Raw genomic sequence first — 253,369 nt, forward strand, 5'->3', positions numbered from 1 at the left:
TTTAGTTCAAAATAATTTTAAATTTCTCTTCAGGTTTCGTCTTTGAGCCATGTGTTATTTAGAAGTGTGTTGTTTAACATCCGAGTATCTTGGCAGGCATTTTCCAGCTATCTTTCTATCCTTCATTTCTAGTTTAATTCTACTATGGTCAGAGAGTCCTCCATTTCTCCTTGCAGTTCTATCAGTTTTTGCCTAATGTGTTTTTACGCTATGTTGTTAGGCACAAGCATGTTAAGAATTGTCATGTCTTTTTGTAGTAGTGACATTATTATTATCATCTAATATCCCTCTCTATTCCTGATTAACTTTCCTTGATCTGAAGTCTGCTTTATCTGAAATTAATAAAACTAACACCTTTTCTTTTGATTAGTGTTTGCATGGTATATATTTCTGCATCCCTTTGACTTATATGTGTTTTTATATTTAAAATGGATTTCTTATAGACAACATATATTTGGGTTTTTGTTTGATATGCCCTGGCAATCTCTTTTAATTGATACATTTAGACCACTGATGTTTAAGATTATTAATATAGCTGCATATTGATATATCATATTCGTTACTGTTTTGTACTTGTTACCCTTGTTCTTTATTCCTATTTTTGTCTTCTACACTTTTTCCGCCTTTTTTGGTTTTAATCGAGCATTTTATATGATTCTATTTTCTCTCCCTTATTAGTATGTCAATTATGCCTCCTGCGAAATAATAAATGTATATATTGGTCTGTTTACAGTCCCTGGCACAGAGCTCCAAAAATCCTTATAATTTCCTGAGCAATAGAGATGCTAGGATAATTTCTTTTTTCTAACGTTTGGTCTCTGCCAAGTTCCTGAGATGGAGTTTCTAATATGTACGTGGGGTGCTAGGAGAATTTTTTGTTCTAATATTTGGTATTTGACCTTGGTTCCTGACATAAAGCTCCTAAAACCTCTATAATATCCTGAGTAATTGAAGCATAGGACACGGAGCTCCTAAATCCTTTTGAAGTTCTTGGGTGACAGGAGCATCTTTTGTTTTAATGAGGTAATTCTTGATGGGCTCCTGGATGGGTGCTGGTCACTAGGAAGACCAAACCATGATTAGCTTGGAGCTTTCAGCTTCATTCTCCATACCCCAGTGAGGAGAGAGAGGCCAGACATGGAATTAAAAATCAATCGTGCCTATGTGATGAAACTCCTATAAAAATCCGTGAACTATGAGGTTCAGAGAGCTTCTGGGTTGCCAAACACATCTGTGAGCTGGAGGGTGATGCATCCCAACTGCATGGAGACAGGAGCTCCCTCCTGCATTGGGACCCTTCCAGATTTCTCGCTATGCATCCCTTCATCTGGCTGTTCATCTGTATCTTTGATTAAATCCTCTATTAGTAAAACCAGCAAATATAAACAAAGTGAAAGTGTTTCCTCTAGTTCTATGAGCTTCCCTAACAAATTAATTGAACCAGAGGAGAGTTCCTGGGAACTCCCAATTTATAGCCAGTCGGTGAGCAGTATAGGTGACAACCTACTATTAGCATCTGCTGTCTAATGTGGGAGTGGGGGCAGTATGTGGCACAGAAACTTTATGGGCTATGACTCTAACTCCAGGGAGATCGTGTCAGAATTGAATTGAATTATAGGACACCCAGTTGGTGTCTGCTGGAGAGTTCCTTGGTGTATGGGGAATATCCCGCTCACATCTGGTATTAGAAGGATTGTGCTCATTGTGTGAACACAGAAAAAGCACTAGGTTTTTTCCTATCTTTATATCCCCTTTTTACTTTTTTTGGTGATTGCCCTAGAGTTTACAACATATGCTTACAACTAATCCAAATCCACTTTCAAATCACTACACTATTTCACAGGTAGTGTAAGTACCTTATAGTAACAAAATATTCTCCATTCCTCTCTTCCATCCCTTATATCATTGCTGTCATTTGTTTCGTGTATACAGAAGCACACACAAGCATATATAGGCATATAAATTGAATACATGATTGCTATTATTTTAAACACATTGTTATCTGTTAGATCAATTAAGAATAGGAAAATGAAAGGTTTTGTTTTATTTTCACTTATTCATTCACCTATGCTCTTCCTTTCTTCATGTAGATGTGAGTTTCTGATCCATATCATTTTCCTTCTCTCTGAAGAACTTCATTTAACATTCCCTTCAAGGCAGTTCTACTGGCAACAAATCCCTCATTTTTTTGTTTGTCTGAGAAAGTCTATTTTTCCTTCCTTTTTAGAAGGATTATATCACAGGGCACAGGATTTGAAGTTGGTGTGTTTTTTCTTTCAGCGCTTTAAGTAAGAGAGGATTTTTTCCTTAATATTTACTAAGAGGATATGAAAGCAGTCCTTAAAAAACTCACAAAATTGTGTTTGTGGGGGTGTCTTCTCCCTGGAACTTTTAGCTCTTACACTTGCCAATATCAAGCCTCCAGCAATTCAACAGTTATGGTTTAGGTTTTCCTACCCTGACAGTGGTTCCCACACAGGTTTCTGCTCTGGTAAGTTGTGATTCTGTGTATCTGCCCATTTGTCTCTCCAATTTTAGGGGCAGCAATTTGCCCTCTGACCTCACTTCTCTGACATATCTAAGAAAAGTGATTGATGTTTCAGTTTGTTCAGCTATATACTGGTTAGGATGAAGTGGTGCCTCCCAACATACTTTTTAATTAAAATTTTTAATATAATTTTGCATATGTGCATAAACACAACTATATGATACCTCGATTTATGTTTCAGTCTTTTTCTCTCTTTGTTCTTCCTTGCCTGCTAGTCCTCTCTCACTCCTCCACCCCCATGCATTAGTGCCTCTTTTCCACCAACCAAAATAATGTTAATAATTGAGTATGTATCCTTCTGTTTATCTCTTTGTTTTTATAGACCTATATTTCTTTTGTTTTGTTTGTTTGTTTGTTTTTGAGACGGTGTGTCGCTCTGTTGCCCAGGCTGGAGTGCAGTGGCGCGATCTCAACTCACTGCAAGCTCCGCCTCCTGGGTTCACACCATTCTCCTGCCTCAGCCTCCTGAGTAGCTGGGATTACAGGCGCCCGCCACCACGCCCAGCTAATATTTTTGTATTTTCAGTAGAGACAGGGTTTCACCGTGTTAGCCAGGATGGTCTTGATCTCCTGACCTCGTGATCCTCCTGTCTTGGCCTCCCAAAATGCTGGGATAGACCTATATTTCTATGTATACATAAACATATTGAAAGTTTTTTGACAATGCTTTAAAGGCAACAAGGTCATATTATAAATGTCTTTCATATTATTACTTTCTTCACAAGCTAAACCTCATGGAAATTAGTGCAATCCAACTGACAAAGTTATAATTCATTCATTTTAAGGTCTGCATAATAGGCAATAGAGAGAATATGCCTTTAGTTAATTCAGTGGTAACCATGTTGTATTCTCAGTATGGATTCTCCTAATGTTCTCAAGAGCATTCACAAAAGACCTTTGAAGTTTATGACCCAAGGTTTAAAAAACCTCCAACTTAAGGGTGCACCACACACGGGATCAGGAAACCTGGGTTTAGTCTTTACCTGTTATGCTTTTATAATTGTCAGAAAACAAAGTGTGTAACTTTCAAAGATTTGTATATCTCTATAGGGGAAAAGAAAGACAAGAAAAAAATCTGTAAAAATCCATAACTACCTGCTTCACAAAATGGCCAATGAAAAATAATTTTCCTTATGCAAAAAACTCCTCAATAAAGCACAAAGTAAGACTCTGCTGTACTCCTAATGCTACTATCCCCCCATCTAACTAAGTGACTATGGCAGGCAGAATTCTAAGATTTCCGCACTCTAATTTGTATGTCCTGTCTAATCCCTTCTTGAAGGGGGGTGACACTGTGAATATGATGGATTGCACTACTGTGATCATATGTTATATGATGACAGTAAAGGCTCCAAATCAGCTAATTTTGAGTTAATTAAAAGGAAGATCATCCTAGGTAGGCCTCATTTAATTGGGTGTCAGCTCTTAAACAGGGAAGGTCAGAGATTTAAAGAGAAAAAGTGAGAATTTCTTCTGCTGGCTTTAAAGAAGCAAGCAACCACATCATGAGATAGCACATGGTTAGCATCTGAGGATGGTCTCTGAGAGCTGGAAGAAACTTCTGGCCAACAGCCAGCAAGGAAATGAGGACATCAGCCTTAAAGTTGCAAGGAACTAAATGCTGCCAACAACCAATGAAGAGCCTGGAAAAAGAGCCTGAGTCACAAAAGAGATCACACAACCTTGGACTGACATTGTGATTTCCACTTTGTAAGCAAAGAAACCAGTTGTGCCATGTCCAGACAGCTGACCAACAGAACTTTGAGATAATTAAAGGAAATTGTTATAAAACACTAGGTTTGTGGTAGGTGATTAGAGAACAACAGAAGACTAATGTTATGACCTTACACGAGATATATAACATATAATCTCCAGCACTATAAAGAAAAATAGTAGGTCCAAAGCATGAGCTTTCTAGTTTAGGATAGCATATTTTTAGAATTCTACTCTAGATCAAATTCAAAGTTCTGCTTCAATTAACAGAACCAGTACTTATTTAAAAAAAAAAAAATAGCACTGGGGGTGCGGTGCAGTGGCGCACACCTCTAATCCCAGCACTTTGGGAGGCCGAGGTGGGAGGATCACAAGGTCAGGAGTTCGAGACCAACCTGGCCAACACGGTGAAACCCCATCTCTGCTAAAAATGCAAAAATTAGCCTGACTTGATGGTGGGCTCCTGTAATCCCAGCTACTTGGGAGACTGAGGCAAGAGAATCACTTGAACCTGGGAGGTGGGGGTTACAGTGTGCTGAGATCGCACCACTGCATTCCAGCCTGAGCAACAGAGCAAGACTCCATCTTAAAAAAAAAATAAAAAAAATAAAAATTAAAAAAAAATAACACTGGGGAAGGATAGCATTCCTTTGTATCACTAGATTCACCGTTTCTTTTAGGGTGTCACTAGAATGATCTGACATATTATTTGAGGTATGGCATGTTTTGTAGGCATTTTGCATCTTAAATGAGAACCTCCAGGCAGATTTACAAAGAAACATTTGTTTAATGGGGTTGAATGAGCCATAATGAGGGAGAGAGAACACTGAAAGTAAAAGACAGTAATTATCATAGTCTACTTCTCAACATTGACCACAAGCAACATTGTGTTGTGCTTTTTTGTTTTTTGTTTTTTGTTTTTAGATGGAGTCTCACTTTGTCGTCCAGGCTAGGGTGCAGTGGTGGGATCTCAGCTCATTGCAACCTCCTCTTCCCGGGTTCAAGTGATTCTCCTGCCTGAGCCTCCCGAGTAGCTGGTACTACAGGCATGTGCCACCATGCCAGGCTGATTTTGTGTATTTTTTGTAGAAACGGGGTTTCGCCATGTTAGCCAGGAAGGTCTCGATCTCCTGACCTCCTGATCCACCTGACTCGGCCTCCCAAAGTGCTGGGATTATAGGCATGAGCCACTGCACCCTGCCTGTTTGTTTTGAGACAGAGTCTAATTCTGTCGCCCAGGATGGAGTGCAGTGGTGTGATCTCGGCTCACTGCAACCTCTGTCTCTTGGGTTCAAGCTATTCTCCTGCCTCAGCCTCCTGAGTAGCTGGGATTACATGCGCAGGCTGCCACGCCCAGCTAATGTTTTGTATTTTAGTAGAGACAGGGTTTCACTGTGTTGCCCAGGCTGAGTTCAAACTCCTGAACTCAGACAATCAGCCTGCCTCAGCCTCCCAAAGTGCTGGGATTGCAGGCGTGAGCCACCACACTCAGCCAGCAACATTGTTTTTGAGATAACCAACCTTTGGACTTTAATCAAACCAATGTGAAACTGAAATCATATTCATGGGAGTTGCATGCACACCTTGTGTGAGGGTCCAGAACAATAGATCTCATTGAAAAAGATCAGCACTTGTTGCAGTTTTAGCTGCATTTGGGCCTGTTGGAGAGTTTGGTTTTGAAGATGATAAAATCTTTAGCATGTCCTTTGCTCATCCCTTCAAAAGTGGCTAAGAATGTTAAGAGAATGCTATCAAAATACCTACTTGAAATGGTATGAAACCATACATCACTCTTCTAGAAAAAAAAAAAGTAAATACATGAAATTCCATCCACGACAAATTTGCTGTAGGACTGCTATAACAAACTGGTGCAGGACTTTTTCTCCTTAGCTCAGGTAGGTCTGGGCTCTTTTCTCATGACCAGGAAAAATTAGGCATGTGGACACTTGAAGAGTGAGTGGAGTACAATTTATTAAGTGAAAGGAAAGCTCTCAGCAAAAAGAGGGATCTTGAAAACAGGTTCCCAGTTGCCTCCTTCACAGTTGAATGTAAGGGCTTTTATATGCAAGTTGATGGAATTGGATTACTTATTTGTATAAGACACAAATTCCTGTTGGCTCCACCCTATTCCCCCAGTGTGCATGTGGGCATGTTTAGGCAAGCCCCCTATGCAAGTTCCCTTATCTGCACAAAACATGGGTTGGAGGTTCTCTGGGGACCCTTCCCTTACTGTCTGCCTAAAGCAAGCTAGCTAACTCCTTTCATTCCCCCGGTCAGGAGTGGAAACGCAGGTTGCTGTTGGGGTAAGTGGATGATGACTGCTCTTAACTGCTTCCTGCAGACAGGGGGCGTTGCTTTTGAAAAGCGGCAGTTAGGACTCCTCCTGAGGTCTGTTTAAGGGCCTCCGGAAGAATGGCACATCTGTGCGTGGTTCCATTTGCATCACCATTTGAAGTTTAATGGCCTCTAAGAAAGAAGAATCAATTTAGGTTATTAGAAGACATGTATGAAAATGAAACAAAGGTGGGTAAGAGCAGCTCAAAAATCTCTAGGCTGCCAACACAACCCTATAAGTAGTGACTATAGTTATGCCTGCTAAGATTTCGGTATGTGGGGCGTGGCTTTGGTTAGCTCCCTTGATCTTATTTTCCCAACAAAGAAACCTTCTGGTTATGGGCACCGTATTTACTCATACCACCTGGCAGGATTTGCAGGGTAATTGCCGGGAACTAGAATACTGATCCAGATTTTTACATTACCCATCTCTCTTGTTTTTTCTGAGTTGCAGCCAGAGATTACTGGTTGGTTCACAGGAATAAGCAGAGTTAGTCTAAAATGTAGGCAGAAACTTAAAAAAAAAGAGAGATTAGAATTTAATGACAAGTGTATGATAAGTTTTGAAACGTCAGTTTTCTCTCTCCAGTCCTCATTTTTGTCTAAAACAAATCATGATAGGACTGAGTTGTTTGCAAAATAAACTTTAGTCTTATGCTTGACCTGGTTATTTGCATAAAGTGTAGCAAGAATAATTATTTTTCACATAGGCTTTTAAATTGGCTTTGATGAAACTCTGTTTCACAGGAAATTTCAGATAAGATCTTTTAAAGCTGAGCTTAGCAAAGAGTTTGTACGCTCAAATACCTATGAGTTAGGTAAATTCCTCTCTTCTTAAGGTGGCAAAAACATGGGGCTCCTGGGCTTGGTAGAAAGTAACATTCTTGGCTGGGCACAATGGCTCACACCTGTAATTTCAGCACTTTGGAAGGCCACGGCAGGCAGATCATGAGGTCAGGACACCAAGACCATCCTGGCTAACATGGTGAAACTTTGTCTCTACTCAAAATACAAAAAATTAGCTGGGCACAGTGGTGGGCGCCTGTAGTCCCAGCTACTCAGGAGGCTGAGGCAGAAGAATGGCATGAACCCGGCAGGTGGAGTTTGCAGTGAGCCAAGATCACCCCACCGCACTCCAGCCTGGGCAACAGAGCAAGACTCCATCTCAAAAAAAAAAAAAAAAAAAAAAGAAAGAGAAAGTGACATTCTTTACTCACCACAGGTTAGGAACCTTGTACATGGGTTGTGTAAACAAAGTATAAGGCCAGTTTTCCCAAGGGGCTTTTATTGACGCTACAAGTCAAACTTGATTCCTTAAAGGGAAGCATATCCTTCCAGCCAAAGCTTTGATAAAACAACCAGTTTCTCCAATTGTGTCCTGTTGCAAAAGAAAATTGATTCCTATTGCACTAATGCACATAAGTATATTGTCATAAGCTAAGAATACTCACAAATAGTTTTCAAATTCTGGAGAAGCCAGGCAGAGAGAAACAAATATGCTCCAAATTTTATTCACAGGTGCATATTTTACTCAATTATTAAAGACTGTAAATAGCTCAAAATAAGTTTCCTTGATTCTGAGAAACAAAACAAGGATCAGCAAGGATTTAAGCACAAAGGTTAAAAAGATTACTTCAGTTTTCTGATAGTTCAGTCCATTCTGTTAACTCTTGTTCTATTTGATACTCATCAACATTTCAGCTCTTCAGAAGTCCTGTACATTTTTCCTTTGTTCTAATATTATAATATCCAGAGTTATCAGAAACCTACATTTAACAGCACCAGTCAAAATCCTATAGCTGATTATAAACCATCTTTTGAAAAGGATTAAGGCAAGACAACAATTATCTGTGAATGACAAAATATCCAGGGTAGTTAGAGTCAAAAACACAATTGACAAAGAAATGTGGTTATTTCTGTGGTTTACAATAACTTGATATAATAATCTTAATTATGATTGATAGCATATACTCAGACATTATAATTTTTAAAATCCCATACAACTTTGGAACATATATTAATATTATTCACTGAAATATAACCTGAAGAAGATTAAACATTATTTTGGCAATCCCATGTAACTAAACATATGAAAATAATCCTGTTTACCTTTCTTTTGAATACTCCAAGGGCCATCTGTAGCATCCAAAAGCTAGAGGTTAGGAAAGACAATTTTTGAAGCTGAAGTTTGATTTTAGGAAGTCTGTTAAATGTGTTAAAGGTTCAAAACACTTGATATTATGAAATAGAATTCCAGATTACTATAGGTTATTTATTTAGCCAAAATGATGACTCAAAAATTTTTAAACAGGCAAAACCTTTTCATTATCCTTTACTATTATGTGAAAATCTTGTTCAAGGGAGAAAGCTGAATTTTACTCTTGCATTAGTGTACTATTAATATCAACTCCATTTAAAAATGAAACCTTATAGATAATTCTATTCAGTCTTAACCAATTTGACCATGAGATGAAATTCTTGTAAACCTTTTATAACCCTCTACAAATTTTTGTTAAAGAGTAGGTCAGTGCCTCAAGAAAACCTCGTCATGCTTTTATTTCAATGCTTAATTTACAGAAAAACTAAATAATCCCCTTTTGAAGTTAGTCAATATGTTACACATAGAGCTGCTTTTATAAGATTATTTTTACAAACCTTTTCCCACTTATTTAAACCTTCAGTTTTATCTTATTTAATTCAAAACAATCCTTTAACCCTAGGCAAAAATTTACATTCCCATGTCTTCTTACCTTTTACTAAAAACATATTTTACTTTCTTTATACACATTGCATGTAAATCTATTTTCAGTCATCTCAATTACATGTTATAACAGCAATTCTTCGTAATTTTTAATTTTAGTATAAAACCTGGTTATTTAAATTATGTACTAGGCACAGATAAGGTCTGACTCTTTCCAGTATCGTTAAGGGCGTGGTTAATTCCACATGTCCTCAGCCTTACCAAATTGTAAAGCAGGCAGGTCAAAAAGTTCTCAAATAACAAAGAAGTAGTTTATAACCTTAAAACATTTAGCAAACCTAGTATCTAACCCACATAATTTAGACCACTTGTTTACATTCTGAAGACATTTGTATTTTACCAATTATCTTTAAAATTGTTTTTATTTATCAAACATTAAAGTCACATGAACTAAAAGGCATTACAGCTTTTATTTTTCCTTCAAAAATATTTGATCTCAGCACTTGTTTTTCTTTAGGCCAATTAGAGCTCTTTTTAAATAAATATCACACACATAACACATATATAATTACACAGACAGACAGTAGAAGATACAGTAATTGTAAGATTTTTCATTTGCCAATCTCCCAGTTGGATTATTGGCCTCAGGGTGGAACCCTTCAAAAGCACCGCTAGGAGAGCATACAGTTTCTAGGGCCTAATAAACAGGCATAGCCAGAAGACAAAAACAGATTTTTGAGAGGGATCCATCAACTTTCAATTCCTGGGGTTCTGTAAAGAAAACAGAGGTTTCTTGCAAAAATGAGGTCTGCGGCACCTTCTCTGTTTTTACCACCAAGTCCCATGCCCTCAGAAGTTATCTTAGGGCCTCTCCTGCATGCATAAAGAGTGGCAAGACAAAATGGAGAAAAATAATTCAGTTGACAGAAAAAAAAAAACCAAAAAACCACTTTTTCAGAAAAACAAGATCCAGAAAGAGAAAAACATAAAGGCCTTTAAAATATACCTATAGCCTGGATATCCACTTTCAATTAAGCTGAGCACTCTTTAAGAAAATCCTGTTAAATTCCTTAGTACCCAACTTTAGCCATGCCAAGTAGCCAGTATTTCTAACTTTTGAACTTTACCAAAAGTGAAACAGGTGAAAATAGCAAGCCTCAATTAAGGTTATGGCTTAACCATGAGTGTGCAAGGTATTTTCAAAGAGGTGGTAAGCAATTTCTACAAAATCTAGAATCTTTAAAGGTAGCTAGAGAAAGAATGATTCAACAAAGGAAGCCAGAAGTTGTTCATGGACAGGAAAAGAATCAGCAAATGGCAAAAGTCACACAGATATTAACCAGAAAGTATCCATCCCCTAAGCCAGGATTGAACCTGGGCTGCCATTGTAAAATGGCAAAGGCCAAAAGAAAGTACTCCCATGTGGTTACAAGGTCAAGCTCTCAAGGATGTGAAACAAGATGGAGACCTGCAGCAAAGCTCGTTACTGACCAGTTTGCTGGGCTGGCTTGAACAGCAGGCTTTTTGGGGTCCTAGGCCTGCTTTCTATCCTAAGGCATTCCTCCTTATGACAAAACCATACAGAAAGACACACGCAAAGCTCACCAGATTGGGTGCAGCCCAAGACTGGCCTCATAAATCCTTTCTTCAAATAATCAAAATGTTACAGAGGATGTAAATAGTGACATTTACCATTTATCTTACCAGTTTGTACAGGGAGAGAGAGGCCAAAAGTCTGACTGGTAAGAACTTTTACTTTTTTGCCAGCATATCAGCCTTCTGGGTTCCCCTCCTCCAAGATCCATTTTAAGCCAAGCAGTTTAAGGTTTGAGGAAATTTATTTTTCCCAGTTTGGGGGATGCATCTGAGGGGAGCGTCCTGTGTTACAGGGACACAATTACCCATCTGCGAAGAGAGGACAGAGGAGGAAAAAGGAAAAAGAAAGAGTTATCTTTTTTTTTTCAAAGGAGTCCCAGTGATTCAGGAGGTATTCAAGACTCCTGATAGATTGAAAACTATTGGTTACCCATCTAGAAAGAGGGGGAACAAGGCGTCTCTTGTTCTTTTTTCTTTCTAGGAAATATCCAGGGTATGTGAGGGAGAGAGAGAAAAGGCCCCCCTTCCTTCTTCCATCCTCATATCTCCAAGTCCCAGCAACCTCAACAAGGTGCCGCCCATGGGTGCCAGTGTGGCTTTTCCCCCATGTTAACAGGGAGGCCTAGGTGGTGATAATTATCTGCATTTACCCACATGCTGCCTCCTCCCTGTTTTTGGTAAGCTTTGAGTTCCCTGGAACACATTTATGCCATGGATACTAGCATGACCTCCATCCATAAAATGAAAGGGGGCCTAATTGGCAGGAATTCATCATGCTAAGGAAAAGCTGTGGAGCTGGGTCCCCCTCAAACAAGGTAGATAAAAGGCTGTCTTGTGTGTAGAGGTCTGGGCCTAATAAGATGTTATCCAAAAGGAAAAGAAACCTGACATGGTGGATAAAAAGGGGAAAATAAAATAGCTTAAGTGTAGGGTGGGGAAGATGCTTTGAGGCGGGGGGGAAGGAAAAAAAAAGAAACATCTTGCTTTATGCAAATAGGTTCCTCTAACAGGGTGAAAAACTCTTAATCATTGAACCCTCTTCTTGGCTCAACCAGGGGAGGAAAGATTTCATGGACATGTGGCGGGAGGGGACAGTGAATGGGAAATGCTGGCCAACTCTCCGGCCAGCTGTGTGGGGACCCTGACCCCTGAGACTGCCTTGGGACCCAAGTAGCAGCCAGGGCTCATTCTTGCCTTGCCTGGCCATTGGACATAGCATGCACATGTGGCGGACTTGGCCATGTGCCCCAGCAGGGGGAGTGGGGGGGTCAGGGAGTCATTGCTTGCCCATGAGTCCCCCACACACACCTGTAATCATTGAGGTGGGGTGTGGAATGCCTCTAAGAACAAACAGAAATCGCATTGTATTGAATTGCGTATCTGATGACTGGGCCAAAGGCTCACTCTACCTAGTGATATCTGTGCAGTGTGTAATAATACCCTTAACATTACAAAAGAAGAGATAGGCGCCATGACAACCCCCCACCAAAAAGAAGGAAAATGCCATAGAAAAGATTGGATTGGAACGAAGCCGAAGTTCCCAGCCCCAAGAGTGATGGAGGGGTGGTGTTGGGTTCCTCTCCAGCATCCTGTCCTCTGTAGCTGCGCCATTCATTCTTAATCGGCTCACCAGAGGTTCGGTGCTGCATCTGCCTTCAGAAAAAGTCTGAGGACAAGAAGGCACAGAAGAGAAAGAGAAGGGTTTGGGAGGGTCTTCATTTACTCCTCCTCCAGGTATCCCAGGCGAGCCCCCAAACTGATGCAGGATTTTTTTGTCCTTAGCTCAGCTAGATCTGGGTTCTGGTCTCACAATCAGGAAAAATTAGGCGTGCAGACACTCGAAGAGTGAGTGGTGTAGAATTAAGTAAAAGGAAAGCTCTAAGCTAAGAGGGTGTCCTGAAAGTGGGTTCCTGGTTGCCCCCTTCACAGTTGAATACAAGGGTTTTACATACAAGCTGATAAGGCTAGGTTCCCTATTGATATAAGGCACAAACTCCTGGCGGCTCCACCCCATTCTTCCAGTGCGCATGTGGGCCCTTAGTCCTCTGAAGGCATGTTTAGGTAAGTCCTCTGTGCAAGTTCCCTTATCTGCACAAAACATGGGTTGGAGGTTCTCTGGGGACCCTTCCCTTACTGTCTGCCTAAAGCAAGCTGGCTAACTCCTTTCAAAGTTGACATCAATTGGGTGGCTTGAACACCAGAAATGTATTCTCTCATAATTTTGGAAGTTAGCAAACTGAAATTAAGATGAGGCCATGCTCCCTGTAAGGGTTCCAGGGGAGAATTCTTCTTTGCCCCTTCCAGCTGCTGGTGGTTGTTGGCATTTCTTGGCTTCTCTGGCTTCCACATGGGTCCAGTTTCTCTCCGCCTTATATTCACATCACCTTCTCCAGTGTGTATCTCAAATCTCCCTCTGTTTTTATCATATGAGTATATTTGCCGTTGAGTTTAGGGCTCACCTGGATAACCCAGGATGATCTCATCTCAACATATTTAACTTAGTTACATATAGAGTCTTTTTTTCAAATAAAGTCACATTCACAGGTTCTGGGGATTTGCCTTCGGACATATCTTTTGGGGCCACTATTCAACCCACTACATTGCCTCTTTTTGTTATTATCTGTTATGGGTGGAACTGTGTTCTCCTCTGTCCCTGCCAGTTTCTCATATTGAAGTCCTAAGCCCCAGTACTCTAGAATGTGACCTTATTGGGAAATAGAGTGGTTGCAAATTTAATTAGTAAAGTTAAAATGAGGCCATTAAGGTGAGGTCTAAATCATATATGACTGGTATCTTTATAAAAAGGAGAAATTTTGACACAGACATGAACATAGGGAGAATGCCACATGAAGATTATAATAGAGACAGGGGTCATGTTTCTACAAACCAACAAGAAACCACTGGAAATAGGTAAGAATCGTGGAAGATTCTCTCTCAAAGCCCTCATAAGGCACCAACCCTGCAGACATCTTGATCTTCGACTTCTAGCCTCCAGAATTGTGAAATAATATATTTCTATAGTTTAATCCACCCAGTTTATGTGCATCCTTATGATAGACTTAGCAAACTAATACATTCTACATATATGAATAGCATTTTAAATGGTGATGATCAATTGTGGTGCTGTAATCTATAATTAAAGTTATATTTTATCTCTGAACATTCCACTGAAAGTGTTTTTAATTTCCTACTTTATAAACAACTCAGTAATAAATATGCAACTATGTACATGCGACATTTCTCTTTTATGGATTATCTCCTTTGAATACATTCTAAGACATGGGAATCTGGGTCCAGAACAAGAAACAATTTCGGTACTGAACACCTTGGGAATGTGTTGCTGAACTGCTTTCCAACAAAAGCATGGTTACAATTTACCTTCCATCTGGTATCTGATAAGTGATTTCTATATGTTTTCACCAGCTTTTGACATTATCATTTCAAGTGCTGTCACACACATTTTGAAGATACATTCAAATTTATTCTTGAGGAGGGAGGGGTAACGCAAAATACTATAAATTTGGTTGTAACTTTTTTTCTGTCTTTTGCATTCAGGCAGTCACCAGAGGAAATTAGTCAGTGTCTTTAGGTTACACTTTGGTTAACACATTTAATTAAACAGCCCAGTAGTAGAGAATTCAAGATGGGTGTTATTAATTTCATGAAATCGCTCCTTAATTCTAACTTTCATAAGTCAAATTTTATTTCTTTAATTGCATGTCGATTGTTATAACGAGGAGAATCAGAACAGCTTATAGGACAATATTTCTTTTTTATTTTCCTTAACACACCATATTTATTTGGAAATTTACCTCCTACATTGTCCAGGGAATTAGGATGGGCGTTGGCCGTTTTTCAGCACTTCCTGGTTGAGGCCAAGGGCTCCACTCACGTGCCTGTCCATCCCTCTACAAGGCTTGCCTGGCAGCTGCAGTTTTTCCGTTTAAAATTTAACAATGATCAAATCCCTCAAAAAGCTACCAGGCTAAAAAATGAAACATCTTTATTTTTCTTTTAAATCCGGAAAAGTGCTGCTGAGCACAGCTGGCTGGCTGCTGTTCCTGCAGCCCCCATCTCTGATCCTGTCTAGTCTCCTACCCACCCCCACCCCACCATAGGCAGGCAGAGCCGGATTTCTGCCCTTCAAACCCCGAGTGTGAGGAAACCTCGCCTGAAGTCCTCGCATCACCCTGCACCCTCACGCCCTTGAGTTTTAAAAAGCCACTGCGTTCGTGGGTCACTGCAGGGCGCCTCCGCAGTGTCTTTAGCGGATACAAGAGCGTCCCTCCCACGGGATGTGCAGTGTAGTCAAGCTGAGTAAACTGGGATTTTTGGCTGCCTTTTCCGCTAGGGTGGGTGGGGAAAGGTGTGTCCCCCAAGCGTTCAGTTCAGACTAGAACCTTTGAATCTCTCTCTCTCCTCAGTATCTCCCTCCAGCCCCTACCCCGCCACCTTTCACGGTGTGGGAGTTCTCCCTCCCCACACCAGAGAGGGGCGCCTTTCTAGCTTCCTTGTCCCCTTGCCCACTGATTAAAAAATTTAGAAAAAAACCAACCCCAAAACCCAAAACAAAACAAAAGCCCCAAACAAACAAACAAAACCCACTCAAACCAGAACCACCCCCCGCCCTCCCCGCAACCACACAAATGCGGGAATCATAGCCAGTGGATCCGCTGGTGCTGAATGAATGAATGGAAGCGCGGGGCGGGCCTGCGCGCGCGGCCGCCCTGCCCACGATGCTGTCTCCCCGCGGCCTGTAGGGCCCTCGCTGGCCCCTCGCCCACCTCCCGCCCCGGGCTGAGGCTGCCGCGGGTTCCGCGCCCAACGCCGAGGCAGCGGCGGCGACGGGTAAGGTCGGAGGGAGGGTGGTTTCCTCCCGCCCCACACCCAGTCTCCGAGCCGGATATATAGAGTGTCACGTTTGGGAGCAGAAAGACCGGAGCTGTTTCCTTGTGGCGGGAGCGCTTCCCGTAGCCTCGGGGAAGGAGCAGGATTTAGAGGACCACTAGTTGAACCCCATCCTCGTGCTGGAGGAACAGGTATTCCAGGGTCCCCAGCCCTGGCGCTCGCAGAGCCCACGCGCTCCGAAGGCAGACTGGACTGGGGGTGGCCCAGGAGGGAGGGCTTGGCTGGGTTCGCAGGGCGGAGCGGTTCCCAGCAGGACCTCGAGGAGGGTGGGTGTGAGGCGGGTGGGAGGGGAGAAGCATTTGCGGAGGCTCTGCACCCGAAGCTGCCCCCGGCAGCACCCCCGTCGTCACTGGCCGTTTAGGCGCGTTTGGCGTCGGCGGAGCCCGCCAAGGTGGGGCACGCGGGGGTTGCAAAGGGCAGCGAGCCGGGAAGGATCCGGGAAGGTTAATGTGGGGGGCCGCGCCGTGGGGACTGGGGACGGAGGGAGAGAGGAGCGAGGCCGGGTCCCGCCCAGGCCTCCTGGGCCCTTGGGGCTATTCCTGGAGAGAGCGCGCAAATGCCGGGGCCACGTGTGAAACGGCAGCGGTCCTAGGTCCCCTACCGGCGCCCGGGACCGCCAGGGCGCCAAGCCCAGGTCCCCGGAGCAGGTCCTCGCCAGCCCCCAGCCCCACCCCAAGCTGCGCGCGTCCCTACCCTCCCAGTTGACCCTTGCCGGGGTCGCGGCTGACGTGTGTGGGGCGGCTGGTAAGGTCAGGGCGGGATTTGCCCCCGTAGGAAGTTTTAGACATCTTCCTGCGGTCTGGGCATCCTGCGGGTGTACAGGGGAGCAGGTGCCGGAAGACTCCAACTGGAGTAGATGGCTTGCGGGAAGGCTGCTTAACACTCCCAGCAAGTAGAATTACCTGCGGGGCAGTCTCAGTCTATTAAAACAATTCATGCCCAACCTTATCCTAGAAACCAGAGGAAGGCGTCACACCTGCCAGCGGTGGGCACCTTTTCTTCCACGGATGAGTTATGGGGTGTGAGCAACCAAGGTTATCGCTGGATCTGCAAGAGTTTGGCCACTCGTTGAATCATGTAGAGTGCCCCCATTATGTGACGAGCAAGGACAGAGTACGGTCAGAAAAATGACCAGGAAACTCAGGTGGATGGTGCTTTTCTGTTTGCTAGGTGGAGAGAAGTTTGACACTGTGCAAATGGAAATTTGAGAATTACCCCGTGGTTTCAATTACTCATCTCTCTATATTCCCATTTATATGAACTGGAGATTTGACTGACAGGTGTATTTAGTCCAAAATTTATAAAGCGGGGCAAGGGACTAAATAAAAACTTAAGGCAGCCACGTAAACTGCAAGAGCAGGCGTTTCCACAGAAGGGATATTTGTGTGTGAGACTTCTAGGAGATGGGCATGAGGTCTTTACCAGGCTGACTCGTGTGTCAATATTCCATCAGTAGTATTTCTCAGGATCCACATCTTTACAGTACTCTTTTCCTAATTCTGAGGGCAGCTTTTGCACCTGCTGTATTAACAAATTCCTCACTTACTCCTATTTCTAACATTGGGTTATAATTATCTATAAAATAGATGTAAATCACCATGAGTTGGTAAATCGTACTGCTATTAGAGAAATTAAAGTAAATGAAAATATCCTTTCCTTAAAGGAGGCTAAAATGTGACATCCAATTACAGAGGAAGATGGAGAGGTTGAAAATAAATAAAATGGCTTATATTAGGGTATCACTTTGGGGTTTATAAAGCATATGATCATCTTGACCATCTCACCATCTGCTTTCCTATCTCCTGAAGAAGCATTCTTGAGTGCATTTGTTTCTGGCAGCGTTAAGAATTCCTCAGCGTTAAGAATTCCTTGATTTTGCATTAATTTCCATGCACTCATGAAAACTTACTTATTCACAAATACAGCTTTGTGAAGGATCATGCATAGTGACCACCAGCATGCTTGTCCGTACCAATATATTCTGACATTGTGGGTTCTGTTGGAACATGTATTACCTTTGAAGAGGGTAACAGACCAATTTGAGAATCTGATGAAAGCTATGGAATATGAAAGACAAATACATACATATTAACACAAAATTTTCCATCTCCTGACCATTTCAGGAGTTCATGGCCTCCTTGATGCCCAACCTCCTATATTCTAGATGTCTAGAGACTCCAGGCAGGGCCAGCTTCATGGAAATGCAAAACTGCAGCTGCACAGGGCCTTGCGCTTGGAAGGGCCCTGCATTTGGTAAGGTTCTGCTATCACTGTCTGCTGGCTTAATAATTTTCAAACAAGAGGCTGTGAATGTTCATTCTGAAGTGTGTCCTACCAATTATATCCTGACCCCAGGCTGACAAACTTGGTCTAAAACTAACCAAATAACAGTGTTGTCTTAACAGCAATCCCACGTTTACGGTAAGTTCTCCAGTATAAACCTGAAATTTATCTGCTGCTCACTTACGTGCCCTTGGACATGTCATTCAGTCTTCCTATATTTCAGTTTCCTCATTGACAAAATAAAAACAACAGATGACACTTTCTACTTTCTTTATTTTCAAGGTTGTATTATCTCTAAGTAAAAATAGATAATAATTGTAAAAAAAGTCTACTGATTTTGAATAGTTCTTTTCTAAAAATTATGCTGTTGTTGAAGGGTTAAACTTTGCCCTCCATTTTTCAGAAGTAGCTTGAGGAAGGTTGGTTATGTACATTAAAAAGATTGTAGAACTTTTCTGACCCTTATAGTTCGGTGGAAAATAAAACAAAAAGTAGCCAAGTATTCAGTATGTTAAATACTCCTGAAATATTATTTGGACAAAATTGGAATTTTCAACTAAAGGTGCAGAGTAACTTCTTGGATACCAAAGGTAGTTACTGAATTAAATTAATGTTTGAGTCTAATTCATCCAAAAATCGAACCGTGAGAAACTGAGCCAATGACTGAAAATTTTTGAGGGGCTAATCCTTTTTGTTTCATTTAATTTAAAAAATCTGTAAGTTCAAAAGTTTGGTCAAGTCATCCTTTAAAATATCCTAGGAAATGCCAAATCAATTTAAAATACACCTGGTCTCTTGCCAAGCACACCTAGTGACCTTTTGTAACTCTGGTGCCTCTTAAAGAGGAACTGAGAAAACAGGCAAGTCCTCTGTCCCCAGACTCCTCCCTTAACTACTCTGTGACCTCAAAACTTATCTTTACTCCAGCTGTCAGTGTTAGCATGATGGCAATACACTCAGAACCACTGAGGAATAAAATAGTGTGAAAGGGAATTGATCAAACTCCTATATTAAGGTCTTCTAATGGGGGCACTAGAACGGATGAATGGAGATTCGTTCTTCATGCAATTACTCTGTGCAGGTGCATGCAGTGTGCTTTAGGATACAAAGTAACAGGTCCTGTATTCAGTAAACTTATGACAACATTAGCAAGACAAATATGTCAATGTAAGGTATTAATTTGAAATAACAAATAAGTAGTTACAAGGCAACAGAAGATTTGGCACCAAATGAGTGGTACAGAAAATAAGTGCAATGAATTCCCAAGAAGAGAATAAAATAAGCTGAAATGCTGAGGGAAGCATAAAAGGAAAGGCCCTTAGAGATAGCCCTTAAAGTTCTGGTCCTAATAGAGATGAACAAATAAGACTTTTGGGTTCCCAGGGACCTCAGTGGCACTTTGGGGTGGGAGGTGTGCAGAAAAGGAATATCTGGATGCAGCTGAAGTTTTATGTAAGGAAAAGGCAGGAGATAACTCTGTAAGAGAAATTCCCTCTGGCTAGCTTCATTCATATAATAAATAATTATTAAGCCCGTTCTGTGACCAGACACTGTGCCGGCTTTTCCACATTTGGTGTTGAACAAAGCAGATGTGTTCCCTATTTTTTTGGAACCTGCAGTCGTTTACAGAATAAGCATGTAGGAATACATTATGGGAAGTAGCATGGAGAAGAATAGAATGCTTTAAGAAAAACATCAGGGGCGCTGACTCCATTTTGGTGTTCTGAGAAGGCTTGCTCTTTGACAAAGAAAGATTTCAGTTGCTATTGGAAAAAAACATAGGGGTTAACGTTACTAAAAAAAACCCAAAAAATCAACAAAGAGAAAAAGCAATCTGGGCACAGGAAATTGCAAATGGGAAGGTCCTAAGAGAAAAAGCTTGCAGCATTCAAGGGACAGAGAGGAGGCAGGCCCTGTGACTGCTGTTAGGTGAGGGCACTGCTGAGAGGCAGGACACCAGTTGGAGAGGGGAGCAGGTGGCTGATCATGCCCAGCTTCACGGTGTTGATAAAGATCTTGAATTTAATTTGAGTGGGTTGCCATTGAAGGCTTTTAAGCTAGAGACTGTTCTAATTTCTATTTTGAGGAACTCTTTATGTAGACAGTAAAGAGAGTGAACTAGAGGGATAAAGGATTGGAGGTAGTAAGACCAGGGAGGACAAGCAGAGGTGAGAGTACTGTCAGGGAGGAGGGAGAGAAGTGCTCAGACTTGAGGTGTGTTTTGAGAATTGGATTGACACATCTTGGTGATAGATTGGATATGGGAGGTGGGCGAGGCAGAAAGAAGAGTGGGAATGAATTCATTTCATAGATACTGCTAAATGCTTATAATCCAAAACAGTAGGCTCAGATGCATATGATTTAGAGATGCCATAAGAAGAACTGAAAAATAGAACAAAAACTGATTGCCCTGGTTATTACCTCTGGAAAAGTATACTGGCTGCTGGGATAGGGGTGAGAGAAAGGAGGGAGGAGATTTTTGCTTTTCATACTATCCTCTCTACTGTTCGAATGATTTTTACAACCACGCTTGCATTTTATAATTTTTTAAAAAGGTTATCACCATGACAGATATAGCTTCTGTTTTTCTGACTTCAGCACATAGATGGAATATGGTGTAATTTCCTAAAATGAGAAAAATTAGGGAAGAAAGATCTGATCCTCTCCAAAATAATTATTCCAAAACACAATTTACTCCACTGCTTAAAACCCTGTCATTCCTCTGCCTTGCCTACAGCAGTTTTTCCCAAACTGTAGTGCATGAATTATTATTTTATTGAGATATTAACAGTTAAGTAAAGGAAGAAAAGCTTCCCTGATCATATAACTTTGAGAAACACTTGATTTAACCTACTTAACCAGTTTTATTGCAAGAATCCTCAGAGCTTTTAATGTCCTAATGTGTGTTAATAATCATCAAGAAAGCAGAGATCTTTTATGCTATATTTCCTAAACTTATTTAACCTTGAAATGCTTTTCCAGCAGAACATCTAAGAGAGTCAGCATTCAGCATAACACGCTTTGGGAAATGCTGTCCTATATTAATAGATTAAACCTTTTAACATCTACAGGTCTCTATTAGCCATAAGCTTCTCTCATCTCTTTAATCCTACTTAGTTGGTGGAAAGCGGGAGACTGGAATTGACTCTGTTAATAGGCATTAAGTTGATGAAAACAATTCTGCCCTGTGGATGATATTCAGAAACAAGATCTGCAGTCTGATTAAAAGCAAAATTGTTTGTTTTTCATTTCTACTTCTTTGGCTAGGCTCTGCAGGACCTCATCAAGGTACATTTTGTCAAGTCTATATTTAATACATGTGACCTGAGGCATAAACAATGGGGAAGACTCCCCAGGGCCTCTTAGGTCCCAAGGTAGGCCTGGGCCTTATCTGATCCTTGTAAGCCATTCCCTGCAATGCAATACAGTGTGACTACATAGGGCATCTGTAGGAACATTGATTTTTGAGTCATATATACACTTCCTGGATCCCCATGCATTTGTATGGTGGTAGGCTGGAGGCAGAAATGCAACTTATGGCCAAAGAACAGTGCAGCAGAGCATAATGGAAGAAACAGGTTCACACAGCTATAGACTTCTTCCATGGCTTCATCAGCTCTCTGTTCCAGCCCAGGGATCAGCAACTATGGCCCGAGGGTGAAATCTGGCCCCTGACTTTTTGTTTATTCTTTGAACTAAGAATGGTTCTTATATTTTTAAATGGTTGAAAAAAATCAAAAGAATAATATTATGTGACATAGGAAAAATAATAGGAAATTTAACCTATATGAAATTTAACCTTCAGTGTCTATAAAGTTTTATCAGAAATCAGCTTGTGTCATTCATCTAATCATCCCTATTTGCTGTGACTGCTTTAGTGCCCTAACCAGTCAATTATTATGACCTTCAAAGCCTAATATATTTACCTTGTGGTCCTTTACAGAAATGTTTGTTGACCCCTGCTCTAGGCTATGAAACTCATCTGCCATAGGTAATCTTAATTGTTTTGTTTTTCATTTGTTTAATTTATGAGAGGGTAGAAATAAAATAGTTAAATCGACTTCCTAGTAGGTCCTCAAACATTATTGGCATTCAGGCACAGAAAGAGAAATACTGCATGATCTCATTTTTAGATGGAATCAAAAAATGTTGAACTCATAAATAAAAGTAGAGAGAAGAATGGTGGTTACCAGAAGTTGAAGGCAAAAAGTGGTAGGGGTGCAAGGTGGGGGTGAGATGGGAATGGGGGAGTCGAGGTGGCGGAAAGTTGCTGGTCAAAGGGTCCAAAGTTTCAGTTAGACAGGAGGCATAAGTTTTGAGATCTACTGCAGAGCAGGATGACTATAGTCAATGATAATGTGTATTTCAAAATAACTAAGTAAATTTCAAATGTCTCACCACAAAAATGATAAGTGGTGGCTACTGTATCCTCTAAATGTATGAAATTATAATTTGTAAATTTAAAATAATATTAATTTTAAAAATGAAACAAACCATTGTTGGCATTGTTGGCCAACAATGCCAGTTTTTGTTGATGGCTAGTGTTGCTAATGCTGCATGCCCATGTAAAGAGCAGAAGACAGTCGCAAAAGTGATCACTTTTAAATTTTATTCAAACATTTGAACTCCTATATACAGGATAGGCACTCAGATAAATAAAACTATGGCTTCCAGAGGTAAGAGGGAAATTAAATCTACTATAACTTAACGATTTTATTTTGTTACCTCTGAGCAGATTGGATTTCCTATGAGTAGTCACCTCTAATTTTTATTTCAATAATGAAGCCAATCTTTTTAATCTTTTATTATTATTATTAATGCATACTTTTGTATGAAGAGTGGTAGTTTAGGGGTGACAGCCTCAATTCTAGATGACAGAAATACACATTTCTCTGTCCCCACCCTAAACCTACTGAATCAGAATCTTTGGTGTGAGGATCCCCAGGTGTTTCATAAGTAGTTGCCACAGCACAGGGGGAGATTTTGGAATAGCTAGTCCAGGTATTTCCATGGAACATAGAGTCAGAAAATAAGACCCTTGAGGCCTGGTGCTTGGCTCTGTTACTGCTGTCATAAAATATTTTTAGATGAGGATGTGCTGTGGGATCACAGAGTTTGGATTTGGGGTCTCATTGCCAGCCATATTGACTGGGAGATTTCTGTAAGATATCTAACTTTTTAAAGAGGACTGGTTACAGGTGACATCTTCATTCAATAGACATTTTCCCACTTTAATCAACATGTATTAAAGCAAAGGACATTTTATATATATATATATATATATGTATATAAAACAATGTGACCACACAATGCAATTAAACAATGAAAACTGATTAAACAATGTGGTTAAACAATGAAAAAAAAGTCTTACTATAATTGCCAGACACTAAGAATAACATTTGCTTGTTGATTTAGCTGTATTATTTCAAATTCCTAGATCATTTTGCATCCTTAACCGCTGGAGTTTTGCAAAAGCATTTTTCAAGCTGCAGTTGATGATATGTATCCCCTATGGCTTTTGGACATCTTGCTCTTAAGGCATTTTAACTTCCCAGGATTCTCCAGAGACAGCCCCAAAACATTGAAGCCCACACCTGAAGGGAGGAAGAGAAAGCAAACACTCCTCCCTGTGAATTTGTGTAGAAAAGACAAAAATACGGCTTCTCCAACCCACTTACTCATCCTTCCACCTTAGCTGGGAAGTTGTTGGATCAGTAGAATTTGCTGATGAATAACAGGATGACCACAGGAGGTAAGAATATTATTTCCTGTGTCAAGAAATGAGAAAAAGTCATTGTGAAAACACCCCACATTTTAGATCATTTTTAAAAAAATGGTTCACTATTTATTACAGGTCATTGAAAGGGCACATTCCACAGAAGTGAGCAAATGTCCCAGGTATCCTTGAAAGCAAGATCCTTGGAAATTAGGATGACAATTAAGTTATGTGTCTGGTCCCAACATATTTGAAATCACTTAAGCACTTCCAGCAGAATTAGATTCACCAGTGCACAGTATTGTCAAGAAACCAAAAGAATCTGCCAAGCTAAACTGAGTAAAAGACACTGTAACAATCCAATGTTTGTGCATGTATTAAAGATTTTTGCTTATTATTTTCAATAAAGTATATGTAATACTGCAAGTTGTATGGACAGAAGTAACATAAGTTTAGCATCTTAAAGATGGATGGTATTCAGTTAATGAAATCATAGAGAAATTTGCCTAAAACTTAAGAGAAACTGTTTACTTAATATTGTTCCTGATAGATATTAATTAATAAGTAAATATTAATAAAAGCAACTTTCTGTCAGTAAATAGTAATAAGTAAAAATATTAATAAAGCCAACTTTGTGTTTCTCTTTATATTTCACTGTAACTATTGTCTCATTTTGAATTGAATCTTATTTCACCTGTGTTTTGTTTACACAATACCTTCAAGACATATCTCCCCTGAAGCTAAGCACATGATCTAAAAGGTGGACACTTGTTCTTTAACCAAAGAGCTTTCTGGGGATTGAGATCCACTTACCAAACTATTCTCAAAGCTGCAGGAATCTCTGATGGCTTGAAAGAATTGATTTCCCTCATCCAAATGAGCAGTTTGCTTCTTTCTCAGCAACTTGTACTTGCCATAACTCTCTTCTTAGCAGAAGTGTGACATTGCCTCTTCCTTGTTTTCCTTCTACTATTTTGGTGCAGTTTTGCCGGAGGCAATGGTTATGCAAGTGCTGCTGAGTACGTTCCTGATCACAGGATGACACTTAGGTAAATTTAGGTCTCAGTTTCTTTTAGGACAGAACAAACTTTTCCCAAATTAGACTTCCTTGAACTCCTATACATACTATATGTTGGCACATATCACACCATCTTGTCTACAGTACATAGCAGTGAGTGTAAATAGCTTTGTCTTAACTAAGTATATTCACACTGGAAATTGTAGAATATTCAAGTACCATATCTATATTTGGTTCAACTCTCTTACAGAAAAGAAAAGCCAGTCCCGAAGACATTAAGTGGCTTGTCACACATCTATTTAGCGGGTGCATCAAGGCTAGTATCCACATCTTATGAGTGCAATTCCCATAACCATTCCATTCCATTCATTCATTTATTCATTCGTATGATTTACTGAGTACCTACTATGAGTCAGGCAGGATGTTTAGCTTTGCAAATAGAATGCAAAACAAGTTATAGTACCAGTCCTCAAATTTTAGTACCCCCTACTCTTTGAGCAATATTTGGCCAGTTGCAACTTGGAGTTTGTGCAATGTTTCAGTAATGATACCCAGTGTGTAAATATGCAATGCTCATACATCTTTATTTTCCCTTCTTCCGTCTCCTAACCAGTCCCAGTCAGTGACTTGACTTCCCATAGCACCAAGCACTTAACACCAATAAGAGTAAGATGGGAGGCTGGGCGCAGTGGCTCATGCCTGTAATCCCAGCACTTCGGGAGAATGAGGAGATCGAGACCATCCAGGCTAACATGGTGAAACCCCATCTCTACTAAAAATACAAAAAATTAACTGGGCGTGTTGGCAGGCGCCTGTAGTCCCAGCCACTCAGGAGGCTGAGGCAGGAAAATGGTGTGAACCCGGGAGGCAGAGCTTACAGTGAGCCAAGATTGTGCCACTGCACTCCAGCCTGGGCGACAGTGTGAGACTCTGTCTACCCGCACCCCCCCCCAAAAAAAAAGCGTATGATGGGAAATTAAGTTGAAATGAAATATTAAAAATTCCATAGGGAAGATCATGAAAATTCTTCCCAAGAAAACAATGTTCTTGATTCACTACTGCAAGGCTTGGGAGTTAGTTAGCTTGTGTGTCTCTCCTCTTGTTTACTCACTGTGTCACCAGGTCCTCTCTTTCCTCAAACTGGCTGAGCTCTAGCTTGCATCCTCTAGCTTTCCTTTCCTTTCTGTATCTAAAGATAGACACAAACTCTTGGTGTTTTAAGTACTTAAGTGCTAATCCTTGTGGGGAAAGTGAGAGGAGAAGAGCAAAAATAACCGATGTGAAGAAGTTATGAAGTTTCCAGAATGATACCGTTGAGTCTTGGCATAGGATCAGTAGTTAGTTGCCTACTTCCTCTAAGATAAGTGGAAAAACCCCATTATCTTTAGCTATCTGTCTATTTCTGGAGGCAAGATCAAAAATCAACCATCTGCCCTATAAGTCCTTACTTATTCTCCTGAACTAGATGAGTATGGGCATTGTCTGATGAGAGGATTTCTAGCTTTCGTCAGATTCTCACAGAATTCATGACCAGAACAACGTGGGGGAACCACTGCTTTAGGAGCCATTAAGTGGACCATTTTAGTTCCTTGAAGTTCTCTAGACTCTGGCCGCTGTCAGGTCAGGAAAGATGCCTTCTGAAGATTCCTCACAGGGACTGTACAGCTGTTTGAGATACATAGGATTTTATATTCCATCTTCAGTGAGTATTACATTGTTCCAAAACAGAGAAAGGATTACATTATTCCCCTGCATAACACCTTCCGTGGCTGCCCATTCCCTACAGTAGCCTTGCCAAGTGTGTGAGATGCTAATTGAGGTAGACTGTGGGATGTGGGAGGTGGGTGTTTCCAGTGCAGAAGAACCCTTGATATCACCTTCACTTACTGCTATATGGCTGTGTATCCAAAGGCAAGTTACTTAACTTCCTGCTATATGGCTGTATTCAAAGGCAAGTTACTTAACCTTTCAGTCTTCCCAATGTATTCATTTGCTAGGGCTGCTGTAACAAAGTACTGCAAACTGGGCAGCTTAACCAGAAGAAGTGTATTGTGTCACAGTTTTGGAGGCTAGATGTCTGAGATCAAGGTGTCAGCAGGGATGGCTTCTGAGGGCTGTGAGGGAAGGATCTGTTCCAGACCTCTCTTTCTTTGCTAATAGTTGGCTGCCTTCTCCTTGTGTCTCACATCTTCTTTCTATGCATATATCTGTCTTTTTATAAAGACATCTATTATTTTGGATTAGGGACTCCCCCTACTCCAGTATGACCTCATCTTAATTAATTGTATTTGCAGTGATCATGTTTCCAAATAAGGTCACATTCTAAGGCACTGAGGTTTAGGACTTCGACATATAAAACGATTCAATCCATAACACCCAGGAAATTATTACTTGACTCCTTATTATCACAATGGAAAATGAGATGAAACTATCTATAAACCACTTTCTGTGTACAAAGAAAAAGTACATATATTTTTAGTATGGATTAATAGTGAACATAAGTAATGACTACTGACTTCACCAAGAGTTTCTTCTCCACATTATCTTTATTATTTTTTATTAGGTATAACATCCATTTAGAAAAGTGAATATATCATAAATGCATATAACACACACAGACACCTCCCAGATTCTGTATTCCAAGTTAAAAAAGAAAAACAGAAAAACATTTATCAGCATCCTATAAGCTCCCGTCATACTCCTGGGCAGTACCTAGTGTCTCCCAGATTAACCACTGTCTTGACATTTAAGTCACAGATTAGCTAAGTTCAAACATAGATTAGCTTTACCAGTTTTTGGAGTTTGTATAAATGAAATTATACAGTAATACTTTTTTATGTCTGGCTTCTTTACTCAATATTATGGTTATGAGATCCTTCCAAATTATTGTGTGTGTTTGTAGATTATTCATTCACATTGCTGTATAGTACTCCATACTGTGAATATGCCACACTTTATCCATTCTGTTGATGAAGACTTTAGTAGTTTCCATTGTGAGTTTCTTATGACTAGAGCTGCTATGAGCACTCTTGAGAATGTCTTTTGTTAAACACACATACACATTTCTTTGGGATATACTTAGGTGTGAAATTGCTTTATTCAAAGAGCTTTAATAAATCTGCCAAAGCGTTTTCCAAAGTGATTGATCAAGTAATACTCCCAGCAGTGGCAGTCAGGAATTTCCCTTGTTCCACATTCTTGTCAACACTTTTTATTTTCTGTCATTTTCATTTTAACCATTTGAGTGGAAAAGTAGTTGTGAGGCATGGTGGTTTTATTTGTATTTCTCTGGTAAGTGAAAAGATTGAGCACCTTTCCATATATTTATTGGCCACTTGGATATCTTCTCTTGTGATGTCCCCAAGTCTTTGCTCATTTGTCTATGGGGTTATCTTTTTCATAGTAATTTGTGGGTATACATTATATATTCTGGGTACAATTCCTTTGTTGGATATGCACTTTGTCAATGTCTTCTCCCAGTCTATACCTGGCCTTTTTACTCTTTTTTCTCTTTTAATGAACACAAATTCTTAATCTTAATAGAGTTCAATTTATTAGTATTGTTTTTCATAGTATTTTTTGCCTACTCATGAATCAAGATGTTCTTTTCTAAAAAATGTGTTGTTTTGCCTTTTACACTAAAAGATATACTATCCATCTGAAATTAACTTTTTGTATGATGTGAGAAATAAAATACATATTTTTCCATGTGGATATTCCATTGCCTCAAAATTAGTCATTAGAATTCTGCATATCATTTTAAATCACAGGGACATAGTAGCAGTCTGGATACCTCAGAACGAACACATTTAAGGATAAAGTCATTTAAAACATATCTCACTATAATGACTTCTGCAGCCCATTTTGACTATGAATAGCCTAGGATGTTCAGTGTTAAGGTCAAATGCTCATTTAATCTGCTTGCAGGAACCTAATTTCTGGTCTAATAGATTACGTAAAATAAAACAAATAAATGCATCCTCTTGGAAATAGATCACTCTAAAAAATCAAAGTATTCAATTTAAAATTAATTTGGATCCTCGATGTAAGGGTTATTGGTGAAAAATGTAGTAGTGTGAAAAGGTCTTGACCAAACATTTGAGGAGAAATAATCAAAAGGCTTATCTTTTATTATTAAGGAAGGCAAATGAAGGGCCCACTTGTCTTCATTACACTTACACATTTAATGTCTCACTAGTTCCCCCAACTCTCATCAAAATGGAAGACGTGGAATAAGGAGAGGTTGAAGGCAGAAAGATTAGCTAGGTGGCCATTCATTCTTTCATGCATTCATTCAACAAGAATTTATTCAATGATTATTGTACCAAGTATTGTATGAAATTCTGTGAATATTAAGAAGACTAAAACACAGTCATTGCCCCCAAGGCATTTGCAATCCAGTGGAGAAAAGACAACCAAGTAGTCACTTACATAAATGTGACAATGGATAAAGGCTCTGAGAGTTTGGCAGATAAGACATTCAACTCAGCCCAGAGTGAGGGGAGGCCTGGGAACCCCTTCTCAAAGTCTGAGGTTTGCCCACTGAAGGGTAGGACAGGATGAGGGATAAATGGAGGACATAGCCTCTAGAGCTAGTCTACAAGATGTGTGACCTTGGGCAAATCACTTTATTTCTCTGTGCCTTAGTTTTCTATTTGTTAAATGGGGTTTATAATAGTAATCACCATAGAATTGTTCTGCTAATTCATTCTTCCGTTAGAAGAGTGATTGGCACTGAGTATGTGTTTAGTGAGTCAAGGTATTGTCATATGTGAGAGTTACAGCATTACAATTGGTCCCAAAGTTCTGGAGAAGCAAAGAGGTATTATCTACAGCATTTGTCCAATGTGACAACTGTAGTCGACAGAGAAGAGCACGGACCAGAACCCAGGAGTTCAGACTGTTGTCCTGATTGTGCTCTACATCTACATCAGATAAATGGCTAGATTATCTCTAAAGTTCCTTTCCACTCTCATGTCCTATGATTCTGCAGCTCCTGCTGAGATAGACTTAATAAATATGATTTGAATTCTGGTGGTAGAGAAATAAAGAAAGAAATCAAAATCCATTCTGAGATTTCCAGCTGAGTAACTGAGTGAACAGTGACATCATTTCAAAAGAAACAGGCAAGTCAAGAAGAGATAGGTATACGGAGACTGGGAATCATATAGCACAGGTTTGTGGATAGAATTTTTAGGTTGGAAGAAACTATTTCCATCATTTTAATTCAGTGTGGTAGAGAGGCAGATATTTCCATAGTTAGTCACGACCACAGAAACAGGAGCCCTATTGCCTAGATTAGGGTTTGTCACTTACTAGCAAGTTACTTAAATGTTCTGCATCTGGCTTTCTTCATCTGTAAAATGCAGGTGAAATGCAGATTGAAGCATGCACAATTGCCCTTTGTAAGTCAAAATGGTTGAGTGTTGGGAATTTCATATGGTTCGACCTAATAATAGATATGCTCTAAGGGGCTGTACTGAGAAGTAAGTGAGTTCATGTGTGTTACCTGCTTAGGCCAGAGCTCAACACATAATACAGTACTATGGAAGTGTTTCCCTTATTATTAAGGCCATTTAGTTTTTTCAAAATCGATTGCACCAAGCTTCATTTAGGAAGAACAATCAGGAATTGCATAGTATGCCTATTTAGGTCTCTTTTCCATTCTTCACTTAGGCAGGCACGAGGCCTTGATGAGGCAGTTAGTCCCTAGGAATACAGCTTGGTTTACTTTTGCCAACACGGCTGCTGCCATTTTGCTCATTTCTCATGCCTCCATCTAGACAGGCATTGGCTTCTGCTCCAAAAGGAAATTTAGCATCAAAGTTCTTGGATGAGCTAGCTTCCTCTCCCTGTTCTTTTGTCCTCCACCCTCACTCCCTCCTCAGCCCAACTCTTGGTACCAGCAGGCCTAGTTTCCATCTCCCTCAGTGTGATATTGGTGACATACTGGTCATCCAACATCTGAAGGCCCTTGGTATTCTGGACACCCTGTCTGGCCCTGCAAAGGGGGGAAAAGGAGAAGGGCATATCTAAGGCTAAGAAGAGAGAAGAACGGAGGGGAGAGTGAAGGGGGCTCCAGCTCTGAGCCATGAACTGAGGAGTAGGACAGACACAGAGGCTACTGAGGAACCCTGTTCTAGTTTCATGACTTTGATAAGTCTTAGTCTGTTTGTGTGATGAGTCTCCAATTGTGCATGAACCAAGATGCAGAGATACGTTAAAGAAGCAGGAAAAACAAAACAAAACTAAAAATGTGTCTTTCCTGTGTCTTTTAAATCACAGGGACACAGTAGCAATCTGGACACCCTAGCAGTAAAAGCAGTATGAGTAGAGTTCCTTACAGAACTGTTTACTTGCTGTTGCCTGGTGTCATACACAGATTAACGATGACTCATACTGTTGGTTTATAATATATGTTCCAGTTTGTGAATTGTCTGTTCACTTCCTTTTTTTTGTTTGGTTTTTTTTTGTTTTTTTTGTTTTTTTGAAGCACAAAAGTTCTTACTATTAATGTAGGTAAAATTACTGAATATTTTCTCTTTGTTTTCAGATATTTGTATCTTGCTTAAGGAGATTATTCCCTAGCTGCCTTACGTTTTAAGTAATTAGTTTGTAAACCTCTCCTACGTTAGGCTCTGGTTTCAAGTTTGCACCCATTCAAGTTTGCAATGGTTTATTTCCTCTTGTTGGTGTCACCCTAGTGATACATTTTACACAAAGGAAGGAAATACCCTAAGGATGAAATTCAGAATAACAAATTATGGCTGATTAAAATCACCCTTACTAATTACTGAATGTTTCACAAGTGCAAGACACTTGACAAAAACTCTGTTGCATCAATCCCAGGGAACACAGATGAGGAAAATTAGGCCCACAAAGTTTAAAATATAATCATTAAGCAAGCAATCAACATAACAATATAGTTATTATTGAAAGCATAATTTCAGTTAGGGGAGAGTTCCAACTCGAAAATCTCCTTTGAGAGCTAACCTAAAGAATGCTTGGGGTATTGAAATATTCCCATTTTGTTTGAATGTAGTAGACACGTTTATACTAAAAGTAGCAACATATTTGCCTGAAAATCAATGAAAAATGATTCTACCTTCTTTTTCGATGATCAAATTTTTTAAGAACAGAGTGTCTTTATTATCGAGGACAGTTTGGAAAAAGTTGTACCAAATAGGTAAACATTTGAAGCCTTGAAGAGGAACTTAGCTGTTGAGGTTAGAGTTTCCTTGCAAATTCAATACATTTAAGTTCACAGAGTTATAATATTCTAATACATGATAATTAAGAAAAAAATTGTAGAACAGAGTTATCAGGTGTACAAATGTCCTAGATGTTGTTGTATAGGAAAAACAGGAAGCAAATGAACACCTGGTAAAAAGCTTTCTCCTGTCCTATAGCATGTAGAAGACGTAAATTTCTTTCATCAAAATTTCAGTCTTTGCTCTGTCACTAACAATGGCCTTAGCCAAATCACTACTTGTCTCTGATCCTCAGTTTCCTCATCTGTGAATAACAACATCTACACTATTTACCTCCCAAGGTTTTTGTGAGAAGGTACTGAAATGTGTGCATGAAATGCTTTGAGAATTGTTAATATAAAGTCTAAGATGTAAATTATAAGAGTTGCTGATGTATTAATAGTAAATGGTATTGACAGTATCTAAGACTGATAAGATCTTTTGTGTGTGTGTACAGACTTTAATATCTATATACATAATTTTACACATGATAATAGTAATTTTCATTTAAATTACATTTAACACTCCTTGGAGGACTTATTATATCCATTATTTTATGTAAGTTCCTGATTAACCTTGTGAGGTGGACCAAGTGTTGTCTTATCTTTCCATGTTGATAATGCTGATCTCTGCTTTCTAACTAAAAGGAAAGCCTCTCTTCTTTGGCAATTTCCGTAGCTTCTGTCAGTCCTTATTGCTGTTACTTGTCACCTCCAGATTATTCCCTGATATTTATCAAATATGTGGCTCACATATGTCCTCTCCTCTCCTACTTCTGAGAGTATTCTTAACTTCAAAGTCCATGTGGGTGAACATTCAGCACTCTGATGCCTTGACCTCACACTTTCATCAGTTTTCATTTTAAGCACTAAAACACCCAATTTTTAGAAACCTACTTCCAAGGCAAGTCCTTGGGCTTTGACATTGCTCCAGACAGCTATATCTGAAATCTCTAAATCTGACAGTTCACTCTTGGACAGTGACCTTCTTTACCTCCAGCTCTCTTAGTTTCTTTCTCCCCCTATAGCTATGGTTCCAGTTCAGCAAGACTTTTATTCTTTAGACTCCCCACCATCCCTGCCCCGATACACATACACATGCGCACTTTCTCATAGTCCATGAGCTTCCTCCGGATCTTACTTCCTTCTCTGTGTAGCCTAGGTCAATTACTTTAAGAGTACACTTGCCAACTGCTTCTATTTCTACCCTTTTCATTTGTCACTCCCAATTTGGATCTTGCCAATAATCGTTTTTCCCTGCTCCAACCACCAGCAGTCAGGTGTTGCTGGAGAAAAACCAGGTAAGTATTTGTATGAAATGGAGATGGTACAAATCCATGGCTGTCCCCATTGGATACTCTGTTGCTTTCAGCTTCTTTGCTGGTTTCTGGTGTGTTTGCTATTCTATCTGAAAGAGTTGTTATAAATATTTACCCCTTTCCAGGAGCTTTTTCCTTTACTTGCAACTTTTTAAATAACAATATATGATCTTGCCTCACAGTCCACAGAGAAAAGAAAAATAACCAAACATCTGTCTCCGGTTCTGCTCCAACCTATCTCTTTTCCTTCTTTTTAGAGGATGACCTGACATTTCCCTGTTCAAGTCTGACCTATTTTTTTCTTCAAATTTTATTCCCTCTGAACTTCTCCAGAGGCTTACTTCCACTTATTTTCGTTTTCTCCTTTTCTGTCTCTCAGAGCACGTAAATGCTCAAACATTTCATTTCACTAACAAATAAATGAGCATCCCCCACACACCCTTATTTTTACATTCTTCTATTCTTCAACTGTTACATCTTTATCCTATATCACTTTTCCTTTTGTGATTGAATGTCACCCAGAGGTACTTTACATTAGCTCTTCTGATTAAGTAATGCATCCACGGAGTTGTCATATAACTACTACAATCGAACAACAGTTCACGAATTATCCTGACAATATGGTGCTTTATTTAGTCACTTCTATGTTGACATTTTGCCTTATTCAATAAGGAAGTTTACTTTAGATGAATATATGTCTGTAACTTGCAGCTTTGACCAACGACTAGAGAGAGTATCAAAGCACTAACTGTTACACCTCGTGTAAGAAACAAGAACTTTAAGGATAGTGATGGGAATTGTGGGAAAAAATTCCTCATTACCAGTTACTAATGTGACATTCTTGGAGAGATGGTGCATCCCAAATAAACAGTGTAGTGAAAATAAATATGCATACCCTCATAGATGAAATGCAAATAGTTTCTTTACACAGAATTCCAGAAAGTGGCAGAGGGTGGGATCTTGATAATGTGTCAGTCAAGAGTAAACACAGATGCCAGGAAAGTCTTTCCTGCACAGTTAGTTTATCCTGCTTGAAACCAGAGGACAGCTGGGAGTTGCTGAACTTTGGTTCTTGCTCCATAAAAGGGAAGCCTGCAATTAGATGAACCCTTGCCTCTGCTGACAGAAATTGCTAAGATTTATGATACTGTGAGGGTATGTGGGGGACCTTATATTGTTAGCAAGTGTCAAATTACCCTGATGACATTTCTGGTCAGCTCATTTCCGGGGATGGAGAGCAGTGTGCTTACTGACAGACTAGGCCCTGCGAGGCATCCTGATTTGGTGCATGTTCAGATGTTTCAAAAGCTCATTTCTGAAGAACAGGCTCAGAAAGAAATGAACAAAAAGTAATTCAAACTACCAATAATCATAATCTAGTATTCATCTTGTGTCCAGAATTGGTTCCTTCCAGTGTGTTCCTTGGTCTTGCTGACTTCAAGAATGAAGTTGCGGACCTTTGTGGTGAGTGTTACAGCTCTTAAAGATGGTGTGTCCGGAGTTTATTCCTTCAGATGTGTCTAGAGTTTCTCCCTTTTGGTGGGTTCGTGGTCTCACTGACTCCAAGAAGGAAGCTGTGGACCTTCGCCATGAGTGTTACAGCTCTTAAAGGTGGTGTGGACCCAAAGACTGAGCAGCAGCAAGATTTATTGTGAAGAGCAAAAGAACAAAGCTTTCACAGCGTGGAAGGGTACCTGAGCAGGTTGCAGCTGCTGGCTGGGGTGGCCAGCTTTTATTCCCTTATTTTTCCCCTCCCATGTCCTGCTGATTGGTCCCTTTTACAGAGTGTTAATTGGTCCATTTTACAGAGTGCTGATTGGTCCATTTTACAGAGCGCTGATTGATGTGTTTACAATATTTCATCTAGACACAGAGTGCTGATTGGTGCATTTTTACACAGTGCTGATTAGTGCATTTACAATCCTTTAGCTAGACACAGAGTGCTGATTGGTGCATTTTTAGAGAGTGCTGATTGGTGCATTTACAATCCTTTAGACAGTGCTGATTGGTGTGGTTTTACAGAGTGCTGATTGGTACATTTACAATCCTCTAGCTAGACAGAAAAGTTCTCCAAGTCCCCACTCGACCCAGGAAGTCCAGCTGGCTTCACCTCTCAATCCCCTCTCTAAACAGGACACCCCAACTGCTGTTGGGAATTGGGCGATGACTATTCTAGCTACTTCCTGCTGGACAGGGGCAAAGAAGGGGCCCTGCAGTTGTAGTGTCCTCCAGAGATGAACTCTTTAGGCCAGTGAAAGGGCCAGTGGGTCGGTTCAGGGGTCCTTGGTAGAAGTTTTTAGTTGAGCTCATTTGGGATTTCATTTGTAAGACCATCTGTAGCTTGATGGCCTTGATCCTAGAGGAAACAAATTTGACAAGGAGGTTAAAAATACAGGGCCCGCAGGCGAGTAATAGCAAGATGGCTGTCATGGGACCTAGAAAGGGGAGAAGGCATGTTGACCAACTCCAGAGGTTGGTGTAAGAGTTTGAAAGGCACTGTCTGATTTCAGAAGCCTTTTCCTGTAAATGCTGGGCAGCATCTCGTACTATCCCTGACTGGTTAGTGTAAAAACAACACTCTTCCCCTAAGAAGGTGCAGAGTCCTCCTTTCTCAACAGTGAGGAGGTCTAGGCCTTGGCAGTTTTGGAGAGTCACTGCTACCAAAGAGTCTATTTGGAATTGTAGAGTAAGGATAGATTTCGTTATTCCTTGCAAACTGCCTGAGAAATCCTTTGAGAGTGTGTGGTAGTAGGGCAATGAAGTAGATATACCTGCTATTCTGGTTTCTGTAGCAGTGGCCATTCCTAACCCTATAAGTAGGTGTATTAGTTGTATGGCTCTGCGCTGACGGACTTGAGCTTTGAGGGACACAGATAGGGCATGATTTCCATAAGATTAGAAGTTAGGATAATACTAGTCATACTGTTAACTTTTTTTAGCAAGCTTTACTTTTGTTAAAAACCTTGTAAGGTTGGGATTTCAATTATTCTTTGCTATTAATAAGACTTCATTCAGCCCATATTAACTTAGAATTGGTATAGATGGCTCCTTCCTGATTCTGTAAGTGCTTTAAGGTTTGACTGAGTGCAAACAGCTCACACATTGAGCAGACCAATTATTAGGCAATTTTCCTAACTCTACTTCTACAAGAGTTTCCTTATCATTTGCTGACTACCCATTGTGTCTTTTTCCTTAATCCCCTGGGAGGAAACATCTCCTGTCCTGAAGGGAGTTCCTCCTTGGTCTGGTCAGACCTTTGTATGGTAATTAATTAAGATTTAGATGCCCTGTTAGGAAACCTGTTGGGTTAAGAATTTTTGATAGGAAGGCTACCGGTTGTCAGTGGCCTCAGTGCTTTTGGGCTCTGCCCTTGTTTACACTGACAACAAGGTGGTATTGGAGTGTTATAGAGTCATGGAGAAGACCTTCAACTATCAATTATAGATTTTAAATTTACCCTGGCTTTTAAAGGAATAGGATACACTGCTTTATCTTTACTACTTCCATCTCTCTTTCTCTTTAACTTCTTCTTTGTCTCTCTCTTTCTGACTCCCTCTTTGTTGTCTCTTCCTTTCTCTCTTTGACTTTCTGTCTCTCTCTTTCTCTGACTTCCTCTTTGTCTCTGTCTCTTCCTCTCTCTCTCTCTGTCTCTGACTTTCTCTCTCTTTGACTCCTTGTCTCTTCCTCTTTCTTTCCTTCTCACTTGGACTTCCTGTCTCTTTCTTTCTCTCTTACTTCCTCTTTGTCTCTGTCTCTTCTTCTCTCTCTCTCTCTCTCTCTCTCTCTCTGACTTTCTGTCTCTTTCTCTCTTTCCTTTCTGCTGGTCTTTCCCTGCCTCTGCTAGCCGCTTATGCTGCTGTTCTCCCCTCTCCTTCCTCTTTTTGATGGTTTCGACAGTGTAAGACTGCCACCTCCTTGGGTTTTTGCACTGCGTGCAATAACTCCATGATTTCCTTGTGATATTTAATGGGGGTTCCCCCAGAGGTTAGGTACTCCCTTTCTTTCCATATTGCAGTATGAGCATGTAGGATTAGATAAGCATGCTTACTATCTGTAGCAAAGTCTCCCAATTACAACTGAGGAAGGGGGAGAAATATCTGGTTACAGGCTGTCCCAGGGTTCCTCTAATGGTAATGGACCTTGAGGACAGCTGTCTGGGACAGGAGATTAACAGTGAAAAAGCTGTGCCAGTGTCCAGGAGGAAGTCAATTTCCTGACCCTCAATGGTTATACGTACCTGGGGCTCAGTGAGGGTGATGACTTGAGCTGGTGCTTGCCCCAGGCACCCTCAGTCCTGTTGTTGGATCACCTGGCTGGGGCTTCTGGGCCAGAGAACCTTTGTCCTCTGGGGCGGTGTGTCTTCCAGTGATTGCCTTGGCATAGTGGACATGGGCGAGGGGGCAGCTTGTTTCTCATAGGACAATCTTTTTTAAAGTGTCCTTGCATAAGGAACGCCTCTGCCCGGCTGCCGTCCCATCTAGGATGTGAGGAGCGCCTCTGCCTGGCTGCCCCACTGTCTGGGAAGTGAGGGGCGCCTCTGCCTGGCTGCCCCACTGTCTGGGAAGTGAGGGGCGCCTCTGCCTGGCTGCCCCACTGTCTGGGAAGTGAGGAGCACCTCTGCCTGGTTTCTGCCCTATCTGGGAAGTGAGGAGAGTCTCTGTCCAGCTGCCCACCATCTGGCAAGTGAGGAATGCCTCTGTCTGGCCGCCACTCCATCTGGGATGTGAGGAGTGCCTCTGTCTGGCCACCGCCCTGACTGGGAAGTGAGGAGCACCTCTGCCCAGCTGCCTTCCCATCTGTAAGTGAAGAGCACCACTGCCTGGCCACCCGACCGTCTGGTAAGTGAGGAGCACCTCTGCCTGGCTCCCTACCATCTGGGAAGTGAGGAGCACCTCTGCCTGGCTGCTAACCATCTGGGAAGTGATGAGGGCCTCTGCCCAACTGCCACCCTGTCTGGAATGTGAGGAGCTCCTCAGCCCAGCTGTCCGCCGTCCAGGAAGTGAGGAGTGCTTCTGCACAGCTTCCCACTGTCTGGGAAGTGAGGAGCACCTCTGCCCGGCCGCCACTCCATCTGGGAAGTGAGGAGCACCTCCGCCTGGCCGCTGTACAACCTTCCAAGTGTGAAGTGACAGCCTTATGTGTGATCTTTTCTGTCTCCCCCAAGTTTGCATTTTCGACATTAAAGTTTACTTTTTAATTAAAAGTTTAAAAAATAATAAAGTGTCCTTGCAAACCACACTGATAACAAGCCCTACCAGGTGATTGGCCTGCTCCATTTTCTGTCCTCTCTGAACCACCGAGGTTTGTTTGTCTGAGGGCCATGATGAAGGCTATGGCCTTTCTACGATCTCGCTTTCCCTTTTTGACCTGTTCCCCTTGTCGCTGTTATAGAATAATGAGGTTGCCAGGTTTAATAATGCCTCCAGATTTTGTTCAGGACGCAGTGCTCACTTTTGGAGCTTTTCCCTGATATCCGTGGCTGATTGGGTAATAAACTTATCTTTTAGGATCAGTTGACCCTTGAGTGAGTAAGGTGACAGTGGAGTATATTTTCTTAAGGCCTCCCATAGCCGCTAAAGGAAGGCAGAAGGATTTTCTTCCTTTCCCTGAGTTATGTGGGGCATCATTGAATAATTCATGGGCTTTTTCCTAATTCTTAGTCCTTTTAGAACACAGGTCAACAGATGTTTGTGACTCCAGTCCCCATGATCTGAGTCGAGGTCCCAGTGGGGATCCATACTGGGGGATGGCTTGCTGACTGGTAGGGAATTTGTCCCTTTCTTTGGCTGTCATTCTATCGTTTACTTGACTGAGATACGAGGTATCTCAAAACTCTCAGGCTGCAGCTAAAACTGCATTCTTTTCATTAAAGGCCAGGGTTTGATCTAACAATAGCATGACATCTCTCCAAGTGAGGTCAAAGGTTTGCCCTAGACCCTGTAGGACATCTATGTAACTATCAGAATCACCTGAAAACTTCCATAGGTCTGCTTTGATCTTCTTTAAATCAGAGAGGGAGAAGGGGACATGTACCCGGGTTGGGCCAAATTCCCCTCCCCCTACAGCTTGAAGGGGACATAACCCATAGCCAGGGGGTTTTTGTGATCCTTTGGAGATTTGTTTGCTTGTTTTCTTCCGGGTGGGAGAGACTAGAGGAGGCTTATCATTAATAGGAAGGGGAGTTATAAGGAGGCTAGGATATGGGGGTAAGCGGAGAGGTCCTCTTGTGGGATGTAAATTGCAAGATTTATATAGTTGTGTATTCTCCTTCAATGAAAAGAAAGCTTGGACATAAGATATTTCACTCCATTTGCCTTCTCTCTTACAGAAAAGGTTAAGCTGCAGGATAGTGTTGTAATTTATACTTCCCTCAGGTGGCCATTTTTCCCCATCAGAGAGAGAATATTGGGGCCAGGCGATAGTACAGAAAAAAATGAGCTGCCTCTTTTTCAGGGTTTGCAGGTCAAATTCGTCCCAATGACTTAGGATGCATTTCAAGGGTAAACCTGTTGATGCCTGAGTGTTTCCCATCCAAAAGACAAAACTGCCTGCAGTTTTGGTTTGTTTCCCCACACCTAAGAACCCACAACGGTCCCTGGACGCTGCTGATCAGAATAGTTGTGCTCACGAACACAGCAGCAGAAACACTAGTTTTCCTCCTAGACAACAAGGAGGACCGAGGAAGGCTGGATTTAGTGGCCCTTACTGACACATTCTCAAAAACCCGAACCCTTGCCTATCCTCCTAGACCACAAACAAGACTGAGGAAGGTCAGATTTAGTGACCCTTATTGACACATTCTCGAAAACCTGTTAGAGTCCTAAGCATTCTCTTGTTAGTATTGGGACTTTACCCCTGTCTCTAAAGATGTTATGCCCCAAAAATGAAGTGGAAGGCCATAACCTGAGGAAGGGAAGGGATCTCCAGAGTTGGAAGAGTGACGCTTTTTGTCCTCACCTGAATAGGAAGGATATCATTTCTGAAGCTCCCTATATCCTAGCTTCAGGAATAGCTTTCATTAGGCCTGCTAGTCTGAGGGGGGATCCTAAAATTCCAGATAAGATTGTCCACCCCCCACCCCCACCACCGCAATGGGGCTTTAGGCAAAAAATATGTCTTTCTCATTTTCTCATTGATGAGCCCGGGTGCCTAAAGAAGAGAATAGAGTCCTGGAGTTTATCCTATATTCTTATAGGAGAAACTAGAAAAGCACCAGAGACAGGGAGTGGTTTTTATTCTTTTAGATGAAGTATTGCTCTCTCACCCAGGCTGGAGTGCAGTGGCACAATCTTGGTTCACTGCAAGCTCCGCCTCCCGAGTTCATGCCATTCTCCTGCCTAAGCCTCCCAAGTTCATGCCATTCTCCCACCTCAGCCTCCCAAGTAGCTTGGACTACAGGCGCCCACCACCATGCCCATCTAATTTTTTGTATTTTTAGTAGAGACAGGGTTTCACCGTGTTCGCCAGGATGGGCTTGATCTCCTGACCTCATGATCTGCCCACCTTGGCCTCCCAAAGTGCTGGGATTACAGGCATGAGCCACCGCACCCAGCCGGGAGTGGTTTTTAGAAGCGGGACTAGCCTCAGAGAAGAGAGGTGAGAAGAAGTTTGTCTGACAGACGTTAGGACCCAGGAGGCAAGGGTCAGGATAGATAGGATAGATGGGTGGGTCTCGCTGGGTGACATGACTTTGAGAGTTCTTCTTATGTCCTCGGGGTCAACCAACTTGTTGTTGGGACCTTGGAGCTGAATGGCTTTCCTCTCTGTCGACCCTCAGCTCAGCCCAGAAGTACAGAGGAAGTGGAAGCTGGTTCCAGGCAAACCAATGCTCCCAACTCCAAAGAGTTGGGGGTTCTTAGAGAGCCCTTTCCCAGAAAGCCTGACACCCGTGTCTTTAGTCCAGCAGCCATGCTAGTCACTTTTAACTGGCCAACAGGTGCCCAGTATTTAGCCTCCCAAATTCTAAGGAAAAATCGGACAGGATAGCAAGCAAAAGGGGTCCGATGATACTCACCACTTGGTGATAGGTGATTGTTTCATCTGCGTTGCCAAAATGTGTCCAGAATTTGTTCCTTCTGGTGAGTTCTTGGTCTCACTGACTTCAAGAATGAAGCCGCAGACCTTCACAGTGAGTGTTACAGCTCTTAAAGATGGTGTGTCTGGAGTTTTTTTCCTTCAAATGTGTCCAGAGTTTCTTCCTTCTGGTGGGTTCATAGTCTTGATGACTTCAAGAATGAAGCCGCGGACCTTCACAGCCAGTGTTACAGCTCTTAAAGGTGGTGCAGACCCAAAGAGTGAGCATCAGCAAGATTTATTATGAAGAGCAAAACAATAAAGTTTCTGCAACGTGGAAAGGGACCCGAGCAGGTTGCCGCTGCTGGCTGGGGTGACCAGCTTTTATTCCCTTATTTGTCCCCTCCCATGTCCTGCTGATTGGTCCATTTTACAGAGCACTGATTGGTCCATTTTATAGAGTGCTGATTGGTCCATTTTACAGAAGCCTGATTGATGTGTTTACAATCCTTTAGCTAGACCCAGAGTGCTGATTTGGTGCGTTTTTACAGAGTGCTGATTGGTGCATTTACAATCCTTTAGCTAGACCCAGAGCGTTGATTTGTGTGATTTTACAGAGTGCTGATTGGTGCGTTTACAATCCTATAGCTAGACACAGAGCACTGATTGGTGCATTTTTACAGAGTGCTGATTGGTGCATTTACAATACTTTAGCTAGACAGAGAGCACTGATTGGTGCTTTTACAATCCTCTAGCTAGACAGAAAAGTTCTCCAAGTCCCCACTCGACCCAGAAGTCCAGCTGGCTTCACCTCTCAATCTGATAAAATTCTAGAGTAAAAATAGAAAAATAAAGCAAAATACCAAAATTTAATATCAAAAGTAAAAGCTAGGTGACCTCAGTTTATGAAACCTTGAAGGTTGGAAATTTAAAATTTGCATGTCTGTAGTATTATAAGACATATACATAGTAATTAAATTTTCAAAAGCATTAAACATAGCAGGAAGTGTTTTAAGACCATCATGATCATAGTTTAATTTTACCCTCCCCAGATTCCTCATATGAAAGTTTTGGGGAAATGCTTAGCAACTTTATTTAAACAAAAGATTTAATTTCTAATGGATTTAAGATATTTGTTTTTCAGTAATTCCAAAAATTGTTCATTTGCTTTTCTGAGTCAATTTACTGCCTGTGGTGTGCTTTGCCGTCATCAGGGCCACTGGCCTGCCATGAGGCCCTGTGATGTCTGCTCATCAGAATTCCGGCTGAGTTTGAATGAGAACAGTGAAAGCAGACAGGTCATCTGTCAGTCTCAAAGACAACGTTTTGAACATCTTTATTTAGTTTGCATTTTTTTTTTTTTTCAACTGGGAGAAGAGACAGCTCTTTCAGAAAAAGAAAACTCATTTTTATTTGAGAAAAATAAGTTTGTATTAACTAGTTGAAAGACCATATAGAAGAAAGGAAATAAGAATGATAGCTAAAACTGTCATGCTTATATTAACACCTGTCATGATATTTGAACAAAAAGTCAAAATTACACTGGCTTATAACACAGGCAGAGGAAATTATGCTATGAATATAATATAAAGAAAATGTGAATGTGTTACACTTGCCTAAGATCTTGAATTCAGTGTGTAAGCATTTAGACTGTGCCCCTGACCATTTTGATTCTGTCTTAGCTGCTCTGTGTTCATATAGGCAATGTGGACACACGTCAATGTAATGGAGAAAATGGAAAAAAAGGAAACTTGAGATAGATTAACTGAATACTTTTTCAAAGAAGAAGTGATGACTTGGTTGTGGAGAAAGCAGAAATTATAGGTTAAATCAGTATTCTTTAACAAACTACCAATGAATTTCATTTAGCCATGCTGACCTCCTGTCCTTCATCAACTGGGTTAAACAAGACTGACCAACAACTCTGAGTGCTTATATCACAAAATGAAGCAAGAGTCAATATTGTCTTGAGCCAAGGAACTTTCTGAAGTGCATTCAATTTAAATAAATAACCCTGGTTAAGAGCCTGAGGAAGTTTATGAATGATGCAACAGGAAATGGAGCCAAATCTTTTAGAGATATTTGAGTGCCTTCAAACAAACCCCCAGACTTTCAGACACTTTACCCGAACCTCATCAGTCTTCTTCCAGTCTATTCCAGCTGCAATGGATCCAGGATAGCGATGGCAGGGGGGATCTGTAGGTTTCAAATAATGTACAGGGCAAAAAATATAGAGCTGGCTCCAGGTTTGATTGGAGAGTTTTAAGAGGTGCTCTTTTCTGCTTCTACTTGTGTTTTTACTATAACATATTATTATACAAATACTTCTGTGAAACAAAAATGTGGATAGAAGAATGATGTCACTGAGAACTCTGCCAGTGGCAGAGATTTCAACTAAAAATTGGGGTATAACCAGTTTTCCTGTGGCTGACTAACAAGGGCTATCCTAGAGTTTTCTCCAGCAGATGAAGAAGTAATAAGGTATTTGCAAATGATAAAAATGGGTAGTGGGTTGAAAAAAAGCATTGAAATTACATTACTCTGACATAATACCTGAACTATAGTCGAATTCACACATTCATAGATCTCAGAACCGGACAAAATCCTAGAGTTTGCTCTGGGCTCTAGATGGTATTATTATCCCCATTTCACAGATGTGTTCCAAGATTTTCCTGAGATTGCATGTAATTATTAACTTTATAATTAAATAGCAATTGTAGTATAAGCAAACAACAACAACAACAACAACAACAAATAAAAACCCTCAGCCATTGTATATTCTGTCCAGAAAAATGGCCATTATGGGCAAGAATCACACAGAAAGAAGTAACGAAAATTTCCATTATCTGTTCTGCTAATGTGAAGAAGCTCAATGATATGATGGTGGATAGTCTATGCTGTGCCTCTAAAATTTCAAACGCAATTCTTGGCATCTTCTATGAGACACACACTCATGGTCTGTTACATGAAGAATAAACTAAAGATTTTCATCTGGTGGTCACTGTAAAATTAATGGTCCTCAGAAATCGTTGTCTAAATGGATGCAGCTTAGTTGTAACAATTATAACAGTAAAAAAAAATTATAGCAAAGAAATTGGAGTAAAATTGATTCCCAGTACTACCACTATTTTATGTTCTTAAAACTTACATTAAAGTGATAATTTTTTTTTTTTTTTTTTTTTTTTGAGACGGAGTCTGGCTCCGTTGCCCGGGCTGGAGTGCAGTGGCCGGATCTCAGCTCACTGCAAGCTCCGCCCCCCGGGTTTACGCCATTCTCCTGCCTCAGCCTCCCGAGTAGCTGGGACTACAGGCGCCTGCCGCCTCGCCCAGCTAGTTTTTTTGTATTTTTTAGTAGAGACGGGGTTTCACCGTGTTCGCCAGGATGGTCTCGATATCCTGACCTCGTGATCCGCCCGTCTCGGCCTCCCAAAGTGCTGGGATTACAGGCTTGAGCCACCGCGCCCGGCCTTAAAGTGATAATTTTTTTTAAAAGCATATGCCCATAAATAATTTTTTTAAGAAAAGGGAGGGCGTGGTGGCTCATGCCTGTAATTCCAGCACTTTGGGAGGCTAAGGTGGGCAGATCGCTTGAGCCCAGGAGTTGGAGACTAACCTGGGTAACATGGCTAAGCCCCATCTCTACAAGAAAATACAAAAATTAGTTCAGGCATGATCGTGCCTATCTGTAGTCCCAGCTACCTGGGAGGCTGAAGTGGAAGTATTGCTTGAGCCCGGGAGGTTGAGGCTGCAGTGAGCCACAATAGTGCCACTGCACTCCACCTGGGTGAAAGAGCAAGATCTTTTCTCAATTTTTTTTTGAAAAAGGGGCCCAGGAGAGGGGGTCAGCCTTGTTTTTCTAACATGGTAAGACCCATGTTCTTTGATATTGCTTCTTGTAGTATGGGATATGAAAATTAGAGAAGCTATGGTAGAGAACTTACAGAAAAAATATCTTCCTTTGCTGACAATATGTGGCTTAATTTATATGTTTATTGAATGTTTTGTCTCAATTTCACCGGATGAATTTGCTAGGACTACTATAGCAAGATATCACTGACTGGATGACTGGAACAGCAGACATGCATTTTTTCACAGTTCTGGAGCCTAGATATCTGAGATCAAGATGCTGGCAGGGTTGGTTCCTTCCCAGGGCCATTGGGAAGGAGCTGGTCCAGGCCTCTCTCTCTCTTTGGCTGGTAGATGGACACCTTTTTCCTGTATCTTCAGAACATTTTCTCTCTGTATGTGTTTGTGTGCAAGTTTCCTCTACTTATAAGGACACTAATCAGGTCAGTTTAGGGCCCACTCTAAAGACCTCATTTTTAACTGAATTACCTCTGTAAGGTGTTTATCTCCAAATATGGTCACATTCTGAGCTTATCAAGGTTAGAACTTCAACATATTAATTTGGGGGGGACAAAATTCAGCCCATAACAATCTCTTAATTTCTTTGTGTCTGAATCCTGATGTCAATATTCAGAAAGTTGCTGAGATACATCATGGGAGGAGGAAAGAGCAAGGACACTTACATGTAGCAGGCTTCTTCTGTGCCTGGAACATTGGGCTAGGTAGTTCAGATATTTTATTTCCATTCATAGCTACCTGTTGTGTACTTACCCTATGCCAGGTTCTTTACATACATCCCCATAAAGCCTCACAGCAAAGCAACAAGCCAGGCATGAGTCCCATTCAGCAGAATACAGAACTGAAATGCAGGGGTGAAAATTCTTTTCAAAGCTGGGATTCACACCCAGACCTATCATACTAAAACTCCTTTGTTCACTTTCCACAACATCAGAGCGACACCTGCCTACTCAGACCTTGTCAGGCAGTCCATGGCCATTCCATTTTGTATGATCTAATTTCAGGAATATTTTTCCTATGATGAGTGGAAAAACTGAGGCATGGAGAGAATCAAACTCTGCCTGGCCCCACCTGTCTCCTCTACTTTAGTATCCAGTGTCTGAATCAGGTAATCAGTTGTAAGCTGTGATTCTACTAGTCAGGTATTATAGAAGGGACCACGGTTGATGGGAATAATATGGGCCATTTTCTCTATAAAATTCAAAACTGTGCTATGACTAATTCCAAGAGGAGAAAAGTGGCTGATGGGAAACAAAAAACAACAACAACAAAAAAAACCCTTGCCTTTCAAAGTAGCTGGGCTGTGGAGTATGGATATTAGAGACTTGGGTGTTTATCTCATATTTGCAATGGTACATTTTCTTTAAGAGCAACCTGGAGACAATTCAATAGTTCACAAAATCAGTCAAGAAAAGCTAAAATCAACCATCCCCAGAAGAGCTAAATTCAACAAAAACTTCCTTCAAGGGCTCACTTACTCTTACCAGCAGAAGGTGTGATGGGTGGAGCTAATCTAAAAGCAAATTCACATTGGGTAAAATAATAAAAGAATGCTTATATGAAGCAAAAGATATTGCTTTGCTTGATCAAAAAACAAAACAAGCAAGATATCACTTCTCATTATGCCCTGTTTCTGCAGAGCAGTAATGACTCAATGATTATCTTGAGAAGCCCAGTATCATAAAGATACTCGAGGGTGCACAAAATGCCTCTGAGCTCTTTGCTTCTTCCAACATGAGTTTCCAGTTCCCTTATGATGCTGAGGGTCCCAAACTGCCCTCTCCCAATAAAACCCTCCATCCACATCCTTCATGTTTAGGGAGTTCACTTAATTTATCTATTCACTCGTGGCTCAACTAAACCAACCTGTTAAACTAGTTAGAAAGATATGATCCCTTCCTGACACATACTTACTTTTTAACCAGAAATTTCATTGTCTTCTGATAGTATTTTTAGGCCCCAAGGATGACTTTTATGGGAGAGATACTTGATCTGGGGAATCTTTTCTCTTTTCAAATGGTATGTATTTTCCTAAGATCACACGTATAATTCAGTAAGTTATCTGTCTGTCTATCTATCTATCTATCTATCTATCTATCTATCTATCTATCTATCTATATCTATCCTCTATCTGTAAAATCACCTTTGACTTCCATTCACACTCACAAAATATAAAAGTCTGAAAACCTCCAGATTTCCTGAGAAATCATTTGGTTTTCTCATTTTCTTCTCATAATCCTTCTGTGTACAGAAAGAATATCAGTTTGTGATATATCTTCTTACATTTTTGGTGTGGGAGGAGGAAGACAGCTTCTTTTTTTATCTTTTCCAAGCACATATATTTTTGCATAATCAAAATCTGTTGTATCTAGTTTTATTACCCTTAAATATTCATTAATTCCCATGTACTTATCTACAAAATATAGAATTGCATGTTTTTCTACTTGACTCAGTAACCAGTGTTTATCTTGTTATCATGCTTAGAATTTTTCAAATACATCTTGTAACAATTGAGAGAGATAAATTTTTAGATTAGTTTTCCTGAAGTTCACCCATAAAATCACACACTAAAGGTTGAATTTTTTTAATAAAAGCACTTATTAAACACCTCCTTTGAGTCATTAAATCTAAAACAGTATCATTAATATTATATTACTACTTCATTAAGAATTAAGATTTTTGTGAGTTTCATGAAAAACTAACCAATTTTTTTTAGGAGAACATGTTCTATGGAAAATAGAATCCTAGCTCAAATTTTTAACTTATAAAATTATCAAAACAACAGCAATGACAACAATAGCTTCTCTGGTCAGCTTGTATTTTCACTGCTTCTGGAAACTTTCAGTGCCTCTCTACCCTACTATCACCACATGACTCACTTCACAGAGAAGATGCAAGAGAGTAGAAAGAACCTGCCTGTCACCAGAATGACATACCTAAGTTCAGTGACACCCATCAGCTCCTCTTTCCCTCCTGCTGTACAGAGGAGCTGTTCCTCTTCCAATCTAGGGTAAATCTGCCCATCTGGGTTCTAAGTTGGATACCCTTCTGCCTTTCAGGCAATTCACACCCTAACTATTTTATCTGTGCTTTAATTTCAACATTTCTCCCAACACTTGATTCTACCTATTGGCATTTAATAATATTCAGGAATATCCCATCTTAAAACACAAAAGAAAATAAAAGGCAATCTGGAGATTTTCAAGCCTTTGTATTTTTTGAGTATAAATGGAAGTTAAAGATGATTTTACAGATAGAGTATAGATAGATAGATAGATAGATAGATAGATAGATAGATAGATAGATTATAGATAGATAGCTCATTGAACAATATATGTAATCTTAGGAAAATGTATGTGATTTGAAGAAAGGAAAGATTCCCAGACCAAGTATCTCTCCCATAGAAGTCATCCTTGGGTACTAACACTACTATTGTGTCCAGAGTTGGTTCCTTCCGGTGGGTTCTTGGTCTCACTGACTTCAAGAATGAAGCCGCAGACCTTCGCAGGTAGTGTTACAACTCTTAAAGGTGGTGCAGTCCCAAAGAGCAAGCAGCAGCAAGATTTATTGTGAAGAGTGAAAGAACAAAGCTTCCACAGCATGGAAGGGGACCCGAGCGAATTGCTGCTGCTGGCTGGGGTGGTCAGCTTTTACTCCCTTATTTGTCCCCTCCCACGTCCTGCTGTTTGGTCCATTTTACAGAGCACTGATTGGTCCTTTTTATAGAGTGCTGATTGGTGTGTTTACAATTATTTAGCTAGACATAGAGCGCTGATTGGAGCATTTTTACGGAGTGCTGACGGGTGCATTTACAATCCTTTAGCTAGACACAGAACTCTGATTGGTGCATTTTTACAGAGTGCTGATTGGTGCATTTACAATCCTTTAGCTAAACAGAGAGCACTGATTGGTATATTTTTACAAAGTGCTGATTGGTGCTTCTTTTTCAGGGTTTGTGAGTCAAAATGGTCCCAAGGCTTAGGATGCATTTCAGGGGTGAGCCTGTTGATGCCTACGTGTTTTCAATCTGAAAGAAACAACTGCCCGTGGTTTTGGTTTGTTTTTCCCCTCTTGCCCAAGAATCCACAATGATCCCTGGACCCTACTGCTTGGAATAGTTGCACTCACTGACACAGCAGCAGAAACCCCTCTTGTCCAAGAACCCGCAACAGTTCCTGGACCCTGTTGATTGGAATAATTGTGCTCACCGATGCAGCAGCAAAAACCTCTCTTGCCCAAGAACCCTCAACAGTCCCTGGACCCTGCTGATCAGAATAGTTGTGCTCACTGATGCAGCAGCAGAAACACTAGTTTCCCTCCTAGACCACAAGGAGAATTGAGGAAGACCAGATTTAGTGGTCCTTACTGACTCATTCTCGAAAACCTGTTAGAGTCCTAAGCATTCTCCTGTTAGTATTGGGACGTTTCCACTGTCCTATAAAGATGTTATGCCCCAAAAATGAAGTGGAGGGCTATACTTCAGGGAGGGAAAGGAGGGAGGGAGGGAGAAACGGATCTCCAGGGTTGGAAGAGTGACGCCTTTTGTCCTCACTTGAATGGGAAGAATATCATTTCTGAAGCTCCCCATATCCTAGCTTCAGGAATAGCTTTTGTTAGGCCTGCTAGTCTGAGTAGGGAGCCTAAAATTCCAGATAAGATTGCCCCCCCACCACCCGATGGGGCTTTGGGCAAAAAATATGTCTTTTTGATTGGTGATCCTGGATGCCTAAAGAAGGGAATAGAGTCCTGGAGCTTATATTAGAAATCATTCTTATAGGAGAAACTAGGAAAGCACAACAGACAGGGAGTGGTTTTTAGAAGTGAGACTAGCCTCGGAGAAGAGAGGCAAGAGGAAGATTGTCTGACAGGCTTTAGGACCCAGGAGGCAAGGGTCAGGATAGATAGGATAGATGGGTGAGTCTCACTTGGGTGACGTGACTTTGAGAGTTCTGCTCATGGCCTCAGGGTCAACCAACTTGTTGTCGGGCCCCTGGAGCTGAACGACTTTCCTCTCTGTTGACCCTCTGCTCAGCTTAGTACAGGAAAAGCAGAAGCTTGTTCCAGGCAAACCAATGCTCCCAACTCCAAAGAGTCAGGGGTTGTTAGAGAGCCCTTTCCCAGAAAACCTGACACCTATGTCTTTAGTCCAGTGGCTGCACTAGTCACTTTTTTTTTTTTTTTTTTGAGACGGAGTCTCGCTCTGTCGCCCAAGCTGGAGTGCAGTAGCCGGATCTCAGCTCACTGCAAGCTCCGCCTCCCGGGTTCACGCCATTCTCCTGCCTCAGCCTCCCGAGTAGCTGGGACTACAGGCGTCCGCCACCTCGCCCGGCTAGTTTTTTGTATTTTTTAGTAGAGACGGGGTTTCACTATGTTAGCCAGGTTGGTCTCGATCTCCTGACCTTGTGATCCGCCCGTCTCAGCCTCCCAAAGTGCTGGGATTAACTAGTCACTTTTAACTGGCCAACAGGTGCCCAGTATTTAACCTCCAAATTCTAAGGAAAGATAGGACAGAATAGCAAGTGAAAGGGGTCCGATGGTACTCACTGCTTGGCGATAGTTCGTTCGTGGTTACCAAGATATGTCCAGACTTGGTTCCTTCTGGTGGGTTCTTGGTCTCGCTGACTTCAAGAATGAAGTCAAGGACCTTCGTGATGAGTGTTACAGCTCTTAAAGATGGTGTGTCCCAAGTTTGTTCCTTCAGATGTGTCCAGAGTTTCTTCCTTCCAGTGGGTTCATGGTCTCACTGACTTCAAGAATGAAGCCACAGACCTTCACAGCAAGTGTTATAGCTCTTAAAAGTGGTGCAGAATTAAAAGAGTGAGCAGCAGCAAGATTTATTGTGAAGAGCAAAAGAACAAAGCTTCCACAACGTGGAAGGGGACCCGAGCAGATTGCTGCTGCTGGCTGGGGTGGCCAGCTTTTATTCCCTTATTTTTCCCACCCATGTCCTGCTGATTGGTCCATTTTACAACATGCTGATTGGTCCATTTTATAGTGTGCTCATTGGTGCATTTACAGTCCTTTAGCTAGACACAGAGCACTGATTGGTGCATTTTTACAGCATGCTGATTGGTATGTTTATAATCCTTTAGCTAGACACAGAGTGCTGATTAGTGCATTTTTACAGAGTATTGACTGGTGCATTTACAATCCTTTAGCTAGACACAGAGTGCTGATTGGTGTATTTACAATCTTTTTGTAAGACAGAAAAGTTCTCCAAGTCCCCACCCAACCCAGAAGTCCAGTTGGCTTCACCTCTCACTATAAGAAGACAATGAGTTTCTGGTTAAAATGTAAGTATGTGTATGGAAGGGGTCATATCTTTCTAACTAGCTTAAGAGATTGGTTTAGTTGGACCACGAGTGAATGTATAAATGAAGTGAATTCCCTCAACATCAAGGATGTAGATGGAGAGCTTTACTGGGAGAGGGCAGTTTGGAGGATGAGACCCTGAGCAGCATAAGGGTTATCTACGTTTCTCTTCATTTTCCGATTCTCACCTATTCCTTCCAGACCTTTTGCTCATCTCTGCCCCTTCAGTAGGAATTCTCAGAGGGAATTATCTTTACTCATTGTCTTTATTTTTTTACTTTCCATTGACTCCATAGCCCATTTCAATCTGACCTATAATCCTGTTCCTCCATCACTCCACTATATGACTCTTGCAGCAGCAAACTCTCAGTAACCATCACACCACTAAGGTCAATTGCATTACAGTCCTCATTAAAGCGGAAGTCTCAATAGTATTCAACTCTTGTCAGTACATACTTTTAGAAATTCCCCTTCTTTTTGGCCTTTATAACAATACACTCTCCCGGTTTTCCTCCTACCTCTGCAGTTGCTGATTCTCAAGGTCTTTAGTTGTCCCATCCTGACAATTCAGTCTTTTAAGATTCCTCAACATTCTTTCCTTGGCTTCTTTTCCAATAATCTTAGCAGTTTCATTCATTCCTCCCCTTTCAGTTATTATCATCTACATATCAATAACTCACAAACATGATCTCCAATCCAAACAACTCCTTTGTATTCCTAACTCATATGATTATCTCGAAGAGACTAGAAATTGATCCTAGCCCAAATCAAACTCAAGATCTTCCTTCCAAACTAGCTTTCTTCTAAGTGTTCCTGGCCTATGTGAACGAAGTATGAATCTTAAGGGACATTTTTGACAACATTCTCTCCTTCACTGCCATATTCATCTCACCGTCTATCCTGTTAATTATACTTTCTAAATGCATCTGGAATGCATCTTTTTCCAATAAATATGTAATTTTCTTCAGTTAACAGTAATCAAATATCATTTGAAATATGGCTATAGTGTTTTGTAGTACAGCTTTTGTGTTTGTACTGAAGATAAAATGGAGAAGTAGGACTTTTCCTTAAGACAGTCTCTAGCTAGCATTTTACCTTGGTTGTTAACAGCACTTTAACTTATTTTATTATAATTCATTTATCAAGCACAATCATGTGTCATTCATGTATTAAATGGCTAGTTTAATTCCAAATGAATGTTTACTAGATGCCTTCAGATTTTCAGAATCTATACCACCTCATTATTTTATTAGGAAACATTTAAAAATGCTAAAATTTTCTTAACTTCTAATACCAACACAGATTTGGAACTTGATAAGAGTTATGGCTGTGTACCATTATGAATTACTAAGTGGCAACACATAACAAAAAATTATGTTAAAGAGTGGTACCCGTTAAAATGATTTATTTTGTGTTACGTGAATTTTACCTCAATAAAAACAATTATCAGCAAAAAGGCAGAAAATTTCTGAGAGGCTGATTTTTCTCCTCTATAAAGGACCTTACATAACTCCACGGTGATAATTGTCTATCCAAGCTGCAGAAATCAATTTGAATCTGCAGTTCTGGGAAAGATTAGGTCAAGTTTTAAATAAAGAGGCAAGGTAAATTGTCACTGAATTCTTAAATACCACTCAGAGTTCAAGACTGTACTTCTTGTGAATTACTTCCACTTTCACGGTAAAAAATTATATGAGCTGGTTCCTAAGAACCATTGTAAAGGCCAATCTAGCATCTCTCTTTTTTTTTTTTTTTTTGAAATGGAGTCTCGCTCTGTCACCCAGGCTGGAGTGCAATGGCATGATCTCAGCTCACTGCAACCTCCGCCTCCCGGGTTCAAATGATTCTCCTGCCTCAACCTCCCGAGTAGCTGGGATTACAGGTGCCCACCACCACGCCCAGCTAATGTTTTTGTATTTTAGTAAAGACAGGGTTTCACCGTGTTGAGCAGACTCGTCTCAAACTCCTGACCTCAAGTGATTTACTCACCTTAGACTCCCAAAGTGCTGGGATTACAGTCGTGAGCCACCGCGCCCGGCCCCTTCATTCTTAAAGGTCCCTAAAGAGGGAGTTTTTTAAAATCTTTGGTAGCATATTCTGGTGTTTCACTCTGACCCTCAAAATTTGCGAGGCTTAGTTAAATCTCTTCTCCATTTTAAAAAATCTATTTCTTCTGTGTTGAATTCTCAGTAGCAATAGGTAAAAATACCATCAGCCTAGGCATCAGATGACCTAAGTTCAAGTTCTAGGTTCAAATTCTGACATTTCTATCATCAGGTTGCTTACCTTAAACCTCAGTTTCCTCTTAATAAAATGGAAGTGATAATGTCTGTTTCATAGGGTTCTTTCAATTCCTAAATTAGAAAATGTATATGATATCATGTAGTTATTTTTAAATGTAATTTATTACCTCAGTAAGACATAATTCTCTGCCCTATTCTAATTTTATTTCATGTGGATAAATCATAGGTAATTTTAAATCTATGACAGTTTTTTTTTTTTTAACTACATAAGGCAGTGTATGGTTAAATTTCAAATTAATGATATATTCCACTACCCTAGTCCCTGCTGAAAATATTAAATAACACCAGATTCTAAGTCAATCTGGAAAACTATCCTGCCCTCTGGATCCCTTTACTTCACTGGTATCTATTATTCATTTGTTATGAGAGAGAAAGTTTATTGTTTCTTCCATCAGATCTTATGATCCTGCTTAGAGCACAAAACATGTATACAAATGAATAAAATAAAAAGCAGGAGGAGACAAGCACCAGAAAAATAAACTTCATACAAACTTAGAACATTATACAGGGTAAACACCAAGAATGATTTTGCAGTTCAGCCCTCAATAAGCCTATCATTAGACATTGGGTGAATATATTAATACAAAAGCAATTTTTATAAAATCAAGACAAAAAAGGGAGTTTTATAAAAATCACACTGTAGAATCATAAAAATTCAGCAGTGGAAAGGATCTTCGCTATCTCTTAGCTCATCTGCTTTTGACGTGGGATAATATTGCCCCACTGTATCCCAGGAGCATTTGGTAACACGAAAAGAATGTTTTTTGGTTGTCATGACTAGAGGTGGCAGAGCATGAGTGGGTGGGACCTAGAAATACTGAACATATTGCAATGCAGGGGACACGCCCACCCAACAAATAATTATCCTGCCCCCATCCTACGCATCAACCTCTCAACCTCCCCTTGCCCCATAGACAGAAGGAGAAACTGATGCTCGCATATGATATGAGATTTTTCCATGATTTTCTGGACTTAGCATTAGTCTATATTTCAGACAGTGCTATCAAACAGAAACATCATGTGAGGCATAAATGCAAGCCACCTGTAATATTAAATGTGATGTCACATTAAAATATTTAAAAACTAGTGAAATTAATTTTGATAGTATATGTTCTTTAACCCTGTCTACATAAACCTTTATCATTTCAATATGTAATCAATATAAAATTATTAATGAGATATTCATAGTTTTTGTGCTCAGTTTTCAAAATCTGTTTTACATTTATACTTAACAGTACATCTCAGTTCAGACTAGCTACAGCGCAGGTGCCCAATAGCCACATGTGCCTAGGTGTGGCCCCCATATTGCAGCTCAAGGAGATCCTGTGTGTCTTTCTCACAAATGAGTGTCATAAGCACCCGAGTGCAAGACTTCAGCTGACCCCATCTACTGTTCCTGTCACTGTGTCATAGAGACAGGAGGTTGGTCTGATAGACTGTTTTACGGAAAACCAAATACATGTTCATAATTATTTTGTCTCCTCTGATCTTTTAAGGAGTTGCAAATTGCAAATAATCACTTGTGATTATTTTGTCTCCTCTGATCTTTAAGGAGTTGCAAATTGATTTCTGGATGAGCTTCTTGAGTATTTGTTTGTTTGTTTGTTTGTTTAGGTCTGGAGCTAAATGGCCCATTTTATAATTCCAGGCTGGACATATTCTTTTTCTGAAAAATATGCAATATCTTTACCATTTGCCCTAATTGCTCTCATTATTTATGCAGGATAGTACCTGAGCACAAGTTTCTAGCCCTTCTTGTTAGAATTATCCAGCTTAGTTCTTATGACTGTGTTCTTGGTAGTAGTATTTACCTAATTTTTCTTGCTGAAATTTCCATAAACATTCCTGTATTTCCTCCAACTAATAAAGTATTTATGTCTTAACTCTTGTTTTTTTTTTTTTACAATATCAATTTTATGTGTTACTAAGCTCCTTCTGGCATTCTTTCTTGCTGTATTGAATGTAATTTTTCTTCATTTCTCTAGAGTTCAATTATAAAATAACATTTTGCTTGCAGTATTATATAATTATTTTTCATAATTTTTTTATTTCTGCTTGACTTTCAATTGAAATAACCCTGAAGTAAAAGGCGCATATATATAATTTTTTTATTTGGATTTCAGATACAAGCCTTTTAATTTTTAAGTCTTTAAACCCAACAAACCATAGATTTTAAAGTATATTGAGGCTGTACATTCACGGTTTAGATTATGAGAAAGAGGCAATCATATCATCTTGTCTGAAAAAATTTAAGGTAATGATTTATTCATAATTTAGCTGGGATTTGGTAACTTTATGCCCTAAAAAGAGAATAAAATCAATGGTCTTTTCTAGTCTACATATATTTTTGTGTGTTTATTTCTACTCAACCAAAATAGAGAGTTGTGTAATCTGGACAGTGAATCTATATGTCTGCTTTTGTCTATACTTTCCAGCTGAATTTTCTGTAAAGTCCAGATTATAAATATTTTATGCTTTACCAACTTAACGGTCTCTGTCACAACTACTTAACTCTGCTTCCCATTGTAGCATGAAAGCAGCTGTAGCCAATATATAAACTACTGAGACTGACTGTATTCAAATCAGCCGGTTTCATTTTGTAAAACTGCATTTACAAAAACAGGCTGTGGGGTGGACTTGGCACATGGACCATAGTTTGCTGGCCCTTGTTCTAGCTATTTCAAAATCACTACCTTCATTATGACTGTATAGACTGCTCATCCCTTCTCCCATCCTCATGCTGGCTTCATGATGTTGAGTTGTAATGACTTTGAATTCAAAAAAGACAGATTTAGGGATTACTAACTATTGTCTCACTATGAAACTCTACTTTTCTTCTAGTTCACCCACTAAGTATATTCTAAAAACTATTTATACTTCTGCTTTTAAAACACAATTTACCCAATTTTTCCACTGTTGTTGTTTTCTTTCAGTATTTTAGTGAGGTCCATAAAACCTCAGCTTTAGCTTTAGGTCTATCACCACCCAGCTTTTCTGCCCTTAATTTTCATGTATATCTCATTTTATGTTCATTTGCTGAATAGTGAACACTCTGCTAAATTTTCCAACTTACTCCCCCCCTTTTTTTTTTTTAGTTTTTAAGATGAACTTTGGAATAATTTAATAATTTGGGGACAATTTTAGATTTACAGAAAAGTTTAAAGATAGTACAGAGGGGTTGTGTACACTTTCACCCAGTTCCCGCCATTGTTAACATCTTAATATACCATGGTACATGAATACTAACTAAACTCAAGGCTTTATTTGAATTTCACCAGTTTTTCCATTAATCTTCTTTTTCTGTTCCAAGATCAAATCCCAGCTACCACGTTGCATTTAGTCATCAAATGACCCTAGTTTTCTCCGGTCTCTGATAGTTCCTCAGTATTTTTTTTTTTTTTTTTTGATGATGTTGTTGTTGTTATTGTTGTTGTTGTTGTTTTCTCTGGTCTCTGATGGTTCCTCAGTCTTTTTTTTTTTTTTTTCATGACCCTGATAGTTTTGAAGAGTCTGGTCAGGTGCCCTATAAAAAATTTCCCAATCTGGGGTTTGTCTGATGTTTTCCCTTCATGATTAGACTCAAATTAGGGGTGTTTTGAAAGACTGCCCTAGAGGGGATGTGTCCTACTTATCATGTCATATCAGTGGTTTTTGATAGGTAGCCACATGCTGTTACTGGAGATGTTAACCTTCATCACTTAGTTCAGGTAGCGCTTGCGTGGTTTCTCCACTATAAAGTTACTATTTCTCCTTCTTCATATTTTATGCTTTAGAAGCAGAGCACTAAGTCTACCCTACCTTCAGGGAACTAAGCTGCATCTCCTGGAAAGGGGAATAGCCACATCTATTATTTGGAATTCTCCTGTAAGGAAGATTTGCCCATTATTCCTCATTTATCTTTTTATTCAAACATTTATTTATTTATATCAGTACAAACTCATGGATATTGATATCACATTTTGTGTAATATTCCAAATACTACATTATTTATTTTATAGTTCAATTTATTCCAGCTTTGACTGGTGTGAGCTTTTAGGTTGGCTCCTATATTCCTTTGATATACCCCTCTCCTTTTTTTGAGCACTCTTGCTCTCTACTACTACAAGATGCTGTATGCTCACCTTGTGTTTTTCCTTCCCCAGTGCTAGAATCAGCCATTTCTCTAAGGACTCTGGCTCCTTTTGTTGGAGAACAATATTAGAAACCAAGATTTGTGCCCTGAGTGTTCTATTTGCTAGCAAGATGTCATTGCCTCTAGGTCCTCTCAGCTAACATAGCTAGGAAATGCATGATTTGTGTGAACTAACCCATATATATACACATATCTATAAATATATATATATATATCCATCTGTGTCTACATTAAACTAAACATGAGTTTGTACTAATACACTGCCACAGGGCTCACTGAGTCACATTTTTAAAAGATCACTCCAAAAATATTTTATAAAACAACAGCAACAAAAAGGGATAACTAATTGTTCCAAGAGTGGAGGCAGTGAGACAAGTTTAGGCTGTTGTCATCTAGGCAAGAGATGATATAGGTTTGAATTAGGATGGTGACAAGCAACAAGGAGGAGACGGAGCTGATTCCAGACACACCTTGAAGATAGAGCGTGTAGGATTTGATGGTACTTTGGATATGAAGTAGGGGTAGGAGAATGAGGGGAAATAGAAGGATCAAGGACAACTCATGGATTGAAGGTCTGAAGGAAATGTGTGCACTGTGATGCCATTTGCTGGGGTGGGAAAGACTAGAGAAGGTGAAGCTTTGGAAGGGAGGATGCAGATGTCGAAAGTTCTATTTTTGTCTTGCTAAGTTTGATAAGTTCTTTAGACAAGATGACATGTCAAATGAGCAGGTATACCTAGGAGCGTGGAGCTCCTGTGAGGAGTCTGAACTAGAGATATAAATTATAGTGTTATCAGCATACAGATGGTAATTGAAGCCAGGGGGCTAGATGGGATAACCCAGGGAAAAGGCAACAGTGATGACAGGAAAAAAAAAAAAAAAAAAGCCGGGGGGGGATCAGCACTAAATTCCAAGACAAGACAGTTCAGCAGTTAGAGATTGAGCAGAGGAGGAGCCAGCAGAAGTGATTTCACTTCTCTGCTAGAGTTCAAGATTCACAGTGGTTTTATTTTTATTTTTATTTATTTTTATTTTTTGAGACGGAGTTTCACTCTTGTTGCCCAGGCTGGAGTGCAGTGGCACAATCTCGGTTCACTGAAACCTCCAGCTCCTGGATTCGAGGGATTCTCCTGTCTCAGCCTCCTGAGTAGCTGGGACTACATGTGCACACCACCATGCCCGGCTAATTTTTTGTATTTTTAGTAGAGACGGGTTTTCACCATGTTAACCAGAATGGTCTCCATCTCCTGACCTTGTGATCCACCCGCCTCAGCCTCCCAAAGTGCTGGGATTACAGGCGTGAGCCACTGCACCCGGCCAAGATTCACAGTGGTTTTTATCTGAGATGTCTGCATCACACATTTCCTCACTGCTCTTGAGGTTCCACTGATAATCAAAAGAATTTCCATTTTTACATTAATTTTGTTTTGTAACTGCTTTGGGGAGGCAACTGGAGATGATTCAACATTTATTAAATCAACTCTTTGGGATTAATGGGTGTTCTCGTCTTCTGAAATATAATGTTCTGTTTCGTTTTCATGAGGCTCCAATTGAAAACTCTTTCCTGCCCCTGTCCTCATTTCCCTCCCTGGGTCTGCGAACAGCTTTCTGAAGAGATACTTTCTGAAGAGACAGAGAGAAGTGAGCTAGTTTTGGGAGCAGCCAGTGGAAGAGCACTAAAGTGCTTTCCATACCTAGCTGAAAAGGACCTGTAGAAAATCTGCAGACACATTTATGATCAGGGACTTCTTTCCCTTCCTAATAAAAGTAGGAAACCAAGTCTCAGATAAACAGGCCAGATCCCCAAGTCTTGCGCATTTCTCCAGTCCTGTCTGCATTTCCCCCATCTCTACCCTGAGCCAGGCTCCTACCAGCCCCGCAAGGTAAAAGGGAGTAAAACAGCCTTTCAATATGCTTAGGAGGATTTTTCACAGGTGATTCTCCATAAAAACGTAAGGAGAAAACTTGTAATGCCATATATGAACTGAAATGGACAATCTCAAGATTACATGAGGCTGAAGACATCACCAATGAGACAGTGAAGCCAGTTAGACAAGCTTTCAGTGACAGAAGTTAAATATGATGCTTTTGAAACACTGATGTGTGTAAAGACACTAAAAGCAAATGCAACATAATAACCAAAATTTGTACTTGACAGAAACACCTAGAGCTACTGCAGGAATGCTTTCTCTGTTTGTGTATACTCTGCGGATGGTTACCACTGAAGCGTTAAGTGGCTAAGTTACAATTGCTATGGGAACTGTAAGTGAAACTTGACCTTTGATACACTTACATGTTCAGCCATAACATTGCATTAACAGGCTCTTGCATTTACCTGCTGTAAGCGACTTTGCTTCAGGCTTTCAGGGAGAGTAACTTGAACTAAAGATTGTTTAAGAAGAAGAATAAAGGAAGCTTGATTCCTTTGAAAATCTCATTCACTCCTAGCATCAGAGCTCACTTCTTCAAAATTGTCTTGTAACAATGCTTTTCAAGGCTAGGTACCGAATTCTTGTATAGAGACTGCTACTCCTTTAAAATAAATAGTGGACTCTTACTTATCAAAAAGTCAGTTGCCTGACTATTTGTATTGGTTGATTAGGACTTTTGGCTAGGGCCTCTAAACAGGTAGCTTTCCAGTGACTTTCAGAAAGTAGTAGGAGAAAAATAGCTATGGCCCAGTGAGTAGCCATTTGTGAGAAATAACCATCATTAATTATCTCACTAAATTCAAATCACATAAAATTCAAAAATAAGTGAATGGCACACTACAGTGAATAATTCTCTCCATTGTTTTGTTATTGCATTTCCACAAATTAAATAAATTAAATGAATGTAAATTTGATTTATGCACATTTTACGATTTTGCAAATGTGAATATTCTGAGTAAATATGAACAGTTGGACTCATGAAGCCCTTACAAGGTTTCAGAGTACTAAAACCCAAAGAAGCCGAGAAGACTACCTTGGAAAAGAAAGAGGTTATATTATTAAGCACCTCCTGTGTCCTGGACACTATGATGTGTGCTTTATGTATACAATCTTCTTTTAATCTTTAGGATTCTCCATATGGCAGACTTTGTGAACCAATTTTCTCCATATGGCAGATGTTGTGAACCAACTTTCCCAATTTACATGATTAACAACTGGTGAAATCAGTATTTGAACCTAGTTTTGAGTAACTCTAAACCCCTGAGTTTTTAAAACAGTATCTGTATATTTGCTGATTTCTATACAGCAAATAATATTTCTTATCCTATATATAAAATAGCTCAACATTCCATAAAACACTGCATTTGTGCATGAAATACCAACATCAACTAATTTGTCTGTGTAAGGGGTGAGGTCCATGAATTGAGCATCAGCTTTTATAACAGTTCATGAAGCACAGGAGTCTGGTTGGCATAAATAAAAATGAAAGGGGAAATGGAAAGCAAGAGACTCAAAACAAATGCTTCAGTTTCTTTAGTGACAATTGTTGTATTTATATACAAATGTGTAATTATCATCTACACTGTATATATTAAGATATTTCTTTTTCATTTATTAGCAATGTGATTAAGATTCTTATATTTTTAGCTAGCAACTTTTCTACCCTAGCATTTATAGCAGAGGGTCAAAAGCTGACCTCAATACCATTTTTTTAAAGCTTTTATATATTATTTAGCAGTTTTTGGTTCACAGGAAAATTAAATGGAAGGTTCAGTGAGTTCCCATAACCCCTGTGCCCCTACACATGCACAGCTTCCCCCTTATCAATATCCTACACAAGAGTGGTATATTTGTTATACTGGTGAACCTGTATGGACACATCATTATCACCCAAAGTTCATAGTTTACATTAGAGTTCACTTTTGGTGTTGTTCCTTCTATAGGTTTGGACAAATGTTTCATGACATGTTTCCACCATTATAGTATCTTAGAGAGCTGTTTCACTGCACCTATCCATTCCTCCCTCCCCCTAACCCCTAGCAACCACTGATCATTTTTACTGCCTTGATAGTTCTGCCTTTTACAGAGCATCATGTAAGTGGAATAAGACAGTATGTAGTCTTTTCAGAATGGCTTCTTTCACTCAGTAATATGCTATTAAGTTTCCTCCATGTATTTCATGGCTGGATAGCTCATTTCCATTTAGCCCTGAATTATATTCCATTGTCTAAAGGTACTGCAGTTTGTTTATCCACTCACCTACTGAAGGACATATTGGTTGCTTTCAAATTTTGGCAATTATGAATAAAGCTGCTATCATCATTTGTGTGCAGGTTTTTGTGTGGACATAAGTTTTCAGCTCTTTTGGGTAAATACCAAGGAGCATAATTGCTGAATCATATGGTACGAGCGTATTTACTTTTGTAAGAAACTGACAAACTGTATTCCAAAGTAGCTGTACCATATTGTATTCCCACCATTAATGAATGAGAGTTCCTATCGCTCCACATTCTCATCATCATTTGGTGTTGCATGTGTTTGGGATTTGGGGTTCTAATTGGTATGGAGTTTTTACATTGCCTTTTAAAGCACAATATAGTATTTCAATAGACAATGTGCTGGAGACATGTTATTCTAGGTTATAATACAAAATCTTGGCATGTCAGTTTTCTCTTGCTCTCTCCGTGGGTTAACCACTGCCCCCTGCAGACATTTAAGCTTGCTCATCCTGATGTAGAACTGCTCCTTCAAATGGAGTATGTTATTTCCTAGAGGAATAAAACTGTGTTTCCTTTATGGTTAATAGAAACAAAAAGCCAAGATGTCTTCTAGTAGTCCATTGGACAGGTTTCCAAATTTCAAAACTAATCTTCAACTTCTCAGGTTCTGAAATTCAATCTTAGCATTATGTTAGCATTGATTAGATTCAATGGAATGGATTCCCAGTATGTGAACTCGTGAAAAATTGATGTTTAAGCTAAATGCAGATTTCTTCCTGGGTACTGATATGGTTGTGCCTGCATTCCACGAGACCCACTTTCTAAGATCATGTTGACTGGGTATTGTGGCTAGTCTATAAAATTGGAACAGACTTCCATCCAAAATTGGATTTAGGTTTCCAGGCTGGTGATGTCACACACACATACATACACACATACACACACACACCCCAAGATGGTATGAAGAGGTTTATTACTCCTATAATGATGCTTTCTGGAGAAAGCAGGATAGGCATCTCAAGCTGAAAATGTCTTGGGAGAGCTGGGATAAAATGAAAGGAGACTGACTTTGGGTTTTAACAGTGGTTAAAGAACAGGCCCGGGGTGAGGGTGGCAGTGTATGATTCGAACTTACTGCTGGTTACAAAAGAAGAGTGCCTGAGGTTTTTTTGTCAGCTTGCCCCAGTGTTGGACAGAAAGAGAAGATGGAAGGGTTAGGCTGAAAAGATGTCTGCAGTCCAACATCAAAAAATGGAGTCAGACTCTTCTTTGCACGGGGTCTTCAGATTAGCAAGAAAAAGATTGTTTAGTTAACATTGAATTGAAGCAAAGTATGATGACCCCTCTTGAAATGGTCCATACCATGAATGCTTAAGTCTAAGTGGCGTCTCCATCCCACAACAATGTAAGCCTTTTTGGATTCCAGCATATGAAGCTTTGTGTCTCTACCTTTTGATCACTGTTAGGAAAGAGAAGTCCTATAAATTCTTGCTATTTACTTCTGTTTATAGATTTCTTTTCAAAACATTATTTGATATTAGAGATTTCAATACATTTTCTGACTCAGTCCTTCTTGCACTTTAACCTGGGTGTCAATACATCTTTTGTGGTAATTTCTTCAGGTTAGTAAATCTCATCTATTATGGATAGAATGACTATTTTAACTCATAGTGTTCCAAGGAAACTACTATCTACCATCTACAATCACTTTCAGTATTTTAACAAACTGGAGGACAGTGTCTTCTTTCTGTTGCTTATGAAATCTCATCCTGAGTGTTATTACAAAACACTGACCCTACTCTCCCATGTCACCACTTAAAAGGACAGTAATGTATATATTGTGGAATATTGGTAACATCAGAGAAAATTCCTATTAATAATTATGTGACATATAAAAAGTAAAGTAGTAAAGATGGGATCAATTCTGAAGGACTGTGGCCGATGGCCCTCTATCTATGCTGAGAACAGATGAATATACTCAAAGAGAAACAGAAAATATTCAGAATACATTTGAAAAACATCTGCAAAAATACTGGAGATTTGGAGAAACACCTCTTCTTAAAGGATTTATTTTAAACTGTTTATTTTTTATTGTGTTTTATTCATATACATTTAAGGAGTGCCAGTGCACTCCTTTCAGTGATTACATGGACGTATTGCATAGTAGTGAGGTCTGGGCTTTTAGTGTAACTATCACTCAAATAATGTACATTGTATCCGTTAAGTAATTTCTCATCCCTTACCTTCCTCCCATCCTTCTGAGTCCCCATTGTCTATCATTCTACTCTCTATGTCCATGTGTACACATTATTTAGTTCCCACTTATAAGTGAGAACATGCTGTATTTGATTTTCTGTTTCTGCTGTTTCACTTAAGATAATGGCCTACAGTTTCATCCATGTTGCTGCAAAAGACATGATTTCATTTTTTTATGGCGAAATAGTATTCCATTGTGTACATGCCATATTTTCTTTATCCGATTATCCGTTGATGATCACTTAGGTTGATAGCATATCTTTGCTATTGTGAATAGTTTTGTGATAAACATACACGTGCAGGTACCTTTTTTATAGAATGACTTCTTTTCTTTTGGGTAGATACTCGGTGGTGGATTGCTGGATCAGATGGTATTTCTATGTTTAGTTATTTGAGAAATCTGCCTACTGTTTTCCATAGAAGTTGTACTAATTTACGTTTCCACCAACAGTATATAAGCATTCTCTTTTCTCTGCATCCTCACCAACATCTGTTATTTTTTGACTTTTTAAATAGTAGCCATTCTGACTAGCGCCTGCTGATGTCTCATTGTGCTTTTAATTTGCATTTCTTTGATAATTGGTGATGTTGAGTATTTTTTCATATGCTTGTTGGCCATGTTTATGTCTTCTTTTGAAAAATGTCTGTTCATGTCCTTTGCCTACTTTTTGATGGGGTCGGTCCCAGGAAAATTGAATTTCCTTATGCAGAAGAATGAAACTGGACTCCTCTTTCTCACCATATAAAAAAAGCAACTCAAGGTGGATTAAAGACCTACATATAAGACATGAAACTACAAAAATACTAGAAGAAAACTTAGGAAAAACTCTTCTGGACATTGGCCTAGGCAAAAAAATCATGAGTAAGATCTCAAAAGCACAATCAACAAAAACAAAAATTGACAAATTGGATTGAACTAAACTAAAAAGCTTCTGCACAGCAAAAGAAATAACAGAGTGAACAGACAACCTGCAGAATGGGAGAAAGTATTTGTAAACTATGCATGCAACAAAGGACTAATATCTGGAATCTACAAGGAACACAAATAGCTCAAGAACAATAACCAGATAAACAACCTCATTAAAAATAAACTGTTTATTTTTAAATATGCTTATAAGTAAAAGAACAAAGTAGAATCTGAGCCTCCAGCAGTCTGGGTTAGTGCTTCTTAATCTATTTGAAGTCATACATTTGTGTGAGAATTGACAAAAATCCTTGGTGGAGAGAAAGTAGGCATGAAGCAACATTTGCATCTGACCTATAATGCATGAATAGCATAATGGTATTATGCTATTCAATACTGACTTTAGGCTGTTTGGCAGGTAAACATTTCAAAAGGGAAAATTTGTTTCATAAGCTACTTAGTCCTTACTAGAGCAGTTTCTCATTATTGACTGGCTATGTTCATTTAGAGTTTCCAAGAAAATCTGTCTTTGTATTTTGTAACTCAGGTAATACCACATTTTTAAAGAAATGTACAGTCTTATACTTACAGGAATATGTTGAGAATTAAAAGGCTCCTTAGCAAGGCTTACAAGGATCAGATATGCAAATAATAATAGCAACCTTTCATTGGGTGGTTTGCCATGTTCTAGGAGCAGTACAAAGCACTATCTCATTTAATCTTCCAGCAACTTATGATAGGGGTATTAATCCCATTTTGTTGATGAGTAAACTGAGGCTCAGAAAGATTAGATAATTTGCCCAAGTATTTGTTGAGCACTTCCTGAATATTTGATACTATAGAGAAGGATACAAATGATGCAAAATACAGATTCAGTAAACTTTTCAAACTTCACAAAAAGTTTAATGAATATATTTTTAAAGTATCTATAATTGAAATTATGAAAGGCAGTTTCTAGCCTATGGTTTCATTATACCTTAAACTAATGATGTGGAGCATTGACTTCTTTCAAAACTCTCTGAGTATTCATTTAAGAAATGAAGTATTATATCAGAGGCTCTGTTGATCATGGCAATCAAGCAAGCAGACATACCTCAGATATTTGAACTCAAGAAAAAGCAAAATCTCAGACTTCATATAAGACCATTTGTATGAACCAAAACTCATCTCTATGGATTGAACATAGAGCAAATGATCAACATAGCTTAATGGTGATATTAAATGGAATGATGAAATTAAGTGTAATGGTGATATTAAATGTATTTCAAGTAGATGTGACATTGCTGCCTCTTTATTTATAGCTGCGAACAGCTGTGTACTTTCAAAATAACAAATTTTTAATGAGAAAAAAAGAATAGAAAAGCAAAAAATATGCTTGGAGAGTTTCTTTTTATGCTTACTGTTTTGACACAGTTCTGCACATAGAGGATGTATTTATATTTTCTCCATGATTCTTTTTTAATTTTAATTTAAATTTAATTTTATTTATTTATTTATTTATTTATTTATTTATTTATTTGAGATGGAGTCTCTCTCTGTCACCAGTGCAGTGGCGCGATCTTGGCTCACTGAAAGCCCCGCCTCCCAGGTTCAGCCATTCTCCTGCCTCAGCCTCCCGAGTAGCTGGGACTACAGGTGCCCACCACCACACCCGGCTCATTTTTGTATTTTTAGTAGAGACGGGGTTTCAGCATGTTGGCCAAGATGGTCTCAATCTCTTGACCTCGTGATCCGCCTGCCTCGGCCTCCCAAAGTGCTGAGATTACAGGTGTGAGTCACTGCGCCCAGCCTCTCCCATTATTCTTTTACATTTAAATCATACCACCTTCCCTTTATGTTTATCAGTAATGTTCATAACTTTGTTAGAAGACAAAGGCTTTAGAGTATTCATGTTTCGAATTTTGTTTTTCCTTTTGAACATTTTTTAAAAAACTGAAGCATAAAAATTTTAGATCTCTGTGAAACAATGCTACAATCAACTCTATATTTCTACCTATAAGGGTAGGAAAAAACCACAGTTATTTTTAGATTTAAAGATACTTTCTGTATCATAACCACTATTTTCTTTCCTATGCCCCCGCATCACACTCCCTGCCTCTCATGATCATCCAGAGGCATTTGAAGTTCATTAATTTCCTTCTTTTCTGTTTGACTTCGGCATTGATCTATCTTCTTGCCAAACATTTATTCTGTGTGCCAGATGCTAGGCAAGTGCCAGAGATACAAAGATAAAATCATATTCCTGTTCCCAATATACTTAAAGTCTAAAGGAGAAGACAGATTTGGAAACAATTGCAGTGACCACAGTAAAGGTAAAGGACGTCAGCTCAGTCTTAGTAGTTGAGCTGGGCCTGTTACGGAAGCGAAAGGTAATAGGTATGACTCAAGTGTGAACATATGTTAGGAGAAAGGGTAGAAGCTGAAAATATAAAGGCATGCAGGGCCAGCTCACATATGCCATAGTGTATGACACAATCAGGAATTCAAATTTTATCCTGAATCACATTAACAAGGCATAAAAATTAAAGAACTGTCAACAAGAGAGTGGAATGAACATATATGCATTTTGAAAAGATCTCACTGGCAGCAGTGTGGAGGTAGAATGGTCAAGATTCACATATTCACATAAAAGATGGCAGGCAGAGGTCTCAAGCCCTTGCAGTAAGAAAGTGGAAGGGACACACATGAAAGAAGTTGACTGAGGCAGATTCTCCAGACATAAGATCGTAGATTGATCTTATGTGAGGAGTAAGTGAGATGGAGATAAGTTTCATGTTTCTGGCTAGAGTGACCAGGAGAAAGATGGTGGCATTGATCAGGATTAGAGATTGATTCATTTTCTAAAATATGTTGTATTTGTGGTGCCACTGAGACATCTGAGTAGAGCTGTAGAAAACCCAATTAGATGTGAGTTTAAGGCTCAGGAGAGAAGTATGGGCTATGATAACATATCAATTTAAGAGCCATCGTAGTTGAAGCTCTATAAATGGTATCATCAGTAGCTTCATTAAAAATGAAAACAAACAAAGGTTAAGGATGGCACTTAAGGGAAGCATTGCCTTCTTAAGGACCAAACTGGGGGACTTCTAGGCCATATGGTGCCTTTGTGTGAATTAGAAAGCACCTTTACTGCTATCGGCCAGAAAGTCATTATAATGAATTTATGAAGACTACAGTGTGAATGGCACTCCCTGGTGCTGGGCAGTACACAGCCTCCCCAACCATGCCATGAGGCCAGCAGTGAAAAATCAGCTGGCAAGGAGACTAAGAAAGAGCCACCAGGCAGATAAGAAGAAATCAAGTGGGGTAGAAATGAAGAGAATAGAGTTTCAAAGCTGAAAGAGTTGTCACGGCTGTCAACTATGACTCAGAAGTAAGGTAAATGGGATCTGAAAGTATTTGACAATCAGTCTTCTAAATTTGGGATGGTCTCTCTCTCCTACCTGTTGAAGATGCTTAACCCCAGCCACTGTCTGTTGGGGTTCAATCAGGTTGGTGGGAAAAATATTAGAGATAGTTATAGAGATAGGCACAAATCTTCTTGGAAGGTTGAGAAGTTTGCATACCTTTGGTAATAGATCTGACTGAAGGCAGCCTGATCGCTTGACCTTTAGTTAAACAAATCAAAATAGTAATAAAGAAAGAGTAGTTTACCTAGCTAGCTTGTTTACTCATATAATCTTAATACTAACCTTTGATGTACCATGGGTGCTTAAGTGCTTTTCACTTGAGAAGTCCACAATGTCAATTACCCTTTAATGGTGTTGACTCAAGCTTTTGTTAATTAATCTTACTGAATAAATTTGAATCTGACCAGCTGATCAGGGCCAAGTCGCACCTGTTTACAGGACACAGCAGGGAGTCTATAAGAAGCTCAGACACCCTCAGCTGGACTGGCAAAGCAGAATATCTGTGTGTCAGTGTACTTTATTCATCCGTCACCAGGTCAGGCGTCTGCAAGGGACAGACTCCCTGCAGCTGGTGCCCCCTCAAGAGGAGCGCTGCTGCAACTGTCCCTTCCACCTCGTCTACCATTTGGATGCCCTATACATCATCTTCCTGTCTTTCTGTCTTCCTTTTACTTGAAGGTTTCCTCTCCTCCTGTTTTGAATCTGGATACATTTTGATTTGTTTCTCATTCCTCTTACTGTTTCACGGGTGCTGCCATTATTTGCACCTGAGCCTGCACTCTTAGAATTACAGTCTTTTCTTTAGGTCTTCACAAGACATGTTTGTTTTAAACACAGTTCTCACAGACACCTCTGCCCTTTAGATACATGTGAGCATACATTTGTATTTGAATACAGACACCTTCTGAACAAGAAATGAAAGGGAGTTTGAAGTCTCCTTCACATACACTCTCATCATTTTGGACAAGGGAAATGTTACCAGCCTGATTTCAGACAGTTATACCAAACCATCTGTCCCCTTAACTCAAGTCCCTTCTTCCTCTATATGTAGACTTGAGTCTGGGGCATAAATGGAGGTCAAGTAATAGACTCATCAAGGGAAGAACTTTATTTCCTATTGTGTGTTACAGTGAGACTTATAAGATGAATTATTCATAAGCTACATGTATAATGGCATTATTCATCTTTATAATTGTGACTGATGACTTTGCTATACCTGGGTCAAACCTGAGCCCATTATTTCACTAGAACTGCACTGTTTAGAATAATAGCCATTAGCCACATGTCCCTATATAAAATTAAAATGTAATTAATTAAAATTAAATAAAAATTAAAACTCAATTTTCCAGTCACACTAACTACCTTTTAAGGGCTCAGTTGTTTGTCTAGTGGTTACTATATTGGACGGTGCAGATTTCCACCACTACAGAAAGTTTTATTGGACAGCACTGCACCAGAAGAGTGTTGATTGTTTCTGTCAGTTCTTGGCTTTTGATGATGACTTTCAGGAAGTAAGTGAGTTCCTCTACAATAGTGCACAATTTATGTTATACTGCATAGAGGATTTTTTTGGATTTTTTTGTGTATTTGATATAATTTTTAAAAAGAGGTAATTAACTTTCAGTCAGCATCTTCAGTGCTGTAAGTGCTTTATATTAGTTATATTTATTACTAATTTATATTTATTATTATTTTCTATTAATTATCTTGTGTTGTCATCATCATTTTACAAAGCAGGAAAATAGGGTTAAGAGAGGACAAGTGACACAAACTCACATCTGTCTGGTCCAAAGACTACCTATTCAAAGCTGCCTTCCAAAAATCACCACATGGTTACATTTTCTTTTTTGCAAGTAAAATATAGTACATGATCATTGGGGTATACCCAGAAGATAATGGCAGAAACTTCTAGACTCCTCAAAAAACTATTTGTATTCTCAAATGGACATTTATTTAACAGATCAGCATGGTGGCAGTCGTTGCTACCAACTTTTTGGTAGAAGTGATACTCTTTTAAGAACATACTGATAGAAGCATTTATTTCCTTGCTATCAAAAACAAGTCTGACAGGCACTAGTAGGAAGATCTAGTTTGCATATCTGTCCCTTCCAAATCTCATGGAAAAATGTAATCCCCAGTGTTGTAATCCCCAGTGTTGGAGGTAGGGCCTGGTAAGAGGTGTTTGGGTCATAGGAGCGGATCCCTCATAAATGGCTTGATGCCATCTTTGCAGTAATGAGAGGAGTTCTCGTTTTTAGTTCACACGAAAACTGGTTGTTTAAAGGAGACTGGAACCTCCTTCTCTCTCTTTTGTTACCTCTCTCTCCATGTGATACACTAGCTCCCCTTCACCTTCCACCGTGCTTGTAAACTTCCTGAGGCTTCCTCAGAAGCAGATGCTGGCACTATGCTTCCTGTTCAGCCTGCAAAACTGTGAGCCAAATAAACCTCTTTTCTTTATAAATTATCCAATCTCAGGTATTACTTTACAGCAATGCAAACTAACACACAGGACATTCCAGTGAAACAATGATCCCAAATTCATTCTAGAAATATCTTCATAGAAAATTTGAGAATCATAAAAAAAATTAGTCTCAGTAATATTTTCTAGAAGATGGATGCTATTTTGGTGAACTTATACATGAGACCCTGAGAATTCATGGAAACAAGACATTAGAAGTGGTTTTACAGTTTATCTTAAAGATGACTTCTAAAGAAAGAACTTATATTTTGTATTTTATAGAGAAGAGGAGCACTTTATAAAATTTCATTTTGTTAAAGTTTTACCTTAAAGCTGTGGTCTTTGGTTTATGTGACATTCTAACAAGCCAGGACTCTCTTCCTTAAACCACACACGCAAAAGTTAAAATAAAGTAATTCTCCTACCACAGTGTAACTGTATTGCCTTTATCATTTTTGCAAGAAAGCAATTCATGCTGCACATCTACCCTCCTTTGCAAAGAAGTACTACCTAGTTGAGAGGTAATAATTCTTGGTTCTTTGGTACACATGATAGAATCATCCAAGATGAGTTCCTGGTGTGAATGGTAATTAGTGTGAATGGTCTACATACTTATACTTGGGCCCAAGAAAATCTCTAAGTCACTGCAATTGTATTAGGCTTGTATGGTCATCCACCTCTGAGGTCACTGAAGTCATTTCATTTCCCATGATATTGTTTTACCTGAATGAAAAACTATATATTTTGGTGGAGGAGTGAAGGATACAATTGGGCAGGGTGTGGGAACCACCAGCAGCTCATAAATGGTAGAAGATTCTCAGTTAGATGAAAATTATGTCAGAGGTAAAGTGTAGCCTTTCAGTAGAATCCAAAGTGGTAAAACCCAGCATGATTTTGTAATCAATAACTTGTCAACTTGCAGCAACTTGTTTCTGCTTTTGAGTATAGCAGCAAATGAGAAAGATGTCTGTGTATAAAATGGAAATAAATTTGTTCTCCAGACAGATGCAGATTTTTTCACATTGTTTTTTCGAAGTACCTCCTCTAAACCAGGACGATGTTGGCCCTGAAGAGACAGTGAAGACATGGCCCCTGTCTTCACGGGGATGATATTCTAATGGGGTGATATCAAGAGGTACATATAAAATGAAACAATGCCAAATTGCCATAGGTTGTAATGAAGGTAATTAACATGAATCTGACAGACAGTAAGAAGACTTTGTACATAGAGTGTTTAAGAAGGCCTCTATGGGGATGAGGCATTTAAAGTTTAGACTTGAAGTGTAAAGCAGAAACTATCTTTGTGAGGTGTGGTTTCCACATAAGGCCTGTCCAAAGGCCCTGGGGTGAGATTGGGCTCCGTCTTAGTCCAACCTTGCACTGCTATAAAGAAATACGCCGAGACTGGGTAATTTATAAAGGAAAGAGGTTTGATTGGCTCATGGTTCTGCAGGCTGTGCAGGAAGCATAGTGGCTTCTGCTTCTAGAAAGGCCTCGGGAAACTTATAATCATGGCGGAAGGGGAAGAGGAAGCAGGCATATCTTACATGGCCAGAGCGGGGGAAATGGGTGGAGGCAGGAAGGTGCTACACACTTTTAAATAACTGGATCTCACTCACTCATTCACTATCATGGGAATAGCACCAAGGGGATGGTGCTAACCCATTCATGAGAACTTCACCGGCATGATCCTATCACTTCTCACCAGGCCCCACCTCCAACAATGGTGATTACAATTCAACATGAAACTTGGTGGAGATACAGGTCCAAACCATATCAAGCTTTATACCTGCTCAGCTGCCACGTGCTCTTACAAGATCCTTTTTCTTGACAGAATCTTAGTGATGGTCCCTTTATGATATTATAATAATTAAAAAATTTTTTACATTGTTGCTTTCATGGAGAAATTTGAGGTTCTCCACTGACTTATATATATGGAACCCACCATATGCAAATCATAGCAAATGTTGCTGTGACTGGGTATGGTAGTAGAAGTTTATGCATTTTACTGTGTCCAGGAAATATTACTTGTTTGTCACTTGCCAGATCTGAATTATTACAGAGATTTTCAGAGGTATGGACAGAGGTCTGTCAAATAGGGATAAAACATTATTTTATCTGGTCTCAGCAAAGAACATGTCTGATAATTTCCAACGTTCTTGATGTGTTATACCAAAATGTGTTCTCTTACCCTACATGTTCTGGTGATCTGAAGCACAAAATCTCCACATCATAGTGTTTGTTGAATGGTTAAAAGGGAAGAAAAAATGAATGAAATGTGGATACTAAAATCTATTCCACATTTTAAGCTCTTGCTATTTTGGTAGGTATGTGGTGATAGTGCAGCCAAATGCTACCAGAGGCTACAGAACAGGCTCTGAAGACAAGGAGGCCAATAAAATGGAGGAAAAGCTTCATGGTCCTTTAAACCTGGATGAAATAATAGTACTACCCAAACTCAAAGGTTCTCACATAGAGGGAAAACCAGAAGCATCCTTGATGTCTGAAAGGGTCTCAGTAATTCAGAAATCTCCATCTCTAGGAAATAGCAACTATGTCAGACAGCTGAATGTTAAAGGAGGCTGCAGATGTTTAATATTAAAGAGGTCCTGAACTTATTCTTTTTTTTTAATCAACTGTACTTTATTTTTCTGGATTGTGGGGATCAGATGCTCATTATAAAAAGCTGATTTTTAAAAAAATAAATCCCTCTACTTTGACTAGAGGCTAGGAATTATGTCTTAATGATAGCCATCTCCCAGTAGTAGAAGCATAATAAAAATGCAGTTTATTAAGTAGTGCTTCTCTTTCATTTACTCTCGGATGCTCACTAGGCGTTGCTGGGAAGCATATTCAGCCAATGAGAATGGTTCTATAATACTTAGTTGTCTGACTTGTTTCCCAAGGAAATGGATGAGGACCACCCAAAGATCCAGCAGTCCTCACCCTTGTGCAGAATTGAACCAAGCAGCTTGTCTTTCATCAGGTTTTGCATGTTGGATCACAGTGACTTCTATTGCCTATTGAACTTTTTCAGATTGTTGCAACATTCCTGAGAGATTTGATACCAGGAGCAATTAAGCCAGTATATTCCAAAGGTAACACCAGAGTTTACCTGATGCAAGTACTTGGCTCACCTGTGCTAAGATTGATTGAGAAAATGTACTGAAATTTTCCAGATGCTGGCATGTATTCAACCTGGCACAAGGCCTCAGACCCTGAGAGCGCTGCCCCATGGTACCACAGGGCACACAACTTTCCCACAAATTTCATCTGTGGCTGTCATGGGTAAAATAATGGTTTGGCTTTGCTTTGGTGCCTCTGGCCCCTTTCAGGCAATCAAAAATATTTATTGACCCCTAACTAAATGGAAGGCACTCAATTCTCATGACTTCTGCCTCTAATTGGGGAATTAAGACACACAGACATTTATGGAAGGGAAAGAATAGGCTAAGTGTTAAACAGGAATAAAAGAAGAAAATAATATGAAATGACAAAGCAATTCATGATTACATGCCAAAGGACTAATATAAAGTGTAAATACAGTGGGCTTCATGGAGAGAGACACACCTGGCATCCCAGAGTAGCCTGGGCAGGCATCAGGGATGAAGTCGGGTTTGATGTGAGTGTCAGATAGACCAGTGCTTCTCAACCCACCGTGGACATAAGGGCCATCTGGAAAGATTTCAAAAAATGCCAAGTAGGATGCCACCGGCCGGGCATAGAAGAGGAGTGGGAATGTCTGAAGAAGAAAATAGAAGTTTCAGCATACAAGCTTTGGTTGGCAGACCAAAGCTTGTTTGGTTGTAGGAAAAAGTTGGTGTGAGAGAAAAAAAGAGAGAAGGCCGAAAAGTCAGGTTGCATCTGATTCTTAAATGGTCTTGCATACCAGGCCAAGGAATTTGGAAACATATTTGGCAATCTTTCTTCTGTTGAGGATAATGGAGTAAATTTAGCCACAACGCCTGACTTTTTCAGCTGGAGAAATATTTGTTTTCCTCTGTATCACATATTTCCTCACTTCCCACTCGGGGCCCTTGCTTAGAAACTTCGGTTTAACGGGAAATAAGTGTAGACACATGCTAATACTTCAGCAGTTCCTCATTCTCTGAAATACAGGATCCTGGCTGATACTATGGGAATGTGATTCAGAAAGTACAAGTACTATGTAGAATTCCCCGGAGTAGTAGCCAGGAGGGGTCACCACTGAGGCAGCAAATTTAATCTCTCCAACAAGGTAAAGCAGACCACCCTGGGTTCTCATCCCATTTACAGGGACAAAGGGACTCGGCGCTGTCACCTACAGAATTATGGATGCTTTCACTACAGTTTCCATTCACTTGCTACTGTGGTTTGTTCTCGTTTCTCTGATTTCTTTTTCTCTTTTTCCCATTTTTGAAGGATGGACCAAGGTAAAGTTATGATCATATTATGGCTAATATTGGGCTGAAACAGACTGGATAGATGGATGCATAGATGGATGGATGGACAGACAGATGATGGCCAGGGATAGATTATTTGTAAAGAGGATTGCCTAATTAAAAGGAAATTTGGTTTGGCTTACAGCTGGCACTTTAGAAGACTCTTTGCAGATAAAATTCTGTTAGATCTTTTAAAAAAATAAATTTCACACTACTGTCCTAATGCAGGAACTTGAACACAGCACATTAACTATAAGTCTCTGCTTATTCATATAGTAAGACTTATTTAGGTCAGGCACGGTGGCTCACACCTGTGGTCCCAGCACTTTGGGAGGACAGGATGGGAGGATCACTTGGGTCCAGAAGTTCAAGACCAGACTGGTCAATAGACCGAGATCTCCATCCCTACGAAATATGTTTTAAATACCTATATAAAATACTATTTCAAGTCAGTTTGTGTTTTAGTATTAAAAGAAGTGTGTTGCTTCACAACTGAGTAGACGCTCAGCATATCCTCGCTGGGCAAGAGCTTTGAGCATGATTGCAGCATCTCTGCAGAAAAACTACATTCTAAAAGCAACAGAAATCCTCCTGCTGCCCTTCTTCCTCTGTACTGAAGTTTAAAGACCATGGCACTCCTGGTGACCTCCACAGAATGTTTCAGTTCCTACCCTCTCTCCCACTCAGCATCACTGAACAGGCACAGGCTAGACAGGGCAGTCTGCAGCCCGGACTCTGGTGAGGTGGGAACTGCAGTTCTACTACTTGGTCCATTGAAAGAGGAGGCCAAGAGGCCGAAAATGTTCCCTCTCAATTTTACTGTGTAACCTTGCTTAACAAGGTGTGGCATGCAGCTATGTAACGATCACAATTGTTATATTGTTTATTCATCATTTGTATTTCTATCATCAGATTTTACTGAAAGGTTTACTGTGGTTGGCTTCCTAAGAAGTGTAATTCTGCATTATTCAGGTATCAGGAAGTGTTTATTAAAACTCTGGTCTTGAGCTGAGTGCCAGAGAGAAGAAAAAAAAATGTCTGCCTGTTGGCCAGTCTAGCTCTGGAAACAAAATTATAAAATATGAGCCAATTAGAGAGTAAATGAATGCTAAAGTGAGATGTTTACAACAGCTGCAGGACACATTCTGAAAAGGAAATCATTGTGTGCACTGGAGTATTTATCTGAAACCTAGGATTGGACTAATGAGTAGGATTTTATTTCTTAGTAGTGCGGGGAAAATGAGCAAAATCATGGGAGAATGTTCCAATGGCAAAATGCAACCTCGGTGTGGCAAAATAGAAGCTAATGTGAGGAAAGCAAACTGCTTTAGGTGGATTAGTCTGATGAAGACACACAGACTACTCAGAAGGGTGAACAAGGCAAGACAGAAGACAGGCTCAGAGGCTATTGCAGAAATTCAGGTAGGAGGTAATTCAGACCTGAACTAAACTTTAAAAAAAGTAAAAAGTACTACATAGGAAAAGCAATAAGAAGACCCACGGGGAATTTCACTGGAAGAGTCCAAGGGTCATATAATGTTTCCAGCTAAAAAGGAAGGTGAGAGATCATATACTTTAATGAATAACAAAATGCTGTCCCCTGGCGTCAGTGTTTTCAGCGGTTATTGCCTTTAGAAATGCTTTTGATTTTACAAGTGTATTCCTAGGCTTAAAGTCTTCTCTCACTATCTTCTTTCTTCCCTTAGATAAGATGCATCAGGTCAATCATGGATGTATTGATTTTGAGGTTGGACTATCTTGGGCTCCAAGTCTTCTAGAACTGAAACTGTTCATCTCAGAAAGTGATGTCTTCCTTTAGGACACACAGCATTTAATAGTTTACAAAGGTCAGCTTAGGTCAGTAGTGAGAGTGGTGATTTCACTGCCTCTGACTCTGGGAAGAAGTTACTGCTGCCCTTGAAATTCCAGTTCTGCTGGTGGAAAACTAGAAGATGGGTTTGCTGGTCTGGCTGTGTAGAAATGAATATTGTGGGCTTGCTTCCTTGCCACTAGTTTTTAAGAATATATCAACTCTTTTCTGCTACAAAGAAGGATGTCTGCTCTGTGTGTGTATGTGTGTGTGTAAAAGAAAGAATAAAAGAATGTGTAAAAGAAAGAATAGTGAACTAAAAAACAGATGAGCTGATTTTAATTTCAGCCCTGCCCCACAATACTCATTCACATACACTAATTTTGTGGCTTTGGCAATTCATTTAATTTCTTATGGTTTCTTATGCTTTTCTCACTTCATCTCATCAGCATCATAACAATTATTATTAGGCTGGGTACAGTGACCCACACCTGTAATTCTAGCACTTTGGGAAGCTGAGGCAGGAAGATTGCTTGAGCCCAGGAGTTCAAGACCAGCCTGGGCAATATAAGAAGACCTCTGTCTCTATAAAAATAAAAAAATTAACCGGGTGTGGTGGCATGCACCTGTAGTCCCAGCTACTTGGAGGCTGAGGTGGGAAGATCAGTTGAGCCCCGGAAGTCAATGCTACAGTGAGCTAGGATCACGCCACTGTACTCCAGCCTGGGTGACAGAGTGAGACCCTCTCTCAAAACAAATAAATTAATCAAATATTTATTCTTTAGTTAATTAGTTAAATTAATTCTATTTTGAAAAAAAAGCAATTATTATCACAAGCTAGACAGTTTACCAATGTTTTCTGTAAGATACTCTAATCAAGGTAACAGAAACTCAAACGTATTATCCAAAGTCAGGAGCTTGCAAGTGTCTGTTTCAAGACTGATTACCAAGCCCAAATTCTTTGTGCCACCACACACCAGAGGTGCATGTTGTCAGGTAGAGCTATGCCATAAGTGGCCAGCCATATCTTCAGTTGCCAGTGGTTTGCCCTTATTGTATGTAAAAATATATTTATGTAAATAAAAACAGTAGAGATTCTGGCAATAAGAATAGCTGAATCTTCCACCATGACTTAGGCTTTCTGTTACATATTCATTGTGATACCAGTTGGCAGAGGACTAAGCTGGCCATTCCAAATCTGATTTTTTTTTTAACTCTTGTAAAATTGTATTGGCTGGGCTCACGCCTATAATTCCAGCATTTTGAGAGGCCAAGGTGGGCAGATCATGAGGTCAGAAGTTTGAGACCAGCTCGGCCAATATGGTGAAACCCTGTCTCTACTAAAAATACAAAAATTAGCCAGGCATGGTGGTGTGGATCTGTAGTTCCAGCTACTCCGGAGGCAGAAGAATTGCTTGAATCCGGGAGGCGGAGGTTGCAGTGAGCCAAGATCATACAGTTGCACTGGGGGTGACAGAGCAAGACTCCGTCTCAAAAAAAAAAACCCCAAAAACTATATCATTCTTGTAAGTGGGAGAGTCATTGACTACTTTCATGCCTATATTGTGTGTGTGTGTGTGTGTGTGTGTGTGTATTAGCCATATGTAGGTTTTCATGAAACTGGTCTCCATGGGACTGATTTTTAGTCTGGCTTCTGCTGAGTTCCATTCTTCTTCTTAAGTATATCTTGTGGGCCAGGTGCGGTGGCTCATGCCTATAATCCCAGCTATTTGGGAGGCTGAGGCAGGAGAATTGCTTGAACCTGGGAGGCAGAGGTTGTAGTGACCAGAGATCATGCCACTGCACTCTGGCCTGGGCAATGGAGCGAGACTCCATCTCAAAAAGAAAAAGAAGAATATCTTGAATATCTTGTGAGTGTTCTTAAATAATCCTTAAATTATCTGTCAGAAAAATAAGCTCCTCCTAACCTCTAAGACTTTTACAGAGTGCTTTACATTTATGAAATGCATATACATTGTTATATTTGACTGATCATAATGTCACATAAGTCTATCCTAGCAATTTCAGTATATCTACAAGTTTAGAAAACTATATTCAGAAAAATTAAGTGCATGTCTAGTAACTGGTTGGCTCAGGGTCAGAATGCAGGTTTTCTGCTCCTATTGCACTAGTTGTGCCATCATAAGCGAGCAACCGACCCTTCAAGTTACTGAGCTGCAATGGTGAATTACGAGAGAATCAACTACCCTGTAACTTCACAGCTGTAGAAAAATCATAGCTGTAGAAAAAATAGATTGAAAAAGATGGTGGTATGTGAGTGGCATCATGTTCTACCAAAATTCATATGATGAAGTCTTAATCCCAGTAGCTCAGAATGTGACTTTATTTGAAAATAACTGTTGTCACAGGTATAATTACTTAAGCCAAGGTCATCCTAAAGCAGGGTGGACTCCTAATCTAGTATGACTGGTATAAAAATGAAAAATGGTATAAAAATATAAAAATGAAAAATTTGGACACAGACACACAGACACACACACACACACACACACACGGAGAAAACCATGTGAATAATGAAGTTTTGCTGTCATGAGCCAATAAAATACCAGAAGCTAGGAGAGAGAGGCCTGGAACAAATCCTTCCCTAGTGTCTTCAGAGGGATCATGGCTATGCCAACATGTTGATTTCAGACTTCTGGCATCCAAAATTGTGAGACAATAAGTATCTGAGACAATAAGCCACTGAGTTTATGCTACTTTGTTACAGCAGCTTGAAAAATAATACAGTGAGTAATAAAGCAATGATACAACAAGATAATGTAAACTATCACAGGAATAGAGCAAACTTAAAATCTTTTCCTGAACATCAATGTTAAGATCATCAAAAAAGTAAACCTTCTGATAAAATCAAACACTTTGAAAAGATTTAAAAAAAATCAGTATAATCCCAAAATTGTTTTAACTTGCATCATAAATTAGTAGACTCTCATATTTGGAAGAAATAACAAGGTCACCTAGCTCAGGCTTCCACTGGATACTTCAGTATTTTCGGCAATGTATTATTAGCAAAGTGGGTTTTTAGTCTCTGCCCGGATATGTATGTTAATTTTTGAGGCAACCCACTCATCTTTAGTAGCTCTGATTATTAAAACATGATTTCTTATATTAAACTAAACTGTATCTATCTATAGCTTTCACCTATTTATTATAGTTCAATTTCTTAAAGCAAAAAAGAGCAAATTGAATTCCCTTTTCATATATGTCAGTCCTTTCAATATTTGCACAGCTATCACATCCTTCCGAAGTTATTTGTTGCTTAAACTAGCCTTGAGTTCTTTAAACTATTACCCTTATGCCATAGGTTTTTTTTTCAGTAGTTCTGGGGATACAGGTGGTTTTGGGTTATAGGGAATTGTAATTAATTTTCCTGCAATATTACTGAATAGTGTGACATCCCCCAAAGATAATATAATCTTAAATTTCACTTGTTGAAGGATAGTATCTCAAATAACAGTATATTTAATTTAATTAATTTAATTTTTACTGCTCTAACTGCTCTTCTCTGTCCTGTTTTAAATCTTCCATACTTAGGATAACTCAGAATGCTATCTTTTATCCCCTTTTCTTATGTCTTCTTTTCCTGTTACTTCGCAAAATTACCCATAATTTATATTCTATTCCATATATAGATGACCCCGAAATTTGTGTCCAGCCTTGCATTCTTGCCAGGTCCCCAGACCTGAGTTTCCACCATCTCCTGAAATTGCCCTCCTACATTCCAAGCCAATACTGCAAACTTGGGATATCCAAATGGTATTCATCCTTTTTCCCCATAAAATGGCATCACCAAGTTTTATCACCTAAACTTCTTTTTAACTACTTCTTCTTTCTTCAGAATTATAACCAGTTGCTATAGTCTCATGGATAGCAGAATTGTTTTTGCAGGAGCCAAACTTGGGTCTGAATTGTCCTACTATTAATAGTTGAATGCCTTTGGGCATGTTTCTTAACATCATGGGCTTATATCGAACAAAACAACGTGTAAAATACTTAGCTGAGTAACTTGCACAAAATAAGGGCTAGATAAATAATTATTATCATTTTTCCTTTGTAGTGTCATTCATCCCTTCTTCATTCCACTAACAGTCACAGGATAGGTTTTGTTGTCTCTTATCTAAAAATTACAATAGCATAATAATTGGTCTTTCCTCCTTCAAACTCCCTTCCCATATATAGTGTATATTCCATCAAATTTATCCCTACAGAATATCTCTGCCTTGTAAGTCTCCTACTCAGAAGCATTTGGTGTCTCACTGTTTCCTCCTTCAAAGTGACAAAGTTCAGATTCCTTAGCATGTGTTTTATTGTAGCAACAAGCAAAAGATGAGTAGGATTCTAATAACAGCCCTTACTTGAATAAAATTACTATGGGTAAAACCTACACCAATTCACTGCGGAAACTACAGAGGCCATAGAACATTAATAGAAACACAAAATGAGGACGCATATGAACACTGAATCATAAAAGCCCCTGCCATATACGAGTACAATGAAATTAAGTCTATCAGTCGGACGCAGTGGCTCAGGCCTGTCATTCCAGCACTTTGGGAGGCCGAGGCAGGTAGATCGCCTGAGGCCAGGAATTCGAGACCAGGCTGGTCAACATGGCGAAACCCTGTCTCTACTAAAAATACAAAAATTAGTCGGCTGTAGTGGTGCACACCTGTAATCCCAGCTACTCGGGACGCTGAGACGAGAATCCTTGAATCTGGGAGGCAGAAGTTGCAGTGAGCTGAGATCGTGCCACTGCACTCCAGCCTGGTTGACAGAAGACTCTGTCTCAAAAAAAAAAAAAAAAAAAAGAAGAAGAAGAAAAAAAAAAGATTAAGTCTATCAGTAATTGGTTTCCAACTTATTCTTCTTGCCCTATCCCCTTTGTTGCCTTCTACAAAATGTGTGCTGCAGTCAACCTAAACCATCTCCATCCTTCAGGCTTTGACCTCCTTTAAGTAAACTTCCCTTCAAATGAATTACCCAGCTCCACTCAACCCCAAGGTGGCAAACTTTATGGCAGTTAATAGAAGGAGCCTGATTAGAATCAATAATTTGTATAAGAAAACACCAGAGAGCTTTGGAGTGATAATAAATATAATCTGAAGTTCCACTCGAGTTACCCCAAATCCACACCCCAAAGTTTCTTATTTTGCCTTCAGAAATGCCGTCACATTTGAGCACGCTTGCAAATTTAAGCACATTTATTCATGTAAGTCATCAATTTTCATTAAATTTGTCAACCTGTCTTTCAAGAAGCTTTTAGCTTTCAAGAGGCTTATTCTAGTAATACTGAGAGAATATTGCTCTTCTGATTTGCTTGGTGATTTTATGCATGGTATTTGAGAATACCACTTGCTGATTAAATGTTGATGCAATATTTTTCCTAACCAGACTTCAGGCATATAAAGTAGGCCTTACTAGGAGCACATTACACACTCTAAATGAAAGGAAAAAAAAATTTTCACTCATTTCTTCATGTTTGTTGCCTATCATGTGCCAGAAAGTGTTCTAATTGCTGGTGAAACAGAAGTAATGAGACAGATGATGTTTTTGCCCTCATGGAATTTACATTATTTAGGGAAAGCTGGTCTAGCAAATAAATAAATGAGAACATAAACCTAGAACACAAGAATGTGAACATGAATAAGAACATGAACATGGGACCAGGCACAGTGGCTCATGCCTGTAATCCCAGCACTTTGGGAGGCTCAGGTGGGTGGATCACCTGAGGTCAGGAGGTCGAGACCAGACTGACCAACACGGTAAAACCCGTCTCTACTTAAAAATACAAAAATTAGCTAGGCTTGGGAGTGGGTGCCTGTAATCCCAGCTACTCAGGAGGCTGAGGCAGGAGAATGTCTTGAGCCAGGGAGGTGGAAGTTGCAGTGAGCCAAGATTGCACCATTGCATTCCAGCCTGGGTGACAGAGCAAAACTCCATCTGAAAATAAAATAATAATAATAACAATTTAAAAAAATAAAGAACGTGAACATAGGTGATATGACTGACAATGACAGGGAAAGACAGAATTAGATTAGTGGGTGGCTAGAGAAAGTCACTCTTGAGAAACTGAAATTGTAAACTGAGATCTGAATGTAATAAAAGAAGCAGTCATGCTAAGATCTAGTGCAAGAGTATAACATTCAAAGAAGAGCGAAGGCAAAATCGCTGAGGCAGAAATGAGTGTGGCATGTTCAAGAATCAGAAAAACTATTAAAGGACCTAGAGTGTAGTCATGAGAGAGAAATGGATATATAATGAGAGACAGCTCATGTAGGATCTTGACGTATAATGAGGAGTTTTTATTTCATTAATAAAAATAAATACATCCTTCCAAGCTAAATATGAAGACCACAGTACATAAAGCTTTATTAAATTAAGAAAACAAGAAACCTCACACTTTTGTGTGTCCAACAAAGAGGTAGAAACAAAAAAAGGGAAAGAAAAATAAAAGACATAGAAATGTTTCTAGGAAGATGAGTGAATGAGCTTAAGCTGTATATTGATGTTATGTTTGGTCTGTTGTTTTGGTTAAGCTCCCATAGTCACAGGCCTCTTTCATTTGTACATTATTTTTGACATGGAAACTGATCAAATAATTAAGAAACGTATCTGTTAAAGAAAGAAAAATCTCACTTTCTTGGAAACAGTAATTTAGACGTTAGGAAAAAATCAAATCTGTTATCAATGTGCACTTTTAGGTAAATTCAGTGTCTTAACTTTGAGGATGTCTGTAATGGCTTCATATTAACAAAATCTTTAACTTTGAGGTAATTATCATTAAATATTTTAGAATACAAACCACAAATTCTATTTTGTTTCCACTGTCACCAAGGCCTAGCTTAGACACACTGTGGTTATAGTTTATAAATAAAATTAATATATCAATATGTAAACAAAAAATAGTCATTAAATGGAATGAATATGTGATATGCACAAATTATTTTAAAAAGAGTATAAGAATGATTTCCCTTACTCTCTTGGAGTTTGAGCTCCAAGGAGAGCTTTAAATATATAGCCATGGCCCTATTAATCCTTCTCTTCCTCCTAGGGTTCACCCTTCTGCATCCTCATGGTCAAGATAACTCTACCTCAGCTCTCTGGGCTGAGTTGTGGGGCCCCAAACTGTACCACGGGCTGAAGTAAACTTATATCCCTAACTGAATCCCTTGCCCTTCTGATTAAGCAAGATATTACCCAGATCTTCAGCTGGTCTCTGAAACCTCACGGGACTGTGACAATTTCCAGAGTGTTAGGAGCTACCTTAAATTAATTAATGTAGAAGCAGTTCTCATCTGACACTATCAACCTCCAGGCTCCTCCATGGTAATTTTCTTCAGGAAAGCCTTTTTAGAAAGCCCTGTCCTTCAGCAGTCTTATTTACAACATTCCACCCAATGACTGCTCTATTTCACTGGTATCTTCAATGATACTGCCCAATATTGTTATGTTTTTATGTTACCAAGAATTTCCTCCCCTTTGGTTGTTGCCCTTTAGGGCTTTGGTCACACACAGTTCATGGAGTTGATGGGGATCGGGGATCTTGGGTTCCTTGACTCTGGGAATCTCTTATTGCTGTCATGTGCACAGCAGATGCTGCAATGAGATAAGGATCTATGTCATTTTAAGCCTGATTCAGAAAGGGAAACTTTTACAAAATTTTACATGTAAGCTCCCACCAATTATAGATCTCCTAACCCCATCACCTGCACTTTATGCCTTCACATCATAACAACCTGCAGCTAATAAGAAACAGCTGAAACAAAAAGGCTGCTGTTAGCCTTTTCAGGGGTTTTATTTTTCCTTCTGACAGCCCAGAACATATAGTATTTTGAGTTAATTTCAGGCATTTCAATATTTTAGACTTCCAAAAATATACCAAAATATAAGTCCAGCATGTTGCTTCCATAATGTCAAATTATTAAACTTTTCATGTCATGTAGGAGAAACTAGATTTTATCAAAAGGGCCACAAAGCACTTTGGTGTACAATGGTAGATATGCGCTCAGATATTCACAGTACTTTGCCAAAGAAACTAAACAAATAACAATAACACAACACCAGAACTATCCATCACAAGGCAAGGCTCTCCAATCGCTGGCATTTAAAGACTAAAAGAAAATGACACATTTAAAAAATATTTTGGCTGTTTAGTGTAACTTACCCCTACCAGGCACATGGTTAAAATGTAGGATTCTGACTAGAATGTAGGAAAAATAGGTACATTATCACACACTTTTTTAAAAACTTCAAAAAACTACAAATAAAAATGGTCTAAAGAAATGAAAATTTAGAGAAGTCCTTTCTAGATGGGTGAATGCTAGAGGTCACTTTCCTGGAGGCATCTGTTCAGTCTGGGCATGGGAAGGTGGAGAATCTGGCTTGAGACCTTTCTGAAGAAAAGAGAAACAAGTATTACATTAACTAGGAATCTTAGCTGGCATGACAGATTGCAACAGTAAAAACGGAACCCAAAACATAGAGCTGATTGTCCTAGCTGCTGATTGTCCCCATGGGACTTTTGCTAAGTTCCCAGAAGAAGCAGTAGAGGAAGCTGGAGGTGGGGTTAGAAAGGCAGAGAGAGATTTCCATTAACTCATGGTGCTTAACATCGAAAGTCAAGCTAGAAGAAAAAGATTGTAATACACACAGGACATATCTCATCCTAAAGATATGCAAAACCAGATGTGAGCTGGAACTTACCAAAATTTAAATTCAGCTTCAACCCAACTCAGTTCCTGATTGGATTGAAGTAATTAAACTCTCCCTAGCTGTCTAACAGAGGAAACAGTATGCCTCTCCGGAGAAAACTGTATTTACTCCCCTTTTTATGGCTTTTTAAAATACAATGTTCCAGCATAAAATAAATAATTATGACAGGAAACTCTGACCCACAGTCAAGAGAAAAAAACTAGTCAATAGAAATAGCACATAGAGGACACAAAATGTTGGAATTCACAGGCAAGTTCTTTAAAATAACTATTGCAAACATGTTAAAGAAATTAATGGAAAAGAAACATAAAATGAACTAAGAAATGTAGAATTCCAAAAAAGAAATGGAATCCTGAAGAAGATAAAGAAGAGGAGGAGGAGGAGGAGGAAGAATAAATAATAAAGAAAATGATACTGTAGAACTGAATGATAAATATCCAAAATTAAGGTGGACTTGATTATATAATATTCACAGAAGAGGAGAAGAATCTGTGAACTCGAAGTCATATTAATAGAAATGATCCCAACAGCAGCAAGGAGAAAAGAAAGGAATGAAAGCTAAAACTGAACAGGAAATGAAAAAGCATATGGACAATCTCAAATAGTCAAATATATGTGTAATCGAAGTTCCAGAAAGAGAGGAAAAAGAATAGGGCAGAAGAAATATTTGAAAATAATCACTAAGAGTTTTACAAAATTGATTTGCAAAATGTTAACTCACATGGTAAAAAATCTTAGTTATGCCAGGTGGGATGAACACAAAGAAAATAAAACCTAGAAAATGACTGTAAAACAAAAATACAGAGAAAAATCTTAAAATCAGCTAGAAGGGGAAAAAGTTATATTTAGAAAAAGCACAGTGAGCATAATGGCTAACTTCTCAGAAACCATGAAAATTAGAAGGTAATGGAATGATATATTTTAAATGTTGAAAATAGAAACCTTCCATATTAGAATTTTTATTTATTTATTTATTTATTTATTTATTTATTTTGAGACAGGGTCTTGCTCTGTCACCCAGGCTGGAGTGCAGTGGTGCCATCTCAACTCACTGCAACCTCTGCCTGGGGTCAAGCAATCCTCTTTCCTCAGCCTCTTGAGTACCTGGGACTACAAGCACATGCCACCATGCCTGGCTAATTTTTGCATTTTTGGTAGAGACAGGGTTTCACCATGTTGCCCAGGCTAGTCTCGAACTCCTGGGCTTAAGTGATCCACCTTAGCCTCCCAAAGTGCTGGGATTACAAGCATGAGCCACTGTGCCCAGCCCACGTTAGAAATCTATACCCCAGATGGGTACTATTATTACCTGCCTCACAGGGTTTATTTATATGAGGATCAAACAGCCTGGCTCACAATAAACACTAATGTTCAATACATAAAAAAAAAACTACTCTGCTGCCGGGATCGTAAATTGCTATAATCGCTCTTGGGGAAAAGAACACCTGAAGCAAATGGAACAATATCATAACATAACATAGGTGGTATTTATTTTCCTCATACGTTTACACAAACAGGAACTTTCAATATTATTAAAGCAGGACAGGTCTGACAGAGGACACGCTCCATGAGAATAGGGACTTTGTTTCATTCGCTGCTGTACATCAGCACCTAGACGAGTACCTGGGGAATCTGCATCATGGATATGAGAAAACCTTCTGATAATAATTTATAGTAAATGTGTTTTAACTCTGAGTAGACAAGAAAAAAGAGAGAAGGAACAATTGAAATTTAGATATGTTTAAATCCTTAAAAACGGAAACTGGCTTGGTTACATACATATTAAGTCATTCTGCCAGTGCCCATATCTGTGATACAGACAGCAGCTCTTTCATTTCCAGAAGACCCCCAAAGGAGGAAAGTGATATCATCGTTTTCCTTTATCCTAAAAGTTATAGCGTTTTTTATAACTCAAATAAAGAAAATTTTTCTTTTCCTTTTTGGGGTTGAAAAAATTGAATGAAAAAGAGAAGCATTCAAGCCAGATTTAGAAACCCAGAATCTGAAGTGTTTTGAAGCCAATCTTTTATTATAGTTCTTAAAATCAATGATTTTATTTTGTATTTGATTGCCCATTACAAATCCAGCAATTTTAGAGCTAGTGGGGTACTTAGATATTATCATCCCTGCACATTACAAATGATCCAGTCGAGTCCAGGCAATAGTCACGGTACTGATTAGAAACAGAGCTGGCACTAGAACCCAGGGCTTTGCTTTGACGTTTACGGTGAATTTTTAATGGAGTCCGGCTTTGTCAATTTTTCGTTAAGACCTCTTTCACTTCCTCCATGCAGACCCTTTCTTGGTTACATTTTCCCTGATGATGAATGTCAGATATAGATTTAGAGCATCACCCACTCAAAGCTCTTTCTCGGAGTACAGTGCAAGACTTAGACTAGTTTCTTTCCATAAATCAAAAGGTATACGAATCCTATGAGTTAATGTCTTTGAGCATATAGGAAAGACTTTAATTTGCAGTAATCCTTAAGAGAGGTGGAATTTGTGCTCTTAAATGACTTGCTACATTTCTCTATTAATTTAATGGATGAGTATGCAGAAATCTTCAATTTGAGCTTTAAAATCAAGGCCTTTTTACTATTTATACTTCAATAAAATATGGTGCTTACCTATTTAAAAAGTAAGTGACAAAAAATTATTCATGATATTTAGTGTAAATGCCCATTTTTTTCTCCATTCATCAACATTTTCTCTCATTGTTAGCAGTGTAACATCCCAGTCACATGGCACCAAAGTATGTTACCAGTGGGATATCTATACGATTCTGTAGCAACCTCAATTCTTGGCTCCTCAGAAGAAAGAATTCGACCAAGGGACAAAAGGCAGAGTGAGAGACCGAGGCAAGAGTGAACGTTTGTTTAAAAAGCTTTAGAACAGGAACCAAAGGAAGTACACTTGGAAGAGGGCCAAGGAGGCGACGTGAGAGATCAAGTGCATGGTTTGACCTTCGACTTAGGGTTTTCCATGTTGACATACTTCTGGGGTCTTGTGTCCCCTCTCCCTGATTCTTCCCTTGGGGCAGCCTGTGCCTATCCACATTGGGCTGCCAGCGCTTGGGAGGGGCCACAGGCGCAGTGTGTTTACTGGAGTTGTGCGCATGCTCACTTGAGGCATGAAATGAGCATGCGTACAACTCCAGAAACTGGTAACATTCCCTTACCAGCGGCGTGTTCCTCTGAGGTTATATAACAGTGAACTCTGCCACTTTGCCTCTTACTGTGCATGCTCGAGCCCACTCGCCCAACTCCAGAGATCTTATCTGGAAGCTAATCATCAGTTTCAGGTTTTTCTACCTATTGGGAGACTGCCTTTCCCTGACTCCGACTACATCCAATTATTATTTTAGAGGAAGTGTAATAACCATCTGACCATCATCTGATGGTTGCCTGACATTCCTGGTGGGGGCGGGGGACCTTCTGCCCTGCTCATACCTGACTAGCTACCTACTGTAACATAACCTCTTCCCTGTCTCCCAGTTAGGGTTTCTGGAATCTGACTGATATATTCGGAAAACTAAAGGATTGTTTTCAATTGGAAAATGCAAATATCATAACTATTAATTCCTTCTTCTAGTACATACATATTCAAACTGAATGAAATTTAACTACTTTAAATATCCCATCTATTCGATTTCTTTTTTGTCTTTTCAGTTTGCCAAATTATTTTAGACAATTTATTTCCTGCTAAATGGTCTATCTCAAAGCCAGTTTGCTCCCCCAATTTAATCCTGCAGCCAGACATGATGTTATATGCCTAATAATGACATATCATTATTATTACCACCAATTTTAGAAAATGAGCTTGCTTTAGGGTCATCCTGAGTTGACTTTAAACCTTTTATTTTTAATGGGAAATGCAATTACAGATGCTGCTCAGAGAATTGCTTCAAATTTTCCAAACTTGCTTTTTTTTCGAGACGGAGTCTCACTCTGTTGCCCAGACTGGAGTGCAGTGGCATGATCTTGGCTCACTGCAACCTCCGCCTCCTGGGTTCAAGCAGTTGTCTCATCTTAGCCTCCCAAGTAGCTGGGATTACAGGTGCCCACTACCACGCCCAGCTAATTTTTTTGTATTTTTAGTAGAGATGGGTTTCACCATGTTGGGCAGGCTGGTTTTGAACTCCTGACCTCAAGTGATCCGCCTGCCTCGGCCTCCCAAAGTGCTAGGATTACAGGCATAAGCCACTGTGCCTGGCCCAAATTTTCTTTTATGATTGACCACTCTTCACATTCATCACTCGCTGTTGTAAGAAAATCTGTCTCTGAGTATTACATACTCTTCCAGTTTATTTGAACTTGTCCCCATTGCCTTATGTAGAGACTTACTCATGTTTCAATCATAGTGATATTTCATTGTTTTGATTGTTAAAGAGAAATTATTCAAACACATTTTTTCAATGTCAGGAAAGATTTTATTCAAGACTATTGCAATAGGGGTCAAAACTATTGCACTAGGGGAGAGAGAGTGAATTCAACTCCAAATACAAATAGGGACAAGTGGGGATTTAGAGTAGGAAAGAAGATGGACAGTTACTAAGAGAAATTTGCTTAAGGTATCAAGGAACGGGGTGGAAGGAGAGGAATTCTCCTCACTCTTGATATCTAAAGTGATATTTTACCTGTTTCTTTTTCTTCATCTGGATTCTTCATGGGACACCTTGATATCACTCTAGATATCAAGAGTGAGGAGAATTCTCAATAAACTGGCTTAATAGGATACTTCGCTAAAGCGGGACTCAGGGGGTCAATGTCAAGGCTTAGTTCAGAAGAGGAGCCTGACTAAAATTGGGTCAGAGAGGAAGTCTTTGTCTTTCTTAATCTTTCAAATTTGAATTCACCCTCTAATAAGGACCAATTTAGAATGCTATATGTACTTCACAAGTTTTTTTCTAGACCTGGAAAATAAGCTCCATCATTGCTCATAATGACATTATAGGTAACTGACGCCAGCTGTCTTCATAAGAACAAAATTATCTAGCAGAATTGCACACACACTGACAATTTGTTCCAAATGAATTCTAGGAAATCTGGTTAAACTCAGAGGGTAATGAAAATATTTGTACTGTTTATATTGTGCTTAATATTTGCCAGGTACTGTCCTGAATCATTTACATAGTTTAGTCCTTTTAGTCCTCCCAACAGTCTATTGGGAGGGGTACTACTAACAGTCGATAGGAAAGTACTATTACTAGCACCATCCCAGGATTACAGACAGAGAAATGGAGGCACATACCAGTTTCAAAACTTGTCTGAAGTTACTCAATTATAATATGTCAGGTTTGTGATTGGAACCTAGCACTGTAACTTTTGAGATGATGAGTTTACTACAGTGCTTTCCTACTTCTGTAAATCTCTTCTCCTTCCTTTGTCTGAGCAAACATATAAAACTAGGAGGTAGGTAGGAGAAGTGGGATGACATTCATTTGTGGAAGTCCATATACTGTGTCATATTCTTCATCTTCAGAACTTTTCATCTCTAAAACATAGTGCAGTGTTTAGCAGGTCATCACTAATTTTTGTTGTTGGATAAATGGCTGATCAAATGAATTAACAAAAGGACTCGATACTCCATTTCTGATCACCAAAGAGATAACCAAATTATGTTTCTCAAACTCTGGCATACTGAGGACTGCAGTGACAACATTTTAGGACTAGAAGGCATTACTTGCATTTCACAATACAAAGATGATTGCAGCTGTCCATGGTAAGCTCAGCCCACAGAGCTTTTCAATTCAGCTTGGGGTGAGCTGGACGTCAGGCATGGGGATATAATAATGTGATTAATCATTCTTCTGAAGGTTCTTCTGAAAAGCTACAGGTCTTGGGATACTGTGAGAGCCCCTCTCATTGCTCTTTAGAAGTAATTTAAATTTTTCTGCTACATTGTCTGCTCAGCTCGTATTCCTACCTTCTGGTCATAGAGAAACCTGAAGCCAGAGAAATTAGACCAAAAAAAAGGTAAGAGAAAACCAAGCAACAAATGCAGTCTCAGCTATTGCTAACGTTATTCATAGGAGTGACAAACTGAATGAATCTTAGGGTGAGAGACTGGTCTTTTTACCTCATTTACACTTTTCCTTGGTCTGCACCATAGCTCAGCAGAACTCATTTTTCCTAGGAAATCGATGACTAATTTTCTGTGAAGTAGAATAACGAAATCTGCAATGTTCTACATTGGTTAAAAATAAGTACTTGGTTCACCTTGTGCTGTGAAGTTCAAGCCAAATAATTGTTGCAAGTTATTTAAGCATTTGAGTGAAGAAAAACTGACAAAGTTCACTATGACTGCATGAAATGAAATGCTGAACTTTTTGAGTTTGAGGGGGTTGGAAGGATGAATAGAGGAAGATAGTTGCTTCTAGCCTCTGAAATTCAATTCTGCAGTAAGTTTGTGTGTCACCAAGTGTCACTTTGGCACACCTGGTGCATATTTATAGTCTAAGGGTTTTCATATAGGATTCAAACATAGATTAAAGTAGCAGGGAACTTGAGAGCTCCAGGGAAGAATGTGATACTTTGATTGCATTTGATCATTTTATTGAATTTGCCTAGGAAAATCAATTAAAACACAAAACTTAATTTTCGTACTTACAGCAGAGATTATACATTCCAGCTTGTGCCTGACTATAGATTTTTGCGTTTTGTTTTTCATTAATCAACTTCGAAGTACTCAGAAGGCCGGTGGTTCTATTCTGCTGGGTGTGGGAGAATTGGAACAGGGCCTTCATTCCATAAACATTTTACCTGTTTCTTTTGCTTGCTCTGGCTTCTCTATGGGACATGTTCAAATTCTATACATACCAAAGCAGTGACTTACTAGACATATGTAATGTTTTAAAAAGATAATAGTGTATTTAAATTGCAAACGGAATTACTGCAATAATATGAAATATGTATGATTATATGGAACAGCTGAAGAGTTCCCAAGTGAATATTAATTGCCTTGTGTCCTTCTTTGAGGCGAAGGGATATAAAAATAACATGAATTCACAAGTAATTAGAGCCGAGTGTGGTGACTCAGACCTGTAATCCTAACACTTTAGGAGGCCAAGACAGGTGGATTGCTTGGGGCCATGAGTTCGCTTGAGGCCACGAGTTCAAGACCAGTCTTGGCAACATAGCAAGATGCTGGCTCTGCAAAAAGTAAAAGAATTAGCCAGGTGTGGTGGTGTACTCCCATAGTCCAAGCTACTTGGGAGACTGAGGTGGGAGGATCACTTGAGCCTGGGAGGTTGAGGCTCCAGTGAGCTGTAATGGTGCCACTGTACTCCAATCTGGGTGGCAGAGTGAGACCTCGTCTCAATAAATAAATAAATAATATGAAAAGCAGTTAGTTAACTTTGTAAATAAAGAATGTTGAGACAATTTGTTTAACTTCTTTGAGCCTCAGTTGTCTTATCTGTAATAATGAGGTCTGCCTTTTAAGATTATTGTAAAGGTTAAATGGGATAATACATGTGAAGCCACTAGCAGAAGGCCTGGCACAAAAAGTGTTAGCTGTTGTTGTTACTATTACTATATTTTTGTTGTTGTTGTCGTTGATCAAAGCTTACAGTTGCAAGACAGTACCAATTACATAATGCTCTAAAAAATTCACATATTTTTTTCCAATGGGAAACTTGGATGAAGGTGCTCTGGAAAAAGCTCTACAATACTATTTCTAGTCAGAGTACATCTCCAGGAAGGATCAGAACTCATACAGAATCCTAGCTTTTCGGGCTGCCCTAAGACAATGGGGCAAGCTGGAGCTACCACGGTTTTGCTTATCACATTAATGCACCTTCACAAAGCCTCACCTTTTTTCAATTTCAAAAATGACTGCAGCTTGCCTTATTTCCAAACAAAGTACTATGGTTTGGAAATAACATACATGTGAAGGTGAAAGTGCACGCTCTTTACCCTAGATAATACTCAGCCAGAAATATCTTACTAGTTTCACACAGGAAAGGAGACTACATGTCTCTGGAGATAAACATCCTGGGTGACAGTTCTTGCTGTTTCTCCCAGCAATCAGATAGCAATAAGACTTGCACAAATTACTTAAGCTCTCTGCCCTGAGCATTTTCGTATGTTACCTCATGGAGTTATCGTAAAGATTATATGAGAACATAATTGCATGATGTGTGGGACATTGTCTGCAACGTAGTAAGTGCTCAATAAATGCTAATGATTCTTACGTATTTTGTTGGATGATATTTGCACTGAAAAGTTAGATATCATTCCAGTTTTATTATATAGTTTAGTTTATGATTGTATTTAACTCAGAGTGAAAAAAATTGCGAGCAAGGAGAATTAGAAGGCTTTCTTCTTCACACCTATGGCCCAGCCTGTGTTCTTGCTTTATTTATTAATAACATAGGATGTGAGAATTGTCTTCAGATTTAAACTCTTGTACTTTTCGTTTAATAGTGAAGGCTCACAAAGCGCTGGGACAAGATCTTTGTTGATAAAGTACCTCTAAGCAGTTGAACAGCAAAAATTCACATGCAGATTTGCTCTGGGGAGAAAAAAAGGTGTCAATTATAAGAGTTTCTTTCAAACTATAAGAAACACCAACTATTTTTTATGATGGTGAATTGCTTCCAAAATGAAATTCTAATCCATTTGATTGAGTCTTGTGGGGTGGTCATATATTTTATAACCTTCTGCCCATCTTATCAGAGAGTTTAGATACTTAATTTTTGTACGTTTTTCATTCTATCTTGAAATCATTTTAGTCCTAGTCCCATTCTGGTTTGGAGCTTATGTGTCTCTAAATTCCTCTAAGCATGTTTTTTTTGTGTAATGGTATTACGCAAAAAGAATTGGTATTACACAATGTTTACCAACGTATTACACTTTTTTTGTGTAATAGTATTACACAAAAAGAATTCACCACTGAAGTCTTTCAGAGCAAAATGTAGAGCCATTTGTAAGATGGTAAGCATCGCCTGGTGGAGCATTATATAAAACACAACGAGAAGGAAGAAGGTGGAATATCATACTTTTCGAAGACTTACTTTACTTAGTTCTTTTAAAAAATAATGGGATTAGAAAATAAAATGTAAAACAAATGTCACTCTCCCCCTTTTTAAGGGGGTTATTTTTTCTATCTTTGGGAAAAATGAGAGATTTCTTAGAGTGTGGAGTTGCTCCGTTTTCTGCAGGGCACCTTATGTTCCTATAATTGTTATATTTATGATTCTGGTGTTTGTCACCAGATTTGACTCCTTTGGTGCTGAGAGCTGGTAAAACATTTTATTTAAGGCATTTTGATTAGCAATTTTAAAAGAAGTTATTAGAACATTGTAAGAAGGAATTTAAATGAGAGAAAATAGAAACATTACAATCAACATATCTGAAACAAAACATCGTCAATCTAAATAAATAATGGTTCATCCCCTATTCCTGATTCAATGGTTTGTTATTATCTCTTTGACTCCTAACAACAGGCATTCCTCCCTTTCATCTTTCTTAGGGTTAATAACAATGAATGGGTGATTTCAGTTATGAGGAAGAAGTAGGTCCCTTTTCTTTCGTAATTGCTTCACCATCGACCAGATACTCTGTAATTTACAGTACTTGCCCCAAGGTTTCCTGCATTATCTTTTTTGTCATTTTGCCCTGTACACAGGAATATAACAACTGATTGTTTCCAGGCAGTTTTATCTAGACAGAATTGCCGTATTAATCAATCAATTTTTCAAGAATACTGAAATAGACAAGAAAATGTCTGTAAAAGCAGCATTCTCTTGACTGCAGGAAATATTTTTTCTCCTAAGAATGTTTTTGTTGCATTTAGTTTCTTAGGGTAGTTAAAGCCTTCCTTGTTTTAGACTTAACGCTAGAACCAAAATAATTACCAAAAACTGCACATTTCATTGGTATACTTTGCTAAGGTCCAAAAAAAAAAATTGGCTTCCATTTTTCTCCTTTTAAGAAGTAGATTCTTCAAACTTCGTTATCTTTATTAATCAATTTTCCTTCTCCTCAGCAAAATGTTCTAATAGTCCTGCATTGCAGCCTTTGATGTTGGTTGCTTTGTTTACAAATGAAACAAATGAACAACAACAATAACGAAAAAGTCAGGATTTTTTATTTTATAATATTGGGGTAATACCTCTGTTTTTTCATCTGGAAAATGATACTCTCTCTCTTACAATTAAAGTCACTTTAAAGATTTAAATTTTAAACAAGTTATTATTTTTAGGTATTTTATTATTTTTAAAACTTCATTTAGAAAACTTGTCATAAGATTGATTATTTTTGTAATGATTCATTCAAATGTGTTGTCATCATATTCTGGCAGATCTTAATCATCTCTGAAGTACAGATGTCCCTTGCTGACCTTCTGTATATTAGGGTGAAACTCAGGAAAGCATATCTTTTTTGTTTCTTTGTTTGTTTGTTTTTACAGTCGAGTCTGGCTCTATCAGCCAGGTTGCAGTGCAGTGGCGCAGTCTCGGCTCACTGCAATCTCTTGCCTCCTGGGTTCAAGCCATTCTCCCACCTCATACTCCTGAGTAGCTGGGACCACAGGCACCCGCCACCATGCCTGACTAATTTTTGTGTTTTTAGTAGAGAAAAGATTTCGCCATGTTAGCCAGGCTGGTCTCGAACTCCTGACCTCAAGTGATCCGCTGGCCTCGCCCTCCCAAAGTGCTGGGATTACAGGCGTGAGTCACCGTGCCCAGCCAAAAATATCTTTATCTTGAGCAGAAGGAAAACATGGAGACTTAAGGTTTGGGGTTGTTTTTGTTTTTCGTTTTCTTCATGTGCAGAAACCCAGCAATGTTCTTCCCGTAGTTACTCAGTCTTGACATTCTTTGCAGTTAGGTCAACAACGGTTGTTTTTAAAAGCATTTTAATGCAAGAAAGCGTGTATTCTAAAGCCTGTCTTCCCGCTGAGTATGGCAAGCTGAGCTTGAATTTGCAGTTCACCTGTTGTTTGATAATTGATATATTTCAGAGTTATGGTCTCCTCTTAATTCTTCTAAGGATAAAGAGACAACATAAGATAAGATATGAGGCTCCTGAAAGTTATCTGGTCTTTTAAAATAAATCCTTACGAAAAACTGAGGCATGAGGCTTGGAAGTCTGATTGTTAAACAAGCTCTGCAGGTGACTGAGATGGAAATCATTATTCTAGCACTCCTGCTTTAAATTCATGACCTACCTGCTGACAACTTCATCTCTCAATTTAAAGACAATAAAATGAAATGTTAAGTGGTGTTAAGGAACAAAAATAAATTGGTTGGCGAAATGAATGTGTCAGAAACTCGAAGAATTGTAAGCTTTAGGTCTGTTTTAAAAAAAAGAAACTAAAAAAAGACCAAATCTATTTGTTACTTGATTAACTCATGTATTTATTAATTCACTCCATTTATTCATTTACTTGAGGAATCTTTATTGTCTACCAAATGCTGGGCTCTGCACTACTTTCAGAGGAAACCATGGTGAGCAAAAGCAGATAGATGAATCAAAACTCCTGCCCTCATGGAGTTTAAAGTCCAGTAAGAGAATAATCATAATCAATTGTATCATACAGATAAGCATAAAATTACAACTGTGGTAAGTGGTCACAAAAAAAAGAGTATATGGAAAGGGTTTAAGTGACAGATTAGACAGAATATTGAAGGTCGGGGAAAGCTTCTCTGTGGAAGTGACTCTTAGACTGACGTCTGAAGGATGAATGGGAGCTGATAAGACACAGAAGAGCTGGGGAACATCCTAGGTAAAGGGAACGGCATTCATTCTTCCTGTAGCCTTTCAACACCTTCAGGCACTGTGCTGGTGCTGAGGATACAGCAGTGAACAAAACAAATTCCTTACCCACAGAGAGCTTATGTTTTAGTTGCAGGAAAAACATACTATAAACATGACTGAATAAACAGATGACATAAACAAATGTCATCTGAATAAACAGATGACAGATAAACTATAAACAGATGACTAGAGACAGATGACGTAAACTATGTCAGGTGGTGTTAAGTGCTGTGAAGAAATGGAAAGGATGAGCTGAACAGGAGTCCAGAGTGTGGAGGTGAGGTGGGTATTATAGGGATCAACCTTTCAGCTCAGGCAGCAGGTAGGTCATGCAACTGTGAGTGAGGGAGGTCTCTGGGTAGTGGGAGGAGTGAGAGCTGAGAGCTGCAGTAGAGCATCCTTGGGCATGTTCTGGGAATGTACAGCACTGTGTCTGAGTATGTGTTGTGATGGGAGGGGCAAAAGGAGCAGTGATAGGAAATGCAATCAGACAGGTCATGGGGCCAAATGGTTCAGTGCCTTGCATGTAAGCCAGGCAACCCTTGGAGAGTTCTAGCAAAGAAGTGGACCACTGGGTCTGACATATGAAAAATAGACAGTGCTGCAAAGGTGAGGGCAGCGAGAAGCACTCAGAGGCTTTTACAATAATTGTTTGGACCAGTTTGGTACAAGCAGAGATGGCGAGATGTGATCAGAGATGTGGTTGGATATACTTTGAAGGTAGAACTGATGGGATTTGCCAAAGGAATGGAAACTGAGTGTGAAAAAAAGAGAGTCAAGGGTGGCCTCAACATCTTTGGATTAAGCAAGTCATAGAATAGAGCTTTCATTCACTGAGATACGGAGAATGATGAAGGGAAGAGACTGTGAGGGGTAGTTCAGGAGTTTGTTTTGAGTCAGGTAAATCAGAGATGCCTTTTGGATATCCCAACTACTGTGGTGGGTAAAGTTTGTCATATCTGATGAACTTATAGAAGTCACTATCTGACCAAAGCAAGTATAGGAGACCATGCTGTCCAATGTGCTGGAGAGACAGGCTGGGGCCAGACTACACTGGCCGTGGGGACCACTTTGGAGATTTCAGTCCTCATCCTAAAAACAACAGGAAGCCATGAGTTTGGGGTATCAGATTAAGAGTTCCAAACTGGGACTGGCTGCAGTCTGGCAAAGAGATTGGAGTTGGGGCAGGAGTAAGAGTGGATGCAGGAAAACTTGTTAGGAAATACAACAGTCCAGACAAGACATTGTGGTGGCTTAGGTCATGTGGTGGTGGTAGACGTGGCCAGGCAGAAGATTAGAAGATATTCAGGAGGCAGATGCCAGGACTGCATAATGGGTCAATATGGAGGTGAAAGAGAGGGAAGTGTCAAAGGTGACTCAGCTTTCTGGCTTGTACAACAAAATGGGCAGTGATTTCATTCATAGAGATAGGAAAAACTGGAATAGGACCAGGGGAAAGGTCATAAGATTAAGATGCCTATGTAAGATACAAGTAGAAATGTCAGTAAGCAATTGTGCACCCATCATGGTCTGAAATGCAGGATTTGCAATGAAGAGGAAGACAGGGTCTCAGGTGCCAAAACTATGAAAGACTATATGGAGAAATAACCATGATGTTGATGGTTGATAGTAATGCCAAGTAGACTAATAATCAGATGGCCTGACCAAAAAAGATGGCTGGAGGTATGATGTTCAGGATGCAAGAAAATGCTGATCACCCTCTTGACAATAAAAATGAATGAATAACCTCTATTTGAGATAGCTATAGTGGGAAGTCATGTCCCAATGGCTAATCAAGGCAGGAGACATTAATTTGTGAGAGACATTCTGAAACTTAAAGAAAAGATAGTTTTTAGAAGGGAAGATTGATACATGCAAGAGGGAAAGGATAGTAGAGATTGTACTTCTCAAAGAGTACAATCATGTAGCTCTCTGAGAAGACTGGAGAGAATGGAATTCAAATGCAAGTGGGGGCATAAGCCTTCTATACGAAGAGGAACAGCTTTTACCTCTGTTGAAAAGGATGCATGCAGATACTAGTATATTGATTTGTATGCTTCATTCATTTGGCAAACATAATGTACACCTACCATGCACTGTGGACATCCTGAAGTTCTGGGAATACAGAAACAAAAAAGAAACAGTCCTCACCATCAAGAATCTCACTGTCATATAAGAGAGATTGTAACAGGACTGTATTCTTGAGAGTTGTGGGAATGCTGGGCACGGTTAGATGCACATCTTGAAACTTTTGCAATGTAGATTTTCAAATGTTTGGAGAATAGATAAGCATGATATTATGGCCTATGAAATTGAAAAAGAGCATATCTCAAAGGGATTGGGAGTCTCTCAAGGACAGAATTTGGATTGTGCAATTGATCTCTGGGAGAGGACAAGTGCAGTTTCCAATATAAGATGAGGGTCCCAAGATTGAACTACTTGGTAGCCATCCTAGACTAACGTTTCTTCAGAGACATTTTCTCACCAACTTTCCCCTTGAAAACTAGAGCAAAGGCCTCAGCCTGTGCATATCGTCAGCATCTAACGCCTCCTGAGGTCTGCACTGACCCTGAAACAGCTTTATCCTGGTTCTTTACTGTCTCACATCCTTTGCACCCTTGGCTAATATCCAAATTACAAACCTCTTTAGTTATCTGTCCTTCCCCGACTCACATCTTCACATCCTTTTTTAGTTTTCTTCCCTTCCTCATGTTATATTCACCCCCGTTGCCTTCCATCAGGCTTTTGGAAGTCCCTTAGATCTTTTATCTCCTTGCCTTAACTGAAAATTGACTAGCCATTAGGACATGACTTCCCACTATAGCTATCTCAAATAGAGGTTGTTCATTCTTTTTCATTGCTGAGAGGGTGTTCAGCATTTTCTTGCATCCTGAACATCGTCCTCCAGCCATCTTTTTTTGGTCAGGCCATCTGATTATTAGTCTACTTAGCATCACTATCATCCATCAACATCATGGTTATTTCTCCATATAGTCTTTCATAGTTTTGGCACCTGAGACCCTGTCTTCCTCTTCATTGCAAATCCTGCCACATTTATTTAGGTGACCCAACAAACACACACACATACACACACACATACACACACACACACACTGCCCTTTGGCTTGCTCAGTTCCAATGATCTTCAGGTCTACTCTTCATTGGAAAATTATTCCCTTGGCCACACTATGGACCTTGTCACCCAGAGTTGCTTCAACTCTCGAATCCTGAATTTCAATATCTCATTCTCAAACAACAATCTGCTTCTGGAAAGAACTTTCTGTGTTGTGATCACCATATTTATTCTCTGACCTTATTCAGTGCTCCAGTCTCTTGCCCCTGTTCATTTTCTCTCAATCTATCAGTCCCCTGCTGGCTTCAATTCCATTTCTAACTGACCCAAGTGACATAATTTTCAATTATTCTCCTAAACCATTTTCTTAAACTATACACTCAATTATCTTGCTACCTTCCCTATTTTACCTCCAGAATCAAAACTCTGGAAGGACTCCAATGTCCAGCTTCTCTGCACCTGATTATGCACACCAGGCACAGCTGTGGAAAATTACATGCTCATGCAGATTGATGCCAATAATGATCTTCAATTTTTAGATAGACTCTGAATCTTGTTCAGAAATACTTCTGCCTGCCCTGGTCATCTCCTTCTCACAGTCCTCACTCCTTCACTCTTCACTATCCTCCTCACCCACAATTTTCATACCATTTTCAGCACATGACTTCCCTTGCTGTCTCAAAAGAAAATAGGAGCCTTAATACAAGAAATCTATCAAGAGCTCCCAGGGATAAATTGTACCATATGTCAACTTCTTTTTTTTTTCTCCCTTGCCTGCATGCATTTATTTGTATATAACCTCCTCATGTCAGAGGTTAATGCTTGAACTTGGCTCTGGATTGTATTTGCATGTTTCTCTTCTTGCCAATCAATGCTTCTCACTCTTTACTGTATAAGAGCCTATTCGTCATTATTAATTTTGTTTTTAGATCAATGTAAAACACATTTAAGGCTTTCCATAATTCAAAACAATAAATATAAACAAACCTCCTCTGGCCATTCTAGCTCCTTCTTTCCTCCAGAGCTAGGCTTCTGGAACGAGAAGCTCTGTTATAGAGCTTCCACAGCTTCACTTACTTTCACTCTTACTGACTGCAGCCTAATTTCTGCCATCCCCAGTTCAATGAAGCTCCTCCTTCAATGACTGCTAATTAGTTCCAGTTGTTGAAACTGATGGACATTGCCCTATTCTTATTTTACTTAATGCTTCTGCCCCATTTGACACTGATGAGAAATCTCATTTGTCTTCAGTGTCCTTGTTTTCTCCTCTATATTCACTCGTTCTCATGCTCCTTGTAGGCTCTTCCTGTTTGGTCTGTCCCTTAAATATTGGTATGACACCACTGGATGAACTCATATAGTCCCATGGTTGGAGTTACCACTGATGTGCTGACCCTCTAAACTAGAATTTCCAACGCAAGCTTGTTGGAATATCTAGTTGCTTTATTAGATACGCAAAAGCAATAGAAATTTTGCATAAAGCTTCTCTCATAATCTTCTTCAGCAGACCAAATAGTTCTCTTTTTTCCCCTTTCCTAGTCAATATCATCAGCACCTGTGTAGTTATCTTAACCAGAAACCAGGACGTCATCCCTATTCGGCCTCACCTTCTACATCCAGTAGTCATAAAGTCCTGAATGTTTTTGCCTTCCTCATATTAAATTTCTGTCCCTTCTTTCACCCTTTTCACAGCTATATTTTGATTCAGGCTCTCTATATTTCTCTGTTAAATTACTACACATAGTCTGTTATCCAGTTCCCCTGCTTCGAGTTGCTATTTGCCTAATTCACTCTCCACACTGCAACTGGATCAACTTTCCAAATTGCAGATCTGTTCATGTCACTTCCCTCCTCAAAGTTCTTCAGTGGTACTCTTAACCTTAAGGATAAAACTCATCCCTTTATGCTATAGCTCATGATTACAGCTATTATCTCTGCCTAGAACACCTCCCTTCACTCTTCTTCTCCTGACTACGGTATTGCCTACTTATCCTGTCAAATGCAGTTCAGATACTCTCTCCTCAGAAAACCGTTTCATGATTCTGCCTTCAACATCTGTTAAATGCCTATCCAAGGTGTCCTCATAGCTTATGTATTTTATTATTTATTTCAATTACTCACCTTAGCAATTGTAATTAGTCATCACGCATATATCACATTTTATTGCAATATCTTGGAGAGTGTATTTTTCTCCCATTGAATGTTAATGGAACAATAAAAACAACACTTGTGTTTGTTTACTATGTGCCAAGTTTGATCTAAGTGTTGTACTTGTATTGACTCATATAGTCCTCATAGCAACCGTTATTTCCATTTTACCTTAAAGCAGAAATCGCATCCTTCTTATTCACTATCACCCCATGCTGGCTACATAATGGGTACTTAATAAATACTTGTTGAATGAAGGCCTGAATGAGTCATTCTATAGTGTTTAGTAGTGGGAAAGATGTTCATAGAAAAACTGGGTATGATTAATGTACTAGAATGAAAATAAAGACCCTGTTTCTAGGCAGAATGACATTCCAAACAATAGCTGGGATTTGTTAAGTGTCAATTAGAAAATCCCATCATATTTTCACTGCAGTCCATGCTGGGGATGCAATTTTAGCAGCGTTGTGTGTTGTGGAAAAATTCTGTTATGTATCTCTTGGTATTTCTCCACAATTTCATTCATTTGAAAATTGGCTATTAGTGAGCACTTCCTGTAATAAGTCCTGAAGTGAATGGACAATAAAGACACACATTGAGGATTCCAAGCCATGGCAAGAAGATAAATCTATAGCAAATACAGATGTACCAATGTTTGGGCTTTTTTCTCTTGTGGTAAACCTGTAAGCCATGAAAGAACTTTTCACTGCACGTTATCTTTTTTAAAGTGTGCCCTGGCCCATGTAGTCAGTTCCACCAACATTATTGATCACCTACAGTGCACAGACATTGTGCTTTATTTGAGGCTGTGCCCAGCTCTGGGGAAAACAATGTAATGAGTGATGCGAGCAAATGAGATAAGAGTTAGACTTTTGTCAGAAAATAAGGTGCTGCTGGTCACTACCATATTGCTTTTCCAAAAATTTCAGTAAACTCTAGGTTGAATTAAAAAATACAAAACCTAGGGAAGGAGGGAGGAAGAAATAGGGAGAGACTGGTCAACAGGTACAAAGTTACACTTACGAGGAATGAGTTCTGGTGTTCTATTGCACAGTAGGGTGAGTACGATTAACAATATTGTATTGCATATTCCAAAACAGCTAGAAGAGAGTACTTTGAATGTTCTCACTGCAAAGAAATGATAAATGTAAGAGGTGATGGAAATGCTAAAAACCCTGATTTGATCATTATACATTGCATGCGTATATAGAACTATCACACTGTACCCTATAAAAATGAACAATTATGTGTCAATAAAAACAAAACAAAATAATAGGAAATCTTCTTTTGTAGAATAAATCTGCCAGTTAAGAGACATGGCTTGTAGAAACAGATGTTACTACAACTTTTTTGTTACTAAACTTTAATGTTTGGCAAGAATTACCCTCAACCTTTTGAAGCGGCAAATTATATCCTAAACCAAAGAAGGGGAACCAGGACATGGCTGAGAAAAGGAAGGATCCTGGTTCCCTTATTAGTCCATTTTCACACTGCTATAAAGAAATACCCAAGACTAGGTAATTTATAAAGGAAAGAGATTTGATTGACTCATGGTTCCGCATGGCTGGGGAGGCCTGAGGGCACTTACAATCATGGTGGAAGGGGAAGCAGGCACATCTTACCTGGCAGCAGGTGGGAGAGAAAGACAGTGATAGTGCAGGAAAAACTACTATTTCTAAAACCATCAGATCTCATGAGAATTCACACACTATCACGAGAACAGCCTGAGGGAAACTACCCTATAATCCAATCACTTCCCTCCCTTGGCATGGGGGTTACAGGTCCTTCCCTCAACACCTGGGAATTACAATTCGAGATGAGATTTGGCTGGGGACACAGAGCCAAATGGTATCAGTTCCTTTGGTAACTATGGGCCTTAGTATCTTGTTCGTGGGACACGAAATTGAAAATGCCTAATATTTTGAAATATAAGAAAACCAGAGCAACAAAGTATCAGCCTCATTAAAGTGAAGCTGTGTTATCGTTAACTAGCTAGTTAAAGCAAGATGGCTTGGTTATTATAGAAGGTATTTCTAATTCTTGATCATCACTAGCCCAACCTAAAATACAAAGAAATTTTTTCCTGCCTTATTTTTGCAAATTTATGTAATCAGGTAAAGATAAGGACTTTCATGCTTATAAACAGAAGCAGCAAGTTTTTTCAGCTTGAAGATATCTAACGAGATCTACACCCAAACTGAAAGCATTATTAGATTCCCCTTGAGTTAAGTGCAAAGTGATTGGAATACTGCCCTCAAGTGATAGTTCAGATCAGCAGTTCTTGAAGTGTGGTCCTCGGACTTTTGGAGGTACCTAAGGCACTTTCAAGGGTCTACGGGATCAAAACCATTTTCATAAAAGTGTCAGGATGTTATTTGCCTTCTTTACTGTGTTGATGTTTTCACTACTGGTGCAAAAGCAATGGTGGGTCAAAATGCCATCAATTGGGACAGCAGTAATTGTATCAGGCACTCAGAGTTTAAAAAGCAAAATTGCTGGTTTTACATAAGATGTCATCGAAGGAGTATTTGAAAATAGTTAGATTTCAGCCCTTGTGCACATGTCTTTAATATTTTGTGTGATGAAATAGAAAGTATATATTAAGAACCGCTGCTGCCTTCCTAAGTAGGATGGTTGTCTCAAAGAAAAGCACTTGTGTGATTGAGCTGTCAGCTGAACTAGGTGAACCTTTTCATGGAATATCATTTTTTATCTGACAGAATGACTGGTAAACAAACTATTGTTGTTCAGATCTGGGTATTTGGCAGACATTTTCTCAAAATAAAGTATGTGAATCTGTCACGTAGGAAAATCATTGACAGCATTTTTTCCAATGATAAACTTTGAGTTTTCAAATGAAAATTAAGAGTTTTGGAGTTTTCAGTCAGTCACTGTGATTGTGACATCTTTCTGACATTGAAAAGATGAGATTCGTGATGGTATTTAAAAATATCATTTTTTTATATTACGTAACGAAATGTGTCAATATTTGGAAAATCTGCATAACTCAGGGAACCATTATTTTCCAAGTGACCAATGCACGATGTTAAAAAATTATGCATGGGTAAAATATTCATCCAGTGAGCAAGATAGGCCAGTGGATTTTAATGTAACAGAATATGAAAAGTTCACTGATACGGTTTTAGATTCTACATTGCACTACACTTTAAGAAATCACAATTTGCCAAGTTTTGGGTATAATATCAAAGGAGAATATCCACGGTTATCTAAGAAAGGCTTTTTAAAATACTCCTCCCTTTTCCCACTACATATATGCGTGAGGCCAAATGTTTTTCATGCATTCAACCCAAACAATATAGAGCAACACACTGAATACAGAAACAGATATGGAAATCTAATTGTTTCAACTAAGATGTTAAATTAATTTAACACTAAGATACCCAATTAACGGTATTTACAAATATGTAAAACAGTGCCCATTTTCTCTCTATATATATTTTTTATTTTGGAAAATATGTTATTTCTTTTAACATTCAATACGTTTATCAATGTTTTAAATAATAAAAAAATTTTTAAAATATCTCAAATATCTGAAAAGCATTTGCTAAATATTGGTGGCTGGAACTACATAAAAGCTCTTTGAGGGTACTTAATACATTTTGAGAGTATAGAGAAATCCTGAGACAAAAATGTTTGGAATCAGCTAGTTTAGCTGATCATAGTGAGGGAAGGGCTATTTTACTTATGCTGAACTGTACATAAGTAAAAACCAACATTTGTGGCATTTAATCCCAAGAGAAAGATAACTGATTTTATTGTTTATTGATCAAAATATGCTTTATATATTTCCACCAAGGAAATTTTCCAGAGATCCAGCATTTTATCAGAGTTCTTTGATTGAAAGCAAAATAAGCCAACTAAGGAAACTGTATTAGTTTTCTATTGTTTTATAACAAATGGCCCAAAGTTTAGTGGCTTAAAACAACATGTAATTATGATCTCACAGTTTCCATGCTTCCGTGAGTTGTAGAAGTCATGGAAATTTGCTTCTTCAAAGCCGGTAAAATAATCTCTTTCTTCAGAAAGCCAGTCACTTACTTTGAAGGGGTCACCTGATAAGGTCACGTCAGCCAAAGACAATCTCCCCTTCAAATTACTTAAAGGCAGTTAAGGACCTTAATTGCAACTGTGAAATCTCTTCACTTTTGACATAATAGGTAACACTCATGAAAGTACGGTCCATCAGCTTTGCTGTATTGTTGTTAGAAGCAAGTTACAGGACCTGCCTGTTCACAAGGAGAGGGGATTACACAGAGTCACTAGGGGTCATCTTAAAATTCTACCTTCCTTAGCAAACTAAACAAATAGGGAATTTACTGGACGTAAAGGGGATAGCCACTCAATCAATGGAATGGCTAGAGAACTAGCAAGAGAAAGGGCAGGAAACCCTTTCCATTTCCTAAGAACTATCAAAGTCTTGATTTTTGTACCTAGAAAAGTATTAACTGACTATATTATCTGGCCAATGTGCCACAGCTACATGAATCCAGTGTATGTGTGTGTGTGTGTGTGTGTGTCTCTGTGTGTAAAACTTTGTGTCCTTTTACTCAAAATTAAAAATTTTATCCCTTGGCTAACAGGGGCAGAGCATCTTGAGTAACAGCCCCCAGAAGACTAACCACGTGAGAAGAGATGACGTGAGGTGATGACCAGTCCAGGAAGATGCTGGAAAGTCACAAAACAAATGTCCCCCAAAGTCATCATAACCAAAGATTTTATATTTTTTCAAAGTGCAAAGGCAGAGAAATATTATCCTTCAACAATGTAATAATAATTTAAAATCTGGCAAATCCTTTATATATATGAACTCAGGTTTTGAAAATTCTTCTAAGTAGATGGTTAATATATATCCTCTGACTTTATTAATGACAGAAATCTTATTGTTGCATTTTATTTATTGTTGCTACACAAGAAGGACAGATAGCTTTCCATGTTTTAAAACAGAAAGATGATTTAGGTATTCTTTGCCCCCATATTAGTCCTTTTCAGAGAACCACTATCCAGTCATCTGGCTCTTACTTCTCATATTACTTTTATCCCATGTTTGAGATGGTATCTGCTGCCCCAATTTTCTAGCCTTCACCTCCTCCATCGTTCCAAGGGCTTCCAAAATCTCTTTCGCTATCAAAAAGACCAATGTTTATATTCTCCTGACTCCAGCTGTGGACAGCGTGACTCTTGAGATTCACTTACCACCGTTTATATACAATAGTATAATTTCAGATATTTTAATGCCAGGTTGGAGTCCACCTTCCCTTTAGTAAGTAAATAACATAACTCATGCCAGATTCCAAACATTCCGGAAGTCAGAGCTTTCACCTGCATTTCCAGGGATTCCTGGCCAACTTGTCCTTTCACCATCAACTCTCACTCTGAAGTCCCGCTTCCATGCAATTCTTCCTCTCCCTGCTAATTGGCTCACTACCTGTCACGATCCTCCTTCCGTATGACTCCCAACGGCCGACGCTGCTCCACTTTCCAATAACACCACCAATATAACTGTGTAGCAAACACTTCCGGAAGGGGTGGGGTGTCACAGAGAGATCATAGCACAACATGGGATTTTCTTTTTCATTTGAAAACGTGAATTCACTGCCTTGTCTCATCATCCACAGCCCAGGTTGCTTCACGGGCCTTCCCTCTCCCACCAGGCACTCAAGCTCTCTTGCTCCTCTCTGGAATGTAGTCAGGCAGTGTTTAGTAAGTATATCCAGAGATGATGTCATTGAAAAAAGTAACTGAACTTTATAATTAATCACAGACACAAGATGTACATCTTAAAAATATATGTACATTTCTCTAAAGCACTAGGAACGTCGTGTGTGTGTGCGTGTGCGTGTGTATATATATGTATATATGTGTGTGTGTGTATATATTTTGTTTGTTTGTTTGTTTGTTTGTTTTTAGACTGAATCTCACTCCATCACCCAGGCTGGAGTGCAGTGGTGTGATTTCAGCTCACTGCAGCCTCCACCTCCCGGGTTCAAGTGATTGTCCTGTCTCAGCCTCCCGAGTAGCTGGGATTACAGACATGCGCCACCACGTCCAGCTAGTTTTTGTATTTTTAGTAGAGACGGGGTTTCACCATGTTGACCAGGCTGGTCTCAAACTTCTGACCTCAATTGATCGACCGGCCTCAGTCTCCCAAAGTGCTGGGATTACAGGCGTGAGCCACCGCACCCGGCCTCATGTGTGTTTAAAGGCTAGTACTGAAAGTGCCACTCTGAATGTGTACTAAAGATTAAGCTATGTACATGCCATGCATATACATATAATGTGTGTGTGTACAAATATAACATGAATGCTTTTGTATGTACACATATGCTAAAATGCATATGTATACATGTCTCCACTTCATCTTTTTTCTTCTTCTTCTAATATTGCTGTGGCTTTCTATTTTGTATCTGATGGAAATCTAGAAAGACTTTCTCAAGAAAGTGAAAGAGAAATTTCTGTAAATTTTAGATGGATCTTACCTAGTTATTCTGTACGTCGTGGTTTCTCTTTTAGTGTGTATATACTACTCAGTATTTTTCCCTTCTCTTCAGAAAAAAATAAAAATGACTTTGTTCTCCCTCTCCTTCCTCTTGTCTCTCCAGCTAATTCTCTTATTTATTTTTTATTCTCTCACACTGAGGTGTTTTTTGCAGACTTTACCACAACCTGACAATGTTCTCAATGTTTCCTTTGATGCTGAGTTCTTTTTAAAACATGTATGAAATGTAAAATCTTCCTTCCTTTCCCAGATCAATATTTGAAATGAAAAGCAGGGCAAACACCGTCAAAACAAAGAGTCTCCTGTTTTCTGTTGCCTGTTGCAGCAGCAGGACTTGGGTTACTTGCTGTTTTTCCTGACTTTCATTTCTGAGGAGGCAGGAGCACCTCGGATGCTCCAGGGAATGGTTGATTCCAGAGAGAATTGCTGATGGGTGTAGCACACCCTGGGTGCGTGCATCGAAGCTGTGAGCAAATCCCCCCTTTCCTCACTAGAGTCTCTACAGAGAAATCACCTCAGCCCATGTATTCTGTGACAGCTGAGGATGGCAAATGTGGGGGCAACGTGGGCTTCTCCTGGTGCTAAGTCTGAACGCCGAGCACAGGTCTTGCCTCACATGTTTGCGAACATCCATGTTAATACTCAGCACGCCACTTTCCACCGAGTGAGTCACACCAGCGTGGCCATAAGACTTCAGGACTTCTGAGGAACTAGAAAGGAAGCTTATGTATTTCAGTCCTTTCCCTTGGCTTCACTCCATTTACAACTGGGTGACTCAAAATGACAAATAAGGTGTAGTAATGAAAACAGAAAGCTTCTTTTAAAAAAGTGTTATTATTAATCAACTTATCTTTTTGACCTCTGAACAGCATTATACTAGGGAGTTTACCCAGTCCTCTCAGTGAATAAGCTTGTGCTAAAATCCTGCATCCTCAAGTTCTCATGTTAACGTTTAAATGCTTTCAAGTTATGTAGACGCCCACACTTATTAAGTGCAATTCCCTAATCGAGTCACTGGGAGGCAGCAGAAGTGAGCAGCACTGTGGTCCTGTGACACAGTGACAGTACAGAGAACTGTTTCCCGAGGAGCACCTCAAGTCTCACCACCTAATGGGCTCCCAGCTGTTCATAATTCAACCTATGGTAAAGAAATACAGAAGTAGGGTTGCCATTATCATCCTCGGTATCACCTTAAACTCTTACCAGTGCATCTGAATTGCATTTGTCTGCAAAACCAGTAGGACTGTAGGCTAATATTATACATGGAATTACTTTCTTTTAAGGAAAGAGGAAAGTACTCAAAATGACACAGTAGATATAGCAGAGGACAGTAAAGGAAAAACCTCTTCTCTTTTCTATATTTGAGTACTAGTTAACAAGATCACTTTGGAATGAAGGAGATCAGGTTCCAACTCTTGCTCTGCTTCTTGTGTGGTCCATTTAAAAGTTAATCTTTATAAATCCACTTATCTGTAAAAATGGTTATAATAGTTGTGTGGAACTAAATGAAAACCTATCAAATGAGAAAAAGGAAGGCTAATTGTTCCAAGCTTGCTACAGCAACGGAGTCAGCCACCATCGCTTATATTTTAGCAGAGACTCAAAGGCACACAGGAGAGTGGGAAAGTATTAGAGTGGAAAACAGGAAGGCTTCAGCTGTGCCCTGATTGGAGGCTGTGGCATGGGGAAGCTATAAGCAGGCCAGCTAGAGGTGGGCGCCCTGTGTGATTGGTTAGAGGATGTATTTTTGACTTTCCGTGGTTGGTGTTAATTAGAAGTGGGGCCAAAAATTAGGGAAGCTGTCAGTAATTAAGCCTTGTCAGTTTGGGGCCAGTTGTTACGGAAATTATCATTTATCTTCCTGGATTGTCACTGGAGATAGCAATCTGGTTTCCTGTAAGTCTGACTCATAGCAGACTGGCTTCCTGAATTATTTATTATAGACAAGGGGTTGGTTTCCTGGGCAAGTTGCTACAGGTTGTGGGTCAAAGTTCTATTTTGTTATTTTCATTTTTATTCCTCATTTGTAAATTCAGTTTCAATGAAGCATTCATCAGAGAGCAGTCATGTAGCAGATGCTCAGTAAATAATATAATGTCATCAAGTGTTTGAAAGTACTGCTATCTGGTGTGTTTTTCTTGATCTCAGTGTTGGAGTTTTGGATTAGAAATGGGCAGATGTGGAGAAGCTCAGATTATGCTGATATATCCTGGTCATTTTCTGTGGAATTATGCCAGCGTTGGAATGGTGTAGCAGTTACAGGCCTAATACCTCTGAATTCTCCTTAGGAAAGTCTGAAACTGCTGTCCTATTCATTTCACTTCTAGGAACTGTTAAAGTCCAAAAGAAACTCCAGGGCCTTAATAAGTCTTTAACATCATGTTGAGTTTAGGGTGTATTCTTCTTGGAATATCAATGAGTTTAAAGGCATCTGAGTTGTTAAAAACTCAATAAGAAGAACCTCTAAAAGATGAGAGACAAAGCACCTCATACTGAACAGGTAGGTGTCTCATTCATCATAGTATCCCCAGCATTTAGTACAATCCCTGGAATGTAGTGCACATTAATCAGCAGTTGAATGAATGAATGAATGAATGAATGAATGAATTTCCCAACTTATATCAAATAGCTATCGTGGTGATAGTAGATGTTACCTTTCCTATTATCTGCTATGTCATTTGGATATTCCTGTATGTTCTTTTTTCATCAGTGCTCCCAATATCTGGTTGAGTTAAAAATAATCAAATGATTCATCATAGAACTTATACAAAGTCAAAAATGACTATTTTGGTCACTTCATGCTCCAAAAATGCTGAATTCAGGAAAGAATGTGCCAATGAACACATTAAATACAATTTTAAAGCCTTGTTCAGTGAATAGGAAAGAAAGGTGACATAGTGACATAAAGTAGCTTCTTATTAGTGTCAGTGTGAAGTGGTGCCAACTTTGAACTTTAAATGCTAAACTTATTCCAATGATTTAACAGAAATATGTTCCAAGCCAGTTGGTTCACACAACCTCTTAGGGACTGTATATCTCAAAATGACAGGGAGAGCTTCTCGCATTGCGTGGCAGAGACCCCGGAGACCAGGATTTCAGAGAAAAGAGACCTGGCCTAGCATTCAACCATTACTAGTGTGCACTTCATCTTCCAAACATCCATTTATCCATCCATTTGCTCATGTATTCATTCTCTTAAACAGCATTGATTGGACACTGAGAGCTTCCCAGGCACTAGAGATGTAAAGTGAATCTATTGTTCCTGCCCTAAAGAACCCAAGCATATGATATGAAATCGATGATGAACACAAATGCAGCTAGAGATAAGATCTGACAGAACTTATTCATTCAATTCCACTATCTAGGCTATACAGCGATAACTAAAGTCTCTGCCCTTAAAGAACCTGTACAGCAGAAAATCATGGACACAAATATACAAGATCAAATATGATAAGAGTTAAAGAGAAAAAGGAAATTGTCCTTCCAGTGTTTCTACTACCCATCCCTTCCATTGCAGCCTCATTGACTCAACTGTAAAATGGGCCAGTTTCTGTCCACGCTTTTTGTTTGTTTGTTTTTGAGATGGAATCTCGCTCTATGGCCAGGTTGGAGTGCAGTGGCACGATCTTGGCTCACTGCAACCTCCGCCTCGCGGGTTCAAGCAATTCTCCTGCCTCAGCCTCCTGAGTAGCTGGGACTACAGGTGCATGCCACCATGCCCAGCTAATTTTTGTATTTTTAGTAGAGACGGGGTTTCACCACGTAGGCCAGGATGGTCTCGATCTCTTGGCCTCGTGATCCACCCGCTTTGGCCTTCCAAATGCTTGGATTACAGGCATGAGCCACCGTGCCTGGCCCTGTCTGCCCTTTTAAAGTAAATCTTCCCAATAATATTGTTCTTACTTTACAAATGAGGAAATAGCAACTGGTGTGGGCTGCCATTTGCCTAAGATCATGGCTAGTAACTGGTAGAGCTAAAATTCAAACCCACATCTGCCTTATTTATGTTTTAGTACTCATCATATTAGTCATCCCCTAAATCAGAATGGGGTTGGGCTTGGTGGTCTCCAAATCTGCAAGTTTAATAGGTAAACTCCCCAGATGGTTCTTTCTGATTTGCATTAAAGTATGAGAACCACTACTGCCTTGCCCTGGTTCAACTCCTCCATACCTCTGGCCTGGACCATTGAAATGGACCCCAGATGTGTGTTTCTTGTCTCATTCTCAGCCTCTTCTGGTCATTATAATTTTAGTGCTCAGAAATATCCAGTCCCAATAAAAATCTACCTCTTTATGTCGGCACTGGATTTCCATCTTCTGTTGTCATCTATTCTTCTAGCTTGGGATTCTTTGCTTTCCTCCCAGGAACTAATTTCTACAGCCATACTTTGCACTTAGAATATACATCGGACTTTCTCATCTCCCCTTGCTTTCCTAACATCACTACCCCAAATACCTTCTTGCATTCCCGCATCTCCAATAATACTTCTCATTCAAAACCAGCTTCACAGTACACAAATGATTTACTGTTCATCTCTAAAAGGGGCTGAAACTCCTGTAGTCACCTTACTATTTTAATATTATATAATATTGTTATACATAATATGCTATATATAATTATATAAGTATAGCTAGATATATATAACTACAGTTTTATATATATTATATATATACACATCAGATTTTCCTTTTTACTATCATGGTACACGGAAATTAGGATGCTTTGAGATCTAACCCTTTCATGTCAGGGTAATACAGTAAGTTTATTAAACATTGGTATGCTATTCTATTATCTGTGCATGCATTTGCACTATATTTTTAAACATCATTTAAAAAGCCATTTGTTTCACCTTTTAACATTGGAAAGCAAGAACTCAGAGAAAAAGATAAAGTTTTAAAAACTTTTAGTTATTGATTTGAAAAGATATCTCAACATTTCACCTCTTCTAATTCCACCTCTTTCTGACTGGAGGCAGGCCCTTAGAAAATAGGCAGGAATTTAGACTTGGAATTCTTCTGTCTTTCCCTTAGCTCCACACCTTTACAATAGCTTAGAGTGAGATATGCAGAAATCAAAAGGAAATCAAAATTCACTTTTGATTGATAAATAAACAAAATAAACATAGGTATTTGCCCTAGATATAAAACAGGTCAATAACAAATTAAGAACTATATGGCAGAGTTTAGACCATAAAACAGCAGCCTTAATAATATGAAAAAATTAAATTCTTATATTTTTATTCTTATGTGCTATAGATACTACTCACAGTTTAACACTGATATCAAGTAATTTTTGCAGATCTGTGAGTACCTTCTCTTAAAGACAAATGCCTAAAACCTTTGCTGATTTTTAAATAGAATTGTATATTACCAGAGAAAAATAAGTATATCTTTGAAGTTTATTGTTCTTCTGACATGGAACAAGTTCCTATGGAGACAATTTTGGTGGGGAAATTATTAGCTTTAATTTATCATTAGTTCTTCATAAAGAACTAATATTTCATAGTAATTAATAACTGACATAAAGAACTAACTGCATATTTACAAACCATATATTTACATTTATTCATGTATTTCCTAAGGGACTGTCAATTTATTGGCACAGGTTATGATCAGTAACTTCCACTAGGAAATAAGGATTTCCAGTTTACTATATTATATTGATTTGCACATAATTAACCCTCACATTAACTTTTTTAGGAAACGTAACTTTCCACATGGTTCAATAATAATTACTTGATGTGTGGCAGTGACTAAGCTCCTGGAGTCTCACTGTATGAAGCAACTAATGCTGTGTCTTTTCTTCTGACAGATACAGTTAATAAATACTATGTCTAATCATTGACATTAACAAATTCACCTAATACACATATTTGCAAAAGAACAATGTCGATCATTGTATGATCATTTTATGTCGATCATCTTTTTGTTGCAAACAGTAAGTTGTACAATGATGTTGTAGCAGTTTTTCAGTGTAATTCCATGAATCAATAGTCTTCTTCGTGGACTTAGTTTATGATGCTGAATCAATCTCCTTTTAAGCAAGGCCTTGTTAAAGGTCTTCAGACATTTAAACTATTTTGTTTCCACTTCATTTCCTTTGTTGAATAACACATTGAGATACAGTTGTAAGAACTGGGAAATAGAAATTTTCAACTCTATTTCTAAACTCTGCATGAATGAACCTGTATAAGCGTCTTAACCCATATGAGTGGTAGAGGAAATAACTATCTAGTGAGAAGAAATTAAGATGTTTTTCATGCCATGGTAGTACAATAAGTTTATTAATCGTTGGTATGCTATTCTATTATCTGTGCATGCATTTACACTATATTTTTTAACATCATTAAATAGCCATTTGTTTCAACTTTTAACATCAGGAAGTAAGAACTCAAAGGAAAAATACTTTTTAAAACTTTGAGTTATTTATTTGAAAGGACATATCTACATTCCACCTCTTCTAATACATGTATTTTTATGTGTGACATCTGTGATCTTTGATGTTCATAGTAAATAGATAGAAATTTCTTTGCATCACAATTACTTTAGTGTAACTAGAAGCTTAGACTTAGAATGTGGCTGAACTGGAGTCAAGCTCTGTTGCTTCTGATACTATCTATTTGCTACTATCATTAGATATGTAAATTATCAAGTAAGCAGATTATTTTATTATTATTACTTTCAAGGGTTAAAAAAACCCAAATCATAGGGGCAAAATAGACTTACATTAAGGATATAGTCTAAGGTGCAAGACATTATCTGGAATGAGAACAGCCTCAATCAAATTCCCTACACCAATTTCTCTTACCTCTCACATCTGAATCAATGGGAATGCTCATTAAAATGCCTCTACCTGGGCCTTATCTCAGCCTTTCTAAATTAAAATCTCAGAAAATGAGATCTAGTAAAGAGTGATCTTTAGAAAGCTTTCCAAGTGACTCAAACGCTCACTAGCATTTGTGCACCAGCCCCTTTTTGTACTTTCAGTCTTGATTCATTCATTCATTGATTCAACAATATTTATTGAGTTACTTTGCATTGTTCTGTGCTAGTTAGTGTGTGAGGACTAATATGACACAAAATACAGTCTCTGTTTCAAGTGTTTAGTCAGTCAGGGTAACAAGATGTGTCCTCACTATTTATTAATACATAACCACTAGGTAGTTAGATCCAGGGGCAAAATAGCATTAACAGCCTTAACATGTAACATCCTGAACAAGAGAGACATCATTCTGTCCTGGTCAGATCACTTGGATCCGTTGGTCCAGCCAATCTCTCCTGGTTATTGCTTTATTTGATTATTAAGGCAGCTCTGTGGGATAGGTAGAATATTATTTAATAGAAGAGAAAACTGAATCTCAGATCTGTAGAGATTCCAGATTCAGATTTACATGAACAGTTAGCAATAGATCAGATTTACTGTCCAAGTTTTCTGGTTTCTAGCCCAGTATTCTTATCATTTCACCCATCTTATACCTCATATTATTTATCTTGTTACTTAAGCTGAGATGGTCTAGAAATAGAAGAATTTTTAAAAGATGACATTATTTCAGTAATGAACAGTTTAGTTGAAAAATAGACAAAAGAAATAATTTCAAATCAAATCAATACAACTCCCTTTCTGTCAATAAGTATTTTACATTTAGCTGCCAACCCATCAAGCAAGAATTCTGTTCATTAAAAATGTAAGGGAAGTCCTACATATAGTGAATGTGTTAGGAGAAAATATAATGGATTAATTTTGTGTAAACTTGGCTGGGCCACAGAAATAAATTTGTGAGGGGAGCCCCAGCATCCTAGAAGAGCTCTGTGATCGCCCTTCCTGAAAAACAGAATTTACAGTGGAAACTCCTGTCACTGAATTGGAAAACCTAACTGCAATGGGAGTAATCGGATCCTAGGGTGGCAGGGACCAAGTAGTGGCACTCAATTTTCAAAGACAGGGTGGGCATGGTTACTGTAATGAACAGCAGAGTCAAAACAGCAATCAGAAGAGTCTGACTCGAAGAGACCTGCGGCATTGGCTAGTTGATTAGAATATTCCTAGAAGTGGATGGAGAAGTCTATTAATCTTACTTGATCTGTATAAACAGAAAAGCTTTAGGTCAACTGAACAAAAGGTGTAGCTTGACTCATCAAGACAGAGAATCATGGCCCCACTGATCAATTCCCAGACGTGACCAGTTTACAGACTCAGAACCTTTTGAATGACCTTGGGGTCAGGTCCCCTGAGGAAGGACCCTGATACACTGCCAAAAATTTAAACTTAATCTTTCTCCCAGCCTTTCCCAAAGGCACCCTTGGCCCTTTACTAAGGAGGCTGTGAGTTGGGAAAAAAGGAAATAACCAGACTTTTGAGGGGTAACTGGAGACTGGTCTGAACTGACACTAATTCCAGGAAACCCTAAACATCACTGTGGCTCTCCACTCAGAATTGGAGGTCAGTTTTAGTTTAGGTCTGTCTCACAGTAGACCCAGTGAGACCCCAAACCCATCCTGTGGTGATTTCCCTAGTTCCAGAATGCATAACTGGAAGAGCTATCCTCAGCAACTGGCAGAATCCATACATTAGTTCCCTGACTTGTGGAGTGATGGAATTACGGTGGGAAAGGCTAAGAAGAAACAACTAGAACTGTCTCTATCTAGAAAAGTAGTAAACCAAAAGCAATACCACATTCTTGGAAAGATTACAGAGACCAATACCACCATCATGGATTGTGCAAGGCTGTGACCATGCTATGACCAGCTTAGCAAATACCAGCTAATATATAGCAAATACCAGCTATGACCATGTGACCAGCTACAGAAATGAGGACTGTCATAATCATGAATATCTCTTCCTTACTTTGCTATGAATGTGTGTGTGTAGCAAATATTTCTTTCTTCCTTCTCTTGTCCCTTCATCATGTAACATAAGATGTGTTGACTTTTTATTGTAGTATTTGAGAATTGTTAACTTTCCATCATAAAATTTAAGTTACAGATATCACGAAAAAAAAGTAGACATCAACCAAGAGCTTTGCATCCTCTTCTGGGGAAAGGGTTAGTGTGTTTTTGGTTGTATGCAGGATAGTTGTATTTATGTTAAATGGAATTATAACCTTCTTATTGACATTAAGTATGGTTTAAAGAGATGCATATAGGCACCAAGTTGACACGGGTGGACTCATGATGGTTAATTTTACGTGTCAACTTGGCTGGGCTGCAGTGCCCAGGAATTTGGTCAAAGTTATTCTGGATATTTCTGTGAAGGTGCTTTTGGATGAGATTAACATTTACACTGGTGAACTTTGAGTGAAGTAGGTTACCCTTCATTATGTGGGTGGGCCTCATCCAATCTGTTGAAAGCCTTATGGAACAAAGACTCATCTTCCCAGAGCCAAAAGAAATTATACCAACAGATGGCCTTTGGATTCAAACTGCAACTCTTCCCTGGGTCTCCACCTTGCTAGCCTAACCTGCAGATTTTAAATTTTCTGAGCCTCCACAAATTATGTGAGACAACTCCTTAAAGTAAATGATTCTCTCTCTCTCTCTCTCTATATATATATATACTATAAATATATATATATACACAGACACACATATAGATATGTTTTTATATCTCTCTATATATGTATATGTGTGTATATCTCTCTCTCTATATGTGTATATATGTATATATATGTATCTCTATTTATACAAAGATACATACATATATGTATGTATATACACACATTCCTCTAGACATATATATATCTATATATGTATGTGTAGATACATATATACACATATATAGAGAGATATATGTATATACACAGATATATACAGATGTAGTATGTATCTATACATATATAGAAAGAGATATCTAGATAATGATTAATATTTAGGTAATGATGTTATCTAGATAACTCTATAGAGAGAGAAATGGAGAGCGAGAGATCCCTCTCAACACACAGAATTCTTTGACTCTTCAAAAAAGGCAATGGAATTACCTAAAGATGAGATTGACTTGATTATTCATAGAATCATCTGCATATAGCAACCAATACTAAACAGCTTTTTTCTATGCTTACTCCATGCTAGCTCAATTGCCATTCTTTCTTGAGTTTACCCATAATAGGTTTGACTGAATGAAATTGAGAGACACAAGCTATTTGATAGCTGAGGTTATGGGCTAATTTATAGCACAGAGACTGGAGACAGAAAGATATCTAAATATCTATAAATAGATATCTCTACACAGTAGAGATTGGGTAGAGAAGATAGATAGATGATTGATTGATAGATATCCTGTTGGTCATTTCTCTGGAGAACTCTAAACTAATACAATGATAATCTATTTTAAAAAGCCTTTAATTCTAAGCAAAGCATAAAAAAATGTGTTGGCTTACTATCCATTCAGTTGAACTCCTGTTCTCATTGGGTTTTAATAGATCAACCATTCTTTTATTTGTAAGCTGATCCAATTTATAAATCACCAAGAGCAAATAAAAAGCATCACAATTTACATTTAATTGTGCCTCTCTATTTCATTTCATCATCTTCATAGGCTGATGCTGTTTGACTTATAACTTATAACTTACAATATTAACAACAGTTCGCACTTTTATAATGCTTTGCATTTAGCAAGGATGTTTACACATTCATTGGCGGCACTTAACATAGTGTGTAGCACATAGTAGACATTCAATACATGTGTTTAATCTATTATATTGAAATGGTGGATTTAGGTCATATCCTTTCCTTCTTCGTTTCTGTTAAACTTGATATTTTTTAAAAAGACTTACTAATATGCTAAGCAGGAGCAATCTAAGAAGAATGTATTGAGGTTATTGCTAAATTTGGTGTTCTTAAGACCAGCTTTGACTATCTCTCCCCAGCTGGGACTGTTTACAAATTGGTTTTTCTTGACTATGGAGTATTGCTAATCCAATTAGTGAGGCCTGTTCCCAACAGCTGTCCACAATTCCCCTGGGAGTTAATATTCCTCTACCAAGAACTTAAAAATTCTCCGGGAAAAACTCATATAACAAGCCCATAGTGAAAAGTACCTAAGTTCATTGATGAATTGAACAATTTGGGGTATACTCAGGAAATTAAGGCAATAAAAAGAAAGAAAACTAGATGAAAACTTTTTTTCATTAAGTGTTTGACAAACAGATATGTGACTGATATACAATTATTTTTGTTTGCTTTAAGCAATGGGATCTTGCTATTTTAGGGTGGTCCCAAACTCCTGAGCTCAAGCAATCCTCATGCTTCAGTCTCTTGAGTAGCTGGGATTCAGGTATGTGCCATTGTGCCCAGCCTGATATATACATTTTCAATGCTTGGATCAATTAGATCTTTGTAATTCATCATAAAAATACCTGGCCGTATTGTCACAAATGTGTGAAAACCAAGAACTAAGATCATACTATTCTGCTACAAAATGGGAATATGAAACAGCTACATTTGCTTTATTATAAAAGTTTACTCCAGGACGGGCACAGTGGCTCATGCCTGTAAACCCAACACTTTGGGAGGCCGAGGTAGGCGGATTACTTGAGGTCAGGAGTTCAAGACCAGCCTGGCCAACATGGTGAAACCCCATCTCTACTAAAAATACAAAATGTTAGCCAGGCGTAGTGGTGGGCACCTGTAATCCCAGCTACTTGGGAGGCTGAGGCATGAGAATCGCTTGAACCCAGAAGGCAGAGGTTGTAGTGGATAGAGATTGTGCCACTGCACTCCAGCCTGGGTGACAGAGCGAGATTCTGTCTCAAAAAATAAATAAATAAATAAAATTACTCCAGATATTAAAAGGTTGATATCAATTATTATGCACTATTTGACTCACTAGTCAAAAAAATTTACATCTCTATTCAGATGCATTTGTGTGTGTATTAGTTTGCTTGGACTTCCATAACAGAATACTAGACTATACCAGAATGGGTTGCTTAAACAACAGACACTTATATTCTCACAGTTCTGGAGGCTAGAAGTTCAAGATCAAGGTGGTGATAAAATTAGTTCCTGGAAAGGCCTTTCTTCCTGGCTTGCAGACTATTGCCTATTATTCTCTCTGTGTCCTCACATAGCCTTTCTCTGTGTCTGCCTAGAGAGCTCTCTGGTGTCCCTCCCTCTGCTTATGAAGACATCAGTCCTGTCAGATTAGGGCCCTGCCCTGGTGACCTCATTTAACCTTAATAACTTTCTAAAGTTCCTGTCTCCAAATACTATCACATTGTAGGCTAGGGCTTCAACATATGAATTTTAGGGGGACACAGTTAGGCCCATGACAATGTTCATTAATGTCAGTTGGGCCACACTTTTAAAAATAACTGAAATATGTCTTAAACTAAGAAAGTATGTTTTGCACATTTTTTTTTTTTTTTTTTTTTGAGACGGAGTCTTGCTCTGTCGCCCAGGCTGGAGTGCTGTGGCCGGATCTCAGCTCACTGCAAGCTCCGCCTCCCGGGTTCCCGCCATTCTCCTGCCTCAGCCTCCCGAGTAGCTGGGACTACAGGCGCCCGCCACCTCGCCCGGCTAGTTTTTTGTATTTTTTAGTAGAGACGGGGTTTCACCGTGTTAGCCAGGATGGTCTCGATCTCCTGACCTCGTGATCCGCCCGTCTCGGCCTCCCAAAGTGCTGGGATTACAGGCTTGAGCCACCGCGCCCGGCCGTTTTGCACATTTTTTTATACTACTAGTGCCCACAGCAAAAGTAGAGACAATAAAATACTGGCTATCACTACTTTCTTTTTTCTTTTTTCTTTTTCTTTTTTGAGATGGAGTTTCATTCTTGTCGCCCAGGCTGGAGTGCAATAGCACAATCTTGGCTCACTACAACTTCTGCCTCCCAGGTACAAGGGATTCTCCTGTCTCAGCCTCCCAAGTAGCTCAGATTACAGGCATGCACCACCATGCCTGGCTAATTTTACTACTTTCTAAGAACTTCTTTTTAAAGTAGGTATTATTAAATTGCCTTTTTAGTTTATCTTATTATTTTTATTTTATTTATTTATTTATTCTTGAGATGGAGTCTCACTCTATCACCCAGGCTTGAGTGCAGTGGCGCAATCTCAGCTCATTTCAACCTCTGCCTCCCGGGTTCAAGCAATTCTACTGCCTCAGCCTCCTGAGTTGCTGGGATTACAGGCGCCCACCGCCATGCCTGGCTAATTTTTTGTATTTTTTAGTAGAGACAGGGTTTCACTAAGTTAGCCAAGCTGGTCATGAACTCCTAATCTCAGGTGATCCACCCACCTCAGCCTCCCAGAGTGCTGGGATTACAAGCATGAGCCACCATCCCCGGCCTTACTATTTTTTAAATTATTATTGTTTTTTTTAAAACACAGGGTCCCGCTTTGTCACCCAGGCTAGAGTGCAGTGGTGCCATCATAGCTCACTGCAGCCTTGAACTCCTGGGCCCAAGGGATCCTCCTGCCTCAGTCTTCCTAGCAGCTGGGATTACAGGCACGCACCACCATGCCCTACTATGTTTTTTATTTTTAGTAGAGATGGGGTCTCACTATAATGCCTAGCCTGGTCTCAAACTCCTGGCATCAAGCGAGCGTTGTGCCTCAGCCTCCCAAAGTGCTAGGATTACAGACAGGAGCCATCACACCCTACCTAAATTGCCTTTTGAAAGTCATGAAAACATAGTACAGACAGGAAGCAAAGTTCTATAGCCTTAATCCTACTACACTATTATACAATTACTCTCATTTATTTCACTCCTCTCCAATCTTTTCCACTGATAAAAATCACAGGGTGTCGGGAGCGGTGGCTTATGCCTATAATGCCAGCACTTTGGGGGGCTGAGGCGGGTGGATCACCTGAGGTCAGGAGTTCCAGACCAGCCTGACCAACAAGGTGAAACCCTGTCTCTACTAAAAAAAATAAAATAAAATAAATACAAAAATACAAAAATTAGCCAGGCATAGTGGCAGATGCCTGTAGTCCCAGCTATTCGGGAGGCTGAGACAGGAGAATTGCTTGAACCCGGAAGACAGAGGTTGCAGTGAGCTGAGATCACACCACTGCACTCCAGCCGGGGTGACAGAGTAAGACTCTGCCTCAAAAAACAAAACAAAAAATCACAAGGATTTGTAATAGACATTACATAAGTTTATGTGTAAACTTTTTTCATTGACATTATTTTGAATATTATTTTGTAAATGCTTTTCCTAACATAATTATTGAAAGAATTTCAATGTTTAATTTTGATGAAGCAGAAAAACTTCCATTTACTGATTTTTACGAAAAAGCAATGACTTTCTTTGATATAATCAGCTCATATTATCATGCCTTTTGCAAGCCAAAACTCTATTTTTCTACATGAGATGTCTCTCAACACACAGTATTTTCTTTGAGCCTTCAAAAGAGCCAACAGAATTATCTGAAAATGAAATTGACTTGATTATCTGTAGAATTATCCATATACAGCAACCAATACTAAATGACTTTTCTCTCAGCTGACCCTGTGCTGGCTCAATCATCACTCTTTTTTGAGTTTGCCCATAATAGATTTGGTTGAATGAAATTGAGAAGCTCAAGTTTTGTGAGAGCTGGGATTATGGACTCATTGATAGCACAGACACTGAAAGAAACTTGGTGAAAATGAGAAGTGAGAAATCTTTCTCTTGAAAAATCTTCCTTCATCTCCACTTTGAATATTATCAAGATTTTCCATACATGTAATTTGCTTGGGTCAATGTAATTAGTTATGAATGATTTATTATAAAGTAAAGATTGGTAGGTCATGTTTGTACTTAGCTTCATGGGCAGAAATTTAAGTCTTGAATTTTGACTTTTTAAAGAATGTGCTGGTATGAAATGAAAATTAAAGAAGGTTCTAGGAAAATGGTTCTTTGGCAGAAGGAATTTTTCCCGCTGGAGCACCTTTAGCAAAGTCTGGAGACATTTTTGTCATCACCCCTGGCAGATAGGGTCGGGTGGGAGCAGTAGCTTTTCCCATCTAATGAAGGGAGGCCAGGGATGCTGCTAAACATCCTACATTGCACTGGATAACTTTCACAACAGAGAATGATCTGGCCCAAAATGTCAATAGTGCCAAGATAAAAAATCCTTGGTCAAGAGTAACATTCCTGAGAGGAAAACCATCTTGTTTCTTTTCAAAAATGTTTCTCTCTAGTGGACAACCAAGACACTTGGATAAATTTGTTTTTCTTACGTGTTTGAATCTTAATTTTTTTATATTCCATAAGAACCACCTAAAGAATAAAGTTCCCATATGCTGAAACCTGCAACAAATGTATAACTTAACACACCTATAATGATTTAATATTTTAACGTCAGTTCTCTAGGAATTAGAACAGACTCATTTTATCACCAAAAAGACAGAAAACTCTCTCTACTCATAACTATGAAAAATTGGTGATCTTTACTCCAGAAGGGAAATGAAAAATGTAACCTTCATAAAGCCTGTTCATTGCTAACCCCAGTGCCCAGACAGTGCCTGACACATGTAGGCATTCAGTAAAAATACACAGACTGACTCTCTTTTTTCTTTTTTTCATTCAGTCATCCAATATCGTACATTATATAGGATGCTTGAGAGGGTTAGTATTCTGGAGATTGCCAAAGTGACTTAGACATCTCACAAGCCATATCGTGAGCATGAGGGGTAGGAAATTATCCTCTGCTCTCTGCATTAGTAGTCTGAGAAAATGTGAAAGGAGGCCATGACCCAGTGAGCTGTTCTAAAGTAGAAGGAGGACCCTCTGGAGTTGCAGATATGCTATTATTGACTGTAAAACTATTTTAGTTTAAAAATAATTAAATTAATTATTTTATTGTGTTATATTATGGGTTAACAATTCCTAAACTTAACAAACTTGTAACATATGAAATTGGATTTCAGGGAGCCAAATTTGATAGGTTGCTGCAAAAGTAATTGTGGTTTTTGCCATCGAAAGTAATGGCAAAAACCACAATTATTTTTGCACCAACCTGATTTATAGGCATTTCTGCAATGAGGCATCAAGCCATATCTTGAATGTGGAAGCAAGAGGTAGAAGAAACATCTCTGATGCAGCTTTGTCCTGAGGGGAGGAATTCCTTTTGACATTTTTCAGAATCACTTAAATTGATTAAAATCAGGACACAACTCCTGTGCCACCTCCTCATGACAATTGGGTAACGAGGGCCAGAAGATACTGGCTTATGTTTTGTTTTCCTGTGAAAGCACTCAGTGTCCTCTGCCACAGGATTTATTGTGTTTGGGAAATATCTGGACTCTGGACAGAGCCAGGAAATTCCCTTCTTTGGGGACACATTGAGTCTTCCTTTGTTCCACAAGAAATAGATTCAGAGTAACAAGAGGAAACAGAGCAAAGTGGCTAAATAGGAGCCTCCAGTGATTGTACCCCCTGCAGAAACACCAAATCGAACAACTATCCTCATGAAATATCACCTTCACAAGAATCAAAAATCAGGTGAGCAATCACAGTACCTGGTTTTAATATCATATAAGGAAAGAAGCACTGAAGAAGCTAGGAAAGATAGTCTTAAATTCCCTATGCAGCCTCTGCTCTATACCCCCCAGGCAGCAGCCACGTGGAGCAGAGAGATAATCTGTACAATTGGGGGAAAGAGCGCTCAGTGATTGTGGGACTTTGCATTAGAACTTAGTGCTGCCCTGTCAGAGAGTAAAGCAACACAGGACAGAACTCAGCCAGCGCCCACAGAGAGAACATTTAGACCAGCCTTAATCAGAGACAAATTGTCCATCCCAGTGGTCAGAACCTGAGGTGAGCAAGCCACACCACCACGGGCTAAAGTGCTCTGGGGTCTTAAACTTGAAAGATAGCGTAGGCTTGAAGGAGTACAATTCCTGGGCAAGTCTTGGTGCAGTGCTGGGCTGGGTTTGGAGCCAGTGGACTTGGGGTGCATGTGACCAAGTGAGAAACCAGCAAGGGCAGCCAAAGGAGTCCTTCACCATCCCTCCCCTAACCACAGGCAGTGCAGTTCACAGATCTGGTAGGGACTCTTTCCTTCTGCTTGAGGACAGGAGTGGAAAGAGTGAAGAGGACTTTGTCTAGCAACTTGGAACTCAGCTCAGCCACAGTGGGATAAGACACCAGGCAGAGTCCTGAGGCCCCCCATTCCAGGACCTAGCTGTTAGATGACAATTCTAGACACACCCTGAGCCAGAAGGACACCTGCTGCCTGTAAGGAAAAGAACCAGTCCTGGCAGGATTAGTCACCTGCTAAATAAAGAGCCCTTGTCCCTGAATAATCAACAGTGATAGCCAGGCAGTACTTGCCAAGGGCATTAGGTGAGATTCAGAGCTGTGCTGGCTTCAGGTGTGACCCAATGCATTTCTGGCTGTGTTGGCTATGGGGACAGACTCCTTCTGCTTGAAGACAGGGGAGGGAATAGTAGGAAGGACTTTGTCTTGTGGCTTGGGTGCCAACTCAGCCAATGTAGACTAGAGCATCAAGTAAATTCCAAAGGTACCTGACTCCAGGCCCTGGCTCCAGGAAGGCGTCTCTGCACCTGCCTGGGTCCAGGGAAAGCTTACCACCCTGAAGGGAGACAAGCTCAGTTTGTTTGGGGGAAATTAAGAGAAGAAAACAAGAGTCTCTGCCTGGTAATACAGGAAATTCTCTTGGATCTTACCCAAGGCCACCAAGGCAGTACTTTCATGAGTATGCAACAGCCACAGTGTTGCTGGGTTTGGGGTTTTCCCTAATGCAGTAAGGCTGCAGTGACAAAAGACATAGATCACAACACCTAGGTCCTTTTGAATACTTGGAAAGCCTTCCCAAGAAGGATGGACACAAATGAGCCCAAATTGCAATGATTACAATAAATACCTGATGCTTAAACATCCAGATACCAAAGAACATCCACAAGCATCAAGACCACCCAGGAAAGCATGACCTCACCAAATGAACTAAATAAGGCACCAGTAACCAATCCAAGATAACACAGAGAAGGAATTTAGAATACTATCAGATAAATTTAACAAAGAGATTGAAATAATTAAAGAATCAAATCTAAGAGTCATTGGCCTTAAAGAGGAAGTAGAGAGAGAGAGATCAGGTAGAAAGTTTACTCAAAGGGATAAGAACAAAGAAATTCCAAAACCTAAAGAAAGATACCAATATCCAAGTATAAGGAGGTTATAGAACACCAAGTAGATTTAACCCAAAGATGATTATCTCAAGACATATAATAATCAAACTTCGAAAGGTCAAAGATAAAGGATCCTAAAAGTAGCAAGAGAAAAGAAACAAACAACATGCAATGGAGTTCCAACACATCTTGTAGCAGACTTTTCAGTGAAAACCTTACAGACCAGGAAAGAGTGGCATGACATATTTAAAGTGCGGAAGAAAAAAAATCTTTTACCCTAGAATAGAATATCTGGCAAAAATATTCTTCAAGCATGAAGGAGAATTAAAGACCTTCCCAAACAAACAAAAGCTGAGGGATTTCCTCAACGCCAGACCTGTCCTGTAAAACTGCTAAAAGCAGTTCTTCAATCTGAGAGAAAAGGATGTTAAGGAGCAAGAAAAAATCATCTGAAGGTACTGAAAGCTCACTGGTAATAATAAGTACATAAACACAGAATATTATAACACTGTAACTGTAGTGAGTAAACTACACTTAAGCAGAAAGACTAAATGATGAACCAATCACAAATAATAACTCCAACAATTTTTCAAGATATAGCCAGTACAATAATACACAAAAAGAAAAAGTTAAAAAGTGGGGAGATGGGCCGGGCACGGTGGCTTAAGCCTGTAATCCCAGCACTTTGGGAGGCCGAGACGGGCAGATCACGAGATCAGGAGATTGAGACCATCCTGGCTAACACGGTGAAACCCCATGTCTACTAAAAAATACAAAAAACTGGCCGGGTGAGGTGGCGGGCACCTGTAGTCCCAGCTACTCAGGAGGCTGAGGCAGGAGAATGGCGTAAACCCGGGAGGCAGAGCTTGTAGTGAGCTGAGATCCGGCCACTGCACCCCAGCCTGGGCAACAGAGCGAGACTCCATCTCAAAAAAAAAAAAAAAAAAGTGGGGAGATGAAGTTAAAGTGTAGAGTTTTTATTAGTTTTCTTTTTGTGTGTGTGTTTTCTTTGTTTATGCAATCAGTGTTAAGTTGTCATGGGTTTAAAATAATGGGTTATAAGACAGCATTTGCAAGCTTCACATTAACCTCAAATTGAAAAACATACCAGGCATACCTTAAAAATAAAAAGCAAGAAATTAAGACTTGGCTTGGTGGCTCATGCCTGTAATCCCAGCACTTTGGGAGACCCAGGCGGGCAGATCAGCTGAGATCAGGAGATTGAGACCAGCCTGACCAACATGGATAAACTCCATTTCCACTAAAAATACAAAATTAGTTGGACGTGGTGGCACATGCCTGTAATCCCAGCTACTCAGGAGGCTGAGGCAAGAGAATCACTTGAACCCCAGAAGCAGAGGTTGTGCTGAGCCAAGATCACACCACTGCACTCCAGCCTGGGCAACAAGAGCGAAATTCCATCTCCAATAAATACATAAATAAATACAGCAAGAAATTAAATCATACCACCAGAGAAAACCACCTTCACTAAAAGGAAGACAGGAAGGAAAGAAGGAAGAGAAGACCACAAAACAACCAGAAACTAAGTAACAAAATGGCAGGAGGAAGTCGTTACTTATCAATAATAACATTGAATGTAAATGGACTATGCTCACTAATCAAAAGTTATAGAGTGACTGAATGGATGAAAACATAAGACCTCATGATCTGTTGCCTACAATAAACACAGTTCACCTATAAAGATACGCATATACTGAAAATAAAGGGATGGAAAACGATATTTCATGCTAATGAAAACCAGAAAAGAACACTAATAGCTATATTTTTATCAGACAAAATAGATTTCAGACAAAAACTATAAGAAGGGACAAAGAATGTCATTATATAATGATAAAGATATCAAACCAGCAACAGGATATAATGATTATAAATATATATGCACCCAACACTGGAGCCCCCAGATATATAAAGCAAGTATTATTAGAACTAAAGAGAAATATAGACCTCAATACAATAACAGCAGAGGCTTCAACACCCCACTTTCAGCATTGGACAGACCTCTCAGACAGAAACTCAATAAAGAAACATTGGACTTAATCTGCACTATAGATCAAATGGACCTAATAGATATTTACAGAACACTTCATCCAACAGCTACAGAATACACATTCTTCTCCTCAGAACATGGATCATTCTCAAGGATAGACCATATATCAGGTCACAAAACAAGTCTTAAAACATTAAAAAAATGGAAATAATATCAAGCATCTTCTCTGGCCAAAATGAAGTAAAACCAGAAATCAACAACAAGACTAATTTTGGAAACTATACAAACACATAGAAATTAAACAATATGCTCCTGAATGACTAGTGGGTCAATGAAGAAATTGAAAATTTACATGAAAAAAATGATAATGGAAACACAGCATACCAAAACCTATGGGATACAGTGAAAGCTGGACTGAGATAAGTTTATTCTTGGTAGGTTGTACATTCCTAAACATGTACATTCCTAAACATGTACAAGATTGAACCATTAACAAATTCAAAACCTGCATAGACCGATAACAAGTGATGAGACTGAAGCCATGATACAAACTCTTGCAGCTCATTACCTGATGGCTTCACTGCTGAATTTTGCCAGATATCTAAAGAAGAACAAATACTAATCCTACTCAAAGTATTCCAGAAAACAGAGGAGGGAGGAACACTTCCAAACTCATTTTATAATACCAGTATTACACTGATACCAAAACCAGATAAAGACACATCAAAGGAAAAAAAGGAAAGAAAGAAAGCTATAGGCCAATATCCCTGATGAACATTGAGGCAAAAATCCCCAAGAAAATACTAGCAAACTGAATTCAAGAACGCATTAAAAGATCATTCACCATGATCACATGGAATTTATCCAAGAGAGGCAAGGATGGTTCAACATGTGCAAATTAGTCAATATGATGCATCATACCAACAGAATGAAGGACAAAAACCATATGATCATTTCAATTAATGCTGAAAAAAGCATTTGATAAAATTCAACATCCCTTTATTATAAAAACACTCAAAAAATCGGGTATAGAAGGAACATACCTTAACACAATAAAGACTGTATATGACAGACCCACAGCTAGTATCATACTGAATGGGGAAAACTAAAAGCCTTTCCTCTAAGATCTGGAACACAACAAGGATGATCACTGTCACCAATGTTATTCAACATAGTGAAAGTCCTAACTAGAGTAATCAGACAAGAGAAATAGGCTAGGTGCAGTGGCTCATGCCTGTAATCCCAGCACTTTGGGAGGTCAAGGTGGGAGCATTGCTTGAGCTCAACAGTTTGAGACCACTGTGCAGTGTGGGCAACATAGTGGGATCCTGTCTCAAAAAATTAAAAAAAAAAAAAAAAAAAAAAAAAGGAGAGAAAGGAGAGGGAGAAGGAGAAAGGGAGAAAAGGCATCTAAATTGGAGAGAAGAAGTTAAATCAGCCTTGTTTGCACATTATATGATCTTATATCTTGAAAAGCTAAACACTCCACCAATAAACTGTTAGAACTGATAAACAAATTCAGTAAAGTTGCAGAATACAAAATCAACATACAAAAATCAGTAGCATTTCTATATGCCCACCGTGAACACTCCGAAAAAGAAGGTAATCCCATTTACAATACCTACAAACAAAAAATTAAATACCTACAAATTAACTGATGAAATAAAAGATATCTACAATAAAACCTACAAAACATTGATGGAAGAAATTGACAAGGACACACACAAAAATGGAAAGATATTCCATGTTTATGTGTTGGAAGAATTAATAGTGTTAAAATGTCTATACTACACAAAGCAATCTACAGATTCAATGCCATCCTTATCAAAATACCAATGACATTTCTCACAGAAATAGAAAAAGTAATCTTAAAATTTATATGGAACCCCAAAAGACCCAGAACAGCCGAAGCTATCCTGGGCAAAAGGAATAAAACTGGAAGAATCACACTGCCTGACTTCAAATTATACTACAGAGCTATTGTAAGCAATACAACATGCTACTGGCATAAAAACAGACACATAGACCAATGGAACAGAACAGATAATCTAGAAACAAATCCACACACCTAGAGTAAATTCATTTTTGACAAAGGTGCTGAGAACATACACTGGGGAAAGGACAGTCTCTTCAATAAATGGTTCTGGGAAAACTGGATATCTATATGCAGAAGAATGAAACTAGACCCTTATCTCTTGCCATTTGCAAAAATCAAAACAAATTGGATTAAAGATTTAAATATAAGACCTCTAACTATGAAACTGCTGCAAGAAAACATCAGGGAAAGTCTCCAGTACATTGGTCTGGGCAAAGAATTCTTGAGTAATACCCATAAATGTAGGCAACAAAAGCAAAAAATGGACAAATGGGATTACAAGTTTAAATCCTTCTGTAGAGCAAAGGAAACAAACAACAAGGTAAAGAAGCAACCCACAGAATGAGAGAAAATATTTGTAAACTATCCATCTGACAGGGGATTAAGAACCAGATATATAAGGAACCCAAACAAGTCTACAGAACAAAATCTAATAATCCTACTTAAAAATGGGTAAAAATCAAAATAGACATTTCCCAAAAGAAAACATACAAATGGACAACAGGTATATGAAAAGGTGTGCGACATCACTGATCATCAGAGAAATGCGAATCAAAACTACAGTGAGATATCATCTCACTCCGGTTAAAATGGCTTTTATCCAAAGACAGACAATAACAGATGCTGACGAGGATGTGGAGAAAATTGAAGCATCATATACTGTTGATAGGAATGTACATTAGTATAATCACTATGCAGAACAGATTGGAGGTTCCTCAAAAAACAAGAAATGTACCATATGATCCAGCAATCCCACTGCTGGGTATATACCCCAACAAAAGGAAATCAGTATATCAAAGAGATATCTGCACTCCCATATTTATTGCAGTGTTATTCACAATAGCCAAGATTTGGAAACAATCCAAGTGTCCATCCATAGATGAATGGATAAAGAAAATGTGGTAAATATACACAATGGCGTACTATTCAGCCATAAAAAGAATGAGATCCTGTCATTTGCAACAACATGGATGGAGGACATTACGTTAAGTGAAGTAAATCAGGTACAGAAAGACAAACTTGACATATTCTCACTTATTTGTGGGAAATAAAAATGAAAACAATTGAACTCATGGACAAAGAGAATAAAAGGATGGTTATCAGTGGCTAAGAGGGATAGTGTTGAAGAGAGTGGGTAATGGGAACAAAAATACAGTTAAGCAGAGTGAATAGGACCTGGTATTTGATATCAAAACAGGGTGACTAAGTCAACAATAATTTATTGCAAATTTAAAAATAACCAAAATAATATAATTGGGTTGTTTTAACAAAAAGAAAGGATAAATGTTTGAGGTGATGGGTACCCCCCTTACTCTGATATGATTATTATACATTGCATGCCTACATCAAAACATCTCATGTGCCTTATAAATATATATACCTACTATGTACCTAAAGGTAAACACTATAGGCTCATTAGATATATCTTACTTTAGATAGAAAGCTCAAAAATTTTAGATCATACAATGCAAAACTGTGTCTGGGGTCAAAATATCCTAACAGTATATTTCCATTTCTAGTAAATATGACTTTACTAGAGTATATGATAAGAGAAGCATGTGATATCTTCAGAACAAATGAGGTTGGGAAGTCACCCTCTCCAAACTCAATTTTCCTTCTATTTTTGTGCCAACCACATTTATTTATGCCTAATATCCTATTAAAGAAGTAGGATACCTCAACATTTTTAAAGAAATAGGCAAAATTTATCATGAAGTATCGTTATATTTGGTGAAAATACTTGGCTGTTATGATTAATTAAGTTTTAAATTGACTCCTTTTATTTGCAAAAGAAAATGGGTATACACAATGTACGAGACAGGACATTTAAAATAAATGCCAAAAAGAAAAGCTAGAAACCATTAAGAAGAAAAAATATAAAATCAGTGACTATGCTAATAGCCAATATTTGAGTCTACGCTATAGGCAACATATATTGCTAAGGGTTTTGCATGTATTCACTCATTCCATCCTTACCACAGCACTATTAAGTGGATACTTTCATTTCCCATATTTTTCTGATGAGTGACTGAAGAGAGGTTAGTAATTTCCTGAGATCACACAGCTAATAAGCGGTGGAACTGGGATTTTACTTCAGACAGCCTTGCTTAGAATTGAATGCTAATCCTGGGTGCTATTCTGCTCTCCTAACTCGGGGACACTATTCTGAGCTTCAAAGCAGGCAAGGCAAGAATATTCAATACTGTTTCCGAGTGCTAAATTATTGAGAAAGTCCCTGGGTGAATTGTAATATGCTCATGTAACATTATGTAATATGACAAAAACAAGATCCAAAAGTGTTGTTCATAATATTTCTCTCATCCACCCTCAACAAAGGGAGCTCAAATAGTAACTCAGTGAACACAGCTAATGTGATTTGAAATCCAGATTTCCTAAAATGAATAGCATTGATGATTGAGTGTACTTTCTGTCATTGATCCCTGTTTTAGTTACTTCATAGCATGTGCAGCAGTCTGTGATGATCTTGTTTATATGTTTATTTGACTTTGCATTGCTGGCCTCCCCTGCTAGAGTGACAGTACGGACCAGTCTGCTTTGTTCATCTGCATTTCTTTAGAACTTAGCATAGAGTCTGGAATGGTAGGTACTCAAAAATTTTTTTTTTAGTAAATAATCCCCCAAAGGCAAAGAATTCCATCTAAGAACATGGCCTCAAGATCTTCAAAATATAAATTATGACTAAGAAGAGTCATTGTTGCTTAAGGACTAGCAGAGCATTCAGGACTAGAGTTGAAGAGCAGGGTATTGACTCTTTTAGTTGTTTTTTTCTTCTTTATAAGCCCTGATGTCAGGGCCTGTCCCTGGAGCTGTTCTGCAGGATCCACCCAAACCCCGTCCAAAGAGGCAGTTGAGGCCTTCCCACAGCTGACAAAGTGAGTGGACAGAAAGGAAGATCTTCCCCACACCTCCAGCACTGTTTAGTTCAAAACTCTCTCCTGCTGTCCCCAATCATCTCCAACCTGAATTGAAAGACAAAACACTTCATGTTGCATTTCTGCAGCAAGAGTTGCATCTGGCTTCCCGCTACCAGATTCGTTTTTACTCAGCACTTCTGCAAACACAGGACTTATGTGGACAAACCAAGCCCTGCATCGCAACCCATGCTATTTCAGGGCACACCAAGGCCAGTGGGCTGTGGCCTCCCTTTTCAGCCTCCTCCACCTTTGCTTTTCAGTGTCTCCACCCCATGAACAGCATATGAGGGGGAAAAAGGTGGCACTCGACCTAGACCCATTTTCAACTTGAGGAAGAGATTAACAAAACTATATTATTTGTTCCAATTTTTTTTTTTTTTTTTTTTTTTTTTTGAGATGGAGTCTCGCTCTGTGGCCCAGGCTGTAGTGCAGTGGCCGGATCTCTGCGCACTGCAAGCTCCGCCTCCCGGGTTCACACCATTCTCCTGCCTCAGCCTCCCGAGTAGCTGGAACTACAGGCGCCCACCACCTGACCCAGCTAGTTTTTTTGTATTTTTTAGTAGAGACGGGGTTTCACTGTGTTAGCCAGGATGGTCTCACATCATAATTTTTAAAAACTTGATAGCTGTTCTAAGCTTTGGTTTCACAAGCTGCAGTGCCAGTCCTAACCTTCTCATTTATACATGTAACACCGCATCCTTTTATTTCCCCTAAGCACGCTGTGCCACACCGCCGCACCTTTGCCCTTGCTCTTTCCTTGGCCTGGGACACCCTGACCCCAGCCCTTCTCTGCCTTCCAAGTTTCAGCTCAGATGTCATCACCCACAGACACTTTGAAATTTCCAGATGCTGCTATGTACCCCTTTCATGTCTCCCTTTGTTTTAGCACTTACTGTATTGTATTTAACAGTCTATTTATTGTCTGCTTCCTCCATTAGACTGCAAGCAATTCCTTGAAAGCAGGAACCATGTCTTTCTCATTTCTTGCTCAAAGTTCCTGGCATAAAGTCTAGCATGTAGAGAGAACTCAATAAATATTGATTGGAATGAGTCGTATTGCCTAAAAGCCATCATGCTCTCACTGTCTGATCTACTTTTTTCTGCATTCAAAACTCCTGGAAGCAACAGAAACATGTTAAGTGACTTGGAATATTAGAACTTCTAAAAATGTAATCTTTTGTTATTTCTCTTCCTTTTCAGGAACCTCTTTCAGGATCTATAAAAGAAAGGGAGGAATCATGTCCGTGATTGCAGCTTTCTATGGCGGCAAGTCCATTCTCATCACGGGGGCCACAGGCTTCCTGGGCAAAGTGCTGATGGAGAAGCTGTTTCGCACCAGCCCGGACCTGAAAGTCATTTACATCCTTGTGAGGCCCAAGGCTGGCCAGACACTCCAGCAGAGGGTTTTCCAGATCCTAAACAGTAAGGTATGCCTTATAGGAAAGCGTGTGTCATGGGCAATGCCTTAGGGCAAGATGATTCACTACAATGTTCTCTCATAGCCCCGTATTGCAAGTGGGGACCAGGCTACCTGCACAGGTAGAGGAAGACAGACAAAACAAGACAGCAACCAGCTGCTGGTGGAAATCGGTGTTTTCCCAAAAGAGGGAAAAAAAGGGCTTAGTTTCAGTCCAGGGCAGGTGAGATCGCCTATGTTCTGGAAACTACCAGACTCCCTGAGTGGATACTTCAGGCTTAATATCTGCTGCAAGTTCATCTGAACTCTTCACTAATTTTCTTTTAAATTTAAGATTGTTTTTCTTCCCCCAATTTTTTGGATATTCTTCTATGTTCTATTCTATTGCTTAGGGAGCAGATGTGACTACTAAATACCCATGCAGTAATACTTTCCGTTGCCTAAACTCTACAAGGTTTAGCTGTTATATATTTTATTTATGGAAACTTTTGATATTTCTATTATCCCATAAGTTCTTCTAGGTAAAAACATTGGAAATAAAATATTATATCTGTGAATGAGCATTTGGATATCAAACCCTCTCTCCTCTCAAAAAAAAAAAAAGACATTATGCATATTCTCTCATTTTAATTTATAAATTTCAAGGCAGTGTAACCTTGGGTCTCAAACATATCTGGGTTCAAATTCTTGCTTATGAATTTGTTGTCATATTACCTCTTAACCTTCAGATTTTAGATTTTCAAACTTTCCAATGTTTTAAATAAAAACAACAACTACCTTCATAGGGACTAAATGAGAAAATTTACATATGTTGTTCATAAGGCACTTTGGAATATAGGGGGTGACACAAGACTGGCAAAAAGAAAATTCGAAGTTTCTTTTTTTACAATCTCCTTTCCAGTGTGTAGGAATGCTAACATCTATGATGCACATGTATCTGATGGCACAGCACATTGTAGACTGCCCAGAAACAGATGATCAAATTTATCTGCTTGCAACAGAATACGATTTTGGTACAAACCATCATCAAGCAAATTGGAAAAGCCTCACATCATGACTTGACTCAGCAGTGGGACAAAATAATCCTAACAGCTAACATTTACTGGATACTTAGTACATGGCACCTACTATCCTAAGGTCTTTTCACACCTTACTTCATGTATCTTTGCGATAACCCTGTGAAGAACCATTACTATTCTCATTTTATAGATGGGGAAACTGAGGCCTGAAGCGTTAACTTACCAAAGGTCTTCTACCTAGTAGAGGAAAAATCGGATTTCCAACCCTACAGCCTGACTCTAAGGCCAGCACACTTGCTTCTGCCCCACACTGCCTTTGGGATAATTAATGGTTCTTAAAAGGCTGATATGACATAGAACCAAAACCTAGAATAAATTCCCAGATCCCTCTTCAGACAGCTTTTCTCAGTTATCTACCCCTAATGGACTTTGTTTTCTTGGGGTTGATCTTCTCATGGAGTATCTTAATGGTGTTCTCTGTGTTTCCCGAATTTGCATGTTGGCCTATCTTGCTAGGTTGGGGAGGTTCTCCTGGATAATATCCTAAAGTGTGTTTTCCAGCTTGCTTCCATTCTCCCCGTCTCCTTCTGGTACTCCAATCAATTGTAGGTTCGGTCTTCTTATGAAGTCCCATATTTCTTGGAGGCTTTGTTCATTCCTTTTCATTCTTTTTTCTCTGTTCTTGTCAGCATGTCTTATTTCAGTAAGGTGGTCTTCAAACTCTGATATCCTTTCTTCCACTCAGTTGATTCAGCTGCTGATAGCTGTGTATGCCTCACGACATTGTCGTGTTGTGTTTCTCAGCACCATCTGGTCCTTTACGTTCCTCTCTAAACTGGTTATTCTAGTTAGCAATTTCTCTAACCTTTTATCAAGATTCTTAGCTTCTTTGCATTGAGTTAGAACATGCTCCTTTAGCTCATCATAGTTTTGTTACTCATCTTCTGAAGCCTACTTCTGTCAATTCGTCCCTCTGATCCTCCGTCCAGTTTTGCACCCTTGATGAAGAGATGTTGCGATCATGTGGAGGAGGAGAGGCACTCTGGCCTTTTGGGTTTTCAGCATTTTTTCCGTTGATTCTTTCTCATCTTTGTGAGTTTGTCTAGTTTCAGTCTTAGTGGCTGCTGACCCTTGGATGGGGTTTCTGTGGGGGCCTTTTTGTTGTTGTTGTTGACACTATTGTCACTTTCTGCTTGTTTTTCTTTCAATAGTCAGGTACCTCTTCTGTAGGGCTGCTGCAGTTTGCTGGGGGTTTGCTTCAGGCCTTATTCATCTGATTTGCTGCTGTGCCTGGAGATGTCAATCAAAGAGGCTGCAGAGCAGCGAAGATGGGTGCCTGCTCCTTCTCCTGGGACCTCTGACCTCAAGGGGCACCAGCCTGATGCCAGTAGGATTGTTCCTGTACAGGGTGTCTGACAACCCCTGTTGGAAGGTCTCACCCTGTTGTGGCAACGGGAGCAGGACCCTTTAATGAACCACTTTGTCCCTTGGTGGAGAGGGTGTGTTTCACTGCGGGGGAACCCACTTGTCTGGGTTGCCCTGATTCCTCAGAACTACCAGGAGGAGAGACTAAGTCTGCTGGTCCACAGAGACTGCAGCCACCCCTCCCCCTAGGGGCTCAGTCCCAGGGAGATCAAAATTCTATTCCTAAGCCTCTGGCTAGAGTTACTGGAGATCCTGCAGGGAAGCCCTTCCCCCACCACTGAGGAAGGACGGGTGGGGGTTAGACCTGAAGAGGCACTCTGGCCACAGACTGCCACAGTGTGTGTGTGGCTGCCACTGTGTGTAGGGCTGTGGGGACAAGTCTTGGGACCAAGCCATCCAGCCTCCCTGGCACCAGCAGGGGAAAAGCACAGCCTGGAGCTATAGAAACGGGTGCCGCCCTTCCCCCGCCCAGGGAGCTTAGCCTGTTAGGCAGTTGCCAGTCCCAGTGCTGGCTGCTGACCCTCCCCCAAGGAGCTCAAATGGCTTAGACAGCAGGAGGTGGCAGCCAGTGCTGGTCGCCCCTCTGCCCCCAGGAGTTCAGTAGGCTTCAGCAGATTTTAGCTGAGAGGCTGTAAGAATCTACGCTTTCTCGAGTTGGGACGGTAGGCCCTGGTGGCGTGGGTTCCCCAGTGGGCTCTTCCGACCCGTAGGTTGCACCGTTCCATGGAAAAAGCAGTTTCCCCGGCTGGGCAGCACGCTCACTCACCACCTCCCTTGCCTAAGGGGAGAGCATCCCCCTTCCTCGTGTGGCTCTCAGGTGGGCAACCGGCAACCGCACCATACTGCTCTTCCTTCTCTCTGTAAGTCACGCTAGCCTTCTAGTCAATTTTGATGAGAGAACCTGGATACCTCGGTTCCTGGCGAAGGATTCACATGCTTATTATGTTTGTTTTTCGATGGGAGCCTCCAATCACTGCTGCTTGTAGTAGGCCATCTTGGCCCCACCTCAGGACTTTGTTTTCATCATATAGCAGACATTTCATGTTAGCCTGGTACCTTTGTTGCCAACTATGGGCTTCTAGATAAATATTGTGGCAGAGAGTCTTGTGGTCAACCCAATCTTTACCTACCGCTTCTTTCAATGCAGTGTTTTTTATAACACAGCAACATTGATTTTGTTCTGGAAATCATGATTATACTCTAGGTAACTTATCTGTGAAACTGCCTTGCAAATCTCAGCACCTGTTTTCACTATCGGGCTATTTATTGTCAGCTGTTGACTTTTATGAACAGTGGTTCTCAAAGTGTGGTCCCAATAGCAGCAGCATTCAATATCACCTGAGAACTATCTGTTGTGATCAGATGGTACTTAACAGCCTGGGTTTCAGAGGCAGACAGGCGTGATTGTGAATCTCCATACAACCAATTATGAGTTGTGTGATAGTGGACTAGATACATACTTTGCTGAGCCTTGGTTTCTTTATGTTTAAAATGCTGTAATAATACCTTGCTTACCCAGGGAGTCTCTGCGTCTTTCTCTCTCTTTCTCTCTTGCCCTCAAGGCTTTCTGGATTTAAGGTATGGCTTTCACCACTATTTCCTAGGGCCTCACTTTTTACTAAGTTTACTAAGTAGGGCTGTATACTAAGTTATGCCAAAAAAGAAAAAAAAAAGTGGTTTTTTTCCCCATAAATTTTTCCCTCAAAGAGTTGTGGGAGGAAGGGAATCTGATGTGTATAATATAGTTGAAAAATGCATCTGTGGTAGATCACAAACCATGTTGACATGGCCATTCTGTGGGTAACAAGAACAGATTCTATCACTTGATTCTTAAAATACAAGCCATTAGCTGTGCACGTATCTACTTTATTGTCACTATATGGAATCTGATAACTGTACAGAGATTTTCTATGGAAAAAATTATCTGCTTGATTTTATTGTGGTGTATCCCAAAACTGAAAAGTTTTTGCTACACAAATTGTATATGTTTCAGAATATAAGAATGCTGTTGCTGATTGGCTATGGATAAAGCTCTGTGCAAATAAGGAATTATGCAAGAAGTAGTTACTGGCCATCTATGAGATTCAAGATATTATCGCTTGTATTCCTTGAAATTGAAAATTCAAAATAAAGACAAGACAGATAAAATTATATTCTTTAAGTTATGGGGATGAGCTATTTTTGAAAGGTGAAAGAAACCTCTAGATTATATATATATGTACGTGTATATATACACACACATATACACATACATATATGTGTATGCATATATATGTGTATATATGTATGTGTGTATATACCTGTAGACACACACATATAGACACGTGTGTGTGTGTATCTATGTATATGTGTGTATATGTGTGTGTTTGTGTATATATGTGTGTGTGTGTATATATATATTACTTTCAATTAAAAAAATTGTAGAGTCAAAATAGTACCATCTCTAGATGTTTTTATTTAGCTTGGTATCTAAAATCATTTAGGTGACCCATTCCCGTGTTTGGAAAATTTTTAAAATTTGTTGTCTACATCTGTGCTATTTAGTATAGTAGCCACTAGCCGTATATGGCTATTTAAATTGTAATCCATTATAATTAAATGAAATTTAAAATTCAGTTCTTCAGTCATACTAGCTACACTTCAAGTGCTCAATAGCCACATGTGGTTAGTGGCTTATTTTTACTGGACAGGGCAGGTATGGAACATTTCCATTATCACAGAAAGTTTTACCAGACAGCATTGATGTAGATGGTTAAGTATCTTGTAGAGAAAGACTATTGTGATTCAGATTTCCATGTTGCCCATCATTTTTATTAATCCTAAAGACACTTATTGGAGTGCCTATTATGTGTTAAGTGCATGAGAATGGCAAAGAATGTAAAGACAAAAATGATGTAGCCACATGAAGTGCTGGAGACAGACATTTGGAACATGATTGCAACCCAACATGAGTTCTCAAGGGAGAGGAGAGCAAAGAGTAATGAAAGCAGAAAGAATCATGCTTGCAAATGCATGAGTGGTGTGGTGTGTTTGGGAAACTGTGGGTAATTTATTAGACCCTAAACAAGAAAAAAAAAAGGACTAGAAAGGTATGATGAGGCCAGATCTTGAAAGACTTCATATAACTTCAGTCAAGTTACATTCCATTGAATGAAAACTCAGTTGAAACTGGTTTAAAACACAAAGGTGGTGTATTGATTATACAATGCAAAAAATCCAGCACTAGAGTGGTGAGCAGCTGTGATTCAACTAGAGCTCTGGCTGCCTTGGTCTTTGAGTCTCTCAACTCTGCCACTTTGTTCTGGTTTTATCCTCATGATGAGTAAGATGTTTCTGTAGCTTCAAGCTTTACACGCATATATGGCAATCTTTGGATGAAGAGAGGCTGGCCCTCTCCAAGATTTTCTCCCAAGATTGATGAAACTTGTTTTCTAAAAACCCTCAGCAAATTTCCCTCCCATCACATCAGCCTAGTTAAGGTTACATGTCCATTTCTGGCCAGCCCCTGTGACCTGAGGTTATGCCATGTACTAATTTGTTGAGAAACCTCAGACGTAAGCCAATCACTGTCTAGAGGATAAGAGTGCATGGAGATCAATCAGCTTTTCTCTGAAGCTGGGGTGAGAGTATGTGTTTCTGAGGCAAGGCGGCTGCTGGAGAAGGGCGAATACCTGCTTGATAGTTCAGATACTCATGGGTATTAGGGTCTTAGCATCCTGAGTGGAGCACAGTTTCTGGAGTCAGACAGACCTGAGCTGGTGTCCTCTCTCCACCACTGGGTGGTGTGACTTTACATAACAAGCCTCAGTGTCCAAATGGAGATGATACTGATCATTATCTTTTGTACTGTTGTGAGATGTAAATGAGTTAACATAGGAAAGGCATTTAGAATACTGCCTGAACCACCGTAAACACTCAGCAAATATTAGCTTTAAATTTGTACTCAAATATGGGAGGGAATTGGAGCTTTATCTTGTAGAGCCTGACACTCCTAGTGAAGGTCTTTTTTATCTTGACAGCTATATGATTTCCTACTACTTAAATAATAATAAAAAATTGTACTCAATTGATGCTGATGACAACAGGAAAGATAAATGTGAATTAGTTGAGTAGTTGGGACAGAAATCACATGGCCCGCAAAGCTGAGAATATTATCTGTCCCTTTACAGAAGTTTGCCAACTCCTGAAATAGAGGACCAGAAAAATGTCTTCTAATATAAAACACCTAATCATGTTAAGGCTGGGCATGGCGGCTCACTTCTGTAATCCTAGCACTTTGGGAGGCCGAGATGGACAGATCTGAGATCAGGAGTTCGAGACCAGCCTGGCCAGTATGGTGAAACCCCATCTCTACTCAAAAAACAAAAATTAGCTGGGCATGGTAGCAGTCTCGTGTAATCCCAGCTACTTGGGAGGCTGAGGCAGGAGAATGGCTTGAGCTCAGGAGGCAGGGGCTACAGTGAGCTGAGATTGCACCACTGCACTCCAGCCTGGGTAACACAGTGAAGCTCTGTCTCCAAAAAAAAAAAAAAAAAAAAAAGGATAAAATACATTTTTATAAAATAGTTATTTATTCATTTTGAGACAGAGTCTCACTCTGTCACCCAGCTGCTGGAGTGCGGTAGCTCTATCTCAGCTCACTGCAACCTCTGCCACCTGGGTTCAAGCGATTCTCCTGCCTCAGCCTCCCGAGTATCTGGGATTACAGGCGTCTGCCACCGCACCTGGCTAATTTTTGTAGTTTTAGTAGAGACGGGGTTTCACCATCGTGGCCAGGCTGGTCTTGAACTCCTGACCTCGTGATCCACCCACCTCGGCATCCCAAAGTGCTAGGATTACAGGTGTGAGCCACTACGCCCGGCCATAAAATAGTTTTAATGCATAGCTGAACTTTAGGCAAAATAAAGAAATCTGTAAATGTCCAGAAATAACAAGAAAGTACACACCTACACACAAAAAGAGTGAGAAAAGTTGAACAAGTACACAAATATGACAAGTATTTATTGAGAGCCAAATGTATGTCAGGCACATATTGCTTTGTGCCTGGGGAACAGGGGCAATAAGGTAGAAAACAAAACACATATGGGATTGACCTCATAGATCTTAAAGTCCAGTGAGGTAAACAAGTTTCATAAGAAATAAATGTATATTTAAGTACTTTGAAAAGTAGTGTGAAGAAAAAGAACAAGCCACCCTAACAAGTGACACCTGCTTTAAAATTATGCGACCAGAAAAGGACTCCAGAGATAGCCCCACTGGAGCTCAGGAAGAGTTAATATGTTCAAGAAAATGCAGGAGGGTATTTCTTTCAGGTAGATGCCTAGGGTCTGCCTACTTTGCATGTTTCTATCTGACTACATAAGGCAAAAATTTATAGAAATATAATCATGCTTTTGCTGCAAAACGAGAAATAGATAGACAAGAAGAAATTTCCATCTCATCGAATGAGCATTTTGATGCTATAGTAATTGTTTCAATTTAAAACATTCATTTCTTCTTCCTTTCTTTCTTTTTTCTCTTTTCTTTTTTTTTTTTTTTTTTTCCTGTTGCCCAGGTTGGAGTACAGTTCACAATCAGCTCACTGTAACCTCAAACTCCTGGGTTCAAAGGATTCTCTTGCCTCAACCTCCTGAGTAACTGGGAATACAGGCACACACTGCCAAAGCTTGCTAATTTTCAAATTTTTGTACAGATGGGATCTCACTATGTTGCTTAGGCTGGTCTTGAACTTGTGGCCTCAAACAATCCTCCTGCTTCAGCCTCCCAAAGTGCTAGGATTAGAATTGTGAGCCACCATACCTGGTTTATATTTTCAATAGTTTTAATAAACATAAAATATGTTTCTACACATTTTCAATAGTTTTATAACAACAAAGTCCCTTTGAGGCAGAGGATAGACTTTTTAAATTACTGAGACATGGTCTCACTCTTATCACCAAGGCTGGAGGGCATTGCATGATCATTGTTCACTGCAGCCTCAACCTCCTGGGCTCACGTGATCCCCCCACCTCAGCCTCCTAAGTAGGTGGGACCACAAATATGTGACACCATGCCCAGCTTTATTTATTTATTTATTTATTTAGACATGGTGGTCTCACTACATTGTACTGGCTGGTCTGAAACTCTTGGTTTCAAGCAATCTTCTGGTCTCAGCTTCCCGAAGTGCTGGGATTACAGGCATGAGCCGCCACCACACCTGACTAGAGAAAGGACTTTTAACAACAAACGAAAAGTACTTTTTATTCTAGGGTTGAATTTAGGAGCCTGTATAAAGTAAAGGTGGGTAGATGAGACTGAGTGCTTACAGAAAGCTAGCCTTGTGTGCTGCACTTGATACTATTACAGGTTTCTTGAAAGATCTGGGAAAAAATGTTTAAAATTGCAACTGGAAGACATTTGCTAGACTAGAAATGGAGAGTCCTAAGCACTCAGGAATTCAGCAAATTGCTGCTGGTTGGGTTTTTATTTTTATTTTTTGGATTTAAGATACCATCAAACTCTAGTTTAGTTCTTTCTGAATTGAAGACGATGAATTGATGGGTATGTTTTGTATTAGTAAAAGCTTATTAATTTATATTTTACATTAACAAAATCCATAGAGAAATTCTACTTTGCCTTTGTAACCCATATGTCAGCTTGGGTATCCCTGCCCTTTAATAAAATGTAATTAATGACATTCCCCAAGAATAGTTGAGGATTCTCAAGTGGCTAATTGTTCATGGTCATCTCTGCTGTTGCCTGGCATGAACTGGGTATGTTTATGAATCATCTTCCATTTCTCATGGGCTCCATACCAACTTGATCCAGACCAGGCCAAGGCCCTTTCTTCAGTTGTCCTAAATTTAGAATCAAGCAACAAAAAGAGAGAGCACTTGCCTCAGACTGCCTACCACTCATAGGACTTGCCTTTACCTCCCATGCCTGAATGCCCAGTCTTTCAATAGGTCATCCTCTACCCTGTTAACTGAAGTTTTCTGTGTTTATTTTTCTCATCTTTTAAATCTTCCATTTATTGTAATTTGGGAGAAAATGAAGTCACTGAGTTAATTCATTTTGCTGAGTTTAGTACACAAATTCTAGGCAACATTTCACAGACCTGGCTCTTTCATGGTGTAATAAATATGGGCTTTTGTAAACTGTTTTCCTCTTTTTGGTCTCACAGCTATGTTTTGGATGGTTAAAGCTGCTAAAAGTCTAAATCCTCAATTACAGGTTATTTGTTGGTTTAGTTGTTATATCTGTACTGGGAGGTAGCATAGGGCAGTAGAAAGAACACTAAAGCTCTAGATACTCTCTCCTCAATCAGAAAGATAGAGCTTGGTGGAGAGACCATAGCCTAGTTAGCTAACCCATATGAGTCTTGTTTTTATTATGCATAAACTGGATCTGATAATAATAGTTATTTCACAAGGATTTGCAAAGATTGAATGTGATCCTAAGTATAAAATAATGTTTTATATTGTGCCATATAAATATTAGTTGTTGTTTTTTTCTTTTTTGAGACGAAGTCTAGCTCTGTCACCCAGGCACCCAGGCACCCAGGCCGGAGTGCAGTGGCATGATCTCAGCTCACTGCAACCTCCGCCTCCCAGGTTCAAGCTATTCTCCTGCCTCAGCCTCCCAAGTAGCTGTGATTACAGGCGCCCACCACCATGCCTGGCTAATTTTGTATTTCTAGTAGAGATGGGGTTTCAGTACGTTGGCCAGGCTTGTCTCGAACTCCTGACCTCAGGCGATCTGCCTGCCTCGGCCTCCCAAAGTGCTGGGATTATAGGCATGAGCCACCACTCCTGGCTAAATGTTAGTTTTTTATCAGTAACCTCTCATTTCTTTTACCCGGGTATGTTCTGTTGTTCATTATCACTAGGCAAGACCCTCTAGATTGCCTGCATCAGTTTCACACTCTTATCAAGGATGTATATGTTCCTGCATTCTCTTTTCTATAGTTAGTCATCATTTCATTAGACAGATATTTAAGAATTCCGGCCGGGCGGTGGCTCACGCCTGTAATCCCAGCACTTTGGGAGGCCGAGGCGGGCGGATCACAAGGTCAGGAGATCGAAGGCATCCTGGCTAACACGGTGAAACCCCGTCTCTACTAAAAACACAAAAAATTAGCCAGGCGAGGTGGCGGGTGCCTGTAGTCCCAGCTACTCGGGAGGCTGAGGCAGGAGAATGGCGTGAACCCGGGAGGTGGAGCTTGCGTGAGCTGAGATCCCGACTGCACTCCAGCCTGGGCGACAGAACGGGACTCAAAAAAAAAAAAAAAAAAAAAAAAAGAAAAGAAAGATATTTAAGAATTCACATTTATATTACAACATTCAATTTGAAAAAAACTTTTTGAAGGAAAGTATAATCAGAAATTCATCCATAATCTTAAAGCCCTAGGTTTCACCAGTCTGTGCCATATGTGTTCACATTAACTCTCCATTCTGCATGAGTTGTATTAATGTGGGTGCTGAAGGAGATAAACCCCCCGCCAAATCAGTAGCTTAATGCAAATGAAATTTGATTCTCAAACACAGTAGGTGTAATTGGTAGAAGGCATTGCACTCCACGGTCATATAAGGATCCATGCTGAGGGAAGGTTGCCATCTTCTGCACATGGTTTCTAAACCATCTGAGGTCTCTCTGAATGACAATATCCAACTGTCAATGGGGTAAAAGAGGCACTGGACATCATGTGGAAGGTTTTTATGGTCCAGGCCCAGAAGTGTCCATCACATCTGTCCATATACCATTCTCAGAACTGTGACTGGGCATCTAACTACAAGGATGGCTGGAAAATGCATAGCTGTGTGGCCAAGAGAAAAGGAAAATAGGATTGTTGAACAACTAATGAGGTTCTGCCATGGCCTTCTTTTTAGGTCGCCAAATATCTGCTTTCCTGTCTTTCCCACACATAGAAGACACTCATTCCTACCCCAGGGTCTCATACCATTATTGCATCCAGTCCAAAGTCCAAGGGGGAATAGACTATCCTCTCTATCAGATCCAGATAGTTCAGCTTCTGATTTGGTATTCTTGGATAAAAAGGCGAATTTTCTGCCTCCCATGTTGAGGTAGAAAATGTTTCTGTTCTACCTCTTGTCATTGTAGAACAGCGAAGTTGAAGAAAAAATAAAATCAAAAAAAGACACCTTCTATTCAAAAAAGAGAAGACAGGCTGGCAAGCAGTAGTCCCTAGAGTATAAATATAAGGAAATCCTGATCAGCAAGTATTGAGAAGCTTCCTACACTGGGAATGGGGAAATTCCTTAAGTAGCCTCTAAATCTACTCTCTTTTCCATCATTATTTGTGGTGACTCCATCCTCTGGAAGGTTCTTCCTTATTTCTTACTCCCTGGCTGTCACCTCTGAAGTGGCTGTTAAGAAGTGTGCTCTTCTTGCGGTCTTTGGCTTCATAACTCATTCTGCAAGAGTAAAGGCGGAAACCAATGGGTCTTTCAGGTTTAAGGTCAGTCATTTGCTGACTCTGGAGCTGTGGAAGAAAAAATAAATCCTTTGGTTCATGCACACAATGTGACAGCCTGACATAAGTAAAATACATGAACAAAAGGATTAATGAAGAAGTGAAAGAGGGAAGAAGTATGCATTAGGCACAACATCATTTAACAACTAAAAAAACACTGGAATACATTAAACTTGTTCATTCAGTACGTATTGGCTGAGTGCCTACTAAGTGTCAAGCACTGGGCCAGATGTGGAGGATACAGTGGCAACACACAGAAAAAAAGTTAAAGGAAAAACAAAATTGGGTAATAAATTTGTTACTGGTTTTAGCAAATCCAAAAAATTCGAGAAAATAGTGCAGTGTTTGCCAAATCTAAAACTCTTTCACCCTCACTGAGTCTTAAATTAGGAATGCACAAAAGCAGAATTACTAGAAAATCAAAGTTTTATGGGTGTGTTCCCTTAAGTAATAGCCCTATATTAGAAAGTTGGTGGAGGTGGCCTGCGCATTTTAAATAATCAACCTGCACCTTTACCCCCTCCCCCAAATTCTGGCCAAATAAAGTATAAAATAAGGCAGAACTCAGCATGTTACATCAGCTTACCAGGAATGAAGTCAATACTGATTGGAAAAGTGTCAAGCAATAAAGAAGAGTTTGGATTTATTTTAACACTGTCTTCATGTCACTCAAGACTTTTAAGTTCAGCCAACTCTACTTCTAAAACCAACCTCTTATGCAATGATCTTGTCTGGGTCCAGGCCAAGGCTTACTTCTATTGCATAGCTACTCTTACCCTTCTTGGTTTTTACTCTGAAGAACTTTCCTGTCTGGGTCAGAGTTTCTTCCAGTAGGCATCAGATTCTGCAAATATTTATCTCATGTTAATCAAGACCCCCTCTAGATGTTGCCATTTAACTTTAACGAGTTTAACATAAAGAGAGTGATTTAAATGCAGTTGTAACTTATTCCTAAGTAGGGCCTGATATAGCTTTTAAGCAATACATCTCTCCAGTCACACATAATTATGAATGAATTCTAACTCACTGCAAGTACTACAGTGTTCCTGAAGGTAAATAAACCATGTCAGCTATGTGAGGCTTGGAAATTTTTCTTTAAAACATAGTACTCAAAAATGTTACCAGTTTGCCTTTGATTACTGCTATATCCCCCAGGAAATATGACCAAAGGACATCTGTTCTATGTATCAAAATTCAGACATCTGCTTCATTCTTTTCCTTTTATGGTATGTATAGCTGTCACATCTGACTACCAGTTTCCCTGCTGTCAGAAAGAAACAATTAAATGGGAGATGCTGTGGACAAAGGGATTTTTAAAAATCCATTGGCCACAGAGAACTAGAACTGAAGAATCGGAAGAGAAGATTAATTTTCTTTCTTATTACTAAGTTTCTTATTTTCAGAGCACTTAAAGGGACATATCAATAGGGGGGAAAGTATATGAATTAATGGCAAGATTCTTGAGGACTTTCTCACAAAGATAATTAAGGTGTCACTCTAAGAAAACAACCAGAGACACCACAAATAATACATATTTTTATTATAGTATTACTTATAGTAAACTTGGATCCAATTTCAATGTTCCACAATAGAGGAATGACTAAATAAACAACAATACATACAAGTGTTAGACAAGTATTCAGGCATTAAAAATTATGTTTTATAAAACAGTAAATGACACGAAAAGGCTTGTAATATATTGGTGCAAAAACAGATGAAAAACTATATTCAGTATAATCTCAACTATTAGCCCTAAATGTTGATGTGATCTTGGATTACTTTTTTTTTTGCATTTTCAAATTTTCAAATGAGAATTGTGATTATGCTACTTCTATAGTGAGGAAAAATTACCCTCTATAATAGTGAAAAAATAAGAACCATAATCTTCTATCTTCCACGTTTTCCAAATACAATGAACACATTATACTTTTACAGTGGAAGAAAAGAAACTCCTATCTTGTAAAGTAGTAAATAAATCAGAATGAGGCACACATCAATCATGAATTTACAAAATTATGTCATCAAGTATAAGTTCAGTTCATTTTTAGTTTTGAAATTATTTATCAAAATTAAATAGTTTGACTTATTTTTATTAGAAATGTGATTTTAAGTATTTAACATTGCTTTTTAAAAAATTATCTTCTAGTTTTTCATAAAATCTGAGGAGCTGCTAGGGAAATTTTGCACACCAAATTTCATGTGTTGAAATGTGAACATGCTCACCACAGACCAAGGGTTTCCAAGCTGCTGTTTCATCTCTTACTTACGGAAAATATGCTCATGTAATTATGAATCAATCAGCTTTTCATTGTGTGAAAAGCAAATGTAGATAATGAAATTGATATTTTAGCTTTATTGTTGTCTTAAATATATCTTGGCTTAAAAAATCATGGATGACTTTTCCCCACTATACCAGAGAATGAGTTGCAAATAAATAATTCAGTAGTAAAGTTCAAAGAAACGTTGAAAGCATTTTGAGTTTCCTACTGTCTTACCAATATGTTTCTTTTTACAACAACCATGTCCCATGTATATCTGTTTAGGATCTTAAGTTGCTAATAATCTACTCTGAATAATTCCTTAAGAAAACATTAAAAGGACAATATCTATACCAAGGGAATAAAACCCGAAGTAGTAGAAACTATTAAAACTGATGTAGCTACTTAAGACTGAGTGCAAGCTCAGACACTGAAATATGTATCATTGAGATAATACCAAAAATGGTCAACCTTTTCCTGTGAAGTTATAGTAAAGTATATTACAAGTACTTAGTATATTAGAGAAATGTTAGAATGAGATTGTACCAGGTTCAGAATTCCTCATCCAAGAAGACCAGACAAAATTCAAGGTTTCTAGAGAGGGATTATCCTGAATGATATCACCAGCAAGTGGGTTTATAAACAAAGACAGAGCTTGGCAGGTTGCACTGGATTCTTCAAACCAGTTTCTCTGGAAAAATGTGGATTACTCAATAAACCCTCAGTTGCCACTGAGGTAAATCAACTTTGAAATACAGTAGAGAACTCTGGGTGATAAATCATGCAGGGTTACACACTGGGTCCACAGTTCACAGAACATGATTAGATTTAAGACAATAGAAGATAGGGACATTTTATGAACTAGTTTATTGAATCCTTTTGAGACTATCACTGTGTGGCAGTTCCTAGAAGGCTTAGATAAATTAATCTTTAAGAGGTAAACAAATTAACTTTGAACTAAGAAAACAACAACAAAACAACAGAATTTGAATTAGGAAACATCTGCAAAGAAAAGCCCAAGAATTAAAGAAGCACACAGTAGAAGTGTCAATTTTATTTTATAATTTTCTTGTTAATTTTCAGACTCTTTTGTAGGGAAAAAAAAAAATGTGTTCATGTTTGCCCCAGGCTTCACTGTATAAAAGCTGCTTGTTCTCAACTTCCAAAAATGAATTTCTGATTGACATTAATGATTCTGTTAAATCTCTATATAAAGCAAAGGCAATTGGAAACATTTGCATTAAAACTGCCAAAATTGGAAATACTTGCATTTAAACTTCCAAAGCCAGTTGTGTTCCATTACTGTTATTGTTTGTTTGTTCATTTGTTTTCCCCCTAAGAATTAAGAAACTATCCCACAAAATGCAAGAAGCCTCTAGTGTAAGTAGTTTCCAGTTTTCCTGTTACTCAAATCAGATCAGTTAAAGGATATTCAACCTCTCCCCTGCAGGCCATTTACTTTCAAGAAGAAAGAGAGGAAGGGAGGAAGGAAGGTAAAAATCTCCTCCAATCACATCAAGTCTTTTTCTTAAAAGCTTCAAATTAGCCAGGCTTGGTGGTTCACACCTGTAATCCCAGCACTTTGGGAGGCTGAGGTGGGCGAATCACAAGGTCAGGAGATCGAGACCCTCCTGGCCAACATGGTGAAACTCTGTATCTACCAAAAATACAAAAGTTAGCTAGGTGTGGTGGCATGCACCTGTAGTCCCAGCTACTGGGGAGGCTGAGGCAGCAGAATCACTTGAACCTGGGAGGCGGAGGTTGGAGTGAGCCGAGATCAAAAAGATACCAAGCCATGAGGTTCAACATGATTTTGGCATACATTCTGTTTTTAGAAGCATCTGAATCACAGGATAGAATCAGAAACGTTGGCATGACCCAACACACATACACACACACACACACACACACACACACACACAACAAACAAAAAAACACAGCTTTCTGATCAGCAGTTTTTGGAAATGGAATAGTGCTGTGGAAGTGGAAAGGGGATTTTCCTATTATTAGGGACCTACAAAATGGTAGGCACTAACACAAACATCTGACTTTCATTACACAAATCCTCAGAAATCTCTGCAGTATGCCTGTTCCTACAGCACAGATGAGATATTAATTCACTATGGTTGTCATCTATCCAAGGTTATGTAATTTGTGCCAAGTGATACAGCAAAATTGGAATGCATGTCTCTAATCTCTAAGTCCATAGTTTCCCTCCTATACTGCATTGCCTCCCCTAGGAAATTTCTTCCTCGATGACAATATCATAAGGAAAGTGAAACTATTGCTTGGCACTTCTGAGTTAGTATCAGCGTTTTTTCCATCCGCCAGCATGGATAATGCAGAGATGCCACCAATTCTGTTGTTGAGTAGAAATGATCTTAAGTTTGGTCTCTATCTTCCTAGCCACCCTAGCTCTTTTCCTGTCCAGATGTAAGAAAGAATTCTCAAAGAATTGTGAAATTGACCTTTGGTGTGGGGGAAAAAAAAGCATAACAAGATGATGAATCAAACACTGTGTTGCCTTTAGCATTTATTATAGAATATTATGTAAAGTGAACTAAAATTTTGTTAAATGCAAAATTGTCTTTAAGAACAGCATAATATATGCTTAGTTCTCTAAGATCACAGAATACAACAGTCAGGTGGCTGGCATTTTAGATAAATATGCAAAAACACGATGACACAGAGAGGTAAGTAATTTGCCCCAGTCACATAGCAAATCAATGGCAGAATCAGAATTCAAATACAGTCCTTCATGACTCCTAAGGGCCTGAGCTCTTTCCAATACACCAATGGTTCTCAACTTCAGAGTATATCAGAATTACTAGAGAGCATTTCAAAGAAAAGATAGATGCCCAAGCTTGGAGTAATAACTGTTGAATGAGAATCTTCAGGGTCAGGACATAGGTTGGTTTGTTTGAGCAACTTCCTGGGCAATCCTAACAGCCATACTACTACACCATGCTGCCTTATGGAGTTATAGAAATGTCCTTGCTAAAGCATTAGAAACTTCTGGATTAATCCTTCACATCTTATGAGAGTTACTAGTGAACTAGCAACAATTTTAACATTTTGTGAATTTTTGCTAATCTCTACATTGGATATAATGGTTTTTGCTTAAATTAAGGTACTTATTTGTGTTTAATTGTTTTCAACTTAGAGCTAATTTGCAGAATTCATTGATTTGTTTTTACTCAGCACTGTAAAAATTCTCTTAAAAATATTAGTGTCTCTTTCACTTGGGACACCAAATATTCCATAGAGATTGCCCCTTAGTTTAAGCAAACTTACTCATTTATTTTCCAAAAAAAATTAAGCAAATATTGGTGAGTTATTGGGACTAAATAATATAGTTATTTTTGAAGAGAAAGACAGTAAAATGAATAAAGATCAAAGATTCTCATGATTAGAAAATATTTGATTTCCTTCAATGAGCCCTGGGAAGTAGAGGTCAAATCTCCTGTGGATACTTCCAAAATGAGGTCGTGTGGCTAACTAGTTGATTGTGAGAGACCATGTTAAAGGCCTCTGAATTGTTTCAAAAGCATTATATAAATTTAATGCCCCCATCCCAATTCCTACTTCTAATAAAAATGCAGTCTTGGTGTCTTGACTACAGAAGTCATACCCAAGGAGTTTATTTAAACCAGAGAATTTTTTTTTTCTGGTTTTCTCTTTCAGCTGAATTTTCTTACTTAGAGTTTGCAGTTTCTCTCTCGCCTCTGGGCTATAAGTAACTATTCATATAATTAGAATAGTGTCTCATATTTAAAAACAAATTAAGGAGAGAAATACTTGCCTGTGTAATGTTAAATCAATGAAACACTCCCAAAGTTTCCAGTTTGAAATGCTTAGATTGCCTTTCAGCTGTATCTTTCAGTGACCACAGAAATGTGTCCTACTCTTGTAAAGAACAAGGTTTCCTAAAATGGATAAACAGCAATCCCTCTGCTTGAGTTTTGATGATGGTGAGCAGCTTTTCAACTATCTACCTCTCAGTCTTGTGCCATCAAGTAGAGAATATGAGTTTATGCAATGAGAAGAAACAGGATAAGCTCTTAGAATTTAAAATAATTGTATTGTTCTTTATTGGTGGCTTTCAATGAAATTTCTGACACTATGTTTTTTCTTTACCCATTTTGATTTTATCTATTTTTCTTACTTTAATATCTCACATTATCAACAAACACACCAAAAAAAAATTTTTTAGAAGAGCTGGTGCTTATCCAGGATCCATTTGCACCATTTCATCTTGTCCCTTCGGTCTTGTCATTATTATAAAAATAGAGGGTCTGCGATAAAAACTGGAGAAATCATATTACTTCAAACTCCCATTGGCAGTTAATATAGAGGACTCAGGAAACACTTTGTGTCCTCGTTTAGGAGTCGCTATCTGCTATCTCTCATCACAGTCATACAAACCTCAGGAATCAGGCTTCCATTCTATTGTAGTAATAGTTCTGTTACTGATCTTACAGGAATTAATTTTAATTCAATAAGCAAAATTTGAGTCTTTTCAATGAATGGCATACTGTCAAGCATAAAGAGATGAATAAGAATCAAGGAGTTTACAAAGGAATTTTTTTTAAAAAGTAATACCCTTTAAAATAGCCACACATAAAATTAAATACTTAGGAATTAACTTGACCAGAGAAGTGAAAGATCTCTATAATGAAAACTATAAAACACTGATGAATGAAACTGAAGAGGACACCAAAAACTAGAAAAGTAATCCATGTTCATGGATTACAAGAATCGATATTGTTAAAATGTCCATACTACCACCCAAAGCAATATACAGATTCAATGTAATCCTTATCAAAATATCAATAACATTATTCATAGAAATAGAAAAAACAATCCTAAAATTTATATGGAACCACAAAAGACTGAGAATAGCCAAAGCTAACCTGAGCAAAAAAGAATAAAACTGGAGGAATCACATTACTTGACTTCAAATTTTACTACAAAGCTATGGTAACCAAAATAATGTGCTACTGGCATAAAACAGACACAGAGACCAATAAAACAGAATAGAGAACTCAGAAACAAATCCACACTCCTACAGTGAACTCTTCTGACAAAGGTGCCAAGAACATATACTGGCGTAAAGACAGCCTCATCAGTAAATGGTGTTGGGAAAACTGGATATCCATATACAGTAGAATGAAACTAGACCCCTATCTCTCGCCATACACAAAAATCAAATCAAAGTGGACTAAAGACTTAAATCTAAGACTTCAAACTATGAAACTACTACAAGAAAACATTTAGGAAAATCTCCAGGACATTGGTCTGGGCAAAAATTTATTGAGCAATACCCCACAAGCACAGGCTACCAAAGCAAGAATGGACAAATGGGATCACATCAAGTTAAAAAGCTGCTACACGGCAGAGGATACAATTTAAAAAGTGAAGAGACAAGCCACAGAATGGGGGAAATATTTGCAAACAACCTATCTGATAAAAGATTAATAACCAGAATATATAAGGAGCTCAAACAACTATATAGTAAAAAGTATAAAAATCCGATCAAAAAATGAGCAAAATATTTGAATAACCATATCTCAAAAGAAGACATACAAATGACAAACAGGCATATAAAAAGGTGCTCAACATCACTGATCATCAGAGATATGCAAATCAAAACTACAATGAAATATTATTTCACCCCAGTTAAAATGGCCTATATCCAAAAGATAGGCAATAACAAATGCTGTCAATGATGTGGAGAAAAAGGAACCCTCATATGCTGTTGGTGGGAATGTAAATTAGAACAACCACTACGGAGAACACTTTGCATGTTCCTCAAAAAACAGTAGAAATGCCAGATGGGCCAGGGGCCGTGGCTCACACCTGTAATCCCAGCACTTTGGGAGGCTGAGGTGGGTGGATCACTGGAGGTCAGGAGTTCAAGATCAGCCTGGCCAATGTAGCGAAATCCTGTCTCTACTAAAAATACACAAATTAGCCAGGCATGTTGGTACATGCCTGTAATCCCAGCTACTCAGGAGGCTGAGGCAAGAGAATCACTTGAACTTGGGAGGTGAAGGTTGGAGTGAACCAAGATCATGCCACTGCCCTCCAGCCTGGGTGACAGAATGAGACTCTGAAAAAAAACAAAAAACAAAAACAAAGAAATACTGTATGATCCAGCAGTCCCACTGCAAGGTATATACCCAAAAGAAAGGCAATCAGTATATCAAAGAGATCTGCATTCCCATGTTTGTTGAAGTACTGCTCACAATAGCTAAGATTTGGAAGCCACCTAAGTGTCCATCAACAGATGAATGGATAAAGAAAATGTGGTACATATACACAATGGAGTATTACTCAGCTATCAAAAAGAATGGGATTCAACAACATGGATGGAACTGGAGGTCATTAGGCTAAGTGAAATGAACCAGGCACAGAAAGACAACCATTGCATGTTTTCACTTATTTGTCAGATACAAAAATCATAACAATTGAACTCATGGACATAAAAAGTAGAAGGATGATTACCAGAGGCTGGGAAGGCAAGTGGGAGGGGAGAGATGAGAATGGTAAAGGGTGACAAAAAATAGAATTAATAAGACCTACTATTTGATAGCACAATCGGGTGACTATAGTCAATAATAATGGTACATTTTAAAATAATGTAAAGAGTATAATTGGATTGCTTGTAATTCAAAGATAAATGCTTGAAGGGATAGATACCCCCTTCTCCATGATGTGCTTATTTCATATTGTGTACCTGTATAAAAACATCTCATGTACCCCATATATATATATATACACCTACTATGTACCCACAAAAATTTTAAAAAATTAGAAAGAGTTTCCCTACAAAAGAAAAAAAAGAATCAAGGAGTTTACAAACTAGAGGGGGAAATATAAGCCCTGAATTTAAGAACAGACATGAATTTTTCAGAGTCAGTGTTTCCCAATTATGGTACCTGGACCATCAGATCCACCTGCGGAGGTGGTTAAGAAATATAGTTTCCTGGGTTACACACAAAACTACTGAGCCAGGATCTCTGAGGATAGAATAAAGAAATAATTTTTAACCAGGTTCCTTGATTCTTCATGCCTACAGTTTGCAAGCTACTGATGTGAAGATTGCTCTGGGCAGTTATAAAGGAAAATGAGTCATATGCAGTTATTCATCTGCCGTTGTCCATGTTAGCACTCTAAATGGAGAAATTCTCATCATTTGTATGTCTTAAAATCAATTGGGGGACTTGGCGTGAAATATAGATTCCTGGGTGTGCCCTAGTAATTTCTTATTTAGTGGATATGGGATAGGACCCAGGAATATACATTTTAATTATGCTACTAGTGATTCCAATGCAGTTCACTTTGTGGATAGCGTTATGAAATGACCAAAACCACTGACCTGTTGGATTGCAGTTGGCTGCCATCTCTATCACTCTATTCAGGATGTGGCACTATTAAAGAGTATTATTTCAGGAGCTATAGCGGTATGGTGAGATTCCTGACAGGGCAAGTCCTATTATTAAGCAAGGCTAATGTAGTAAAATGGAATCCTCATTTAGCACTGTGGTTTGAATTGATGCAGCCAATTCATTGATTTATTTCAATGGAACATTATCAACTACTATCTAAATCAGAAAACTCAGACTTTTAAAAAACTGCACTATGTTCATTCAGATATGCATTCTTGATTGAAAATACAATTCAATAGATACAACACAGATTGGAACATTATTTCCTAAAATTGTAATGATCTCATGAAAAGTAATGCAAATATGAGATCTTGGTGCTGTTCAACATTGCACAGGTTGTCTGAAAGTATAATATGGAATAGCAGTATATTCTGTCTTTTAAAGTCATAAAAACCAAAGGCAAAAGGAAATCTAAATATGACAACTTACATCATATGTAAGGAACTCCATTGTGAGAAGGGTGGATGCTGAAACCATCTTGCTCTCTGGTAGTCAGAAGTCTTCACAGGCCAAAGTGAAAGAATCCACAGAACCCTAAGTAAATTTCTAGTGAATATCATGTAGAATACATAAAATATATCATGTAGACTCAAAAAGAGCCTTCTCCAAATTAGTTATCAAAAAAGAGAAAATTATACAAATTTTCGATAAGCTTATCCAAAACTATTCAACATGTTTGTTGTACAATTAACGTTAACTATCAAGAGGGAAAACATCTGACTCTAGAAAAAAACATTTAGCATGTTTATGATTGATTAATATTAGAAAAACTATTAAAGATCTTTCTGCAAGAGTCAGAATGACCTCTTTGTTGAGAATGTGCCCAGGACACTTTATCAACCTTATCAATCCCAGATGTCAAAAGCACTGAGGACTGACCTAACTTACAAATTATTTTCAGAATTGCAGTAACACACCACTGAAAAGGCTGCCCCTACAGTGCAGAAAAATGGTAGACAGAATTGAAGTATGTTAACGTGACAGATCAATATGTGGATTTCATCCCTTTTCTAGACATCTTCATTAAATCCTCAGAATGGCTTCTGAACATGCTCTTGTCTGATACAAATGAGACATGGTTTCTCTGACTACCTGAGATCAACTTTTTATTACCCAATAAAAACAGCCTGGAGTACAACTCTAATGGATAGATCTCTCTTAATCCTGTGACTAAGGATCAACAAATAGGTGAAAATACTGTTTGGGGGTTAAGGGAGAGAAGAGGACTGTCTCTTTTACTATATTATGATTAAAACCACAGGCTAATTTTCTCTGCTCTTAAATTTTCTAAACATTTAGCTTTACTTTTGGTTTTCTCACTGTTAATATGCCACACCAACACTAAGTAAAATTCCATTTAATCCAAATAGGTTGGAACCAAGATCATTTTATTAAAATCATATTTCTTGAAAACATGGGAAATGCCAATTTAATCTAAGAATTTCTGTGTGGAGGGGAAAGTACTGAATCTATTCTATCTGAGTAAGTGTAACTAGAGCTAAAATGGCCACTGCTCTTCCTTTTCTCCATTATGAATAAATTAGAATATTTTAAAAATCAATTAATATCCCATAAAAAATACATGAGCTCGTGTACTTACTAGACAATAATTGCCATTTATATTAGAATGAGATTACATAACATTTTTATATGTTTCACCTATTATAAATTTGCTTCATTTGTTATTTGTTATTTTCTAATTATGTTTGTGCTGCTAAGATATTTTGTTAATTTGGCTCAGTTAACCAAGCTGTTGGTAATTTTGCTTGTAATTTGTAAAGGCTTTGTAGAGGCTGGTAATTTTTTACTGGAAACACTTATTCTCAGTCAAAAATGGAAACTATTACCATATGTAAATATAAAGCTGGCTTAAAGGGGAAAAGAGTATAAAGGCAGAATGTGGATGACTTACTCTCACTTTTTCACCCTGCAGGAAAAGTTCAAAATGCGCACCTTACTGATTATTGGAACTGATTTTTCAAACGTTTCTCACATGAAATGTAGCAGGAATTACACTAAACTGGCTGAATTGTATGAAATAAAGTAGATGGTTCTTGAGTAAAATTTTTTTTTTTTTTTTTTTTTTTGAGACAGGGTCTTGCTCTGTCACCCAGGCTGGAATGCAGTGTTGCAATCAAGGCTCACTCCAGCCTCTACCACTTGGGATCAAGGGATCCTCCCACCTCAGCCTCCCAAGTAGCTGGGACTACAGGCACACACCACCACACCTGGCTAATTTTTTGTATTTTTAGTAGAGACAGGTTTTTACCATGTTGCCCAGGCTGGTGTCAAACTCCTGGGCTCAAGTGATCTTCCTACTTTGGCTTCCCAGAGTGTTGAGATTACAGGCATGAGCCACCACACCCAGCCAGATGTCTTCTTTAAGTAATATTATTACAACTAAAACCAGTTTTTGAGTATAATTAAACAAGTTGTTGTAAACAAGAACAATGTGATAATGATGATGCTATTTTTTGTATATTGATCTATATTTATGTTTCAGCTATTTGAGAAAGTCAAAGAAGTTTGTCCAAATGTGCATGAGAAGATCAGAGCTATTTATGCAGATCTCAATCAGAATGACTTTGCCATCAGCAAAGAGGACATGCAGGAGCTTCTCTCCTGTACAAACATAATCTTTCACTGTGCAGCCACTGTACGCTTTGATGACACTCTCAGGTACATTCCCATTTCCCTCTCATGGTTTGTATACATTTGTGTGCATGTAAATTTCTTCATAGTTTCTGTAAAGAAAAAAAAAAGAAATACACTCTCAACAACAACAAAAAACATACAAAGAAGCAAAACTCCTCCAAAATCCCACCATCTAGAAATAACCATTTACTATTCTGGAGAACATTCATTCCAATTTTTCTTTATGTATCTATGATTACATAGGTGTATGTTCAATTTTACTGGAAGAAAATGGCATCCTAGTGAGGATGATATTTTGCAACCTGCTCAGTTATATTTTTTGATATCTATCATTGTCAATAAATATTCTATTATAATTTGTAATGATTACATGACATTCCATTGCACATATGTATAATATATTAAACCAGTTCTATGTCACTGGACTTTGGATTGTTTTAATTTTCCACTATTATAAACAACACTGCAGTGAACATCTGTGTGCATGTGTATTTTTCACCCCTTTGTGTGCTCTTCTTGAGATAAATTCCTAGAAATACAATTATCAGATACATATCAGATGTACCCAGGTTATGAACAGTTTGCATTTTCACACATAATGCTAAATTGCTCTCCAAAAATGTGGTGTCTGCTTACACTGTCTCTGTGCACATGAATGCTCATTTTTACAGTCACAAAATAATACTATAATTTTAAAATTATTTTTAATGTTACTAATAGTATAATGGAAATGGTAGCACATGTTCTGATCTGTATTTCTTTGATGATTACAAACGCTAATGATATTTAAATGCTTATAGGCATTTTGTTCTTTGTGAAATGCCTATTCATGTTCTTTGCTTTCTTTGCCTATTTTTCTTTTCTTTTTTTTTCTTTTCTTTTTTTTTTTTTTTTTTTTTTTAGATGGAGTCTCGCTCTGTCGCCCAGGCTGGAGTGCAGGGGCGCGATCTCGGCTCACTGCAAGCTCCACCTCCCGGGTTCACGCCACTCTTTTACCTCAGCCTCCTGCGTAGCTGGGACTACAGGTGCCCGCCGCCACGGCCAGCTAATTTTTTGCATTTTTAGTAGAGACAGTGTTTCACCATGGTAGCCAGGATGGTCTCGATCTCCTGACCTCGCGATCCGCTAGCCTCGGCCTCCCAAAGTGCTGGGATTACAGGCGTGAGCCACTGCGCCCGGCCCACCTATTTTTCTATTGAAACATTTTTTTCTTATTAATATTAAGACTTCTTGAAAGTTTGAGCATTGTAATTCTTTTTTTTTTTTTTTTTTTGAGACAGAGTTTCGCTCTTGTTGCCCAGGTTGGAGTGCAATGGCAGGATCTTGGCTCACTACAACCTCTGCCTCCTGGGTTCAAGCGATTCTCCTGCCTCAGCCTCCTGAGTAGTTGGGATTATGGGTGCCCGCCACTACGCCTGGCTAATACTTTTGTATTTTTAGTAGAGACGGGGTTTCATCATTTTGGCCAGGCTGGTCTCGAACTCCTGACTTCAGGTAATCCGCCCGCTTTGGCCTCCCAAGTGCTGGTATTACAGGCGTGAGCCACCGCGCCGGGCCATTAAACTCTTCATCTTTTATAAGGCTCAAACTATTTTAACAATTTATCAAATGTCTTTCAAGTCTATTATTTATGCAGTTATTTATAATTTCCCCTAGTATTTTTACGGTTTCATTTTCACATTTAGATATTTGATCCATTTATAAAGTATTTACCTAGAAAGAGGAGTACGGGAAAATTCTGTAAGAAGAGTGATGCAGATGTGAAAGTAAAGCAGCTTTATTTTTTTGTGTGTGCCATATGGTTACTTTTAAACAATATTTGTTAAATATTTTTACTCTTTATCTGATATAAAGCTCTTAAACTAAATTTCAGTTTTTAAAGTATTTTGTTACATTAAATCAGGCTTTCACTTCCAGTACTGTATCATTTTAATTACTGTAATTTTTATTATATTAGAGCAAGTATACTCACAGCACTCTTTTTTTTTTTTTTTTTTTTTTTTTGAGACAGAGTCTCGCTCTGTTGCCCAGGTGGAGTGCAGTGGCATGATCTCGGCTCACTTTAACCTTCACCTCCTGGGTTCAAGTGATTCTCTTGCCTCAGCCTCCCGTGTAGCTGGGACTACAGGCATGCACCACCATGCCCAGATAATTTTTGTATTTTTGGTAGAGACAGGGTTTCACAATCATGGCCAGGCTAGTCTCGAACTCCTGACCTCAGGTGATCCACCTGCCTCAGCTTCCTAAAGTGCTGGGATTACAGGCGTGAGTTACCGCACCCAGCCACACTTTCATTTTTATAGAATTTTCATAACTGTTCTCTTTGCATATACTTCTTGATTAAATTTAAGATACTTTTGCCAGGTTTTTAAAAATCTTGGGAGTTTGATTAGAATTACCTTGTATATGTAGAATACTTTAAAAACATTTAGCATATTTAAAATATTGATTCTTCCTATCCAAAAACAATATATGTTTTCCCATTTATTCAATTTTTTGTTATTTGTTTTTTGTTATTATATATTCATTTATGATGAATTTCATATATTTTAAATGTTCAACTTTGAACATTTCTTCCCTTTTATTCTCTAATTTTTATTTACATACAGGCAAGCTAGTGATTTTTTACATAATTTTTGTCAGTGGACACCTTACTGAATTATAGTACATTTCAGCTTTTTAAAAAGCTGCTTCTATTTTCCAGGTATGCAATTATATAATCCGACAGTAATTTTTGTGGCTGTCTTTTTAGTATCTGTATCTGTTCTTTAATTTTATTTTTCTTTCTAATTAATTACAGGACTAGGACTTCAGAACAATGTTAAGTAGTAGTCTGGTTGTAGGCATTATTCCCACCACAGATGTTACAAGCAGTGCTCCTAGCTTTTCACCATTAAGAATGATATTGGCTAGCAAATTTAAATATATGTTACTTAATCATTTTATTCCTATTCTAGTGAATTTGTTTAATTAAATTGGAAATGGAAATTAAACATCATTTTAAACTTTTCAAAATACATATATATTCTTATATAGTTTTTCTCTTTTGAGTTAAATTAAATTAGTAAGTTTCCTGGCATTGGATAAACCATGTATTCCTGGAACGAACTACTTCATTGTTATCACATACTGTTTATATAGCTTTGTATACTACTAGCTGCAATTTTAGATTTTGACATCAATTTTCATGTCTGGCCTGGACCTTTACCAACTTACATTGCTCATTTAAAAATTCTACTGTTGCTCCCCTCAAGTTTATTTATATTTTCCAACTTCTTCAGTTAGATGCTTAATTTACATGTTTTTGTTCTTTTAATGGCTGCCTATAGAAGCACCTTTACAAATTCAGAGGATTGTAATTCTTTTTTCAGTTGATTAGAACCAACTGTCCTCTAGATATATGTACAGTGTGTCAGTGAATAGCATTTATGTGCACAAAACACATCATCACTACATAAAACATTCCGAGTATCACATAACTGTGTAGCCATGACCCATCCTTCTCTCCCTGGTGTTTGGTGCAGCCACCAAAATCTGATAGGTATGCCAGTTATTGGAGTAGGTACAGTTATAGCAAGGCATGATGCTGACTTACCTCATTGTATTTCCTTCTACTTAATCTTCTCCAGACATGCTGTGCAACTTAACGTCACTGCCACCCGGCAGCTCTTGCTTATGGCTAGTCAGATGCCAAAGCTGGAAGCCTTTATACATATCTCTACTGCCTATTCAAATTGTAACCTGAAGCACATCGATGAAGTTATCTATCCGTGCCCTGTGGAGCCAAAAAAAATCATTGATTCCCTTGAGTAAGTTGGTCTAATAAAGGGATCGAGGGGCGGGTAGAATATTGTTCTCTTTGATTCTTTGTAGCTGTTAATGAGATGATGAAGTGAAACACTTTTGAAGCAAATGTTTTGAAACGGTGCTAGCCTTAGCTACCTTGTCTGCTAGTTCTGGTGGGGAATATATTGCTAAAAGAGAAAGGGGATAGAAAATTCTTAAACATTTTGTGGAATTGTGTAGGATTGTATGAGGTACTTGGGAATACTATACATAGAAGTGGTTTCTCAGATCTTAGTGAACTTAGCATTGTTACTAGATAAAGCAAGTAGAATGTATAGAGTAAAAGTTCAGAAGAAAAATTTTCAGTTCAGACTGACATGAGTCTGGCATAGCTCCACCAGTAACTACCTGTGTGACTTTGAGCAACTTCTTTGCCCTCTCTGAGCCCCAGGTCCTTCATTTATAAAATGGGCCCATTTTATAGTTGTGAAGTTGAATAGTTATATAAAACACTTATTGCAGTACTAGGGAGTGTTTAACATCACTTAATCAAATGATTCGTAAAAAAGAACTAGTGGCTGGGCGCGGTGTCTCACGCCTGTAATCCCAGAACTTTGGGAAGCTGAGGCTAGTGGATCACTTGAGGCCAGGAGTTCGAGACCAGCCTGGCCAACATGGCGAAACCCCATCTCTACTAAAAATACAACGATTAGCTGGGTATGGTAACAGGTGCCAGCTACTTGGGAGGCTGAGGCAGGAGAATCACTTGAACCTGGGGAGAATCGCTTGAACCTGGGAGGCAAAGGTTGCAATGAGCCGAGATTGTGCCATTGCACTCCAACCTGGGCAACAAGAGTGAAACTCTGTCTCAAAAAAAAAAAAAGGGGGGTGGGGGGAAGAACTGATGAAGAATAAGAATTGCTCCAATATCTAGTAGAAGGTGACAGTCTCTTGACTTATTTGACTGAGACACACTTTCCTTACTGTCCTATGATGCAAGAGAAATAATGTCTAGGATTTTTCTCTTCTTGCCAACCAGCAGAAACCACTTTCCTCTTAGGACACAGCTCAGGTCTTATTCTAAGTTTGTTTTCTGCTTATTTATTCTACTGCTCCATTTTACTAAGCTTACCTTTAAAAAAAACAAAAAACAAAAAAACTACATAAAAAGTATTACAACAGAAAGATGGACTATTTCACAATGAATTTGTCACATTATAATTTTATATAATACTGTATTTATATTTAATATAAACTCTTTAAAAAGTTTTAGCTAAATCAAGAGTTTGTTCCCTTCAGGGCAAATATTTTTATCTCCTCCAGCTCTGAGAATAGATATTTTTGTCTGTCATGTAAAAATATCCAGGACAAAGAAGAATGAAAGTCATCTAAAGGATCTGGAGGTTAAAGTTGCTAATAAATGGAGGTTTGCTAAATTGGTACAGAGAAAAATTTTAGAGTGCAAAGTTCATCAGGATAGTGGGAGAAAAAGCAGGTGTACTCTGAGGCCCAAAGTCTAGACAATAAAGTATGTTTAAAGCCTCAGAGCATTTTCAGGATGGAATTGGTTTCTGTCAGTTACCCTCTTATGGTGTTGTCTCTTGGTAAATGTGATGCTTTCATATTTGATATGTCCAGGAGAGAGGCAGACCCCTTTTGATTCCAGACTGTTTCCTGGACCTTCTCCACTGCTGATCTCTCTAACACCTGACAGGTCATAGTGCAGTTTGAGGTAGCAAAAGAGCCCGAGAGTACATCAGAGAAAAGAAGTAAGAGGCCAGGTGTGGTGGCTTACGCCTGTAATCCCAGCACTTTGGGAGGCCAAGGTGTGTGGATCACCTGAGGTCAGGAGTTCGACACCAGCCTGACCAACATGATGAAATCCCGTCTCTACTAAATACAAAAAATTAGCTAGGTGTGGTGGCACATGCCTGTAATCTCAGCTACTTGGGAGGCTGAGGCAGTAGAATCACTTGAATCCAGGAGGTGGAGGTTGCAGTGAACTGAGATTGCACCATTGCACCCCAGCCTGGGCAACAAGAGCAAAACTTTGTCTCAAAAAAAAAAGAAAAGAAAAGAAAAGAAGTAAGAGTTCACCCATAGAGAAGGGCTTCTCTAGGTACTCCATACCACTTCCTCCCAAACTGTGTCCAGACACTAAATACCCCTAGGTTTCAAAAAAGAATAAACTCACCTCCCAGAGGAAGAGTTGATTTACCTTCAGACATTCAGCACTTTCCATCCTCCCTCAAGTATATGTTAATCAGACAAGACAGGTAATTGCTACATGATTTATGAACAAACTGCAACTGACATTTGTACAAAATTTTTAATGTCCATTTGTCATTTACTGCTCTCCAAGGATAACAGTTACTTAAGCAACTAATTAGAACTAGGAAGAAGTTACTTTATCTCAATAGATAAATTTTGGGTATAATTAAGGAACTAAGTTTTTTTAAAAAATAGAGAAAAGTAATACTTATTATTTGCTAATTCAAGATTAATTAGGACATCCAGCCCTCCCCTTACTTTCATGCTGCAGTCACAAAGAAGTAAGGCCTTCCCTCCTCACACTCTGCCTGCCTTTGCACTCGAAACTCTCTGTTTGTTCCTAGAGCTTATTTCCCCTTCTGCTTCACCTGGTTAATTCTTACTCAGACATCAAGGCTCCCCAGTGAAGCTCTCTGGCTTAGGCACCCTTCCCAAGTGCCCCCATAGTACCCAGTGTCCAGCTTTATTATTGCTCGTAACACAGGTCATTCTGAATGTCTGGTTGCTTATCTACATTCTACATTAGACAATGAGCTTCTCAGTGGAAGAGGATATTTCTTGCTCCTCTTTGCATCTCCAGCTAGGGACTCAATGCTCACTGAATGAATGAAAAGCTTTTGGTGGCACTACATGATTATTGTTGATACTGTTTTGACTGTGTTTGTTTGTTTGTTTTGACTGAAGCAAGAATAGATGACAGAATTCCATCACAAGCTGATATTTTGGGATGCAGAAGTCTTAAGTATAAAATATCTATCCATATCCCCACATCTTACCCTTGTTTCTGGTTGTTCATTTCTTTCTTCTTAAACTTTGAATGAAACCTATATGTTAAGTTTTGAATAGCACTGTAAATAAAACCCAGCAACCCCTCACCAACTATACCATGATCTACAACTATGTCAACGGCTCCTATACCAGAGGGAATTTTTGGAAGTTTTAGAATAACAACATTAAACATCATTCTGAATAAATACCAATTCACCTAAATCCAGGTTTTGTTTCTTTGTTTGAGGAAAATACTTTGTTCCTTTGATTAATTCTCTATTTAGTCATTGGTCTGTGTTAAAATAGAATTATTTTCCAAGGTCTTGAGGTTTCTATTTCCCTTGGGAGTTTTTCTTTCTTTCAGTGCAACAGAGAAATGCCTGGGGGACAGTTTTTTGTTTCTGTTGTTGTTGTTGTTAACGGTAACTTCCAGGAGTCTAGTGGCCGCCTTTGCTCTTAGTAGTTCAGCAGTTCTTACTTATTTATTTATAAGGAACCAGGAGTTAGACAACAAGATGATCTTGAAACTGTACTCTTGGCATTATATTCTCAAGAAAATCACTGTGACGATGTAAAATGAAACTTTATTTTTCCAGCAAATCAGTTGAATGAGAATTCCAGGTCCGGGAAATAAAGAAGGATTTGCATTTTTGGCCCGGACCTTTCCTGATTGCTTGGGCAGCAGTGGTACTGCTCAGGGTTGTTAATAATGGGACTGTGAACATGAACCCCATGCTTACACCCTGGTCCCAACCTTTGCAGTCTCTGCTCGTTCAGCTCCCCCCATTTTCCATTCATCCTGTATACCGAGACTGTCAGGCCTGAGCTCCCTTTCTTTAGCCCCTATCTAAAAACTTTTAGCATTACCTTGGCCCTGAAATATTCCAGAAAGATGAAAATTGATTTTGTTAGTACAAAAACTTTAGCACATTAGCATAAATATATTTTTAAAATAACTTAAATCAGGAGTTAATGCTTTTAATGAGTGTGATAAGCATGGCCGTTAATCAGCGTGAAGCAGTTCATTTTCCCGGTTCTTGTATCTGTAGTTGTCTTCCACCCCTCATCCCAGTCACCAATTCTGATTCTGACTCAGCTCTACCTTCATATTACCAGCTTCTGCCTAGCTGGTGTGCATAAATGGATCAGGGATTGCCAGTGAAATTCCAGTTTTCCAGAATAACAGCTTATGTAGAATGTTTATTTTTTAAAATGCACCTCACTGACCAAGAAAAGCAGGGTTTTATGGTTGGTGCTTTCCTTATTTTTTAGGTCAAGGTAACTCCTCTTAGGGAAACCAGTGTAGAAGAAAAGGGCTTTTGTGCCTGTATAAAAACCTGAAATAACTAGAACCAGGTACTAGAAAAACGGAATCACAAATATTTATGGCTCTATTGAACATATGTAAATAAATCTGAATTAAGAAGGGAAGGGGGGACATGAATCATTACTGAGCAACGAGCAAGACACTTTCACCGACATTTAATTCCATAACGTAATATTGTAGGGTTGATGTTATTATCACTGCTATACTCATCACGGAGCAAAAAGCTCAGAAAGGCTAAGTAACTCCTTGAAAGTCTCTCAGACACAATTTTTATCCATGGCCACTTGATTCTGAAGCCCACGGTCTTTCCAGTCTACTCACAAACTTGGCAGTGGTAGAGATTAAAAGGTGCTTTCTGGCCGGCACGGTGGCTCACACCTGTAATCCCAGCACTTTGGGAGGCCGAGGCGGGTAGGTCACGAGGTCAGGAGATGGAGATCATCCTGGCTAACGCAGTGAAACCTCATCTCTACTAAAAATACAAAAAATTAGCTGGCGTAGTCCCAGCTACTCGGGAGGCTGAGGCAGGAGAATGGCGTGAACCCGGGAGGCGGAGCTTGCGGTGAGCCAAAATCCGGCCACTGCACTCCAGCCTGGGCGGCAGAGAGAGACTCTGTCTCAAAAAAAAAAAAAAAAAAAAAAAAGAGCACCACACGTGCTTTCTTAAGATACAGACTATGTTCCAAAGAGTTCATATCCAAGACAAACAGAACAGGGCAGAATTATACACGTGTGGTGGTGGGGAAACTGGTGGAGTGAAGGGAGGCGTATGAGAAGACTTGGAAGAGTGGATAGAGTGTGCATAGGTGAGATGTGCACACGTGCCCCGGCAGGGCAGCTGGAGCTGGGAAAGCCACGCGTGTTTGGGACACAGCCAGAAGTCCATCTTGGCAGCACACGTGTTACGTGTAGGGAAGCAGTTAGAGATCAAACTGGAGAGGGAGGCTGGGCCATACTGTGGAGATTTTGCATACTATGCGGAGGAATTGTATTTAATTCTCTAGGCAGTGGAGATCTATTGAAGGAGGGCCATGTGTGTGCATGCATTTTTGTGTATAATTCTGGGTTGTTTGTTCATTTGTTTTCATCATGGAAAAGTGCCGATGAAAGTGGGCTTCAGGAATATTAATACGGCCAAAGGTGGGGGGAGGCAGTGGATTAGCATAGGGAGTAGACAGAGGAAGCAAGACTCATTACCAGAGAGGAGTGGTATGGAAGACAAGAACCAGGGCATGGCAACAGATATAAAAAACACCTCCATGTTTTGGGAAATAAAAAAACAGTAGGACATGGCTACTGCTTTGCATATGGGGTTGCACCTATCAAATTAACTCCAATTAGAACATGCATACTTGTCACGTTTTGCATTTCTCGTACCAGGGATTTAATTCTTTTAAAATTCAATTCTGTTGAAATTTTACTCCAAGAAGCAATGCGTTTTTGAGAGCTAATCCTGATATATTCAAATCTCAATGACTTCAGTTTATGGAGTGGACTTCTTTTAAATTAGTGATTCCCTGATTTGCCTGACTGTTGGAATTTCCAGGGCATGTTGAAAATACAGATTATCAGACTCTTAACTCTGCAGATGTATTTAGTGATTCTAAAATGGCACCCAGGAATCTGGATTTTTCCCAGGGGCCCTGTGTAATTCATATTTATGAGCAGGCAAGTTTGGGAAAGAGGGCCTTAAGGAACTTTTTCACTGAGCAGTCTTCATTTGAAATTAGGACCATTTATCTTCTTTATCTCTATGCTCCCTCTTTCTCCTGCTCTCCTTGCCTCCTGTTGTCTTTCAGTTCTTAGAAGTTTTAATTAAAAGTTCCTAGTAGATCTGTACCTACTAAAAACCACACTTCTGAGGCTACATGCTCACCAGAAGACACAGCTAATCTGCCATGTAAAAAAGGAGAGGCGGCATGTGCACTGAGGGTGCAGGTGTGAGAGGCAGGGGAATGGAGGCCCCCACAGCCAGCAGCAGTGGCCCTTATCACAGCCCTCTGGGAGATATGAAAGGAGGTCAGATGTTGGAAAGTAGTCTTTTTTGCCTTCGTGCTATAGAACACGTTGTTAACACTGAAAAAGCTGATCTCTTCTAGGGGAATGGTGAAAGCTGATTCTAGCACTTGTGCTTTTAATTTCAGGACGGCACAGCTTCAAAATATTTAAGTAGCTAAATAAAAATGAAAATTCTGTGTACTTTTATATTAGCAGGCTTTAAATTACAAACCAGAATAAGATTAAATTGTTTCTTAACCAAACTGAGTAATTTTCACAATGGCAGGCCATTGTCAGGGCATTCAGCATCTGGCTCATGTTTGAGCCAGGCTAGGTGCTCTGTAAAAGTCTTGAGGGAAATAAAGAGGCCAATTCTCCATAAGCATTATGCTCAGAAGTACCCTGCTTCCCACTGGAAAGTTTAAGTTGACCTTGAAGCCACCTTCACCAAACCAAGGTTGGTCAACACTTTTCACCACTGCCACTGGACACTTTTGTTTCCTGCTCTACAATTTTGTTTCCGGCTCTACAAAGATATCCCCTTCCTTCCTTTCCCACATTCTCTCTACAACCTTGTCTTCTTTTGAGTTCATCTACTCTCCCTTATCATTGTCTATCTCTGCTTCCCAAAACTTCATATAGTACAGATATTGGCCCATCAAGATTATCATGCGGAAGAGCATCCATTTACTGAATAAGGCAGCTGGCTCCTGGGGGCAGAAAGGTGATTAGACCTGCAATAAAAATTATCATCCCTGCTCTTCTGGACTCACTGTCCAGTGGGGAGTAAGACACATAAGCAAATACAACTTGATAACTACAACAATCAAGAGAATGACATAATCTAGCCTGGAGAAAGAGAGAGCAAACGTTATCATAAGGCAGTGTGTCCACTACTTACTCTCTAACAGATTTCCTGATAAACTACAAGGCCTGCCCACTTCTTGCATAAGAAAATTGAGGGGATCAGGGGAGGGGAAATACATATGCCTCTTGGTATTTCATTCAGTAAATACACAAATAATTAAACTATTAATGATATGATCATGTTGCTTCAATAAGTTTGAATCCAAAATTGATAGTAATCTTTAGAAGAAATTGTGTATGTGTGTATATGTGAACACACATAGACATATACATACTGCTTTCTGAAATTTTAAATGACTTTATGCTGCTTCTGAAGCAATTCAAGGTTAGAATTTGAGACCCATGGGTTCAAAACATCTTCTTGAGTATACTGGAGGACATTTAGATTAATTTCAGACATGCATTTTGGTTTATGTAGTGTTTTTTATCTATGCTAACTTATTTACTGTTTTAAAAACAAATTGAGAACAAACAACAGCAGCAACCCTGAATTGACTGTTTAAGTCCTAAGAATGGCTTGGCCCAACCAGTGGATGTGCATGTTTATTTCACTAAATCTCCTCTGAACCTAGGAAGTGGCTGGACGAGCTGCAGATGGTCTAAATGTATTATAAATGATATTTTATTTTTATTTGTTTCATTTATTTATTTATTTTCAGACAGGGTCTCTGTCACCCAGGCTGGAGTATGGTGGCACAATTATGGCTCATTGGAGCCTCCAACTCCCAAGCTCAAGCAATCCTCTTCCCTCAGCCTCCTGAGTAGCTGGAACTACAGGTGGACACCATCATGCCCCACTAATTTTTTAAAACTTTTTTGTAGAGGCCGGGTGTTATTATGTTGCCCAGGCTGGTCTCAAACTTCTGGACTCAAATGATCCTTCTTCCTCGGCCTCCCAAAGTGCTGGGATTACAGGTTTGAGTCACCGCACGGGGCCAGAAATGACGTTTTAAAACTATTACCGACAAAGATGTATGCTCACTGGTTGTTTTATTAAAAAATAACAATGCCTTAGGTTTATTGGCTCATTTTGTTTTATCAAAGAGCTTAAATGCAGTTGTGAATATTCCTGTTTACCCTCATGAGGATTTAGAATGAGTATAATTATTGCCATTTTCACAAGTACAGTTGGAACGAGATAATTTATATTCTTGTTTATCCTCATGAGAATTTAGAATGAGTATAATTATTGTCATTTTCACAAGTACAATTGGAATGAGAAGATCAAACAGTGGAGTACAGGTGTAGCTGAGAGTAGCAGAGGCAAGTCATCTATAGAATATTAAAATTTCTTGCATGTGTGCTGTCAGAAATCTACAAAACCAAAATTTTCTAAGACAAGCAAACTCACCAAGCTTTATAAGGCCCCTATCCCCCAAGTATTATCCTTTCCATGTACCCCAGCATTAATTACACCAACTGGTACTGGCCATGTGACATACATTCCCAGCACATTGTTGGGCTCTGATGTTTTCTAGGATTTTTTTCTTCATAGCCTTATTGAAATTAAGCTCTATTCCCTCAAGACCTGGTTTTCTTAAACTGCATATTTTTGCAGGTGAGAGAAAATGGTCTCAGGTCAGTCAATCCACTGTATGAAATGAGATAGTGGTAGGATTATTGTTAAGATGGAGAGGTGTCTGCATCATCCTGTATTCTTTCCCAGCCCCCAGGTGACCATATAATTAAAATACCCTAGATATTTCTATGTAGTGGAAGTTGTTTTTAGTTCTAGAACCCCTCAATCTTTCTCTATTCAATTTAAATGAAAAGATATTTGAGTATCCAGAACACACTCAGCACTAATAGAAGCAAAGCAAGAAAAATGGAAACATTATAGTCAATGCCCATGTTCTAACTCAGGATCAAATGAGGCATTAAAATTGAAGGTTGTGATTCTGAATAAGTCTTAACATCATGTACATCTTAGTTGCTCAAAAATTTGTCATGTCAACCAAGTGGTAACTGAAGATTTTCTACAATCAAAATAGTATAGTTCTGTGGAAATAGATGTACCACATTGATTAGAAAAATCACACTAGCATATTTCGGCAGCTTGATTTTTAAAAAGCTATATTATATCAATAATTTAACCACATAGATCTGTTAACTAGAAGAATGTTACATATATAATTGACAATACTTTTGTTGCTTTCTTAGAGAGGTGTAGATAGACTTTGGGGTTATCAAGTGGTTCTGACATATTTTTAAGAAAGATTAGGCTGATGCTATGTAACTTTGTTATTCATGATACACATTATCTTGTAAATAGGAGTAGTCAATAATCGTGATTTTGAAGCTATTTCAGAGCACTATAATCACCCCACTTGACAGACTTCAGAATTTACTGGAAATCTCTGGAGATAATTATCAAGTTATTAGCATAGACTTTAAACAGATCTTCAAAAATGCATTACATAGGTTTGCTAAAACAGATTGTAAGTCTGCCAAAATTAGTCGCTTTGATTTGATTTGCATTCAGTGAAATTTTTAAAATTTAAAGCTAAAGGCTTCAGGATTACTACATCGGATTTTTATCGGACAACACTGAGTAGGGCTGCCACTGAAGCACCTTGGATGAGAGCCTCTAACGCCCCGAACACAGCATTCAGCACACTACTGGGAGAATGACTGGGACTCAAATATGTGTTCAATGAATGTACTTATGAGCTTGCTGGAGAGGAAGTAAAAATAACCTCTAATATAGTACTCCTAAACCTCTATTTTAGTACTACTACAATAAAGTAGTAATCAATACTGATAAAGTAGCAGTAGAGCTAAAGTAGTACTAATAAAGTAGTACTAATAGCCCTATACTATTATTCGTAATAAAGTAGTATTGCTATTGATTCTATCAGTCTATCTACCTACCTGCCTGCCTGCCTACCTACCTACCTACCTACCTACCTATCTGTTTGGATGGGAGGGCATAGGATAAGATTGGGCTTAGCAGTGGAGAGCAAAGGGCTCGTGCATGCTTTGAACAGGTACACACTCAACCTTGGTATCATGTGACTGTTCTGAATTCCAGAACCAAGGCCAAAAGGTGGAAGCTTTGTTTGATTGTGTCTCACATTTTCCTTTTGGTTTATTGTCTAACATACGTTACTAGAATTCTCTTTATTCTGACTACCTTTTAGGTGGTTAGACGATGCTATTATTGAAGAGATTGCACCCAAGCTGATCAGAGATTGGCCCAATATTTACACCTACACCAAGGCCTTGGGAGAAATGGTGGTGCAGCAAGAGAGCAGGAACCTGAACATTGCCATCATAAGGCCCTCCATTGTGGGAGCAACTTGGCAGGAGCCTTTCCCAGTAAGCCCACTCACCTGGATTCTGTGTTTTGCTTCCAAACTAAGGTTCTTCTAGCCCAATTACTTTCTGATGTCTTTCTTCTTCTCCTCCTCAGGATTTATAGCTAAGTGCAGCCAATCGAATATGAACTAGGGCAAAATTCCACTTTGGTTTCCAGCATGTAGCTCCTCTGGCAGTTACCTTGACTGTCCTAGAGTTGGATGGAGAGCTTAAATTAGCTTCTAATTACTCTAGTCTCAAAATTCCCATGGGTGATGGTTTCATATCTTGGCTTTCTTACTATAGTTTAAGCATACCAGAATGTCCTTGGTGGCCAAATTGGTAGTATTATAACTGCCAGGGTAAACAAGAGTTTCAAAGCTCACAGAAGGATCTCAGTTTAGGAATACTAATTTTTTTAAACCTCAGCATACTGCCATGACTTTTTGAAAGTACTTTGAATTACTTCATCTTCTTCTTCAAAGCAAATCTGTGAAGCTTTAGGGTAAATTCCAGCACCACTACTTACTGGTAATGCAATGTTTTTGAGTTGTCCCTTCCATAAAACAGGACAGATACTACTTTGGAGAGTTGATTTAATGAGACAATGTATGAGGAGTGCTCAGTCTCAAGTAAAAGCCTGGTCCCTACTAAAAGGCTCAACAAATATTAATCCCTTCATCTTCTCCTCTCTTCTCTCTCCTCTCCCATTATACACACACATTTGACTTTTATACTGTAATGTAAAGAGACATAATAAGGTCAGCTGAATGGCTTAGGTCTTAAGAAACAAACTTAAAAACACATTTCCCTCTAGCTGCTCTTAAACATAATCTTCTCTGTAACATCTTTAAGCAAGACAATACACATACATACAGAAACACACACACACACACACACACACACGTACGTATATATATCTGTCATGGACTCTATAGCTGGTAAAAAATGTCAAGAAATGGGCCATTAACACAAATCATGTTTTCAATGTTCTCCTAAGGAGGCTGAAATCAGGACTAAGGTGGAGAAGGATGGTTGGTGAATTGCTTAGCAGATCATGATATAAGGACAAGGTCCATAAGAGGTCATAAAACACCAGAAAACCATTCATGGCTCCTGCTAAGAAAAACAATCCTGGCAAAATTCTAATTTTTGCACAGTCAAATAAAGTACAGAAAATGGCCAGTGATTTGCCTTTATCTTTTGAGATCTAAATAATACTGAATTAGATAGGTCTATTGGCTGGGATCTCAGTGCTCTTGTTTGAAATTTATTAAGATTAGACTGCAGATGTTCCAAAGATAAAACAATTTTCTGAAATGTGTAACCAACAGAAATCTTCTTTCTTTTAGGGTTGGGTTGATAATATAAATGGACCTAATGGACTAATTATTGCGGTATGTATAACAATGAAGAAATAACTCCCTGAAATATAGTAGAGGAATAGTAACAAAATTCTTAGTGCTGACTTAGCTTCATTGATCCAAAAATATAAATGCTACTTTACTAACAATTGAGGCACATTATTTTAATTGTTCTAATTGTAATATAGAGGCAGGATGAAATTATTTTATTCTTTGAGAATTTTTTATCAGAAAAACAGAGGTAATGTGCTATCAGTTACTATTTAGGAGTTTTATTTTTGAAGTCTTTGAGCATCAGGACTTTTCTTTAGTTACCACAAGATGGGGGTATTTCCTCCTTTTTGCCGTTTATAATCACATGAATTAGTGCAGTGAATTGAGGATGCAGTAAAAATATCTTCAAAGATTATTAAATTCTTGATTATAAAACACACGTAAGAGTTTATGTGTGTGTATAGAAAAGAGATATACATCAATAATTCTTAATGAATACAAGAAAGAGAACTACCAATTGCAGCAAATTTTTCAAATACAAAAATCCATGAATATAGGCAACATCTTTTCAATAATCTCTTACCAGGAGAAACGTGGCTCCTCTAGGTAAGCAGCCCTCAGTGCGCATCTCCCTGAAGTCCAGATTGATCCAGCCAAGCTGTGGGCTTCACAGCTCACACTGAAGCATTTAGGGCCTAAACGCCACTTCACTTTTTTGTACAGTGAGTAGGAAATCAGTGATCTAAATGAGTTTAAATCTTATTAGGGATTCGAACTGCGCTTCAGACTCTGTCTCTGTTCCTCCCAGAGCTAGGTTCAACATGAATTGCAATATGAATATGAGACAGTGAATTATAACAGTGACAAAGATCTTCCTTCCGATGTCTGATTTTTCAAGCAGCCCTTTTCTTTCTGTTTCCCATCTGCCTTCAACTCTTTCTTCTAAAAAAGTTCAGTTGGGGTGAATGTTTGGTGACTTAGAACATCATTATTTTAACATGATCCCAAAGCGGTTTTCATTATATGCAAAGATGCATATTTATTTACATTTTTAAAAATGTTCTAAATTGGTTTCTTATGTCCAAAAGAAGGGGAGCTAGTTATAAGAAAAGAGAATTGAGTAAGGTAAGAAAGTGCTAATCATTTCAAATCAAAGTGGGAAACATGCAAAGCAGAAAGAATCAACTTCATAAACTCAACAAATTATTAACGTAAATAATTCCCAACTCCTGCATCTATATAACATCAGTGATCTGTGAGGTGAACTGAGATTCTGAATAAAAAGTAAATAATAAGGCCATTTTTCTAAGCCAAAAAAGTTTTTGTCTTATTAATTGTGGAATTTCACCAATTAATTTTTTTTCAAATAAAATTTCTTAAACTTTTAGTGCCTACTATTGCTTGTGGGTTAATAAACCCTAGCAGAAAACAAAATCATCAAGGAAATGGTAAACAAATATTAATGGGAAAGTTAATGGGAAATTGTATAACCTTAATTCTTAACATGTTTTATGAATTTTTAAGATGTAAAAGTTTATTCTTGGTGTTTGGTAATTAATTGAGTTTATTAACCTCTCACAAATATGAGGAATTTTATTCCCTAAAGGAACGTGAGGAACACTAGTAGTTCAAGAAAATGCTGAAGATGACCTTGGCTGAGAAGCTAGGATAGGCTGACGAAGTCAGACTTAGTGTAGGAACCTGGTAAGCGATGGATCGATGTTAGCTGTCTTCACTTATTGCACTAGTATAATCAGTTTGATGATACATACTTTAGCCCCAGCTATTATTTAAGACCTGGTTTCACATTTTATGTTCTTTTTCCTGTGCAGGCTGGGAAAGGGTTTCTTCTGGCCATAAAAACTACTCCAATGGCTGTGGCAGACTTAATTCCAGTTGATACAGCCATCAATCTCCCGCTAGCTGTAGGATGGTATGCTGCAGTTCACAGGTGTGGATGCTCAAGTGGGCTTTCAAAGATTTCAAGAGGGGCAGAGTGAATATATTAGGCCCATTTTCCAAATATAGACATTTCATTGTACAAGACCCCAAATGTGTGAAAGTGTGTATTTCAATATTTTATGGAGTTCCTAATGTGCCATCATATATGCATTTCGTTGTTTTATAAATACAGTTTAGTACTTGGCTACTCACAAAGTAATAAAACATTTAAATCACTTAACCATAAAATTCTTGATAACCAAAAGGCTTTTCTTTCTATTAGTAGTCTAAAATTCAGCTTTCTTTTTTAGGGCAAAGGAGATAGAACTGGATGAAATGAGAGAACATATTTTTTAATTGAACTCTGGTAAATGCCAAAAGTTCAGTCACAGTGTGTGGGGAAGCTTCCTGGTACAAAGGAAAAGAAATAGGTTATTCATATATTTGGGTCTGTTAGTGAATGGTAAACAGAATTAAATTTTTCTTATGTGAACTCACACATATGTGCTTCATAATATGTCACTCCTATTTAACATCTCTTTCTCACACACACACACACACACACATGCTTTTCCTAGTCTTCTTCCATTTTGCTTGTTAACCCAGAGAAAGAATGAATGATGGAGCCTTTCATAGGTTGCCTTAATCAGATGAGTTACTGAAACCAATCTGTCTAAATATTATTTTTCCTTATTTTTTCTTTCATTAGCTTTCCATTTTGTTGTACTTATCTAATTTTTATTTCATTTTCCAGACCTAAGTCAATGTTAGTCTACCACTGTACATCTGGTAACCTCAATCCCTGCAATTGGGACAAAATGGGTAAGTACTTTAGCCATGTATCTGCATAATTACTAGTGTCTGACACAGAGAAAAAATAGACAAAGTGTGTCATGGAGCTTAGAGCCTACATGGGGAGAAAGACAGAAAGTAAGTAAAGACACAAAATAATGAGATATTGTAAAGGTGTGGTAGTTAACTAGAATGTACTGTGGTTACCAAAGAAAGGAGTCAGTGGCAACGTGTGCATGATTGTAAGCAGTAGGGGGTCCATTGGCTATAAAGATTTTTAAAAACAGCGATGAAATAAAGCAAAAGTTGGCAGTTATAAAGAATCTCAGTGATAAAATGCTGAAATACTCCTCCCTGCTGGGGCAGTGGCTCCTACACACACTCCTTCCCTTCTTGATATGTCACTGAGAATGTGACGTGGTCAATGACCAATGAGATTTAGAAAAGTCAGGTGATGTTATTCCTTTGTTATTGAGCCATCATACTGATCATTAATTTATGCAGGTTGCCTCTCAGGTGTGCAATAACCACTCCACTAGCGATTTGTAAAAGTGAATGGGAATCACTATTGGAGAAATAAAAACAACACCCAGATTCCTTGAACCCTGGGACCACGGTCTTGGGTGATGCTGAGGAAACTATATTTTTAATAAGCATCTAGATGATTCTTCGTGCTTGGGGAAATGCTCTTTGAGAAACCCTGTACTATACAAATGATTAATTTGTCTGAAGGTAAGGGATTTAATCTGTTCAATGTACTAAAACCATGGAAATCAATTTGAGTACAACTTAAACATCTAATGATGGTAGAAAGTTAAAGTAGGGAGTTTGGCTATTCTGTAGGATTTCTTAGTGCCTACTAATGCACACTTTCTTTCCCTGTTACGTAGGTAACACTACCTCTACACATTCCAGTGGTAAGCCATGGTGCTGCACTGAGAGTTCTATTGTAGGGCAGCTAGACACTGTGGCTCATTTATATAATGAGGCTTTGAATTGAAAAATGCTTTTCCAAGAATGAAAAATACCTGGCATGCATGTATTTTTCTCTACCCCTCTTAAACCTATAGCAAACATTGTTGGCTGATACAACATTGTTTCTCCCTGTGCCAAGGCTCTATTCTAGATTCCCATCTAATACAGCATTTCTGAAAGCTATTACTAATTAATTTGATGTTGCATTCAAATTAAATTCGTTTGTGTTTCCTATCAGGGTTCTTAGGAGTGATCAAAATGCTTCCTACTAGGAGAAGTAGCCATGCCACAGGAGGTTCAACATACATAGCCTCAGGTGACATTACAAGGAGTGATAGACAGCTGCGTCGGTGAACATGGGATATCAGAATCTCTTATGCTATCAACCTGTGCATAACTTTTGGTGCATAACCAAAGTTATGCACAGAACCAAATGTTTTAATAATGCCACATATGTTTTAATAAATGTCTATGAACCGGTGATTCTTGAGACTCTTCAAATTTTAAACTATCCTGCCATTTTTAGGATAAACCCAAGTGGGTCATAGCATGTTATCTTTTATATATTCTGTTTAATTCAGTTTGCTGATAATATATTTCCCTTGTTGTTTTCTGTTCTCTGATAGTGTTTGTGTAAATATTGGAGCAATCTATTCCTTGGAAACTTGGTAAAATTACCTATAAATTATCTGGATTTGTAATTTTGTTGTGAGAGAACTTTTTATTGCCTCAATAGTTAAAGAATTTTGCAGGCTTTCAGTTTCTACTGGAATCAGTTTTAGTTATATTTGTCTCTTTTTCTAAGAATTTGTCTATTTTAAAACGTATTCACATGAAATCTTTCATATTATATCAATTTTTTTGTCCTAAACTGTATCTGTAATTATGTTTCTGTTTTAATTCATAATATTTATGTGTCTTCTCCAAAGGGTTTATTATTTCTTTTTTTCAAAGAACCAACTTCTTCTGGCTTTATTGATTCTTTATTATGTTGCTTCGTTTTCTACTGCATTGATACATATTGATATATTGCCTTATCTCTGTTTTCCCCTTCCTCCTGTTTTCTTTCATTACTTCTTTCTTCTTTTTTTTTTTTTTTGAGACGGAGTCTCGCTCTGTCGCCCAGGCTGGAGTGCAGTGGCGCGATCTCAGCTCACTGCAAGCTCCGCCTCCCGGGTTTACGTCATTCTCCTGCCTCAGCCTCCCGAGTAGCTGGGACTACAGGCGCCCGCCACCTCGCCCGGCTAGTTTTTTTGTATTTTTTAGTAGAGACGGGGTTTCCCGTGTTCGCCAGGATGGTCTTGATCTCCTGACCCCGTGATCCACCCGTCTCGGCCTCCCAAAGTGCTGGGACTACAGGCGCCCGCCACCACGCCCGGCTAGTTTTTTTTTTTTTGGTATTGTTTAGTAGAGATGGGGTTTCACCGTGTTTAACCAGGATGGTCTTGATCTGACCTCGTGATATGCCCGCCTCGGCCTCCCAAAGTGCTGGAATTACAGGCGTGAGCCACTGCGCCCGGCCTCTTCTCTTTAATTTAGAAATACAGCTCACGAATATTCGGCTTGTCTAATACATGCATTCATGGCTTGTATTTCCCTCAAATGCCACTTTGGCTGTATCCCACACATTTTGTTGTATAATGTTTATGTTATCATTACTCTCTAAGCATTAAGCATTTTTCATTTGAAATTCTTCTTTGACCTATGAGGATGTAGAGTGCAGTTTTCAATTGCCAAATTACATTTTCTACATGTGCATGAGTTTCTACTTGTCCGTCACATCAGAAAGACGGTAGCTTCATGGTTAAAAGTCTTGGGCTTTGGGATCTGATAGACTTGGATTCAAATCCTAGCTCATTCACTCACTCCTGTATTCATTAAATAGGCATTATTCTTGGTGCTGAGGATGTATCACTAAACAGAAATCCGTGCTCACATAGCTGTTATATGCTGGTATGGTGCCTACCATTTAGTAGACTCCGCTACTTACTAGTTGTGTGAACTTGAAAAAGTCACTCAGTTTCTCCTCATAGATTTTTTTTTTTTTTAAATCTGTCAATGAGAATAATAATTATTCTATTCTAGGGAGCTCTTCGGAGAATGTAGGGAGATAAAGTGCTTCGTACAGTGGTTAGAACAGTGAACATTTTAGTAAACGCCTGCAATCACCATATGGACAGCTTTCTCAGAAAGCCTTCCTAACCCAGCCCCACCCCTCCCCTTCCTGGCACACAGACAGAGCTAGATGCTTCTTTTGTATTCCTCCAGAGCTTATTGTACTGGCCTCTAGCAGAATACTCAGGCAAAGTATTGTAATCATGAATTGTCCACATCTCCCACCAGATTGCCAATTCTTTAAAGACAAGGAATATGTCATATGTATTTTTTTTACCTCAGCATCTACCACAGTGCCTGGCAAGTGTTAAATGCTAAATAAATATATTTGAAATGACTAAAGGAAGGATTGACATAGATTTAGGAAAAGGAAAGTAATTGTATGTTGCTGAGATATTTATTCATTCAGTTAGTCAAAAAGTATTTATTGGGCACCGATTACCTGCCAACCACTTTCAAGGTACTATATAGGTTGAAACAAAATAGACAAAATTTTGTTATGGTACTTAAATCTTAGGAGAAATATACATCAGATATGGTTGAGTGCAGAAAAATAAAACCGACTAAAGAAGTAAATAGTGTTGTGGGAAGGCTGCTGTTTGATATGTGATGGCCAAAGAAAGTCTGTCTGATAACGTGTCATCTTAGCAGAGACCTGAAAGAAGTGAGGGGGCAAATCGGAGGGACATGTGGAGGAAATACCCAAGTTGAAGGACAGCAAGCCGGCCAGTATGGCTGCAGCAGAAGCACTGAGAGGGAGAATGGTAGGAGATGAAGTCAGAGTGGTGGGCAGAGAGAGAAGATGCAGAGAGTGCAAGGCCTTGCAGACCATGGCTATGACTCTAAATGAGAAGAGATTCCATTGAAGGGCTCTGAATGGAGAAGTTCCTGTAATATACTCTGAGTTACATTTTAGAAGAATCACTCTGGCGGCTACATGGAGGTCCGACTGGGAGTACAAGGGTAGTGGCAGAGACCACTTCGGACAGTATTGCAACATTCCAGGCTACAGTAGTGGTTTTGATCAGAGAGATAGCAGGTGGAAATTATGATTCTGGGTATTTTTCAAACAGAGAGCTGATAGATTTTGTTCAATTGTGTGTGGGTTGTTAAAGAGAAGAATCAAGGATGACCCCAAAGTTTTTGGCTGAACTACTAAAAAAATTGAATTACCATTTGGTTAGAAGTAGATTAGTGAAGAAGCAAGTTTGTGCATGTATTGGGAAGGGGGTGGTTGGTAGTCGGAGTATCAGGAGGCCCATTTTAGAGCTGTTAGATGTGAATGTCTATTACACATCCAGATGGAAATGTTGACCAGGTATATGGATATATACATCAGAATGTCAGTGTTGAGATCAGAATCTCTTATGCTATCAACTTGTGCATAACTTTCGGTTATGCACAGAACCAAATGTTTTAATAATGCCACATATGTTTTAACAAATGCCTATGAACCAATTGATTCTGGAGACTCTTCTTTGTATAGGATTTATATTTTCAGATAGATTTCAGCTGGTATTTTTTTAAGGAGGGCAACAGTCATATTACCATAATAACTGACATCATAATTGAATAATGAGCTTAGGCATATGTTTTGAAAAAACCTACATACCTTAAATAAAATTGAATTCAAATGAGTATCTTTTTGAAAGAACTACTGAATTCACAAATGTATGTAAAAAGTTCTTAATTAATCTTAATCTATAAAAAGAAAAATACTATTATGAATAAAACCCTGGATAGCAGAGTGGACAACTGAGTCTGACATATTCTCAGGGAAGTATTTGAAGTAAACTAACACAAAGAAATCTTGCCTTGAGAATCTTTAGAATCTTTTACTTAAACCTTTACTAAAGATTGAAATAAAATGTTAAGAAACTTTCTAAATGGTTCTGAAAGTAATGGTCCAGCCAGGGAAATAAAGTTTCTAGCCTCTGCCTTGGGGCTTTCAGAATAGACTAGATAACCTTAGAATTAAATGCAGATTTATGTTTTTTCTGAACAGTACCTCCTTGTATTGACAAGTGTTTCCCCAGGAATTTGTTTTAGAGTAGATGTTTCAAATAAAGGATCCAATTCTTAACCCATTCACATTGTTTCATTTTGCAGATAACCACTTGCTTAGCATAAAAATCTTTATATTGTTCTCAGAAATTGATTCTTGACTCTACACAACAAATCCTTTGTCTTTATTGTTTTGACCCATTACAAATGCTTTCCACTATGATGGGCTTATATTCTCCTCTTCTCCTCTAGCACTTACTTTCTTTTTTCCCCAGGAGTCCAAGTCTTGGCAACCTTTGAAATTCAAATCCCATTAGAGAGAGCTTTTAGGAGGCCATATGCTGATTTCACCACCAGCAACTTCACAACCCAGTACTGGAATGCCATCAGCCACCAGGCCCCTGCCATCATCTATGACTTCTATCTGTGGCTCACTGGAAGGAAACTCAGGTGAGAAGCTGAGTCAATGGCTTTGAGAGTGTCACTGCATATGGGAGATTGAGGCCCCAAAATCTTCAGTGCTTCCTTCAGCAGAGGATTAAAGGAGACAACTGAATCTTACCCATATATACAGATTGAACACACCTAATCTGAACATCTCAAATCTGGAATTCTCCAAAATCCAAAATGTTCTGAGTGCTGACATGACGCCACAAGTGGAAAATTCCACACACCGTACCTCATGTGATGGGTCACAGTCAAAAAAATGTTCAAAACTGTTTCATGCATAAATTATTCAAAATATTACATAAGATTACCTTCAGGCCATGTGTATATGGCTAAGTATGTATGAAACAGAAATGAATTTTGTGTTTAGACATGGGTCCCATCCCCAAGATATCTCATTACATATAAGCAAATATTCCAAAATCTGAAAACAGTTAAAACCCAAAACACTTCTGACCCAAGCATTTCAGATAAAGGATACTCAGCCTGTATAAGTTTTGAACAAACAAAGCAGTCATAGTGAGAAGCCACAAAAGCCTCCTACATTAAAATTGTTCCAGCATAATAAAGGAAGGTAAATGTTAAAGAGCTTGCTTGATGAATTCAGCAAGTGATCATTCACCCAAAAAGAAAAGCAACTGAGGCTCTGTCACTAGGGTTTTCTGAATAGGTGGATAATCTTAAATCTACAGTAATGATGACAACCTCACTTAGAGTTTACTGTGGCACTCGTGGGACTAAGGCTGATGTATGATGATCCCATTTTAATTGTCACAGTTACCCAAGAAGAGATCCTCATCATCCCAATTTTACAAATGGAGAAATAGAAGCTAAGGGAAGAATCTGAAGTAGTCTCAAAGGAAGTGACAGGAAGGATGTGGAGAAAGCAGAGTGTCAAAGTCAGTATTCAGGACCAGATTTACTGCCACCTAGAGATGAATGAAGAAATTAGAGGGAACACAGTGTGCTGATGCTACGTCAGCTGTCACCACCTAGCTGTGTGACATAGGACATAGCCTTTATCTGTCTCGCTCAGATACTGTTGTGTCAGAGTCATCATTATTATAATTGCCTAAGGCAATTCTTGTGATCAAGAATCAGAAGCATGAACAGTATTGCCCTCTGTGCTAGCCCCTTTATGAGGGAGGAAGTCTTCTTCAGCATGTTTGTCATCTTTATTAGCAGTGCAAATGACTAAAACTTAGCCAATGTAGAGTGAATGTAAATTGTTAGAGACCTCATTTGGAGCTCATAACTCAGTTCTTGAGCAAAGGGAAAAGAAAACATTGTGATTATGGGGAAAATATTTGTATGGGGCTTATTCAATAAAGATAGGAAAAGAAGAACACCCAAATATTATAGGCAGAAATGCTAAAGGTTTTAAAATGTGTCAGGATTGGAAGAAGGCCTGCATAAAGAACAAAGTTCAGTTAGGAAAGAGAAACACGGAAGGAAGAGACACAATAAAAATCTGTATGTATCTTGTGAGAAGTCAAAGAGTAATATTTGTGGGAAATGGGTTGGTTTGTTGTGTGGTATGTATTTTAGCAATAATCTTCATGGAACAAAACGTTGAAATCCTTCTAGACCCTTTCCTTCTCCAGGTGTGCTTGTGTATACTCTTCTACGCTTTTACATCCATATATGAACATATATGGTTTGCTTTGCAGTAGGGGGGTATGTGTGTATATAAATCAATTGTATGTATTTTACAACTTTTTCCACTAATTTTCCATGAAAATCTAAGTCATCCTGCCCAGTGTTGCCTTTTTTTTTTTTTTACTGCAAACAACGAGGCAATGGATATCAGTGTGCATGCCTCTTTCTAGAATGTGCCTGTGCCAGGAGAGGATGCTGAGGAGGGAGATTGCTGGATTAAAGGGTATGTGGATTTTGTGACTAGTGCCAGATGACCCTCCCTAGCTGAAGCTCGTCAGCTGGGCACCACCACAACAGGTGTATGAGGGAAAGTTATAAACTGGCTTTTTTTTTTTTTTTTTTTTTGAGACGGAGTCTTGCTCTGTCACCCAGGCTGAGTGCAGTGGCGCACCTCGCTCACTGCAACTTCTACCTCCTGCCTGCTTATTCTCCTGCCTCAGCCTCCTGGGAGTAGCTGGGTCATGGTGCCCGCCACGGCCTGGCCACTTTTGTATTTTTATATGCTTAGTTCATCTTGGCTAGGCTGGTTCCCTGAACTCCTGATCCCTAATCCACTGCCTCGGCCTCGCAAAGTGCCGGGATTACAGGCATGAGCCACTGTGCCTGGGCGGGGGGTACAAAACAGTATTTCTTACCCTCATTAATACTTTGTAAAAATCAACTTCTGAATTGTCAAACTCATAAGCAATGACATCTTTTTGTTTTTTTGATTTGCATTCCTGATTGCTGGAGGGACTGGACTTTCATTTGTTTATTGGACATTTAAGTTTTCCCCTCTGTGGGTTGCCTGCTTCTGCTCCCTATTTTCCTATTAGGTTGTCCTTATTAATATATGGGAACATGTGTGTCTGAATACGTATTTCATATATTTTTCCAGGTCTGTTTCTTTTTAGCTTTGACTATAAAGCTTTTTGTAATATGAGTGAAGATACACATAATGCAGGGCTTAGGAACATGAAGTTTGGAGTCAGACTTATAGGATTTAAATCCTGGCTTCACCAACTTAGCCATAAGAGTCCTAAATTACTTCATCTCTCTAAATCCTAACTTCCTCTTCTATAAAATGGGCATAGTAATCATAATCTATTTTATAGAGTTTAATATGAGTGCTTAGAATATAATAATCCCTAAAAGATATTTTAAATTTTTATGTGGTAAAATGAATCATTGTTTTCCTTTATGGCTTTTGCATTTTGTGTATTAAGGAGACCTTCTTGGCTGGGTGTGGTGGCTCACACCTGTAACCCCAGCAATTTGGGAGGTTGAGGAAGGAGGATCACTTAAGCCCAGGACTTCAAGACCAGACTAGGCAACATAGCGAGACCCCATCACTACGAGAATAAAATTTAAAAACGTTGTCCAGGCATGGTAGCGCGTGCCTATAGTCCCAGCTACTCAGAAGTCTGAAGCAGAAGATTGCTTGAACCCAGGAGGTCAAGGCTAAAGTGAGTCATGACTGAGCCACTGCACTCCAGCCTGGGCAACAAAGCGAGACCCTGTCTCATACAAACAATAAAGACCTTCTCTATCTGAGAGTAATACAAGTATTTTTTCTAAAATATATCATTAGGTTGATATAGTTCTGTACATCCAATGATATCATGTCCAACCATTATTTTTAGAAATTAAAATAAGTGTATTGAAATCACATCAATTGCATCAGAGTTGGAGAATGGCTAAAGATTTAGATAGTAATAGTAAAGTGGAACCCTATTATGGTGCTTATATCAGGCACAATGATGTCTATCTCATGCCTAAGAAATCTCCTATGATACAGTAAGAGAAATACCTCATGAGTCATTAGTACATGGGCATTAACTTTGACCAAAATTAAAAGCAAATCCCCACAATAGCATCATAATTATTGAGCCAACTATAGTAATCACTACTAGCAAGACTGGGTTAACTAAAAATCAAGTGCTTTACAGGCCAAAAGTGATTTGTAGCTAAAAGACCTAGGTTGGGCATTAGCTATGGGACCTTGAGCATAATCTCTCTGTAAAATGGAGATACATAATATAAATCCTGACTATCTCACAGCCATATTGTTAGGATCAAGTAAGATTGTATATGAAAGTTTTTTGAAAATTGTTATAAAGTTGGGAGGTGCACAAAGAAGATCTGGTCCAAGTCCTGACCACAAGATTGGATAGTGTGGTTCATCTTGTGTAATGGGACACAAGGCAGTGAGATTACACAGCTCAGGTTTTTTGAGGTCAGTTAAAACTGGGTTGGAATTTGACGTTGACACTTTATCTTAAGCTCATGTTGCTCATTTGTAAAACTGCAGACTTACCTAACAAAGATGGTATCAAAATTAGCAGAGAGAATACTTTGTAAAAGTATCGGGACCATGCCTAACACAGAATAGGTTATCAAGAAGTTTTTTTTTTTTTTCTTTTTAAATCTCCACTATGATTGACAACTGCTTTTGATTCACCAAACACTGATATAGTCAAACACTTCTGCCCAAAAGTTATATACTAAGACCTCAGATTCTATCAATTTTTTAAAATACAAGAACGTACAATAAAGATGAGAAATAAAGCCAGGCGCCGTGGCTCATGCCTGTAATCCCAACACTTTGGGAGGCCAGGGCAGTTGGTTCCCTTGAGCTCAGGAGTTCAAGACCAACCTGGGCAACATGGCAAAACCCTATCTACAAAATACATAAAAAATTAGCTGGGCCCCACTGCGCTCCAGCCTGGGTGACAGAGTAAGACCCTGCCTCAAAAAGAAAGATGAGGTTTTCCAATTGTCTACATCAGAATTCAAAAAAACAAACAGTATGTCATTCAAGCTGAATAGTTGGCTCACTTTAAAAATAGGTTTGCTATTCTTGAGAAATAGGTGTTAGAAAAGGAGTGTGGTAGTACTAAATGCCTAACAGAACAAGCTCCTTTAGATTCAGCCCTTTTCTTTTTCTGTTGAATGAACAGCGAGTTAATGTGGAAGGAGAAAAAAAGAATAAGAATTTTAATAAGGAATGGGAGAAAAAGACAGGGATAATTTTTGTATTTTCTTAAAAATAATTTCTCATACATCCCTGTAGACTGACAGGGAAGCAGCTATCTGTGGTGCGCTGATATTTACTCCTATCTGATGGTTATCTCAGGATGACAAAGGTCATGAATCAGATTTTAAGAACTGCTTCCATGTTGGAGTACTTCCTCAACCGGAGTTGGGAATGGAGCACATACAATACAGAAATGCTGATGTCTGAGCTGAGTCCTGAAGACCAGAGAGTAAGTATAGCACCGACTTAAGCAACAGGAAAATGCTACTCACTTGGAATTTAGAATTATTTGACTTGGAAAGCTAATGAATGAATAAGACGTTTTGGTTATAGACACAGATTTTGTTTTGCTTTGTTTATCTAAGAAAATCGGTCAATGCTATCAACACCACCATAGGAAACAAGTTTAATGTAAGTAGGAAACGTAAGTTCTTGGACTTTGGTTAAATCTTTAACTGCTGATCTGCCGACATGTTTTATCTACTGCACTTCAATCGTTTTGTCACTCGTTGGTAGTTATCATTTCAACAAACCCTCAATACCTCTGGGTGACTGTGTTCTTCCCTTATCTGCCACAGCATATGACTTCAATGAAAAATAGTGATTTGATTGCTGATAAGCTCTATCATCCACTATTCTTGTCCAATCAAAGTTGTTCTGCCTCTCCCAGCTACAGTTCCTTCCGTACCTTGTTAAAGCGAATCACTACACCTATGCACTCTGCCTCATCTCAGCCCTCCCTCCAGCAGTGCTGCATCATTGATCTTCCTCCCTATAGGATTTCTCTACAACAGTTCAGACTTTTATTTCTCAAGACAGGCCTTCAGCTTAATTCGTTAGCATTAGCACCACTTATTTAATTTCTTGGGCAGTCACAAAGGATAAGTCCTAAAATCTTTGCATATTCTGAAATTCACACACATAGAAATCTTTTGTACATTATACATGTTCCTAGCCTTTTTCTCAGTCATATATCCCCTGAACATCTCTGTATGCAATTGGTAAAGTTTTTAACTCAATTTTAAGGCTTTCACTCCATATTGATTGACATTTCCCACTAAGAAACAATTTTCTAAAATGTATCTTTTATTTTGTACCTGACAGCATGTAGAAGAAACCAAGTCACACTGGGGAGTAAATATCAGATGGCTAACTGACCTTGCTTGCCAGCTAAGGGTTTCACTTCTACCTATCAGACTTATTGAGCATGATTCAAATCCAAGCCCTAGAATTATTTCCTAAGCATTATCCGTGTCAAATATAATAAATACTATATTAGGCCAAAAAAGGCAAGATTTAGAGGGATATTTTATCTGAAATCATTGCTACCTCTCAAAGTGATATGAAATAGTTATTCAGAAATGTTTACACACCACACATAGACAAAATTCTTCTAGCACTAGTGTTTGAAATGAATGATGATTAAGCCAGTTTATAAATCAAAAACAAATAAATTCAAGCTATTGTAAGTTCTTTTAAAATTTAGCTTTAAACTCTCTGTAGGCTTATCCTTATGTATTTTCTCCATGGAATTTTCCTGCCTAAATAACTCAAAAGGTAATGAGCCTAGGTTCATTTCTGACATTTTACTATTTTAACCTTTCAAAATTTTGTGAAAAAGAATCAAAGCTTCAGTGGATTTAACATATGCTCTCAAAAATATCTTAGCAAAAGTAATAGTACTAAATGTAATTGCCAAATTCTGGTGTGGCTCAAAATTCAGTTTGAATTGCCATATGGAATCAAGATTCTGAACAGGGCCACTCTGAAATCAAACTTAGAAATGTTAAACAGTATAAAAATAAAAGTCTCTGCTTATATGAATGACTAAGCAATATTAATTATGCTATAAAAACCATATCCAAAGTGATAATGGAATTTCTTTCAAAAAGCAATTCATCTTTTGGATAAGTCTTTGAAGCACTCTGGAACTCACTAATCTCATCTGCTCTCTGTTAATACTCTAAATCTCACAAAGGTTTGAGGTATCTTGCAAAAAATACACATAATGAAAGAACAAAATAGAAATTAAAAAATGCAAAACCAAGGAAATATGAATCAGAATATGAAGTCACAGCTAAAAATTTAAAAAGAGGATGTCCATACATAATCTACAAGATCCTATTAAGTTGCTGTAGTTAATTTAAGCAGTGAATTTGTTCTTGAGCTTTCTGGTAGCAAAGTGAAAAGGAAAATATAGTTTCATGGGACTCATTGTTCAAAAGGAAGAATGAAGAGAAATTTAAAAAAAAGTTATCAAAGCAAAGTAAATACATTTATGACTTTTTATTTATTTATTTATTTTTTTTTGAGACAGTGTCTTGCTCTGTTGCCCAGGTTGGAGTGCAGTGGCGAGATCTCGGCTCACTGCAACCTCCGCCGCCCGGGTTCAAGCGCATCTCCTGTCTCAACCTCCCAAGTAGCTGGGACTACAGGGGCCTGCCACCATGCCCGGCTGATTTTTGTATTTTTAGTACAGACGGGGTTTCAAGATATTGGTCAGGCCAGTCTTGAACTCCTGACCTCAGGTGATCTGCCTGCCTCGACCTCCCAAAGTGCTGGGATTACAGGCATAAGCCACCACGCCCAGCCCATTTATGACTTTTAAAAAGTTATTTCTTGTCATGTTTCTCCATGCAAGTTGACAGGATAAACCAAAAGCAATATGGACAATGAATCAGCAAAGGGCTCATTATTAAATGTTTACTGAATGCTCAGAATGTTAAATAGGGTTAATAATATTTAGTTACTTCCCTCCGAGTTCTAAGATGGTTTTCTGTGATTAATATATAACATTTAATTTGCATATAAAGGAGAAAGAATCAAGGAGCCCTAGAGAACTACTAAATCTTTAAGATGTCACATTCAATTACATTCTTAAGAAATGTAATATTTCCTAAAGAGAAACAGAGCTAAATATAGACTCTGGAAGAAAGATGCAATTTATGAATTAAACCCAAGAGATTCTCAGAAAATGGTGAAGCCGTTTTAAAGTTAACTAACTTGATCTTTAGTGGTGACTGGCTTTTTGGTTTTGATAATGTATGCCTTTTATTTGGTACCATCTAAGCCCTGATCAAACTAAGAGTTTACTTTGGTCATCCTCATGTAAACCTTATATACAGACTAAATAGAAGAAAGTGTTATATAACAAAAAAGAAACAATTTTGGCTTTCAAAATTAATATTTAAATTAATTTGACCAAAATTCTATAATTCATTAATGTATTCAGCAAGTATTTATTGAATGTCTACTTTGTGCCATTCAAAGGAACATCATTCTTGTTGTTCTAGGAACATCATTTATTTAGATTAAGACTTTCTAGCTATTAAAATCCTTGCTAGTGAGGCCTCACCAGAAGTTCAGTAAGTTAAGAGTAATGAGAAACTCTCCACCAAAGATAGGCTTTTTTTTTTTTTTTTTTTTAAATGTCCAGGGATTAATACAAAAAGTGATCTGAGAGTGCTGTATGTCCAAAGAGAGAGAAGAGTACCCAGTTGGAAGGACAAAGGCACCTTAAACAAACCCTCCACTTGCTAAGATTTATAAATATTAGACTTTTTAAATGGCTAGCACAAGTCCATTTTCCAGGCCATTCTCTCCAAATACACCAAATAAAACCCTATTGAACCAAATCCACTCACTGATGCAATCTGTTATTTGAAAACAGGGTCATACCAAACTCTCCAAGAATACCTAATACTTGAAATATTTCCAGAGATGATACCCGAATCTTCTTGACAGTCTTTCTACTAACAGGTTTTAGTGCCCTAAATTCTTTATATTCAATCAAAACTATTTTTTCTAATATATTTGAAGATCATTTCCTCCCTTTCTTTCTCCAGTTAAGCCCTTTATATGGAGATTTTGAAAAGATCCCTGGATGGCTCAAGAACGACCTATCAGGTTTCTCTTCCGAACTCATCCTATCTCCATTTGTAAACCATATAAATCTGGGCCACCTCATGATCCTGTGTCAGCCCAGCGTCATTTTCAAAGAAAGTACACAAAAAATAAAATCTATGGAATGCAATTCAAATCTTTACTCCAGCTTTTTCGTAACAAACCAAAAAAAAAGAATATATTTTTGGTCATGCAAGTGTCTGTCTTTTCTCTTCCTCAAAGATACCTTAAAATTTTTAATCCCTTTTCTTTATTGTCACTCTCTATATCTATCTTCTACGTGGCAAAATTTCTCTCCCTAAACAGATCTCTTCCTTCTCCTTCTTCCCTACTCCTCCCCCATGTTGTGATCACTCCTTTTTACTTTCACTATCACTCTCTTCTTAAATATAAATTATGGTAACTTATTCCTTAAGGCTTTGCTTACCAAAGTGTAATCTGCATAATGAAGTGGTAATGTTCTAGGAAAGGGTGGTAGGATAGCGGGTAACACCAGAATTTAAGAGGAAAGGGAAAGTTGCATCATTTATGTTTTGGTCACTAACATATTATTCCATCACTTTTAAAAATAATTACTCCACGGTTAGCTGAAATATATACCAAACCAACCATAAGCTTTCGCCAGACTATGTAATACCATTTCCTTTAAATCTCCCTCACAAGAAATGTGAAGTGTTTGTGTTTGATCCATGTTTAAATATTCCTATGTAAATAGTAATCCATATTATCAGCACCTTTGAAATAATGACTCAAATAATCTCTCCTTTGGAGAGGTTCAACCTATGTCTCCCAAATTGAAAGTCACTCATCTATGTAGAAGAAACCTCAACTGGACAAAGTGACTGTCTAGCACTGCAATTCTGGCCATCTATAATCTCTCTTGCCTCTCAGGTATTCAACTTTGATGTGCGCCAGTTGAACTGGTTGGAATACATTGAAAATTATGTTTTGGGAGTTAAAAAATACTTACTGAAAGAGGATATGGCTGGGATTCCAGAAGCAAAGCAACACTTAAAAAGGTAAGTATAATCAGTCAGTTAATATTTATTGAGCACCTACTGTGCATCCGATTTTATACCAGACATAACATTTGTGCAGAGAAGGAGAAGAATGAACATTTCTTGAGCATTTACTACATTACAGGTCCTGCACTCTATACTCTACCCTGTAACAGTTTCATTTAGACTTCACTACACCTCTATGAGGCAAGTATTACTTTTGTTATTCCATTTTTATGAAACAGATGTTTAGATTTAAACACAGCAAATAACTTGCCCATGGTAATGCACAGTAAGTCGAAGAGACAGATTTGAACCCAAATTTGTTTCTTCTACAACACTCTGTCATAATGGGATATAAATACCCAACAGACAGGAGACCTGGTTATGCTATTTAACCTAGAAAAAAGTCCCTCCTCAATTTTTTTCAACTTCCTTAAATTTCTTTCAGTCATAATCCCTGAGGGACAAAATTCTAGCACTCTGGTATAATCCTGGTAGGAGCAGAGGATCTGCAGTGCAGAGATGATAAGGATAGAAAAGTAGCTTGCAAAACAGGAAGGAGGAAGCTTGAATAGCAAGCCAAGAACTTTAGAATTTACCTTCTAATGAACAAGAACCAGTGAAGATTTATGATGCAGTAACATGATCAAAGTATATTTACAAGATTATGCTAGTCATGCTTGTAAATAGTTTCAAATGGAGAGAGGTATAAGAGAAATGAGTTAGGGAAATATGGTAGAAATCTGACTATTCAGCAAGAATGCTGCGGAAATGAAAGATGCAAAAACCAAAAGGCCAAGTTATGCCAACTACTCTGTGAGCACTACATTAATACTTGCCAGTCATATCCAAGAAAACACACATTTATCTTCAGATAATGTGGTTGGGTATCTGGTAGTTTTAACTTTGGTTATGTCTGTCTCTTCCCTAGGCTCCGAAATATCCACTACCTCTTTAATACTGCCCTCTTCCTAATCGTCTGGCGTCTTCTCATTGCAAGATCTCAGATGGCTCGGAATGTCTGGTTCTTCATTGTAAGCTTCTGTTATAAATTCCTCTCCTACTTTAGGGCATCCAGCACGCTCAAAGTTTAAGAACATTTCACCATAGCTTTTTATCTGGAACCTCTCAGATACCTCTAAAACAGCAAACTGTGATTCTCAAGATTAGAAAGTAACAAGGAATATGCCCAAACTGTCAGTGTCACCTTTTATGTATTCATCCCTATTCCTTAACTATATATTTTTATTTCAGTGAGAGAAGGAAAGTTGTAAACTAGCCCATAGTCACCTACATTTTAGGGAAAAAAATTCAAATTGTTTCCTAACATTCTATTTTATGCCCTTGCGTATTAAACGTGAAAGTACTCCCATTTTTCTATATTTAGCTTTTCTTTTCTCCCTGAGAGGATTCATTTAAACTCAGTAAATATGGAAAGATGCATGGCAGAAGTTGAAAAGAATTCAAGCAGTACTAACCTTGGAACCATTCTGGGTACCCAAAAGAAAAATTTTAAATCAAGATGAGTAGAAGGAGAATGATCTCAGTATCCTCAAAAGTGAAGTAACAGAAGTAATTCCCCACTGAAAATGTCTCTCTTTCCATGTTATACCTTGGAGTCTTGGTAGGGGGGGGAATCAGAAAAGTAGGTTTACATTTAACATTTTTCTTAACTATATTCACTTCTTTAAAAGGAAAAAGAAGTGTAAATAAGTATGTATAAAGTGAGGGATTAAGCATATTTGCATTGGGGACTCATGTATTATGCTTTTAAGTCAAAATTGATATTCTCAAATTTGAATTTGACAGCTATTACTTCTAAATCTTTTTAATCCTCAATTTCTTGGTAACCTTCTTTCAAAAGTCTCCTTCTAAAAGTTGCCAAACCCTTTATATTTAATCTTTTCCCACTCAGGACTCAATTAGAGTGGTTAACAGGGAGAGGGATGGTCCCATTTGATCTTTGCCACTGAGCAAAACAAAACTTCAAATGGACTTTTAAACTGTAGCTTCTGGTATAAAGTGGGGAAGATTGCACTTATGCGATCACTAGAGGATTTACTAGTATTGTGATCATTCCAATTGCACAATGTTAACTGTACAACATACAGCAGAAAAGTGAATAGACTTCACTAAGGGACTCTTAAGTTTAGGAAATAGGTTTTGTTTTCTTAAAAATATTTTGTGTATAATGCAAACTAGTGAAAACTATATATATTCTCCAATTCCTATAGTAATAATGTAACTGTTACGCCAACTTTCCTCATATTTGAGAGATGAGTACGTTGGATTGCAGCATTTCTTCATGTTAAAAACATGGAATATTACTCAAATACACTATTTGGGGCCTAAACAACTAAAATTAGTCACCACATAACTAGCTGAAAATGACATAGGCATAAAATGTTAACAAAGAATGGCAGTGATATTTATGCTCACTTCCTGGAATAATTGAGTAATATTCAGAAAGGCACATTGAGGTAGTTTAAGTGTACAAGGCCTTCGGGCAGTATCTAGCCCAGTATTATTCCAGATTCTCCTGAGCTCTATATAAAGGGCATTTGGGAGGAACTCTTCTGGGCAGTATCTTCCCCAATCTCATCGAAATTCTGGGAAAGACTTTCCATAGCAGACAACCCAGCTCTGACACTAAGCACCTGGTGATCTTTAGTTTGAGATGTCTATATGGTACTTTTGCGTTATATCAATTAAGATACAAGCTATAGATATGGTAAAAATACGAAATCAAGATATAGCTCAGTGGGACTGGATTAAGACATAATAATAGTTCTAAGAATTCACTTTTGATTGTATGTTTCACCAATTCAATAACTCCACTAATCAAGTATTCACATTTTGACTTTTGATTAAATAAAAATTTGAATTAAAATTCTTCCCCTCTTCTAGTGTTGTCTTTAACTGCTGACTACCGCAGCACTTCTCCCTCCTCTACACCCCCTGTACCCCACCCCCTAACTCCCAGAAAAAGGAAATAACTTCCAAAGAACTCTTTCCACAGATCACATCACAGGAATAACTATCAGATGAATATAAATTAACCTATAGGTACATAATGCTTCACTTTTTCTAACACCATTAATAGGGTTATTTTGACATGAGTATTCTTCTATTTGTGGCATCAGATAAATGACACAAAGTTCTTTTGTGATGATTAGGCAGTAAAAGCAGGTACACCTCTGTATGAAGGGCAATCTCTAGCATATAACTATTTCACATCAAGACCAATTCGCAATTACTTGAATGCCTAATATAAACAAAGCAATGGGAAAGAACCTTCTATGTGGGGGAAAAAGAGGATGGAAAGTACAAAGAAAAGGTACCTATGTTTCAAAAGAAATTCTGGCAATCCCTCTATTCTCTACCCACAGGATACCTGATACAGTATCAAGTATTACAGAGTTGAAGAGTCACTGCCTGAGGCAACTAATACTAGAAAAGGTTGAGGCAAATGGGCACACAATTCACAGAAACACTTCTTGCAATTTTCAACTAACATCATTACTTCCATTTAACACCTCATTTAATTAACTTAGCATCTCAAGGTAGAGACTGGTCTAATAATGCCCAAATAGCATGTTATATTACAATAAACATAAACAATTCAAGTAGATCGGTCTAGTTTCCAAAAACATCAATAATTTTCACTTGTAAATTTCCACATGGCTACTCTTCTAGAACTGCTGTTCTAACAATGTCTGGGAACATAAGCAATCGCCTATGGTAAGAAGTAACAATTCTCATAATCCCACATAAAGGTGTGGAAAAATGCCCACTGCCTAGATCACTTAAAACATTTTTTTTAGTTAACTAAGACTACTAATTGCTGGTTTTCAAATGGAACTGGTTTGAGAGACAGTAGTGCCCTGCAAAGTGGAGATACTACTGTGGCAAAGGATGCCTAACTTGAGTTTAAATAGCCAGAAACACCTTTTCTGATACACAAATATTTTAGATGTGTCCCTACTTTATTTGAAATACTGATTCCAACCTGGAACTGCAAAAGGAATAGCAGATGTGATATGGCAATTTGAGTCAATTCCAGAAAAATACCTTAAAGAAAGTAAATGTCAGTACAGTATAAGAAGTCACCAAATTGATTTACATAACTGTTTGAAAACAAAATACAAAGCATTTATTAGTTATGAGCTATTGTTGAAGGTCTGCTTTAGTATATAGCTTTCACTAATGTATACTTTATCTCATGCCTTCTCATCTTTAATAGTTTTTCCTTATTAAAATAGTATAAAAGGAATTATATTTGGAAAAGTTAACCTAACTCCTTTTGTGAAACACAAAATATTATTTGGAGTTGCCAAAACTACTTAAATGTTTCACTGCTTGTAATCTTGTTTGTATTCAACTGTTCACATATTTATACACGTAAATTCGAGTCAACTACTCGATTTTCACTTTTTCATCTTTAATATGAGAAATATAAAATAAACCCTGATCATATAGAAATTTAGCTCCATCTGGAAGAAAAGCAAATGTAAACGTGATATTTTAAAATTCCTGTAGCTTTTCTATGAGAAAAAAAGTTTAAATATGGGAACTGAGGCATATTTGGGGGTACATTAATTTTCTCCTAGTATTAAAGACAAAAAAATGCTTCAGTTTGTCATTTATTGAGTCCAAACGTTTGTGCTTGCAACACTAAATATTTCATGTTCTCTTTTCTCTCAAGACACACACATACAAAAAAGTTGAAAAAAAATTTTCAGTATTTTCAATAGTTGAAAAAAAAAATCCAAGGCAGTCTGTTTTCTACTCTTAAATGTAAAGTGATTTTATCAAAGAAATATTTCAGAAAGTAGAAAAAAACTATGCTTTGATTGCATCATCACAATATGGGCAGATACATGGATCTTGATCCGGGCATTTTACCATAAGGTAGTAAACAACTGGTGGCCTCTCTATTTGATAGTGTGGAAGAAGGGCTACCTACCACCTTGGCTTGCTGAAGGTTTGCTAGAGCTCAAAACAGGAAAAGTACTAGGTTAAGAGGCATGCTGAGATTGTAAAGGTCCTAAGGCTCAGGTTTAAGTAACTTTTAAACAACCAAAAATAGGCATCTTGAATTCAAGTGTAAGCTCTGAATTTTCAAGGAGTTTCGTGTTAAATTACTTTTTGGTACTTGAATTACTCAGGACATAGATGGAATGCACAGTGTTATCTCTCTTACACTATTAAAAAATTAGATCTGTCCGGGTGCAGTGGCTCATGCCTGTAATCCTAGCACTTTGGGAGGCCAAGGTGGGCGGATTATGAGGTCAGGAGATCGAGACCATCCTGGCTAACACAGTGAATCCCTGTCTCTACTAAAAATACAAAAAAATTAGCTGGGCTTGGTGGTACGCACCTGTAGTCCCAGCTACAGGTGCTGAGAGGCTGAGGCAGGAGAATTACTTGAACCCAGGAGGCGGAGGTTGCAGTGAGCTGAGATTGCACCACTGCACTCCAGCCTAGACCAGAGCGAGACTCAGTTTCAAAAAAAAAAAAAAAAAAAATTAGATCTTAGTCATTCCTTTACAAATTCCAAAATTAAGATTGTATTAAAGACTGTAAATCTTGATTAGTAAATTAATTATAAAAATTCAATGCTATCATAAAACGTGTGAGAAAAGTGTGATATTAATCATCTAACTTGAGAACTAGAAGTAACTTGGGTGCCAGGTGCAGTGGCTCATGCCTATAATCCCAGCAATGCAGGAGACTAAGGTGGGAAGATTACTTGGTCCGGGAGTTGGAGTCCAGCCTGAGCAACACAGCAAAACACTATCTATATAAATGAAAAAGAATTAGCCAGGTTGTTGGTGCATGGCTGTAGTCCTACCTACTCAGCAGACTGAGGGAGGAGGATTGCTTGAACCCAGGAGTTTGGGGATGCAGTGAGTTATGATCGTGCCACTGCACTTCAGCCTGGGCAGCAGTGCAAAACCCCATCTCTTAAAAAAAAAAAAAAAAAAAAGGAATTTTGTAAAACTAAGTGAAGCTTTTCCTAGGAGGTAGTCTGAAGTGTACAAATACTGCAGCAGGGAATTATTCACCTAAATATTTAATCTTCTTTATAGGTCAATGTATGCATAGTATTAAAAAACCCATTTCATATAATTTGAGGTCTCAGACTTTTAAATATGTAGTCTGGAATATAAACATATAGACGCCATGAATACTAAAACAAAAAGGGGAATTGGGTAATAAAGTAGGGTATCCTTTCTGGAGGCACCTCCAGGCATAGGGAAAGTTGCATAATAGGTAGGTGAGTAAAGTGCTCTCTGCAATAGAAAAGAAACACTTGGTGAGGCCAAAAACTCCTAACAAATCCTAATATGCAGGTAAACTTCATCATCCAAAGGGCTGGTTGGAATTTTAATACTTCCACTGCCAAAAATCTGACTCTATTTGAGTAGTTTCAGATGGAAGCCTTTAACCTATGGAAATCAATGGCAAAGCAGAATTTTGCTTTAAAGAAATTCCTTTCATAGGAGATAAATTAAAATTTTAATATGGTATTTGGAAAATATGAAAACAATTAAAAATCATATATATCAAAATAATTTTTAAAATCCTTTTTAATACTTAAAATGATCTAATCCTAAAGAAAATAATCCTAAATCAATATTGTTTTCCCTCCCATTTAGAAAAAGCCCTGAAACTATTGAATTTTCTTACAAGCATACTTGAAGGAGCAGCGATCAGTCTAAATTCTAATTCTTTCCTATGAAGATTCCTGTTGATAGATGTTCTGTTAGTTTACAGCCAAACTTTGTTGGAAATAATCTTCAGAAAAATAAATCAAAACCTAGAGAAGGCTCATTCACTACTTAGAATTTTCTGGATGCAAAAATCTTTCAAAGTGTATCACTTATTTTCATCAGTTAACTTCATGGCTCTTAATGATATATACATATATTAATGATGCTTCTGTTATTTTCTGCAAAATATCATTCTGCACAAACTTTACTGCAAAATAGACCCATCACTATTTCTCCTTCTCTCCATTTTAGTTATCCTGTTTTTATACATTTATCTTGAAAAAAATTCATTTGAAAAACTGTTACTTGTGATATCCTACTTTCTAAAACCACTATTTTAAATCTAATCTTTCAGTTTTGTTATTTACCTGGAATTTTCTTTCCCCATTTCCTTAAATGATTAAAACTTTGGAGACTGGTTGATAATTCTTCTACTGTCATTCAGTATTACAAAAGGAAAACTGATATTGGCACACATATTCCAAATACAGCTTTTAATAGTACCTGTGTGATAGCTCCCTCTATTTTTAATCTTTTATAATCTGAAGATTTAGAACTAATCCTTAAATAGTAAGAAAGTTAGAACACAATCTAATACAGAATCAATCATATTCAGGACACCCTGAATGCAAATACTTCATAATCCAGTTTTACAGTTTAATGGACAATGTTTAACATGCCACCTCTCGGATCTGATATATCTTGTGGTGCTTAAAATTTGCCTTATACTGTCATTTAAAGTTACCCTGTTCTCCACTCACCACATACATAAAATATCCTATTTTTCTCTTAATGTTTTACACACTGATAATTTCCACCATCAGTAGCGGATTTTTTTATAACTCACCCTATGTCCTCCAAAATATACCAATAACATAATTAGATTAAAAACTTGGCATCTTTTTTTTTAAAAAGTGCTTTCTTTCCCCTGTATAAGATTCTATATACTATTTGTGAATGATACCTTTGCTACATAACACCTGCATACCTGCCCCTGTGAGAATTTAGTCTTCTAAGACTCTATCTTCAACAGTTAGATAAGTCAATAATCAGAGTTCAAAGAAGTTACTTTTTAAGACCAAATTATTGGATAATTGGTCTTGTTAATATGGCTTAACATTAATATGGCTATAACATAGGAACTAGTCCCTGTTTTTCTTTTTTTATTATTATTAAAAATGTGACCTGATCACAATTCTTTAAAGTCTAGACTGGTTTTCCATATGTTTTCCACATTTTATTCTGACATCATATCTTTTAAAAACAAAAGATGCAAACATTTGCACTTCTCAATGTTTTTTTTTTTTTTTCCATAGATGTAGTTTCACTTATTTCCTTCAGGCTTTTTATCACCAAGAAGCAATGTCTGATTTTGATACCACCCATTTGCTGTGAAAATATAAGAAGGCGTCATCTTCAAAGCAATACTCCAGTTGGGCTTCTTCACTGTTTAGCTGCATGATTTCTTCTAGGACATTTGTAACAGACACAACATATATAGAATTTCAGTTTGGGTTTTTTTTTCCTTTTTTTTCTTTTTTAAAATAAGTATGTTTTCTGCTTATTTGTGTTTCCTTTTCTTTGAATATATTGCACAATATTTTATTATTAAAAAAAGGTTTTATGTCTCAGGCAAAAAGTTTTTCTCCTTCACCCGGGAGGTGTTAATGTGTATTATTTTCTAAAAGAGGTAAGTGGTTGTCTGTGTGGCCATCCTCAAAAGGAACCTAAAGAGAAAAGGAGGGAAAAAAAGACCAAAGAATTAGTTTTATTCCTTATATTCTTTCCTCTAAACACAAGGTTTTATTTTGGGCAATCCTTTCTAGGAACCAAAAGCTACTATTCTCTCTCTCTCTCCATCTTTTTTGAGGCAGGGTCTGCTCTGTCACCCAGGCTGGAGTGCGGGGGTACGAGCACAGCTCACTACAACCTCAACTTCCTGGGCTCAGGTGATCCTCCCACCTCAGCCTCCCACGTAGCTGGGACTACAGGCTTGCAGCACCTTGCCTAGCTAATTTTTTCTATCTTTTGTAGAAATGGGGCTCTCACTATGTTGCCTTGACTGGTCTCAAACTCCTGGACTCAAGCGATCCTCCCGCCTTGGCCTCCCAAAGTCTTGAGATTTCAGGTGTGAGCCACCATGACTGGCCCATAGACTTAACAATGATTCTAAGATTTAGAGATCAGCACCATGTATACTATACCACTTACAGAATTGACAGGTTTATAGGATCCAAGTCTGAAACGACAGCAAATTATTTCAACTATAAATTTTCCAATTCCATGTAACATGCCTGTAATAAACAATAAGTTTATGCTTTTAATTATTTCCTAAACTGTTATTTAAGAATAAATAACTATAATGGAATAGATTATGGAAGAAAATAAAGCAGTTTGCATTATTCATTTCCATGGTTAAAAAATAATCAAGATAGATTTAAAAACAAATGGATTTCTTTTCAAAATCACAAGGCCACATAATTCATGATCTGAGCACAATCAATCTCAATCTTTTATTATTATTTTTTTTGAGATGTCTCGCTCCATCACCCAGGCTGGAGTGCAGTAGTACAATCTTGGCTCACTGCAACCTCCACCTCCTGGCTCAAGCAATTCTTGTGCTTCAGCCTCCCAAGTAGCTGGGATTACAGGCATGTGCTACCATGCCCGGCTAATTTTTTGTATTTTCAGTGGAGACAAGGTTTTGCCATGTTGGCCAGGCTGATCTGGAACTCCTGGTCTCAAGTTGATCTGCCAGCCTTGGCCTCCCAAAGTGTTGGGATTATAGGTGTGAGCCACTGCACCTGGCCTAAACACAATCTTTTCAAGGTTTTCCCAAACCAATACAATTTTGGTAAATAAATGATGTCAACAACACAAATTTAAATAGATTGAAATGAAGTACTAACAAAGAATTTCCAAAGAAAAGCTATTCATTCATTTAAAAACATGATTCTAAGTATAATAAACTATCCAGCTTCATCTAATACTGAATAAGGACTGAAGATGAAAATAGAATTGTTTCCTTTTCCTGTATTGTACTTAACTCCCAATTTTCATCATTACAATTCAACAAATAATCTTAGCGAATTATTCCAGGATTCAGGATAAAAATCATAAACACATCACTGATTACAAATCTAGTTTCATGTATTGCATAATTCAAAGTACTGTAACATATGATTTTTACATACTGTATAAAATGCCTTAAATGCCTTGTAGGCATTTTCATATTTAATTCTACAGCACACTTGCAAATTATATATTATTATTGCTACTTTTACTGCTTAGAAAACCTCAAAAAAGGTAGGTGATCTATTCCAGGCTACTACCAAGTAAATGGCAGAACTTACATTCAATTCTAGTTCAATCTGATGTTAATACCCAGGATCTTTCTAATTCACCATTATATAATCTACCTTACATCATTGAATACAATGAAATTAGTTACATTTACTAGTTAATATAATTTTGGAGTTTTGTAATTAAAGAAAAAGCTACTTAAATACCGAAACATGAAAATCTGTTATACTTCTTGACCCTTTGAGAAGAAGCAAGTTAGTGTAAGCAACACTTTTAGAAATTAAACAAAAAGGAAATGGTTGTTAACCTGTTGTTGAAAAGATTCCTCCAACAATACCACAGAGTCTTACAAAAAACTGCCAGAATGGCATGTGCTCCTCAGTAACTGTCACCATAAGAGAACTGAGATCGTATTTCATAAATATCCCAGAGACTCCATGGCTGCCTGCAGCATGGTTAATGATACGTTCCTAAAAGGGACGCAAAAGGAAGCAGAGAAACAGGAGGAAGAAAGAAACAGAATTCATGTCATCTGGTTACTTACATACATTCAATATTAAGCCCTGCAGCCCTATTGTAAAAGAAGGACATCCACATTTCCTTATGAACTGTCCTACTAGACTAAGCTCTTCAGGGACAAATTATTTTGTATTCTTTGTGCAATTAGCTTTTGAAACTATCAAAAGAGCAGAATCATTCTTTTCTCCTCAAAAAGATCACCTTAGATACAAGTTTTCTACTGAGCCCAAGAGCTTACAAATATATGGCATGTTCCTCATGCTGTAACTAAACTGCAACCTTTAGGAATACAAATAATGAAGCTAACTACTACCAAGGGAAATTAAAACAGTTTTATGTAGGGCATTACAAAACCCTTTCCCTATTACTAGCACAATACAACCTTATAAGCCAACTGATCAAGTTTCCAATAAAGTGACTGTCTTACAGCTCTAAAATGCTCAATATCATGCTGAGTTATAAATATACTGTCACTACCTATAAGGGTAGAAACTGTTTTAGAGATCAGGGCATCTACATAATGAAAGACTAATAATGATTCACTTTGGGTTCCAGGACTAATTAATGTCAGTTCTCTCCCTCCCAGCCCGTATTGTGTACTTTACCAAACCCAGTTACTCCACTCTTTTTTAAGTTAAAAAACTATTTGTCACCCTATCTATAAACACATCCTTCAACAATCAAATGCCCTGGGATTCCATTATATATATATATATTTTGGTTTTGTTATTTTAAAAATATATCCTGGAGATACTTCATGTCACAGTATACAGAGATCTTTCTCATTTGATTTTTAACAATTGCATCTTCCTCCAGTGTGTAGATGTACCATTTGGGTTGTTCCTAACCTTCTACTATTACAGATAACAATGTAATGAATAGCCTGAAACACACATTTTTATATTTTTGCCCACTGTATCTTTGGAATAGATTTCTCGAAGTGCGATTGCTGAGTCAAAGGGTAAATGCATATGTCCTTTTGCAGGTACTGCTGAACTACCTTCCACAAAGATTATGCCACTTTGCATCCCCATAGCACTGCATGTTTGCTTATTTTCCCCAAAGTCTTGTCAACTGTATATATTGTCTTTCAGGTGTTTGCCAATCTTACAGGTGAGAAATGGAATCTCCCTACTCCTTAAATAAATGTTGAAAAGCACAATATGTTCTTGTATAAACTTTACCTAGTTTGTGAGTGTATATACACACATACCTATACACATATATGCAGTTATATGAACTTGTACTTTCCCCATGCCAAGTGAAAAGCTATAGACACATGACACTTCACCCCTAAAAACTTCAATATCTAAGCTCATAAGAAAAAAAAAAATTCCACAATTATTGAGGGCATGGTCATCATGAGTTATAAGGCTAGTAAAAGAAAACAGTATATAAAGGAAAGCAAAAATTTTAAAGCACTTAAATTTTGCCTTAGAATTCTTTTGGATACAAGTGTTTGAATACTCACCATTCAAACAGAAAAATAAGAAAACATGACCCCAAAGTAGATGAGAAATCTATTAAACTGTCCAATTCCAAACCTTTGCTCATCATTGTCAGTATTTATTTATATGCCCATACCACTCTGAGCTAGTGGAATGTTCTTCATCACAATCAGATGAATACAAAGCATTAATTTAAGAAGGCAAACCCTCTAAATTTGCTATCTAATCCATGATAACCACATATGCCCAGAAAAGGTAGTACATTTTTAATAAATAAGTAACATAGAATTCAAAGAATCTGCTGCCAGATCAAGAACTGCTTATATCAATTTATGAGAAAACACATTACAAAATTAAGACATTAAGAATAAAATAATTAAGGCCATCACAATTTAATAATTTTAAGTCTTAATGCAATAGAAAACATTTCAGATTTTTTAATATCTACTTTTATTGCTTTAGAATATACTAATATTCATTTCTGATATATTTCTGATTTAAAATAAAATGTTAATTCATTTCCAAACTTCCACAGATTTTTAAATGAGGGAAGACAGCAAGTAAAACGCCACCTTATTTTGTAGCCAGGAAACTTTAAAATGCTTTTTAAAGAAATCACCAACTTATTTTACCGGTTGGATTCAACTTACCCTTTCTGTCACAGAAAATTGATGGGTGTCTGCTGATATTTTATATGTATGTAGTTTTGTTGGCACAACTGTAATAAAATACTGGAACATCTGGTTGTCTAGAATATTTAAAAAAAAAAAAACTTTTTATCAATTCAGTAGCAATAAACTACTGCCAAATAGATTCTTCTATTAAATACATTTAACCTGAAATTTAGCTGGATGTGGTGGCTCACACCTGCAATCTCAGCACTTTGGGAGGCTAAGGAAGGAGGATTGCTTGAGTCTGGGAGTTCGAGACCAGTCTGGACAAGATAGCTAGACCCTGTCTCTATAAAAAATTTAAAAATTAGCTGGGCATACTGGTATGCACCTGTGGGTCCCAGCTATTCAGGAGGCTGAGGTAGGAGGATCATATGAGCCCAGGAAGTCAAGGCTGCAGTGAGCCATGATTGTGCTACTGCACTCCAGCCTGGGCAACAGAGCAAGAACCTGTCTCAAACAAATAAAAAATAAAAACATTTAATCTGAAATGTAATGTTACACATAACTTAGTGTCTAACAAAAAAAAAATTTTAAAGAAAGAACCAATGAAAGCAACATATTTATACTCAGTCAAACAAATTCTCAGTAAGCATAAGATGGGCAACACAGATGTTTAAGAAAAATGAACTGGTGACTTAGTTAAATATGCCTTATAATCATTATTATCCTTTTATCAAATATGAAAAAGTGGCTTTTTTTTTTTTTTTTTGAGATAGGGTCTTGCTCCGTCATCCAGGCTGGAGTGCAGTGGCACAATCATGGCTCACTGCAGCCTCGACTTCCTGGGCTCCAGCAATCTTCCCACCTCAGCCTCCTGCGTAGCTGGGACTACAATGCACACCACCAAGCCCAACTAATTTTTTTTTCGTTTTTAGTAGAGACACGGTTTTGCCATGTTGCCCAGGCTGGTCTCAAATTCCTGGGCTCAAGTGATCCTCCTGCCTCGGCCTCCCAAAGCGCTGGCATTATAGGTGCGAGTCACTGCGCCTGGCCAGCATTTCTTTACGGTACAGAAACTAAGAATAAAATAAAATTATAAGAGAATAACCACCACAAGACACATTTTCAGTTTCTACTAATATCTTAAGATATACACTACACTAAAATCAAATTAGCTAGCCTTTGAATAAATACAAGGAACTGATATCACAGTAGGAAGGAAACTAAAGAAACTACTCAATGATGGCCTGGGGTTACTGTGTAATCAAAAGGATCATTTTTATGTAGTCATTAGGCATTTCTAAGTTTGACACAAGTTTTAAATATCAGTATATTGCCAATTACTAATTAACTGTAAACAATTACCCATTCACATAATATAAAACACGTTAATTCTCTAGGTCTAGAGAATTCTCTGGAAAAATTATAATTAGATACATCTATCCATAGGTTCAACTAGATAAGCAAGTAAATGTTTTTATTATCCTTTTGTTAGAGATGAAGCAACTCAAGTAGAGGGATGTTAAGAAACAGGCCAAAGTCCCAAGTTATTAAGTGGCAGAGTGAGAACTTGAATCCAGGCGGTTTCACTCAAGGGGAGCATGGTTTTAAATTTAAGCAGAAAAATTTATCCCAGATTTAAATAGAAGCTTGTACCACTGTGTACATAAAAGAGTAAAAGCTTTGACCTTCCTCTCCACTTCCCTCTCACTCATGGAAGGAATGATTCATCTGCAGAAAGTAATCATGTGTGGCTAAGCCACTCAACTAGATAGTATAGGCATTCTCTCTTTTAAACAGCTCTGTCTTTAAGACATACATATCCACCTCTCTACCATTAGGAAAGTGAGCCATCCCTGCCATTTGAGAAGTTGGCAGAGTAGGAGGAGTATGGAGTTAGGTTAACTAGTTTGTGGCAGCATATATAGATTGTTTTATTTCTATGAGCTTCGTTAATAATAAAACTGCCTGCAATGCTCTCAAAAAGATCATCACTTGGCTCACTTACTTACTTCACTCAAGTTTTTTTTCAAATACCACAGCCTCTTCCATGCCCTTTCTCGTATCATACGCAATCTCCTTTATTTTGTTCAGAGCCATTTGCCCTAACACTTATTACCTAAAGATCTAATTCCCTATATGAATGTGTGCTCTATGAGGGGCAGGGACTACGTCTATCTTGTTTATCCAAATCTGCACTGCATTAAAGATGTTAATTGTTAAGTAACCCCTGCAATACTTCTGGAGAACATCAGGAAAGGGATAGGTACCTGACAGAGCAGATATGTAATGGTGATGTTTTTCTTTTTGGAAAAAGAGGCCGAATGAAACATATATTATGGAGGAGAAAAGTACACAAACTGCTTTAAAGCTTTGAATAACCTGATGATACTCACCTAACAGCATTTCAGAATATGACTCTAAATACCTCTTAGTTTCTCTGAATTTAGAAAGAAGTGCACTTAAAAACAGCATTTTGAAAATTAACTTGTTTATATTTAGAAGAGCTTCTGTACAAAAATTTGTAGTTCATTTTAACATCTTGAAACAAAGCATCGACCAGTATGTTTCCTAATGAGCATCTCTCAGGTAACATGCAATTCATTTCAGAGGAGAATTAACATATGCTTAGATTACAGATTAGATTATACTGACTAAAGCTTATAAATCTCAAAATGTTTCCATCCACACATTTCTAAATTTAGTACACTCAGCTTTCCTGAAGGGAAACATTCCCACATGAACATAAAATATTCATGAATGTAAATCAGCATTCTAAATTCTAAATATCTTTAATATATGATTATAACACTGCTAAAAAGTAAAGAATATGAATAAATCTAAATAGAATACTAATAAATCTACTTAATAAAAAACTAAATCCTTAATTATAATTTTACAAAGGACAGAATTCCTACTAGCTGAATAAGCTTCAGAAGTCCTTTAAATGTCCAATAGCTGGAACATGGTATATAACATGACTATTTTAGAAAGAGGCAATCAAAAACCTGCAGAAAACATGAAAACAGACAACTTTCTAAAAAACTAAGAAAATTATCTTTCCATATTTGGATAGACTTGATTCTTTAAATGGAGCAGAAGGTTAAAAGAACATTTTAAAAAGGTTATCTGTGCTACGATGTACTCCTTCTATGTTAATAACCAAACCATTCCAGAATAACTAGGTTTCTGGTGTTTGTAAAATTCTCCAGAGAGGTTTCTAAAATGATACATATGCATTTTAAAACTTTGAACCTATATTATACAACGAAGAAAGTTCTTCTCATAATGTTGAACCTTTCTTTCGTTCTTATTCTTTCTTTGGTGAATACAAAAAAGTGCAGTTATGCCCTATTAATGTATTAACTTTTCATCTATTTCCACTGATTATATTGAACGCCTTCTGCCTTTTAACTATTTCATCTTTTAACTTGAATTTCTTTATTCTGTTCTATGGCTCATATTTGAATATTCAAATTTCATCCACTACTAGGACAAATTCTCTCCACACACATCTCACTCACCAACCACTTAAAGATTATCTTTACACAGTAGTTAGGAAGACATTAAAAATGTATTAATATTCAGGTTATAAGCAAAATTTTCTACATGAAAAATCCAACAGTAATATTAAATACTTACGATCTATAGCAATTTTTTCAGTTCCATCTAAAGGATTAATAATTGCTGGAACAAGCTCTCCAAAAGACAAATGATCTATTCTATGAGAAAAGTTGTAAGCTAAAAGGCAAAAAATAAAAACAACTTAGCAGAGAAATTATATTATTCGAAATTACATGTTACAGACTGGTTTACATCCTTATCTATTCTCAAATGAAAATGTTTAAAATCTGCAAGGACAATAATACAGTATTTTAAGCCACATTACTTTGAGAAAAATAAATGTAAACACATGCGAATTAAATGTATAAAATAAATTCGGGCAAAATGCTACACCTCAAATTTTGTAATTATATAAAATTTAACGTCTAGAAAATATTACTATAATAATGAAAGCCAAAAATATACATCTTTCCTTTTCCAAATCATCATATAGTAACAGGGCTGTATTGTTAGAATTGGAATGATGTCCATGTAGCCATATAATAAAACTGATCAGATATATTTTTAATACAGACTATTGCTTAATGTGACCAAACTAATTTTTTGTGGAATCCAATACTTGTTTTGTCTTCTAAAGCAGACTTTAAAAACTTAAGTCTTATGACAATCATGATACCAAACTAACCTGAATACTTTATACGTATCTATATATTCATATTTCAATTTGCAAATTGAAATGAACTGCAAACGTATTCTTTTCATTATCCCTAAAAATTAGCAGAAATGTGTCAAAGTTATAGAAAGTACACTAGACTTTCCTCCCTAACCTCAGCAACTCTGAGCCATGACCAAATACAAATGCAGATTAAAGTAAATCAATTTAAAAATTTATTTTTTCCTTTGGATGAATACGTTTTCAAAACAGCTCACTTTCAACTACACTGCATCTGCACTTTAAAAAATAATATTTTTTTCAAGTACGTCTTTACTAAAAAAAAGTCAGAAACTGCTTACATTCATGGTTGACAAGTGCTGCCAAATGTGCATGACCACGAGGATGTGGAATTGCCCTGAAAGGAGAAAAAACAATATTAAAGTAATACCATTTATATGTATAATTTGTTAAGATCAGAAAGTGGATCTTCCGTAAGTTATATAATTTTTCTTAGTACAAAATAACATAAGAATGTATTTGGCCTATGACTGAGCAGACAAGTCTACTCATCTCAGCAATGCAATAAACTGCTGGAGGTTGGCAAACACTTTTGGTAAAGAGTCAGATAGTAAATACTTCAGGCTTTGTGGACCAAGATGCAAAATCAAGTATATTATGTAGTTACATAATGAGAAAAAGCAAATTTTCACAAACTTTTCATTGATATAATAGTAATGAGTCCTTTTTTTTTTTGTAATACAACTGTTTTGCAGGGAGATTACACTTTGTTTAATTGGGGTTTGGAATGTTTCCTATTTTCAAAACTGACCATAAATCTTTATCTGATGATGATGATTTACAATGACATTTTAAGTATTTCATCTTTGAAAAATTAATCCACGAGTATGAGCTGAGCATATTGATTGCTTGAAAGACATTTACAGAATGCCAGTAGATTTTTCTCCTAACACTTATTTACCTATAAACATGTTATTATATTGCAGATTAATAACTTCCAATCTAAATTAAAGCATAATTTCCTCAATTGCGCAGTTAAATGAATTTGAAACATGGAAATTTCCTTTGTATTTGCATCAATGTCTGAAGTTCTGGAACTACAGTTTGAAAAGTCAGAAAATATATTCAAGTATGAGAATGAGTCTAGATTCTTGCTTTAACTTTTGACAGCAAACGCTATCAAGGCATGAAAAGTAAAAAAAAACACTCAAAATCACTAGTCACTGAAACAACTTTACTACAATATAAATTTCACAAAAATTGATTTTGCCTTATACTTTTAGGCTAAATTCATTAAACATTATTAAGTCTGCATGAAACTTAATTTCCAAAAATATTCCTTGCTCAGTAATTGTAACTGATGGAAGTTTTCTCATTCAGAAAAAATCCAATCTTGGCACTGAGCTCAAAAAATGTACTGCTAAGCCATCAAACTGCTACGTAGTAGGGCGAGATGGAATATTTAGTTTTTATACCTGACCAAAAAGAAACCACGGAAATGTCAATATTTAGGTCCAGGAGAGCAAATGAAGTTTACCATTGACACACCAGTTTAAAATACATCATCAATTCAAATATTTTCTGCAAAGTACTACTGATGATACAATGGATAACAACAGGCATTAAACACTACATTTTCACAAAGTTTGAAAGGCATCCAAGTAGGCCTTTTTCTGCTCCACACACCACCATCAGTTATAATACATTTGTAACATATACCAACCAGATTCCACTTTAGGATGTACTGAATTTGTGTTCTCTCAACTTCTATGAAAATATTCTTGCCTATAGTTTTTGTTGCAAGCAGGTGATTCACAGATACTAATTCTTCAATCACTTCAAATTCAGCATTGATTCCTCGATTAAACAATAAGCAGTTCTAGTAACATCTGCCCACTGATCAAGAATTTAGGAACTACTCAAAATCTCCTGGTTTGTTTTTGGACTGGCTATTAGATACTGCTCTCAATGTCCTCATCTACTGGAACACTTTTCTTGAAGAAGGCTAGTCATCTAATTGTCTAAAGCAAATTTATTTTCTCTGGAGTCATTTCTTTAGCTTTGGCAGTCAAACATTGCTTCACAGACTTATCAAATGGTTGGATGACTTTCCTTACTTGCTAAACAATGAGGCACTTAAAGATTACAGCTTCATTTTCACTTTTGATAAAATTCTAGTGTTTGGATATTCCATTTTTAATTTTCTAATTTTTCTGATCATTGCTTTTTTACAGGTTGGTAACACTGTGATGAATGATCAGTCTGGCACCATCAACATATACTGTATTATTTTAGTACAATTAGTGTCATTGCTTAATATGCAGGATGTTCTGCAGCCAAATTTGATCAAATAATCCAAAGTCCACTGTGCCTTAAAAATGCAACATTTGAAGTCATATTTCTTTTTTTTTAAACATAGTAATACAATAAATAAATAAAATGCTGCAGGACAGGAATACACACAGCACTTTCAATGCTGTCAAATTATAACTGCATCACTGCAATTCATAGTATACCAAAGTACAAAGTAATGAGAGAGTCATATACAGTCTCTGCCAGAATTACTGAACTGTGTTACTGTAATACAAAAGCAGCCATATATATAAACAAATGAGCACGGCTATATGCCAATAAAACTTTATTTCTGGACACAAATTTAACTTTCATGTATTTCTCATGTATTATATTACTCCCCTTCTGATTTATTTTCAAATATTTAAAAATGTAAAAACCATGGCTGGGCAAGGTGGCTCACACCTGTAATCCCCAGGTCTTTGGGAGGCCAAGGCAAATGGATCACTTGAGGTCAGGAGTTTGAGACCAGCCTGGCCAACATGGTGAAACCCTATCTCTGCTAAAAATACTAAAATTATGGGCGTGGTGGGGGGCTACCTGTAATCCCAGCTACTCAGGAGGCTGAGGCAGGAGAATCACTTGAATCTGGGAGGCAGAGATTGCAGTGAACCCAGGTCATGTCACTGCACTCCAGCCTGAGCAACAGAGTGAGACTCTGTCTCAAAAAAAACCAAACAAATAAATAAATAAAATTTAAAAAATAAAAATTTGAAAGCCTTTCTCAGCTCATGAACCATACAAAGACAGGTGGTAGGCTGGATTTGGAATATAAGCTGTAGTTTGCCTGCCCCTGCAGGAAACCTCTGTTCTGTCATACACTGTTATCTTTCAAATTTAACCTATTCTTTTAACATCTTTATACTTCTACAAATAAGTATTATCCTTCCCTGTTCCTGGTTAAAAAAAAAATTAAAAAATCACCTTGAAGATCTCCTTTACCACAATCCTGCTTTACCCAGTTGCCAATTCTAGCAATTAACTAAAAAACTGAAAACAGAAACTCTCCATAAAGGAGCCTTCTTTATTTATTACCAATTAACTGTCACCATTGTCAAGTTTCAGAATACACCGTAGTAGGTCTAAACATTGTTTAATTTGTTCTATGTGTTACCTAGCAAAACACCAGGCACTTTAAAAAAGGCAATACGATGACTAGGGAAAAGTATTAACTGACATTCAACACAAAGTATACTAAAACCCTGCTCAATAAAGCATTTCCTGATGCACTGGAATGATTGGTAGTTTGGTCTCGTAAATTCTTCTGGGTTCAGTCAAGTATATTACCTCAAGCTTAGTACTAAAAAGAAAGTCTACTGTCATAAATTATTCCTAGCTCCACTCACATTGTCAGCCTAACAGTGTTCCTACTATTATTTTCAAACAAACAAATTTAGAGTTTTTCTGAATAACCAAATTACAATACTACACATTGAATATCCCTTATCCAAAATGCTTGGGATCAGAAGTTTCAAATTTTAGATTTTAGAATATGTACATTTTATTTGCCAGGAAGGCCTCCCTAATCTGAAATCTGAAACACTCTTAAGCATTTTCTTTCAGCATTGTGTTGACAATGCTCAAATTTGGAGGACTCTGAATTTCAGATGTTCAGATAACGGATGCTCAACCTATATATTTTACTTCAATGACCTCTCTCACCACCCAGGATTTTACTCTGAGAGGAACAGAGAGCTGTTTTAAATAATATTTCCTTTTTTGTTGTTGTTGTTGACAGGTGTATTCATTTTATGAAATAACAGCATATGTGAGCATCTTCTTCAAAAAATTAAATTTAAATCAAATTAAATCACCCTAGTACAGATGACTGTAGCTATCTGACACTTGTTAAAACTCTGCATAGGGAGGATGGATATTCAGAATTTACCTGTTTCTTTTCTGGAATATTTTCTACCCTATCAGACAAGAATCTAGCCTGCATGACTTTCAGTGCAGGAAAAGTTGTTCTGAAAATTGGTGGGGGGTGAAGAGAGGCATTTTGAGTTGTCAGAATTATTGGGAAGTGGTTGCTATTGGGATTTACTGGACAACAGGCACAGAAACAAGGCATCCTACAATGAAATTGACAGTCTCATTCAAAAAAGAATCATCCCAGGTTTTGCCTGAGTTTCAAATGCTCTAAGAGATACTCATCTACATGAAAAGTCTATTATAATAATCTGAGTCTAGAACTGAACTCCATTTAACTATATAAAGTACCTGTTGTCATTTTGATATAACTAAATCTCCCAGAAAACTAAGGGAAGCTTATATTGTTTTGTTTAATATTACAAAGAGGTATTCCTATTTCTGAATATCATCTCATCAATGGAAATGTCACTCATGGTATTTGAGTAGCCAATACATCTGTTTCAGTTTGCATTTGTAGTTATTATATATTTAAAAATTCTACATATAAGTGGTAAGCATCTGCCTACTTCATTATGTCTTCTAGTGTATTCACACTCAAGCATACTGAAATACAAATTATGCTACAAATTATGCTCCTTTTATTACTCTTTTATATTACAGTTGAGATTGACATTGGGTGTGAGAGGTAATATGAGACCTTGAAAAAGATCAATATTGAACTTGACAAATGTAATACTAAAAAATTAGGAGTGGGTTTACAGGATATCCCTGAGATGACAAGATACAAACCAAATGCTTTTCCATTTGGCCTCTCTGATAGTATGAGTTACCACCTGTGAAGGAAAGTAAAATTGTGAAAAGACCAAAAACAAATTTTAAAAAGGGACATAGTATAGAGTCTGATATAATATTTGTCAAAATTTCCCTCTTTGAGTTGGTGTTGGACTAAAATATTGTTTGTATCCAAAGGTGCAATAAAATCTTCTAAATTTCTTTAAGCTACGATTTCAAGACATTCCAAGGTTCCCAGCAACAGGCTGGGTTGGAGATGGGTAATGGTAACAAAACAACAAAACATAAATTTCAAGAGATAACGAAGAAAAAAATAAATGTTTGATCTGAGTATTGTAAATACTGAAATACTTTTTCACAGAAATCTAATGTTATCTCTCTATATATATTTTAAAATTTCCAGCCATGCTCTTTCCTGCTGTATGCCCTTCCCTCCTTTATATATTAAATTCCTCCTCTTCTCCTAGTGTTCAAAGGTTTTCCTCAATAAGGGCTCCACTGACTTGCAACGTAAGTTTAATACCTTGTTAAATAGTCTCTTATCAGCCATAGTTCTCCTTTACAGCCTCGATACAACTATCATTAAATAATTATTAACGTATTCACTGCTTAAAGTGTGGATTTTCTTACAGAATGTCAGGCCTATTTAAAATAACAAGTCATATTTATACTGTACAGTTTGGAATAAAATAAATTAAAAAGGGCAAAAACCTTTTATTTTTTTCTTTACTGTTTATCCTTAGTTTCTAGCATGGTACTTTGCACATAACAAGTACTCAAAAAATGTCTTGTACAATAAAGAATTGTTCAGTTCAGCTCTCTATATGGGAGGGAAAGACGAATGGATCTATTTATTCACTCAAAAATTTAACAAGTGTTTATGACAATTTCTGTGCTGGGTGCTGCTCATATTTTTTCTTAACTTTTACCTAATTTAACTTTATATTCTAGACACTGCTAATTTCTAACTTTATCAAAACACTTGTCTAGGATTAGTCAGGAATTACATTTTGATGAGGACCACCAAAACGTTAAGACAAAAACCTAATACCATATCAAAAAAAAAAATGAACAAATTAATGAAATGTCTAGGTAAGAGCTCTCTGGCTACTAAAACCTGGCAAGTAGAAGGTTGTAACTGATATTTACCTACAGTTCAATTACTTTAATATACAACACATGACATGACTGTTTTACTTTTGTTTTTAAGTAGTTTTTGAAGTTAGTAGTTTTCTCTATCCTGAGACTGAAGCCCCAGACAACAATCTCAAGACATTAAAAATACATATACATGGTATTTTAAGCAATCCTTTAGTAGTTAGCTATATGTTATTTGATTAGCAAAGTATTCTTTTTTTTTTTTTTTTTTTTGATACAGAGTTTCGCTCGTGGCCCAGGCTATAGTGCAGTGGCATGATCTCGCCTCACTGCAACCTCTGCCTCCTGAGTTCAAGCAATTCTCCTGCCTCAGCCTCTCAAGTATCTGGGATTACAGGCGCCCACCATCACGCCCAGTTAATTTTTTGTATTTTTAGTACAGATGAGGTTTTGACATGTTGGGAAGGCAGGTCTCGAACTCCTGACCTCAGGTGATCCACCCGCCTCGGCCTCCCAAAGTGCTAGGATTACAGGCGTGGACCCTGCCTGGCCAGAATTTACTTTTAACCAAGCTCCAATTTTGTTTAAAGCATTTTCAGTAAGTGAAAAGAACATACTTGCCCACTGTTATGTGAAAATTCCCTGCTACTTTATTGACATATAGATGGCCATGAATTCTGCATGCATCTGGAGACTGTGATGAATCATCTTCTCTGTTAAAATAAGATATATTATTTAAAGCACATTCAACATAGTTACCATTTTATGATGAGAAAAATGTGTATAGAAAAAAAAATCCCTAAAGATCATTTTTTAGGTAATATTCTAAATGTTAAAAATATAATAGCAGTTTCCTGAAGTCTAGACATTTATAAAAATTACAAATCTATAAAATGGGAAAAAAATACTTATTTAATATCTGTTACATTTACATAAATTTGAAATTCCATGGTTCTTCAACTCTAACCAGAGGACTAAGTCCAGTGACAGAAGACTAAAACAAAAGAATTAGTCCAAAAAGACCTATTTTCTTCATTTATTTCTGGTACTGTAGCAGGGAGAGGGAGGGAGGGCAGAAATATGATTGAGGTAAAGGAAAGGTATGCCACCTAAGTTCAAAGAGACAATGACATTTTCTTCGTAAGCAAATGTAAAATCTTGCACATTTTTATTATATTTATGATTATAGCATTTCCAAATATCCACTAATCTTTTTTTTTTTTTCTTTTGAGACAGAGTCTTGCTCTGTTACCCAGGCTGGAGTGCAGTGGTACAATCTGACTCACTGTAACCTCTACCTCCTGGGGTCAAGCTATTCTCTTGCCTCAGCCTCCTGAGTAGCTGGGACTACGTACATGCACCCACCACGCCTGGCTAATTTTTTTGTACTTTTAGTAGGGATGGAGTTTCACCACATTGGTCAGGCTGGTCTCGAACTCCTGACCTCAAATGGTCCGCCTGCCTTGGCCTCCCAAAGTGCTGGGATTACAAACGCGAGCCACTGTTCCCAGCCTCTAATCTTTAAAATACAAAAACGTGAAATAAAATTTCTAACCAAAGCTTATGGGTCCTCAAAATAGTAAATGAAACTAATTTTTCTTAAAACTCAATATAATTTTATACGGAGGTATACCACGCATAAAAAAGAAAATTAAATGCAAATAAATATTTGTGATAATTCTGATCAAAATCACAGCCTATAAATTTAAAAGCAAAAGGTGTCTTTATAGTAAAGAATGATTCTATTTTCCCTTCTTAAGAAAAATAAGATTCAGAAAACTAAACCAACACTTTAGTTTTAACTATGTCAAAGTAAATTCATAATAAACAGTTGCACATTTAAAATACAGATTTCACCTTGGTGGAAGAGCTGTTGATGCACTTTTAAAAGCACTTTTAAATATCACATCTTGAAGTGAATGCTCTTCTTGTAGCCTACTCTGAATCAGCTGCAGCATCCTAAATAAGAAACAAGCAATAGTTTAGAACTATAGAAAGGTACACAAAGAGAGCTGACACTTATTCAAAAATGACAATGTTTAGCTGACTTAGCTAAACCATACGTTTATTATTACAGGATTTCATATTTTAAAATAACATACCAAGTTTTCTTTGGTCATTTCCTTGAAAGCAAGTGAGGCAGGGCGGCTAGAGGTCTAATAGCTGAGCTCCATAAGCCTGTTTGATCCTATCAGTAATGGATGTGCAGTCAGGACCACCAAAGTAGGGCTTCTACTCACTTAAGTATCTAAATTAATCTTTCATGCATACATGCACAATTACAAAATTCTTTTCTTTGTCAGACACTGAACGAAATAGTATAGATACAAAGAGTAAGACAAATAAGGGACTATACAATAGACTTGATGGACTTGAAGTGGTACGTTACTCAGCATAAACTCATACCACAAGTATCTCATTTTCATTACAAGAATTTCTCTCTCTACAATACTTCTACCATTGAGCTGTGTTAACTCCTACAATTTTCAGCAATAACTTTGTGTCATTAGATGTAGTACTATTTTATCTCTTTTAATTCTATTTCTTTAAATAACTAATATTCCAAGTCATCTGTAGTAAAGTTCAAACTTGGTAAGTACAAAAATTATACACAGTGGGAAGGGAAGAATAAACAAGCGGAGCACAGATAATTCGAATAGCAGTGAAATCATTCTGTATGGCAGTATGGTAGATACATGTCATTATACATTTGTCAGAACTCACAGAATGTACGTTCAACACCAAGAGTGAACTCTAATGTAAACTATGGTGATGATGTATCAACATAGGTTCACTGATTATAACAAGTATATCCAACCTGATGCAAGATGTTGATAATGGAGGAACGCATAGGGGGACGGGTATATGAGAACACTACTTTCTGCTCAATTTTGCTGTGAGTCTAACTACTCTAAAAGAAAAATACATATATGTAACTTGGAAAAAAGTTATAAACATAGGTACTCACAAAAAGAAAGCAATTGTAAATCTCATAATACTTTACCATCCCACCATAATGATAAAAAAAGCACTTTCCAGATGTGCAAGCAGAAGATTAAAAACTCACACATCATCTATCTAGAAAATTAGTAAAACAGGCCTATTTAAAATAACAAGTTATATTTATACTGTATAGTTTGGAAAATAAATCCAAAATCTAGACATAAAAAGTAGAAACCAGAAAGGTTCTGTCCAGGGTTTGAAATTTACAGTTAAAGAGAGATTAACTGTGATCCTAAACATTTTAGGAAAGTATTATAGAACATCAATTGAGAGAAAATTTAAATCTCTTAGAAAATTCCAGAAGTAAAGAACATTTTGGTATGCACATTAGTTAGGAAGATATAAACCTTGGGTATCTCTAGGCCATACAAGAGCTATTCAATAATTTTAGAATCAGAATGTGATAATCTAGGATGCTTCAAGAAGCCAGATCCCATCCTCAGATTCAGACATTTGAAGACTTAAAATCTTTGGATCCAATGCCAGCAGAAATGGAAATCTTCACATTTTTTTGTGTGTCTTGTATATTGAGAGTTCAACTTTTGAAGCACAGCAGTGATCAAGGAGTTTGATGACAACAAACTATACATACATGTATATGTATGTATGTATTATGTGTGTGTTTATGAAAAAAATTTCTGCCTTCACTGTGTCAATAAATATCCCAAGCCTATATTCCACACATGAAAGTATGCAGAGAATACTATGATGGCAAATTTATATCACCTTAAGAGTAGAAATACAATCTCTTCTCCCACTTATTACTAGTTTCGAGCATTGAAAAAAATTCTAAATGAAAGGAGAAATCTCACTTTAATGTTTCTGGATCAAAGTAAAGTATTTCATCTGTGGATGGCTTTCTACTAAAAATTCTAAGAGCCCAGAGACAGCTAACATTCAGTGCTTTTGTTCACCGACATTCAATTTCAACTTTCATATAAAAACTCCCTCAAGTGGTAAAACTGGAAATTAAAAGAGAAAGACTCTTGGAATATACTTAGGGACTAGAAAAAAAAATGGGTAAAGAAAAAAAAATTTGGAATAATCTTAAACTATATAAAGCCTTTATAAGTGCAAGACATAACCTAGAAAATAAAAAGCAATATATGGGGGGTGGGAGACAGAAGCACTTATAACGAAGAACTATTTTCTTTAATTTAAAAATAATTCTTACAAAAAAAACTAACCAGCAAAATAGGCATATAGGCAAACATTTTCACAAAAAAACATAAATGAGGAAAAAAACCCCACAAACACAGTCAATTGATTCATAAAGAAATGTTAATTAATAAAAGCATAGTACCAATTTTCACCCATCAATCTGGCATATATTTTTAAAAATTCTAGGTATTCCCATTGTTGGTGAGGTTGTACAGAAACAAGTACTCTAGCCTTTTGGAGTATAACTGAAATAATAATTTGGGAGGACATAGGCACTATCAAAATGTTAAATATCCTGAGAGAAATTCTATTTCTAGAAATACACAAACACACAAACATATACACAATTAGGTTCAAGAATGTTCACTGAGTATTGTTTTTAATATTAGAATTCTGAAAGCAATCTAAATACCCATCAATAAGGATCCAATTAAATAAACTACAATCTATCCATAAAATAGACCATTATATATACAGAAATGAGTTCAAAATATCATGTTAGGTAGAAAAAAGCAACTTAATTCTGTATATATATTTCTATATATAATTATGTTTTTATATGTAACACATTATAAAATATATAAATATATTATAAAATATATAATGAACATATAAACTTATATATTATAAAATATATAATATACTCATATATATCAGAACTATATAGAATTATATACTATATAGATGATATGTAAGAATTATAATTTTGTATATATACACAGAAATATATATAATATACATATTATATACATACACACAAAATGTCTGTCTAGAAGGCTACCCAAGAAACTTATTACTGGTTATTACTGCTAATCAGTGGCATTAGTTTGCAGAAAGAGAAGGGGGCTTTTACATTTACTTTGTATCTAGGTGCTCAATCTTTTGGCTTCCCTGGGCCACATTGTAACTATAGCTGATGAGTTAAAAAAAAAAAAAAAAAAAATCACAAAAAACTCGTAATTTTTTCCGAAAGTTTACAAATTTGTGGCCGGGCACAGTAGCTCATGCCTGTAATCCCAGCCCTCTGGGAGGCCGAAGTGGGCGGATCACTTCAGTTCAGGAGCTCAAGACCAGCCTAGTCAACGTGGTGAAACCGTATCTCTCCTAAAAACACAAAAAATTAGCTGGGCATGGTGGTGTGTGCCTGTAGTGTGCGCCAGCTACTAACGAGGCTGAGGCAGGAGAATCGCTTCAACCTGTGACGCGGGGGTTGCAGTGAGCCAAGATTGCACCACTGTACTCCAGCCTGGGCGACAGAGTGAGACTCTGTCTCAAAAAAAAAAAGTTTACAAATTTGTGTTAAGCTACATTCAAAGCCTTCCTGTAGGGCCGCAGGCTGGACAATCTTGCTTTACATCATTTCTATTCAAATTGAATTTTTAAAATAATCATATATTACTTTTGTAATCAAAAAAATGTTGATATCATTTTAAATAAAAACTAAAACTTATGAATCAAAGTTTACCAGAAAAAAGATTATGCATGACTTTAAGATCTGACGGTTTTTGAAATTGTAAAGATTATATTATATACTAAATTCTGCTAATAATTCATCCAAAGAAATCCCTAGAGAAATGTGTTAGTCCATAAATAGTTTACAATAGACAAAATATGACTTAGATTTCCATGGAGCACAATACTTTGTTCTCTTATTACCTCTGCCACTCTTTCTGCTGTGGTGAAAGATCAAATACTGCCTGAAATGAAAGAAAACATAATCACTAGCACTGTCAAATTATATTGGCTTTTACACTACAATTTTAAAATTTGTTCTTTGAGCAAGAAACATAAACTTAGAGTGTTGTTAAAAACAAGTATTCATGGTTCACATTCAACTTCTACTAAGTCAAATTAAAATTTCAATGTGCTATCTTTACTGAAAAATAGCATAAACAAATTTTACAAATCACAAATATTTTCCTGTTACAGTTATCGACATTTACAGGAATATATGCAAGTTGACAATTTATCACATGTACAAAATGGTATCTTAGGGCTTAAAATCATTTAAATGATGCTAGCATGAAATTCACAAGTATTGGGGTAGAAAATGACATACAAAGTTATATTCAAGCATCCAAAGCCCAAATTCTTGCTGGTAAAATACCATAATAAAATCAACAATTTTTGAAATGAGTTCAAAAATAGCACAGTAATTCCCAAATGCATTGATCAACAAAGAACTACTTAAGAAATTTTATCTAGGTATGATCAAAGTCAGACTTGGCTACTTGTAGAGTCAGAGAAAAATATGCACACTTCTCATAGTAGCTATATCCACAATTTAATTTTGCAACAATAATCCACTTTTTGGCCGGGCATGGTGGCTCTCACGCCTGTAATCCTAGCACTTTGAGAGGCCAAGATGGGCGGATTGCCTGAGCTCAGGAGTTCGAGACCAGCTGGGGCAACAAGGTGAATCCCTGTCTCTACTAAAACAAAAAAAAAAATCAGCAAGTGGTGGGCTCCTGTAATCCCAGCTACTTAAGAGGCTGAGGCACAAGAACCGCTTGAACCCAGGAGGCGGAGGCTGCAGTGAGCAGAGATTCTGCCAATGCACTCAGTCTGGGCAACAAAGTAAAACTCCGTTTCAAAAAAAAAAAAATCCACTTTTCTAGTCCTAGTTCACAACACTACTTCTGTGACTTTTAAATTTAATTTTGTCAATCTGGAACCTGCCTCTCCCATAACTGTGAGCCTCATGTCTAAGTTTTATACAACCATATGCTCCAAGTTAAATTGTCCCAATCTTTCTGATGTTTCCTTTGATTATACCTCCTGATGAATTTGCCTAAAGCATGCTACCAAACCTTTTTCACATTATAGCACACAAGGAAAATGCTAACATCTAAAAAACACACCAATAAGGCTGTTTGCAGTTACTCTCCAGCTAATGTATAAATAAAATGATTGACAGTGGGGACTCTATGATTCTTCCTTTGAATTCTATAACCTTTGTACAACGTTTACTTAGCACAAAGGTATAACGAAACTACTTTGCTAGGCCCTATGCTAATTCATTTTCTCACTTAACCTTCCTAACAACCTGGCGAATTTGTTACTCCTCTTCCCTTTTTACATAGGAGAAAGCAGGAGCTCAAAAAGTTACAAACTTTCCAAAATCACAGAGAGTAAGTAACAACCAATACACAAATTCAGCTCTATCAGATTCCTTACTTTCCCACCTTTAAAAAATTTTTCTTGTCTTTAAATAGTAACTAAATGTAATAGAAATAGTAGAATAGTAACTATCATAGCACATTGTATGATCATGGCCTGTAAACTAGCAAAGTTATCAGGGCTAGGTTTTTAATATTCAGAGTACATATTAAAATAATGAATGAAAAAATATTTAAGTTAAAATTACATTTTTAATAATTTTATATTAAAAATAATAATTCTTAAATACTTTTATATAAATTAGGACAAAGGAATGAATAGTTTCCTAAAAGCATTGTGAAACACTTTAAATATTACTGATGAAAAGTATACAATTAAACAATTAGAAGTTCTTAACTTCCTCATTAAGATACAACTTTTAATTATAACAATTTAAATAAAATCTTCCTGCTCCATAAACTACTGGAAGAGATGGCAGAAACTGTTTACAATGAAAACAGTCAACAATACTGTCCCAACTGCATAATTCTAACATATCACTATTGCCTAAAACCTGCAAAGCATTTTATAATACATTTTTGAGAACTACAAAGAAGAAAGAATGAAATTAATGATTCTCAAAAGCTTAAAATCCAGCTAGAAAGACAAGAGGTGTAGGGGGAAAAAAAAAGATAAAATCAGGCATCTCATAAATGTCAAAAAAAAAAAAAAAAAAGAGAGTGACCACAACAGTTAGAATACGGACAGAATGCTTTAACAGTGTAAGTGACTTTTAGAGGATACATTCAGGATTATAATACATAAACATGTAATTCTCAGTGTCCAAAAGAAACATAAAAATGAGGATGCAATCTTTATTATCATCTTAAATCATTTAAAATTAACATTCATATGTTGGAAACTTTCATGAATTTATACAAGACCACATACAAACGAAACCAAATTGAGAAAGAGCCCAAAACAAGTTTATTTCATAGGATAGAAAAACCCATGTGAAAGGGATTTTCCCAGTTCAGAGCAACAGAGAAAATGGGTAATAAAAGATAACAGCAGAAAGATACAGGCAGTCATGCTATAATCCATAAAACATACCTACATATTCTTGCCGTAAAATAAATCTCAAAAAGTCCCTCCTCAACAGAATGGAGAATCCAGAAATTAAGCTGCACACCTACAGCCATTTGATCTTTGACAAAATCAACAAAAACAAGCAATGGGGAAAGGACTCCCTATTCAATCAATGGTACTGGGAGAACTGGCTAGCCATACGCAGAAGAATGAAACTGGGCCCAGATCTTTCACCATATACAAAAATTAACTCAAGATGGGTAAAGATTTAAATGACCTTAAACTATAAGAATCCTAGAAGAAAACACAGGAAACACCATTGTGGGCATCAGTCTTGGAAAATAATTTATGACTATGTCCCCACAAGCAATTGCAACAAAAACAAAAATTGAAAAGTGGGAGCTAATTAAACTAAAGAGCACAGAAAACAAAACAAAAACTACCAACAGAGTAAACAGACAGCCTACAGAATGGGAGAAAATAGTCACAAACTTTGCATCTGATAAAGGTCTAATATCCAGACTCTATAAGGAACTTAAATAACTGAACAAGCAAAAAACAAATAACCCCATTAAAAAGTGGGCAAAGGGCATGAACATACACTTCTCAAAAGATATACAAGTGGCCAAAAAACATGAAGAAATGCTCCATGTTACTAATCATAAGAGAAATGCAAATCAAAACCACAATGAGAGGCCATCTCACATCAGTCAGAATGGCTATTATTAACAAGTCAAAAAAAAAACCAAAAAACAGATGTTAGAGAGGTTGTGGAGAAAAAGGAACACTTATATGCTGCTGGTAAAAATGTAAATTAGTTCAGCCAATGTGGAAAGCAGTTTGGAGAGTTCTCAAACAACTTAGAGTATTATTCAACCCAGCAATCCTATTACTGGGTATATACTCAAAGGAAAATAAATCATTATATGAAAAAGACACATGTACTCCTATCTTTATTGCAGCACCATTCACAATAACGAATACATGGAATCAACCTAGGTACCCATCAATGGTAAATGGGATAAAGAAAATGTGGTATACATGCACCAGGGAATACTATGCAGCCATAAAAAAAGAACAAACTTTTATCCTTTGCAGCAACATGAATGCAGCTGGAGGCAATAAACCTAAGCAAATTAATGGCAGGACAGAAAACCATATGCCATATGTTCTCATTTATACTGTATGTTCTCATTTATAAGTGGGAGCTAAACCTTAGGTACTCATAGACATAAAAATGGCAATAACAGAAAGTGGGGACTATTAGAGAGGAGAGGGAGGGAGAAGGGAAAGCGCTGAAAAACTATTGGTTATTATGCCCAGTACCTGGGTGATGGGATCAGTCATACCTGAAAACCTCAGCATTATACAATATACCGAGGTAACAAACCTGCACATGTACCCCATGAATCTAAAATAAAAATTGGAAAAACAATACCTCTTCAAAATGATAAACAAAATAAGGTAAGAATGGCAGAAAATTTTAAAAAAAATAGTTAAAGTTAAATAAGTATTCTTAAGATAGTATAAATGCAATACAAATATTAAAGTATCTAATAATAATCACTTAGATGAAAATAAGCAGATAATAGTGTAGTATGCTGTCATCTATGAATCTGTAAGGTTACTAAGCTCATAAAAAATTACTTCAAAATCAGTTTTTTTGAGTGGCAAAACGGGTCAGAAAGTAGAGTCAGAGTGGCAATAACAAAGTTACTGCTTCTGTAGAAATTTCTATTTAAAATGTATACGTCAAAAGGCATATATCAAGTTTGTAGCTGTAAACTAAAATTAATTCAATAATCAAAACTGGCCAAGGACTTCATTTTCTTTCCTTTAACCCCATACATTCAGTACTTCTACTCCCCGTCCTTCACCTTCACTCTTCATTTTGCAAATTTGCTAAAAGAAGGGTTCACAATTGTCAATGATTTAAAAAAAAGGAACTCAAGAACGCATGTGTAAATACAAGTACCACCATGCCAACAGAGCAGTCCGCAACTAAAAGTTGCTGAGGTCCTCATGCTTACTCTCAAAAGCTTCTTTAGGGCTAGTTCTGATCATGACTCGTTATCACCGTATCTGCCACTGAAATGTGAAGATATTTTCTGATAAATCAATGATGTTATATTCAACTTGTGCTTTGAAGATAATAAGAAAATGTCAGCATTTCACACGCTGTGGGAAATAGAGGCATAAAGGAGGAAGGGAGTAGTAATGCCCATTCTCCTCTTAGAAAGATACTGCTTTATTCTTGACTGTAAGAGAAATACAGTTCAAATATTTTAAATACTTAAATTTGGTAATAGTAGAATACAAACTGGACATAAAAGTGCCCAAATCACTAGAGAAAAAGAAAAAAGCTCATCACTATATATATATTAGAAGAAAAGTGAAAAGGAAACTACTGGAAAGTAGTAACAAAAATATAAAAAAAGGTTATAAAACAGACTTTAGACACCTCCAAACTACATCCAAAATGTTAATAATGGTCACCTCAAGATTCTGGTATATAACCTAACTTTTCTGTTTTTCCCCCTAAATTTATTATAAAGAATATGGATTACTTTTGAAACAAAAGAATTATACTAAAAACTATTTCAGACAAAACTAAAAAGCAACTATCAAAACTGTCTTCGAGGGTACAATTCCTCAACTCATGTATTTCAAAAAACCATGTGAATCAAACTTACTGGTTCATAAACTAGACCATCTGCAGATGCAACCATTGTTTCTGCTAAATCCAATACATCCGCTCCAACATCTGCATACAGAAAAGAATTAGAAGTTTTACATTCTATGCTTGGCGGCAAACCATCCCCAATATAAACAAATTACGACAACTAACAGAAAACTCACCAAGCCAAAAACAAAACCAAAAAAAACAAAAAAAACTCACCAAGTATGTAGAATCACTTCCTATATATTTGTCCAAAAGCTAAAAGTAGCCTTATATAGCTTTGGTGGAGATTATTCCAAAATGTAATAATGTTTTTTCTACTTCTTACCCAGTAAAAAAAAAAAAGATAATTCAAGATCTCATTTAAAAAGGATAAGCGTTACTGAATTGAAGATCTTTGCAAATACTGGCAAGAACTTAATCACAAGTACTAAGTGGCTGCTGAACAAAATATTAATTCCTAGAAATATTTTTAGAGATTAAAAGAAATCTTAAAGCAAAGCTACAAATCAACAAATAGGAAATTTTATTTGGAAAAGGCTAAAATTTAACAGTATTCAAACATCCAAAATAAGGCAGAATATCATATATTCAGAATTACCACTAACTACAAGTTTAAATATAAAGTATTTTTTTATCTCTTAAAACCACTAACATAAGGAAAACTATATTGAAAAGAAAAGATTCAAGGTCATTCTGAGATGAAATCTCACAGAAAATAACCTCTAATTAATTGGGTAAAATTATTTCATACTTCTAAAAATGTAAAAATTTTCTGAGTTCTTGGTCTGTAATATTTAAGCAGTAACTCATAAAATATTTTTCATGCAAAAGCATCCTTATTTTTGAAAACAGTATTGATTCAAACATTCACTATGTGGCATATTAGCATTGTTCCACTTCTACTAGTAAAACCAAGTGAGTCCAGTGAAGAAAAAAAAAGGGTAACCTATCACCATTAACTTAAAAAAACTGGATCTGTATTTTTAAACACAAGAGTAAACATAAAGGGTCGTAAACTGAAACAGTGACATGAGGATATGCTTGTGAAACATGGGTATAAAAGCTAGTACTCCAAACAAAAAGACAGAAAGGATGTACATAAACTAGAAAGCTGATTCATAAACATTTCCTCCAACTTTCTTTTAATTATACTAATGTGAAAGTTTTATCTCTTCTTTTTATGGAAAAGAAACTTGAAGAATATAAGCTGAGAAGTAAGACAATTTACATTATTAAATAATATCACAGTAAAACTTTAAAATATTATAAAGGAAAAATAAAGTACAACCAGTGGTTTTTATTTTTGATTGGCAATTGTTTGAACCATAACCTACATGTGGATTCAGCAAGTTGAAGGTGTACTTACACTGACACTTCATGGCAACAGTAATATCTATATTGATTCTCAATTTGCTGAAAGACAAAATATTAAACATTAGTACCTACCAATTAATCAGCAAACCATGAGAAATATAAATCAACTGACCTATTAAAAACTTGGATTTCAAGTAGAATTATGTCGATTAGAACTTGAATTGCATTTCTCATGGCCAAAACAAAGGCTCTTTAAAGTACAAGTTCTATTTGCCCTTATTCCAAAAGCCTTTCTGACTTCACAGGTTTTGAACACAGTATCCTTTAATAATGGCAACTCTATAATCAATAACTCTAAGCAAGCCAGAAAAAAGTCTTAACCTCTTAACCTCTATTTACATAAACTTTCGATAGAATGTTCCTTTAAGAATGTAAAACTCTCAAAATCAAGAATTAGGAATTGTCTTTCTTCTCTGTTTATCAAATACCATATATTAAGCATGATGCTAGATGTCCTACAAATATTATCTTCTTTATTCCATATCATGGAGCTATAAATGGATGGCTTCACAGATTTTCAAGAAAACCACTAGTGTTCAGGGTAGTATAAATACCTGGATTAACATCACATCACCATTAAAGTGCTATACTGGAAACTAGGTCTATGTAACTCAGGATAAATGCAACCAAACTACCAAAAGTAAATCACCTGATGCTTAAAATTTTTCATGGCCTTTCATTTTCAAATGATTTGATCAAATCAATTTTCGAACACCAGAATGAAGCACAGTGAATAACAGACTGGCTACGATCAAATTCAGTGCTGTGCTTTCTATCAAAACTTTTTTCTGTGTAATAATTTTCATCTGATTTTAAAAAAGGAATTACAGATTTTTAGACCTTCATAAAGTCTTAAAGTCATCTAGAGTTCAAACTGTGCTCCAAATAACCCAGGAGTTTAGGCTCAGGAGATTAGGAACCAGGAGTAGGCCAAGTAGACAAGCTTCCGCATATCCTCACCATGCTTATGTGGCGAACTATGTAATACATAAGACTTCATTTGGAATAAAATGAAGTATTGCATTGGTGCTGAAAACAATAGCAAACTCTTTGAAAACCAATGCTATCCTGAATAATACATTAGAGATGAAGAAACTGAAGTCCAAAAGAAATCAGTGGTGTGACCTGCCCAAGGTTACACAGCAATTTACAAATGTTGACTAATTTAATTCTTATAAACCTCTTGAGGAAGATACTATAATTGCTGTCTGTACTTTACAAAAAAGGAAACTGAAGCATACACAGGTACAGATTTAGTAAGTTCCCTAAAAGTATGTAAATGGCAAACCTGGATTGTAATTGAAAACTAAATGTGTCTTCCTATTTGGTACAATCTTAATATTAGAAACCTATTATCTTCATTCTATTGAAGAAATCCAAATAATACAAATGAATAGATGTAAAGTGTATGATTAAGGTACTATATTTTCAAAAGTTTAAAAGTAATCTTATTTGCATAAACATTTAGCTTAGGTATAATTTATAGATATCAAGTCATAAGGGTATACAATGTATCCTTAGATAATTTATTTTCCAGCTCACACAGATCAGTTAGGTATTTCAACCAGTTTAAAATATTAAACAATTTCCACAATATACATATCTAAGGAAAAATATTCCCCTAACTTTCTGAAACAAAGCATGCTAAATCAAAGAACCTCAGTTTTAGAATTCAACCACTATTTAAATGATTCTAAAAGGTTTCACTTAATGCATGCAATTAATGAGAATTTTTCAGGATGATTTCTTCAGAACTAAAACAAACCAAATCTAGAAGGTTATACTTTTTCTTTTTTAAAAGATATGCTCTTTTTAAAACAATTTGAATCTAAAGGTATTTCAAGAAGAAAAAAAATGATTACCTAGAAAAATCCTTGTCTACTTCGTACTCATACTTCATCCATGTATCTTGATATACTGAGAATTCCATTATGGTTAATAAAGCCATAGTTGTAAATGCTATTAGAGAAACTGGGAAATCCAACAACAAAAGAAAAACAGAATGAAAACAATAAAAAATAAAGCAAAGAACAGGAAACTAATTTAAGTGAGATTAAATTTTCAAAAGAAAAAGCCTAATAATGTAATTTCTATTTGAATGAATACTATAGAAGGTTTTTATTCAAAATGTTTATTATACATTTTATCTAATACAGCTCAAAAGTTAAGGTTTAATATACACAAATATGAACATAATCATTTGCACTACTAAGAAAGCATTTTATTTCTCCAATTTTAAGGGCATCTCTCACTAAGTAGATTTGACAAAATTTGTATTTTCTTATATACAGCAGTGTCACTGATAGGATGAATGATGAAAGTAAGCATGCCTTATAGTACAAATTTGGAAACAGTTGCTTCGTTATTAAAAATGCATCCATGTCTATAAATATAAATTGTATATCAATGTATGTAAATTGGGCTATAAGCCCAATTTAAAACAAAAAGCTAGCCTAATTTCTCAGATCCTGAGAAACCACAACAATCTGTGTGCCAGAAACTCAAATAACATCTCTAAGTAGCTAACAAAACTCTCTTCTACTTTGCCATCTCCTAAATATATCACCTCATTTACAGAACTGAGTAAAAGATCTGACAAAAAGAAAATATATTATATAGTACAGCAAAATACTTAAAATAGATTTTGCAAGAACTTGCACTATTTTCATTAACAAAACTTAATCACAAGTGAATCAGAAATAGTAAGCAACTTATTACCCATTTTACAAAATAAAATGTCAACCTAATTTGAAATACATTATTTTACTAGCTCTTCATGGGAAAAGAAATTATACGGAATATTGTTATAGTTACACATTTCTCTTATATATTTCATTATTTATTTTACTTAATGGATACTTTTATCTGTACCAAGCACTGGGTCTAAGCATTTTATGAAAATATTAACAGTACGGTTACCCCTAGGAGGTAAATACTAGTATCATTCCTATTTCATAGAAGAAACTAAGATAGATAGATTTGAATAACTTCCTCAAGGTCACATATTTAGGAAAGGACGGCAAAGCAGTAACATTGGTTTAATGTATTAATGTTTTAATAAACACTGCCAAAGGCACAGATGGCACTGAGTTGGAAGCTATAAAGAATATTAATAAGAATAAATGAGAGCCAATAGAGTGGCATGAAGACAGACAAGTTACGAAGTTACTACAGAATTCACTGATAAATTCTACCTCATGGCTACATTTCTATATGTTGTTGACTGGATCACTCAGAAGTTGTACTTACTACAACACTTTTAATGTGAACTGATACTCACCTGTACCTCCACTGGCTGAAGTCTCTACATAGCTCTCAGGAACCTTCGGAAAGGCATCCAACTCTTTTACCAAACTTAAAGTTTTTTTCCGATTCAGTCGCCTCATCTTCAGGAAAACCTTCCTCTTCCTTCATATAGTCATGCTAAGGAATAAATAAATGAATAAATGAATCCTTTAAAGAGAAAAAATTTCTCTTTTTTAATATCTTTAAATTGAGGATAACTGACAAATGTCCTTACAACAACTTAGCATTCTCATCCCCCCCTTAAAAAAAAACATAGTATTTATCCACTACTCCTTTCCCCATTCATGCCCTGACAAAAACTACTAATGGAAGGCAATTTAAATACAAAAACATATTAAATAGCAAGAAAAAAGTGAAAAGTAATTAAATCACATTAATAACGTCTAAATACACAAATTAAGATAACGTTTTCTATTAAACCAAAAACTATATAAAAATAATACACTTCCAATAATGAATGACAGTGAAGTAAAATGGCCTGCTCATACATTACTAACAAGAATATAGGCCGGGCATGGTCGCTCACGTCTGTAATCACAGCACTTTGGGAGGCGGAGGCAGGTGGATTACCTGAGGTCAGGAATTTGAGAGACCAGTCTGGCCAACATGGCAAAACCCCGTCTCTACTAAAAATACAAAAAATTAGCCAGGTGTGGTGGCACGTGCCTGTAGTCCCAGCTACCTGGGAGGTTAGGGCAGGAGAATCACTTGAAGGCGGAGGTTGCAGTAAGCCAAGACTGTGCCACTGCACTCCAGTCTGGGTTACAGAGTGAGACTCCATCTCAAATAAGAAGAAGAAGAAGAAAGAAGAAGGAAGAAGGAGAAAGGAGGAAGGAGGAAGGAGGAAGGAGGAAGGAGGAAGAAGAAAGAAGAAGAAAGAAGAAAGAAGAAGAAAGAAGAAAGAAGAAAGAAGAAGAAGAAAATATTTACCACTCCTCTTCTAAGTAAATGCCCGCTGAGGAATGTATCCTATGACAATAACCTGGGGTTTTAACCAAAATTTGATTATGAGGATATTTCTCACAGTGTTATTTTTAAATACTGAAGACAGAAACAAACCCATGGTATCCAATGTACAAATTAAGGTGAAGAAATGCATCTTCATGTAACTATTGAAAATCTTTTTTTTTTGAGACAGGATCTTGCTCTGTCACCCAGGCTGGAGTGCAGTGGCGTGATGTTAGCTCACCACAACCTCAGCCTCCCTGGCTCAAGCAATCCTCCTTGCCTCAGCCTTCCAAATAGCTGGGACTATAGGCATGCACCTCCACCCCCAGCAAATTTTTGTATTTTTTGTAGAGACAGAGTTTCACCATGTTGCCCAGGCTGGTCTCAAACTCGTGGGCTGAAGCCTTCCACCCACCTCGGCCTCCTAAAAAAAGTGCTGGGATTACAGGCGTGAGCCACCACACCTGGCCTGAAATCTTTTATTAAAAAAAAAAAAAATTAATGATATAAGAAAATAGTCATGATACAACATGAAAAGACTACAAGGTCACATGGGTTCCAATTTTATGGGAGACAGGAAACGATATATAAGAAACAAAACTGAACATCTATACACAAAAATGTTAAAAGTAGATCATGAATTTTAATTGCTTACATATAACTTCAGATTTACCATGTTATCTATTTTTATAATCAAAACATTATTTAAAAATTGGCTGCTTGCTATTCCCTTTTTATCAGTATGTCATCTACATCTAAAATTGTTATAAAGCCAATCAAATAACTGAAATCTTAGATCTTTACATAATTTTTATAACTGATTTATAAATAACACTATAGGTAATATTATAAAGAATTCCCAGTAATCAAGGCTTTATTAATAAAATCAACACATAATACAATAAATTGTACAGTTGCAGAGTCACTGTAAGAGAAATAATGTCTCTGGAAGAGAGCAGACAGACTCTGGATCTGAAATCTAATGGGTAGGATTAATATAAAAAGAATAGGCAAAAGAAAGAACATTCATAAAGAAAAAGAAGGGCCAGAGAATGAAAAACCGGCAGTAAACATGAATACTGTCTAAAAGAACGAAGTTCTGACCAGGAGCTCTACTTATCAGTCCAGCAGGGAGCTACTACTCTAAAGTGGAGCTGAAAGCATTAATATGTTGATTTCCTCTGCCATTAAAGCCACCCAACTAAACTTCCCTTGCTGGTTCCACACTCACAAAGCAGCCTTCGAATTACGATTTTTTCTCATGCACTTAGTATTCTAAAGAAAAAAACAGATGATGTAGACAAAACAGATGACAGTTTCTGACCCCCATGTCAGTTATAAAACTGGTATTTCCACTGATAAATTAAGCTTCTGAATGTTTGCTATGTGTATACCATGCTCATTAAGCTTGTTTAGCTGATAATCAAATTTATTTTCTGTACCTTTTTAGTAGTAATTGCACAAAAACTGACCCTTCTTCAATCTTTCAATTTCTACTTTTTCTGATTTGAGTAAAATATTAAGTATCTGTTTGTCTCTTCTCTTTAAAACAGAACTCTCCCTTAAAGACAAGTCCAACTCCAACAATACATCTCTGGCAGCACACCTACAGCCAACTTAAAAGAATGAGTTGTCCCCATTCATCTACTGTGACTACTTCCTCACCCAACTCTCACCTCTTAACTAAATTTGCTCTGAGCAAGGTAATTAGCTTCCTTAGTACTAACTGACAGACACTCCTCAGTCCTTATCTGAGAAAATACACTGCTTATCACTTCTTTTACTTCTTGAAATATTCTCTTAAGTGATATCACATTCCTGATTTTCATTCTACCTGGAAGACCCTCTTTGGCTTACTTTGCAGATTCATCTTCCTCTCAAGATTCTGCACTAGGTCCCCCTCTTAACCTCCACACCTTCCCCAAATGGTGGCCCGTTCCTTCCATTTCAATCTGCATGTTGATTTCTCCCAAATCTTGACTCTTAGCCCAAATCTCTCTGCAGATATGTATAACCCCCTGCCTTCTGTTACCTTTTCATTTGGACATTCCAAACACAATTCAGGCTCAACAAGTCCAAAAATGAATACTTTACCCTGTCAAAATTATTCCTCCTGTATCTCCTATCTTAGTGATAACACCATAAGCTCAACTACACAAGCCAGAAACATGGGTTACAGCCTTAGACTTAAGCTATTTCTAAATTTCTCTTAAATCTGCCTGTCTTCTCTTCTTCAGGCCCACTAAGAAATTCCTTATGTCCAAGTACATTCCCAGTCCCAACTGCCACAATCTATCACTACATTGCTTCAACAACCTCTAATCTTCAACCTTCCAATTCTCTCTATATACTATAATAATAATCTTTTTAATACATAAATCTGATCATGTAATATTTCTCTTCAAATCTTTGTAAAACTTCCCTTCCCACTACACTTAAGAGCTTGGATTCTATCCTAACATGTTTTACAAAGCCCTTCAAACACCAGGTCCTGCTAACCTCTCTTCAAATTCAATCCCTCACAGTCTATGTTCCAACCATACTAAGTCACTTTCAATTCCTTAAATATGCTATTCTCTCTGCCAGAAATATTTTTTCTTCCCCCTACCCCAGCTCTACATTTGACTAACTCCTACTTACTCTTCAAGGCCCAGTCTACTCATTTCTACCTTGAGCGAGCAGGGGGACAAAAAACCTTTGCATGGTCTTCAAAGTCTATCTGCTTCTAGAACGTTGTACCTTTATCACACTATTTCTAATTGCTTCTTTTTCTGTTCCCCCCACTGGATTGTTAGAGTAGGAACCATGTCTAACTTGATCTTTGTATTTCTAATGCCTAGCAAACAGGTATTCAACATTTATGAGAAAAGGAAGGAAGGAAAATTTCCCAGAAACACCACAGAAGCACATCTTTCAAATCACAGCAGTATGTCATACTTAGGTAAGCAAATATATAAAAATAAAAATAAGATCCACAAGAAGGATTTTTCTGTTGTCCTCTGTCCCAGAACAGTGGCCATCACATAGTCAGTATAACACTGTTAAATGAATAAAACAGTGAATTATATTTCTAAAAGTTTCTATAATGCTATATTTGTATAATGAGCTTTCTAAATGCTCTTTTAATTTATATATAAGGATGAAGATATACAAGCAGCTAGTTTTACTAATCTCCTAATAATACATACAACCTATTCAACACTCCTCCCTTGAAAGTCTAGCTGGAATATATTATGTGGCTCCCTACACATCTCTAGCTTCGTTCATCCCTATTTTCCAGTGGATATCACTCTAGCATGGAGCACCCTAACCCTCAGCTACTCCACCAGTCCCATTCCTGAAAGCTCAGCACTAACCCACCCCCAAGAAATTCATTCCATTTTGAATACTTGCCAGCCTACTGTAAAAGTCACTGTCTGGCATAAACAAAGTATCCAATAACTTCTAGCTTTTCTAAAAGAAATTGCTCTATCTGCTCTCTTTATAAAACCTGACTTTCTGTTGGTGGCAGTTCCATTCCAATCCTTACTCATTTCTGAGACTCACAGGTTACAGAAGTGTCATGTTTTACCATATTTCTCAACCGTGAAGCAGATACTATTTTTAATCCCACTTTCTGATGAGGAAATGAGGCACAGAACTGTCAAATAATTTTCCCAGGTTACATAGCAGGTGGTAGAACTTGAAACTATGCTCCAAACCACAGTGCACACTGACTAACTTCCGTACTTGTTGCTATATTCCATTAACGTCTGAATATATTCATAATTTCCTTAATGACTTCAGCACCCAGATCATTCAATATGATTCTCCCCCATTCCATTATCATCCTTTGGAATTCATGCTCCGATGGCATTCATCCTATAGCATTCATTCACAATAAAACCTTTTTACCACAAGCGCTTCTACTCTTGTGATCTCCATCTTAATTCTATGGAAAGCCACCCATGAGCAAGGTCAACCCTTAAAACTGTTCCACCTCTAAACTCCAAAACACACTGACTTTCCTCAGTAGGAACTATCCTTTAAACTCTTTCCTAAGATAAATCTGCCCTTCATTTTCACTGGTGTTCTCAAATCCTTTTTATCCTACCAGATACCCAATTTCATTGCTCCCACTCCCACTCTATTTGCCTCTCTACTCAGTGTGGTAAGCCAGTTTCAAAAATGTGTTTGGAAATACCTCAGATCATCAATCCTTGCCAGAAATCATTGCTGTTCTGTGACAAAATTTTCTAGTCACAGACAATGTAGAAAAGAACTTTTAAAGCTAAATTTATTCAATTTTAAAATGTGTCCTTTATTGTGAGATTATTTTCTTCCTTTTTGTGTCAAAACAGCCTTTCCTTTATGAAATGATAAAACAGATATAACAGAGGTTGTTTAGTTTTTGGCTGTCTTTATTCAGCAAAATTAAAAAATGTAATTCTAGATCAGATTCCTTTGACCACTGGTTGGTGCCGCTATTCACACCTTGACAATCTCCAGTACTATGTCTGTTTTCTCTGATGTCTCTCCTTAAACTGCCTTGAATATTAAAAAACAAAACAAACATAAATAAACTCCAGAAAGTCACTGAAAACAGCTGGAGCTAAGACAAGACAGTCGTCCCTCAGTATCCATGGGGTATTGGTTCCAGGACCTCCCTTGGATATCAAAATTCTCAGATGCTCAAGTCCCTGACATAAAATGGTGTAGTTTTTGCATATAACCTATGCACATCCTGTTGTACACTTTAAATCATCTTTAGACTACTTATAAAACCTAATATAATGTAAATGCTATGTAAATAGTTGTACTGTTTAGGAAATAATGAAAAGAAAGGAGTCTGTAAGTATTCAGTATAGACACAATACTTGTTCAGTAGGCATGCAATTTTTCCTTTTTGAATATTTTCAATCTGCAATTGGTTGAGTCCACAGATGCAGAATCCACAGATATGGAGGGGTGACTGTATTTTGAAAAACTTCATAAGACATAAGAGACTACGTTTCATGTTGGAACACAGACATTATCAACACTCAGTGTAAGTAAAGTCACACAGTCTATACTTCATCATTGTATCCATCTGAATATAATGAGACTATCAGATGCTTTACCAAAATTAAAATACAGAATTCATGAACTTTTTAGAGTCTCCCAATTAAGTTTAATTACTTCTCCAAAGAAAAATGAAGACAAAAGTTATTTCCTGCTACCCAAGTTTTGAGTTAACTTCTATTTTTAATATATATTTGGCAATATGAGAAAAATTTAATTGGTTAATACACATGGCCAAGGTGCGGTCTGAACTGTGTTAACTCACATCTTGATATGCTGAACAAGGTATGTTGAAGTCTCAACCTCTAGTATCTATGAATGGGCCTTATTTGGAAATATTTGGGTCTTTCAGATGTAACTAATTAAGATGAGATCATACTGCATCAGGGTGCTCCAAAATCTGATGACTGGTGTCCTTTTAAGAAGGCCATGTGAAGACACACAGAAACACAAGGGAAAATGCCATGTGAAGACAAAGGCAGAGACTACAGTGATGTGTCTACAAACCCAGGCACAGCAAGGACTGCCCAGAAGCCAGGAAGAGTCAAAGAAGGATTCTTTCCTAGAGTCTTCAAGTCTTGCTGACACCTTGATTTCAGACTTCTAGCCTCCAGAACTGTGAGAGAATAAATGTCTTTTGTTTAAGCCTCCCAGTTTATGGTAAGTTATTACAGCAGCCCCAGGAAACTAATACAGGCCATATAATTCAGGCCATCGCTGAATTTCAGAAATAAAAGGTAAAACTAAAACCTATCTGTAATTTTAAATTACTTGATCATATTGCATTAGAATACTTTACAATAAAAAACATTTTATAAGATAGCTTAGCTTTGCTTTACAAATACTAGATAGCAACCCCCCACCCCCCTCAATTGTACTTACTTTTACCTTAAAATTTGGACCTTTTACAACAGAGTTAAACGTTATATTTGTTTACCGCAACATAATTTAAATAAATCTAGTGACATTCTAAGTGACAAAAAGGTTTACTTGGAAGCCAAGGAAGACAATATAAATGTGAGTTTATAATCAGAAAACCCTGATTACCTAGGCACTTACTAGTTGTGTGACAAGTGTGGAAAGATCCTCAACTTCTCAGAATCCTCTCTCTATAATTTTATTTTAAAAGATGGGGAGCAGGACATAATGGCAACCTCATAGTGTTTAATCAAGATAAAAATGAGGCATGTAGTATCTATTTCTAATTCTCTGAAAAAAAGCAAAGATTTGTAGGATATTTGAGATTTAGTTGTTAAACTCTTTGAGGAAAGTGGGAGAGTTATCTGAGATTAGTTGATAATCTCCTAAAGTTAGGATGGCATGAACTGATAGACTAAAAGTTAAGAGAGATTATAGAGTGATAATAGAATACTCTCAAAGTGCCTAGAAGCAATGTGAAGCAAGGACAAATAGGATCCTCCTCAAAGAACTAGACTATAGTAGCTCTCAATAAAAGTATAGAAAATTAAAGTTAAAAAATGTTAAGGAAAAGGTCAGGGACACATGAAATATATTTACAACAGAATGAATGTTCTCAAAAGCAAAGAGTATGGGGTTAACGAGGCACTCAGAGGGTAGATCTGAGCCACACTACGATGTGACTACACAGAGCAGTAGAAAGAAAGAACTTACGCTTCAGTTATTAAAAGAGGATAATAATTTAAGAAAACAAGCAACTGGATGATGGGCGTTTAAGGACACATTAACCACACCAATCAGAGTGTTTAATTAATCTGCGGTTCAGAAAGATATTACTTTAAACAGTATCTTCTTCAGTCTACATTTTGACTAAGTAACAAGGCAACATTTGTAACTACAGATGTTAGAAAATGAAAATAAAAAATAACAAGAGCTAACATGCATAGAGTGCTTACTGTGTGCCAGTTATTGTTCTAAATGCTTCGTATGTTTCAACACATTTAATCCTCACAACCTTCCTATAAGTTAGGTATTATTATTTCATTTGGCCGATGAGGGAACGAAGGCACAGAGAGGTTAAATAATTTGACCACTATGACATTAAGAGGCAGAATTATAATAAATATTGGGAAACTGTTAAATAGGATTTTTAGCAGGCATTGACTGCCTAAAAGTAACTTCTAGTAAAGAAAAAAAAAAATAGCCACTTCTTTCACTTAAATCATCAACCCCCAAAGAAAGGAAATGTGTGGGTTGTTGTTGTTTCCCCAACTGTTGTTGTTCCAGAATAGGCCTGATTTCCTTCGAGAGATCTTTCAAACTTGATATATTTTTATTATTTGTACCAGGAAGCCATTATAACACGCAACTGTACACTAAAGTTCACTATTATTAAAAAAAAAAAAAAAAAAATCATCCTCTCTCTATCCATCCCTGCACCGCCAACCCCCACCCTCCCAAAAAAACAGAATTTTTTCCCTCATGTTTTCCACTAGAACTGGCATAATTACAACTTAAAGATATCAACAAACAAATTAGGTAAATAACCATAAGTCTTTTTTCAGTGAACCATAAGTCTTTTTTCGTTCTTTATAATTGCGGTATACTACAGTCCAATGTATCAGGCTAGGCAATTAATTGAAATACTGAATTACAACTTCAAATGAATAAATCCTGTTTTTAACTGTAACTTTCATTGCTTCTGAAAACCAGTTTGGCAACATTTTAACAGCTATTATGTCACTCTGTCTTCAAGTCTCAGGTGCACTAAAATATCAAAGTTATTTAAACGTGTTTTCTCAAACAACGACCTGTCAACTCTATATACTACCGATAACCAAGGCTATTCAACATGAGTTGACACGTTGCCTTCGGAGGGTTTTCTGTGCGGGGGAAAAGTAGTGACAGTCGTACCTGTCTCTCAGCATCTCGCCCTCTCCTGCCCCTTTCTCATTTTCCGAGGCACTGTGCGAAACTCCTTTCAGGCGAGGCCAAGACTCTTAAAAATGAGACAGAGGGCAACGTGCTGCCACGAATGTGGTATTTGTCTGAATGGGGGTAGGGAGTCTGACATCCGGGAGGACTGGGACTCGACCGACTGGGATCCTACCCGCCTGCGGACTGGAGAAGCCACCGGGGAACCGCGCAGTGTGAGAAACAAAAGGTCAGAATCAGGGGCTATCGAGGAAGCACCTGAACTCCTTCGAGTTGCAAGACAGCACACGAGCACCCGGTCCTGGCAAAGGGAAGCTCCCAGTAGCATCTTTGCCTAGGGTCCTGCCAGTAACGCCCCCGGGGGAGGTGGAGAGGCTTCTCCGTCCGACCCGCTCTCCAGAGATCAATGAAGACAGGAAGCCAAGCCCATGACAGGCTCCCTGTTCCCTCAACTGCATTTATGCCCTAAGCAGCCCTGGAACAGCTCAGGGAACAGCATCCAGCGGGGTTTCAGTATTTTACCTTGTGTTACGGTCCCAGCCTACCGCCATGTTTCACAGAAGCCCGGGTCGCCGGGGCTCCCGCGTACCCGGAAATACCGCGAGAACAAAAGCGACTATCATGGCTGAAAACGTCAGAAGAGAGACAATATAGGGTTCTCGCGATATTCCCTTTGCTTACGAAGTGCTTAGGGAATGAAGAGGCGTGGTTGAGATAAAAGGGGCGTGCCTACACGGAAATGAGGTTGCAGCTTGTCTTAGGTGTAATCGCGCTGCCAGTTCGGTTCTGTTTCTATGGCAAGGGAGGGATTACTTTCCGACTGACACTTTGAGACTGCAGAACGAATCTCAGCTCCTCACACCGTATTTCATTACTAATAAGAGCGTTGGGCGCAGAAATTATCCCTAACAATCCTAATGCATATCACCCCTGCAATTGTTTTGTGCCCTCTTTCAGTTTCTGTGTCCTCATTTTCCCCTGACAAGAACATTTGAACTTCCTTTTCCGCCATAGGTAACGCTTTTTATTATTTGATCTGCGTTTTTATTGTCTTCCAGGTTTTAATATCTCATAAGAAAGTACATCTGTCTTCCTCATCTCCCTTCACCAACACCAACTATGCCTTCAAATATTTAAGAAAGAAAATTAATACCTCATCTTTTCCTATCACTTCATAGAACAGGAGTTAATAGAGGGGATTTTGGAAAGAATAGTGAAATGTGAATTCCTGGAGAGTAAACCCATTCTAGGTTCCTTTTCACCCATCTGTTACCAGATTTTGTAATCAAACATTGGGATTTAAATGTTCTGATTCATTGACCTAGAAGTCTAACAAAGGCATAATTATGACAAATGCTTATAATTACTGTTTAAAGGCTTTAACTGCTTTAAAAAAAAAAATCTGCGTATCCTCACAACACTCTTAAAAGGTAATACCAATATTTACCTGTTTTATAAATACGGAATTTGAGTCAAGGGGTAGTGAAGTGATGTACCCCAATTCAGACCGCTGGGAGATTCAGGGAAATCTTGATCACAATACTAAACTGCTTCAAAGGAAAAAAATCACATTGTTTTATGTAGTGAATTAACCTTTATTGAAATATTAAATTTCACTAAATTGAATATCCCCCAAAATAAGGGCTGATGAAAAGTTTCCAATGAATCAATTTTATTTTCAGACTTTCAGAGTTAGTCTAATTAAATCAGCTTAAAGTTCTCACTTTCTTGACATGCTTAAGAAGTATAGTGTAGTGGGTAAAATCATAGACGCTGGAGACAGGACTTTCTGGGTTAAAATTCCAGATCAGCAACTTACTAGCATGTAACCTTGGCCACATTATTTCATCTCTTTGTGCCTCCATTTGCTCGTCTGTAAAATGGGCATGATAATGTCTCAGAGTTGTTATGAGGATTAAGTAAATTAATATACATCTAAAATGCTTTTTTTTTTTTTTTTTTACCTTTGCCGTAAAGGCATCAGCAACTGTTCCTTCTTTGTGAGTGTGGGCTCTTGCTTGGATGGAGGCTGGCTGTTGTTCACTTAGTTACACCTGATCCCTCGTCTCCAGGATAACCTACTTTCAGGGTCACAACTATCCCATGAGAGCTGGATTTCCCGGTGTAGCAAAACTGACTAATTTGATCCTTCTTATTTAGAAAACAACTCACCATTTTCTAATCTACCCAGTGAAGAGGAAACTTAATTTCCCCTGAAGATTGAAACCTGATTAACTTTGAAAAGAAATGGATGCTTAATCTTGTGTTATCTGTGGTGTTACATCTGAAAATCAGTTTGCTTTAAAAAGTCCATTATGTATTACCTGCAGAAGATAGGTTTTAGACTGAGATTAAGAATTGTTCCATAACAACCTGTATTTAGTAAAGATGATCAAAAGGTGCTTTTGTGCAATTTTTTTCTTTCTCTAGTGTGAGTAAAAGTTTCAGCAAGTGAGCAGCAAAATTTGGATAAACTAATAAATAAATAATTTTGACAATAGAATGCCCATAAGCACCTCAAAGTCAGTACATCCCAAATACATTTTTCGTTTTTGTCTTTTTTTTTTTTTTTTTTTTTTTTTTTGAGACAGAGTCTCACTCGGTTGCCCAGGCTGGAGTGCAGTGGCACAATCTCGACTCACTGCAACCTCCACCTCAAGCGATTCTGGTGCCTCAGCCTCCTGAGTAGCTGGGACTACTGGCATGAGCCACCACACCTGGTTAATGGTGTGTGTCTGTGTGTGTGTGTGTGTGTGTGTGTGTCTGTATTTTCACATGGGGTTTCACCATGTTGCCCAGGCTGGTCTGGAACTCATGGCCTCAAGTGATCCATCCCCACCATGGCCTCCTGAAGTCCTGGGATTATAGGTGTGAGCCACCATGCCCAGTATCCAAGTGGATTTCATAATTTATCCTCAAATCTATTTCTTCTCCTCTATGCCTAGAAAAGTCAATGGCACCATTAACCTCAAACTTAACCAGGTTAGAATCTTCTGTCTCTTCTCCTCCTTTTCTCTAGCTGCCAATCCCAGTGACCCACCAGTTTTATTCATGAGACTATTCCCAATCTCATGCTATACACCAGGCCTTTATTATCACTTGCTTCAACCACAGGTGATCGTCAATGATACAGTCCGATTTAAAATTTACATTTTCAAACATTGTAGTTTACTCTTTCAAATCATTTTTATTTTTCATATGCCAAGTGGGGACTTAAAAGTCTTTTTTTTTTCTTTATTTTTTTCTTTTTTTTCAGACAGAGTCTCACTCTATCCCCCAGGCTGGAGTGCAGTGGCACAATCTCGGCTCACTGCAACCTTCACCTTCACCTCCTGGGTTCAAGCGATTCTCCTGCCTCAGCCTCCCGAGTAGCTGGGAGTACAGGCATCCACCACCATGCCAGGCTAAATTTTGTACTTTTAGTAGCGGCAGGGTTTCACCATGTTGTCCAGGCTGGTCTCAAACTCCTAACCTCAAATAATCCACTCACCTCAGCCTCCCACAGTGTTGGGATTATGGGAGTGAGCCACGGCGCCCGGCTTTAAAAGTCTTAAATCACTTTTTCATGTGACAAGTTTAGATTTCATAATCAGCTGATGGATAAATACTTTCAGTCCATGCACAGTCTGTGCCATCTGATACCTCCGTTTCAGCAAAGTAATCACTTCTATCTATAAAGCATTATTTGTGCAATATTTTAATATGATTAATAGGCTCAAATGAACCACAGATCTGTCAACTGAACTTGCAGTCTGGCCACTCTTGTAACAAATATTCACTGAGCACCTTTAATATGACAAATGATGTGCTAAGTACCAAGTACTTTGTCATAGTGACAAAGCAGACACTCTTACCCTCATGAAATTTGTACTACATTGTGGGTAAAAGGGGATCCAATAAATAATAAATAACCTCCCCAAAAATATATGACTATGGCTGGTGCTATTTATCTTGATAGGTGTTAGTACATGGTCTAAATAATTATTAATGATATATTACTATACGTATTTAACGTACTATAGCCCCAATATCTTTCAGTGCAAAAATACTCAGCTGAAATACATTTTTCATTCCAAAGAGTTATTTATATTAATTACAACCTTCTAATCTGGTGTTTTACTTTCCATTTCCAAATATTCTTTCATCAATACTATCTGTTCTTCTTTGCATCGCAAATATATTTATTTCATCTATTTATTAGTATTTTCTATAATCTATATTTTAAGTAATTTCAGCTCCTTTTATATTTCTTAAACCTTTTAAATGCATAATTAATTGCATGCTAAAAGTGGATGAGGTTTTAAAAATAAGTGCCTAAGACATAATATAAATACTTTATTGTTCTCTATTACATTAAAAAGTGGTAACCTATTTAATTCACATGCTGTGGTCAAATTTTAATATCAATAATATGACACAAATAAATACTCAGAAATGCTGACACATCTTATCATCTGTGAAACTCAAATGTTTTCAGGGGTCATGAAGATAGCATACTTGTCTCATCCAAATATTTTCAAATTCATACTTCTTTAAAATGTTGTGCTGGACTCTGGAGACACAAATGTGGCCTTCCAGAGTGACAGGCCTTATAACAATTCTTGTAACAATTACTACTTTATTTTTACCTGTTAATATTTATATATTAATAAACCCAACTGAACCTAGGAAAATATCTAAGACAAGTACATTTGAGTATGTGTGTGCCTTCATGTGTGTGACTTTTATGTATATGATGAACTGTCTTAATTATAAAGAAAAGGAAAAAAACATGATGCTATGAGAAAAAAAATGAACATTCAACTGAGCAGAGCAGAAGATATTTTTATATTTCCTGATACAAAATCTAACTTCAGTGTTGAACTAAAAAAGTGAAATAATTTCCATCCCAGATATGTGATATGTCTCAAAAGCAATTTTTATATCTTGTAAAAAATACACGAGCAGTTAAATAACATAAATAATAGGCCCTCAGAGGCCAAAAGTTTTGACTAAAAATTATGAATAAATATATACTGTACTGTTACTATTTACAGGACCTAACTTGACACATATTCTTTTTTTCTAAAGTTGTATTTTGAAGCAAAAGATAAATATTGAGACAGCAATCATGAAGTTCCCCCGTGTCTGTCTGGGTCTTGAAGGGAAAGAAGCTCGTGAGAGACAGACATTCCCCCTTGCCTTACATACACATTTTCATTAACTAGGCTTTGGGAGAGCAGATTTGGTCAGAAACTGATTTTCCTCTAATGGAGGGTAGTTAGGTTGGGGGAACCCCATTAAAGATCTCAGTCCTTTACACAGATTGGAGCTTCAGCTTTGGTATCACATTTGTCTTACAATGGTGATACTCTGTAACACATGTGATCCCCCTTCTCCCTCCCATAACAGTAGGCGAGGACAGCTGAGCCTTCATCGGGAGAAGCCATCAATATGCCTATCATAAGCCAAGTCCATGCTCAAGTTACACATAGGAAACCATTAGAATCTTCCATTCTGGGGCAAGATATGGAAAAATATGAGGCTAGGAAGTTAGTACCTTTTCTACATTTTTCTTTTTGTCTGTATGCTAAGCAAGTAGGCTTAATTCCATTGAACTGTGGTTTGTTTGGGAAGAATTAAAAAGATGTAAAGTTTAAAGTGCCAGTGCTAGCAAAGGCCATAAATAACATTGTGGCTTCTGCTTGCCTTCCCCTGGGTCATCGCTTGGGGAAATCCAGCTGTTGTAGCATAAGCACACTTAAGAAGTCCAACGGAGAGGCCCACATGGCAATGCATCTTTTTGCTTCAAGCATTCCTGATGCAAAATATAAAATCACTCAGATTCCTGCCCCGTAAGATGAGATTTATTTTCCTCTGGAATTTTGTACAACTTTGTCCCTGGTATTCTTAAGTTTTACAATGTCTCTGACATGGGTCTGTCTTCATTGTTGTGCTGGGCATCAAATGGCTCCTTGGTATAGCAACTCATGTCCTTTGGTTCTAGGAAATTGTCCTCATTTGTTTTCTTGATACTTTTCTCCCCTCCACTTTCTAGGCCTATCTCATAATTGAAACAGCTACTATTGTTATACAATGTTAACTGGAAGAAATGGAAAAAGGGCAGCAGTGAAATAATTATCCTTTTTGCTTTATACAACTATGATATTGTTTTTAATTAACACTATTTCTTCTTTTATTTCTAGAATAGATGACAAAAGTAAAATTAAAAGCAAGGTATGGCCAGGCACGGTGGCTCACGCCTGTAATCCCAGCAGGCATGAGCCACCAGCTTGGGAGGCTGAGGCGGGCGGATCACCTGAGGTCAGGAGTTCAAGACCAGCCTGGTCAACATGGTGAAATCCCATCTCTATTAAAAATACAAAAATCAGCTGGGCATGGTGGTAGATGCCTGTGATCCCAGTTACTCGGGAGGCTGAGGCAGGAGAATCGCTTGAACCCGGGAGGTGGAGATTGCAGTGAGCTGAGATGGCACCATTGTACTCCAGCCTGGGCAAGAAGAGTGAAACTCCATTTCAAATTAAAAAAAAAAAAAAAAAAAAAAAAAGCACGGTATAATAATTAGAAATGTGGTAGAGACTTCTGGTTGCTTATATAAAAACTCTCCTCTCTTTTTAACACCAGAATCCTAGACATTAAACCCAAATGAAGAACTTGGGATTCCCAGACTTGGCAAAGCCATTTGTCCCCTTTTCTCCTTGAACTTCCTCTTCTCCCTGCTTGGAATATGATGTGATGACTTGAGCCCAGTAGCAGTTTTATGATTTGAGATTTGAACTCATGCATTGAAGATGGTGGAGGAGAAAGACAGAAAAAAGCCTTAGGCCCTCAGGATACGGTAGAACTGTCCACCAGCCCTAAATTTCCAGCAGCTAGACTTAGTTTAGGTAAGAGAATTACCTCCTAAATCCTTCAAGCCGTTGTAGTCAGTTAAAGAGTTAATCAGCCATCAGCAGCCAGTTCTTAATGGAGTCAAGGAAATTTGTACTTTTTTAAAGCTCTCTGAAAACAGAATCTCCTTGTTACGTACACATCTTATTTTTACCTCCGTACATTTTCATTCACATGTTTAAGTGTGTGAATGAAACCAACCCAGTTACATTCTTTCCATGCTTCTAGTCCTGTCTCCCCAGTCAAAACTCCATACTTTGTTTCCTGTGTCATCCTCTGAGAACTTTTATCAGCAGTGTGGTATGGTGACTAACATCATCAGTCAAACAAACCTATGTGCGAACTCTCCTCTGAAACCAGTTGTTTGATATCAATAAGTCACTCAACCTCTCTAAGCTTCCATCTCCTCATTGGTAAAATAGGAATGATAATGACCTTCTCATACAATTGTGCTTGGAATTAATATTTGTAAAGTAGTCGGCACATTGAAAGCTATCGGATAGCCAAATGGAAGCTCCTCACTCCCCAATTAAATCATTAATTGGAATTATGAAAACAATTATTTTGTAAAAATTGGAGACATAAGAAAGAATTGAAAATACTATATGCTTGTATAGCAAAGCTTAATATATTAAAATAAGTCTTTCTCCAAGTAACATAAGATGGACACAGCCTCTGCTTCCCACACAAGTTTATTGCCAGGTTTTGACTACCTTCAAATATTATAATCTAATCTGAAGTTACCCATGTTAATAAAAACTTCTGTTAGAGTGAAACTAAGTAAAAATTCTGTACCTATTCCTTTAAAAACCTTTACTGATTAATAAATTTCATACCTATAAGATTCCCCTATTGTAAGTCTACAATTCAACGATTTTTTAGTAAATTTATAGTTATACAATCACCATAATTCAAATTCAGAACATTTCCATCACCCCCATTTTATTTCCTGCTCTCACTGAAGCCCTAAGTAATTACTACTCTGCTTTCTTTGTAAATTTCTCTTTTTATACATTTAAGTGGAATCAATATTTGTAGCCTTCTTTCACTTGACATAATTTTGTGGCACACTTATATTTTGTAAAGATTTTTTAACTTTTTTTTTTTAATTGAGATAGAGTCTCTACTCTGTTGCCCAGGCTGGAGTACAGTGGCATGATCTTGGCTCACTGCAACCTCTGCCTCCCAGGTTCAAGCCACTCTCCTGCCTCAGCATCCCGAGTAGGTGGGAGTACAGGCACCTACCACCACTCCAGGCTAATTTTTGATTTTTAGTAGAGATGGGGTTTCACCATGTTAGCCAGGCTGGTCTCGAACTCCTGACCTCAAGTGATCCACCCACGTCGGCCTCCCAACGTGCTGGGATTATAAGCATGAGCCACCATGCCCAGCCTTAACTATTTTTTTTTTTTGTTCAGAAAAATTTTAAAGGACTCAAATGGGAGGAAGAGCCTCTTTAAAAGCTTCATTTTAGGAAAATACATAAGATAATAGATACAATTTATTGGAAGTTTACTAGGTGCCAACTATCATTTATGAGATTTAAATGTAGAAACTCCTTTACCTTCAGAATATCCCTATGAGTAGATTTATTACCTCCACTTTATAGAGGAAGAAACAGAAGTACAACGAGGCTAATTTCCCCAAAGTTATAACACTACTTAATGGTGGAACTGGGATCCGAACCCAAGAACTCTGACTTCAGAACCAACACTCATAATCCCTATGTCCAAAGGTTATTAACAGTACATTCAAAATATTTGAATGAGATTAGTTTTAATAAATAAATGAGCTAAATGGAAAGGTCAAGTAATATCTCACTCCTAGAAGATATACAAACACATTTAAAACCCTTTTCTCATACAAGAGAGTAGACGGTAGAAAGTGTAACTGCTAATGTTAACAACTAGGCTCATTGTTACAAATGACATCAGTAACCACAAGTCACAGTGACACTTTGGGTTTTCTAGGCATAGGGAACTGCAAAAGAATGTAAGGGCTTAATCCTCTGACCATGTGAGGAACTTCTAAATACCTGGACAAGAGGAGGACAGATTCCAACCTGAGGAGCTAGTGTTAAAAGAGGCTTTAAGTATTTCATGTTGTGTAGTATTTTATATATGCAGAAGTATATGTAAATTACAGAACAAGATAATAAATATCTGTGAGACCACCATCCAGCATAACTAGAAATGGGTAACATTGCAGTGGCTCCTGTGTGACTCTTCCAGCCTATTCCACTACCTCCCCACAGCTCTGGTGTGATAGCATTGCCTTGCCTTTTTAAGCCTAAACAAACGATTTAATTTTACCTGTCTCTGAGCTTCATGTGCTGTCTAATTTTCTAAACTTGGTTTTTAAACTCAACATTGTTTCTAAGATTCACCTAAAGAGCCTGTGGACTACTGTATTTTACTGCCATGCAAGCATTATCCTATTTTGTTTATCCCATCTCCTGTCATAGACATTTGTAATTCCGACTTTTTGTTGATGTTCCTATAAACATGCCTATACATATCCAATGGTCCATGGTCATATCACTTTCCTGCAGGACACTGGTCTCAAACCTGGCTGCACATTAGAATAGCATAAGGAGTTTGTTAAATTATTCTTCATGCCCCAGATATGTACATTTAATTTTATCCATGACTGAAGACAATGCTGTAGGGTATATACCTAGAGACGAACTTGTTGACTGAGAAGACACTGTTATCTTCAACTTTACTGATATTGTCTGAGTTTTCCAAAGCTGGAGTACCTAATTATACTTTCTCACCAGAAGTGAGGAGAGTTCCTCCTACTCCACATTCTCATTAGCTGTTGATATTGTGACCCTATGCATTTTTTTGCCAAGTTAAAAAATTAAAATGGCATTGTTGACTCCTTCAGTATTGTTTTATTGGTCTGTTTATTTTTCTCTGCAGCAATACCACCCTTTTTTTTTTTTTTTTCTTGAGATGGAGTCTTGCTCTGTCTGTCACCCAGGCTGGAGTGCAGTGGCGTGATCTCCGCTCACTGCAAGCTCTGCCTCCCGAGTTCACACCATTCTCCCACCTCAGCCTCCTGAGTAGCTGGGACTATAGGCACCCACCACCACACCCGGCTAATTTTTTGTATTTTTAGTAGAGACGGGGTTTCACCGTGTTAGCCAGGATGGTCTTGATCTCCTGACCTCGTGATCTGCCTGCCTCGGCCTCCCAAAGTGCTGGGATTACAGATGTGAGCCACTGTGCCCGGCCCCACCCTTTCTTAATCACTGTAGTTTTACTTTGTTTTATTATAATCCTTCTATTTTCTTCTGCCTGTTTCAGAGTTTCGTAGTAACTCTGGACCCAGGAGTTATTTTTGTTGCCATTATTTAATAATTTGGTTAAAATTTACTCTTATACATACCAGTGGGAAATAGAAAACCACAAGTGCTAAATTGTGAATAATAAAGTTGAGACAAAGATGCAATCAGGAGATGGGCCAACGTTGTTAATCTTCAGTGAGAATAAGATGCTTACTAGACTTAAGTTGTTGACTATTTGTTAAATTGACAAGGAAAGTGTGAAATGTTGGCACTATATCATTGAAACACATATCAGAAAGAAAAGGTGAAGGGTTAGAGGAGATGAAGTGATGTAATTTATGACTTAAGAATGAACAAAAAAATTTTCCAATGTTCCATGTGACAGGAGAAACTCAGACTATGTGGAGTTGTTGATAGGGAAATAGCTTGTTACATAAGAGATGATGTATAAAACATAAATACTAAACTAAAACCAAGTCAACTATTATTTAAACCTTAAAACTCAGCTCAAATATTATATTCACCTATTCCTGCAGAAAATAGTAGTTGTTCCTTCCTAGCTGCTGCTTCTATAGCATGTTGAATAGTAGTTATCTTCGTATTTTTTTTTCTCTACTATAATGAGATTCTACAGATGAAAGCTTTCTCTTTCTAGGTGTCTCTATCTGGCACACAACAGGTGCTCAAGAAGGATTTTTAAAAATACATGAATAAAAATCAGGTTATGAGTTCTCTAAGAACTTTAAATTTGGCTATGTAACCCTTACATCATAGATCAATTTACACAGTTAATGGCAACCTAGTACATATAGAGCTTCACATTAAAATACAAAAAGGAGCCGGGTGTGGTGGCTCACTTTGGGAGGCTGAGGTGGATGGATCACGAGGTCAGGAGTTCGAGACCAGCCTGGCCAACATGAAGAAACCCCGTCTCTACTAAAAATACAAAATTAGCTGGGCATAGTGGCGGGCACCTGTAATCCCAGCTACTTGGGAGGCTGAGGCAGGAGAATCATTTGAATCCAGGAGGCGGAGGTTGCAGTGAGCCGAGATGGCGCTATTGCATTCCAGACTGGGCAACAGGGCAAGACTCTGTCTCAAAAAAAAAAAAAGAAAGAAAAGAAAAGGAAAAAAAAAAAAAAATACAAGAGGGAGAGTGGTTCTTGGAAAGCAGGTCAAAGAAAGAAATAAAGTTTATGCCCCCTCATCAATTAAATTGGCTTTCAACTAGAGGAAAAGTAAAACAGCTCTAAAAAAAGTAAAACATGGAAGAACTCTAAAATTATAGCCAAAAAGAAGCCAAAAACAGAACACCAAATAGCTTGTGACCCTCTTAGGGAAATCAGGCGGCTACTCTAGGTCAAACAGGGAGTGCTAACCTTGCACCCTTTGCTGAAGCACCTTGAGAGCATCATCCTCTCAGGGCTCAGAAAACAATGCCCCAAAATGAAGGCCTTAGAAGCAAACATTTCCTGACCTTCTCCTGCTCTCCAATTTTTCAGTCCCATTCTCCCCCATAATAGCCATAGAAATTAGGATCCCTCTTCCCCAGGGTGGGTCATAGAAATCAGAACCCCTTTTCCCCAAAGTCAGCCATAAAACCTAAAAATAGTACTCTAACTCCCCGCTGCTCGAGCCTT

At 37.9% G+C, this 253,369-nt stretch overlaps 2 protein-coding genes and 1 long non-coding RNA gene across 6 annotated transcripts; 1 reads left to right on the forward strand and 2 right to left on the reverse strand.

Moving 5' to 3' along the window:
- Window positions 1-15,528: 15,528 nt before the first annotated feature.
- FAR2 (fatty acyl-CoA reductase 2) lies at window positions 15,529-196,871 on the forward strand. The gene is made up of 12 exons (XM_009180464.3): window positions 15,529-15,931; window positions 135,958-136,184; window positions 160,303-160,478; window positions 164,084-164,263; window positions 174,612-174,789; window positions 176,121-176,165; window positions 177,959-178,077; window positions 178,822-178,889; window positions 184,229-184,403; window positions 189,175-189,304; window positions 193,870-193,997; window positions 194,911-196,871. Exons 2-12 carry the CDS (start codon window positions 135,996-135,998, stop codon window positions 195,071-195,073), a joined length of 1,551 nt encoding a protein of 516 aa, XP_009178728.3. The 5' UTR covers window positions 15,529-15,931; window positions 135,958-135,995; the 3' UTR covers window positions 195,074-196,871.
- LOC116268855 lies at window positions 160,435-177,759 on the reverse strand. The gene is made up of 3 exons (XR_004176032.1): window positions 174,804-177,759; window positions 164,050-164,229; window positions 160,435-160,543 (listed from the first exon to the last, which is right to left on the reverse strand). It is a non-coding gene; the product is annotated as an uncharacterized LOC116268855 (long non-coding RNA).
- Window positions 196,872-202,034: 5,163 nt separating the features above from the next.
- On the reverse strand, window positions 202,035-242,196 carry ERGIC2 (ERGIC and golgi 2). 4 transcript variants are annotated; one of them, XM_031650372.1, is made up of 14 exons: window positions 242,069-242,196; window positions 232,680-232,822; window positions 231,262-231,370; window positions 229,392-229,438; window positions 228,036-228,106; window positions 222,811-222,851; window positions 218,848-218,949; window positions 217,608-217,703; window positions 211,218-211,273; window positions 210,282-210,380; window positions 206,676-206,773; window positions 204,366-204,528; window positions 202,967-203,049; window positions 202,035-202,482 (listed from the first exon to the last, which is right to left on the reverse strand). In XM_031650372.1, exons 2-14 carry the CDS (start codon window positions 232,783-232,785, stop codon window positions 202,420-202,422), a joined length of 1,134 nt encoding a protein of 377 aa, XP_031506232.1. In that variant the 5' UTR covers window positions 232,786-232,822; window positions 242,069-242,196; the 3' UTR covers window positions 202,035-202,419. The 4 variants fall into 4 exon arrangements, with proteins under 4 accessions (XP_031506232.1, XP_031506234.1, XP_031506233.1 ...); XM_031650374.1 differs by lacking the exon at window positions 242,069-242,196 and adding an exon at window positions 241,805-241,823; XM_031650373.1 differs by lacking the exon at window positions 242,069-242,196 and adding an exon at window positions 239,201-239,221.
- Between the last annotated feature and the right edge of the window lie 11,173 nt (window positions 242,197-253,369).

Source organism: Papio anubis, chromosome 9 (assembly GCF_008728515.1).
Source record: "Papio anubis isolate 15944 chromosome 9, Panubis1.0, whole genome shotgun sequence".
NCBI lineage: Eukaryota > Metazoa > Chordata > Mammalia > Primates > Cercopithecidae > Papio > Papio anubis.

What these genes read in the sequence shown, in the direction of transcription:
- FAR2 (XM_009180464.3), top strand. Translation starts at nt 135,996, where the DNA reads ATGTCCGTGATTGCAGCTTTCTATGGCGGCAAGTCCATTCTCATCACG. An exon ending in CTGCAATTGGGACAAAATGG is followed by an intron (nt 178,890 to 184,228) that starts GTAAGTACTTTA and finishes TTTTTTCCCCAG; the next exon opens with GAGTCCAAGTCTTGGCAACC. An exon ending in CTCACTGGAAGGAAACTCAG is followed by an intron (nt 184,404 to 189,174) that starts GTGAGAAGCTGA and finishes TGGTTATCTCAG; the next exon opens with GATGACAAAGGTCATGAATC.
- ERGIC2 (XM_031650372.1), bottom strand. Translation starts at nt 232,785, where the DNA reads ATGAGGCGACTGAATCGGAAAAAAACTTTAAGTTTGGTAAAAGAGTTG. An exon ending in GTAGACAAGGATTTTTCTAG is followed by an intron (nt 229,439 to 231,261) that starts GTAATCATTTTT and finishes TTTGTCTTTCAG; the next exon opens with CAAATTGAGAATCAATATAG. An exon ending in TTTCACATAACAGTGGGCAA is followed by an intron (nt 211,274 to 217,607) that starts GTATGTTCTTTT and finishes TTCTCCTTTCAG; the next exon opens with GGCAATTCCACATCCTCGTG.